Here is a 243274-nt window from a genome sequence, read left to right as displayed (position 1 = left end):
CACTACTGATAAAATAAATAATCATATTTAAGAAGACCCCTCATAGCATGATTATTGCTTGATCAAATATGTAAAATGTAGCCAGAAGATAGATTTTATATATATATATATATATATATATATATATATATATATATATAATCTATCTATCTATCTATATATATATATATATTTCTCGGAATCTCTCTCACGAAATCTCATGTCTACACGATGGCAAAGAGAAATTTAACTCATCCAAGGAGGAGGGTAGTTCTTGTGAGGTCAGTGCGTCTTTAATCTTATCAGAAAGCCCCTGCCAGAAGGCGGCAATCAAGGCTTCAGTGTTCCACTGAAGTTCAGAGGCAAGTATCCGAAATTGAATGACATACTGAGCTACGGTGCGAGATCCTTGGCGTAGTCGGAGGATGCTGGAAGCTGCAGAGATAACACGACCAGGTTCGTCAAACACACTTCGAAACGTGGAAATAAACTTGGCACTATCTTGCAACAAAGGGTCATTTCTCTCCCACAGAGGGGAAGCCCATGCGAGAGCCTGTCCGGAAACAAAGAGATGAGATAGGCCACTCTGGAACGATGAGTAGAGAAGTTATGAGGTTGAAGTTAAAAAATGAACGGAGCATTGATTAAGAAAGCCCCTACAGGTTTTGGGATCTCCATCATATTTAGAAGGAGTAGGCAGGTGTAGCGTGGAAGCGATGGACACCTGGGATGGTACTGGGGAAGGAGATGGAGACACTGGAAGCTCAACGGTTGCTGCTACATTTTGCACAGGGAGGCTAAAGCCTGACAAAATTGCAACAACTGTTGTTGGCGAACATCTTGTTGTTCGATACGGGTGACCAGATACTGCAGCATCTCTTTAGCTGTTGGTTCCGATCCTGGGTCTGTCATGGCCTGATCTTACTGTCACGGGCACTAGGAGTCTTTGCCCAGGATATCACCAGATGATGATCTTACCAGAGTAGTGTGGGTTACACAGTGGTCCTCTGGTAGCAGGGTGACTAGCGGAACATATGACTCAGCAGATGGTGAGAGGATGCAAATAGAAAAGTCAATGACTAGCAGCAATCTGGTTAATGATTAGGTAGATATGAACACGAGGATCTTGATGGACGTGAAGAAGTGCAGGAAGGTAACAGGGAAGTCAGTGGTCTGCGTACAGCAAGTTGCACCACTGCTTATGGTGTAGAGACTTGTCCAGGTGCAGGTAGGTAGCGGGGAAATCAGTGGTCTGCGTATAGCAAGTTGTACCACTGCTTATGGTGAGAGGACTTGTCCAGGTGCAGGTAGGTAGCGGGGAAATCAGTGGTCTGCGTATAGCAAGTTGTACCACTGCTTATGGTGAGAGGACTTGTCCAGGTGCAGGTAGGTAGCTGGGAGTCAGTGGTCTGCGTACAGAAAGTTGTACCACTGCTATAGGTGGGGATAGGTACAGGTGTCGATGAGTGGAAACAATGTAGACACTGAGAGCACAAGGAACTTGATCCCAAACAATATGCACAAGTCTATGTTGGTGTGGCAGGCGCTGCTTGACAGAGACGAATTCACTACTGGAATCCAGGCTAATAGCAGAAGGTCAATTAGCATATGTATCTCACGACTGAACAAAGAGGTAAACTTCCCAGCAGATATGCGGAGTAATAACACAGTCTCAGGGAGATAGAGGATTCCGTGGGTAAGTGGAGAACAGTCCAAGCGGATATGCAGTAATGAATACAGTCAATAGAAAGTAAGCATACCGCGGTTCAGTCGAGCAGGCTGTCCACGAGAGGATACAGGAACAGCTGAGCGGCTGCACGCCAGCATGAGTAAAGAAACCACAGGTGAGTGGTAGCGGTAATCAGGGTCCGGGTCAGCACACAGGCAGAGAACTTGACACGGGTAGAACAACGATGAGCAACGCAGGAATCACTGGAGATAGCGAACACGAGTAGAACACTGGAGGTAATAGCGGACTGGAAGCCGCAGATGATTAGAGCAGGAATCAGCAGGGAACTGAAGACATAGTAGAACACGGGAGACTTGTAGCGGTATGGAAACCGGCAGGAATCAGCAGGGAACTGAAGACATAGTAGAACACAGGAGACTTGAAGCGGTCTGGAAACCGGCAATGAGTTGAGCAGGAATCAGCAGGAAGCTGAAGACACGGAGAAGTACACAGGAACACCTTCAGAGATTCACAGGGAATGAGACTCCAAGATCAGGCAACGAGGTAATGAACACAGGTGCTTTAAATAGGGAGCGTTGCCTGATCAACCAATTAACTCAAAGCAAAGGTCAGAAGAGTTCTTAGGAAGTGCGCATGCGCAGACCATCAGGATGGCGGGCGGCCAGGATAGGTGCTGGCAGGAATACTGGAGAGCCACGCACCAGTGAAGAGTTACTCACGGTCCGGTGAGTGACAGTGAAGAATGTGGAGTGGCTACCCAAAATGTCTGTATGCTTGCCAGACCAGTTGCCTTGCCACATTTCAGAGGCTTCAATTGCATACACCTCTTTGTTTGAGAGTGTGGGACTAAAACTCTCCGAAAGCTATCTTCATTTGAAAGTTCAAAAGCTTGTTGCCAGTCTTCAATCTAAGTGGCACATAATTGGATTGGTTGGCAGGCTTTCTTTGGCACGACATCAGGGTGCACTAACAGTTTTACTACTTCCCAGTGGGTACCCTCCAACTTGCCAAGATCGGTAAACTTTTAATGGCTCTCAAGAGTGGTTGACTGGCTGAATTCAAAGGCAAGAATTTGGCTGAGATGGACATTGATCTAGACAGTAAGTTGGAAATCTTGTATCTGATGTATGGTTTTGACTTGTACCTCAGCCATTTACATATCTGTTTCTCTTTAGAACTGGTCCAGCTACAAAGTGACAGCTCAGAGGATGAGCAATCCCCTGTGACAGTGAGACAAATGGTCAAGCATTTGGTCGACACTTCCACATCAGAAGGGACCTAGCAACACGGGACCAGTGCCCAGCTGTAACGCATTAGGCTGGATCTTAGTGCTTATCTCGATTGATGCTGGCTTACCAGAGGTGCGGAGTCTAACGAACTCCCCGGTGTTCACCAAGAACCGCTGCAAGGCGGGATGGGTTAGCTGCTGGGAGCTCGCAGGTCGCGGTCCTCTGGTCTGCCTCTGGATGTAACTCTAGCGGATGAGATGAACAGGTAAGCACACATAATCAGACAACCGGATCTGGTACACAATTGGGTGGCACGGTACAGAATCAGAAGGCAGTATCAGCGTGAGGGAATTCCTAGGTTCGGTACACAATCGGGCAGCAGAGGTGCAAAACAACAGGCAGAAGCAAGGTCAGACTGTCAGGCGCCGCCCGGCGGCCGCCCGCCCGTCCGCACAGAGCGTCTGGTTGCCTAGCAACCAGACGCGTCACTTCCCCTTCCGCCCGGCCGGCCAGCTACAGACCTGGAAGCGTTCCCGTTGCTAGGCAACGGGACGCTGCATGAAGATAGCGCTACGGCGCTAAAGGATGACTAGCGCTACGGCGCTGGAGCTATGACAGCACTACTAGTGCTGAGGGCATTGGCTAGCAGCACTATTTAAGTCCCTCTGACCCCACCTCCTGTGCCAGAGTTTCAGGTCCTTTCCTGTCCTCCAGCGTTCCAGTGTTCCTGTGATTATCTGTTTCCTGACCCTTGCCTTCCTCCAGTTTATTGCCGTTTGCCTGTGACCATTGTGACCCGGATTGCCTTGACTACCCCTTTTGGATCTCCCTTTTGTACCTCGCTGTCAGAACGTTATCGACCCGGCTTGATTCACTACCCGTTCGGATTCTCCTTGTGTACCTGCATTGCCCGCACCGTTGCCGAACCTGCCTGTCTGACATTCCTCTCGTGCTTCGCTATCTGACTCGTGGAAGGACCGCGACCTGCGTGTTTCCTGCAGCTAAGTCCATACCTCCTTGCGGGGGTCCCTGGTGAACACCAGGGGCACGTTAGACTCCGCACCTTCCTCCGAGTAGTGCCAACGATAGCAGGTACGCTACACTAGTCGTGACACAGACAAGACGTGTTGCGATTATAAGATATCAGCAGCGGATAGACGCGGGCCGGGTTAATACACAAACGCAGAGGAATCGGAGAAGTCAAACAGGCAGCACTGGTACACAGGAATCAGATCAGGAACAGAATAGCACAAGGATCCACGAGGAATCTGAGCCAGGAGGCATACAAGTTGCTCTCACCTAGTGTCAGAGTGAGGTTTAAATAACCAGCAGTTCAAAATCTCCATCCCGAGCTTTGCGATCATGTGACCGCCTATGACTGGATCACATATAAATACTTATGGTATGAATTTATTTAAAGGAAATAGCGCTGGGCGCTTTTTTTATATAAATTGCCAATGCATATATGTGTATATTTTGATATAGGAAATCGTTATTTCTGAGACCAGGGTATAGAATGTGTTTTTTCTGTTTAGCCTCTCTAGAGGAAATGCATTGGGGCGTATTCAATTCTGCAAAAGTCCCACGGCGTTAAAATTATTACCGTTAATACGGTAATAGTAAGCTGGATTTCAGCTCGCAGCTCCCCTGAAATCCAGCGAGAAAATTACCGTATTGACGGTTTTTCCGCGCACTATTACCATAATAACGGTAATAGTGTGCGGACCGCAGGATTTTCGGCGTTTCCGCCTACAATTGAATATGCCCCATTATGTCTTATGTATATATCTGATATAATGAGCCTTTGTTTACAAAGCCTTTGGTGTATTGTGATGTGGGGAAGTGGCTTGTTTTGGGTTTTGTTGTTCTGTGGGAATGTGTATTCAGCGACTGTCTGAAGAAGGTATTCATGTCAGATAGACCTTTTCACTTGCTAGTATGTATCCTGCCTCTGAAATAAGACGCAGGAAATCACAGCAAGGTTTTTAAGAATTTTCATAGCTAAGTGTAAATATTAGTGGCTTTGCAATGCAGGTAAATCCATGTTTGTGTAAATAGGTTATATCCTGATGCTAAAAATAGCCTGTGTCTAAATTGTATAAAAGGCACTAGCTTGTATTGGAAACTTGTTCTTCTGATTTTAGCATCTGACCTGATCACTGGTACCTCTAACCAGTGAGAGCAAATAAACATCTTGCTTCAAAGACCTGCTTGAAAACATCTTCAATATTGCTGTATTCCTGTGACCTGCAGATTAGACCCTAACTCTAATCTGTTCTCTGGCTGTCTCTGAGGTTTGGACCCAAGCTTATCGAGTACCACTGCTCTGCCTGCTACCCATGCAGCCCTGGTCAGTGTGATAGGCCAAGGGGGATCCATACACAGTTTCCCTGATCGATAGCAAGAGGTCAGGAGTAACAGCCCAGGTACACCAGCAACGAGATACACTAGCAGCATCAGTTACCCAGAAGAAACCCGGTTCTGGATGCTTGTAAGGAGTCCAGTGGGGGCAGCCCCTCCTACTGATGCAAGAGGGCGCATTTGGGATAACGAAAGGGAACGGTGGCAAAGTAAGCCCAGCCCGTTCCCAGCAACAACAGACAGGGTGGCATAGGCGGTCCATCCTGTCACACTGCCGATACCCGGAAGTGTGGCTTCCGATAGCAGGGAGTGGACAGTGCTGGATCGAGGACAGGTAAGTTTTTGACAGTACCCCCTGCCATAAAGGTGGACTCCGAACACCCTAAAAGGGCTTTTTGTGAAATTTTTAATGAAATTGTTTGAGAAGACGGGGAGCGTGAAGATCAGAGGCTCTAACCCAGCAACGTTCCTCAGGACCATAACCCTTCGAGTCCACAAGGAATTGTAAGGAAGCTTTTGATATACCAGAGTCTAGAATCTGTTTTACTTTATATTCCAACTGATCCTGATCAACAATTGGTGGTGGGGTTCTGGAGGAAGTGGATAACTTATTAGTGACCACTGGTTTCAGTAAGGAGATCTGAAAAATATTGGGTATATGCAGGGAGCGGGGAAGTCTCAACCTAAAAACCACAAGATTGATAACCTCCAATATTACAAAAGGCCCAATGAACCTTGGAGCTAATTTTTTACTGGGAACTTTCAAACAAATGTTTTGGGTGGATAACCATACCCTATCTCCGATAGCCAATTTTGGACCAGTTCCTCTCTTATCGTACGATACTTTAGCACGACTGTCTGATCTCTCCAGGTTAATCTTGACTTGTTGCCAGATATGTGAAACAAAGAATTCCTGCAGGAACCTCGGAAGGGTGTATCTGAGAGAAGGTGGGTAATCTGAGGTGACAGCCATAAAGAACAAAGAAGGGTGAGTTGGAAATGGCCTTGTGGTAATGATTATTGTGGACGAACTCAGCCCATGGAAGAAGATCCGCCCAGTTACCTTGATTAGTTGATACATACATACTTTAAAACTCTTGATTTGTTCTCTCGGTCAACCTATTGGACTGAGGGTGGTAAGGGGAGGAAAAATCAAGTTTTATTCCAGACTTTTACAAAAAGCCCTCAAAACTTGGATATGAACTGGGATCATCGATCGGAAACAATGTGTAATGGACAGCCATGGAGGCGAAAAATCTTCTTAATGAAAATATCGGCCAATGAGGAGGAAGATGAGAGGTTCTTGAGAGGAATAAAATTGTCAGCTCTAGAGAAGTGATCAGAGACGATTCAAATAACTGTACAGGATTTGGAAGGAGGGAGCTTAGTGATAAAATCCTTAGAAATTTGAGACCAAGGATACTCAGGAACTGGTAACGAAATTAAATGTCCATAAGGTTTTCTCCAAGAAGATTTACGTTGTGCACACTCAGGACGGGCCGAGACAAATTTTTTAACATCATCGTATAAGGAAGGCCACCAATAATTTTGAGATAACAACTCCCAGGTTGTACGAATGCCTGCATGGCTGAAAATTAGAACGATGGGCCCAGCGTAGAAGCCTAGTTCGGAGATGACATGAAATGAAGGTCTTGCCTGGAGGGCATCCTCTGTTAATGATTTGTGTAACCGCTATAATATGGCTAGGGTGCAGAATAGGTTTATTCTCCTCAGAAGTTTCCCGAATCAGTTGGATCAAATGAGTGAGACAGAGCATCTGCCTTGATATTCTTGGATCCAGAACGGAAGGTGATGTTAAAGTCAAAGCGAGAGAATAAGGACAATCTTGCTTGCCGTGGATTTAAACAACGGGCTGAACGTAGCTATAACAGATTTTTATGTTCTATATAAATGGTTATAGGAAATTGTGCACCCTCCATGAGATGTCTCCATTCAGAAAGAGACAATTTAATGGACAGGAGTTCCTTATCACCTATTCCATAATTCTTTTCAGCTGGTAACAGGTGGCAAGAGAAGAACCCACACGGATGGAGTTTACCAGAGGAATCTCGTTGGGCTAGAACAGCTCTAGTACCAACAGATGACACATCCACTTCAAGGAAGAAAAGGGCATAGACAATCAGGCTGTTGGAGAATGGGAGCTGAGGAGAAAAGAGACTTAAGTTTCTTGAAAGCCTCAACAGCCGCAGGGGGCCATACCTTGGTGTTGGCTGTTTTACACGTTAGTGGTGTGATGGGTGCTACCAGAGTAGAGTATCCTTTTATAAACTGGTGATAATAATTGGAAAATCCCAGAAAATGATGAGTGGTTTTAAGATCTGAGTGGGCCAATGAAGTATGGCTTTCAACTTGGTTGGGTCTATCTGGAGTCCGGTCCCAGAAATGATATACCCCAAAAGGGGTAACTACTTCTGTTCAAACGTGCATTTCTCTACTTTACAGAATAATCGATTCTTCCTAAGATGAGACAGATCCTCTGCCACCTGTTTACGATGGGATAACAAGTCTTTGGAGAAGATGAGAATATCGTCTAAATAGATGACCACAAATTGATAAAGAAGATCTCAGAAGAGCTCTTTCATAAAGCCTTGAAATACTGCCGGAGCGTTATATAGCCCAAAGGTCATGACCAGGTACTCAAAATGGACATCTCGAGTGTTAAAGGTCATTTTCCACTCATCCCCCTCCTTTATTCGTATGAGATTATATGCTTCTCTGAGATCAAGCTTGGAGAAGATGGTAGTTCCTTTAAAGCGGTCGAATAATTCGGAAATCAAGGGTAGGGGCTATCGGTTTTTCACCGTGATGGCATTGAATCCTCTGTAGTCTATAAAAGGGTGAAGGCCCCCATCTTTAGTTTTCACAAAAAAGAAGCCTGCACCAGCGGGAGAGGAAGGTTTACGAATAAAGCCTCTCTTTAAGTTTTCTTGAATATACTCCAACATAGCATTGGATTCAGGAATGGATAGAAGACACAACCCCGGGGAATGGGTTTCCCAGATATGAGGTTAATGCTGCAATCCCAGATTCTGTGAGGAGGTAATCTCGTGGCTTCCTGTTCACAAAAGACATCAGTGAAAGCTTGATATGGAGCGGACAGGCGAGGAAGAGGAATTACCCTGGAATGCTGCTGAGAATCTGGGAACCACTTTCTGAAAACAGTGAGAATGACAATGTTGCTCCCAGGACAATATATGGGCAGATTGCCAGTCCAAAGTGGGGGAGTGGAGGTGTAACCAGGAAAGCCCTAGAATGAACGGGTTGGTAGTCCTCTGGATCACTAGAAAGGAAATAGCCTCGTAGGGTAATGGGAACGGTCCGAACCAGGATGGGTCCCTCAGAAATCTTACTTCCATCTATATCCATAAGAGAGACAGGTTGCTCCAGAAGTTGGGTGGAAATGGCGAATTGCTTCATCAAGGCGGCTGAGATAAAATTACCCGCTGCTCCAGAATCGAGAAGCACAGATTGGGAAATAGTAGGGGTTCCTATCCACAAAAGAATGGGAAGAATAAGGCTGTCTTTATTTTGGTAAGTAAAGAGAGTCTGACCAGGAAGGCCCAATGATACCTCTCCCGAACTCATTAGGCCTTGTCGTTTCCCAGATGTTTAGGACAGATCCCTAAGATGTGACCGCTCTCCCCACAATATAGGCACAGTCTGTTCCGAAACCTTCTCTCCCTTTCTTCAGCCGTCAGGCGAATTCTTCCAAATTGCATAGGTTTTTCAGGAGGGAATGCGGACGCCTTAAAAATTGAGGGCCAGACGAATCAGACTGCGACTGGACTGCTTTTTCTCAGAATTGCGTTCCTTGAAACGTAGATCAATCTTCACATATAGGGAGATCAGGTCATCTAGAGATGTGGGGAGCTCCCGTGAAACCAGCTCATCCTTTATACTGTCTGATAGAGCTTGCCAGAAAGTAGCCACGAGGGTCTTGTTATTCCAACGGAGTTCTGACGCCAATATTCTAAATTGAACAGCATACTGTCTCAAAGACTGGGTTCCCTGGCGTAGGCGTAGAATACCAGTAGCTGCGTTGGAGACCCTCCCAGGTTCATCGAATATCTTTTTGAGCGTAGACAAGAAGGTAGCGTAATTGTGTAAGATGGGATCATTCAAAGCTTGACCAGACAATAGTGAAATCACATAGGCTACCTTAGTCTTCTCAGAAGGAAAATTCCCCTGCAGAAGTTCGAACTGTATGGTACATTGATTCAAGAAGCCTCTACAGAGCTTGGGATCCCCATCAAGCTTAGCGGGAGGTAGTTACAGCAGCTGTAGGAGGAGGGTCAGGAGCAGAGACCATAGGTGTTGATGATCCGGACGCTGCTAAGGTATAATTGCATCCATATGAACGGATAGACTTTGGAAAAATTTTAGAAGCTGCTCTTGATTTGCTGCTTGCTTCTCCACTCTTCCTACCAGATGTTCTAAAAGATCCCTTCAAGAGGGATTGTCCGCTTGATCCATTGTCAGAGCAAACTATAACAGATTAGGCTGGATCATAGTGCTAATCTCGATTGACGCTGGTCTACAAGAGGTGCGGAGTCTAACGAACTCTCCAGTGTTCACCAAGAACCGCTGCAAGGCAGGATGGGCTTAGCTGCCAGGAACTCGCAGGTCGTGGTCTTCTGGTCTGCCACTGGATGTAGCACTGACAGATGGGATGAACTGGTAAGCACACATAGTCAGACAGCCAGATCTGGTACACAATCGGGCGGCAGGGTATAGAATCAGAAGACAGTCTCTCAGCTTGAGGGAATTCCTAGGTTCGGTACACGATCAGACAGCAGAGGTGCAAAACAGCAGGCAGAAGCAAGGTCAGACAACCTGGGTCGAGAGCACAAGATATCAGCAACAGATAGTCAGCAAGCCGGGTCGGTACACGAATGCAGAGGAATCAGAGAAGTCAGACAGGCAGCATTGGTACACGGGAATCAGTTCAGGAACAGAATAGCACAATGATCCACAAGGAATCTGAGCCAGGAAGCATACAAGTTGCTCTGACACCGAGTGTCAGAGTGAGGTTTAAATAACCAGCAGTTCAAAATTCCTACCCCGAGCTTTGCGATCATGTGTCCACCGATACCTGGAAGTGCAGCTTTTGATAGTAGAGAGCGGACCGTGCTGGATCGAGGATAGGTGCGTTTATGACACTAGCCAAGCTTTCCACAGGTCGGTGTAGCACACAGTTTTGTTATGCAAAAGCATGTTGCCTTCACTGTTTTTCACAGATTTATAATGGACTGCTCTGCTTCTTTTCAGGTTGTAAAGAAGTGCCTGGAACAGAGAGGAGATCCAAACTGTGGAGAAGAACATGATCCAAACATGCCAGGTGTCTGCAAAGCATGATTGCCTCGCATGCATCATGGCTGAGCCATCAGCAGTGAAAGATAGAAACTGTACAGCTGTAAAATTCTACACAAAGAACCGTAAAGAGAAATTGTAAGCTGTAAAGAGAAATAAAATTTGTTGATATGATACACAGTGATTGAGCATGTCTGTAACCTCCATGGCTAGGTGACCGTGTATGTGGGTGTGTGGATGTTCTTAGATGGCAGAAATACATGAAGCTTTCCCCACCATGCAGTCTTTGTGAATACTTTGATAAAAGTAAAACTGTAAATCTTGTTACTTTGGTGACAAACTGCTCCTACACATACCCATATGATTGTCCTGTTGAGAGGGCATTAGAAAAGAGGAGTTCCTATGTGTCATGTTCCAGACATGGGTCATCACGATGCAATAAACACGTGTGTTTTTGGAATGTAGACTGTAAGCTCCAATGGGGCAGGAACTGATGTAAATGACGAATATTCGCTCTACAGCGCTGTGGAACTGGTGGTGCTATATAAATAAATGAGGATGATTATGATAATTCAGCAAGGATAATCTTCATGATTGGTTTGAAATATCTGTGTTGCAACATAATTTGTAATTGCATGCTGTGTACATTATTATATGTTTTAGGGCTTTGTGGTATTTATTGATGTGTATAGCTTGCTGTCTATTTTTTACAAGGAATCTTTTCTGTAACTCTTTGATCATTTGAAATGACAAAATACAAGCTTTTCCAAACAGACGCACATTGTTCCTGCTCGCAGAGCTTCACTATTACTTTTTATTAAAATAATATGAATATTACTGTTTTACTAAACTCTCTTTATATGTCTATAGATCTGTGTGGTTCATAGGGCTCATTTAGATTTGAACACTATTGTGCTCCGAACATATGTAGAAGAAAACACAACTGAAAAAAACATATGTGTGTATGTGGAGTTGGAGGCATCTCAAAATATGTCTGTAGTACCCTGGAAAATTGCAGCAACTTCCCTTCCAGTTTAGGTAGAGACAGGACAAACAAAAATGCTTCCAGACAGAATATCTAGTAAGATTGGTCAGGTAGTGTTTGTGCTCTGTAATGTAGAAGCTTACCTGCTTTATGGGTCCTGGCAACGCACCGTTCGTGGTGTGTGCCAAGGATTCGGTTGTCTATTTGTGGAACACCATGTCTGCTACCTCCCGGAGCAGACATTGTTTGTTTATAATTCAAAAGTGTGAGCCAATACACCAATGCGTAAAAGGTGCTACGATGGAGGACCTGATGGATATAGGATTCTGAAACTGCTTACAGCATTTCCTGTTCCTAGAGGAAAAAGAGTGCTGTTAACATCATGGATTATTGTGTGCAATCTTTGTGCAGGATGGACTCTGAGCCCAACCCCTAACAAACGAAGAACATCTGCACTAGGTAAGCCCCTATGTTGGAGCCTTATAGTTTCTCTATTATTTCTTGTAGGTAGCTTTTAGTAATATAGTGTGCTTTCAGTACTCTTGCTCAGCCTGTGAAAGGGAAGAAGGAGAGCAAAGTACAATAACATAGAGTCTGTGGAGCCTGTAATAAACCATTAACAACCAAATCTGAAAGGGCCTTTTGTACAATGTGTAATTCTCAATCCAGGGAAAAATTAGCCCCCTGAGTAGTTTAAAGAATTTATAGGCTGGATGAAATTTTTTTTTGAGACCAAGAGGATCTGTATCTTATGCAAAGGATAAAATGAACATGGTTTCAGATGAGTATGGGATTTTAAGATAAATGCTGTCAGTCAGAATAGGATTCTTCACAGTATTTAGAAGACTCCTCTAGTTAGGGATAAATTAAATAACAACTTCCTGTAATGACTAGCATCTGAAACATGAACTCCTAGAACAGGCAGTAGAGGTCTTCATTTATAGCAGCCACTTTTCCCAGTAGTGCTTATTTTGCTCACAGGCACTCAGATGTCCCCAGGTTTTAGATCAGAGTAGGAGGAGCTTATGTTTGGAGGCTGTAGCGAGAGAGGTAGAAGGAGTACCAGAAAACAGGTCAGGACAAACCAGGAATGACCCAAGAATCATGTTGGGGTCCAAGGCAACAGGAGAATATGAAAAAGGTCCAGTGTACAGACAGAGGTCAGGGCAACATGTGACTAACAAAGTCCGCTATTCAGTCAGAGGTCAGGGCAACAGGCAAATCAGTAAGGTCCAAAGTTCAGGCAAGGGTCACAATAGAAGTTAGTAAGGGCAGAGAGCACACAGAAACAACCTGGAGCTGGTCAGCAACAAGAAGAACTGAAGTTATAACCGGCAGGGAGGCCAAGCCCTCCCTGCCTTAAATACTTCTTACAGCCAATAGGAGTGAAGCAAAGGAGGGTCTGAATTTCACCATAGGTGGCGAATAATTAGCCTACCGCCCGCGCACGTGCCCAGCACTATGCCCTGAGGAAGCATCCTGGCTGTTGCCCAGGCAATGAGCGCACCCTGGCCGGATGTGACGTCCCAGCTGTCGAAGAGGCAGCCAGGATGCAGAATTCAGCTGCAGCCGAGCCGTCGCAAGTAGCTCGTGATACTTTCACAGCGGGTCAGAAATCCCTTTTTGAGGAATACAATAAGTAGTAGAGTTTTTTATGTACATTAAATTTTGAAAGAACTTACAAGAAATGGGCATAGGTAGAAAAGCATTAGTCGAACTCAAATGACAAGCTATGTGTAACGATTGTCTTAGGAAGAGAGTCCTGGGGTGATGGATACATGTGTTAGCCTGGTTTAACGATGGCCAAATAGAGTCTCTGTGTCTAACGTATCCTCCAGTCTTCACCAAGAACTGCCGCAAGCCAGGATGGACTTTTGTAGCCGGGAAAACGCAGGTTGTGGCCCTCTGATCAGCCACTAGGCGGAACACAACGGAGAGAAAGGGAAATCTGAAAGCAGGTCAGCTAGCCAAAGAATGGTACACTGGCGGTAGCAAGGTACAAAATCAGTATGCAGGGAAGTCCAATAACAGGCTGAGATCTGATACACAGGCAATAGTCCACTACAAAAGCAGAATTCGAGAGAGAGTGTTCAAAACAAAAAAGAACTGGTGCACGAGGGGTTAACAGGCAGAAGCACGATCTAAGAAGGAATCACAAGTGAAATCAAGGTCCGCAGCAATACAGCATTACAGGGAGTCAGTCTGGATATGAATACTTGTTGCTCTGACACAGCTGCAATGCTAGAGTGAGTTTTATATATTCTGCAGGTTTGAATATGCCGCCTCCCAGCCATGATCATGTGACCATCTGAACCAGGAAGTGCTGACCTCTACACTGAGGCAGAGGAAATCAGCAGCATAGGAGTGTGAAGCAGGTAAGTTCGTGACACATGTATCCATTCAGTGATGAAGAAGCACAGAAGTGGAGCTTGGTTCCAAAAGTAGATGCAACTATAGCTATTATGTTGACTTACATTTTTATCCCTTTGAAGACAGTAGTCCTCTAAAGGACCCCATGGATGGAAAGAATTTTATGGGCTTTGTCTTTAATAAAATTGACATCTTAAAAAATGACAGCAAACTGCCGAGATGAGGCTGTTTGTTGGAACTGCCAATTTGTAAATATACCCCTAAGTCTTATATGGATTTATCTGAACTTGGATATTGATTAGATGCACTTATTGTTACTCAAATTATTATTATGTTTATTACCTATGATTGGCGCTTCTTCGTTTATGACTTTTTCTAGATACATACTTGGAACAGGTGTTTAAGAAAGGAGCAGTCTAACTATATGGTGATTTTGTATTATTTTTTTTATCAGGGATATTATATGTTAACCACTTTAATGCCACAAATTTTATATTATGTTTATTATTGTACCAGTTAGCAATCAAATAGTATTGCCCTCATAATATAATTAAAAATAATATTACCCTCCTAATATAATAAAACAAACAATATATTCATCAACTACTTTTGCCCCCATAAGATCATTATGATTGTTTCCCCCTGTCAGGCCGTGGCCTCTTGAGGAGAACGAGAGCAGGGCACTAACCGGTATTGACGCTACTGAACTAACAGGTGCAGAGTCTAACGTACCCCTGGTATTCGCCAGGGACCCCCGCAAGGAGGTTTGGACTTCGCTGCACAGAGTACGCAGGTCGCTGTCCTGCTAGCCAGTTGCCGGTGTAGTGTAGCGGGGTCAGACGGTCCGGGTCAAGCCAAAACGGGAATGCAAGGTACCAGGGAAAATCCAGAGAATGGTCAAGCAAGCCGAGGTCGCGGAGCAGAATGGGTAACACAGAATGAAGAGTAGTCAAACGAGCCGGGTCACAACGAGGAGACAGGAATACAAAGAACACTGCAGGAGTATGGAAACCAGGAACACCAGGAAAGGACCTGTTACTCTGGCACCCTAATGGTGCCAGAGTCAGCTTTAAATAGTCAGGGACAGTACTGGATTGAAGGGCTTCCGGGGAGCGGCGTCTGAGGAGTAGTAGCGTCCCGTTGCGGAGGCAGGGCGCATGCACCCGACGGCCAAGCAGGAAGCCGCAGCGGGACTGTTGCTAAGCAACAGACCGCTCGGCGGAAGTCGGGCGTCCGTTCCCGGCTGTCAGCAGGGACGGCGCCTGACGCCCCCTTAATTAAATAAAGATGCCTTCATAATTAATAAGTGTATTGTGCCTCCTCTTATGTTCTGAATACCCAGATAACTCAAACTGCCTCTCACAACCACCTCTTTCTGTCGGTTTTGTCTAACTGCCTACGGTTTGGGACATCACTTCATCTGCCTCTTCTCTCCACTTCACCTTCGTGTTGCTGCTATCTATCGCCCCCCTGGTCCATCCTCTCAATTTCTTGATAACTTTGCCACCTGGCTTTCCCATTTCCTCTCTTTTTTCATCTTCCCACTATTATCATTGGGGATTTTAATATCCCTACCTTCTCTCCTATTGCTACTGCTGCCTCTAAATTCCTCACTCTCACTTCCTCTCATGGCCTCTCCCAATGGACAACATCCGTCACCCACCGTGATGATCACTCCCTGGACCTAGTGTTCTCCCATCTCTGTGACATTTCCAACAGCTCCAATTCTATGTTTCCCCCTCTCTGACCACATGTCACTCACCGGACCGTGAGTGCCTCTACGCTGGTGCGTGGTTCTCTAGCCTTCCTGCCGGCGTCTGTCCTGAGCCGCGGCCATCCGCCATCTTGATGGACTGCGCATGCGCAGCACCCAAGAACTCTTATGACCTTTGCTTTTAATCTAATTGGTGGATCAGTCACCTCTCCCTATTTAAGGCACCTGTGCTCATTACATCGTTGCCTGATGTTGAGTCTCATTCCCTGTGAGTCTCTAAAGGTGTCTCCTGTGTCCTGCTCGTGTTTTCAGTTTCCTGCTGATTACCTGCTCTACTCATCGGTGGTTCCCATACCCGCTACTGACTCCTGTGTCCTGCTCGTGTCTTCAGCTTCCTGCTGATTACCTGCTCTACTCATCTGTGGATCTCATACCCGCTACTGACTCTTGTATCCTGCTCGTGTCCTCAGCTGTCTGCGGTTCCCATACTCGTTTCAGCCGTTCAGCGCTCCTGCTGTGCCTGCATATCCTTGTGGACAAGCTTCTCTACTCATCAGCGGTATGCTTACTTGCTATTGACTTTAAACTGTTACCTTGCATATCCGCTTAGGACAAGCTTCCCTACTCAGCAGCGGTATCCATACCCACTATAGACTATTAGCTATAACGCTGCATATCTGTTTGGAACAAGTTCCTCTGTGCTGTCATTGTATTCATACAATTATTGACTCTATTCATTCCTCCACTTATCCTCACCTGGACAAGTCCTCACCTCCTCGCAGTGGTACAACTTGCTGTCCGCAGACCACTGACGCCTCCTCTACCTACCTGCACCTGGACAAGTCTTCTCATCACAGCAGTGGTACAACTTGCTGAACGCAGACCACTGACTTCCCGCTACCCTACCTGCACCTGGACAAGTCTTCTCATCACAGCAGTGGTACAACTTGCTGAACGCAGACCACTGACTTCCCGCTACCTACCTGCACCTGGACAAGTCTTCCCTTCACAGCAGTGGTACAACTTGCTGAACGCAGACCACTGACTCTCCCATTACCTTCCTTCACCTGCTCACGTCCACCCGGCTCTCTGTGGTTGAAACCTGCCTTCCACTATAGCTGCAAGTCACTGACTTATCTACCAGTATAGCTGCAAGTCGCTGACTCATCTACCAGTATAGCTGCAAGTCACTGACTACCATCAATTCCATTGGCATCCTCTCTCCATCTGCTGTTATATACGTTCCACTATTCACCCTGCTGCCAAAGGACCGCTGTGCAAGCTCCGCCCCTCTGGTAAGCATAGTCACCTGGTGAATCCTGGGCAGAACTCCTAGTGCCCGTGACACCACAATCTACTTTCCTTTACTCTCTCTTTAACCCTTGCCCCACCTTTCCCACTCAAAGTCGCTCACATACTGTGTCCCATCAACAGCATTGACCCTATCATCAATGTGTCCTCTCTTGAACCCTTACTTGCTCCCATTTTTTCCTATCATGCCCCAACTCTGCTGTCTCTCTTTATAACACCACACTCTCTGTTGCCCTTGTTACTAAAGACCCAGCCATCCCACTTCGTCCCCACCAATCCAAACCCCAACCCTGGTACTTCCCTCTTACTTGTCTCCAAAAGTGCTCCCGCTACTCTGAACGCCAATGGAGGAAATCTTGCTCAGTTGCTGACTTCTTACATTTTAAATTCATCCATTCTTCCTACTATTGTGCCCTCTCTCTTCCCTGTCCAATAAATCCTGATGCCTTTTTGCTACCATTAATTCTCTACTGTGTCCACCCGCACCTCCTCCCCCTCGTCCATCACTTGACTTTGCAACCTACTTCAATAACAAAATTGACTATTCATAATGATATCTGTTTTCGTCAGACTTGCCTCCCCCCAACTGTTCTCTCTATCACTTACTCTGCCACCCTTGGTTCCTACCCTCCTGTAACTGTGCCTGAGATCCTCTCTCTTCTCTCCTCCTCCTTTTCTACAACCTGTCCTTTTGATCCTGTCCCATCCAAGTTCTTCGGCTCCCTATCTTCCAATGCCTGTTGTCACCTTTCTCACCTCTTTAACCTCTCTCTCTCCACTGGTATCTTTCTCTTGGCCTTCAAGCATGCTCTCATCTCTCCTATTCTCAAGAAACCTTCCCTTGACCCAACCTCTCTCTCTAACTATCGCCCCATATCTCTGCTTCCCTTGCTTCTAAAATTCTCAAGTGACTTGTCTTCAATCATCTGACCCACTTTTTCTCTTCCCACTCTCTTCATGACCCTCTCCATTTTGGCTTCCACTCACTTCACTCACCGGAAACTCCCCTCACTAAAGTAACAAATTACTTACTCTCAGCTAAGTCCAAAGGTCACTTCTCCCTTTTCGTAATCCTTGACCTCTCTGCTGCTTTTGACACCGTTGATCATTATCTTCTCCTCACCAACCTTTACTTCCTAGGTCTTGCAAAACAGCTCACTCCTGGTTTGCCTCCTACCTCTCTGGTCGTTTTTATACCGTGTCTGCTTCTGACTCCCCCCCTTCCCTTTTCTATTGGAGTCCCACAAGGCTCTGTCCTTGGTCCTCTGCTATTCTATCTCTAAACCACCTTTCTCTGAGAACTTGTTCAATCATTTGGCCTTCCCTGACCTCTCTACCACCATCCTAACCCAGATATCTAGCTGTCTCTGCAACTACCTGGGTGTCACAGCGCTTTCTGAAACTCAACATCTCCAAATCCGAGCTCATCATCTTTCCTCCTGCTAATGTTGCTATCCCTCCCAATATCTCCCTCTTGGTTGACAAAATCACTCTCTTGTTACCCAAGCCCGTTGCTTTGGAGTCACCCTTGATTCAGCCCTCAGCTTTACCCCTCATATCCAGTCCCTCACCAAAACTTGACACTTCTGCCTCCATAAAATTACGAAAATCCGTCCCTTCCTGTCACAAACGCCCAGCCTGTCCCAGATACAGCAATCTGAACAGCTGGCTGTGACTGGCATCACCATAGTCACTTTACAATGAATACACCTTTTCTGCCACCACAAAGGATTTATTATGGTGTCCTTACGTTCACCAAAACCACTTATTAGTGTTTCACACTTAAATCACATAGAAATGTAGCATGAGCCTCCCTGGGCTTTGTAGGTTCACAAAGAATCACGGAGAATACTCTAGATAAAATGTATTTAATCTGAAAAATGCTTCCAAGGCTTAGTTACAAAAAAATAATTACAAGACATACAACATATTGCACAAATAAGTTTCAGAAAATAAAATAGAAAATAAAACCAGAGTCACTACTTACTTAGTTAAGACTTGGTGTATGTGAGGGAACACAATTGAGTAATATGGATCATTTCAGTCTTGATAGACCCCCTCGTGAAAATGCACACTGTAATGTCTAAAGCAGGAGATTTTAAAGCTTTCTCCACATAGCTCTCACCCCCCACCTTTGGAATTTAGCTGTCAATAAGGACAGATTGATCTCCAAAATGTCACAGGGCTTTTGAAGTAAGCTAGGGATGTCCTGAGCTCTGGAATGCTTTACACCTCTGCTCGTTTGGCTTGGCTGGTCAGGTCCACATCCTCTACATACCAAAAAAAACTCAAACTCCTTATCTTTGGATAATTTTAAAAGATTATTGACACTTGCATAGGTAAAAGTCATGTCATTTAGCAAAGCACACTTTGAGATTACATTACAAGGTTACACAAAATATTCACATTGTCATACATGAATTCAACAGAAAATAACAATCAGTCATTAGATATACTACATAATCGTCACACTTTGTCTCTCAGGAAGCAACCAAAATCCTGGTCCATTCGCTCATCATTTCTCGTCTCGACTATTGCAACCTGCTCACTGGCCTTCCTCACTCTCGCACTTCTGACCTTTAATCCATATAGATTGCTGCGGCTAGCCTCATCTTCCCCACCGCACCTCTTCCGCTTCTCCTCTGAGTAAATCCCTTCATTGGCTCCCTATCCATTTCAGAATTCAGCTAAAGCTCCTTACTTTTACTTACCAACACTTCTCCACTTTACATCTCTACCTTGTCTTGAGGTACATACCTACCCGGCCACTCCGCTTCGCCTCTGACCTCCGCTGCAATCCACCTCTCTTGACCTCCTCCTGTGCTCGCCTCCAAGACTTCTGCCGTGCTGCCCCTAATCTTTGGAACTCCTTACGCAGTCTCACTTGAATATCCCCCAACCTTCTGTCCTTCAAATGCTCACTCAAAACTCACCTTTTCAAGCTCGACTATCCTACCATCTCCTAACCATTCTATCCATCACCTCCTCTTCCTCGTCTCCCACCTCTTTACTTTTTGTCCCACGTTTGTCTTCTGTCCCTCGTACGTCCTGTCATTTACTTTGCTGCACTCTGTGTGAGTCCCCATAGCATTACTCACACTCATCTGTACTACTTACAAGTATTGCCTCATCTGTTACTTGCTTCTGTATCCGACGCATCAGAATCTGTGGCGCCTTATAAACAAATAATAATAATAACAGGAGGTTTGAGTTTTTATCCTCTAAACTACTGGATAGTAAATCCTGCAGTTTACCGCCTACGATCTTTGGGGGTTTAAAAAAATGCAAAAAAATGCTGGCTTTTATATATATATATATATTTACCCCTAAGAGTCAGACATTTTCTGAGAGCAAATCTATGATGTTTGTATGGTTTTCTTATTTTTTGGCTGACATTTAATAAACACTCTCAATAATTTATGCTCCAGAACATAGTTGCCAAACATTTTTCGGTACAACACCCACCAACAGTAAGAAAATTTTATTTTATTTAGTAAAATGTGAGTCTGAATAAAAAAAATGTGTATATCAATAAATAGACAGTATCCCCTGCATTGGTTGCTGCCAGTGCTCTACAATAACTAAGAGGAATCTTTTACTCATCCCTCTAGTAGTGGTCGCTGAACTCAGACCAGCTCCCTGCTTCAGGCCAAGTAGCGGAAAAAAAATCACGTAGAGATTAACTCATTAAAGCAGTTATCTCAAGACATGGCCTGTATGCAGCCACCAAAGACTGAATTTGGGAACCCAGTTTAAAGCATATTGCCTTTGGGTGCCTATCAATGTAACACATGTGTATTAATGAAAATGTATTAATATCGCAATTAAAAAATTGCTCACATATGGAAAGTAGTCCGGCAACAGAAATCTGGCAAAAGAAAACACAATGGATAGCAAAATGATATATATTACCACCTAGTGGTTTGAATTGAGAATGCAACTTCAGGTGCTTTCCAGAAATGCTTCCTTTTTTATTTAGAATAGAAGTTTGTTTTTCAAGACAAGGGGCCTGATTCATTAAGGATCTTAAATGAAGAGGTATCTTATTTCAGTCTCCTGGACAAAACCATGTTACATTGCAAGGGGTGCAAACTAGTGTTCTGTTTTGCACATAAGTTAAATACTGACTGTTTTTTCATGTAGCACACAAATACTTGGTAGCTTATTTGTACACTGAAATTTAAAGTTGATATTTGTGTGCTATATGAAAAAACAGTCAGTATTTAACTTATGTGCAAAACAGAACACTAGTTTGCACCCCTTGCAATGTAACATAGTTTTGTCCAGGAGACTGAAATAAGATACCTCTTCATTTAAGATCCTTAATGAATCAGGCCCAAGATTTTCAGATATGTTTTCTCTTGTTCGGGGGCCAGCTGTGCTGAATTACAAATATGACAACATACAAGAATAGATGACAATCAGCCTTACAGGGAAAGTGGAATTGAATTGTTATGCATGGACTACTAACTTATCCACACTGGTCCTGATTCTGAGTTGGCTGAGAAATGCCTGTGCTTTATGCTATAAAAAAGCGTACTCAAAAGTAGCATATTTTTACATATGCAAGAGCTTTAGTTAACCATAATGCATAATAAATTAGGCAAATTAGCGAACACTACTCTCTATTACAAATTTAATCAAATTAAGCCTCAGTGACAATACTTTTCTTTTTTGCCAATGTTATGTAAGTGGCCTAATTGCAACTAATAAATATTTTGACAACTTCACTAGTAATACCTTAATAGGTACATATATAGCCTACTATCCCTGCAACACTTACACCTTAATCAAGATATTTACGAAAAATACATTCCCTTCATTGTAACTAAAACATACAAATTATTTGTAAGAAAATAGCCACATGTGATCTGCAAGATTTGATTTTTAGTGGAATAGCTTGTTTTTTTCTTTATTTATAAAAAAATAGAAATAGTCTCCTTAGTCAAATCATTTTACTGTACAATATTGAACAGGTGGGTGGGATATGAAATGTCGACATTGAAATGTTGAAATTCAGTCAAACTGTCGACACCATAACTGAATTGGAAAGGGAATAGGTTGCGCTTCCTCCAAATATGTATAGCAGCCAAGTAGGAACCTGAAAATGAATAGGGAGATCCCTAAAACTCCCAACCAAGAGATAGATAAATATAGAAATATACAGGTTCTGGGCGCTTGTTGGGAGGTATAAAAATAGTTTAATAGTAGTGAAGCTTTATAAACAGTGTGTTCCGGCCGGAACAAAACAGCATAAACTAATATTGTAAATGCAAATGAATATACACACATGTAATTGCAATAGCAACAAATAAAAACAAACGGTACGTCAAACTCCAATTAAATTGCACAACAGGCCTATAACTCACTAAGGAGCCGTGGGAGTATAAAGTGCAACAATGGATATGCCACCGTAATGTACAATGATATCAAATGAAATTGTCCAATAGTGTTGATTGTACAAACCAAAACCTTTCTAAAACCAGTAGACTGCAACTCGTATATTCCAGAATCCAGTGGACACCTAAAGAGATGGCTCACAAATATACCAAAAGGACAGTTATCTCGGATTAGACGCAACTGTTCCAATCTGGCACTCTATGAGGAACAATCTGAGATTCTGAAGAATAGATTCCTTGAAAGAGAATATAATGACGATGTAATACATACAGCATTTGAACAAGTCAGAGACACGGATAGAGCAACCTTACTTCTACCAAAAGCACATAAGGATATGGCAAATCCATTACCACCTGCCCTTATCACAAAATACAATTCCAATCATAAAGAACTTGAAAGAATTGTAAGGAAGCATTGGCATATATTACAAATGGATGACCATTTGAAGGACATCCTTCCTGAATGCCCAAGGATCATTTACAGAAAATCCGATTCGCTTAATACTAAACTTGTTAAGTGCTGCATTCCAAAAACAACTGCAGAAAAATGCCAACAAAGGTGGTTGAAAGAGAACAGTGGGGGCTTCTATTACTGTAACAGGTGTCATGCCTGTAAAGCAACCAATCACAAGGGAACAAAGCCCACCATCACTTTCCACTCCAACACTACAGGCGAGTCCTACCAGATCAAAACCAAAATCACCTGTGATACCACGGGTGTGGTTTATTTGCTGGAGTGCCCGTGTGGGCTACAATATGTAGGACGTACCATCCGTAAATTACATGTCAGAATCTCAGAGCATCTTCGCAACATCAACAACCAGTCAGATAGTCACACCGTATCTGCCCACTTCCTTAAGCATCATAACCACGATCACACCAAACTTCAGTTTATGGGAATCTGCAAAATCCACAAACCGTGGAGAGGTGGAGATTATATTTCCCTTATTTCAAAAAAAGAAGCCAGATGGATCTTTAATCTTAAGACCCTGACCCCAAAAGGACTGAATGTGGATTTCGATCTGGGCTATTTCCTTAACTCTTAGTATACCTATTATTACATGCATTTGGTATATTGGGATCATTATGTCAGTTACACCATATCCCTGCTTTGTTATATGCATTTTCATCTATCTCTGTTCAGTTCACCATTGGTGAATAATATCACTTATGTATGTTTATTTAATTATATGCATGTCCTCATCAATTTATGCTATATCCATTTGGTCTATTGATCATGCTGATGTATATTTTATTTGTGTTTTCATTCATTTGTTTATCATACTTTCCATTTTGCTCCTGCAATTTAACTATACAGTTGCCGGATTATCTGTACAATCACAAGTGCTCACCGTTTGATCTTTTGATTGTTCAATTATCCAATTGCCTAATTGGTTTATTGGCACATCCGGATCTCTTAAATATACTGGTCAGGAAGACCAGTTGGACTTTATTATCCCTGAGGAAGCCCACTGGCTATAGCCCCGGGCGAAACGCGTTGGTACCTGTCCCTCATCCACTTATCATCTTTAATACATCAGTGCTCTGTCGGCACCATCTAGCATGCTAGGACTTTCTATTGATTTATTACAGACACTGATCTACGGAGAACAGCTCGCAGCTTGTACACGCCCCTCTACAGTGGGACTATCTCCTTTCCTGTCCAGCTCCAATCTCTAATGAGAAGGAGAGAGGATTTCCCGGAAACCAGGAAGACCTAGAGTGGATCTATTCACTGGTACTCTGCCAGGCGCCTGCTTACCAACGGAGGTAAGCGTTCAGTTCGCACCCAACAATTGACATCACCACAACAGACTGCGGGACCGCTACCGAGTGCCCGTCTGAACAAAGACATTCAGACGTTCCCGCACTATGTGAGTAATCGTGCTATTTCAGACCCTTTTATTATGCCTGCACTGTATTTATCAGTCATTTCTGGATAATCCACAACACCGGACATTCCCACTTCATCATTGCTGATACTGGTCACATCATACTATCTTCAGCGCTCAGTACGCATTTACCAAATGACATTACTAAGGAATACTGCGGGACCACCACCGAGAAAATCATAGACAATCTAACACCCCCGCATCCCGGGAGTTACCATGTGTCTTTTAGACCTGTCCATTATGACCACATTGTACATGCCAATCGTTTTTGTACAATCAACACTATTGGACAATTTCATTTGACATCATTGTACATTGCGGTGGCATATCCATTGTTGCACTTTATACTCCCATGGCTCCTTAGTGACTTATAGGCCTGTTGTGCAATTTAATTGGAGTTTGACGTACCATTTGTTTATATTTGTTGCTATTGCAATTACATGCGTGTATATTCATTTGCATTTACAATATTAGTTTATGCTGTTTTGTTCCGGCTGGAACACACTGTTTATAAAGCTTCACTACTATTAAACTATTTTTATACCTCCCAACAAGCGCCCAGAACCTGTATATTTCTATATTTGTCTACACCATAATGTCGACAGCCACAATGCCTACAAGTTCACAATGTTGACAAGTAAAATGTATACAATGTTGTAATGTTGACATTCAAAATGTCAACATGGATGTCAACAAATTAAAACGACAATACATGGAAAAATAAAATTGGCATGCCCCCTCCCAAACAGCTTAACCAGCCTAGGTTGGTACTTGCAAAATCAGGGCAACAAAAAGTGTGGTGTCCCCCCGATTTTACTATTACCAGCACTAGGCTTTGCCAGCTTAGGTTGGTGGTACTGTAGCAGGGACACCCGCAGCGTGGGGTCCCCCTGCCATAATGCCAAAACAGCCTCAGACTGGTCAGCACAGGGTTGGATTCCCTAGGGAGATCAGGTCTGCAAAAACAAATGTGGACCCACCCTAGGTTTAACCAGCCCCGTTCTGATAAATCTAGGTCTCCTGTCACACCCCTGGGGCAGTGAGTGTGGGGTAATAATAATTGCTTCTATAAAACAAATATTTTTTTCCCTGGTGCAATACAGATCCCAGCATGCCCAGGCTGCCATTAAGTGTTTGGCATGCTGGTGTTTTTAAAACTACAAGCATACCTATGGCTGCCGGGGCATGCTGGCACTTAGAAAACCACAAGTGCTAACATGCCCTGGCACCCAGGGCCCGCTGGGACCTATAGTGCACCAAGGAAAAATGTAAATAAAACACAGACAGAAGGGTAAAAATGATTTTAATGGAAATAAAAAACACCCTAAAACATTTCTCATTCACTATCTTTATTTCTTACTTAGATCCAGGCTCTTTATCTATAATAAATCCAGGAATGCTTGGCAAAATAAAAAAACCCTCATACTTGACGCAATGCTAACCTCCCAGTGCAAATGATCTCTTAAGACAGATCAGTCATATAACATAGGGATTTCCCACGGCTTGATATCATAAGCAAACATTACTGTGATGTCTGGTTGTGCACATTGTCGGCAATTACGGTAGGAATCTTTGCTAATTTTTCCTCGTACCTCTATGAGGTGAGAGGAAAAATGACTGGAGATTCTAGCCATAACATTGCCGTAAGGTGTCTCTGCAGATGTTCCGGAGATACCTTGCACCAAATTGAATCTCCCCCCCTATGTGTTACAAAAATAAGACACAATTTTTTTAAAAGAAAAAAGAATATCACATTGATTAGCAAACAAACAAACAAAACTATCATATAGAGTGTCAAGGATAGCCGCCTCTTTCGGTTCCCCGATTTAATATCTTATCATATAGTCAAACAATATATCACCTCTATTTCGTCAGGAAATCTCTCATAACTACTTTTTACCTGTCACAAACCGCACTCTGTGCACTTGTGACTTGGAAGCTTACTGTAAGGGAACACACAGGATTCCAGTCTCACTCTCACTCTCACCAATCTGTTAGACTGCAGATTTATCTGGTTCCAACACAGGCACACGCTTCCACACCTCTGTGCAACTTCCACCAGCTACGTATAAGGCCCATAGCAACCCTATGACTTAATTACCCAATTGCGCACACTCAGCGCTCTGATAGCGAAAATAGTTAACACTTCACACAGTGGTATTTAAAGATTTACACAACCAAGCACTCCACCTCTTGTAAACAGGCAGTCAATTCGTTTAGAGCAATAAGGACAGCACTTATTACATTTTTAGATTTAATATACAAGCAGTACAATGCTTACAGGTTATAAAAACAATTAAGATGACATACATAAGCAAAACATGTAAAATGTAAAATAAAAGGATAAAATTCAGAGTATAACGTACATACGAGTTGTGTAATCTGCGTCAAGGGAAATTGACTTGGAAGATGGATATCCCAAAAGACTAACAATTTCTTGTAAGTGTTCTCATCTTTTTAAAGACACTTTGTCCATCTTCCCCCTCCTACTGTGATGTGGTCTCCAAGGAGGACCTGTGACACCTTTTACAACCACAATTGCATTGCTTCCCCGTTTTGATTCCCAATGCTAAAATGTAACATATCTTTCCTGGAGAGTGTCACTCAGAACTATTTCATTACTAATAAATCCAATGCCACTTTACAAATCTGTCAAGTAATACAAAAAGATTTGCCTTGGCGTCGGATTGTCATATGTCAGGATAATAACAACAAGCAGCTGATAATGTTCAAAGGTCATATATTAAACCAAAACATAGTAAAATCAGTGCACTGATATAGCAAATCTGTATCAACAAAAAGGATAAATACCCAATACATTAATTTGCAATCTTTCAAATCGATACAGGGCTAGAGATAAATTACAATAGTGAGAAATAGTTCTTATTCACTATAAAGTCTACAAATGTAGTTGTACCTCACCAGCTCCAATAGATATATATCATATAGTCTACTAAGAGCGATATTCTGTATCAGGGTGCTGACATGTATAATGACCAATAAGTCTATAATCAAGCAATATACTGGAGGTATATGCAAACTGAATCCTGTGCTTTAGACGATTGCAGGGCTGGCGCCTGACTTAATAATTTCAAAGCAATGTGTCAGGCCGTAGGCCTACTGAGGACTACAATGAGGCAGAACATTAACCGGTATTAGCACTACTGAGCTAGCAGGTGTGGAGTCTAATGTACCCCTGGTATTCACCAGGAACCCCCGCAAGGAGGTGTGGACTTCGCTGCAGGGGGCACGCAGGTCGCGTTCCTACTAGCCAGTTGCCGGTGTAGTGTAGAGGGGTCAGACGGTCCAGGTAAAGCCAATCGGGAATGCAAGGTACCAGAGAGAATCCAGAGGAATAGTCAACAAGCCAAGGTCGCAGGAACAATATGGGTCACACAGAGAAAGGAATGGTCCCCAAGACGGGTCACAACGAGAGAGCAGGAACACAGGGAGCATGGTCAGGGAAATAGAGGCAGGAGAACCAGGAACACTAGGAGCAAACCTGTTACTCTGGCACCCTAATGGCGCCAGAGCTAGTGTCACTCACCGGACCGTGAGTGCCTCTGCGCTGGTGCGTGGTTCCCTAGCCTTCCTGTCGGCGCCTGTCCTGAGCCGCGGCCGCCCGTCATCTTGATGCACTGCGCATGCGCAGCATCCAAGAACTTATGACCTTTGCTTTTAATCTCATTGGTGGATCAGGCACCTCTCCCTATTTAAGGCACCTGTGCTCATTACCTCGTTGCCTGATCTTGAGTCTCATTCCCTGTGAGTCTCTGAAGGTATCTCCTGTGTACTACTAGTGTCTTCAGCTTCCTGCTGATTTCCTGTGCTACTCATCGGTGGTTTCCATACCCGCTACTGATTCCTGTATCCTACTCGTGTCCTCAGCTGGCTCCTGGATTACCTGCTCTGCTCATCAGCGGTTCTCATACCCGCTACAGTCTCCTGTATCCTGCTCGTGTCCTCAGCTGGCATCTGATTACCTGCTCTGCTCACCTGTGGTTCCCATACCCGCTACAGCCGTTCAGCGTCCCTGCTGTGCCTGCATATTCTCGTGGACAAGCTTCTCTACTCATCAGTGGTATGCTTACTTGTTATTGACTATCAACTGTTACCTTGCATATCCGCCTAGGACAAGCTTCTTTACCCTGCAGCGGTATCCATACCCGCTATAGACTATTTGTTGTTACACTGCATATCTGTTTGGAACAAGCTTCTCTACTCAGCAGTGATATGCATACTTGTGATTGACCCTTGTTATTACTCAGTTATTATCCCGCATATCCACTCTGTGCAAGCCTCTCTACTCAGCAGCGGTATACATACCATTATAGACTATTAGCTGTAATCGCTGCATATCTGTTTGGAACAAGTTACTCTGTGCTCTCAGTGTCTTCATACCGTTATTGACTCTTTGCATGCCTCCACTCATCCGCACCTGAACTACTCCTCACCATAGCAGTGGTACAACTTGCTGTACGCAGACCACTGACTTCCCCGATACCTACCTGCACCTGGACAAGTCTTCTCACCAAAGCAGTGGTACAACTTGCTGTACGCAGACCACTGACTTCCCCGCTACCTACCTGCACCTGGACAAGTCTTCTCACCATAGCAGTGGTACAACTTGCTGTACGCAGACCACTGACTCCTCTGTTACCTTCCTTCACCTGCTCACGTCCAAACTGGTCTCCGTGGTTCAAACCTGTCTTTCCACTATAGATGCAAGTTGCTGACTCATCTACCAATATAGCTGCAAGTCACTGACTCATTTACCAGTATAGCTGCAAGTCACTGACTATCATCATTTCCATTGGCATCCTCTCTCCATCTGCTGTTATATATGTTCCACTATTCACCCTGCTGCCAGAGGACCGCTGTGCAAACTCCGCCTCTCTGGTAAGCATAGTCAACTGGTGAAATCCTGGGCAAGACTCCTAGTTCCCGTGACAGCTAGGTTTAAATAGCACAGGGATGCCAGGGATTGGAGGTGCCATGAGGCGGCACTAAGGGGGGGAAAGTAGCGTCCTGTTGCAGGCAGGCCAAGCGGAAGCCGCAGCGCATCAGTTGCTAGGCAACAGTGTGCTGCCGCCGGGAAGACAGGCGTCCGTCCCCATCAGACAGGAGGTCAGCGGGGACGGCGCCTGACACAATGCTTCTAGAAAATCACACGGCACTGTCCAAAGCGGCTGGTATCAGGGAGCAGGTAAAAAATGACTTACCCCACCATGGGAACTTCCCCGGAGTCTCCGATCCTAGTGTGTCCTCTTTATGCCATGTTCTGGGAGTGTCTCCAGATGTGTTCCTGTTCGCTGCCACGTGTCACGGGCACTAGGAGTCTTTACCCAGGGATCACCAGGTGATAAGCTTACCAGAGCAGTATAGATGGTAATATGGTACTCTGGTAGCAGGGTGATCACGGAACAGGAGATAGCAGATGATAGAGATGCTCAGGAAAGTCTATGACTAGCAGCACTGGTGATATATATGTAGTAATACACGAGGAACTGTATGGACAAAGGACACGTGAGGGTAGTCAGCGGTCTGAGGTTAGCAAGTTGTACCGCTGTCTGGGTGAAGGAATGGAATCCAAGTGGAGGTATCCGGGGAGTCAGTGGTCTGCGTTAGCAAGTTGTACCACTGCTATGTGAGAGGATACTGGAACAGGTGACACAGGAAACAGGGATCAGTGGTCTGTCTCTAGCAAGTTGTACCACTAAATATATATATGTGAGGAGGAGCACGGGGAGAGACTGCAATACAGAAGATACACGGGCACCTTGAACTTGATCCACAATGACATGCACAATATAGTAATGACTGAACAGCACTGCAATTATAGAAAGTCACAGAAACAATCCGGGCAAAAGATAACACAGTCAATGATGGCAATAGTCTCAGCGGATAGTAAACTCCAGAGGAGAACAACTCAGTCCAGCAAGATATGCAATACACCAGCACAGTCAATGAGAAGTATGCATACCATGGTTCAGGAGCAGGCTGTCAGACAGGAGTGCAGAGATACCTGAACGGCTGGAGGCCGGCAGGATGCGAAGTCCCTGGAGGGTGAAGCGGTAATCAAGTAGGTGCAGCGCACAGGTAGGTAGACCAGCAGGGGAACAAATACTCAGGAAGCAGTAGTATGTAGAACTGGACTCCTGGGGGACCCTGACGAGTAGCGATGGTCTAGACAAGATGAAAGCAGTGAGGCGCAGATCCGATGCAGACTGGCGAGTAGAGACCAGCAGGAACACTGAGAAGCACGGAGAGCGGATCAGCTGTTGTAGAGACGAGTAGAACTGAGGAGTAGCAGCCAGCAGGCCTCTGCAGGTACACGGAGGTAGCGGATAGCAATCAGCAGGTGCAGCCACGATGAAACACGGGAGAGCAGAGCTGAGCTGGAACTGTTGAGCACGGAGAGCAGCGGATAGGAATCAGTTGTAGCCGTCTCGAGGAAACACGGGAGAGATGAGATGAGCTGAAGACTGAAGCGCATGGAGGCAGCAGATAGGAATCAGCCAAACAGTCACGATGAAACACAGGCGGGTTGAAGTGGTCTGAGGACTGTAGTGCACGGAGGCAGCGGATAGGAATCAGCTAACAGTCACGATGAAACACAGGAGGGTTGAAGTGGTTTGAAGACTGTAGTGCACGGAGGCAGCGGATAGGAATCAGCTAACAGTCACGATGAAACACAGGAGGGTTGAAGTGGTTTGAAGACTGTAGTGCACGGAGGCAGCGGATAGGAATCAGCTAACAGTCACGATGAAACACAGGAGGGTTGAAGTGGTCTGGAAACCACAGGAGTAGAAGTGGTCTGGAAACCACAGGAATCAGCAGCGCTGAATACACGAGGAAACACAGGAACACCTTCAGAGGCTCATGGGGAATGAGACTCCAAGATCAGGCAACGTGGTATTGACCACAGGTGCTTAATATAGGGAGTGTTGCCTGATCAGCCAATTAAGTTAAAGGAACAGGTACTGAAGGGTTTGAAAGGGCTGCGCATGCGCAGACCCTCAGGATGGTAGACGGCCACGGTTCCTAAACATACGGGAAGAAGCACTCACAGTCCGGTGAGTGACACCACGTCTCCTTCCTTTTGCGCATTCGGCGGTATCGGACTCCGTGATTCTTCTGTCCTCACCAATGTATGGAAAGAGCAGTAGTGGCTTCCTCAGGGATAATTGAGTTATGAGGGCAAAGTCTCCTTTATAAAGCCAGGTAAAGCTCTTAGTAGGTTTTGATTGGTTGCACCTTGATGTGGGCTGGTGTACCGTTATCCTATCCATTTTTGTTCTCCAAGTTGAAAGTGGGTCGTTTGAAAATTCGAAGACCCCTTGGGACTATTTTGTTCTCTATGTATTTTGTTAAGGTAGTGGCTTCCCACCATTGTCTTAATTCACGGGTAAGCAGTTACGCGAATCTGTTTATAGCTCACTGGGAAAATCATCACATATGGGAAAATAATCTTTATCTTAAAAACATTCTCCTATAGACAACGTTATCTGTATCTGGACAGGCACCAGGCAGGATTTAGAATGATTCTTGAACCATATCAATGATAATGACCTCAATATCAGATTCACAGCCAATATCGGCAAAACTAGAGTAGAATTTCTCGATTTGGGTATTTACATTGAGAACAACAGGATTGAGACTAGAACATTTCTGAAAGAAGTGGACTGTAATTCATACATTCCATCCACTATCCTAGAAACTGGCTAAAAAATATTCCAAAAGGCCAGTTCATATAATTGCTCGACATTGGAACAATACAATGCACAAGCCTCAACTTTAAGGGAAAGGTTACTAGAATGAGATTATGACCCTATACTAATCAAACAAGCATACACTGAAGTTAGAAAGATGAACAAGGATACTTTGCTGGTGAGGAAAGAGAAACATTCCCAATCAGTCCCTAATAAACTGTTAGGAACCCCTCTAGCCAGTACAACACAACCCAGAGTCTGCTCTGCCAGTCTGGTGTTCACTGGAGCCCCTAGTGGTGGGGACAGACTTGACTGCAGACTAGCAGAGGGTCGTGAAGTGCGTACCGGCTGGGGAGAAGCTAGGAAAGCGAAGTGAAGTCCAGGCAAGGGTCGAGGGCCGGCAGCAGACAGCGAATCCAATAAACAAGCCGAGGTCAAGGGTCACGAGCAAACAGGAAATTCGGTAAACACGCCAGAGGTCGGGGTCACAAGATACACAGGCAGGGTCCAAATCCAGGCAAGGGGTCATACACAGGCAATCCAACAGAATATCCACAGGACAGGAACAAGGAGCAGAGCAGGTCAGCAGAACTGATAACAGAAAGCTATAACCGGCAGTGACCTCACTGCCTTAAGTACACAGATGGACCAATCAGGGCTTGCCCCTGGATTATGCACACTTGCAGGCTAATTGCCTGCTATACAGATAACCAATCAGGGCTTGGCCCTGGCATGCACACTTGCAGGCTAATGCCTGCTTATTCAGCCCACAGGCTGAATCTAATGAAATGGTTTTAAACAATGCGCATGCGCACCCGGCTTTCTATGCTGCCTGGACGCTGCGCTGAAGAAGCGTCAGACCGTTGCCTTGGCAACGGTCGGGCGCTGGGCGGAAGTGACGTCCCGGTCGTCAAGGTGACAGCCGGGACGCCAGAGGGCACAGGAAGCGAGCGCAGCTCGTGACATAAACTGCCCTTCATTACTTGATTCAGTGACGATTCGAGAAAGGTATAAAACATTTACAGGGGTCATCTACATGTTAGAGTGCCCCTTGTGGCAAGCAATACATTGGCAGAACCAGTAGGAATTTACATACTCATATTTCTGAACACCAAAGAAATATAAAAAGAGGTTTTGAGGCATATAGTGTCTCGAACCATTTCCTGAAGTCATAACAAAGACCCTTCACTTTTGAAATTTATGGGGATCTGCAAGGTCCAACAATTATGGAGAGGGGGGGACCTTATTGGGCGTATGTCCACAGAAGAAACCAAAATGATTTTTATGTTATCAACACTAACACTGAATGGTCTAAATATTGACTTTGAATTGTCCAAATTTGTATAATACTTAGTTTATTCAAGTTTTACATTCTTTATATATCAGACTGGCATATATCAATCTACATTTGTCTAATATCCTTCTGTGCTGTCTGTGGGATATTTATTTAGTTCAGCTACATTTAGGACTCTTCACCCGTCAATCAACTTCAAAGGAGGAGTACTATAGGATAACAGTACAGCAGCCCACATCAAGATGCAACCAATCAAAACCTCCTAAGAGCTTTACCTGGCTTTATAAAGGAAACTTTGCCCTCATAACTCAATTATCCCTGAGGAAGCCACTACTGGCGAAACACGTTGGTTACTTCTATTACAACACTTATCATTCACACTATTGCATATATCCTGCTTTTTCCGTACATTGGTGTGGACAGAAGAATCACGGACTCCGATACCGCTGAATGCACATGCGCAAAACGAAGGAGACGCAGCCGAGAACAGGAGCACATCTGGAGACACTCCCAGAACACGGCATGAAGAGGACACACTAGAATCAGAGACTGCGGGGAAGTTCCCACGGTGGTTATCTTTTACCAGCTTCCTGATACCAGCCGCTATGGACAGCGCAGTGTGATTTTATAGAAGCATTGCTTCTAAATTATTAAATCAGACGCCAGCCTTACAGTCGTCTAAAGCACAGGATTTTTGGATTCAGCTCACATATACCTCCAGTATATTGCTCGATTATAGACTTATTGGTCACTATACCTGTCAGCACCCTGATACAGGATTTCACTCTTAGTAGACTGTATGATATATATCTATCTATCTATTGGAGCTGGTGAGGTACAACTACATTTGTAGACTTTATAGTGAATAAGAACTATTTATCACTATTGTGATTTATCTCTAGCCGTGTATCGATTGAAAGATTGGGTTTTGCAGATTAATGTATTGGGAATTTATCCTTTTTGTTAATACAGACTTACTATATCAGTGCACTGATTTTACTATGTTTTGGTTTAATATATGACCTTTGAACATTATCAGCTGCCTGTTGTTATTATCCTGACATACGATACTCTGGGGAAATCTTTTTGTATTGCTTTATCAGGAGGGTTGGAGCCCACCCCTTCACTACACATCCCTTAGAGGCAGCCAAGCACTCACTTCTAAAGAAGGCGCAGATACCATATTTTTTGTATGATATGTCAAGTGTATTATTTGAGCATATGCCCATTTCCTCAACTTCTCTGTGAGACAGAATGTGTCACAAACCTACTTGCTTTCTGCTGCTGATTTCCTGTCTCTGTGTACAGCAGCACTTCCTGGTTTGGGTGGTCACATGATCGTGGCTGGGAGGCGGCTTTTACTATCCACAGACTATATTAAGCTCACCTGGACACTGCAGCCTTGTCAGAGCAACAAGTTCACTTCCTGTTCCTGGCTCCTGTGCTTCGTGGATTGATGTGTCTTCCAGTCTCCTGTGTCTTCCTGTGTGCTGATCTCTGCCTGTTAAACTATCCTGGCTCTCCAACCCCTGTGTACCGACCCGGCTTGCTGACCATCCCTCTGTTCTTGTGACCCGTGTACCGACTCCGGCTTGTTTGACTCCGAGTTGCCTCCTGATTCTGCCTGACTCCATTCCTGTGCACCGAACCGGCTTGTCTGATTCCGCATCTTCCGCTCCACTCCGCTGCACTACATCTTGGGGCGAACCTGAGGTCCGCGACCTGCGACTCCTGGCAGCGAAGCCCACCCCGCCTTGCGGCGGTTCTTGGTGAACACCGGGGAGATCGTTAGACTCCGCGCCTTAGGTAAGCCAGCGCTAATCAAGATTAGTAGTAGTAGAATTCAGTATCTGTTACAGTTTGCTCTGACCATGGATTCCGCAGCAAAAGACCTGTTGGAGCACTTAGTGGGAAGGATGGATAAGCAAGAGGCTAACCAAGAGCAACTTTTAAAATTTCTCAATAGTTTATCCACCCGGTTGGATGTTGTCCAGAACACCCTAGTGGCTAGCGGACCACCTGCATCGGCAGTGGCTGCCCCAGAACCCCAGCCCATAGCGGCAGCTCCTTCCTCGCAGTTACGGATACCTAACTCACCTAAGTTCGATGGGGACCCCAAATATTGCAGAGGATTTTTAAATCAATGCTCCATACAATTCGAGCTATTACCCGGGAACTTCCCTTCCGAAAAAACAAAAGTGGCCTATGTGATTTCTCTGTTGTCCGGTCAAGCCTTAGCATGGGCTTCCTCTTTATGGAAGAGGGATGATCCCATTCTATATAACTTCAACACCTTTTTGTCCACTTTCAAGAAGATATTCGATGAGCCAGGAAGGGTATCTAATGCCGCTACCGGCTTATTACGTCTTCGCCAGGGAAACCAGTCTGTGGGACAGTATGCGGTCCACTTCAGAACAATGGCCTCTGAATTTCGCTGGAACGACGAGGCTCTAGTAGCTACGTTCTCGCAGGGCCTTTCAGACCGGATAAAAGACAAGCTGGTATCTCAGGAACTCCCTACGTCTCTGGATGATATAATCTCTCTCTGTGTTAAGGTTGATTTGCGTTTTAAGGAGCGTAATTCCGAGAAGGAACAATCTCGGGGCAGTATGATTCGCTTGGCCCCCAACTTCCAAACCTCTGTTCTTCCTCCCGAAGAGCCTATGCAACTGGGGAGGACCCGCCTGTCGGCTGAAGAAAGGGAGAGGAGATTTCGGAACAAGTTGTGTCTATATTGTGGTGAGTGTGGCCATCTTCTGAGTTCTTGTCCTAAACGCCCGGGAAACGACAGGACCTAACGAGTTCGGGAGCTGTATCGTTGGGCCTCTTCTCTCAGTCTCAGTCAGTTCCTTGTACTAATGATTGCCTGTCTATCCCCATTTTCCTTCAGTTAGGACAGAAGACTTTCTCGCAGTCTGCACTTCTTGACTCCGGAGCCGCAGGAAATTTAATCTCTGCCGCAGTAGTTAAACAATTCGCTATTCCCACACAAGCCTTGGAACAACCCATCTCATTGCTGGCCATTGATGGGGAAAGAATTCCTGAGGGGTCCATTCTGGTACGCACTATTCCCCTCCCTCTCCAGATCGGAGCGCTTCATCGGGAAAAGATCTCTTTTCTAGTAATTCAGAAATCTACCAACCCAGTAATCTTAGGACTTCCATGGCTTTGTCTCCATTCTCCCACCTTAGACTGGAAATCAGGTCACATATTGTCCTGGGGACAGTCCTGCTTCTCTCACTGCCTTCAGAAAGTGGTCCCTCCAGATATTCCCAGACGTTCCCAAAAATTGGTACTGGAGCCGTACTGTCACAACGGAGCCCTTCTGGCAAACTTCCTCCTTGCGGATTCTTTTCCCGTCGCTTGTTACCTGCTGAGAAGAATTATGGGATTGGCGACAAAGAGCTCCTGGCCATCAAGTTGGCTCTCTCCGAATGGAGACATCTACTAGAAGGGGCACAATTTCCAATCACCATATATAAAGATCACAAGAATTTGTTTTACTTACGTACTGCCCGATGTCTAAACCCTCGGCAAGCAAGGTGGTCCTTATTCTTCTCACGCTTTGATTTCAACATCACCTTCCACTCGGGATCCAAGAATACGAAGGCAGACGCCTTATCTCGCTCTTTTGATTCAGCTGATATGGAACCTTTGGAGGACAATAAATTCATTGTAGACCCCTGTCGAGTATTGGCAACTACACGCCTGAACAAGGGTTGCCCTCCGGGCAAAACATTTATCCTGCCACGTCTGCGCACTCAACTCCTTAGCTGGGCTCATCACTCGCTCTTCTCTGGGCATGCCGGCATCCGCAAGACCTGGGACTTGTTGTCCCGAAGTTACTGATGGCCTTCTTTACGGGAGGATGTGAAGAAATTTGTTTCTGCTTGTTCCAAATGTGCTCAACACAAGACCTCTTGGAAAAGACCTTATGGATGTTTGCTCCCTTTACCCATTCCTGAATACCCGTGGTCACAGATTTCAATGGACTTTATCACAGAACTTCCACCTTCCAAATCCTGTACTGTGGTGCTAGTGGTCACAGATCGCTTCTCTAAGACAGCCCACTTTATTGCTCTTAAAGGCCTTTCATCTTCCTCCTCCTTAGCCAATATTTTTATTAAAGAAATATTTAGCCTCCATGGCTGTCCTCAACATATTGTTTCCGATCGTGGATCACAGTTCATATCAAAGTTTTGGAGGTCCTTCTGCAGTAAGTCCGGAATTAAGCTTGATTTTTCCTCCGCATATCATCCCCAGTCCAATGGGTCTACGGAGAGAACCAACCAAGAATTAAAAAAATTCTTAAGAATATTTATCTCAAGTAATCAAGATAACTGGGTGGATCTTCTCCCTTGGGCCGAGTTCGCCCATAACAATCATTTTCATGAGGCCATCTCTAACTCCCCCTTTTTTGTTCTTTATGGCTGCCATCCTAGACTACCCACCTTCTCTCAAATTACACCTTCCGAAGTTCCGGCAGTGGACTCATTGTTTCGTAACTTCTCTTCTATTTGGGAACAAACCAAGAGGAATTTAAAGAGTGCAACCATTCGTTCCATGAAATCTTATGATAAGAGGAGGAGAGTAAGCCCAAGCTTTTCTATCGGTGACAGGGTATGGCTATCCACTCAAAACATTCGTTTAAAGGTTCCCAGTCAGAAATTTGCTCCCTAGTTCATTGGCCCGTTTGCTATTTCTGAGGTCATCAATCCGGTAGTTTTCCGATTGAGTCTGCCTATTTCCCTACGCATTCCAAATGTCTTTCATGTCTCCTTGTTAAAAACAATGGTAACCAACAAATTCTCTTCTCCATCAAGAGTTCCTCCTCCTATTGTGGACCAGGATCAAGTGGAATATGAGATTAAGACTATTCTGGATTCTCGCAAAGTTCAAGGTTCCATACAGTTCTTGGTGGATTGGAAGGGTTATGGCCCCGAGGAGCGCTCCTGGGTAAAAGCCACTGATCTGCATGCTCCCCGTCTACTCAAACTGTTCTATAAAAAATTTCCCCTAAAACCCTGTTAGGTGTCCGGAGTCCACCCTTAAGGGAGGAGGTACTGTCACAAACTTACTTGCTTTCTGCTGCTGATTTCCTGTCTCTGTGTACAGCAGCACTTCCTGGTTTGGGTGGTCACATGATCGTGGCTGGGAGGCGGCTTTTACTATCCACAGACTATATTAAGCTCACCTGGACACTGCAGCCTTGTCAGAGCAACAAGTTCACTTCCTGTTCCTGGCCCCTGTGCTTCGTGGATTGATGTGTCTTCCAGTCCCCTGTGTCTTCCTGTGTGCTGATCTCTGCCTGTTAGACTATCCTGGCTCTCCAACCTCTGTGTACTGACCCAGCTTGCTGACTATCCCTCTGTTCTTGTGACCCGTGTACCGACCCCGGCTTGTTTGACTCCGAGTTGCCTCCTGATTCTGCCTGACTCCATTCCTGTGCACCGAACCGGCTTGTCTGACTCCGCATCTTCCGCTCCACTCCGCTGCACTACATCTTGGGGCGAACCTGAGGTCCGCGACCTGCGACTCCTGGCAGCGAAGCCCACCCCGCCTTGCGGCGGTTCTTGGTGAACACCGGGGAGATCGTTAGACTCCGCGCCTCAGGTAAGCCAGTGTCAAAAAAGCTAGATGTCACGGGCACTAGGAGTTTTTGCCCAGGATATCACCAGATGATGGACTTACCAGAGTAATATAGCTGGTATTATGGTTCTCTGGTAGCAGGGTGACAACGGAACAGGAGAAACAGCAGATGGTGAGAGAATGCTCAAGGAAAGTCTATGACTAGCAGCAACTGGTAATGAGTAGATGAATGTACACGAGGATCCAGATGGACAAGGAAACGTGAGGAGAGTCAGTGGTCTGCGTATAGCAAGTTGTACCACTGCTATAGTGAGGAGGAATGTCCAGGAGTAGCGAGGAGGTAGTGAGAGTCAGCGGTCTGCGTATAGCAAGTTGTACCGCTGTCTATAGTGAAGGAATGGAATCCAGGTGAAGGTAGGTAACGGGGAAGTCAGTGGTCTGCGTGTAGCAAGTTGTACCACTGCTATGTGAGAGGATACTTGAAACAGGTGTCACAGGGAACAGGAGTCAGTGGTCTGCGTCAGCAAGTTGTACCACTGCTATATATATGTGAGGAGGGGCATGAGGAGATGAATGTAAAGCAGAGTATACACGGGGCACACAGAACTTGATCCCACGATGATATCCACAATATAACAATAACTGACCAGCGCTGCTTGAAGTATACAAAGTCTCAATAGCAATCCAGGCAATAGAAAACAAAGTCAATGGTAACAATAGCTTCAGTGGATAGGAGGCTCCGGAGAAGAACACAACTCAGTCCAGATGGATATGCAATACAAAAGCAAAGTCAATGGAAAGTATGCATACCGCGGTTCAGGAGAGCAGGCTGTCAGAGCGACGTGCAGGGATACCTGAAGGCTGAAGGCCGGCAGGAGGAGAGACCACTGGAGGGTGGAAGCGGTAATCAGGTTGGTGCAGCGCACGGCAGGTAATCCAGAATCAAAGAAGCAATACTCAGGAAGCAGTAGTAAGTGAAACTGGAAACATGATGAACACGGGAGAGTTGAGGCGGTCTGGTATCCAGTAGTAGTGGTAACGGAGGCAGCGGAGAGCTGACACGATAAACACAGGAGAGTTGCGACAATCAGGAACTCTGAAGTAGTAACGGAGGCAGCGGATAGGAATCAGCTGAGTGCAGGCACGATGAACACAGGAGAGTTCAAGTGGTATAAATAGCAGTAAACAGGAATCAGCAGAAGCTGAATACACGAGGAACACAGGAACACCTTCAGAGGCTCATGGGGAATGAGACTCCAAGATCATGCAACCAGGTAATGATCACAGGTGGTTTAAATAGGGAGGGTTGCCTGATCATCCAATCAATTAAAAGCAACAGGTATTGAAGGCTTGATAAGGGCTGGACATGCGCAGACCCTCAGGATGGCGGACGGCCACGGTTCCTGAACACACGGGAAATGGCACTCACAGTCCGGTGAGTGACACTAGAACTTCTAACAGGCTTTTGCACAAAACTGCTGGTCTGCTGTATTTGCATGAATATGCCCTTACTATACTCAACCTATGTTAGACTGTACCTTACCTCTCTGTTCAACCTGTCCAGATGTAAGGAGTTGGAAGTGCCAGATTCACATAATTTATGCTATTCAAACTGACGTAGTACTTTCTGTGCATTAGCCCCCTTATGTTTAAAGTGTAGGGATTAATGCAACTAACTGTTAACTTGCCAGTCACTTTGTCACATGTTACTGCACACAATTAGCCTGTCAACCACGAGAATTCTGGGAGATGCCCGAGTGGTTTGCCCGGTTTGACGCTACCCTCAGAGAGACGCGGAGTCTAACGGAGAGGGAGGTTTTCACCAGGGACTCCTGCAAGGGAGTATGGGCTTAGTGGTTCCCTAACTAGAGGTCACAGTCTTCTCAGAAGGTAATGGGCGAAACCACGAGAATTTGGTACACTAGAACAAGAAAAAAATAGAAGGTAGCAGGAGTGTGGTTCAGTAGCAGTAGTTGCCACAGAGATCCTGTGGAGCTAGGAAGTACCCAGAGTCAGAAAAGTAGCGGAGCGAGGTTCTGCAGCAGCTGTTGCCATAGAGATCCTGTGGAGCTGGAAAGCCCCTAGAATCAGGAAAGTAGCGGAGCGAGGTTCTGCAGCAGCTGTTGCCATAGAGATCCTGTGGAGCTGGAAAGCCCCTAGAATCAGGAAGGTAGTGGAGCGAGGTTCTGCAGCAGCTGTTGCCATGGAGATCCTGTGGAGCTGGGAAGCCCCTAGAATCAGGATGGTAGCGGAGCGAGGTTTTGCAGCAACTGTTGCCATGAAGATCGTGTGGAGCTGGGAGGCCCCTAGAGTCAGGAAGGTAGCGGAGCGAGATTTTGCAGCAGTTGTTAACAAGAAGCCCAGGAATGAAAGTATGGACCATACAGCAAAGAACTGGAGACTGTTCAGGCGAGAATCACTGCAGGAAGCTGGAAAAGGTAGGAGCCAGAACTGGGACGTCTAACCTGGAGGAGAGACTTTAAGATCTGACACCTTACTACAGCATGAGGTGCCTTTTATAGTAAGAGCTAGCAGCTTATTGGCTGCAATGAATGAATGCTGGGTCTGCACGTGTGCTGAACTCGGAAAGATGGCTCTGGCACTGGAGAGCCACGGTGTCTGTCCGGAGAAGTGTGGAGTTAGAGAAGACAAAGTAAGTGAAGTCAGGGCGCTCGTCTGGATAAACGGGTCTGAGTGGTGACATAGCCACACTTCATCTCAGTGCCACTTAAACACAAATAAATAAGCTACCACAAACAGTACCTAAGAGTTTGTACAAATATTCAGCCTTAATTACTCTCAAGAGACTTTTGGGTGTTTTTTTGCATTAAATTTTTATTGAGTTTATACCAGAGATAGCAAGTAGAAAACAAAAAGGGAAGTGGGTAGGTAAAGTGGACCAGGTAAAAAATATAAGATTATTGAAGAGTATCATGTTTCTATGAAAAACAATAAATGGCCTCTTGCAATGTGGGTGGGGTGCCTGTTCTTCCAAATAAAATATTTCAGGGTGAAATAACCTTTTTTCAGATCATGTATTAAACACTTGTGTAAGAGTTGGATTTGTTTCATTTGGAAAGCAGAATAAAACTTGTTTAAAACATCATCTGACCCTTGGTAAAGAAGTTTTATTATTGCCTTAACTTCTCCCCAGCCTATTAAATTTTGTCATTGTACTCAGAGGACCGGCAAATTAAAAAAATAATTAAGGACTGTACAGTACCTGACGTGATGTGACACATTAAGGAGGGGGGAACTTTCTTCAACCTGTATAACATAGAGTAAGATGTGGCGCACATATTGGCAATCTATAGTTAGGTAGAGATATATAGATATATAGAGTTAAGAGTGAATCCAGCTACTGGGTGTATAATTTGCATCTGGAAAAAAAATTGTGCTTTGGAGGTGTGGGGAGGGGGGGGGGTTATAAAATGTAGAAAGTGATTTAGAATTGTGAGGGTGGCAAAACCTGGCTCAAAAATGTTCAGCATACACTATTTGCCATGAATTGAAAACTATGCTTACATCTGCACCCTTTCATGGCAGCATAGTTTGCTTGACTGGAAATTATGCTCTTGTGCCAAGTTTTAAACTAAATCATCCCCTTTGTGTCATTTATCATTAATTAGCTTCTGAGTCTTGGTGCTAGACAATTGGCCTCTGAGTGTATGGGTTATACATTAATATGCTGTATTATTAGGTCTGGGGTAGGCAACTTAAGGCCATCAGAACCTGTACCAGGGACAGAGATTTAAGTTGTTCTCTGAGAACTCTTATTTCCTCCTTGCTGGTATCTGAAAATCAAAGTATTTTTCTGCTTTTTCAATTAGGTTTCCGTTCCACGGTAACAAACTGGAATGGGCCGCAAAGGCAATCCACAGTACCGCAATAAGGTGGATTTTTGTGCGCACCCCACACAGTTGCGAAGTAAAATCCACTTTATTGCGGTACCGTATTACCGCGCTGTGAGACAGAAGTGCTAACCACTTAGCCACCGTGCTGCCCACAACTATTGGATGGCATTCTTGTTGTATGAATGTATTCCTCAGTGATAGCAGGTGTTGTTTTCTGTCTTCACTCTCTGAACAAATCCAAATGTATTTCAGAGCTTGACTTGTAAATGATGGACTTTTTTATGTGTCCTGGGTGAAAGCTGTTCCATCTCAGATATGCTGGGCGGCCTGTGGGTCTATGATAGACTGATGCTTGTATAGTATTATTTTTATTGTATAGGGTCATGTCCAGGAAATGTATCTGAGATTGTGAGTAGTTAAGAGTGAATCTGATGGCTGGGTGATACTTGTTGAAGTTTTTATGGAAAGTCAGTAACTCATCTTCAGAGCCAGTCCAGATTGGTAGCAAATCATCAATATAACGGAAGTATGCTAGAGGTTTCATTGTGCAAGTTGATAGGAATTCCTCCTCTATTTTGTTTGGCTAAACTAGTACACTTGAGTCAAAAGGCAGCAAAATATTAATTGCAACTGTTGGTGGGGATAAATGTTAATGGACAAAGGTAATGTGCTTGTTCCTGGCTCTAGATAATTGAGAATTACAAATGTGCGGATTCCTGGTTCTGGACAGTTAGTGATCATAGAACTGCACCACTACCTGGCTCCAAGAATTTGATAACTCAAGGCTCAGAGCTAGCTCTTGAATTCAGGGAGCTGATGAATACAGGTACTGCACCAGTTCCTTGTTCCAGGCAGTTGATAATTACACATATAGCACTAGCTCCTGGTTCTGAGCAGTTGGTGGTTATAGGCAATGTGCCAGTTCCTGGCTCCCACAGCTGGTGGACACAGGTAGAGTGCTAGCTCCTGGCTGTGGACTGTTGATGACCATAGGCACCATGTCAGTTTCTGGCTCCAGGAAGCTGATGACAGCAGGCAAAGCACCAGTTCCCCGCTTTATTGGTGATTAAAGTGGAAAGTGCATCTTCTTTAGCAACTACATCAGCTTTATTCTGAAACTCTGAAAAAGCTCTAAGGCCATTTTGCATTTATTTGGAGAATTTAGTCCTGATTGATTTTCAGACAGGAAGATAGTCGTTATTCTATCCTAGATGGTCTATTATAGCCATATTTAGAATAAGAAAGCTAGTGTTTTTAGTATGCAATCTCTCAGCTGAATACCACAGCAGAACCTCTGGTGCAACATCTGGTAAATGAAAATTAGCACATTCAAAATATATTTGATTTGAAAACATTCGAGGGAAAGGATGATCTAGGGAAAACTGAATTAAACACCATAAGAGGCCTAGCAGTATTGTCACAAAAAAGGCTAGGCGATAATGGAAAAAAGAACATGGTCTCATATACCAACTCAATTTAACATTAACATTAAATCCATAAACTATATGTATCGATGCAGGCAAAACATAACAAACATTCAGTTTTGAAAATAACTCATTAACAAATATAACTCACTTCTCGACCCAGAAGCAGTGGAGATCAAGGGTGCCAAGTAAACTCCTTAGTAAACCAGGGTGAAAAACATGATCCCAGAGGTCTAGCATAACAGGATCACCTGTCACCCACAGGCAAGTCCAAGGACCTCACCCATACTGGACAGGACTCGGTGGAGCTCTATTTCAGGATATCACCACACTCCAATGTCAGTACAGTCATTCTGGAGAGGTGAAAGTGTGTGGATGGATTCTGTGTCCCTGTTTTACAAATTTCAGGCCTGCTTCTGGAAAAAGAAAGGTGGAAATGGATCCCTTTTTCTGTACTAGGAGATTTACTGTAATTTCTCATCTATACTTGATTCTAACTTTCCCGAGAGCTAAATTTAACAGAATAGTCTTGTCTTTGTCAGGGAGGAAAGATTTTGATATGCCATAGAGAACTATTTGTGTCTTGCCACTTTAAGGATCCAGTCTTCATGTGAAAATAATGTACCTTAAACAGCACACCACAAGTGGAATTTTCTGTGAGATGTTTGGATCTCTGCAGTTTGTGTATTCTGTCATTGGTAAGGTCATGATCTGATGGTTAAGGCAGCCAGTGGTTAAGGCAGCTCAGACTTTAGCACAGATTCAGGAAGGTCTAGCTTGATATTGTTGTGATGTAACCCCTTTTCAGGGTCTGTCAAATTTTCTCTCAGATCTGATTCCAATGCCTCACAGGCAGCACCCAAGTCAAATTCCTACATCTTGGTTTCTTCATGATTGCCCAATTCCGCAATATTTGCCTTCAACTGGATATGCACAAATACATTAATATCCACATATAGGGCAGTTTTGCATTTCTTTACCTTGAATGGACGATCTGGGTCAGAAGGATCTGGGTGACTTGCCAGTACTGGAGCATACGGCTGGGGCGCTGTTCTGCACTCTTGGGTTCTGCTGTTAAGAGTCCCTGGCCATCACAAAGCATGGTCTGGAGAATTAAAACTGCAGGAATTACTTGCTAGTTTTTGGGTTTTTTTGAACCCATGAAGGTATGTTTGTCATTTAGCCTATGGAAAATTTATTGTAAAGGTGTGTGTCGTTTATTTTTACTTTTGCAACTTATTCTTTTATTGCAAAAGGTAAACAAATTTACAACAGGAGTCAAATTTATTATAACAACTGTAGATGGTTTGGACTGTTTGCATTCTGCTGTGGTGAGTTGTTAGTTGCTGCCTACGGAAATGGTAGGATTTCTGGATCCTTTTTCTTTAGGATTGTAAAATAACAATACAATGAAGAAAGGTAGAGGACAAACAAGGTTTTGTGCACAGCATCACATAGCAGATATTACATCTTTGGTACAGATTGAGCAGATATACAGCTAAGATACATAGGAAATCTGAACCGAGTCATGCAGAGAATAACTATGCAATAGTCTGTAATGCAGCAATTTAAAGAACAATGAACTATTTGAACTTGTGTACCCTGTTGGTGCCCTTATTCAAAGTGCTAGAACTTAAGCAAACTAAAACAAGGAGGAGCCCTTACGTAATCAGAGTCCTACCCCAACCACACAAGACAGCAGAATGCAATTGGCTGTCATCGAATGAACTGTATTCATAAACTCTAAATTGTGCAAAAATGCAAATTGCCAAATAAAGCACAGAATGACATTCTGCAGAAAAGCAAAGCACTTCAGAAGATTGTATTACTAGAACTTTGCAAAGTGGTCTGTCCTGCTGCAAACCCTATTTTGCTAATCTCTACAAGCATACCTGATTAAGTTTAAGATTTTATGCCTTCTATTGTCACGAGCCGCGGCGGTACTCACAGCCGCCGCGGCTCGCTTCCTGTAGGTCCCAACGTCCCGGCCGTCACCATGACGACCGGGACGTCATTTCCTTCCAACTCCCGACCGTTGCCAAGGCAACGGTCGGACGCTTCCTCAGCGCCGTGTCCTGGCAGCCAGGCGCGCATGCGCTCTAGGGACAATCAGGCAGATTTAGCCTGTGGCTGAATTAGCAGGCATTAGCCTGCAGGTGTGGATTTCAGTGCTAAGCCCTGATTGGTCTTGCTAGGTGCTGGCAATTAGCCTACAAGTGTGACCTTGTCTAGGGGCAGGTTCTGATTGGTTATGGGTTGTATTTAAGGCAATGAGGTCTGCTGCCTCATTGCCGGTTATAGCTTCTGTGCTCCAGTCTGCTGACCTGCTTGCTCCAGTTCCTGTTCCTGTATCTACGTTTTGACTTCCCGTGTATGACCCTTGGCTTCGTATTTGACTTTGCTTGTGTTTCCTGTGACCCTGATCCTTGGCTCGTTTACCCGTTCTGCTACTTTGCCTGTGACCTCTGACCTCAGCTTGCTCATCGTTTCTGTTACCTGCTGCCTACCTTTTGACCTCTGCGTGGACCTGACTCTTCTTGCCTGGGTTCTCCCCAGCCGGTACACACTTCACGACCCTCTGTCAGTCTGCAGCCCAGTCTGTCCCCACCATCAGGGGCTCCAGTGAACACCTGACTGGCAGAGTAGACTCCGGGTTGTGTTGTGCCGGCTGGAGGGGTTCCTAACATTATAACCGGCCCACTCACGGAGACAAGATTAGGATGGATACAAGTGGATCCACACCGTCTCCAGCACAAACCCTAGCAGGCCACGTTGAGTCCTTGTATCAGATGATGCAGGGATTGGCTGAGCGTATGTCTGTTCAAGAAGAAGCCACAAAAGCTTCACAACCGACTCCAGGTCCCATCTGTGAACCCAAAATGAACTTACCAGATCGGTTCTCCGGAAATAGAACCCTGTTTCGGAACTTCAGGGAGAGCTGCAAGCTCTATTTTCGGATGAGACCTCGCTCCTCCGGTTCAGAGCAGCAAAGAGTTGGGATTATTATTTCCCTTCTACAGGGTGACCCCCAGTCCTGGGCGTTTTCTTTGCCGCAGACCAGTCCGGCCATGCAGTCCGTAGACTCCTTCTTCGAGGCACTGGGTCTACTGTATGATGACCCGGATCGAGTGGCCTCCGCGGAAGCTCATCTACGGTCCTTGAAACAAGGCCGACGGTCGGCAGAAGAATACTGCGCTGAATTCCGTAGATGGTCACCTGATAGTGGATGGAACGACCCTGCCTTACGGAGTCAGTTCCGTCTCGGCCTATCTGAACAGATTAAAGATTCTTTGGTGCAATACCCGTCTCCTAGTTCTCTGGAGGATCTGATGCACCTCTCCATTAAAATTGACAGGAGATATAAGGAGCGGAAAACTGAAAAGGAAGCATCATCACCTCCATTCGCCTTCGTTCCTGTTTCCCAGGATGGTGAGGAGCCTATGCAATTAGGAGCATATCGTCTCTCTTCGGAAGAGAGAGACAGGAGACGTTCGCAAGGTCTATGTCTATACTGTGGCATAAAAGGCCACTTCTCCCGTTCTTGCCCAAATAAGTCGGGAAAAGACCATGCCTAGGGAATGAGGGGAAAGTTCACCTAGGTCTGCAAATTATCTCCCCGAAAAATGCTGTATTAATCCCTGCACAGCTCACCTTCCGGGCCCGCTCTGTGGGCCTGTCGGCCTTCATTGATAGCGGAGCTGCAGGCAACTTCCTTGATATTGGGTTTGCCCGCTCTGCCGGAATTCCGATGGTAAAACTCAACTCTGCCATTACTGTCTGTGGCTTAGACGGAGGTCCGTTGCCTGGTGGCAAGATTTCCTGGGAGACCCCGCCACTACAGTTGAAGATCGGAGCTCTCCATTCTGAGTCAATCACCTTCTTCCTGATCGATTGTTCGTCGGTTCCTATGATCTTGGGCCACCCATGGCTTTCCTGTCATAACCCTGTCATAGACTGGGTAAAAGGAAAGATTGTCAAGTGGAGTACTTATTGTACACAGTCTTGTTTGTCACTGTCTCTGCGTATGATTCAGCCTATTCCGGAGCGGCTTCCCTCACAGTATCATGAATTCTGGGACGTGTTCTCCAAGAACGCTGCTGATACCTTACCGCCACATCGTGACTTTGACTGTGCCATCGAACTTATTCCTGGTTCCAAGTTACCTAAGGGGCGTTTGTATTCCCTTTCTGCTCCAGAAACAAAATCCATGCAGGAGTATATCGATGAAAACCTGGAGAGAGGCTTCATCAGGCCATCTAAGTCTCCCGTAGGAGCGGGATGCTTCTTTGTATCAAAAAAGACGGAGGCTTAAGACCTTGTATTGACTACCGGGGATTGAATCATATCACAGTCAAGAACACCTATACCCTTCCGCTCATCTCGGTTTTGTTTGATCAGCTAAGAGGGGCCACTGTCTTCACTAAAATCGACCTTCGCGGAGCATATAATCTCATCCGTATCAAAGAAGGAGATGAGTGGAAGACGGCATTCAATTCGCACTCTGGCCACTACGAGTATCTGGTCATGCCGTTTGGCCTTAGTAATGCACCTGCAGTGTTCCAGGACTTGATCAATGAAGTTCTTCGGGAATTCCTTGGTTGTTTCGTGGTCGTTTATTTAGATGATATCCTCATCTATTCCAGATCTTTGCCCGTCCATCAGACTCACGTCAAACAAGTTCTACAGAAATTACGAGAGAACCACCTGTACGCTAAGCTGGAAAAGTGTGAGTTCGAGGTACAGAGAGTATCCTTTTTAGGCTATGTAATCTCTTCTGAGGGATTCTCCATGGATCCAGCTAAGGTCCAGGCTATTCTGGATTGGGTGCAACCCAACAATCTTAAGGCGGTGCAGAGGTTCCTGGGCTTCTCCAATTATTATAGGAGATTCATTCACAACTTTGCCGACATTGTGGCTCCCATTGTCGCTCTGACCCGTAAAGGAATGGATCCAACTAATTGGTCGTCCCAAGCAGTAGCCTCATTCGAAAGCCTGAAAAAGGCCTTTGTCTCCGCTCAGGTCCTCAGACATCCGGATCCAGCTAGGACATTTATTCTTGAGGTCGACGCCTCTGACATCGGTGCCGGTGCCATCCTATCGCAGAAGGATCCTCATACTAATCGTCTGCACCCATGTGCTTATTTCTCCCGTCAGTTCTCTTCAGCGGAGGCCAACTATGATGTCGGTAATAGAGAACTATTGGCAATCAAATGGGCCTTCGAGGAGTGGCGGCATTGGTTGGAGGGTGCTTCACATCAGATCTCTGTCATTACCGATCACAAGAATTTACAATATATACAGTCAGCCAAACGTTTAAATCCCAGACAGGCCCGGTGGGCGTTATTCTTTACCCGGTTTAACTTCCTGATCACCTACCGACCAGGCTCCAAAAATGTCCGGGCAGATGCCCTTTCCAGAAGTTTCTCGGCACACCACATTCCAGTCACTATCCCAGAGCCGATTATTCCCCCTTCTGTAATCCATGCCGGGTTGACCCAAGATCTGAGTATCACACTTCAGAGATTCCAGAAATTAGCCCCTGATACTACTCCGGAGCGACGTCTCTTTGTTCCAGTCCATCTAAGGAAGGCGGTTATTGCAGAGGCGCATAACAGTAGGGTTGCAGGGCATCCTGGAATTTTCAAGACGTTAGAAATCCTTTCCCGTACAGTCTGGTGGCCATCTATGTCTGCTGACGTCAGGAGTCATATCCTCTCATGTGAGGTTTGTGCCAGAAACAAAGTTCCTAGGATCCGCCCAATAGGCCAGTTAGTTCCTTTGGCACCACCTGCAAAACCATGGACCCACTTGTCCATGGACTTTATAGTGGATCTACCACCTTCTGCAGGACACAATACCATTTGGGTCGTGGTAGACCGGTTCAGTAAGATGTCCCATTTCGTTCCCTTACCCAGACTGCCTACAGCTCGGGATTTGGCCGTCTTATTCATTCAACATATTTTCCGGCTCCATGGACTCCCTACTGACATAGTTTCCGATCGGGGTTCCCAGTTCATAGCGCAATTCTGGAGATCTTTCTGTACCCTCCTCGGAATCAAGGTTAGTTTATCATCCGCATATCACCCTCAGTCCAATGGGCAGACCGAAAGAGTTAACCAGTCCTTGGAAAAATTTTTGCGATGCTACACGTCAGAGTTCCATGATAATTGGTCTTCCTTGTTACCCTGGGCAGAATTCGCCTGTAACAATTCCTGTCATTCATCTACTAAAACTTCTCCGTTTTTCTGCAATTATGGTTTTCACCCCAGATCTAACTCCCTGTATTCACTTAACCCAGTTGGTGTCCAGGAGATCCGTTCCACTGCAAGAGATCTCAGAGTTATCTGGAGGAAAGTACAGGCATCTCTGAAACAGGCTTCAGTTGTCGCAAAAATTTTTTCGGATCGCCACTGTACCATCTGCTCCTTCAAGGTGGGCCAGAGAGTGTGGCTGTCTACAAAAAACATTAAACTCAGACAGCCTTGCAAAAAGTTAGGTCCCAAGTTCATCGGCCCGTTCCTTATCATCAAGCAGGTTAATTCTGTTGCATTTAGGTTAAGAATTCCGGGCTCATTGAGAATTCCCAACACATTTCACTGTTCTCTGTTGAAGCCGGTATTATATCCTACTCAAATCCAGTCTTCAAATTTGCCTGAGAGAAAATCAAACAGATCACCAAGATACGTTGTTCAGAAGATCTTGGATTCCAAAAAAGTGCAAGGTCAGGTGCACTTCCTAGTGCAGTGGAGGAATCGTGGGTTAGAAGAACGGTCTTGGATCCCACGGAGACAACTCAATGCTCCTAAACAGTTGAAGGACTTCTTTAAAAAATTTCCAAGGAAACCGGGATGTCGGGGTTCCTTAACCCCTCCTCAAGGGGGGGGTACTGTCACGAGCCGCGGCGGTACTCACAGCCGCCGCGGCTCGCTTCCTGTAGGTCCCAACGTCCCGGCCGTCACCATGACGACCGGGACGTCATTTCCTTCCAACTCCCGACCGTTGCCAAGGCAACGGTCGGACGCTTCCTCAGCGCCGTGTCCTGGCAGCCAGGCGCGCATGCGCTCTAGGGACAATCAGGCAGATTTAGCCTGTGGCTGAATTAGCAGGCATTAGCCTGCAGGTGTGGATTTCAGTGCTAAGCCCTGATTGGTCTTGCTAGGTGCTGGCAATTAGCCTACAAGTGTGGCCTTGTCTAGGGGCAGGTTCTGATTGGTTATGGGTTGTATTTAAGGCAATGAGGTCTGCTGCCTCATTGCCGGTTATAGCTTCTGTGCTCCAGTCTGCTGACCTGCTTGCTCCAGTTCCTGTTCCTGTATCTACGTTTTGACTTCCCGTGTATGACCCTTGGCTTCGTATTTGACTTTGCTTGTGTTTCCTGTGACCCTGATCCTTGGCTCGTTTACCCGTTCTGCTACTTTGCCTGTGACCTCTGACCTCAGCTTGCTCATCGTTTCTGTTACCTGCTGCCTACCTTTTGACCTCTGCGTGGACCTGACTCTTCTTGCCTGGGTTCTCCCCAGCCGGTACACACTTCACGACCCTCTGTCAGTCTGCAGCCCAGTCTGTCCCCACCATCAGGGGCTCCAGTGAACACCTGACTGGCAGAGTAGACTCCGGGTTGTGTTGTGCCGGCTGGAGGGGTTCCTAACATCTATAAACTTAGCTGCAAATAGAGTCCAACAGAAGTTTAGACAACTGGGATTTAACAACTCGTTCTTTCTGTAGCTTTCTTTTTTTAATAATTGTTCGTAGTTAACTTGGATAATGAGTGGAAGCAGAGTTCAAGATGTCACTCTGTGCACAATGTGTCATATGCATGCATAATTGGAACACGAGTTCCATCCAGGGTGCATACCTCTGTGGCAGATGTGAGCATATTGTTCTCAAGCCTGTGTACCGTTCCAAAATGTTTCTTCTGAGCTTTTGTTTTAAGAGGACTATCACATTGCAGCTTTATTATTTCTTCCTTTAAATGTGACGCATTCATAGAGTACATAGAGGACTGTCATATGCAAGCGAATTACTAGTCATATGAAATTACAGGAAGGTGGCTGTGGCCACCTGCAGCATGTTAAAATGTCCTCTGAACCGAACAAACTTTGCCATTTCATGGGAGCCACTTTCATATTGAGAAGTGTCTTTTTTATTTCTACTTATAGCAGGAAAACAGAAAATGGTTTATTCGTAAGCTAAAAGAAACAATTGCATTATATATTTGTATGTGATTTGTTAATTGTTTTATCTTAAGTATTGTGGATTTATTTTTCATATTAAATTACATTTAATAAGTTCAGATCTCTTTGTTGTTACAAGATCACGCGTCAGACTTAGCTTGGTTTTGAAATGCAACATAATTGAAACAGTACAGATCATTCGGTTTATGATAACTCTGATGAAAGTAAATTGTGATAGATTACTTTATAGGGAGAACCGAAGGCTTTCTGAGTAAGAGTTTCAGCGCTTTATGAAAAAACTTCGTGGTGGCGTAATGGGTGAGCCAAAGTTTGTGTGTGGCATAAAAATGGAAAATTTTAATCTTTTTAAACAGACTATGTGCTTGTTTTTGATTAACCCTTTGGCACACACGTCATGCAAGCACAGTTCAGTGCTGGATCGTGACAAGGACATAGTTGCAGAAATTTTTTCAATGTCAGCATGAACAAATGGAATTGACATGAAAACTAAGATTGACTCAGACTGCATAATATCCTGAAGTTTAATATACTCTCTAGTTCTTGCCAAATATTTTGTTCTTCAGTACAGAATGTATCATATGTGCAGCAGCTTTCATCATATTTTCTACAACATCTAGGGAGTTCCTAAAAATTCCCTTTTCGAGCTGTGAGTTTAGAAACTGCAATTTTGATTTGAAAATATTTAACAAACTAACTAATTGGGTAATATTTTTTATCCTTCCCCTGCAGTTCAAGGTTAAAGACATTGCAGTAAGCTGTTAAATCTGTCAATAATAGCTACGTTTTTGATACATCATGCATCCGAGATGATATTTCGCCAAGTGATTCTAAAAAGTGAGTTATTTCAGATAACATGGACTGGAATCTTTTTAAGGACTGAGCCATCTCACGCCTAATTTAATCAAGCTAAGTTCGGAAATGTCATCTTCCTAAATTCCTTGATTAAACTGTCTTATTAGTAATGTCCATAGCATCTGTAATGGTTTAAAGTTTAGCACACAGTGCATTCCAATGTATAACACTATGGATTGTTGCAAAATCTAGGAACAAATATTTTTTGGGCAGAGTGCAAGATGCCCATTGTTCTTACCAACCATGGCTGGGGCCCCATCAGTAACAATGTACACCAGTTTTCAAAGAGGAAGGCTTGATTCCTTAGCAATACTAACAAATTGTTGGTAAATGTCTTCACCTCTAGTTTTTCGATTCATAGTGATCGTAACTCAAACAATACCATTCTTATGAACACAATCAATTGAGAAATATTCACTATAGATCTGTAAATCCATCCATCCAACTGAAAGGAAAAATAGCAACAGTTAACTATGTTCATTTTCACTTTGTTATGCAAGTCATCACCCATTGCCACGACCCATCTCATTATAGTTTGGCGAGTTAAAGTCATGTCTTTACTTGCTTGCATGATTTCATTTTTGTCTTTTAGTTTATGAAATAAAATATTTTTTAGCATCAAATAAAGCTTGCTTCAACATTTCTCCATCTTGAAAAGGTTTCTTATGCTTCGATAAAACAAAAAGATGTTTTAGTAACTTGTTTTACAATGCAAAATAAGTTTAAATGTAAGTCATTGCGCTCCTAATTAACCTTTCAAAGATTTGACTTTCAACTTCCGTATTTCACTATTAGATGGAAAGTCATGATCATCATTTTTTTATGTAGGCTTGAAAAATGTCTCTCTTAAGTTTCCATTCTTAAATATAGCAACACTAGAACGGCATATTAAACATATTCATTTGTCTATAAACATGGTAAAAAAAACATGCACCCACTCTTCATGAAAGTAGTAGGGTATAATTAATCCAAAATGTATATATTGTGGCAAGAGCCCGCTACTGCTGAAGCACACGTGAACAACTTCTTCCTTTTTATGTAGTTTTATTGTCAGGATGGTAAATGTTTTGACACTGTATACTTTCACAGCAATTATGGAGACCCTAAACGCTAGCTATACATAGACCAGCTCTCTCTCAAGACCAGCCAGCTTCCCCAGCGTTGGTCTCCGTGCACAAATGATATAAACAAGCTTTTATGCATGATACTCCTCCCCCAGCCCTAGCTTGATGGGCAGGTGACACACCCACCTTCTCTTTAAGAGAAAACGCCCATCACTGGCTCTGGTTTGCACTAACAGACACACCTTGTCTGTTTGCTGAGAGGGTATCATGTAAGTTAACAAACTTATTATACTTATGTAAATTATACATAAGTCTTTACTTGGTTTAACCTGAATCTAGGTGCATAACTGCGCCAATGTCTTACTCTGCTTGTATGTTTTCTCTGCATCTTTTCAGATAAATGCCTCCCTTTGTTACAATATATATATATATATATATATATATATATATATATTGTGACAGAGTCACTGGAAGGAGGCTAAATGGCAGAGGTATGTGTCCCAGGCTTTCAGCATTGTGTACGATAAAACACCAGGAAGAATGTGTAGATGTGTGGGTAAAGCTTCCCATATGGTGTTTGCGCTAACAAAACATGGTAAATGTCCATGGGGTTATGTATGGAGAAAGCGAAGGGTGGGCTCCATACATAAGGCCCAGTCCTGGTCTTCTGGCCTGCCGGTGTATAAACAGACTGATCTATGAGGTGCCTGTGAAAAGGCAGCTAGGATATGAAACCATTATCTCAGACCTGGGGAGGAGGTGAGTTGCCTCCTGAGACACTCTGCTGTGGTGGGCAATGATATGTTGAGTGTGTGTTTGGGCACAAGGTCCAATACCCGAGAAAGGGTATCGCTAAAAATGTATTAGCTAGTAGCCAGTCAGTTAGGATTTTGTTTATGTTTTGTTTCGTTTGCAAACTGGTGAATAAACTAACCGTGGTTTTTAACCTGAAGCCTCTGGACCTGTTTACTGCTGTTCGTCAATATCTTCACCCAGGAGATGGTACCTGTTCCCCTGATTATGCCACAATATATATATATATATATATATATATATATATAACACAAATAGATACAAGTGGTGCTATGACACTGCACCAGTAGAGTAATATTAGAGTCCAATGTCTTGAAATGATTCCTTTCTTAAGTAACACTTCCCCTGTGCGGGCGGCTGCCAATCCTCTGTAGCAAGCGGTGTAGCAGGGATAAATCTAAAAATAAAATGAGAGGAGGCGCACAATAGTGTAGTATGGCAGGTTAATTAAGCCAAGTGGAAAAATCCAAAGAAGGAACCAAACCACCAGAAATGGATAAGCCAGAGCTTCCCACCATGTGGATATCGACAGTGTCTAGAGTAAATATGATTAGTTCATAAGATGAAAGATCACACAAGGCCAAATAGCATTCAGGAAGGTATAAACACAAACAGGTCACACCAATGAAGATGTATGCGTACCAGAAGCCAAAAGTTAAATGGCTTATCTGTAGGATTATCCTGTGGACTGTGAGGGTGTAATCAATCTTCAGCCAACCTTGATTATCCAATTGGTTACCTGTTAATCATCATCGTCATCATCTTCTGGAACAAAAATATCATGCTCTTCTAGTAGAGCAGCAAAGTTCTTGCTGATAAGAGTTCCTATGTATAGGAAGGGCATCACAACACTGAAGACCCTTAGCAAGCCAAACGTTACCTTCTCTGGCTTAGGATAAATTGCACCTGTGCTAGAGGTTATAGCAGTTCGCCAGGGGACAATGGTGGTTGATGATTCTCTCAGGAACCCTCTTGCTCTGGCTGCTTCTCGGACCCTCAGCAGTGAAAGGACAGTAACGGTATATATATATATATATATATATATATATATATATATTTTTTTTTTATTTATTTATAAATACAATTGTACACAATGGTACACAAATATGACATAATTTCTACACTGTATAACACAAGGGAAAAGGGTGTTAATTCAAGTGCAGGACTCAATATATCATTAATGTAAAAACTTCAAACATTCTTGTTTTTTGATTAAAATATATTTCATTATTCCTGATTAGGAATATATAGCCATTAAAATATTTAGATAGATATAGAAAATAGTGAAAAAGAAAATAGTGATGTTATTGTCGTTTTTTTTAAAAGAAGATATACTTATTATTATTTGCTTTAAGACTGTTATTTTGTGCATACCACTTGATTCCATCCAAAATATTCATTATGTTCAGTAATCAATGAGTAATTGTTAGGAGCCGCGGCGGCCTTGGGCACCGCCGCGACTCACTTACTGCCCCGACGAATGTCCCGGTTGTCATGGAGACGGCCGGGACGTCATTTCCTGTTACTCGGGCCCGGCCGTTATCAAGGCAACGGCTGGACGCCGAGTGTATGAAGCGGTGCGCCCCGGCAAGTGCTGAAGCCGGGCATATGCGCTAAATGTCTAGCCTGCGGGTTAATAAATCAAGACTTGCTTATTTGGCCCCACTCTGTCAATCATTACAGGACTAAGCCCTGATTGGCCCATGTCAGTATATAAGGCAGAGAGGGCTTAGCCTCCCTGCCAGTCATAGCATTTGTGTAGTGCACTAGGGCTGATCTGCTCTCAGTTTGTGTTGGATTGCCGTTGTGACCTTTTGCCTGCTTACTGGATTTTGCCTTCTTGCCTGTGTCCCTGATCTTTTGGCCTGTACCTCGGATTCTGCTGACCTGCTCGTGACCCTGACCCTTTGACGTGCTTTTGACTATTCTTTTCTGCAAGTGACCCCTGACCTCGGCTCATTCTCTGGATACGCGGTTTGCCATAACTCTCCATTCCTGGGTTCTCCGCAGCCGGTACACATCTCACGACCCTCCGTTTGTCTGCAGCCAAGTCTGTCCCCACCACTAGGGGCAACAGTGAACACCAGACTTTCGGAGTAGACTCCAGGTTTTGTGGTACTGGCTGCTGGGGTTCCTAACAGTAATATCAACAATATCTAAACATGGATGCAAAAACACCTTCTCTATCAAGCACTGTCATCAGTCTAACTCACTCCTTAGTTGAATCCTGAATTATTATTATTATCATTTATTTGTTAGGCGCCACAAGGTATCCGCAGCGCCGCACACAGTACTAACAGTAGACTATACAGGGTAAAACCATACAGAACAATGAACAAAAAGTACCAATACTTCAGAAACTCCGACTAGTCATATGCAGTAAAGACGGAGCGGAAGAACAGGTATGGAGACAGGAGGGGAGGGGGCCCTGCTCATACGAGCTTACATCCTAAGGGAGGGTAAACAGACCAGGCACAAGAGGAGCCAGTTGAGGCAAGAGGAGAGAAGGGAGTACGAGCTAAAGGGAGGAGATGGGGGTTAAGTAGATGGTTGGTAGGCTTTGAGGAAGAGGTGAGTTTTGAGTGCATGTTTGAAGGAGCACAGAGTAGGAGAGAGACGGATGTAACGAGGGAGGCCGTTCCAGAGAAGGAGGGTTGCACGGGAAGTCTTGGATTCTGGAGTGGGAAGAGGTAAGAATGGAAGAGAGGCGGCGGTCATTGGCCGAGCGCAGGGAGCGGGCAGGAGTGTGAATGGAGAGGAGGTTAGAGGTATAAGGGGCAGTAGAGTTGGAGAGAGCCTTGTAAGTGGTGGTGAGGAGTTTGAAAAGGATTCGGTAGGGGAAGGGGAGCCATTGTAAGGCAAGGCAGAGAGGTGAGGCAGAGGAGCGGCGTGAGAGGAAGATGAGTCTTGCGGCCGCATTCAGTATAGAGCGGAGGGGAGAGACGGGAGTGGGGGAGGCCAGTGAGGAGGAGGTTACAATAATCGAGGCGGGAGATGATGAGTGCGTGGATGATAGTTTTGGTGGCATCCTGAGAGAGAAAAGGACAGATGCGGGCGATGTTGCGAATTACAGTGAAAATGAATGTAGAAAAGGTTTTCATTAAACTGAGATCATTGTGGGATCTTCAGCAATATCCTGGGAACAGGTAGGTAGCGTGGTGGTTTAGTGGTTAGCACATCTGCCTCACGGCACTGGGGTCATGAGTTTGACTCCCAACCATGGCATTATCTGTGTGAAGTTTGTATGTTCTTCCTGTGTTTGCATGGGTTTCCTCCGGGTGCTCCGTTTTCCTCCCACACTCCAAAAACATACTGGTAAGTTAATTGGCTGCTGTCAAAATGACCCTAATCTCTCTCTCTCTCTGTGTATGTTAGGGAATTTTGACTGTAAGCTCCAATGGGGCAGGGACTGATAGTGTGTTCTCTGTACAGCGCTGCGAAATTAGTGGTGCTATATAATTAGATGATGATGATAGATGTAGGGAACTTCTGCAAACTCAGTGGTATCTCTTTTAAAGCTTGGAAATTCCAGCAGATTTACTAATTCTATAAAAAATAAAATAAAATACAAGTTGCTTACCGAAGATGATTCTCATAATTGAAGTATATTTTATGTTTATTCATGACTATGCAGTAGATAAGCAACACTTTGCAAATGTAGTGCTATAAAAGTGGGTGGGACACTTCCATTGGGTGGGCCATCAATAGTGGACACATTTTATTGAGCTCCCCAACCTCCCTGGTAAATCCATCGCCATCCATGACCATTGTGCAGAGGGAGTGCTAGTTACTATTTGGAGATAGCTGAAGGCAAGCAAGACACCAACTAATCCAGCTCCCTGCAACAAAACTGAAGAGCAGGTTGATATCCTCGGTGGCCATATTGAGCACATGTAGCTGGGTCTGGGTGTTTAGTTATTGTAAACTGGGCTTCCCCTTGATCACAAATCTGGAGTGGACAGCATAGCAATGGGTATGCTAGGAACAGGCACATGGGAATGCTTTTGCAGCCATGATAAACTTTCTATTTCCTTTCTCTCCCTCCAGCTGCCTTACGTGATCTACAGTATATTGGCTATCAAAAAGCATACCAGTCTAATCCACATATTTAAGAGCTGTGTGGGGACTAAAGCCCTTCCATTTACCCTCCCTTTACAGTCTTTTTTATTTTTTGCCTGGAGTTTGACAATGCTGAATATTATTCAAAGTGATATACCCACATTTATAGCATCTACACTCACTTTTTGAGAATATTTCTACAGTCTCTCATGAGGATCTTACTAACAAACCTCTAATTGAACTTCTGCATATTGTAAGATGTGCAGTGGCCTAAAATACATACTCATACGTAAGGTTACTATTTTTCTATACCGAACTGCTATCTGTAATATTGTGTGGTTCACTAACCTGCTAGTTGACTGAGAAACCCACTGCTAAGCCATCTTCTTAAAAAAGTCTCCCTGAATCCCATTCCTTTTCCCCTGTTGCATCTTGCTTGACCGCAACTTCAGAATCTTTTTTAATTCCGCTGCCAATACAGCTAGGGAAATGTTACTTTTGATAATGGCAACTAGATAGCATCCAAGCATCAATAGCCTCAATTGTGGTGCAATTAAAGCTCTTTTGCCCAATGTACAGAGAAAGGTGGATTACTTCAAACACAGATTCTACAGATGGGGTAACAAATTAGGTAGATTATTAGCCAATCTAACTAAATCACAGAAAAGGAAACAACTTATATTGTGTCAGCAGCCGTTGCGGCTGCGGGCACCTCCGCAACTTTCCGTCCACTTCTGGTTTGAGTCCCGATCGTCTCCATGACGACCAGGGCGTTACTTCCAGCTCCCTTGTCCCGGTTACCTAAACAACAACCGGGACGCTTCTGGCTCCCTGCCGCCGCGCCCGATCAGCTGTCAAACAGCTGGGCGCACGCAGGGATGTTTAGGCTCAGCCAATTATGGCTGATTAGATTAATACGCAGCTGGGTACTCTGCTCTTTTCATTGACCCGCAGTGCCAGTAATTAGTTAAGCAAGTTCTGGGAGCGCTTGCAGGGCTTTGCCCTGATTGGCTCTCAGAATTAAGGCAGTGAGGACTGAGCCTCACTGCCGGTTATAGCGTTCTGTTTGAGTATTAATGCCTGCTTCTGTGCTGTGTTGGTGTTAAACTTAGATTGCTTTCCCGTGTATGACCTCTGAAATCTTGCCTGTGACCCTGACCTTCTGCCTGTACCCGAACTCTGAACCTTTGCCTGTGACCCTGATCTTCTACCTGAACCCGGACTCTGAACCTTTGCCTGTGGCCCTGACCCAGCTTGTACCTGACGTCTCCACCTGTGCTCTGTCCAGTCTGCAGATCTCTGGCCTGTCCCCACTCCGTGTATTACCTCCTGTACCTGTGTGCTGCCGTGTGAACATAAACTTGTACTACACTGAGTGTAAGTCCTGGGGGCATCCGAGTACATGTGAGCATAACCAGTCTTTACGGGAAAGGCGGCAGCTATAGGTGAAGACCTCTTCTGCTTAAGTTCTACAAGTTTATGCCTTACTGGTTACTATAACATTATACCCGGCCAGTGAAGATTGGAGGTAATTCTGTTATGGATGACAGCGAGCCGAACCTTTCTCCAGCCCAGGTCCTGGCGAATTAGATCCAAGCCTTGTCACTAGTTGTACAGTTTATCTCATCGCTTGTCAGCACAAGAAGAGTCCTCCAGAAACCCTTAGGTTCAACAGGCCTCCTCTGGCATCTTCACAGAGCCAAAATTGAACTTGCCTGATCAATTCTCTGGAAGCAGATCCTCCTTTAGCAACTTCAAGAAGAGTTGCAAGTTATATTTTCGTCTGAGACCACGCTCCTCTGGATCCTAGGCCTTTACCCTTCAACCAGCGAGTCCCTCCTTACAATCCGTGGATGCCTTCTTCCAGGCCCTAGGCCTGCTATATGATGACCCAAACAGATTGGCCTCAGCTGAGATTTAGCTTCGGGCATTGAGGCAAGGACATTGCACTGCTGAAGGATATTGTGCTGAATTCAGAGGGTGGTCAACCGATAGTGAGTGGAACGATCCGGCGCTTCAGTCAGTACCACTTAGGCCTTACGGAACAAATCAAGGACTCCTTAGTACATTATCCTATGCCAACTTCACTTGAAAGTTTGATGCAACTTGTTATCAAAGTTGATCGCAGAATCAAGTAGAGGAAAAACCGAGAGAGGGTCAATAATAACACCAAAGTCTTGTACTGCCTTTCCGGACACCCCTGTGCCCATGCAGTTGGGCGCCTACCGTCTGCCTCCTGAAGAACATTCCAGACGGCGCTCCCTGGGCCTCTGCATGTATTGTGGTCAATCAGGCCACCTAGTCTGTTCCTGCCCTATCAAGTCGGGAAACGCCTAGACCTAAGCGCTGGTGAAGAGGTGCGCTTAGGTTTGCAAGTAATCTCTTCAGAAAACTCCTTGTTAGTCCCTGCACGCCTAATCTTCAGAGATCATTCTACTGATGTGTCAGCTTTCCTCGACAGTAGTGCAGCAGGTAACTTTCTGGATATCCACTTGGCTCAGAAGCTTGGTATTCCTGATATTAAATTGGGTTTGAGCATTACCACCTGCGGCTTGAATGGTAACCAAGCCATTGTTACCTGCACCCTACCAGGACTTTGGTGATGTGTTCTGTAAAAAGACAGCGGACTCTACTGCCTCATCAGGACTACGACTGTGCTATTGACCTTGTAACATTCTAAATTGCCCAAAGGGTGTCTGTATTTGTTATCTGTCCCAGAGACTCAGCTATGGAACAGTACATAGAGGAGAACCTAAAAAAAGGATTCATCCACCCCCCAAATCTCCACTAGGAGCTGGATGTTTCTTCGTGGCCAAATAAGATGGCAGCCTGAGACCCTGCATAGATTATCGTGGCATGAACAAAATCACGGTCAAGAACACATATCCTCTGCCATTAATTTCCGTTTTATTCGACCAGCTCAAATCAGCAACCATCTTCTCCAAGATCGACCTCTGAGGTGCCTATAACCTTATACGTATAAGTGAAGGAGACGAATGTAAGATGGCCTTCAATACCCACTCCGGACATTATGAGTATCTGGTGATGCCGTTCGGGTTGTGCAACGCTCCGACCTCATCAACGATGTCCTACATGAATTCCTGGGAAAAACAGTGGTGGTTTATCTGGATGACATTTTAATTTACTCTCAATCCTTGCCTCAGCACCGCCAAGAAGTTCGGGAGAAACTACGCCAACACCATCTCTATGCAAAACTGGAAAAATGCGAGTTCGAAGTCTCTAGGGTGGCCTTCTTAGGATACATTATCCCATCATCTGGTTTCTCCATGGACCCTAGGAAAGTTCAATCAATATAGGACTTGGTTCTCCCTACTAACTTGAAAGAAATCCAAAGATTCCTTGGCTTCGCTAACTACTATCACAGATTTATACTTTCATTTTCTTCGCTGGTGGCTCCTACCACTGCCCTCATCCGGAAGGGTGGTAACACGGCTAATTGGTCTCCAGAGGCATTGGCATGCATTTCAGCCCTTAAAACCGCCTTCAGAACTCCCGTTTGTAGTGGATGCCTCGGATGTAGAAGGAGGCGTCATTCTTTCTCAAGAGATCCTCAGAGTAAGAAATTGCATGCCTGTGCATATCTGTCCAGGAAATTCTCATCCGCTGAGATCAACTATGATGTCGGAAAACGTGAGTTGCTGGCCATCAAGTGGGCCCTTGAAAAGTGGCGGCATTGGTTAGAAGGAGCAACTCATGTTACTACAATCTTCACTGACCACAAAAACATCCAGTATATCCAGACTGCCAAAACCCTGAATCCCCGGCAGGCCCGCTGGGCTTTGTTTTTTTTTTATCTGGTTCAACTTCATCATCACCTTTTCTCCAAGTTCAAAGAACACCAAAGCGGACTCTGTCTCGGAGCTTCATGGCATGCCACTCTCAGCCTCCTGACCCGCAACCTATTATACCCTCGTCCTCCATCCATATCGGTCTAACTCAAGATCTTGGGGCCACACTCCACCAGTTCCAAAAGATTGTTCCAGCTCAGAATCCTACTAAAAAAATTGTTTGTTCCAGTTCATCTGAGGAAGTCAGTCCTTATTCAATGCCACGACAAACGCTCAGCAAGTTATCCTTGAATCCATAGGACCATCGAAGTACTATCCCGCTGGGTTTGGTGGCCCACCTTGTCTTCAGACGTGGAGAAGTATGTCCGCGCCTGCCCGTAATGTGCCAGAAACAAATCCTCTAGGAACCGTCCTCCTGGTCAACAGCTACCCTTGCCTACTCCGAGTAGGCCTTTGACACATCTTTCAATGGACTTTATTGTCGATCTCCCATGGTCCTCTGGTCATAACACCATTTGGGTGGTTGTTGACCGTCTCAGCAAATTGGCACACTTTGTACCATTACCCAAGCTACCGGATGCTAGAGACTTGGCCACATTACTCATTACACATATCTTCCGCCTCCATAGTCTTCCGGAAGACATCGTCTCGGACCGAGGGTCCCAGTTTATAGCAGTTCTGGAGGTCCTTTTGCAACTCTCTCGCGATCAAAATCAGTTTGTCTTCAGCTTACCACCCACAATCAAATGGTCAGACGGAAAGAACCAATCAATCCCTGGAACAATTCCTGCGCATCTATGTATCCAAGTTCCATGACAACTGGTCCTCTATCTTACCTTGGGCGGAGTTTGCATATAACTCTTGCCATTCTGCAACTCGTACATCCCCGTTCTCCTGTAACCTCGGGTTCCACCCGAAAGCGAACTCTTTCTCCTCTGTTGCTACTATTGGTGATTCCGGGACTCCTGCCTTTACATCTCGGTTAAAGTCAATCTGGAAAAAAAGTGCACTTCGCACTACGTCAAGCTTCTTGCAGGTCTAAATCCTTCGCTGATCGTCATCGTGGTCCGTGTTTATTGAAAGTGGGGGATCGAGTCTGTTTGTCTACACGAAACTTCAGATTAAGGTAACCCTGTAGGAAACTAGGATCTCGATTCATTGGACCCTTTACGATTGAGAAAAAGATTAACCCAGTGGCATTCAGACTTAAACTGTCACCTTCTTTAAAAACTCCCTGCATCTTCCATTGCTCTCCTCTAAAAAAAGCTGTTCCTACTAGCTAGCTCAATCAGCCTCCTTTAAATAGGCCTCTGCTTGTGAATGGAGATCATGAGTTCATCATGGAAAGAATTCTGGACTCAAGAAAAGTTCAAGGTCAGGTCCAGTTCTTAATGCACTGGAAGGGTTATGGCCCAGAAGAGCAATGTTGGGTACCGCAGAGGCGTCTCCACGCTGAGAGACTTATTAAGGTATTTTTTAAGAAATATCCCACGAATCCCGTTGATCGGGGTCCCTTGACCCCTCCTCAAGGGGAGGGGTACTGTCAGCAGCCGCGGCGACTCTCGGTCCTCTGCTGGTGTCACTTCCGGCTCCCTCGTCCCAGTTGCCTCGCAACAACCGGGATGCTTCAGGCTCCCTGCCGCCGCGCCAGGCCAGCTGTCAAACAGCCGGGCGCACGCACGCAGGGCTGTTTAGGATCAGCCAATTATGGCTGATTGGATTCATATGCAGCTGGGTACTCTGCTCTTTTCATTGGCCCGCAGTGCCAGTAATTAATTAAGCAAGTTCTGGGAGCGCTTGCAGCGCTTTGCCCTGATTGGCTCTCAGTACTATTTGAGGCAGTGAGGACTGAGCCTCACTGCCGGTTATAGAGTTCTGTTTCAGTATTGCTGTCTGCTTCTGTGCTGTGTTGGTGTTAACCTTAGATTGCTTTCCCGTGTATGACCTCTGCCCGTTCCTGGACTCTGAATCTTGCCTGTGACCCTGATCTTCTGCCTGAACCCGGACTCTGAACCTTTGCCTGTGGCCCTGACCCAGCTATCGCCACCTGTGCTCTGTCCAGTCCACATATCTCTGGCCTGTCCCTACTCCGTGTATTTTCTCCTGAACCTGTGCGCTGCCATGTGAACATAAACTTGTACTACACTGAGTGTAAGTCCTGGGGGCATCCGAGTACCTGTGAGCATAACCAGTCTTTACGGGAAAGGCAGCTGCTATAGGTGAAGACCTCTTCTGCCAAAGTTCTACAAGTTTATGCTGCACTGGTTGCCATATGTGAAGATACCGGGTTTATCTGGCCCAATGTTACCCACTTAACTCTGGCTGGCCACCCACGGGTGCCTTCCTATGCCAGGAAAGTCTACCCAGTACCTTCTAGGATTCGTATGGTCACTCAGGCAAAATGCAGTTATAAAAATACAACAGTATCTTTATTGTCATACAAACAACACTAGAATATTGGGTGCCTTCCTATGCCAGGGAAGTCTACCCAGTACCTTCTAGGATTCGTATGGTCACTCAGGCAAAATGCAGTTATAAAAATACAACAGTATATTGTCATACAAACAACACTAGAATATTATGTACACACAGTAAATAAATGCCAGGCCTGTTTACCACATTATCTGTCCCTTACCCGAATAGCTTAAGGAGATATAGCCACCTGGCTGTCCAGACTTCACGGCCCATGGATCTCTCTCAGCTGCATATATAGACTTTAGTAGAGAACGACAACTCAAAACGAAATCTTGCAGTCTTCATGAATGAAATCCCAGAATGGACACCCTTCCGCCTTGGAGTGACTCCTTATATCTCGGGTCTAATTTCCACAGTCTTTCCCCTCCCTCTGCAAACCCCTGGGTCTATTCTCCTTAACCATTTGTCAGTGCTGGACTAGGGAGGTTTGGAGAGGGGCGTGAAGATGAGCTGTCCTTCCACAAAACCTCCCCTGTTAGATGGCCTGTCTGGACTAGCCTGGTGAGAACAATGGACACTAATTAGTTTTCCCACTCCAACATCTTACAACCTTATCCCTACCCATAATCCCCCTGGCTTCACTTTAAAGACAATGAATAGCAACCTTACTGCAAGTCATCAATATACAATACACAATATACATATGTACACTGAACTACAATGTCCCCTTAGCCACGTTACTGGACAATGCAGTTGTAGTCTGGTGAGCTGGGGAACAAAGCATGGGCTATAAAAAGTACTTGCTATAATCTACATTATGTGAGAAATGAGAAACCGAATGCTCACAGGATTATCAAACTCATTTCGTCACACCATAACATATTGGTGGTTAAAGCCCGGGAACTTAATACTAGGGTCACTTCAACTTTTGACATGTTTGCTAAATTTTAGTCTTACTATGAGGCAAAACTAACTAAGCAATCATGCTCCAGAGGGACGTCCTCAACCAAGACATTTCTGAATTAGAATTGTCTAAGGCAGTTGCGGCCCTCAGTAATACTAAATCTCCGAGCCCTGATGGCCTTAAAATACCACAAAATTCCACTGTTCTAGATGTTAAATCATCCATCTCTAACTATTTTCTGGAGAACTCTACCCCTTTTTTACCCTCAGGTGTTCTCTGGGAGGCCCATAAGGCCACTATTCGGGGTCAGCTGATCAGTCTGACTGTATCTTCCAAGAATAAGGAAGCAGTGGAGATATCATCTCTCAAGTGCCAAATCGCCGCTCTCCTTTTCCTCCATCACTCCCAACAAGACTCACTCTTACTCCCTCAGATTAACTCTTTGAAGGGCCAGCTGCTCAACACCCTTCTTTCTCGCAGAGCAGCTATCACAATGCAGAAGCTCCAACGTTATTATGACAAAGCCGACTCAGTACTTGCTAGAAAACTTCGCAAAAAGTTGGCCCTTAACCACATTAACAAAATACAACAATCCCTTGCGGGAAACATCACCTATGACCCTTTGACAATAGTCTGTGAGTTTTGGGAATTCGATTCCTCCCTCTATAGCTTCCCCAGTTCCTCACCTTGGACCGGATTCATTAAGGATCTTAAATGAAGAGGTATCTTATTTCAGTCTCCTGGACAAAACCATGCTATAATGCAAGGGGTGCAAACTAGTTTTCTGTTTTGCACATAAGTTAAATTGTGACTTTTTTTTCATGTAGCACACAAATACTTGATAGCTTATTTGTACACTGAAATTTAAAGTTGATATTTGTGTTATATGTGCTAGAGACGAGCGCTTAATTGCTTGACTGTTACGATAACCAGTGCCGCATAAACTTATAGAACGGGTATAGGAGGTCTTCACCTATAGCAACCGCCTTTCCTGGTTACGCTCACAGGTACTCAGATGCCCCCAGGTCTTAAACTCAAAGTAGTATACGTTTATACTCACACAGCTGCGTACGGGTCCCGGAAGTGACGCCCCTGTCGTCAAACTGACGGCCGTGAGGCAGGCGAGAGGGTCGCGGCGGCTGGGCACCGCCGTGGCTCGTAACATTGACTTACCTTTTTTTTTTTTTTTAATACATGTGATTTAGAGGATTGTTGGTGGAATCCTCACAGTTATAGTATTAGCTGCTATCTTTGTCTAGCGCGGCTAGTACCTTTCAATATTCTTTTCATCTTGGGAAACCTGTCCACAACCACCTACACAGTGGTAAACTTCTTACTGGGTGGAAGAACTGTAATGAAGTCCATTGAAATGAGTGACTAGGATCTAGTTGGTAAAGGAAGGGGTAGTAGAGTAACAGCTGGACAGTGTTTTATGTTGGGCAAAGATGTTACAGGCAGCAACAAATTGTTTGACATCTTCACAAAGAGTATTCCACCAATAATTCCGGGAAATGATCCCAGTGGTTTTGCGTGTCCGAGCTTGACTTGTGAAACGGGGGGAGTGGTACCACTAAAGCATTCTTTTCCGAAGATTTGCTGGAACAAAAACTATTTCCAGGAGGTGGAGATGGAAATGCTGTTAAGGAGGTGGTGAGTAGGAACTTAGAATCCAAGATGGGATGGTTTGTTGGTTCTGATTCAGGTTTGTGGGTGAATATCCAGGAGAGGGCATCTGCGTTCTTAGAACCGGGTCGAAAAACATTGTCCCAGATTCAGACATTGAACGGACTGGAGGTACAATAGAGTTTTACGATTGATGAAAATGTAATCGGGAATCGTGACCCTTCCAAGAGATATCTCCATTCAGAGAGCGCTAGCTTCATTGCTAAAAGTTCCTTTGTCCCCAATAGAATAGTTCTTTACAGCTGGAAGAAACTTACGAAAGTAAGCAAGCACACGGAATGAACCTTTTCCCAGGAACGATGTTCTGTGACAAGACTGCACATACCCAAACTAAAGAGGCATCCACTTCTACAATGAATGGCCAAGAGGTATCAGGCTGTCTAAGAACAGGAGCCGTAGACAAGGCTTTCTTGAGTGTTAAAGGCAATAACGGCCTCTGGAATTATTTGTGGATGAACTGCCTATAATAATTGGCGAACCAGAGAAAGCGTTGGGTGGCTTTGAGGCCGCGTGGAAGAGGCCAGTCTAGGATGGCACGGACTTTCCCGAGATCCATTTGCAAACCTGTGCCGGATACTATGTAACCTAGGAAGAATGTTTGGTTGATTTAGAATGAACACTTCTTGAGTTTGCAAAACAGCTGGTTCTGATGAAGTCTGGACAAGACCTCAGTAACCCGCTGATGATGAGAGGGAAGGTCTCTGGAGAAAATTAAATGTCATCAAGATACACAACTATTGAGGAATAAAGGAGATCTCTAAACCCTTCATTCACAAAGCTCTGAAAGGTATTCATAGTGGCTATCTCTGGTGTTGAAAGCGGTCTTCCACTCGTCACGAAGGTCCAGCTTGGTGAAAACCCGGGTGCCCTTGATACGGTCAAAAAGTTTGGTTACCAGAGGGATAGGATTTAAGGGTGATAGTATTTAGGCCCCGGGTAATCAATACAAGGACATAACGACCCGTCCTTCTTTACAAATGACCTCGCTCCAGCATGAGAAGTCGAAGTGAAGCATCGTTGGAGGTTCTCTCGGACATATTCCGCCATTGCCTGGGTCTCTGGCAGAAAGAGAGGATACATACGTCCCCTGGGCGCTGTCTCGCCAGGAAGGTCTATACGACAATCCCAGGGACAATGTGGAGGCAGAAGCTCAGAGCGGCGTTTGTCAAACACGTCAGTGAGAGATGCATATTGAGGAGGAACAGATGGATCAGATTCTTTGACCGAGGATGATGAGGCCTGTAACAGTTTCACTTGTGCCAGACAACAGGATTGGCAGGTACTACCCCAGGTGAATATTTCAGAGTCTAGTCCAATCTGGGGAAAATGAAATTGGAGCCATGGAAGACCCAAAATGACAGGACAAGTGGTGTTAGCAAGAAAAAAAAAAGAAATCTCGAAACACAAGACTCCTACTTGGAGAATTAGCGGCCGAGTTAGTCTCTGTACAGTGCCATTAGCAATGCAGTTATCGTCTATGACTGTCATGACAAATCGGATGAGGCAGAGGGACCATAAGCAAAGACAACTGTTCCACCAAGGAGGAACGAATGAAATTCCTGGCGGCACAGGAGTCTAGAAAGGCAGAGGCGGTCTGAGGACCAGTAAGTCCATGAATGAGGACTGGAATGGGACAAATAGGAGATTTGTTTGATTCTGGAGAGGATTTAAATGTCCCCAGCCTGACCTGCCCGGAGCAGGTTAGGGTTTGGCATTTCCCTGGTGCCTAAGACAGGATGCTAGGAGATGCCCAGGTTCTGCGCAGTAAATACATAAATTTGTCATCCTTCTGTGACGTTCTTCCATTATAATTGAAGTTGCACAACAACTTCTATATTAATTGTTATTTGATTTGGTTTTGTATATATACTATACAAGATATAGACTGCTATAGTCAGCGCCAGGTTTTTCTGCCCATATGGGTTTAAAATTGTAAAAATTTTCTGGAGTGAGTCTAGGCTGTCTAAGTTGCATAGGTTCCTCTGGAGAATTAGGAGTTCGTAAATGAGGTGCCAACTTGAAAGAAGATAGTCGGGGAGGCTCTTTTTCAGAAGACCTTTCCCGAAATCGGGTGTCGACGCGATGGCAGAGAGAGATCAAAGTATCGAGGGTCATAGGTAGCTCCTAAGAAGCCAGGATATCTTTAATTCAATCCGAAAGGCCCTGCCAAAAGGCAGCAAGCAGGGCCTCATTGTTCGATTGAGGTTCGGAGGAGAGTCTGGAACTGGATTACATACTGGGAAACGGATCTGGAGCCCTGATGTAGTATGAGTAAGATAGAGGCCGCTGAGGAGACGCAGGCAGGCTCATCAAATATTTTTTGGAAGACCGAAATGAAGGCAGCAGTATCATGGAGAATAGGGTCATCCAGCTCCCAGAGTGGAAATGTCCAAGCCAATGCTTGTCAAGAGAGTAAGAAGACTATATAGGCAACCTTAGAACGGTCTGTGGCAAAACTTTGCAGAAGCAACACAAACTACACTGAGCATTGGTTGAGAAACCCACAACAGGTTTTAGGGTCGCTGTCAAACTTCTGCGGAGAGGACAGCCGCAGAGTAGAAGTAGTGGCTGCTGACGCTGGATGTTCGGGTGCTGTCGCAGCTGGAGGCCTAAGAAGTGCTACTTGAAGAGTTTCAAAGCAGGTGGCGAAAGCTTGTAAGCACTGGAGAAGTTGAATCTGTGTAGTATATTGCTGTTCTACTCGTCCTAGTAGGCTTTGCAACATATCTTCTGCTGAAGGTTTTCGGTCGCCATCCATTCTTTATGGCCAGATCTTACAGTCACGCTCTGCGGTCTGGAAGGATCCGTATAGTCTGCTTGAGTTGATGCTACCCACCAAGAGTTGGAGTGTAACGGAGAGAGGGCGGTATTCATCGGAGACCCCTGCAAGGGAGTTTGGACTTAGTAACTCCCTCACCGCAGGTCTGGATCTTAAGAAGGGTCACAAGCGAGACAGAGAGAACCAGGTTGCTGGAGCAAGATGGTTGCTGATAGAGGTAATAATGAGGAGTATATTCTACAAGTGGATGAGGCAGAGGTACTGTGGAGCTAGGAGGCCTCTAGGGTCAGGATCATGAGGAAGTGCGATGGTCTGCAGGTAGATAGAGAACAGAAATACAGATATGCAAGAGATGGAGACTGGTAGAAATACCCTGCACCAAGGTGATGCTGTAACACCGGAGAGCTGAGAACAGGTATTGGTAGCAACAGTCTGCGGCTGGATGTTCGCTGTAACACCGAAGAGCTGAGAACAGGTATTGATGATAGCATTCAGCAGCAGCAGGAGAACAGGAGCTAGACTGGAATACGTCTTTACAGAAGAGAAGACCTGAAGATCTGGCACTCAGGTGAGAAAATAGGTGTTTTAAATAGACAGAGCTGACAGGCAATCAGGTGAATGGAAGGAGTTTTGAAAAGGGCTGGTTTTGCACATGCGCAGTTCAGACAGGCAAAATGGCGCCTGCCAATGCAAGCCACGGTAGGATCCGGTGCCTGACACAAGCGTGAGTCACCAAGGTGATAATGGAGGGCCCAAACAACTCAACTGACTGCTAGGCACTCCTTCTCTTCCACTGAATATTGTGTTTTCCAAGAATACAACTTCCAGGTGAAATATAAAACCAGATGCTATACCCCATCAAAATCTGACACAAGACTGCCCTTAGTCCCACATCTGAGACGTCTATCTGTAATACAAATTGTTTTGTAAAGTCCGGAGACCATAAAACAAGACCCTCACAAAGAATCCAAGCGGCCTGAGACTCAGACCTTGCTAACCTATTTGGAACCAAAATTTTTAGCCGGTCTGTTAATTTTGGTGAGGCTGTAGGACTTGGTCCATGAGGCACTGAAAAGATGGTGGTGCACTATGAAGTCAGAAGTGCAGTCACAAATTGATGAAAACCTAGGGGTGTAGAAAATACTATCTTGCGCTTGGACTCATCAGTCAGCTTTTTCTACCAATAACGTTTTGTAAGCTTGAAGGTAGAAATATACTTGGCTGATCCAAGCGGAACAAGGAGTTTATCCATCCATGGCATGGGATAAATGTCAAATTTCTAAACTGCATTAACATTTGTGTGGATTTCCACACAAAAGTGTGAACTGCCATCAGATTTAGGGACAAGAATAGGGCTACATCATTCACTAGTGGACTTCTCTATAAAATCTATGTATAGCATGCTACATACTTCCTTTATCACCTGTTCTATTTTTGCCCTAAGGAGTCTGTATAGCCTTTGATGGAGCACCACACTAAGTGGAGTCACAATATCATGCCAAACCAAGTTTGTCCTCCCCAGCATATCTGAAAACACGTCTGGAAATGCCACCAGGAAAATTAAGGAGCACTTTTGCCTCAAAATTAAAGTTGGGTCACAGGAATCCTCATGCACCAACTGGGGTCTGGAGGTATAGATGTACCTGAGGACCAAGATCAAAGGCAGCATCACAAGGGTGTATGAATAACGCTTCCTGCTCTTTCCAGTTTTTTTAACAAATTTATGTGATAAATCTGTTTCTCTTTCCAAGTGTCACATTGACATATTTCATAATTAATATTCCCTGCCTGCCATATCACAGTAAAGGGTCTTTTCCATTTAGCCAATAGTTAACTCCCGAGTGGGTATCAACAGGAAACCTCATCACCTGGCACAAATAGACTAGCGCGGGCGCTGCAATTATACAGCCGCTCTCCTTGCCTATTTTGTTTTTATGAAATATTTCTAATTGAGTAACTAAATCCATACGCAAATGTACAACATACTGTAAGATGTTCTTTTCTACCAGCTGTTGCTCCCATGACTCTCGAAGGATATCGAGGATACCATGAGATACTCTCCGATATAAGAGCTCAAGTGGTCAAAATCATTATCTCAAGGCAACTTAAATTCCACATCCCTAAGCTGCAATGAGGAGGGGATCAGAGGCTCTTGCTGCATTGAAAGTTTTTCTGGATCCCTGAACAACAATCTTTTGCAACTGCAGAGCCTAAAACATGTATATTTATTTTTTTTACAATTTTCACTGTCCGGTTATACTACCAGAACTTGTACATATGTATATTATTTTTTTAGCTCAATCTTAAATCCTGTCCATTTTGCACATGCATATACTTTGTACACAAATCACATGTAATTGGTCTACATGTAGTTATGGTAACAAGTAACATGATGAACTGTAGAGTCATTAGTGAGGAAATTCCAAAGTATGATTTTTATTGGCAGAGGTGCAGGGATTACACAACAGGTACAATTCAATCAGGAACACCACAACATGTGCAAAGTAATTAAGAACACAGCAAAGAGTTATCTCAGATGTTGAGAGTAGTGTGGATATTTAGGTCCCCTCCTTCCCAATGGTAGTTCTGGAGAACCTTAACCGCCCATCATACTGCAGAATATTTTACCTTCCTAGTGTAAGGACTGTTATTTTGAATTATATCTGCAGTACAACTGTTCTACAAGAGGTGCTGCTGTTGTGAACTTTATACATTTGCACCTTACCTGTAGGAATTAACCTGACTCCCTGACTTCATATTCCCACCTCTCACTTTGTACCTTACTAGTTACTATTACCAAAGAACAATGTTCTATGTTCCAGCCTCCAGCTATTCTTTGTGTTTTGAACACTCTGCAATCTAGTCTTCTGCTCCCTAGTGTCCTTGCTCCAGATTGATTACCATTATCACAAGATCAGTTTGTTTGCATCTTCCAGCATTATGGTCTTATCAGTCACCTGTGTCTACAAACTTATTGCAAGTGTTCAGCTCCTCCTGTGAATTAGCCTGCTGCTCAGTGTTTAATCTGCTATTCAGAGACTGATTTCATGCATATTGTGCCATACCCGTATTGTTTTTTGTTGTTATCCTGCCCAGACTTTAGCCTGGCCTACACCATTTTTGATTACGCTATGCTCCACTCTTCAGCCTCAGGGCTCCACCATTTCCTTTGAAATGCGAGTTTGTGCAGAAATGAAATATATAATAAATGAATACACCTGCACATAAAAACCAAAAGCTGCCTATGGCTCTTTAAAGCACCACCCAATTTGTGCAAACAATGTTGTGATGAACTGTGTTTGTAATGAATGCTTAGGATTCAGGAGTGAGAGATTATGAGGATCATTTCTGCACAATAAACAATGAGAAAAGAACCAACTGGCGCTATTGGTAATACTTATATAAGGAAAAACAACAAATACGTCCCACAAAAGTCCAATCCAAATTGTCGGTTATATTCGAAACGCGTTGACATGGAGTAGGTGACGTCAGTGATTTTCGAGTGGGAGTTCCCTTCCGTCTAGTTGCAGCGGGACTTGTGTTTTGTGACATCCGGCAACCCGATTGTATTTTCCGGATAACGATATCGTTTTCACATACCTGGCACTTTTCCACCGAGGGTGAAGTTGGAGATTTCGAAGTGGAAGTTCTCCTCCATATGAAGGCAGCATGACTTGTGTGTAATCCGATAGTCTGAGCGCGGTTTCTGGACAGTGATTATATTTTATGTGCCCGTTTCCTTCGGATTGGGGGTAAAAGTGCACCTTGTCTACAAACTCCGATTTAATGTTTTTAATATTTTTGTATATATATTATTTACAAGTGTACACCAATAAATGTTTTAAGGATCTTACACTATGAGAGATCTTTTCTTCATATGTATTCTGAATTGGATCAAGTGGACTACCATCATTAAAAAAGAGGTTCGACAGTTATATGATATTCTACATGGAATTTTTATTGTTCATTTGTGTAAGTGCATACCGAAAGGGGATAAGAAGTGTGCAAAGTGGTGTTTGAGTATATTATCAATCAGTGCACTGGTTATAGTGTATTCTTCCCTATATGAAGCACAGTTGCCTATACAGGTCGCACTATATTTGTTTGATTTCTCCTGTTTTTATACAGCGTTTTGATGACTGGATTGCCAACCAATTGACAAAGGAAAATAAGTATCTGCTGAACAGATAATTTGGATTGGACTTTTGTGGGACTTATTTGTTTTGTCCTTATATAAGTATTACCAATAGCTTCTGTTGGTTCTTTTCTCATTGATTATTGTGCAGAAATTAACCTCATCATCTTTTACCTACTCCTGAATCCTAAGCATTCATTACAAACACACAGTTCCTTATAACAGAATGACCAGTAAAACTATAAAGGAGTCCACTGGAGATTGTTCTATTTTTGCCTCAGCTCTGCCCTTTCAAAATAACAAGTCAGACTCTATATTTGAGTGTGTTGAAACCATGACGGAGTCTCTTGAACCAGATTCATCACTACTTCAGGCGTTACAGTTGGAAATAATTTTCTTTGGTCAAAAATCATTCAGCTGCACAATGTGGTACAGACTTGTTGAAATGTTTCAAGGCTCCGCCTGAATCCAGCTTGAGTATCTATAGACTGATGTCCAGTCTGGGCTCCTGTAGATCAATTTCGCCCTTTAAGGTTATAGGTCCATCCATACAGCTCCTAAATTGCATCAGATTGACGGTCACTGCTCTAAATAATTCAGATTATAATTTTGTTATTATACAAATCCCTAGGTCAGGAAATGGGGAAGATGTTATTTTGTTTTTTGCCGAGCCTGCCTGAACTGTGGGTTAGTTGTTAGTATGCTCATAGCTATTGCTTTCTTTCATGCTAACATAATACTGTCTGCCCCTTCATTCCAGTTAACAGTGGTTCTGCAATCCCCCACCTATACTGATTTTCTAAGTCTGTCGTCACTTTGTGCGTAAACAAGTGGATTTCCTTTACTTCTCTATCCACAGCACCATGATATCTTAGGAGTCATTTGTGTCAACTGCTGTTAGTTTGTCAAGGTTCCAATTATTCATTTCATTTTAGAACTGTGAACTTCTTTTGATTTCACTTAATTCCGATGAGTATTCACTGCTTTAATTAGGAGGGTCATATTTTTGTTTCAAATATTTCCACTGTATTTCCAATGCATTTTTATCATTAAGCTTATTGTGTGCTGGAAGCAGCTATGTGTGAACATCCTTTTGTATTCAATGTACTTGCACGAATATACCGTATAATTCCCATAAAACATCTGGCTTTTTGCTCCTACTACTTATATTTAGAGGTCTACGCCTACCAGATGTTCTCTCAATGTATGACAAATTTTCTTGTATATGTGAGTGGCATAACTAACACCCTAAGCTACAGGTAGGGAAAATTCACACTTAGCTCATAAGGAAATGGAGCTCACACTGTATTCCTACCTTACTAGTTTTCTCTACTAAACATCTTCCACAGATGTGTACAGAGATGAGAAAATATAATTCAGAAAGATGAAACAGTCACTGCTATTGATATGAACTATGTATGCATATGATTCAGTGTGGCTAGAGCCTTTAATGACTATGCTAGTCTTTTATGTTTATAAAAAATTAACTAGCTAAAAAGAGTCAAGATTACAAAAAGGACATTAGCACACAAACATACACTTTGGTACACTACTGCCATGAAAGTAACTTTGCTCATTTCAAGAAAACCACTGTATGCCACGAAAATATATCCTAGACCAGTGATCCACAACCATCACATTTTGTTGTTGACACAAGGCCAGAAGGTTCATTGAACTTTTCATATCTGGTCTGTCCACTATCATAGAACAGCAGGGGCTGAGATTCATCAGTAATGCAATATTATTCCAATGCTGCAGGAACCAACATGTGTGTTGCCCCTTTGAAAATACATTGTCTTTCTTTTTCAGTGACAGGAGTGAAACTATGTTGATATAATATAATATATATATATATATATATATATATATATACATATATATATATACATATATATATATACATATATATATATACATATATACACATATATATACCATCCGAGACAATGTATAAGGGAATTGTGCCCCTTTCAGCACCTCTACTATAGCCAAATTGTAGTAGTGCGCCTCCGGGCTGTTTGCTACGCTGTACAAGGCATATTAGTCTCCATCAATCGCTTGATTTAAGCATTGGTAAGATATTTGTAAAGTTGGTGGCATCTTCTTGATAAACTGTATTCATGGTTGCACATGCAAACTCCAACCGTGCTGGTATTCCATATTTAAATTTGCACCTCAGTGCCAACTACCAAGTCATATTCAAAATAACAAATGTTTAGTAATCCATGGATATCAAGTTGCTTTAAAAACCATGGTTTGCACATACAATGCTTCAGTCTAATAAGTGAGATAGGTAGGACTATATAACAAACTGAACACCCCCCCCAATGCTATTTAAGACTGAAAAATGATCTAAGTCACAGTTCATTCTTGTGTATGAATTCTCTATTCTGGGAAGATTAAAGAAAATTGTTGAATGTTGAAAAGATGTGATTTGGAAATATTTTTTTCTGCACAGAGAGGAACATGTCTAAATTAGTTATATTTTATATGGTTTAGGGTCATTTGCAGAGATGTGCAATTCTTTTTTTCAGATAACTGAAAACAACAGTGGCTACACTGTCCAGCTGACACTAACCATTAACATATGATGAAACCCCACATAAAGAAAAACGTCTCATGGATTCTTTTCACTCACATGTTGGAAATTCATTAGCCATCTTGTTAGGTCTGAAGGAGCCAATATTAATTTGGCTAACATTTTTTATATGACCTGATAAACAGATGAGCAAATTTCAGTGATGGCATGCTTAATTCAATATTGCCGGCAGAAAGCCAAACTCTGCAGCCACGCCTCAACAGAGGTAGCTCACGACAGCCTTGATCTGTTGCCGTTTTTTTTATGGTAGAATACCTTGCAAATAGCTCCTTGAAGACAGTTTAGAGAGGAATTGCAACAGGATTGGTTGCAGCACCTCCCCCCCATAAATAGAACGATGGATCAGGGAGTTTAGCATTAATAGAGAGCCAATGATGAAAAATGGTTTGTTAGTGTAAGGACAAGATTGGTATGGGCCATCGCTAACAGTATAAAACGTACAAAAGATTTCTATGGTCAGTGTAAGTTATGATGCTAACAGATGTCCCACGTCCTTCAAAGCAAGATCACTGCAAAAGTATTCACGATTATCTATAAAATAATTTTTCCCTTCTGGAAAGTGTTTTTTGGCACAAAAACTCAAAAGGATACATTTTTCTAGATTCCAATCATTAAGTAAGCATCTAGGTCCACAAAGAAAGGATATAGCTGAGTAAAGCTAGGTACACACTACAGAAATTTCAACCAACTTTTTATGCCAAATGATTTTACATGCGATCGATGGTCCGATCACTAGGTCCATGGACTGCATACACACTAGCCTTGTTTAGGACGATAAAGGGAAGAGCGGACGTCCCTTTAGTGACTTTTTACAGCCATGTTGTCGTGAGCAATGACTAATTTCGTACTCACTGTTGTGGATCGGTCGGAAGTTTATACACACTACACAACGGAAACGCAATTGGAACGAAAATATTAAACGGTACGACCAACCAAATGAGGCGACAATCGTCCATTTGGGCAGACTCTCGACCATCGTGTCACTGCACATACTGACCCGACTTTTGAACGAGCGGTCGTATGTCGGCTGATTTAGCCGATTATTGGACGAAAACTGTGTAGTGTGCACCCAGCTTAAGCCTGTAGCAGAGATAAAATCTTGGGTTGTTGAATTAGTGAGAAAGCATCCAAAGGATACTTGCTGGGGGTTGTTTAATTCTTTATAAGGGAAGATAGTGGGCCTACAACAGAAGAATAGTTCCTGGTTGAAAATTGTATTCAGAAATACAAAACTCGTGGATAGCTTAAAAATGCTATAAATTTAGGCCAGTTCACGAGTTAAAACATTCTCTGGATCCGGCTGCAGCAGAAATGATGAAGCCCGAGACTAAGATTTGTGACTGTTCACATAATCATTGTGGGATCCTTGTAGTGGCCATTTTCAATATTAAAAGAAGATTTCTGCTAATCCCGACTATATGCAAACGAAGGTATAAACGGCAGAGCACAAGATTTACAAAAAATAGAAAAAAAAATAAAAAATGGAGGCACAAATACAATCAATAAATTTCAGACAGCAGGGGATTTTTTTTCCTCTCAAAAATAAAAGTAGCCATACATTGCTAGCAGATGCAGATTATGCCTCTGGCTATCATTTACAACGTGCACTGAATTTCCGCAACAAAACCAAGGAATCTATTTGGTCTTCACAGACCACATTCAACGCGCATGCTTACTCTGGAGAGGCCTCTGTAAACTAAGTCGTTAGCTGTGCAGGCAAGCTGAAAAATATTTTAAAAAAAACGCATTATGCAAATCTCACAAAGTCCAATCTCCTACAAATTTGGAACCACCCATTTGTTTCCTTTTTATATCCTGCAATACTGTTCAGTTTAGCCTAATTTAGGATTTATAATAAAGAATAGTGAAGGAACAATTTGTTTTCATTAGGGGTCATATTATACACACACACACACACACACACACAAACCACAACATTAAAACCACTGACATTGACAACCATTAACAAGTTAAATGAATAACATTATTTTGTAACAATGGCACCTGACAAAGGGTGGGATATGATAGGCAAGCATCTCCAAAATGGCAGGTCTTGTGGGGGTTTCCTGTGACCAGTGGTTAATACCTATCAAATGTGATCCAAGGCCTATTGATGCTCATAGAGAGCAAATGCTAACAAGTCTGGTTCAATCCCACATCAGAGGTACTGTAGCACAAATTTCCTGAAAAAGTTTAATGCAGGTTATGATAGCAAGGTGTCAGAACACACTGTGCATCGCAGCTAACGGCGTAGGCACAGAATGCTCAGAGTTCCCATGCTGACCCCTGACCAGCGCCTACAGAGGGCAAGTGAGTGCCAGAACTGGACCATGGCGCAACAGAAGGGGGCTTGGGCTGATAAATCATGTTTTCTTTTACATCATGTGAACGGCTGGGTGCGTGGGTATTGTTTCCCAGGGAAAAAGATGGCACCAGGATACACAGCAGAGGTATTACAATGATCTGGGCTTCATGGCAATGATATTTCCTCATGGCAGTGGCCTCTTTCAGTAGTATAATGTGCCTTGCTACACTGCAAAAATGGTTCAGGAATGGTTTGAAGCAGATGACAGAGTTCAAAGATGGTGATTTGGCATCTAAACTCCCCAGATCTCAAAGGATCTGTTGCTAGCATCTTTGTGCCAGTTACCACAGGGCACCTTCTGAGATCTTGTGAAGTCCATGCCACGATGGGTTAGAGCTGTCTTGGCGGCAAGTGATTTTAATGTTGGGGCTAATCAGTGTATATAGACAGAAAGATTTTCAGTACATTGCTTAGAGTGCACTTCTCCAGCAAAGTGCAACAAAGCGTCAAACTGTTTCCAATTAAATAAAATACTAACAATTGACTGCACTGAGCTAGTGCAAGTATTTTAGCAAAGTTAAATCAGCACAAACACCCCCCAAAGCAAATATGTCCATAGAAATAGACCCTTTATTCTCATTTTAATACCTCTCCAAATGAAATATAATTGTTTGACATCTCTCTGTCCCTAGCCACACCAGTGCACCTACTCTGTACTTGACAAGCAACAAACTTAATCTAACAAGTCTTCCTTAACATTTGTATACATTCAAACATGCTACCATCTTGCTCTACAAACCAATGCCCCTTCGTAGAAATCGTCAGACTTGCGCAAATCCAAAGCAGAGTTTGTGCTACTCCTTGGCCATTTTATGCACCACTAATGACCTCCTCAGTCTTGATTCTAATATATTCAGGGATGTGAAGCAGGTAGACCTTTGGAAAGAGTGGTACCTGATATCAAGCCAATGGCACCATCAGATGGTCAATAAGGTGGTAAAGTTCCCTGAAAAACTTTCAGAGGTGGAGAAAGAAATTTCCCAGCAACAGTTGAACCTTAAACAAAATGGACCAATGAAAGGTTCCCTCTGGATTTCAGTCCAATTAAGGTCAGCATTTCTGAAGCATGGCAAAGTCAAGTAAATCTAGATTAAGCACTCTGGGAGTCACAATATTTGAGCAAGAGTTCATAATAAATCAAATACAAAAAGACTCCATTAATCCACTGACAGTCACGACTAGGAGAAGCAGTCACTAAATTTAGTTAAAAATAAACCTTTCAGGCATGGTATTCGATGCAGTAATTCATAATCTGCGATATATATATTTTATCACAGTAGCTTTAGATGCTTTTAAATTCTTAGAGTAAAATTAATTTGCCCTGTCCAAAATTGTGCACTGTAGTTCAACTTGCTGTCTGAAGTCCGCATGGAATTGGATCTTCACTCCTCTATATGAGTTACATTTTACCTTCAGGATTGCATGTTTTTTTTTTTTTTTACAGGATTAGCACTAGATTATGGGTCCCAACTCATTGCCAGGTAACGCAATCTTTCATTTTCAGCCATCCATTGTCAGGTTCGTTCCGGAGCCCGGATACACACAGAATCAACATGCTTTTACAATTGCATCCTTGACTTCTAGCTGTACTTTACACATCCTGTTCTTGCTTAGGCCTTGCACTTTAATTCAGTATAGTCTTCTGTCTACAATCTGTATTCACCACTTTATTCTTCTTTTATAATTCAGTATAGTCTTCTGTCTACAATCTGTATTCACCACTTTATTCTTCTTTTATCTGCTTTGATGGAGTCTTGAGGGTTCCAGCCATTACAAACTAAGCTGCAGGGTTGCATGTAGTGCAATTTAACCTGTCAAAGACGGTATATCCAAGTAGTGAGCTTTGTTGGTTTAGAAAGTCCTGAGGAAGACCTGATGAAAATACTTGCTGCGAAGCATTCTCTTTAGATTGATATATATTTTGAACTTTTTGCAAATTTATTTTCCGATTGCAGACATCCAACTATCACAACCTGATTTTCTAAAATGTACAGCTGGGTGTCCTATTAGGAAAGTACAGATCAGCCTCCTATACGTTCTTTGATGCATTGAGTCTCTTTCAATCAGTATAATCTTGAGAAAGACAACATTTTGTGTATTTTACTAGACAAATCAACCAAAACCCATTCTTTAAAGTGGCCAATTTTTAGTATTAAAGGTATACTGGCACCCACAACACACTGTTGCGTGCATGCGTGTAGACCATAAAGCACTTCTCAGACACACTTTTCTTCAATAATAACTTGCACATTTATTCTCCTTTGGATCATAGCAGGATACTTACTTTGTATTAAATGTTGGTACACTAGTACTTCTTGCCTTTCTAGATTTACTTGCCCAAACAAAATATGAAAGATTAATATACCCGCTAGTAACATATAACATGGACATTTGTTCTCATTAGTATTATTGTGCCTGAGAAACCACTACTTGCTTAACATATTCTAATTGCATATTACCATTACTCATGATTGCCATTTATGAAGTATGTAAATGGGGGAAAAAATGTGACAATAATTTTGAGTATGCTATTGTATTTTGTGTTTAAATTCAGCTTTCAGCATACAATTCCTGCAGAAGGTCAACTTTTTTATTTTATACCCAATGCAGTTGCCTGCAACTGCTCCCAAAATGGTGTCCACTAGCAAAAAGCCACAATTGCAGACACATGTAAAGCTGCAACTATCACAACATGATATTCTAGACAGAAAGTAGCATGAGTTTCAACTTGCATGTCACAGTCTGAAGCATTTACAGTCATGTTCTGGTCTAACTACCTGAACATGAGATTTGAAGCAAAGTATTTTGTTTGGCTTTTGCAAAAAAGGCCCTCTTACAAATAGCATACGGTAAGCCTTCTAAAGTTCAAAAACAACATTTACACAAATAAACTAAAATCTTGGGGAGGATTAAATTCCCAATGATGTGCCACAAAGGGACTCCAGAACGGTCGCAAAAGTGATGTGCAAAGTTGCAACATTGAGGCGAGCAGGAAAATCCATGCTGTTTAGGTAGTGCAATACCCGTAAATTATCTCAACTGGAAATTTTGGATGTGGGGATGTCCAGCAGCTCATTGTTTGGAATTTCCCCTAGATTTCTTAGAAGTGAAAACTGTTCTTCCACAGCAGAATCAAAACTAGCAAGGCAAATGGTGCAAATCTGATGCAAGTTGGAATGAATATATATATATATATATATATATATATATATATATATATATACATATATACATATACACACACACACACACACACACACACACAACCCCTCTACTCTTACAGACGATAAAGCCCCCCTTCCACCACGGCCAAATATGTTTTGTTTACCACTCATGTAATCATTCCAATCACACAGTGAGAAAACAAGGTGTTAAGTAAATCGAGCAAAAAAAATAAAAAAACAAAATAAGCTGCCGCTGACTATCAATTACCTCACCAATGACTTTACGCGTTCAATTTAGAAAAAGTCGATTTACATATAACAACGTTTCAAGCACCCACTGCTAGACGTTGGTAACGACAGATGTGTACCGAGCCGATTTGGAAACGCCGCCGAATCCGTTTATGTTCAGGGAAACGCCGCTACAAAGATAACAGCCAATCTTCCTCTATTGGGACCTGCCAAAACCGCGCGAACCAACAACGGGATCTTTGTCTTGTGGGCGCGTTCTCGCCCCGCCCTTCTGAGCGCGTACTTAGCGCTACACTCTGGCTATTGCGCTAATCAGGCACCTACAGTGCGCGTCACGTGTACAGTCAGGACGGGCGGGGCTCCTGTGACGCAGATACAGGATTCGCAACCCGATCTTTCCAGCCTGGGATTGCTCAGCCACGCTGCTCGGTGAGGCTGGTTCGAAAAACAGCTCAATAGATTACACATATCCATTGTACTGCGGAACACTGACTCTAGTAGATATTGAAACAAGCCGCCGAGATTTCCGGTCTTTGTACGAGCCGTACGCTTCTGCACCAGACCACAGCGTCTCTCCTCCTGAAGGAAGCGCGTTCACAAACATCTGGGCGGTAGCTAGAAGCCTTTGCGCACTGCGGAAGGGGCGGAGAACTGCACCGGAAACTGAGTCGTGGGGAATGCGAGAATCTTGAGAAATACGAGTTAAGAGAGAACGATCCAATGGATTACGGTCCGAGCTGTTAGGAAAGTAGGAGTCGGAATATATCTGTTGGGCTGCTGATTTGTAGCAACGTTGTCCTCTGAAAGGTGGGAAACCAGAGTGTGTATGCTGAACACGCAGGAGCCTGCATTCTGCTCTATCAGGCGGCAGCCCCAACGTGATTGATGAAGTAAAATCTTCACTTACAAATTTGAGAACAAATCTGTGATGTTATACAAGTATCAATTACAGGTTTAGTTAATTGATACTTAGGCATAAGGGTTACTGCTATTTAGGCATTATTTATGTTTCAGTATAGTTTAAAATAAGATTTGCATTCTTCAGAATATTTAGAAAATAGATTAACATAGAATGTTTTTTTCTCTTGCAGATATCAACCAGTAAAGAATACTGAAGTATACTGTTACCTAATGTGCAAGGCATCACTGTAAAAACTAGCGAAAACTGAAGACAGAGCCGTTATTAGTTAATGCTTTGCGGATATTTCTAAACACATGGCTTCAAGAAAAACATTTTGCGAGCCGTCAAAATAAGTCTTTGTAAGCCTTTTTCATATATGGTTTACAAAAAACAAAACAATATCTAGAGGTTTTTTTTAACATCTTGGTGGAAATCGCTGGAATCATGGCATTTACAAATTATAGTAGCTTAAATCGTGCACAGTTGACCTTCGAATATCTACACACTAATTCGTGAGTATTCTTCATGTCAAGAAATGTATTCTTTTTTTGTGGTGGTATATTTTTTATATTCTGGTTGTGAAAACGTCTTATACTCTATATATACAGCTATATCAAATGGGTTATCTCACTAGTCAGCTAAGTAGAGTCAGGAAAAGAAACACTGCTGGAATGTATATATGTGTGTATATATATATATATATATATATATATGATTACCCGTGCATGATACTCATGCATTCTAGAAAATGTTTGTTCCCCGGGGGGATGTTAGGGCAGGGCGATTTAGGCCCCACCCGCTTTCCGACTTCTGAGGCTGCCGGGGGCTGCACAGTATGTGCAGGTCCGCTCGGCAGTGACAGGCAGGGACAGTGTGCTGCCCGGCTGCTCTGATTGTGTTTAAAACACAATCAGAGCAGCCGGGCAGCACACTGTCACTGCCAAACGGACCTGCACATAATGTGCAGCCGTCGGCAGCAAACCCCTGCTGGGGGGGGGGGGCGGCGGCGATTCCCCCGATCGCACCCCCTGGATCCGCCACTGTACACATGTGTGTTCATGAGGTAAAATTACCTCACGAAAATGAGTTTGACCCCTCAACTCGTCATTAATGTCAGTATACCAAATTTCAGCCCTTTTTGAGTTTTTTTTCCACACACTAAGAATTTAGTAGGTCAGTTAACCCGTGCATGATACTCATGCATTCTAGTCAAATCAAGCTACTTAAGGTGTTAAAAACTCCCCACTGTCACCCCCGGCAACCGCCAACCACTCCCAACTGTCACTTCTCCTTCAAGAAATATATAGGTCAGTGTATAACTCTGCCCAGCAGGTGGCACTGCAGCTTGGTTTTTTTTTCCCCCACACACGCCACTAGGCATTTATATAGTAGAGATATATATATATATATATATATATATATATATATATATATATATATATATATATATATATATATATATAGTGACTTATCCTTTCTGTTTGTGTCTTTTTCCTGTCTCTTAGCTAAATAAGGAGGTTTTGGTGAGTGTAGTGAGCTTAATGTTTGTGCTACTGTGGCTTTGTTTCGGAGAGTCCTGGCGTCTCGTCTTCTAATTACGAGCAGGTATGAGGGTAGTTTCCTAGGTTCCCTAGTTACTTCATTGTGGTAGCAAACATAGGGCCTAGATTTCTGGAGCTATTTTTTTTTTACAAGTGTTGCACATCTGCACACAGTGTAGGTGTGTGTAACGCCACTTATGGGTTGCCTAGGTTCAAAAGGCATGTGAAAGACAGTGTTTGTCAGTTCCACAGAGGTACATGGGCCTGCTGTGATCTTCCCTGCATCTGTTCAGAAGTGTGCCAGTGTATTGGACATTTTAAATATTATGGAACCAATGCAATATCTAGCATGCAAATTGCAATCTCAACTACTCACTCTTGATACGAACCAGTATTCATGTCCGGGGAATGTTCACCTTCACCATCAACATTCTTCCATGGATTAGATGACATTACACTATATGGATAAAAGTATTTGGCCACACCTGTTAATTATTGAATTGAGGTGTTTCAATCACACCCATTGCCAGAGGTGTATAAAATCAAGCACCTAGCTATGCAAACTTCATTTGCAAACATTTTTGATACAGAATGGGTCGTTCTGAAAAGCTCAATGACGTCAAGCATGGTACTATGATAGAATCCTTTGCAATAAGACGGTTTGTGAAATTTCATCCCTGCTGGATATTCCACATTCAACTGTAAGTGATTTTATTAGAAAGTGGAAGCGTTTAAGAACAACAGCAACTCGGCCACGAAGAGGAAGACCACGTAAAATAACAGAGCAGGGTCTACGACTGCTAAGGCGCATGGTGAGTAAAGGTCTCCAACGCTCTGCTGATTCCATAACTGAAGAGTTCCGAACTTCGACTGGCATTAATGTAAGCACAAAAACTGTGCCGCGGTAGCTTAATTGAATAGTTTTCCATGGCCGAGCAGCTGCATGCAAGCCTTTCATCACCAAGACCAATGCCAAGCGTCAGATGGAGTGGGGTAAAGCACACAGACACTGGACTGTGGAGCAGTGGAAACGGATGCCAGTTTGGCGAATGCCAGGAGAACGTTGGCTGCCTGACTGCATTATGTCAACTGTGAAATTTTGTGGAGGGATAATGGTATGGGGCTGTTTTTCAGGTTTTGAACTAGGCCCCTTATCTCCAGTAAAGGGCAATCTTAGTGCTTCAGCATACCAAGTCATTTTGGAAAATGCTATGCTTCCAACTTTGTGGCAACAGTTTGGAGATGGCCCTTTTTTTATTCCAACATGACTGTGCCCTAGTTCACAAAGCAAGGACTGCACAGAGCTCTTACCTCAACCCCATCGAACACCTTTGTGATCAACTTAAATGGAATTTGTGAGCCAGGCCTTCTCGTTCCAACAGCAGTGCCTGACCTCATAAATGCTCTACAGAATGAATGGGCACAAATTCTCACAGAAACACTCCAACATCTTGTGGAAAGCCTTCCAAGAAGAGTGGAAGCTGTTATCGCTGCGAAAGGGGGACCAACTCCATATTAAAGTATATGTATTTGAATACAATTTCACTACAGCTCTTGTTGGTGTAATGGTCAAGTGTCCGAATACTTTTGTCCATATATTGCATTTAAGATTTTCAACTCGGGACCTGATTCGTTTTCCAATGCAATGTGCATGGAAGTTGCATTTTTAAAACGAGCATGGAACTTGAGTGTTCTTGCGGCCGTATTCAAATCCAAGTGGATCTCAAGATACGTTTCCATTTGAATCTGCGTATAAGTACACCCTGCTTAAATGGTACTTGTATGTTAACAGACAGAACAGACTGCAGGATACGCATATGCATAAGCGCAATATAAAGTCCCGTCAGAATGCATAAAAAAAATTATAAAAGAAATTATAAACTCTTAATACTATAATCATTAATAAAAATATTTGTAAAATTATTTTGTTTCCATTTTTCTTCACATTAAATCAGGATGTTCTTGGTGCGTACTGTACATACAACCTGTTTTTATAGTTTCTTATACTTGCATACAAATGTTCTGTGCTATCTAGTGGAATGCATACGTGTAGTTTTTAATAGAGATAATGCCGTGGCAGTCATCACTATCAGCCGGCATTTACACCTGCCCTGGAGCTGATTCAAATACAGATAAAAAAACGCGTATATAAGAGAAACTCAGAACTTGAACTGGCAACATCTGCGTTGGAGCGCCCTTACTGTACATTGCACACATTCATCCACCCCCTTCTCTACCCTGTTCCTTCCTTCAAGTCGTAGGTAGTCGAAAACTGTCATTTGCATTCAGGCATGAAATGCATGCTGTTGTGTGCTTTGGCGTAAAGTCATTTTATGAACATGCATAGAGCGATTTTACGCAAGATACAGCACACAAAGGGACTTGCGTAAAAGATGAATCGGAATCTCGGTGAGATCGCAAGTCGTTTTCTCTGGATGAACTCACAATGGTCATCAAGTACTCTCTCAACTGGTGACAGGATCCGAGACTAAGAAATCAAAGAATGCCTCTTACAGAACCATAATGAATTGTGCTCTCAAGAAATTTCAGCTCCATAGGTTGGAGATCTCATCTGCTTACAGAAGTGATCCTGGGCACATTGCGAAAGCCATCTGCATGTTTTCTAAGACACAAACATCTCAGGATTTTTTCTGACAACAGAATAGTAATTGCTTTTGTAAACTGACAAGGAGGCATCCAGAGCAAGACAATGATGTCAGAATTGAAGGCATTGGCAGAGAACATTGTAAATTCTCTTTCTGCACTTCATATGGTAAGCAAAGACAATACCATAGTAGATTATTTCAGCAGCTCAGAGCACCAAGGTGGTTTGATTCTATTCCCCTCACAGGAACATCATAGCAGAAAGAGTGTGCCATAGAGCTTTTAGCTGGGGTAAGTATTCCTACCATTCCCTCTCATTGCTCGCATCCTTCAGGAAAGAAGGAGTGTGGAGGTCGTAGAGATCCTTCCATTTTGGCCCTGTCAGTCGTAGTTTGCAGCTCTTTGGAGAATGCTTCAAGAATAACTTTGGCCTCTTGATGCAGAGCAGATCTTTTGCACCAGAGACCAATTATCCATCCAAATCCAGGTGCCCTCTTTTTGATGGGGTGGAGATTGAGTGGTAACTTTTGAGACACTAGGGAATTTTTGATAATGTTATTGTTGTGTTTCTTTAAGCACCAAAAATACATTCTTACACTTTTTACTATAGAATCTAGAAAAGACTCATCCTGTGATGAAAACCCAAACTAGATGACCCCCACCCCCCTTCTTCTATTATTTTAGTTATTCTGTATTTTCTTAAATATTGTTTTGATAGAGGTCTTACTCCTTGTCGAACATTTTGTGGCACCTTTGTTGTCTTGGCCACTAAAATGTGATCCTTTTGACTCTTTAGAAGATGTCTCCCGTTAGTGGCTCACACTTAGAGGCATATACATCTGCCAGTCAAATTTTGAATTGGATAACTTATGTTGTAAGTGTTTTGTGAATCTAAACAGACCTATAAGAACTATAAACCGGCTTTGCTACCTACTTTTCGTATAAATTCAGAGATGACACTTCCATCTTTCTGTCCACAACCAACTAATGGTAAAGAAAATTGATTACATGTCAAGGTAATTTCTATTCACATTTCCATACTGAGAGAACTTAGAAATTCTCTTGCTTGTAGGTTCCCACAATGGGTATGTTCCATCCAAACCTACTTTTGCAACTAGGGAGTTAACTTATTTGTTATGGCTGCCATGTAATAATTCAAGAAAATTGAATTAACTGTTACCTATAATTCTATTGTTTTTCAATTTTTGCCACGTTTTAAATCACTTGCTATCCACTAAGAAGATGGTATTTTGTTATGTTTTTGTTTTTTAACTGCTGTTGAAATCAGAAGATTAGGCAATGAAGAAAAAAAAAAATATAATAATGTTGTCAGGAGCCGCGGCGGCCTCGGGCCGCGACTCACTTCCTGTTCCTAGTGAACGTCCCGGCCGTCTCCATGACGACCGGGGCGTCACTTCCGGTTCTCGGGCCTGACCGTTGCCAAGGCAACGGCTGGACGCCGAGTGTAACAAGCAGTGCGCCCCGGCAAGTATGGCAGCCGGGCGCATGCGCTAAGATAGCCTATGGGCTAATAATTGTCGGGGCATGGGCTGTGATGTGTTGCAGGGCTAATCCCTGATTGGCCAAAGTCTGTATATAAGGCTTAGCCTCCCTGCCGGTTATAGCGTCCATTCTGCCTGTCAGCTAACCTGCTCCTGTTAGTATTGGTGAAAACCTGTTTGGACTGATTACCTGTGTATGACCCCTTGCCTGGATTTGACCCTGCCTGTGTATCCTGTGACCCTGACCTTCTTGCCTGTATCTGGACCTTGCTACCGTGCTTGTGACCCTTGACCCTGGGTCGTGTATTGGATTCCCTGTCTGCTGCCGGCCCTTGACCCTTGCCTGGACTTCACTCCGCTTACCTGGGTTCCCCCTAGTCGGTACACACTTCACGACCCTCTGCTAGTCTGCGGCCAAGTCTGTTCCCACCACTAGGGGCTCCAGTGAACACCTGACTGGCAGAGCAGACTCCGGGTTGTGCTGTACCGGCTAGAGGGGTTCCTAACATTATAACCGGCCTATACGTTTCGGAGACGAAGTTGGTATGGAAGGAAGCGGAACCAAATCGTCTCCTCTTCAAGCTCTGGCGGGTCATGTTGAGACCCTCTACCAGATGATCCGGGAACTGTCCCAGCGGTTGTCCTCCCCAGACGAGGTCCCCCGGACTACACTGCTCAGTTCTGGTTCAGTTGATGAACCCAAGTTAAATTTGCCGGACCGGTTCTCCAGAAATAGAGCACTGTTCCGGAATTTTAAAGAAAGCTGCAAACTCTACTTTCGGCTGAAGCCTCGGTCTTCTGGTTCAGAACAGCAGCGAGTTGGAATTGTCATCTCCCTCCTGCAGGGTGACCCCCAGTCCTGGGCCTTCACCCTACCACAGTCGAGTCCTATCATGCAATCGTTGGAAGCTTTCTTTAATGCACTAGGCCTCCTTTACGATGATCCCAATCGAGTTGCCTCTGCTGAGGCTCATCTACGGGCCTTAAAGCAAGGCCTGCGCTCGGCAGAAGAATACTGCGCTGAATTCCGCAGATGGTCGCCTGACAGTGAGTGGAATGATCCAGCGTTACGCAGCCAGTTTTGCTTAGGACTGTCAGGGGAGATTAAGGATTCACTTGTGCAGTATCCTTCCCCCACCTCGTTGGAGAGCCTTATGCAACTCGCCATTAAAATTAACAGAAGGATTGAGGAGAGGAGGACAGAGAAAGAGGCGTCTTCTTGTTTGTCTGCAATTATTTCAGCCTTCACGGATGTTGAGAAGCCTACGCAGTCAGGGGCTTTTCACATCCCTCCGGAGGAAAGAGACAAGAGACGGTCACAAGGCCTATGTCTTTATTGTGGCAATAAGGGCCACTTTTCCTGTTCTTGTCCATACAAACCTGAAAAGGGAGCATGTCTGGGAAAAGTCCACTTGGGGTTGCAAATCGTTTCCCAAAAGAATGCTGTCCTGATTCCTGCACAAGTTACTTTCGGTGCCAGTTCCGTGGCCCTGTCTGCCTTCATTGCTAGTGGAGCGGCAGGCAACTTCCTCGACATCGGGTTTGCCCATTCTGCTGGGATTCCTATGGTGAAGCTTCGTTCTGCAGTTACAGTTTGTGGTCTAGATGGGAGTCCATTGCCTGGAGGTTAAATTGTTTGCGAGACTCCATCACTACAACTGAACATAGGAGCTCTTCATTCCGAGGCCATAACCCTCCTCCTTATCGACTGTCCATCAGTCCCGCTGATCCTGGGCCATCCGTGGCTTTCCTGTCACAATCCTGCTGTGGATTGGGAAAAAGGTGAAATTGTCCAGTGGAGCTCGTATTGTACACAGTCCTGCTTGACTGCCTCTGCGTGTAATCCAGTCTATTCCGGAGCAACTTCCCGCACAATATCATGAGTACTGGGATGTGTTCTCCAAAAAGGCTGCTGACACCTTACCGCCTCATCGAGACTTCGACTGTGCTATTGAGCTGATTCCTGGTTCCAAGTTACCTAAGGGGCGCTTATATTCTCTCTCTGGTCCCGAGACCAAGTCCATGCAAGCTTATATTGAGGAGAATCTTGAAAAGCGGTTCATCAGGCCATCTAAATCTCCTGTAGGTGCCGGATGCTTCTTTGTGTCAAAAAAAGATGGTGGACTGCGGCCCTGCATTGACTACCGGGGTCTCAATCAAATTACAGTCAAGAACACCTATCCGCTCCCTCTCATCTCGGTGTTATTTGATCAGTTAAGAGGTGCCACTGTCTTCACCAAAATCGATCTCCGTGGCGCATACAACCTCATCCGCATCAGAGAGGGAGATGAATGGAAGACTGCATTCAATACACACTCCGGCCACTACCAGTATCTGGTACTGCCGTTTGGCCTCAGTAATGCACCTGCTGTGTTTCAAGATCTGATTAACGAAGTGCTACGAGAGTTCCTTGATTGTTTCGTGGTCGTCTATTTAGACGACATTCTCATCTATTCCAAGTCATTAACTATACATCGGGGCCACGTCAAACAGGTCCTACAGAAATTGCGAGAACACCACCTTTATGCCAAACTAGAAAAATGCGAGTTTGAGGTGCAGAAGGTATCCTTCCTAGGCTACGTAATTTCTTCGGAAGGGTTCTCCATGGATCCAACCAAGGTCCAAGCTATCCTGGATTGGGTGCAACCAAATAATCTCAAAGCGGTGCAGAGGTTCCTGGGCTTCGCCAATTATTATAGAAGGTTCATTTGTGGCTTTGGTGATATTGTGGCTCCTATTGTCACCCTGACTCACAAAGGAATGGATTCCACTAATTGGTCGCCTCAAGCAATAGCTGCATTTGAAAGCCTGAAAAAAGCCTTTGTATCCGCTCAGGTCCTTAGACACCCAGATCCTAAAAAAAATTTGTTCTTGAGGTTGACGCCTCTGATGTCGGTGCTGGTGCTATATTGTCTCAGAAGGACTCTCATACTCACCGTCTGCACCCATGTGCCTACTTTTATCTTAAATTCTCTTTGTGACATGGGGAACCGAGAACTATTGGCAATTAAGTGGGCCTTTGAGGAGTGGCGTCATTGGCTGGAGGGTGCCACGCATCAGATTTCCGTTATTACGGATCATAAAAACCTACAATATATTCAGTCGGCCAAACGTCTGAACCTCAGACAGGCCCGTTGATCGCTATTTTTCACTCGATTCGATTTTTTAATCACCTACCGACCAGGTTCTAAGAATGTCCGAGCAGATGCTCTGTCTAGAAGCTTCCTGGCAAATCATGTTCCTATTATGAATCCGGAACCTATCATTCTCCCTTCCATAATCCACGCTGGGCTGACCCAAGACCTGAGCATTACACTCCAAAGGTTTCAAAGGATAGCCCCGGATAATACCCCGGACGGATGTTTATTTGTGCCGGTTCATTTAAGGAAGGCGGTTCTTGCAGAAGCTCACAATAGTAAGACTGCTGGACATCCTGGAATCCAGAAAACGTTGGAAATCTTATCCCGTACTGTATGGTGGCCATCGTTACCTACTGATGTCAGGAGTTATGTTCTCTCTTGTGAGGGTTGTGCCAGGAATAAAGTTCCCAGGAATCGTCCGGTAGGTCAATTGATTCCATTGCCCGTTCCTGCAAAACCCTGGACTCATTTGTCCATGGACTTTATCGTCGATCTGCCACTCTCTGCAGGACACAACACCATATGGGTTGTAGTAGATCGATTCAGCAAGATGTCTCACTTCATACCACTAACCAGTCTCCCTAGTGCTCAAAATCTGGCTGTCCTGTTCATCCAGCACATATTCCGCCTCCATGGACTTCCTGTTGACATTGTTTCTGATCGTGGGTCACAATTTATAGCACAATTTTGGAAATCCTTTTGTACCCTGCTTGGAATCAAGATTAGCCTGTCGTCTGCATACCACCCCCAGTCTAATGGACAGACTGAAAGGGTTAATCAGTCCTTGGTGCAGTTCTTACGATGCTACATTTCCGAATTTCACGACAACTGGTCGTCCTTATTGCCCTGGGCAGAATTCGCCTATAACAATTCATATCATTCATCTACGCAAATCTCGCCATTCTATTGCTTTGGTTTCCATCCCAGATCCAATTCCTTGTATTCCCTCAGATCCGCTGGTATTCCGGAGATTCGTTCCACAGCTGCTGACATCCAGGTCATTTGGAAAAAAGTGCAATTTGCTTTAAGACGGGCCTCATTTTCTGCGAAAAAATTTTCTGATCGCCACCGTACCACCTGCTCCCTTAAAGTGGGCCAGAAAGTGTGGCTTTCTACACGAAATATTAGGCTCAGACAGCCTTGCAGGAAATTGGGTCCTAAATTCATCGGTCCGTTTCTCGTTATTAAGCAGATCAATGCCGTGGCATTCAGGTTGAAAATTCCTGGGTCATTAAGGATACCAAACACATTTCATTGCTCTTTGCTTAAGCCTGTACTATACCCAAGTCAATCCCAGCTTCCAAGTCCACATGTACAGAATTGGAATAAGCCTCAAAAATACATAATTCAGAAGATTCTCGATTCTAAGAACGTGCAGGGCCAGGTGCACTTCCTGGTACAGTGGAGGAGTCGCGGCTTGGAGGAGCGGTCCTGGGTCCCCCGGAGAAAACTTAATGCTACAAAACTTTTAAGAGAATTTTTAAAAAAATTCCCTAAAAAACCTGGGTGTCGGGGTTCCTTAACCCCTCAAGGGGGGGCTACTGTCAGGAGCCGCGGCGGCCTCGGGCACCGCCGCGACTCACTTCCTGTTCCTAGTGAACGTCTCGGCCATCTCCATGACGAACGGGGCGTCACTTCCGGTTCTCGGGCCCGGCCGGACGCCGAGTGTAACAAGCGGTGCGCCCCAGCAAGTGAGGCAGCCGGGCGCATGCGCTAAGATAGCCTGTGGGCTAATTATTGTCGGGGCATGGGCTGTGATGTGTTGCAGGGCTAAGCCCTGATTGGCCAAAGTCTGTATATAAGGCGGGGAGGGCTTAGCCTCCCTGCCGGTTATAGCGTCCAGTCTGCCTGTCGGCTAACCTGCTCCTGTTAGTATTGGTGAAAACCTGTTTGGACTGATTACCTGTGTATGACCCCTTGCCTGGATTTGACCCTGCCTGTGTATCCTGTGACCCTGACCTTCTTGCCTGTATCTGGACCTTGCTACCGTGCTTGTGACCCTTGACCCTGGGTTGTGTATTGGATTCCCTGTCTGCTGCCGGCCCTTGACCCTTGCCTGGACTTCACTCCGCTTACCTGGGTTCCCCCTAGTCGGTACACACTTCACGAACCTCTGCTAGTCTGCGGCCAAGTCTGTCCCCACCACTAGGGGCTCCAGTGAACACCTGACTGGCAGAGCAGACTCCGGGTTGTGCTGTACCGGCTAGAGGGGTTCCTAACAATTCTACAATGTAAATCAACTATTTTATTCAAATAAACCTCAAAAGTACTATAGCTGTATAAACGCAGGAATTATTTCAACGTTTAATTTCAAATTCCTTTCTGTAATTGTATAGTCTGATAACCTGTGGCAAGAGGAGTTAATGTGCAGAGAGATATTGTTACTTCCTAAATTAACTACAAAAATACACTAGCCTCAGAAACTGCTAAAAGTGATACAAAAAGATCATTTATTTAGTACTTGAATAAATAGTAATTTTGGTATAAAACCAATACAAACTTTAAAAACAAACTGATTAAATATCACAGCTATATCATTAAGACAGAAATATTGAATAATATATTAGCAGCAGATAAAAGGACTAAAATATTCTTAGTACTTAATAAGCAAACGAAGCCTCGCTTAATAAATTTAAGAAACTGTCCGTGTGCAACTGCAATATGTCCCAATTAAATAAGTACTCAGACACAAAGGTCAAGTCCACTGTTTCTTCTATGTAAACAGACAAGAACAATCCTGATACATCATATCTTGGGGAGAGTGTGATGAATTCCTCTTCGGAACGCTATCAAACCTGTAGGTGTTTCTGATAATCTCGCTCCTTCCAAGCTAAATTAAGGATTTCAACTTCATCAGAAGCTATAAAAACAGTGGTAAAAGACAACGGCGCTCAGTGCATTAACACAGTCACGTGAATATATTGTGCTTATATATAAAAAGATTCACATACAGTAGGCCGCTTCACTTTATACATCAATTGCGGATGTGGCACCTAGATATATACAAAAAAGGAGCGCCAGACATAGTGTGATAACGTCAATTAACAACAAAGTGACCATATATTCCAAATTGGTCTCGTACCAAGGACAGAAGATAAAATCGCTTATCTGGATAATAGTATCCCTTGGAACTCCCACAAGTTTCTTCTCAAGTAACTTAGACCTTATCACACTATGCCTGGCGCTCCTTTTTTGTATTTATTCATCAGAAGCTAGTTAATATGTTAGATCAATTAGATCAATTAGTGAGCAGTTAGTCACAAGTGGGTTAGATAACAGGTTAAAAATAAAACTTCTCAGCATGTTGTAAGAAATGAAAAGTTTTTTGGGAAAGTGGTCAGCTTGCTTTCAGATGAAATATTTAAACCTTTCACTGTCTCCTGTAGTGTTGTGTGTATATACCCGCTTTCACTGTTGTTAGACTCCACTTCTGCTCTCATAATCGCGATCATGTGAGAAGCGTCAGAGCATGTTATGCCAATAGAGTCTTCAGATACTGCTGCAGGCTGAATTATTTTATTATGAGTTTTTATTGGTTTTATACTAAATGACTATTTAGTCGAGTACTAAAATTGTTTTCTTTTTCATATCCCGTTTTCTGATTGTGTTTTTATAATGACTTGTTCAAGCTCAGATGGGGATGGAAAATTAAAGACAATTCTTGAATTTTGAGCCACAAAATGTATAATACATTCTCCACTTCAATTTTAATAAATGTAGTCAACGTGGAAGATTTCATATTTCTAATGGATAGAATATCTACATACATCCTTGTCAGGCGCCATCCTGCTGTCTCTCCGGGACGGTCATCTGCACTTCCTCCCCGTGCGTCTGGTTGCCAGGCAGCCAGACGCGGAACTTCCGGCCGCCCGGCCCGACTATCTGTGCATGCGCGTTCCGTTGCTAGGGATACTACCTCCGGCGGCGGCTGATGACAGCACCGACGCCCCCTCTCCATCCATTGGCTGCCCAGCCTTTATAAGGCATATCCTGTCTGTCCTCTAGTGCCAGAGTATCGGGTCCATTTACCTGCCTCCAGCGTTCCATATATCCTGTATATGTCTTGACTATCCTGCCTGCCAGTGCCCTTTCTACCCAGACCGTTTGACCACTCTTCTGGATTTTCCTGTTGTACTGCATTGCCAGACTGTTACCAACCCGGCTTGTCTCACCATTCTTCTGGATACTCCTAATGCACCTTGGTTGCCAGCATTGTTACCGACCTGGCTTGTCTGACCATTCTTCTCACGTGCCTCACTATCCGACTTTGGGAGGGGCCGCGACCTGCGTGTCTCCTGCGGCAGAGTCCATACCTCCTTCTGGGGGTCTCTGGTGAATACCAGGGGCACGTTAGATTCCGCACCTTCATCAAAGAAGTGCCAACGCTAGCAGGTACGCAACATACAGTGTTGACAGTATACTCTGGCCATGACTACGGAGGGGTCTGGTGAACCATCTGCTCGAGACCTCCTTCACCTTTCCCAGCGGGTTGAACAACAAGAGGCGGCCCAGGCACACCTGCTTCAGTGTGTCCAAGGAATCGCCACCTGCTTTGATGCCTTACAAGGCTCCCTGCCTGCTACCCCAGCTATAACCTACTCAGCGTCAGCATCCTCCTGCGTGGTCACTGTCTCCATGGCCGCTTCCAGCCTGCACATTCGGACCTCAGAAAAGTTTGATGGAGATTCCAAATGATGCAGGGGTTTCCTGAACCAATGTGCCATACAGTTCGAGTGTAACCCCGGTGCATTTCCCTCCAAACGGACCAAAGTGGCTTTCATAATATCTTTCTTGAGCGGTCAAGCCCTTGCCTGGTCCTCTCCCCTATGGGAACAGAATGATTCCCTACTTAGTAATACGGTATCCTTCATTGAAGCCTTCAGGAGGGTCTTTGACGTCCCGGGGAGAGTAGCTTGTGCGGCTGCAAGTCTACTGAATCTTCGTCAAGGTAACCTGTCCGTGGGTCAATACGCGGTTCAGTTCCGGACCTTGGCGTCTGAATTTTAAAGTGGAACAACGAAGCACTGGTGGCAATATTTTGGCAAGGTCTGGTCGACTGAATTAAATCTGATTTCCAGGTACCTCCCTGCGGATCTCGATACCCTCGTCTCCCTCTGTATCAAGGTGGACCTGTGTTATCAAGAACGCACGCAGGAACGCTTTAATACTAGGCGGGTTGAGCCAGAGACATTTCAAGCAACGGGAAACCCTCCTAAACGGTGGCAGGGAGGCCGCTTTAGGAGAATCCACAGTTGCTCCCTACTCCAAAAACACTCCAGAACTCCTCATGGCTGTCACCCTGAGCTCCCTTAAAGGTCCCTTTTCCACCATGGCCTTTGTGGACTTCGGCTCCTATGGGAACTTCATTTCTGCAACTCTTGCTTCACGGCTCCAAATTCCTTTAATACCTTTGCCTCAACCGTTGTCATTAACGGCAGTAGATGGTGATCGTGTCGTCAACGATTCCATCTCCTACGTCACCTCTCCTGTCCGGTTGATGGTAGGAGCTCTTCATAGTGAGATGATTCAGTTCCTGGTTTTGCCTAAGTCCATTAACTCTCTCATCTTGGGACTACCCTGGCTCCGGATGCATTCACCACAAAAAGATTGGGACCATGCTCAGGTTACCGTATGGGGTTCAGAATGTCCTCATAGATGCATGTCCGGGGTTCCTTTCCCCAGATCTCAGGTCACAGCCCATTCCACATTAACAGACTCTATCCTTCCTGCTGCATATGCAGAGTTCCAGGATGTCTTTCGTAAGATTGAAGTGGAGATCCTGCCACCTCATCGTCCCTGGGATTGTTCCATTGTACTATCCCCTGGTCAACCCATTCCCAAGGGACGGACTTATCCATTATCCCATCTTGAGACATTGGCTATGTCCCAATATATTACTGAGAACCTGAAACGGGTTTATCTGCAAGTCTACTTCTCCTGATGGGGCAGGATTCTTCTTTGTTAATAAAAAAAGACTGTTCACTCTGCCCATGCATTGATTACCGTCCCCTTAACCGCATCGCCATCAAGAATCGCTATCCACTACCCCTTATCTCCGATCTCTTTGACAGAATTAGTGGGTCCCGATTTTTCACCAAACTCGACCTTCGAGGGGCTTACAACCTGAGTCGTATTAAGAAGGGTGATGAGTGGAAAACGGCCTTCAATACCAGGGATGGGCAATTTAAGTATCTGGTGATGCCCTTCGACCTCTGTAATCCTCCCACCATCTTCCAATCATTCGTCAACGACATCGTTCAGGACTTATACACCACCGTGGTTGTCTACTTGGATGACATATTGGTGTTTTCTAAAGATTTGATTTCCTATCGGGAACAAGTCAAAGAGGTCTTACTCAGATTACGTAAATACCATCTTTACTGCAAATTAGAGAAATGTGTCTTCGAAATGACTCAAGTACCTTTTCTTGGTTTTATCGTGTCTGGCCATGGACTACTAATGGATCCCACCAAGGTATCTACTATGCTTTGCAAACTTTTGTCGACAACATTCAAGACTTTTCCTCCATCAATGCTCCTATCACGGCATTAACCAGAAAATCCGTTAACCCCAAGATCTGGTCTCCGGAAACCATTACTGCCTTCGTTGCTCTAAAAAAGGCATTTTCCTTGCCTTCAGTCCTTTCTCAGCCAGATCAGGAACAACCGTTCTTCTTAGAAGTCGATACTTCTTCTGTGGGCATCGGAGCCGTGCTGTTCCAAAAATCTTCTTCCGGCACTCGCACTCTGTGGGTTTTTCTCCAGACTGTTCCTTCCTAGCGACAGCAACTATGGAATCGGGGATAAGGAGCTCCTTGCCGTCAAAGCCACACTCGAGGAATGGCGTCATTTACTGGAAGGTGCTCTATATCCCGTTACTGTATTCACGGATCATCGGAATCTGGTGTTTATCCGAGAGGCTCGTTGCCTTAACCCCCGGAAAGCCTGCTGTGAGCCCTTCTTTGCTCTGTTCAACATGACTCTTACATTCTGTCCTGGTGCCAAGAACGGGCGAACGGACGCCTTATCTCGCTCCCTTGACGACTCGGATTGCCTAACCCCGTTGGTGGCTCAGTGTATCATCGACCCCCTCTAATATCGTGGCGCTCACCAGAACCGACACTTCAACTCCTCCACCCGGACGATCCTTCGTGGAACCCCATCTACGGCTCAAAACCTTTACATTGGGCTCATTCCTCCCGCATTGCCGGCCATGCCGGGGTAAAGACCACAGCATTACTTTGTCGCTGCTTCTGGTGGCCTACTGTGCGCACAGACATATGTAAGTTTATCGCAGCTTGCACTACCTGTGCCCAACACAAGACCTCCAGGAGAGCTCACGCTGGACAACTTCGTCCAGTTCCATCCCCAACGCCCCCTGGGAGAGCGTTGCCATGGACTTTATTACCAATCTTCCCTCCAGTGCCGGGTTCAACAACATCTGGGTTGTCATCGATCGGTTTTCCAAGATGACCCACTTCGTCCCCCCTCACCGGTTTGCCTACTGCCAGTCGCTTAGCTGACATTTTTATCAAGGAGATTTTTAAGTTACATGGCTGTCCCAAGGAGATCATCTCTAACCGAGGGGTCCAGTTTACCTCCAGATTGTGGAGAACCTTCTGTGAAACCCTGGGTACAGATCTAAAATTCTCCTCGTATCATCCCCAGACCAACGGCCAGACCAAGCGAGACAATCAGGTCCTAGAGACCTTCCAACGGTGCTTTACTTCCGACACCCAAAGTAAATGGTCTCAATTCCTTCCCTGGGCAGAGTTTTCTCACAACCAGCATGTCCATGAATCCACAGGGTTCTCCCCATTCTTTATCTTATTTGGAGCACACCCTACCTTTCCGGATCCGGCGGTGGATGCTCTCTGTCAGGAATTTGCTCTCATTTGGGCCAGACCCAAGGCAGCTCTAGGGAAAGCCACCCAGCATCACAAAACCTTTGCAGATCGTCATCTGAGACCTACTCCTCCTAAAGGTAAGTCCACCAAGGTCTTAAAACTGAAGGTCCCCTATACCATCTTGCAAGTCCTCAACCATGTTTGCTTCAAATTAAAACTACCTTCTTCGCTTAGATGCCACAATACATTCCACGTATCGTTACTACGTCCTCTAGTGCTCAACAAATTCTTTCAACCTCCCTCCCGACCTCCTCCGGTCCAATCTGAGATCAGCCAGATTCTGGACTCTCATGTTCTTTTTTGGCCGGCAGCAATTCCTCGTCCATTGGAAAGGATTCGGTCTAGAAGAGAGGTCCTGGGTGGACAAACAAGATCTTTATGCCCCCCTTCTACTTAAAAGATTTCTTCAACAGGGAGGAAGAAGAGGAGGGTATACTGTCAGGCGCCGTCCCGCTGTCTTTCCGGGACGGTCGCCTGCACTTCCTCCCCGTGCGTTTGGTTGCCAGGCAACCAGGCGCGGAACTTCCGGCCGCCCGGTCATATGTGTGTCCCGTTGCTAGGCAACGGACTGCTACTCATAACCTGCGGCGGCTGATGACAGTGCCGCCGCCCCCTCTCCATCCATTGACTGCCCAGCCTTTATAAGGCATAGCCTGTCTGTCCTCTAGTGCCAGAGTATCAGGTCCATTTACCTGCCTCCACTGTTCCTGTATATTTGCCTTGTCTTGACTATCCTGCCTGCCAGTGCCCTTTCTACCCAGACAGTTTGACCAATCTTTTGGATTTCCCTGTTGTAACGCATTGCCAGACTGTTACTGACCCGGCTTGTCTCGCCATTCTTCTCATGTGCCTCACTATCCGACTTGGGGAAGGACCGCGACCTGCGTGTCTCCTGCGGTCCATACCTCCTTGCGGGGGTTCCTGGTGAAGACCAGTGGCACGTTAGATTCCGCAACTTCCTCCACGTAGTGCCAACGCTACCAGGTACGCAACATACAGTTGTGACAATCCGCATACGATAAGGCAATCCTCTTTTCTCTTTCTTTTTTTTTTTTTTTTTTAAAGCACGTGTAAATTTAAGTTTAATGGTCGCCAAATGTAAATACATAAAACAATATGATGGAATATATATGGGCTCACTATTCCATTTTCCAGCCTGTTTTTTGTGTAAATAAAATAAAACTAGTTTGGTTGCATGCTTTTGAAGATGACCTTGTATATTATTTTCAATTGATGCTTTTTTTCTGATTCATCATCAAAAAGACCAGTGTTATTTGGAAGTTGTGAAAGTTGTTATGACTGTTCCAAGTAATGTTTCTTTTACTGAATATAAGATAAACTCCAAAGGACCGGCTCTAGGAAGAATAATAACAATACATATGAAAAGAATCCTGGGCACAGTATCTACCATTAGTTATCTTCCTTGGTGAAAGGCAATAACTTAAAATCTTTACAGCGAGAGTTAAACAAGTGCATTCAGTTTCACATATAACTGCTAATCCAAAAAAATGAAGTAATGTAATATAAATTACCACAAACAATAACTTCAGTGTGAAATAATTCCTAATTTCTAAATCCCTGAAAATAGCTTTTTTTTTTTTTGGCCCCCCCCCATAATATATATTCTCCATAAGAACATCTTGAATACAACAGTAAAAGTGGAGTGGATGGTACCTCCATGCATTTTTAGACTACTTGAATGTGATGGTTTCCTTAAATTGTTACTACTGTTACTCACAATGGGTCTGATTCAAGTCCGACCATTATGTTTTTAAAAAAAAAAAAAAAGGCACAGAATTTGAGTGTAGTTCCAACCATATTAAAATCTCAAGACACTTTTTGATTTAAATCTGAGTGAAAGTACTTACTGTCTAAACAGTACTTGCCGTACATGGACACACAAAACAGACTGCAGTATCCATACATGCGTATGTACAAAAAAAAAAGTCACATCAGAATGCATAAAAGCTTTGCAACAACCCTTAACAATGTAATTATAGAAATATTTATATTAAAATTGTAATTTTTACTTTTTTTTGTTATTACATTAAATAGATAAAGTTGCTTGCAATTTGTACTGTACATGTATCCTTTTTATATCCTATCTTGCTTGCATTTGCATGTTCTGTGCTAGTTGGTGGCATCCATAAGTGTACTTTTTAAATCAAACACTATGTTGTATCAGGTATCACTATTGGTCGGCATTTACACTTGACCTGTAGTCGGTAGAAATGGTTTAGCTAGTACTTGTTGAAACCTAGGACTTGAAATGGTCGCATCTGAATGCCCTTACTGTACATTACCTATGATGGTCCGCCCCTTCTCTCCTCTGCTCCGCCTCTCAAGTCGTAGACAGTAGTAAGTGTCATTTCTCTTCGGACATGAATTACAAGTCCATTTTTGAGCATGTGCAGAGCTATTTCATGCAAGATATGCAACGCAAATGGATGTGTGTCCTAACATTGTTCAGGCCCATATAAATTTCAGTGTATAAAACAATAATAAAGACATTCTAATGTAGCTGAACTTTCCACATATATTTTTTTTGTGTCTGACGTCAAGTTGAGCAAAAAGCTTGCTTGAGTGTGGAAATTTTTTTTTTTCAGACAGGGTTCTTTATTTCACATTGTACGATCATTTAACATGTAGATGTATGTGGTTTTTGTTTGTTTTGTTTAATAAGTAATTTTTGTAAGGTCATGTTTCTGTTTTGTTTCTTTTTTTTATGTTTTTATTTCTTCATTTTTACGCAATTTTTTTTTTTTTTTTAAATAGCACAACGCATGAGTTCCTGTTTGGGGCTTTGGCTGAATTAGTTGATAATGCAAGGTATGTAATGTTTGTCAGTTATTGCTAGAGTGTTACAGTGTTTAAGGACTATGAATTCTTGGTTTTGTGTAGCTATAATTTTAGCTTTAAAATAGCATAGTTAATAACACTAACATTCTCAGATTGTTCTTGCAGTATTATTTCCCTCCCAAATAATTGAGGAGTGGTTATGTAGATACAGATTCCAGATATGTTTGCTTACTGAGAAATGGATTTTTTGCTAACATATGTAATTTTTTATCCGGCATTTCATTTTACTGTCAGTGATATTTCACATTAATCCAAGCATGTTGGGACAATAAAAAAATCAGTTGGATAACACTGATAGGAATAGTATTTCCAAAATTGGAGCTGAGCCCTATATTTGTTATTTTTGCGATGAGCTCAAATCCATTTTATTGTGTGGTTTTTTGTTTTTTTTTAGATTGCATATTTTTCATGGTAGGAATGTCTATATATTTGATTACTAGAATACTTATTGGTGAATGTATTTCATTTTTGTAGAGACGCTGATGCTACAAGAATTGATATTTTTGCAGGTATGTTTGGGTAAAACAAAGCTGTCTTGTTGATATTTAAGTATAGATTATTTTTATGATGCCATTATATTTAGTTGAGTAATTGCAATTTAACTTTTTAGACCACTGATAAAACAATGTGTTGAAAAGGCATATTTATCACATGTGTGCTTGGTTGGGTATGTCTTGATTATGCAATCCTTTTTCCTGTAAAAATCATTTTGCCTAATTTTGTGGAATTTTGGGTCAAACTGTTAATGTACATGGGGAAAAAGTAAAAAGATCACTACAAAGTCATGCCTCTTATTACTTTAGAAACATCCTTTCATTATGTATAACGTTTCCTGTTTTTCTCTTAAAATGCAGGTTGGTCAAGCCTCATTTTATGTCTTTAAATTAATTGTAGTGAATGTTGGGGCTATCCATGCATGTAAATGGTTTTATTGCATAACTTTTGTACAACTGTGCCTGAAAATGTAGTTTCCCATATAAAGCCCACCTGGAAGGTATAAAAGGCATATCGTGGAAAAGTATAGGCTGATTAAATACTTTTGGACAAAAATGCTCTAGTCCACTGCCCACATTAACCAGAAAATCTTGTTATGTGTGTATTTCAAGGTGCACAAGTGTGCCTAACCTACAATCAACACAGAACTTCTTGATCTGTTCAATTCCCACCCATCAGAAGTTACACATTTTTGCAACCAATACATTTGCGAAATACAAAAACCGTGCATGTTACAAAATTACATTTGGACTGCAGGCCTGAAACTGTATTGAGTGGTTTTAATGCTGAAATATCAGGGTATTTTATTCCTGTGGGGGGAATGAAAGCCGTCCTTATTACAGCTAATTGTTTTGCTGCATTTCTAAACTTATTATATGCAGACTAACTTTTTTTCTTTTTAATGTATCACCTGCAGTGCCAAGAGAGGATTTGAGAGGTGGTTTTATGCTTTGCTTTCTTGATGATGGTGCAGGAATGGATCCAAGTGAGTAATACAAAACATTTCCTTTTGTTTTAGAATTTTTTTCGATGGGTGATGTATTGTGGAATTATTCAAAAGCATTTGAGATTTTAAGATGGCTTTAGATTTCAGTCATGGGAACACATGAGAAATAAAATAACATGTCTGCAACTTACAATTTGCCCTGAAATCCATAGAATAGTTGGTATATTGTAAAATTATTTGAATACTTTTATGTCTAGCAGTGCACTTAAGGGACATAATCCTGTTATGTTTTGTCATGTTACTTTGTTTTAATAGGTGAAGCTGCAAGCGTTATCCAGTTTGGTCGTTCTGCTAAAAGAACTCCTGAGTCTATTCAAATTGGGCAGTATGGTAATGGTTTGAAATCGTAAGTGCCTGGATCGAATTGCTGTTTGCTAATGGTGTTCTATTAAACAAAAAATCAATGTACTAACTTAAAATTCTTCCCTGTATTTTAATAGGTAATGTACTAAAGCAACATTTATGCTGCACCATTGCGTGTCTTAAAAACCAATGGTAATTCCAGTACGTGAAATTATATTTTTTGGAATACCTGCCAGTTCTCACAGGGATGCTTACATTGTTATCTCTTTTCTGAGGTGACCATATGAGTCTACCACTGACAATATGGAGACAGTACATTAAAAAAAAAGCAGCATAGCCCTTGGAGGACTACGTTTCCCAATAGGGCATTGCACTACTATGTAATAGCCCTCTTCCGGGTATACCCCTTTCGTACAGCACTGCCTTTGTGCTTTCTCTAAACGCCTTAAGGAGGTCAGCCATTTTAAGATGACAGACTATTAGTTTGCACAATGTAATTTTGTGTAGGAGATGGTTTGTTTAAAATGTTTTTACTTGGTACAGCTAACCAAATATGGATATAACATGTTAATGATGTTCATATAAATTATAAACTTTTGAAAACCACTTTTTTATTTCTTCTCTCCCTCCAATTGTTTCCATGCTTTGCTCCATTGTCCACTCACCAGTGGTTCTATGAGAATTGGAAAAGATTTCATCCTTTTCACCAAGAAAGAAGATTCAATGACATGTCTCTTTATGTCACGTACATTTCATGAAGAAGAAGGAATCGATGAGGTTAGTAAACTTTACTGCTCTATGATTTAGACCAAAAATGCTTGCCAATCTTTTTTGTTTTTCACTTTTTAGCAATTTTAAGGGAAAGACTGATTTGTTCTTATTAATTAATAGAAGGACTTCCATTACATTGTGGTTATAAACACTGGGGAATTTGAAGCATTAACAAATTTGCTGCATATTAATGCACTTTCTATTTGCTCATGTGTAACGTATATTTAACTGTAAGAGTTCTATAAACCATCTATTCTACTCTGAAGGAGTGCCCATTTCTTTTTCATCCTATCTGGGGGACACTGCTACCATGTGGTTGTGTGAGGGGAGTGCAGTTTGGCACTTAACTAGTTAACTTGTTAATGTATCATGTTGACAAACCCCTCCCCTCTGCAACCCCTCTGTAGCCTCTTCAGTTTTAGTTGAGTGCACAAGCGAATTGGGCTTACTTATGCAAGGTGGCTATTTCTTATACTTATAACTATTTTATTTAACTATTTTTATTTTTTATTTATTTTTATTCCTTACATGAGTGTGCTCTGTCCTATACAGAGCAAACTAGTTCTGTGAAAGGGGGCAGCTGTCAGACAGTGAGAGCCGGACGGCTCTCAGAATTTTGTTTCATCATCCCTTTCTCAGTGTGATAGATGGCTTATAAGTCGCTGTCACACTGATCTCTACCCAATTACCGGCGCTACCTCGAGTGGTAGAGAGCGCCAGTAATTGGCGTCGGAGGCTGCCATTATGGAAGATACCAAGTCCCCTCCTCAGAAAAAGGAGGGGGGGAACTTGGTTAACGATTACAGCAGCCACAACAGTGACCAGAGCAATAAAGAATTTAGCAATTACTGCCTATTGAAGCAGCAGTAAATCTCCTGTGCCGGCATTATAAAAAAAAAAGGGGCAGACAGCAGAGGTGCAGGACGGAGAGAGCCAAGTAATAGAGCTCCCCTGCCTGCAGAGGCATTTTGGACTCCCCTAAAGGTGCCAAAAGCATCTTGCTGGGAAAGACAGCAGCTACTTCTGAGAAAACACACAGAGCTGCTGACAGACCTCTCCTGCTCCAGACATCTTAGCCTTATGGAAGGCTAAGTACCACTAAAATCTTTTTCTATACTGACTATAATTAGATAGGGGTGTATTAGAAAAACTTGTTTCATGCAAATTGATTAATAGATAGAATACTACTTGCATAGATATTTTTTTGTGTCCCACACAGCTTTAACAAGGATACTATCTTTTGACTTCTGTCATAGATTAGTTAGTATCTTCTGTCTATTTCTTGTGTGATTGCCTGTATTACATTTTATTACTATGACACTGTTACTTATAAAATGTCTGACAAGGGTAAAGGACCTCGGTCAAAGTATTATATTTGCTTCAAGTGTAAAGTTAAATTACCCATTGAACAACAGGGGACGCTTTGTACTGACTGCAGTGGGGTTCCCATAGTAGCGTAGGCACAGACTAACGCATCACCAATAATGGGGACACCAGCATGGGCTGCTGCTGTGACGCAAGGGATTTCCACATTGGTACAACTGCTTTCTAAACCGGCAGAGATTCCGGCGGTTGCTGCGTTACTCCCTTCAACCTCTGGAACATTAGAACCCCTTAATTCAGGTAGGACCCACGTGGATCACAGATTCCGTTGTCTCAGGACAGGCGGAGGATCTATCCGTACTCTCCTCCCAAGCTCCTCTTACTGGAGAACTGGCTTTGTCTACATCATTGGTCAGGAGCCTAGATCGGTTAAACCACTTCTTGGAGGCGCCCAAGAAAAAGCGACACAGGTCCGCTAACCCCCTTTTGTCCCTCTCTGATTTGGAGAGATCTTCAGAAGAGGAGGGCGAGGTTTTAGAGGATTCTGATTCCACACAGGTTACGGACCCAGAGGAATCTTCCAGATATAAGGGGATTGATGACCTAGTGGTAGCAGTGCGGCAGACACTTGGACTGCTAGACTTAGAGGAGACTAGAACTACAGATCGGAGTCTCTTTAAAAAGGTCAGGAGACAGGTGATCCGTTTTCCTCCATCAGTGGAGTTGAAAGAGATCGCAGAAGCATCCTGGAAGCAACCTGATCGCAGGTTTGTTATTCCACAAAGGTACTTTGCTCTATACCCATTGCAGGAGGATGATCTAAACCGTTGGGAACAGGTCCCAAGGGTTGATATGCCAGTGGCACGCTTAGTTCGCCAGACCACACTCCCTGTTTCAGGGACAGCCCCTGAAGGATACCACTGAGCGTAAAGTAGAGGCTTTCTTAAAGTCCATCTACATTGCAACAGGCACTTCATTTAGACCCGTGTTTTCATCAGCATGGGTTGCCAGCGCTATGGACACATGGGCTGACCAGTTGGCAACAAGTCTGCAGCATTCAGACTTGCTTCCCCTGGTCCTTCACCTCAAGGAGGCTTCAGGAAACGTATATGAAGCTGCCCAGAATGAAGCTTCCATCTCCTCCTCTGTTTCCGCAACGGCAGTTACAGCCAGGAGGACCCTATTGCTGAAGTCCTGGGATGCAGACACAGAATCAAAGAAATCTTTGGAGTCTCTCTCTTATTCAGGTGGAGTACTATTTGGGCCTGAATTGGACAGCATAATTTGCCATTGAAATCCAGTTGGACAACACCATTACTATGACATATATAAATTGAGGGGTACCAGGAGTTCATTGGTGATGAAGGAAACTGCCAAGATATTGCGATGGGTGTAAAATTACGTCTTTGCCATCTTAGTGGCATTTATCCCAGTAGTGGACATTTTGGAGTCTGACTTCTTGAGCTGGCATACCATTATTCCCAGAGAATGTTCCCTCTATCCAGTGGTTTTTCAACTAGTTTGCGGAGTGGTGGGGTCAATTGTAAGTGGACATGATGGCCTCTCGGCTGAACCACAAAGTAGTTTGGTGCTGTGCAAAAACCAGGAGATTCCAACTAGTATATCTTTTCCTCCCAATCCCAATGCATTCTCATGTTCTAAAGAAAGGCAAGAGAGAGGGTGTCCCAGTAATTCTGGTAGCACAAAACAGAGGCGATGATGGTATACCAACATTCCAAGCAGGTCAATTGAACCACCAAGTAGGCTGCCTCAAAATTCTTCAGTCAATTGCCATTTAACAACGAAGACTTGTCTCGGCTGGCTTTAAAGGCATACCTGTTGATGTCATGATTCTTCAAGCTAAGGGGCTTTCAAAAAGGTAATTCATACAATGATCAGGAACAGGAAACCAGCCTCCTTGAAAAATTACCATAGTGTGAAAAACATACATAGGCCTGTGTGAAAGAGAGTTCACACTTCATCTTTCAACTTGGCACACCTCTGGTCACTCTTACAGGATGGCCTAGACAGTGACTGAGTTTGGCCAGTTTTCACCGTATCTGTCAGAGAAAACTGGCTACTATTCCTGAGTCTAGACCTTTCATCATGGGGTTTTTCTCATCCAGCTGGATTGTTCCACTTGTATTTTTGGTAAGAACCAAAACTTGATCCTTTCATTGCTACTGGAGCTGCCATTCAAGCATCTAGGGGTAAAGGTATGAAGCTAAGAGTTTTCCGGCGGGTTTGAAAAGTGGAGATGTTGACTATAGCAACCAATCAGATTCTAGCTTTCATTTTGTAGAATGTATTAAATAAATTATAGCTGGAATCTGATTGGTCTTTCAAACACACCAGAAAACTCTCAGCTTGATACATTGACCCCCTAGACTCTTAAATTCCTTTTTACTGGCTATTTCTGAATTGGGTGTCCTAGCTTATCCTCTGTAGCCTTCTGATGAAACTGCCTACTTCCAGGCAAAATATTTCAACTTGTATTAACAAGTCCGTGGATGATATTCATTACACCCTGGCTGTGCACATTTCAAATGCACTACTAATGGTAGGATAATTTGCAACCAAGTGACAAATAATATACAAGAGGATTTTTTACTCACCGGAAAATCCATTTATCTTAGTTTATTAGGGGACACTGCAACAATGGGTTATAGTAGGTTGTCCTGAAGTAAGGGGCACGTCAATCTGAAAATGGCGAGAGGACAGCTCCAGCCCTATTATGCTTCTTTCATCCTCATTTTTTTTTTTAATAGCTAAGCTCAGATGAGAGGGGCTAACGAGGTAACACTGTTAGTGTTAAGTCTCTTCCATTGTTTTGTACCTGGCTGCAGTACCTCTTTGCCACCAGAGCTGCTGCTGTTCTACCATTGAACGTTTTTCCTCACTGGCAGGAGTTAATCTTCTGTTAATTATCTGCACCTGCCTCACTGATTATTTATTTAGGTACTTGTACATATCTGTTTTTCTTGGAAACAACTTTTGTTTTGATTCACATATTATGTCAACTTCCTACTCTTTGTTATTCACCTGGAAAAATGTAATAAAATGTTTATTAAAAAAAAAAAGTTCAGTAACCACTTGCTACTTACCTGTACCCAGTCATCTGGATGTTTACCTGAAAACTGTCTTGTGCTTTGGACATACTGCAAATTTACAGTTCCTTTGAATTCTTGATCCCAGCTGTTAATCCCTGTTCAATTAAATTACCTGGACCTACTGTGTTGTATTCATTACCATTTACTTGTAATCCAGCCACACCCGATGTTTGTTTATATACCCAGCTTCACCTGGTCTGTTTCCTTGCATTTACCTGAATTGAGTTCTCACTGCAATAAAATAGTTTGATGTTTTCATCCTACTCCTGGCTCCATGGCTAGTTTTTAGAACAGAATTGTAATTAAAACAAGTTGCACGAAAAGATGAAAGCAGGCAATAAGCAAACAAGCAGAGTAAAGTGAGTGAGCACAGTGTCCCCCAAAGGACTAAAAGTAGTGAATTTTAAGGTGAGTAAAATATCCTCTTTCTCTGGCTTACCAATGGGGGACACTGCGGGATAATCCAAAACTGCCCCTAAGGGAGGGAGGGATTGCTCTGAAATGGCTATGCGTAAAACCTTGTGTCCAAAACTAGTATCCTGAGATGCAAAGCCCTGCAACTTGTAAAATTTGGAAAGTGTGGACATTCGACCACATTGCAGCCTGGCACAACTATTTGGCCGGAGCATCGTGACGCTCTTCCCAAGATGCACAGCCAATTTGAGCACAAGGCAACCGACAAGACGAACTGATCCAATGAGCAAGAGACAGCCTAGAGGCTGGCCAACCATACTTGTATACGTCGTCCACATCCAGAAGCAGCAAAGTCGCATCAGAAAAGTATAGTTCTGGCATTTTCTCCTCTGTTTCAATATCCTGGTTTAAGTGAAAACATGAAAGCACTTAAGGTACAAAGCAGGGATTCCTGGGAACCACTGCCTGGGCCAAAAATGAAACCGTAGCGAGCAAAAGAGATAGCGAGTAAGAACACAAACCTTCCAGGTGACTTAACGGAGATCCACTGACTCCAATGGCTCAAATGGCTCTCTGGTAAGAGCCCGGAGCACCAAATTAAGAACCCATGGCTTAACAGGGTGCACAAAGGCGGGTTGAGCATGGAGAATCACTTGTAAGAAAGTCTGCACATCTTTCATAACTGCCATCTTGCACAGAAAAAAGAAAGAGGGCGCAGATTCAATGAAAATAGATTGAGACCTTTGTCGAGACCTGCCTGAGGGAAGGCGAGCAAGCAAGAAATGTTAAACCGACAAGTGTGAAAGCTGATTCTCACACCAGAGAAGGCGGTTTCCTAGCCTCTGTACAACTGTGTGGGAGAAACCATTGATCCTAAGAATCCGGGTTTCCATAGCTATGTCATTAAAGCCATATGACCTAAAGAGAGGCAACGAAGATAGCCTTGAATGAAAAGATCAAGATCAGAAGGGTGATCATAAGGCCATCCCATGGATTTTGGTGTGGCGCGCCTAGTCTGGAGACACCAGAATAATGTCAGTAACCCTTCTCTTTTCAGTATCTTGAGCACCCACTGGAGCATGAGAATCGGAGGACACAAGTACAACTGAGGAAGCTACCACGGAATTGGTGTACCTAGCTTTAGGATCTCTGGACTTCACGCAAAAAAGGGGACCTTGAAGTTCAGATGGGGTGCCATAAGCTCTATCTCTGGGTGACCACAATGGTGAGCCTGTACACGCGCCCTGTAGATCTTCCTGGATTTCCAGCACATTAATTGCCAGCAGTGCCTCTTGGGGGCCCCAGAGACCCTTAAACCGGAGAGCAACGATGATGTTGCCCCACCTGGTCAGACTGGTGTCTGTAGTAATCAGGGTCCACACCCACGACTGGAATGACCAAACCTTAATGAGATGCGACCTGATCAACCACCACATGAAGGACTGGCGAATGGTCACAGACAACTGGATGAACTGCTTGTCCGGATGAAGGGGAGATTTGGACCACTTCCAGAGAATCTCCCTCTGGAGTGTACGAGAATGAAACTGAGCAAAGTGTGCTGCTTCAAACAGTGATACCGTGACCCCAAGCAGCTTCATGCAGTGGAGAAGGGACACCTTCAGCCTGGCCAGGAGGGACCTCGTCTTTGACAGAACCTTGTCCTCCAGAAGAAATACCCGCTGACGCCTTGTGTCAAGGCCAAGAAATAAGATCCTTTGTACGGGAATTAAGGAAGACTTGGGCAGGTTTACTACCCAGCTGTGTGCTTCCAGAATTATTACCCTCAAATGAAGATGGTGTAGAAGAACAGAATGTAATGGGGACTTTAACAGGTTGTCTATATTAGGAGCAACAGTGACGCCCTGAGAACACAGGAGACCTTCTATGACGGCCATAGCCATTGTGAAAACCCTTGGGGAGGTAGCTAGGCCAAAGGGCAAAGCCAGAACTGATAATGGGCCTTTATAGGCTGTAAAGCGAAGAAGACACTGATGCCTTTCCCGGATGGGGACATGGAGGTAAGCATCTTTTATCCATAGAAGCAAGTAACTCTCCCTATTCCATGCCCACAATGACTGTCTGCAGCGACTCCATCTTGAAGAGCAGAACATGAACCCATTTGAGGTTCAACATTGGGCGGAACGAGCCGTCCGGCTACGGGATTGGAGAGTCAAACCCCATTCAAGAGGAGGAAAGTGAATAATCACACTCGAAACCAGAATTTTATGCATTGCCTCTCGGAGTGCCAGACAACGGGACTGCTGCACATCAGACCCGTGGTGAAGAATCTGCGACGAGGAAAGTGTACAAGATCGATAACTTAACACCCTACGGAAACGTCCCCAGAGGAGGTGGGCTGTCCCCTGGTGGGAGCCCCCCTTGACCTACTGCAGGGATGAAAGGACCGAATCCTGGGTTATTTAGGTTTAGTTTGGATGATGGGCAGAAACGAGCCACCCGAATAATCTCTTCCAGCTGGGATCCAAAAAGTGTCACCACTTCAAAAGGTAAAGTCTCTAGTGTACGTTTTGATTCAGCTTCCTTGACGACGCCAAACCTGCCTCAGCCTGGGACACCCCATTAGTCAATGGTACTGGCTGCAAAAGTGTAATGCTATCTCTGCACTAGCAGAACTAGTCATTGCTAAGGGGGAATTGTACGTGAACTCACTGCGCCTTCCTCCCCACTCAGAGCCACGGCTTTCACACCGGCCAGACGCACAATGTAATCGGGCTGCAGCTTGCAGCTTGGAGGACTTTCTGAATGGCAGTAGCATGTTGGGTGTGAACGAAGCCCGCAGCCTACTTATCCCGAAGGTCCCAAAGTGGAGGAGGCCTGCAAGTAATCCACTCCTTGGGAAGCGTCATTGTGCCCAACATAAAGTAAAAAATAGAAATGAAAGAAAAATATTAAGGAAAAAAAAAAAAAAAATCAAGGGCAGCAGTCCTAAAGAACTCCCTACTCCAAAGGTCACTTACAAAAAACTGAGGATGGCTTCCCCTCGGAGGGGAATAGTACAGGTGGAGCTGTCCTATCAATACATTTAAATTGAAGTGCCCCTTACTCCAGGACCACCTACTATACTCCATTGTCGCAGGGTTCCCCAGTGCTATGCCAGAGGAATACATGAACACTGATCAGCCACAACATTTAAACCACCTGCCCAACACTGTGTAGGTTCCCCTTGTGCTGCATGGACTCCACGAGACCTCTGAAGGTGTCCTGTGGTATCTGGCACCAAGACATTAGCACCAGATCCTTTAAGTCTTGTTAGTTGCAAGGTGGGGGCCTCCATGGCTCTGACTTACCACATCCCAGAGATGCTCAATCAAATTGAGATCTGGGGAATTTGGAGGCTAAGTAAATACTTTGAACTCTGTCATGTTCCTCGAACAATTTTTGCAGTGTGGCAGGGCGCATTATCCTGCTGAAAGAGGCCCTGCCATGGAAATACTGTTGCCATGAAGAGGTGTACTTGGTCTGCAACAATGTTTAGGTAGGTGGTGTGTGTCAAAGTAACATCCACATGGATGCCAGGCCCCAAGGCTTCCAAGCAGAACATTGCCCAGAGCTTCACACTGCCTCTGCCAGCTTGCCTTCTTCTCATATTGCACCCAAGTTCCATCTCTTCCCCAAGTAAACGACGCACAATCACCTGGCCGTTCGCATTATGTAAAAGGAAAACGTGTTTCATCTGATCAAACCACCTTCTTTCATTGCTCCATTGTGCAGGTATGGCGCTCACATGCTCACTGTATGCTCTTTCGGCAGTGGACAGGGGTCAACATGGGCACTCTAACCAATCTGCGGCGATGCATCCCCAGATGCAGCAAGCTGCACTGCGCTGTATGTTCCGACACCTTTATATAATAGTCAGCTTTAACTTTTTCAGCTATTTGTGTTACACTAACTCTTCTGTGGGATTGGACCAGATGGGCTATCCTTTGCTCCCCATGCTCATCAGTGAGCCTTGGGCGCCCGTAACCCTTTTAGCTGCTTCACCGGTTGTCCTTTTTTGGACCACTTTTGGTAGTTACTAGCAACTGCATACCAGGAACACCCCTTAAGACTTTCTGTTTTGGAGATTCTCTGATCTAGTTGTCTAGACTTCACAGTTTGGCCCTTGTCAAAGTCACTCAGAACTTTACGTTTCCACATATTTCCTGCTTCCAACACATCAATTTCAAGAACTGACTGTTCACTTGCTCAGCACCCATTCAGAGGTGCCATTGTAACGAGACAATGTTATTCACTTCATTTGTGAATGATTTAATGTTGTCGCCGATCAGTGAGAATATACTGTGTTCAAGACACATATCGACTGATTAATGTTACCTTCCTTTTCTCCATTTAGAGCGTCAAATAAAGTTCTATATGTATGCATTTCTTTTTTTTCCTGAAAAAATGATTTCCCTACAACTGTCTGTCAATTGTTTTATCATGGAGGTACTTTCAATAATGAACAGTTCAAACTCCTTGCTCTTTTTCCTTGTTTAATAATAAATAAAAATAAAACAAAGGAAAGTGTTGCCCAGTCTTTTCCATAAGCTAGCTCTTTACTGAGTTATTGTTGGCTGAATAGGCGAATCCAGAGAGATGCTTTTGTGCCACTGTTTTTTTTTTAGCCATTTATCTTCGCCCGAGCACCTGAAAACTAGATCCTGGCCGCTGTCATAGGGACACTTGCAGCCGCTAGGCCACATGGAGAGTTTATTGCATTTGCAGTGGATGGAGAGTTTTGTTCAGTGACTTACATTCTTGATGTGGACAATTTGAATTTGATTCTTGAGTCACATTCACTTTGAGTTATCTCTCTATCCCGAAGTCTTTTGGAACCACGTGCAGATCTGAGGGACACTGGTTATAGATATTGGTGTCTAAATCACAAGCTTTCCCCCAGTGGGAGGAGGAGGGATCATGTCTATCCCCTTTAGCATTCAAATGTTCTTTCATCCAATCTGGGGGACACTGCTACCATGGGGTTGCATGTAGGCAGCAGGAGTTGGCACTTAACTAGTTAACGTTTAACTACACTTGCTGACTCTTCCCCTCTGCAACTTCCTGCAGCCTCAGTGTTTAAGTGCCCAAGGAGTTGGGCTTGTTTGTCATTGCTGCTCCTATATGTTTTATTCCTTAACTGTTTATTTATTAGGAATTTTTTCAGAATGACAGGGGGCTCCTGTGCAGAAAATAGCTACAGAGGACACACAGGAGCCGACAGAAACAACAAGTTCTTTTAGAGCAGGACGGCTCTCACTGCCAGCTGCCACTGTGACTGTCCATTGTCACACCAGAGCCCCTTCTGTGCATAGGAGGACCGCCAGTTCACTGCAGTTAAGAGTACTGGCGCTGCCATTATGGGCAGAGAACGCCGACACTGTATTCATTCGACGCCATTTTGATGGATTGTATCAAGTCTCCTGCTATTCAGAGTATTTGGAAGACTAGAGTACACACTTTTCCTGCAATTTGTGTTGGGAAAGAGGCATATGTGGCGGCATGTGCATTGACTGTGACACGCTTAGACAAATAGAAGCAGCGTGACAGCCAGCAGCTACCAAGGTCGACTGTACAACTTGTAGAAGATGGAAATGGAAAAGGAGCTTACTCTGACCACCTCAGACACGTGATTTGGTATGGCAGTACTCCCAGGACTGGTACTCCACTTCTTCGAGTGGGTTACTTCCGAGTGAGGTCTGTTGCCCCTGTGGACATGGAAAATGATGCCAACCTATGGGACTGGTGCAGTAATCTTTCGCCAGAGGGGGGCTCTGTAACTGACTTCAGGTACCTGATCATTGAGACTGTCCTACAGATATAGATGGACAATAAGGTCATGTTACTGCCCCAGCAGGGTGCTCGATCACTTCTTCAAGGGTGCCAGTCCTCCTTCAGTCTAAAAATGCTATGGTCGTGACATATGTAAACTGATAGGGCGGGACCAGGAATGCCAGTGAGCATTAAAATACAGCTTTAGTTCATTGGGTGGACTTCTGTCGCAGCAGTCCCGCTGGGAAAGGGATCTCTCCTTGCAGTTCTTCAGATGCTGTGTCAGCAGTGGTTTTACTTGATACACATCTTGGCGCGGTCACTAGGCCTCTGATTATGTTCAGAAGTGGGGTTCCTACTGTTGAGATGACTGTCCTTTCCATCCAGTGGAAGTCCCAAAATGGACACCCGTTCCTTCCACTGTGCAGGTTCCTTGAATCTTCAGAGGGTCCATGGAGGAGGCCTTAGAATTCTGCTGCATCCGGACCCGATTGGGCCAATCGGGTCCAGATGCAGTATATTTCATGCTGGATCCAGGGAGGAGGGCGTTGTCTGCTTGCGCATGCCAGCCGGTAAGAAACTCCAACGGCCCCCCTTGCTCAGGACTGTAATGGCTGGCTTCCGACAGTTCAGGGGATTCTATTTCAGAATAGTGGCTACCCTTTTGGTAGGCCAGGATACCTGTGGCTACCACCATTCTACAAGGCATAGAGTAATTTTGTGTGGAAGTGTGAGCTTTAGTCCATCATCCAACTACATTTCTTTTTTTCTTTTTTTTTTTTTTTTCCCCACTGTTCCTTGCTTTTCACGGATGACTAAAGACAAGTCTCCTGCTCAGTTCCTGACCTGGCGTCAGCTATCCCTCTTGGACTTGCACTGTGCAATGCAGAGGCTTGTGAGTGCGCAAGAAGTGCAGACCTCCACGGTTCCCTCCCGACACCTGGGGGAGGCCTAAGACATTAGGTCCTTATTCCTTACCACTTTCATTGACAGCTTGCGTCAGCTGAAGTGCGATTGCCACATAGTAATGGAGTTCCTTGACTAAGGACCTTGGTATGTAGGGTATCAGGCCAGTGGCTTCTTGGCGGTATACCATATTCTCCATTTTTTATGTTACGTCAGGGCTGGTTCACACAATACAAATTGATTCTGGAGGTTCTGATTACGGTCCTTTGAGAACTTGCTGCCTCTTTGGACCTTATCTCAGTGGGTTTTCTTTAACATATGGTTCGTGCCCTCCATCTTATGGGGTGTGGCTGTCCAAAATTAGGAGGACTGGTTTCTGCTCGTATAGTTCCATAGGAGATTGGGAAAGGCTGGCTGCTAAGCAGACCATCGCCAGTTGTATTCTGTCCTCTGTCCGACAAGCCTTCTCGGTTAAGTCTGCTTATGTCGAATCATCTTGGCACCCATTCCACCCACTCCGTGGGAGTAATCTGGGCTGCAACACAATTGTATGTCAGCGGATCAACTGGGCCAAGGAGTTTTATAGTCCTCTGGCTGTAATTTTCCAAAAATAATCTAGTTACTGTTGTGGCTACGGCCGCTGGGTTTTGGCTGCAATGTTTTTTGCCGGATTATAAGAGCATTCCCTCCGTTCAAGGGACTGGTTTAGAATGTCCCCATGGTAGCAGTGTCCTGCAGATTGGATAAAAGAAAAAAGAGGATTCTTATACTTCTGGTAAATCCATTTCTCGGATGCCATCTTGGGGAACACTGCATTCTCTTCCTTCTGCTAATTGGTTTTCACTGGCGGTCTCCCCTTCCTTTGGGCTTTTAATACACTGACGCGGCAGGGGGTTGCAGAGGGGAGTCAGAAAGTTTAAAGTTAACTAGTTAAGTACCATCTCTTGCTCCCCACATACAACCCCATGGTAGCAGTGTCCCCCAGTGCTGTGAATAGTCAAAGTATCTTTGGAGCAGTCCACTAAAATTAATAATAATACATTTGTCCAGTAGTCCCAAATATCATATACGGTTAAAATGTTAAAATACAAGTTATTTTCTATGTGTATGGCATTACACATGTTGTTATCCATACCTATAAGTTCATCGGCTTAAACTGTAATTGTACAGTTAAAACAGCTGAATTCCTCATTTCTCCTTTTGATTGCAGAGTTATGCCACCTAATATTGTTACTCTACTCAATCCCTGAAAAGTGATGCTGGACAAGTTACCAGTGTTCCCAGCTTCCGTTTGTTTCCCTTTCCCTACATGGAACACTTGAGAGGTCATGAAATTAACCATTTGCTGTCAAGCACAATATGTAGAATGTTTAGCTTTTATTGTACTTTGAATGTATCCGTTTATTACATATTGCTGTACTTAACATGCTGAATTGCTGAATTTTTTTTGTCCTGCAACTCTATTGAAGGTTATAGTTCCGCTTCCCACATGGAATTCCAGAACATGTGAGCCACTGACAGACAATATGGAAAAATTTGCTATTGAGACAGAGCTAATCTACAAGTATTCTCCATTTCGTTCTCAAAAGGAGGTTATGGAACAATTCAGAAAAATTACTGGAGATTCGGGTAAAATCCATAGTAAATTTAATATTCTGTTTTTGAAGTTCGTAAGTGATTGTATATAATGTAGTTATCATCATAAATTACTATTAAAACGAACATATTTCTCATTCATCTGTGGAGGACACTGGAACACTGGGGTATGTGTTAAGTGTGAGACGCAAGCTTGAGTAGTTTAAATTTACTGACAAAAGCTCAAGCTCTTCTCCCTCTATCTCCATTGGCTGCCTGGTACACTTTCTTTTTTAAGTACCTGCTGGAGCTGGGCAAATTTTTTATGGCTTTTGTTGTGAACTTAGAGAACTTAGTTATTTATAAGGGTTAACCCATCACATAATTGTGGGAATAAGGCCTAAATCATAACTGCAGTGTAAATATGGTATATCAAATTAATCCATTGATAAATAGAGATACTAAAGTGTAAAATGTGAAGTCCGAAAATCTGCTGTGTGTGTATTCGGTGACTCTGCACATCCCAATGTTAGAAGATAGCAGTGTCACCTATAGCAGCTTCAAAAGGCCCCAGCGGTGAAATATATCCTGTCCTGGGATGAAGTTTTGACACCTGAATAGAATTTTAGGAACCGCTCAGCATGATGTTTGGCTCAGAGACCATGGACTGACTTGGCTACAATTTTATATAGACAAAAGAAGTCCGTTTTAAAATATACCACTTAAAATCAATAAAAGTAGTGATCAACCACATATTCCTCCATAGTATGATGAAGGGCAGTGCATATGTCAAATTAGGAATTCTGCCACACAGAGAAGTTATGGAAATGAGTAGAAGCTCAACTGATACCGTATAGCTAGGCTTGTTTGATATCAATAGATGGGTAAATTCCTAGGGGATCTATTAATAATAAAATTGGGTCTGTGTGACGCTCCACAGAAAAGTTAGATCACATAGTAGAATTGGTTAGTAAATCAGGCAACATTCACATGTTTATTGAAAAAAGTGTCACAGACTACAACCCCTGGGGGTGGGGACAGGTGTGAAAGTGTCTTTATACAACTCCTATAAGTTATACTCTGAATGTAATACCTTTTATTTTAAACTGTTTTGCTTGTGTATATTATATCAATTGTTTATTAATTGTTTTTTATATCTGTATGCCCTGTACCTTTGTATATTAAATCTATAAATTTAGTAAGTGACGTCCTTAATACTCTAACGAATCCATTTGCCTGTTAAGAAGAGTATAGCTCGACCAAGTTAACCCTGTGAATGCCGGTGTGTGATTTGTTAATGCGTTTGACTAACAAGCCTAGTGTGTGCTTGCATTTACACTGGTGTAATAGTCTGGAGGTGTGACCAGTTAACCCTTTGATTGCTGGTGTGGGCTTTGCTAGCGTGTGGGTAGCGAGAAGCCTTGTGTGCAAGTGTGGGATAGTATATTGGGGTCCTATTGCCCGTATACAATAGGTGGTGGCAAAACCTGAATTGTATAGGGGTGTGAGAGCGCTGTGTGTGGGTGATTCAGTAGGTCTATAACCTGTGTGATAGGCAGAGAGAGACTGCGGGCTGGAATCGTGTGTAACCTCTTACAGTAAACACCCAAAGTCACGGCAGCTGAGAATTTGTTTGTGATAGCTTTATTATTTTTTTTAGCTGCAATCTGCATCCCTCAGTGGCACCTGTGAAAGCCTGTAGTGGGTTGCAGAGGTGCTGCGATCGGCTCCTCCTCCAGCCGAAAGCCTGTTCTCAGCTTTGAAATAACTGGGGGTGGGGGGGGGTGTCAATTCACCACTTCATCCAGTTCCAATGAGCCTGGACTGGCAACAGACAGCTCACCAGAGGCGGGGCATTAAGGAGAGTGATTCCCCACTCTTACTGGAGCAGGGTTCTGGACTTTATTTGCATTTTCCCCTCAGCACCACAACTTGCAGAGGAGTTGTGGATGCAGTGTTAACAGTGCCACGAAGGGATGGGTCAGATGGGGTCTGCCTGTCATCGCAGCCTCGCACTGGGCCACCCAGCAGCCATTGCAGTCATCCTTGCTAGGTCCTGGGGGTAGGTGACATCCCTTCAGCACCTCCTCATTAATCTCATCACTTGACTAGTCAGACTTTCAAGCTGTCTCCAGTGGTGCATCTATCTCTCACCTGGATGCTTCGTAATGACAACCTTCGTATAGGTCGCTCATTCGCTGTCTGGGACTGTGAGATGGTGATATCTGATGTAAGCCTTCAAGGCTGGGGGTGCCGTTATGCTTCAGCTCCAGGAATTAATATAGTTAATTTTCCTGACCTGAAAGACTACTTTCATATTAGCTGTCTCCTCAGGCAGGGGACTTTCGAAGATGAGGACTCTGGGGTATATTTACTAAACTGCGGGTTTGAAAAAGTGGAAATGTTGCACATAACAACCAATTAGATTCTAGTTATCATTTATTTAGTACATTCTACAAAATGACAGCTAGAATCTGATTGGTTGCTATAGGCAACATCCCCACTTTTTCAAAACCGCTGTTTAGTAAATATACCCCTCTGTCTTGTGGGTCTCCATTTCTCATCTTCCATGAGATAAGGGCCTGTGTTTAGGTTTAAACCATCCTTTAGGACTAAGGTGGTCTCCCAAGTTCCATCTAAACTGCGATGTTTCTGGCCTTAGACTGAAATTCTGGAGTCTCCAGAGAAAGAAGACTTTTTTTTTGGATGTTAGAGGATTGAGGACCTACATCCATTGTATTAGACCAGTAAATTACACAGGAGGGAGGACATGTTTTCCTTTACAAAATCCACAAGAGAGGTTGTCCAGCTTCTTATCAGACCATTGCCAGATGGATTGCTGTGGTAATTCGCCAGGCTTACATTGGTGCAGGGTAGTCTGTCACTTAAAATGTAAGGGTGCATACTATCAGATCGATGGATGTCTCTTGGACGCAGTAGCATGGAACATTGGCTGAGCAGCGATGCTGAACAGCCACCTAGGGGTAAATGTATCAATGTCCGGATTCTTCAACTCCGGCGAGATCGGCGTCTTCAGCGCTTAAATTTAAAGCGGCGCTGCCTTGTAAAGGGAAGTTTCCCTTTACAAGGCAGCGCCGCTTTAAATTTAAGCGCTGAAGACGCCGATCTCGCTGAAGTTGAAGAATCCGGACATTGATACATTTACCCCCTAGTCTTTGTTGCATACTTTCATAGAGCTCTACAGATTCAATATGTTTATGTCAAAATATGCCAGTTTTGGATGTTGCACTGTAACTTCTAGGTGTTCATGGCCAGTGTTCGTGTCTCCCATGGATGAATGAGAAAATGTTTTTTTTTGTACTTGTATTAAATCTTTGTCTCTGAATCCAGTGAAGACACTAGACTCTTCATTAATGTTCTTTCCTCTTGTCTCTGTTCTTGATATTTGTGGTTTCACTGTTATACTTGTTAAGATTCTTGCTCTTGCTGGAGAACATTGTTTTTATCCAGTCCATCTTGTTTTAAAGTCCTGGTCCTGTCCTTTGGGGCTCTGTTAGTAAAATACTAAAGTTCCTAGGCAGCCAATGGAGGTATAGAGGGGAGGAGGCTGAGCTTTTGATGGTAAATTTAAAGTGTCTGCTTCTGCCTCAGCACTCTGTATGAACCAACCCCAATGTTTGCGTTTCTCCTTATTGGATTCAGGGAAAAAAGGATTTAACGGAATGATTTTTTTAAATTTTATTTAATGTGCTGAAGACCAAGCAGAAAGTTAAAATGTACCCTTGTGCTTTTTTAGGTACTATTGTTGTCATTTTTAACTTGAAGTTAATGGATGCTGGAGAACCAGAGCTTGATGTAGTGTCTGACCCAAAAGACATTCAAATGGCTGGGACCCCTCCAGACGGAACGTGAGTGACCAGTTAGATATAAGTTAAACAAATACGTGTAGAAAGACTTTTTTGGGCACACCTTTTGTAATTGAGTTCTATCATACTAACATATTGCTTTCCCAAGTATCATTAGGTCTCATGTAGAGCTTGGAGGAAGTGTTTGTAGTGAATGTGATTGACAATGTAATTATTTAATGAAGTGATAATACTAGAGAGAATAGTGTCTGGACAGTTTATAATAAATGTGGACATTGCATGTTCCACATAACTTTGTATCTAATTGCATTTTAACTTTCTTTAAAAAAATGTAATTAAGTAATGTGAGTAAACGTCTGCAACATCATATAATAAAGCAATCACACTAATGATTTAAGTAAAGTCAGTCAACTGTAAAGTCACTTCGCAATCAGAAGTGGCAAGCTAATGCTGTCGTTATTGTTGCGTGTTGCAACCGCAAGAGATGCCTCGCTTGACAGGTCTATCTTTGTTCAGGTCTAGTTATGTGAAGAAGCCGTTGCTGTTCGCTGCCAGCTATAGCCCTCCCACCCCCCCCATTCTAACTTTCTAATTGTAAGTGTAATGTGACAAGAATTTATGCACATGTGCAGTTACAGAATTGCATATTTTATGCAGATAAAACACATACGTCCATCTGTACACAAGACCCTAGTTTCGTCTCTCCAGTCATAATGATTTATAAGTTTATGATGCGTCAATATCTGCATGTAGACGTATGCATGTATTTTGGTGGTCTTTGTTTTTGTACGCATACAAAGTAAGAAAATGCATATCTCACATGAATAAAACAGACAAGAGTCCACCTCTACATGAGCCCCATTATATTTTTTGTAATGTTAAGTTCTTGTGTAGCGCTATGTCACATGATGGTTAGTGTGCATACATTTTATGTTTGTCATTATTATTTAGGAAGCCAGAGCGACTGTCATTTAGAGCCTATGCTGCCGTTCTTTATATTGACCCAAGAATGAGAATTTTTATTCATGGCCACAAGGTGCAAACAAAACGACTATCTTGTTGTCTCTACAAGCCCAGGTAACAGTTTAATTGATGATTTTATGTATTCAATTTTATTAACTGAGAAAGGGATTAGATCAAATAATCCAGAGTTGTGTAATTTTTTATTTATATAGCTCAGTTCATAGGTTACATATTTTACTTTTTTTTTTGTATGGGTGGTTATGTTAATATCTGAAAAGACAGGTCATAATTACAAGCGGGGATGTCTGATAACCATTTTGTGATGCTGTGTTGCTTATTTTTATTGCAATGTATTTTTATTTTTAGAATGTACAAATACACCTCAAATCGATTCAAAACACGAGCTGAGCAGGAGGTGAAGAAGGCAGAGCACATGGCCAAAATCGGTATTGTGGGGGAAGAAGGGATACTTTGTTTAAAAATGAAATTACTCCTTCAGTCAGTGTTGATATTTGTAATTGGACATCTAGTTATAAAATTGTTTGAAATACTAATCTTATTTATGCACACAATGTTAATTAAGCTTTGCGTGGAAGTGTAATTTGGTTGAAAATAACTTTTGGTGCATTTTAAGTTATACTTGTACATTACAATAATTAAGCTTAGTTAATTTTGACCACAACTGGATGCTAAATTCAACTTCCATCTTCTGGTAGCGGAGGAAAAGGCACATGAAGCAGAGAGCAAAGCACGAGCCGTGGAATCTCGCCTTGGAGAAGACTTATCTCGAGAATCCAGGGTAAGGATAAGATTCTGCTTATTGGGAAATGCAAGCAATGTACCTCCATAAACCACATCTTTTAACACTGGGAATCAATGTTATTCCAGACATGATGTGCACTCTTATACATTATTTTAAGTGGTTTTGATATTATTGTGGGCAAATAACACTGGTCAGTTTATTAAATACCCTTATTGTTTACATGGAATAGACCTCTCAGAATCCTATTTGCAGACAATACTGTTTTAAAGCTGTTTTGGCAGGCTTCCTTAGATCTATATGTGCACTTCACAGGAAGACTGAGCATGGCAGAGTATTTACTTTTAATGCAGGATTGTAGTGGGGACCAAATGAGCACATGAAGTTATTAGGATCGGCAACACTGCTGTGGCTTTCATGCACATTTTGCAGGTGCACCAAGAATGGTCCAACACACACACATCATCCTGCCAATGGAAGTCTCCTGCTTAGAAACATACAGTTGTTGAAAGCGGATAGCTTAGGTTATTGCTAATTATACATCGTAATAGACAGGCTACAGTCTACCACTCTTAAGAATACCAGTGATGCTGAGTTAAACATAATAGAATGTACAACCTGTCCGTAGCTGTATAGTGCTGCTTGTAGTCCATTGCTGTGGTGTTGTACCATTCTACCAGGGCTATAATCCATAGGAGATAGGTGTGGGTATGTGGTTAGATCTGGTTGGTTCTTTGTTTCCAGAGCTAGGGGTTAGAGAGGTAAAATCATAAATTAAGAGTGAAGTTGTTATCAGGGTTCAAAGACCAGTGTAGCTCGAAATGGTGTAAGTTGTGCTTCCAGTTTCATGTGTGATATGCAGTCTCATGAGTGTTTTAGGTGCTTGGTATTGTCATGTGGAGGAAGAAGGGGGCGGCGATACCGGTGGAAGTGGAGCCGTAGGGTAGGGAGTGTAGAGGATAAGGGGGGCGGATGTGCGAATTTTGGAGGAGGTAAGCGGGAGAGGGATTGACAGATTGGAAGAAGTGGGGTAGGTTGAAGTATACGTAATAGGGACAAGGTAGGGATAGCTCTATGATAATGGCTGGGAGAATATTTAGGATATGTAGTGACTTGAAATAGGGTGGGGGTATTACAGGGTGAATGCAGTTTTGCATTCACCCTGTAATACAATGGTGAATAAGAATAGATTACAATATAGATTACAATATGTAATAGTAGTAGGTCAGTTGGTAGATAGCTATTTGGAAGAGTAAAAAAATGTACACAAAAAATACAAAACCATTACTACTAAAAAGATAACAACATGAAAAATTAGTAAATGAATACATCATTACATCCGTAGTGTAATGATTGTATTCATTGGAGTGTAGTTAATACTAACGAGTTTCATCATGGTAGTGGCATCCTTATTGGGTTCTGTTTCCAGAGTGTGATTGTACAACTTATCTTGACATGGATAAGGATATATGACTGATTGATTGATTTATTATAATTAGCATACTCTGCAGTATTTTACAATTGGGAAAAACGCTGTTATTAAACAAAACTGGGTGTAAACAAACAGGCAAAGGGGTTAATGAGTCTTGCTATCAAGCTTACAGTCCATAGTAAAATAGAAGCTTGATATGAATAAAGTTCCACATATTGTATACTGGTGGAGTCAGATTTTAATGGGAAAGGTACTTAGTGAAGCTATATGATCCGTTCATGCAACAATGTATGTTTTGGGGGTTCGAAAGTGATTGAGCATTGAAAGAGAATAAATGTAAGTGGTAATCCAGAAAAATAACCTAACTAGTCTAAGAAGGTGGTTTGGGACTAGTAGAAAGCTCACCTAAAGAGGTGACTTCTCAGGAAACACTTGGAAGTTTTGCAAGCTATCTGTAGGGGCTGCACTTCTGCAACATAGTGTTCACTGTTTGAGTCCAACTGTACCAGATTCCTCCTGGGCATTAGTGGTTTCAGATGGCATAAGAAACACTGCGTTACAGCAGAGAGGTAACTGCAACATTTTGGAAAAATATTGAGACTTATTGAGACAGCCTGCAGTCTCTGCACACATATAAAAACGGCTTGGATGGTTCATGAAACACCTGGCAAGGCTTTTTGGAAACCTTTAGACAGGAACTGAATTATTAGTGTCCCTGATAGTTTCCTGCAAACCGTTACAGTACAAGAATCCTGTGATCTCCGTTGCACCCTGATTTTTGTTTGTTGTTCTTAATCTTGCCATAATATAAATACAATAGTATAAGAAAAGTTTGCTATACCTTTTTAATGTATTTCATGTTTTGTGCAACAACATATCCTGTATTTTATGAACATTTATGTTCCTTCTATCTAAACTGCTTTGATTTTGATAACAAAAACAATACACACCATTTGCATCACCAATGCACACCTTCTCCCCACCGTCCTTCCCCACTCCCACCTCGCCCCACTTTGCTCAACACGACAGCGAAACGTCTCTTCCTTCCGCGCCGCACTTCTTCTGCCCTGCCTTACACTGGCTCTCCTTCCCTTACAGAATCCTTTTCAAACTCCTCGCCCTCACCTACTAGGCCATCTCCGTCTCCACCTGCCCCTTATATCTCCAACCTCCTCTCCATTCACACTCCCTCCCGCTCCCTGCGATCAGCCAATAGCCGTTGACTCTCCTCCAGTATGATCACCTCATACGACGCCAGAATCCAAGATTTCTCCCGGGCTGTCACACTTTACTGGAACGACATGTTTCAACCGACTGTCCTCTAATCTGTCCTCTTTCAAATGGGCACTTAATACTCATCTGTTCCTCAAAGCCTACCAGCCTTCCACCTAACCATCTCCGTGCTCGATCTCCTCTCACTTCTCCTGTCCCTGTACTTGCTCCTCTTGCGTGTCATCCCCTCCACTGACTGCCTGTGTGCCTACAGTCTGTTGCCATCCTTTTAGTATGTAAGTTCTTACGACCAGGGCCCTCTTCCCTCCTGTCTCTATATCATTTATTCTCCTCCAATTTCATTATATTAGCTATGCTTGGAGCTATTGGAGTCTTGGTTTTACTTGTTTATTGTTCTGTACCGTCTTACCCTGTATTGTACTCTGTTTTGTACTCTGTATGGCGCTGCAGAAATCTTGTGGTGACCTATAATTAAAGAATATAATAATCTGTTTTACAATGGATTTGTCTTGAAACTGCATGTGAAACAAATTGATTTGTACTGTACCTCCTGTGTTGCTCATGTAGGAGAGTAATTTCTCTAGGTGTACCAGTGTACACGGTCGTGCATCACTTTGTAACTTCATCTTCTATTAAACGCTTTAAAAACTGGAACTATTTTACATCTGTTTACTTTTTAATATTTTTGTTTTGTGATATTTTTTAAGATTTCTTTTTACCTGACCACATATAACTCTTGTATTGCCTTTTTGTTAAACTCAGGGCTACAGAGTAGCCAGTGGTTCAAATTAATCTTTTTTTTTTAAAGCATTATTATTATTTTTTTATGTTCTGGTCAGATGATTCTTACATAGACTTTTAGCATTCGTTTTTTTTCCCCCTCATGCTATCTGGGGTACACTGTTAGCTTGGGTTTGAGGTGACTGTGTAGGAGCTTGGCACTGAATGGATAAACTTCTGAAAAATGAGGCTCCTCCCATCTCCCAACCTTACACATCCGCTGTTTTCATTTAGTGCCCAAGAAGATAAGCAGGTTTTTCATGGGGCTGCCTAGTTTCATAAGTGTTTATTTGTTTTTGCAGTTATTCTCTGGCAAATTACTCCCTGCTGCAGATGTTGTTCTGCAACGGCAAGGACCCTGTTTGGCGCTGTGGAGCACCAGTGTTTTCAAAATTGCCACCACCACCAGAGCAGGCTCATACCATGGAGGTTCTTGGGGCTATTTTTATTGTCAAGTGGTACCCCCTGCTTGGGTCAATGCCACTTGAGACATAAAAGTTAGCAGGGGAAAACAGGAGGCTCCATTGCACTTGTCCAAGGGGGCAGCAGGAGGGGAATACACCCCATTCAGATGGCCCCTCCCTTTGGCTAGCTTCCCTTCTTGTGAACGCCCATCAGAAGATCACTCCCTGGAAGAGCTGTAGCTGTGCAGTGACGTCACTCTGGCTGTGCTGCCTTCCAGCTGTTGGAAGAGTAGACTTGAACATGAAAGCTTGTATCTTTTGGGATTTTCATCAAATTCTTCGGCTGTCTTGGAAACCTGGGGGGCTAAGTACCTCCTTTTACTAAATTGTGTGTATGGGTGAAATTGTTACAGGCACTGTCCCTCTGGGGTTTTTGTTTTTATTAATTTTATTTTATATCTGAGGGTCTTTTGTTGTAGGATCTACACCAGCATTATAGATAATCTAGATCTGATTCTGTCACTGTATGTTTTGACTCACTATATCTGTAAAAAGGTCCAATTCTAAGGCCAATGCTGGAGGAGGGAAAGCTGTTATGTATTTCACCTGTTCCAGGCGCCATCAAAATGATCAAACAGAAGGCAGGATCCAGATGCCTGGTGTGCAGCCTGCAAAACAGAAGACTGACTTATGCACGCCTGGGGGGAGGGGGGTTGCAGCTGAGATGGGGGAACCTACTTGGCCAAGATCCTTGGCTCAATCCAATGTTGAGTAGACTAGACTTGCTGTGGTTTCTAGAGAAGTTAATGTTAATCCTTCAATACCTTTTTCTGTGGGTCCGCCTGGACCAGACACTCTCCCATGGGAGACGATCACCCCCGTCATAACAGGTTCAGTGGCTATGGCTCAGGCTGAACCTGCGTGGGTCAGGACATGGGAGAGATTTGTTTTGGGTTTGACACGAGTGTCTCTGAAGATTGGAAACTGCAAAGAGTCTCTACAATGACAGAGTCCACTCACATGCAGGTTATTCAAGTATTCCTAGGTGAGAATTCAGATTCAGAATTCTCTTAGCATAAAGAAGGTGGCTTGTGGGTGACTTAGACCCAGAAGTCTCGGCTAGTTTTGAAGGTGAATTCTTTAAAGGCCAGGGCATTGACTAACTGGTTATGGACAGTCCATCAGGCTTTAGACCTGTTCGATGTGGGTAATTCACCAGTTATAGAGGCAGCATTATTAAATAGAAAGAAGTAAAGGGTGTTTTTTTTTTTTCTTACTTGCTTAATTACTCACTCACTCCTGGGAGAGGTATGGGCTAAGCAGGGGCGGATCTAGACAAATGCTCTACCCGGGGCGATTTTAGGGGGGGGGGGGGGGCGATTTAGGCCCCGCACCCTTTCTGATTTTTATGGCTGCCGTCGGCTGCACAGTATGTGCAGGTCCGTTCGACAGTGGCAGTGTGCTGCCCGGCTGCTCTGATTGTGTTTAAAACAGTGTGCAGCTGTCGGCAGCAAGCCCCTGCTGGGAAGGGGGGGGGGGGCGATTGCCCTGATCGCCGCCACTGGGGCTACGCCAGATAAACTTTTCTTATTTCGTGTAAGTTGCCTGTGGCGTACCCCTTAACAACTGAGGACATAGCTAAGTGGGAACACCCGCTAAGTGTGGACACTCCAATGGCTCGGGTCGCCTCTCTGTGTCTACCACCATTCCCATTGGGCAGCTTCTCTCAAGGATGACACTGACAGAAAATGTGAAAAACTTTTTGAATTGCATTCAGGGGTGGATTGGGAACTTATAGTGGCCCTAGAAAAAAGTCTGAAAGTGTCCTTATGTACGCAGGGACAAATAAATGGTAGGCGTGGCCCAGTATGTGTGCGTACCCAGTGTGTGTGTACGTGTGTGTACCTGTATACATGTGTCCTGTTCTTGTCACTTTCAATTCCTGTGGCTGCTGGTGTCTTTAGATCAGTTGCTGTTAGTCTGGATCCTGGAATGTTGGAGGCCCTGTTTGGCTAGCATATACATTTACTAAATAACCACCTTCTCCCCAAACTCAGCATCACATCCAATTAATAAACCCCAAGCTACCCCATCTTATATTAATAGGCCCTACCAATAAATTAAATTGCTCCACCATCACCCCACAAATAAAATATTACCGATTAAATAATTAGCCCCCACCTAAACACCACCATTAATTTAATAGCCTACCTCCCACAAACATTGTACTAAGAACCCCCCCCAAACCACCAGGGGCAGGCTGGGCTGGGGGGCAGCTGGGCTGGGGGGCAGAGGGGCAGAGGGGCATCTGCCCCCCAGAACCCCCCCTCTCTTCCATCCCTCGCACTTAATATTAAGAACCACACACCCACACACACACACACACACACACACACACACACAATTTTTTAAGAACCCCCATCACACTTACACACTATATTAACTTACCCCTCCTTTCCTCATACACTATCTATATATTAAAAACCCACCCAATCACACACTGTATTAACATAACCCCACCCTCCCAACTTGCACTTACCTTGTAACATCCGCTGTCCGAGAGATACAGACAGCTTCTCCTGCTGCTCTGCATGTGTGGCTGCTTCCGCCTATCGGTGCTGTAGATAGGAGTCACATGGGACGCGCATCACGTCACAGGTGCCTTCCCATGTGACTCCTGTATATAGCTCTGATAGGAGGAAGCAGCCAGACACAGGGATCCGCGCCACGGCCACCTTAAGGAAGGTGGCTGGTCCCAAAGGAGGGGCCAGCCACCCACTACCACACTGATCCCCTCCGCTAGCAGCCGTTCGGCGGCCTACCGGGAAAAGCCCCGGTGGGTTGTATGGCCAATCCACCCCTGATTACATTTATGTGGCTGCTGGTGCAATGCTAAAGATGAAAAGAATTGCGCTCAGCTATGTGTGAGCGTTCCCTCCCCAAGGGGCAGCTTTAGAATGTCCCAAAAGTGTGTTTGGTTATTATTCTTGTGTGTTACCCTTTTTGTTTTTGATTTTTCAATATGAACGGAGGATGGGAGAGGGGAGGAGCTTCAGTTTGCAGAAGTTCCACTATTCAGTGCCCATCACCTACTCCTTCATTTCAACTCTAATGTAGCAGTATCCCCAGATGGATTTGTAGAAATTGATATAACGAAATTCCTAAAATCATTTTTTTCTTTTTTCTTTTGTGTTTTTACACTTTTAATAATGCAGTTTCTTATTTTTCAGGCCTCTCTCAGACAGGTACAGAATGTTGCAATTACTACTCGTCGAGAGGCAGATGTGAAGAGGCGAATTAAGGAAGCAAAGCAGAGGTAAGGATAGACCATAAGATCACTGGGGATGGATTGTTTCATTATTCTTAACATACCATCGAAGAAAACACAAATTTAATTATTTGGACTTGACATTTGTAAAATGAACACTGTTTTTTTTTTATGAATTCAGTTTTCTACACATCCCATGGTATTATTTGTAACCCTGACTCTTGGAACATGTTAAAATTAAGAATTACTGTTGTGAATAATTAAATGCTCTGTAAAGTGTTGTTTAAAATGTAGATGAATTGTAAATAGATATTAATAAATTGGCAGCGATGACAACATGAAAGCTCTTTCTGGATAACTCACAAAAAAAAAAAAAAACTAAGATGGCGTAGACTAGTTTAGCCAATTTGTTATATTTTTTTTTATCAAAAGGTTATAAACAAGAAACATTAAGTATAAATATTTTGCATATATTTTTTTTTTTTTTTTTTAATAAATAAAGGTGGGCATATTAAGTGCATTCATGCTAAACTCCATGAAACTATTAAATGTGTTGCACCATTGGGTCAAGGTTAACTATTATTGTTGTTTACAGACAGTGTGTGCTGTATCTTTTTATAATCTGTATAAATAGTATGTGAAATACATTTAGTTTATTACATAGCAAATTTAAACTGTTTGGTATACTTAAGAGACAAATGTTGGCTATGGTCTAACATACCCAGCCATCTGGTTTTTCATAAATCTGAAAGGATAAGTTCACATCAAAATGGGTCTATTTTGCAAATATAACACATTTTATTTTAGGCATTTGCTAAATATATTTAGTAAGTATGTCTAGGTTGACCAGTTCTGCAGCTCTTCTGATCTTCGATGAGCCGGCTGTACTGAGCCCTGTAGGTATGGCAGACTGCCCCCACTGCTTTGTCAACTTGCTGACGTCAGCTGTTTGCACTACTCTGTTTAAACCAGAAGACACACTTTGTGAGCGTGACAAAGCAGTGTAGCCTAGAGGGCATAGTACAGCCAGCCCACTGAAAATCAGAACAGCTGCAGAAGAAGTAGGGTCCTCATACACACTAAAATATATTTAGCAAATTATTAAATATAGGATATAGTCTCTCTTGCGCATTTAAAAGTAAGCAAAGGAGTCCTAATGATTACTGTCCCCCAACACGTGTGCAGGACCAAAACATATGAAAAACAAATTGCAATTATAACACGAGTCTGACAATTCTGGACAGAATCTAGCCAGCTCTACATAGGTCTGATATGTTCTGTGCAAAATGTAAAGTTGTTCTCTGTAGTCTTGCAGAGAGGAGAAGCTCTTTGTTGGGCCACATATGGCTTCTAGCCTATCTTCATTAGAAAAATAACCCTACATATTGGATCCATTGCTTCCAGCATTGGACAGTAACTGCAAGTAAATGTTGATAGGAAGTAGTAATATGCATATGTGAAAATATTTTTTCCTCCTTCCTACTCCATGGCAGCCTAATGGTTTACTAATGGTTTATCCATTATTCAGGTAGGTTGAGACAGGAAAAAGGTTGACACACAGGAAGGTATTTAATGTGACTCCTCCTTCCACCACTTGTTTTTTTTTCTTGTCTCTTATAGCTGAGTAAGGCAGGAGTCGTGCAGGTATTATTTTTTTTTTTTATTTGATTTCATTGAAATATTCCTGGTGAAAACCGCAGGGTCCCTGTGTTCCACCAGGCATAGCAGGCACAACAAGTACAGGGTTTGTCCTCGGGCAGCATCTCTACAGTCTTTTTGTCTGGAAGTGGAGATGGGTTCTAGTCACATAATAGGGCTCCTGAGCAGTGCAAACCGGAGTGGCTGACTTCACTTCTGGGGCACAGGTATTAGGGATGCTGCCAGCACTATTTGAAATCTGTGTCAGCCTGACTGGGAACACAGAACACTGAGAACAGTCTGCATCAGGGATCCCGAACCTGCCCCAAAGAAGCCTGAGCCACTTTTTCTAAGTAAGCCCTTAGCTAGGGGTGTTTCAACATATTGTGAATTAGAATTGAATAGAATTCTTATACATTCCCCATTTTGAGTTCTCTTCTAAAGCCTGTAGAGGGGAAGAAGACCAGTAAAACTCATACAGAATATGTGAAGCCTGTCACAAAGATCTGCCTAACTATTATAAATAAAACCGATGTATAAATTGTATGCCACATAGAGAGAATACAGACAACCCCACTGAATTAATTGAAAGGCTGAAGTAGTTTTTGTCACAGGAGCAGTTGTAGACTAACCAAGGGGGTTAAAAGGTCCAGGTCCAAATTTTTATGGAAATGGACAGCATGCAGGAGGTCTCCTCAATTGACTGTGTATTCTTATGGCGAGGAATATTCTGATAGCTAAGAGGGAGAGATCAAGGAGAAAGCAAGATCATTTGTCCCCGAAATAGCACATACATTAATTAAACATATTAATAGGATTATGGGAATACAAGACATATCTGCCCCAGCAATCTTACAAGACATCTTGAAGCTGAACATCACAGATACAGAGTATTTATAGTACATAGAGTGATTAATGAAATCCTAAATAAAGAATGGGAGCAATTGGAAAAGAAAGAAACAAATGTCAAAAGATTATATAGCACGTATCCATTTCAGGAGGAAATCACTAGGTAGAACTGTTCTGAATGTTGATTCTTCAGTAGTTTGCCTATTAACTGAAATGGCTATACCTTTGGAAGAAGGGGACCTCTAAGAGACCTGGACAGAACGATAGAGAACTGTTTCATGCATCTTCAGGAACAGTGCTTAAAGCAGGAATAGTGATGGTTTCAGTAGCAAGAAGTTAAATATAATTAAATTACGTCGCCTTCCAATGGATAACTGAAGATCTTTTTTCTTCAAGGCAACTGTTCAAAGAAGCCAGGACATATCGCCTGGGTAAGCAATATTTGAGACCATTTGGAGGGGCCACAAACATTTTTTCATTTTTTCAGAGGTAAAGAAAGAAGATGTCACAGAAATCTAAAATTAGTAATGAACAATGCAGACCTCAGCAAGCTTGCTGAGAGCAAGAATTGCAAGGTATGCAGACATTTGGATCAAGACTACTCAAGATCAGTTGGTCATTTCCACATGGAATCAGTCAACTCTATTTGAAAGATGATTTTCTGACATCTACAAGATGGATATCTGCACATCCTCATAGTTCAACTACATCACCGTTTCAGGTTCTTCTACTTGGGCCTATCTACAGCCCACAGGACATTTACTAGGTATTGGTAGTATTGTTGCTGCTTCTCGAGGGGAAAAAAGTATGCAGTATTCCCATACTTAGATGACATCTTGGTAATAATAATAATAGGGAAGTCAGAACACAGCAACCAAACCAGCACGGACAGAGTAGTCTGCCTGTTACAGAAGCATTGGTTAAATAATAAACTGGGACATGAGTCCTTTAATACCATAGTAAGCACTAAAATTTGATGCTATAGAAGAAAGGACAAAGTCTCTATATCAAAGGACAGACAGCAGAAGTTACAGCAGTTGACATCAACAGCAGTCATCAGTCAATAGTCTCAGGCCTTTGCGAATGGTTTCATCAACTATAAGTGTCCGGCCATGGACAGGATTACACCTGAGAAGTATCCATCGAGAAGTGCTTGACAAATGAGATTACAGGAAAGTCACTGAAGCAATTGATTAGAATAACAATTGAGAGAAGGAAGTCTCTCATTTAGTGGTTAAGTCCCACATTGACAAGCAAGGGAATTTCACTCAGATCCCTAATGGACAGTAATGACCATAGGTTCAAGCTCCAGTTGATGGGGAGTTCATCTTTAAATCGAAATAATATAATGGCATGGTCACAAAAGAAATAAGGTTGCATACCAACATTTTAAAAGCAAGAGCTGTATGGTGAACAATTCAACAATTTCAGCTGCAATTAAGGAACAAACAAAACAAACCTCTTTTGACAAATGTGCAGTGGTGGCCTTTCTAAACTAATAAGGTGGCACCAAGAGTATGACTATGACAGTAGAAGTAACAGTAACAATGTTCCTTGTATCGGCAGAAAACAACCTAAAATCCCTAGCAACCCTGTACAAAGTGGGCATAGACAACTGCATCAGATTCACTCAGGCAAATGGAGCCTAAACAAAGAAGTGTTACTACAGGTAACAGAAATATTTGTACTGCAAATAGACCAATGGCAACAAATTAAAATGTCAGAGTAACACAATGGTACTCTCATGTCTAGGATCCCAAATCAATGGGAATAGATGCATTGATAAAACCTTGGAATTACAATCTAAGATATGTTTTTCCTCCAATACCCCTCATACTCGCAAATTGAGGAAAATAGAGAAATAGTGGAAGTGATAGCAATACTTCCATACTGGCCTCTTCTAGAATAACCAAGGCTGCCTCATACAGATGTGCTGAAGGACGTGAAGGACCGATCTGCCTTCCAATACCCAAGAATCTTTCCTTGAGGGTCTGGAGATTGAATGGTCAAACTTGAAGATAAAGGGAGTCTCAGACAAGGTAGCGAAAGTATTACTATAAGAATAATTCTTCAATAGTGTATTAGAGTCTGGGCACATTTATGTATGCCAGACTCTAATGGAGTAAATGACCAATGGAGTAAATGATTAATCCTTTAGATGTAAATATAATCTTAGTACTGGACTTCCTTTTGGAGGATTTAGCATGCAATACATTAAAGGTGGAGAATACAGCACCATGTGTGTTTGTGAATAAAAGATCAGAAGCACATGATTTAATGGGAAAATTTCTCCAAGCCACTAAAATGATTCATCCCTGCATTAAATCACTTGTTGCACCATGGGTCTCTAGTATCAGAACAGTGTGAACATCTGCAGAAGTCACCCCCATATGTATATTTCAAAGACCGGGAAATATAGGAATCATCTATTAAGAATTCCAGAAGGTTCATTTCAAGGAACAAAAACCATAAAAAGACACACTAGCATTATGGACATAGCAAGTGATGTTACAGGTCTATAAGAAGAACGAGGATGTGGTGCCACAGTTATTGAGTCCACGTTCAACAAGGGCAATGTCCACTTCATGTGCACGTAGAGGTCAGGCTTCAGTAAATGACTTATGCAGAGCTGCATTCTGGACTTTCCGGACATCATCTCCTGTATGTGCGCCAAAGGAAGACACACAATTTGGAAGCAACACTGCTCTGAATATTTAGCTTTTTTTCTGGTGATTTTGAGTTTTGACATGCAGAGAAAATAGCAGCTTTCCATGTGGCAGAGTATTTGTCAGATTTCATGATTTCAATTGTGCTTCATTTTCCAGTAGCATTTTATCTTCTGGGTGGAATTACTTCCAGCAGATTACTAGTGGAAAATCCTATAACCTTTTTTAAAAAATATATAATCCATCAGCACAAATTTTAGCGTTGACAGTTTATTTTTCATAGCATTGATGTCTGTAAATTCAATGTGACACTTAACTGTGACAGTGCAACGTGTCTTAGCTGCAGACAGTGGAGTGTAAGTTCTCATCAGGCCAGATTTGTTCTTTCAGTCTTTATTTAAGTACAACATTGTTCCATTATTGATTCTGTTATGATACTAGGGTGGCCAGTTTTCCTACCTGAATTACATTTACTTTTCACTTAGTAGAGATATATGAAAAAAGACGTTCTGGAAATTATAAAGATATTTTTCAGAAGAATTAATATTTGCTTTTTTAGACACTTCTATTTAAATTTTACATTGGAGCAATTTTCTTTTCTTGTTGCCAAATGGAATAAAGGTTTTTTTTGTTGTTGTTTGTTTTTTGATTTTGCTTTTTATTTTATTTGTGGGCCATTGGCATGTTGAAAATCATAAACCATTTTCTCAATCATCCACTCTGGGGGACACTACTACTACTATGGGGTTGTATGAGGGCGCATGGAGTTGGCACTTAAATAGTTAAAAGCTAAACTTGCTGCTGACTCCTCCCCTCTGCAACCCTTACAAAGTGGCCAAGGAGTTGGGCTGCACATGGTACTGCTCTGCAGTATTTGCTGTTTTAGATACTTTTTTTTTCTTGTTTTAAATTTTGATTTTATTTGTAGCTTTGCAGGAGATATAAGTGCTGCTAGGCTAAACGAAGCAGAGCACTGTTTTTCTTCACAAGAGTCAGCTGCTGCTGACATTGAAGTGGGAAATGTATGCGATGTAGGAGAATTGAATGACAGTGACAACCACGCGGGTCACGGCTGTCCTTACTGCTCCCATCGGGTCTGCGCTGCCATGGGCATAGAGCGCCAAGTCCTAGTCAGGTTAAGCGGCCATGTTGGGAGATACCAAGTGCCCCGCTGATACATAGGAGTGACTTGGACCCCATGCGGCCATTCTAACGTAAAGGAGGAGCGGTGGTTACTGAGTGTATTTTGTGGAGACACCCTGAGCAGCAGCAGTTTTGACCTATAAGGGTCAGTAAAGAGGTGATCCAGAGAAGACGGTGCTGGGGGCAAGGTACTAAATAGACTTCCACCACACACATTGTTATCGTTCTGGAGCTGGAGAATTTGCGCCAAAATCACCCTGCAGTGCAATAAAGATTTGGCGCAGAAGCTCAGGCTTTCCGGGAGACTGTCAGACTGGCAGTTGTGGGCTATTGTGTGTCTATTTCATTTTATTAGCACTTAGAGTTTTACTGTTAGAATTCTCTAACTACTTTTAGGATAGTTTTATTACTGAGTGCTCAGTCCTAAATCTTCTAAGTAACAGAGTTTGGTATATTCCTGTCTTGGGGCTACTGGCCAGGGCCATATCTAGCAATTGTACTGCTGTTCTTATTCTCCTTGTTGTGTGATTGAACTATTCTCTGTTTCCTTCCTCATTATTGTTTTTATAATGTCTGACAAAGGGAAAAGTGCACAGGTATAAATATTATACCTGTTCAGTGTGTGCTGCAAAACTTCCTTTGGGTCAGAAGACCAGGGGCTGTTTGCGCACAGTGTGAGGCGGGTACTCGTGGCATGCAAACGTGGTGTCTAAAAGGTCCAGTGGAGTGCCTCGGTAACGGTGGAGGAACCAGCATGGATATCCTCACTATCTCAGTCAATATTCATACTCCGCTAATTACCAGACAGGTAGAGACTACAGCTATGACTGCGGGCCCTTTTACAAGTTCATCCCAATGGCTTCTTTTGAGGCGGGGACGACAGATTCACATGGAAATGGAGACCTGACTCAGTCCGGTTCTCCCTTCTCTCAACCCAAACTGGCAGTACCCATTTGGTCATCTTCCCTAGGGAAGCTCTTACACCGCTTAAATAGGTTCCTGGGTTCCCCTAGAGGGATGTCACCTAGGGCTAAACGGCCACGGACCTCTCACCCATTGCTGGCCCTGTCTGATTCAGAGGGTTTCTCTGAAGAAGAAGTGGTGGAAGACTCGAACTCTACCCAGTTAGAGGTGGTAGCGACTGGGATAAAACAAAAAGAAATAGGGTATTCAGTATCTGCTCATGGCAGTCAGACAGACCCTGAAGTTGTTTGAGACTGAGGATCAGGAATTTTTGGATCAAGGGCTATTTTAAATGGAAAAAGTCCAGATGATTTTTTTTTTCCCTCCTGCGGAACTCCCAGATATTGCAGAGATGGCTTGGAAACAACAGTACAAAAGGTTCTCTGTTCCTCTCAGGTTTGTTGGTTGGTATCCCCTGCAGGAACAGGAGGCAGCACGCTGGGAACAGGTGCCCAGAGTGGACACTCCAGTAGCTAGACTGGCCCATAAGTCCACTTGCAGGTACCTAGTTCGGCGGTATTGCAGGACCCCACTGATAGTTTTGATTAAACTCTCAATCTTTCTATCTTTTCTGCGTCTGATAATTATTTTAGACCCTTCTTTTCTTCAGAATGGGTTGCCAGAGCTATTGAATCTTGGGCAGATCAATTGCAGCTGGGCTATAAGATTCAGAGCTACTGCCATCAGTGTTGGACTTGAAAAAAGCTGCTGGCTATTTATATGAAGCCGCTCTAAATGTGGCGCCTATTTCTTCTACTGTTTCGGCATCAGCAGTAGCTGCTAGAAGAACTCTATGGCTTTGTTCTTGGGACGCGGACGTGGAGTCTAAAAAGTCTTTGGAGGCCCTACCTTATTTCAGGGTCTGTTCTATTTGGACCAGAATTGGATACTATTATTAATCAGGCCACCAGCAGTCCTTTCGTAGAAACCCACCCTTCACGGAAAAGCCACCTGATAGAAGCAGGCCTATAGAAGCAGAGGGTCTCACTCCAGGAGGCGTCGGACAAACGGTCAGCATGAAGTTAGCCCCTCTGCTCCGCGTGGGGGTAGGGAGTCACTGACTACTGTTCCGAGAACAGTGGACGGCATCCTCTCAGGACCCATGGATCCTGGGGATCATGACCAGGGGGGTGCATCATAGATTTGGCAGGACCCGTTCCTCATCGGTCCTTCGCCTCCCTTTGACCGCAAAATCGGGAGAAAAAGCAGGCAATGCTTCAGTCAGTCGCTTCCCTTCTCTCAGCAGGTGTGATATGCAATGTTCCAGGGATTTTACCTAAATCTCCTCTTCTTGGTTCCCAAACAGTAAAGGTATTTTCAGCCTAACCTCTGAATCTCAAGGGACGAGAACAATACCTCAGAGTGTACAAAATCCGGGTGGAGTCAGTCAATTCAGCAATCAATGGTCTGGACCCCCGAGAGTTTATGGCGTGGTTAGATATCAGGGACGCTTATCTATATGTTCCCATCTGGGAGAGTTATCAACGCCTTCTGTTCACAATGGGCAGCGCTCTTTTTTTTTCAGTTCAGAACCTTGCCTTTTGGACTGTCAACTGCTCCAAGAGTTTTTCCGAAATATGGCGGTGATGGCTGCACTCCTGAGGAGCAAGGAAATAAACATTATTTCTTACTTTGACGACCTTCTTCTCAAGGCCTCGTCAAATGGCAGGCTGTAACAGCATCTGTTTTTGACCATTCAGATCCTGGAGAGACACGGATGCATTATCTTAGGTCTCCTTAGGTCACTGATGATCTTCTTAGGTCTCCTAATGGACACCATTCGTCAGAGGGTTTTGCTTCTGGAACTCAGGGCTCACTACCTGTGGGAGGTGGTAAGGAGAATGCTGCAATACTCTTGTCCTTCCGTCCACCTAGGCATGAGGCTTCCGGGACTCATGGTGTTAACCTGCTAAACCTTTCCATTCAGTCAGTTTAATTCTCGTGCTTTCCAGAGGGAACTACTTTGGCAGTGGTTATGGTCCCATCTCCATTTCAAATCCAAAAGGATAAGGCTGTCTATAGAGACCCGCCTTTCCCTTTGTTGGTGGCTGGATCAGACTCCTCTAACAATGGGTCATTCCTTCGTTCCTTGGTAACAATGGATGCCAGCCTTCAGGGATGGGGAGTAGTGGCTCTAAATCTGCTTCTTAAGGTCTTTGGACAAGCAGGGACACATTGCTGCCATTCAACGTTCTCAAACTGAAGGCAATGCTGCTGGCCCTTCAGGGGGCGCAAACTTTACTTCAGGGATGGCTGGTGCGTCCTCAAGCCGTCAATGCTACGGCGGTGGCATACGGGAATCAGCAGGGAGGATCAAAAGTGTAAGAGCTTTGAGGTGAGAAACCAGATCTTCACTTGGGCGGAGAATTTCGTTGCTGTCATATTAGCAGTGTTCGTCCCAGGAGTTGACAACTGGGAAGCGGATTACCTTAGTAGACACAGAATGCTTCTGGGAGAGTGGTCACTGCATCCACAGGTGTTTCAGAATCTGATTCGGGAAGTGAGGCAAGTCAGATTTGGAATTGATGACTTCCAGGTACAACAGACAGGTACCCAGGTTTTGTTCAAGAATCAGGGACCCACTGGAAATGATCAGGGTTTTTCAACTGGATTAACTATTTACACTAATCCCAAGAGTTCTCAGGTGAATTCATCTGGGAGGACTTCCGGTCATTCTAGTGGCACCAAATTGACCCAGGCGAGTTTGGTATGCCAACATTCTCCAGGTGGCAGACAGACCGGTTTGGGCTCTGCCCCTTCAACCCGACATGCTCAGGCAAGGACTGTTTTATTTCTCGGACTTACCTTGTCTAGTGTAAATGGCGTGGCTGTTGAAGCCGGCCTCTGGCGATTCAAGGGACTTCTCTCGAAGTAGTGGAGACGCTGATGCGGGCATGGAAGCCATCTTCAGCGCGGATCTATAACCGGGTTTGGTGAGCTTATGTTAGCTGGTGTGAAAGTCGCTCGATCAGGGCAGAATCCTTCAAGCTTCTTGATTTTTTGCATTCTTGCAAACAGGTTTGGAAGCAGGACTTGGCTTAAGTTCAATGAAGGTTCAGGTATCTGCTCTCTCTGTGTTTTTTTTCCATCGTAAGCTATCTATTTTACCTGATGCTTTTAATTTTCTCCAGGGAGTATTGAGGGTTCTACCTCCTTATGCCCCACCTTGGACTCCCTGGGACCTCAATCTGGTTCTAAATGTTTTGAAGAATCCTCGTTTAGAACCGTTTGGTTCAGCAGAACTATGCCCTTTGACGTGGAAAGTGTTTTTTCCGCTGCCCATTGCGTCAGCACACAAGATGTCAGAGCTTTGAGCCTTGTCATGCAGATCACTGTACTGATGTTCCATGAAGATAGAGCGGTCCTTAGGATGGTCCCTTCCTTCTTCCTAAGGTGGTCTCCGATTTCCACATAAATCGGGAAATTGTGTTTCCAGCCTATAGGGAACAGGGGTCCTCAGTGAAACTTCCTCCTCCGCTTCCTTGGATGTAGTTAGAGCGCTATGAATTTATGTGGTTAGGACATTGTCTTGTAGAAGGACAAATTCCCTTTTTGTCCTTTATGACTGTCAGAAAAGGGGCTTGCCGGCCACCAGGCAATCTACTGCTCGTTGGATTAGGGCTATGGTAAGACACGCTTGTTTGAGTTCTAACCACCCTGTGCCAGGGAGGATTACTGCTCACTCCACTCGTTCAGTTGCGGCCTTTTGGGCTGCGCTCCATGGCGCTTCTGCGGATCAGATTTGCCGGGCGGCCACCTGGTCCTCAGTTCATACATTTACCAAGTTCTATCAATTTAATGTTTTGCGTCTTCTGACACAGGGTTTGGCCGCAGTGTCTTGCGGGCCGAGCTATCAGAGTGGTCCCTCCCTTACAGGGCTGCTTTTAGAAAGTTCTCAAAGTAGCCCTGTCCTTCAGAGTGGATGATTGAGAAAAGAAGATTTATGCGCTTACGTTAAATCTTTCTCTGAATCCATTTGGGGGACACTGCGTTCTCTCCATTCTGCTCTTCTGCTGTGTGGTCTTGGTTCTTTTGCTCTCTTCCTTGGGACCTGAACTTAAACGTAAGTACATAAATCTTCTTTTTTTTTTTTTTTTAATCTATCATCGAATTTGAGGGGCACTGAATCCATGAGAATATAGGGGAGTATGCTGGTGCTGAACACATAGTAGTTAACAACTCAGAAACAAAGTTCCTCCCCACTGTATCTCCTCACCATATTCTGCTCTGTTTTAAACAAGTGTGCTACAGTTTGATGACTTTATCACAGAGCGGCCTTTTGCAGCAAATTTTAATGTTTTTTCATTGGTGTGGTAACTGCAGTTACAGTCTCCCAAGCGGGATTATTGGACACTAGCTTGGGGCTGAGGTAGCCATCTGTTTCCCCCCCTCCTCTAGCTTCAGAGGGGTTCTCACCCATTGCAACAGCGAGGACACAGGGACCTATTTTCTATAAGCGCAGCTGGTGCTAGCCTGTAAATCTCTCTGCCCGCACTCCGGAGCCTCTTGGAGGTTTTTTCCTCCAGCTCCTGCTGTCTCTTTAAATGGGTAATGTGGACCACCTCAGCAGTCAGTCCCGGCCCAGAATTTGGCAATAAGCAGGAATTAACTTTTGGGTTGCAACAGGTCAGGTGGCAACTCCTATATTAAGGGTTTGTTCTTTCTAGGGATCGCTTTAGTGTTGGCTGGACTGCGGAGGAAACACATCCCCTTCTTGTAGCACCTCCTCTTCAGTGGCCTCACATAGGAAAAGCACCACCACACAACTCTTCTAAAAGCACCTCTCTTTAATATCTCTCTATCTGAAGGCTCATGAGGCTTCTTCTTGCTGGTGGATTCTATAAAGGACTGAGTACCCTTTTGGATTTGCTACGTGTCCTAGGGTAGTCGCCAAAGTCATGGCCACTTTGCTCAGATCAATAAAGGCGACTCTTCCCTTCTTCTCAACCACCTTTACATAACAGCTCATTATCTCACTGGTGGATAATTACTAAAGTTCATCTTTGTTCTGGTTCAAAGAATTTTATTTTTTGGCCTTCTCTAGTGAGGTCTGTTCTGGCTCACAAGAAAACTTTTGTCCTCAAGTGCATGAAACTGTTAAGAATTTTGGTGTCAACATTCGAGGTTATGTAATATGCACGCTTCCATTCTCTGACTTTTCAGAATGACATTTTGAGAAAGTGGCCCAAGTCCAACCTTTGCTTAGCCACTCAATTAATAGGACTGTCGTCTCAGACATGTCAGTCGCTCCTGTGGTGGCTGAGGGTGGACAAATTGAACAGGGGCTGTTTGTTTTTCCATCTTGGACTAGACCTTGATAACAGTGGATGCCAGCCTTCAGAGTCTTGAGAGATGGGCCATGACATTACATCTTAAGCTCCAAAGTCTTTGGTCCAATGAGGAGTCAGTTTCCCATTAATGTACTAGAGCTCAGAGCTGTTACAAATGTAATGATAAGGACTAAATATATCTTGAAAGGCAAACTGATTTGCATTCAATCAGATAACGCCACAGCTGTGGCATGTATAAATCTTCAGAGGGTACCGGCATCCCCTTATCATTATCAGTGGTGTACATTTCGAGGGTAGAGAAAATGGTCTCTCCACCCAGAAGTTTTCCGTCAGTGGTGTAAAGGTGGAGTCAGACGGAATTTGACATAATGGCCTCTCGTCTGAACAATAAGGGGGTTCTTTTTGAGAACCAGGGTTCCACAAGTCCTCCCGGTGGGCGCCATGACAGTACTGTGGGATTAACGCTTGATATACTTTTTTAGTGCAATAGCCATGCTTCCTTACGTCCTCAAAAAGGTCAAGAGGGAAGGCACTCCAGTGATCTTAGTGGCTTCAAATTGGCCACAAATATTGTGGTACACCTACATACTAAAGATGGTGTCTGGTCCAGGATATCTGCTTCCACTAAGGGAGGGTCTTCTAAATTCTAGGGCCATTTCTACACCAGGACCAAGCTCTTCAGACTATTGCAAAGTGGCTGTTGAAGCTTGCATTTATTTAAATTTTTTTGGAGTAAACCTTTTTATTGAGTTTTACAAAAAGCATACAGAGCGTTACAGGGTATAATGTGGAGGGCTTACCAAGCATACATATAAGAGGTATCAATTCTAAAAACAGGACATATAAAATATATATCTGAATGCAAGGCCTCAAGATATACACATCACGTTATGTTTGAATAATACTGCGAATTGAAGCAGAGCAAATTAGGGTGAAAGAAAAGGAGAAAGTAGTAAAGGAAAAGACAATGCATAAAAGAAGTCACTGACCATAATAAAGAGTAGTGGTGAAGCTAAGTATTATGAGCGGATTATTAACTAAGTAGAGGATTAAGAAAGTTCTAAATGCCAAGCGTGGGGGAGAGCCATGGTATTTGAAGCTTGGATATTGAGAGCTAAAGGTCTATCCAAAAAGTAGTCCAGTCTATATCGGGGAAACCTTTTTTTTTTTGATAAACATTCACCACAGTGTGGAAGACTTACATTCATTAGTGCGAACAGAAAGGGTACCATACATCGTCATTCAAGCTGTCATGCCTCCTTTCTTTTCTACAAGATGGTCTTGACCGTGATATGAGACTCTGTACACTAAAAATCCAGGTCACAGCACTGTATATATTTTCAACAGAAGCCCACCCTCATCTCAGAGGTCCACACATTTTTTCAGGGAGTTCTCCATGTTCAGGTTTTTTTCCTTGGCTCCATGAGACCCTACTTTTGTTCTTATTGGATTTACAGCTCTCACCATTTGAGACCCTGGAGACAGTTGTGCTACAATTTCTTCTGATTTTTCAAGATCTCAGCAGTGCTACGCAAGAAGCCATTAGCTCAAGGTCGTGCAGGATTTCACTTTAGCAGGATATCGTTATTTCTTCTTTAAAACAGGCTCGGCCCTCAGATGTTCAGTATCCACGCTTATTGTTTGCTGTGGTCAGGTTGTAACAGTCTACCTAGACAGGTCTTTTTAATTTACAGAATAATGATTCTCTTCTAGTCCTTTAAGACACACAGAAGGGAGGTTGGTCAGCGACAAAACAAACAATTGCTAGGTGGATTATAGTTATACATAAGACTTAGATCAGTTCAGGGAGACCAGTGCTGGAAAATTTCTCCACTCAATCTACCAAATCAGTGAGCAATTCTTTGGGGGCAAGGCATGGAGGGAACTTCAGTCGAGCAGCCATGGGATTCTCTGTCAAAAATCTACAGTTTAACAATATTTTGCATCCACAGATGCTAGCTTTTGGACGAAAGGTTTTGCAGACCGCTATGTCAGAGTGTACTCTTCCCCAGGGACATCTTTGTAAATTCCCCGTGGTTGCAGTGTTCCCCCAAATTGAATGAAGGAGAAAACAGGATTTTTATACTTAAGTTAAATACATTTCTCTGATTCCATTTGGGGGATACTGCACTTTCCACTCATTTGTTCGGTTACATTGTTCCTGACGTTATGTTTGTGGAGAGTGAGTTTCTCTTGTTCTTTATTTTGCCCTATCATTTGGGCTTTGTTAGTTATTAACTGACAAGCAGTTGGTGAGGGGTTATAGAGGGATGAACTTTTATTTGGGAATTGCTAACTCCTAACATCGACCACTATATCCCATGGTTGCAGTGTCCCCCAAATGTAATTAGAAAACTGGCTTTAACATGAGCACAAAGCATTTTACCTGCTACTGTTACTAAATTATCTAGGTATATGACTTTTTTTTTTAAATGTAAATTCTTAATATTTTACTTTGCAGAGCCCTGAAAGAACCAAAGGAGCTCAACTTTATCTTCGGTGTGAATATTGAGCAGCGGGAGCTTGATGGCATGTTTGTGTATAACTGCAGTCGGTTAATAAAAATGTATGAGAAGGTTGGACCTCAGCTAGAAGGAGGAATGTAAGTAACACTTTTCATTTTCAGAAACGAGATTGTGACGTGTCTGTTTGCTCATAGTCTGTTCACCTGTAGATGAAGGTTCTGAGAAAGATTGTGACTACCTTTTCAAGTGGTGCAGTGTGCATAGTTTTATTCATCTAGCTTGAGTTCATCTCGAAGGGAAACAAGTCTCACGAACTCAATAGGCGTTCTCTCTGTCGCTGGAGGCGAGAGTTCCACTCTGCTGGTGACCGCTACGGGGCAACCTCTTCAAGTTCGTCCATTCACCATCTGGGACTGGAAATTGGTGACAACCAATGCCAGTCTTCCAGGCTGGGAGGTAGTGGTGCTCCATCAGGGTCAGGGGATTTGGACTTGGGAGGAGTCCAAACTTCCCATGTGTTGGAGCTCAGAACAGATCTTAATGTTCTCAATACGCAGACCAACAATTTCTGCAAGGAAAGGCCATAAAGGTGCAATCCAACAACTCCACGGTGGTGGCAAACATAAGTCACTAGGGGGGCACCAAGAGTGCTCTAGCCATAAGGGGGAGGCCAAAATTTTCTATAGGGAGGAACAGTATGTTCCAGCCATCTTGTTGGTCTGCACCCCAGGCTTAGAGAACTGGGATGCCGGCTTTCTCAGCAGGTAGGCCCTGTAAATAGTCTTTTTACCCGGAGGTTTTCTGGCAGTTGGTGTTAAGGTAGGCTCAGTTAGATGTCTACATGATGGCGTCCTTGTTGAACCACAAGGTGGAGCACTTCTTCAGGACGAGTGATCCGTAGCCATGTATAGTGGTCGCATGTCTGTTCCATGGGCCTTCAATCTCCTATACCTGTTCCTAGTGGTAGCCATACTTCCACGGGTACTAAAATGGTTAAAGAGAGGGCATTCTGGTGTCACTAGACTGGCCCAGGAGGAATTGGTACACAAACATCCTCACCATGGCAGAAGGCCCATCTGCCTTTTAAGTCAGGGTCCCTTCCACCACTAGAGTTTACCTTGGCTCGCCTTACCAAGCATAGCTGTTGAAGCCATGATCCTTAAGTTCAGGGTATTCTCTGAGAGGGTGGTTCAGACCATGATGAAGGTTAGCAAACCAGTATCTTCTCGAACTTACCACAAACTCTGGAAGATTAACATCTTCCAGAGTTTTCCTGGTTTGAATTAAAGGTGTTTCCTACCTGTTCTTTCAGGCTGGACCATTCGCTGTAAATTCTGCAGAACGGTTTGGAGGGTTCCAGTCTTTAGTTTTTCTCTTTTGACTGAGTTACAGATCTTTTTACGGGGAGTGATGTATGTGAAGCCTCCTTACACCCCTCCAGGGGCTCCGTGAGATCTCAATTTGGTGCAGATTGCCTTGCAGTACCCTCCTTTTGAACCAATTTGTTCGGTGGAGCTGAAATTCCTCACCTGCAAGACTGGTTTTCTGTTGGCTGTATCTTCAAGCAGGAGAGTTTCAGAGCTTGGGGGCTTTGTCTTGTAGGTCTTCATTCCTAATTTTTTACAAGGACAGATCAGTGCTTATGACCAAGCCTTTGCTTCAACCCAAGGTGGTTTTCTGTTCTGAAATTTCTGAGTTTTGGACTCTGGGAAAAGTCGCAGAGAAAGAAGGCTCTCTAATATCTAGATGTGATTTGGAGCCTGAGAACTTGTTGGTCTTTTATGACATTCATAAAATAGGCTAGCCATTGCCCTGTGGATTACTTCAGTAGTTTGACAGGAATACATTGGAGTGGGACAGCCTGTTCTTAAAAATATGAGGGCACTAGGTCAGTGGGTGCCTCTTTTGCAGAGTGGGGTCTCCTCTGAGCAGCTGTGTTGGAAGCCACCTGACCTTCTATGTATATCTTCATAAACTTCTACAGGTTTAATACGTATAAGCCCAAGTATGGCAGTTTTGAGCATTGGGTGATTCTCTCCAAAACTACTGAGCATATTCCCTCCCTTAGGGACTGCTTTGAGACATCTCCACAGCTCCAGTGTCTCCCATGGAGGTCAGAAAAAATGGGATTTTTGTACTTGCGTTAATTTTCTCTAGATCCCAAGGGTAGTTGCTGGATGCCTTCCTTTTGCCCTCTCTTGTTTTTGTTCAGCTGAGGTTCCTATTCTTCCACTGTTGTCCTTGTTTCGGATTTGTGTTTTTGTGTGAGAATGTTTTCTCCTCTTCTTTTTGTGTTGTAGTTTGTGGGGGCTTTGTTAGACAATTACTGAGGATTGGTATCGCGAGCTGCGGCTGTGCTTCAAGCCACCGCGACTCCTTTTTCCTGGCTGATGTGTCCCGGCCGTCTCCATGACGACCGATTTTTGCCTCTGTGCTCAGACGTCGTGTCCCGGCATTAGGGGCAACCGGACGCCTGCGCAACTGCGATTAATTAACAGCCGTATGGGCTGATTTACCCTAGTGTACTTCCCTATTACTGATTGGCCCATTGATATATATAAGGCAGGGAGGGCTTAGCCTCCCTGTCGGTTATTGCGTTTAGTCCCTGGCTGCTGACCTGCTCCTGTCCTGTTGTGCTTATCCCTGGATTGTTTCTTGCGTTTGATCTTTGGCTTGTTTCCTGGACTTCGGATATTTGCTTGTGTCCCTGACCTTTGCTTGTGATTCAGATATTCTCATGTTCTGCCAGCCCTGATCTTTGCCTGATCCTGACCTCTCGAACTTCTTTTGCTCTTGGATCCTGGCCTATTCTTGACCATTGTTACCTTCTGTCATCACCTTCTATTTCCGTGCTGCAGCGTTACTCATAAGCTTGCACTACGTTGAGTTAAAGTATCCAAAAAACAAATAAAGTGTACTGTGCGCTATTGGTACATTATACAACAGCAATAGAATTTCATTAATTATACTTTAGCCTACAGCACTTGGTATCCCCAGGTGGCCTTCCATCCAAGTACTAACCCAGCCCAATCCTGCTTAGCTTCCAAGATCAGACAAGATTGGGCTTGATCAGCTTGGTGCAGCTGTAGGCATATCTTAACACAATGTCCTTTTAAATTAATATGTGCCTTCTTAATAGAAGTGTGTCGCTTACTTTTTTTTAATGTGAATCATTTAAACATTTTTGCAAATTCCATATGTATGGTATAACCCATACATGCCAACTTTTTAAGATTTCGGAGGGAGAAGTCATGTGACATGGGGTAGGAGGAGGGCATGGTGACATTGTAGCGTCACCATAGCTTTAATGAGCAGATTAAGCCCCGCTCCCTCCATTCAATGCCATGAATTTCGGCAAATGCGGGAGCTTTGCCTACTCTTCTGGGAGTCCGTGAGGACTCCCCGAAATTCGGGAATTTCGGGAGAGTAGGCAAGTATGGTATAACCTACCTTAGCACACTCACCATAACTTTGCCATTGAAAGCTATCAATGTGGTAACAGCCATTTTAGTTCTCGCCTCATAATTCAGTTTGGTGTATCGAAACTTAACAATAGTCGCAAGCAGAGAGGAGACAGATGCTGTCTCTAAAGCGAAACTTCAATCATAAATTTCTTATCTTAGGATCGGCGGGTGGTGCAAGAGTTTGACTCTAGGCAGTCCACTGCCCTGCTTCTGCTCCACTTCGGCAGTTTGCCTCTCACTGCTTACACCAAAAAATTGTAGAAAAATTTTTTGTCACTGTAGTCTAATTGATTGTTGCAAATCAGAAGAGAACTTTTTTTTTAGTCAAGCAATCGCAAGGAGAATCTCAACTGATAAAAGTTCTCCTTAGTTGTAAAAATGGTTTCTTTGTAAGAATCAAATATCATCTAATATATAAAAGCCTAGCGGCGTGTGTGTGTGTGGAAAAAACTACCGGGTGACAGAGTGCTCAAGCTGCAGCGCCACCTGCTGGGCGGAGTTATATACTACACTGACCTACTAAATTCTTAGCATTATCTAATATATAAAAGCCTAGCGGCATGTGTGTGTGTGGCGATGAAGATGACAAGAACCTTTTTAACACCTTAAGTAGCTTGATTTGACTAGAATGCATGAGTATCATGCACGGGTTAACTTGTAATTTTATATGAGTATACAGTTACAAGGGTAGAGTCTCGAGGGACAATGATTGTACAAAGAACAATATGTCACTTTGAGTTTATAGTTCTTGAAATGTTTAGCACCTTTTTTGTTACAAATTTCTTATCAAAAACTTATTGGCGTAAATAATTTGTTATTTAACTGAAATGGGGGGGATGAACTCCCAATAAAATTACTATCAAATTTGTCCTATTAGGCTGAGCAAAACGATATTCCAGTATGTGTGCTTTACTACATGTGCTAATTAACATGTACAAATATTTAAAAGGTCAATTCAACATGGTCTCTAGTGAATATTTCCTAGACTGCACAAATGGCATGGGCTCATCCTCTGTTGTTGGATTTATCTCCCGTTAAATTCCACTCACCAGATGAATCGGTCTCTACTAAATTCAATTGCTGGCGATGTGCAGTGCAGATATCACCACAATATTCGGTTACACACATTGCCAGCCATTACAGTAGGATTCTTCGCTTGTTTTTCTGCGCACCTCTATGGGTGATGCAAGGGGAAAATGAGCGGAGATTCCTGAATAACATTGGCAAGATGTATCTCCGTGGATGGTCCGGAGACACTTCATGCAGAATTGAATCTGCCCCTATGGGTTTACACCCACAGACAGTCATATCACCCTCACTTTGTTGAGCATGGCAAGGATGACACAGTCTATAGTGAGATATGATTCGGCTCTACCTAATTTTAATTTGTGGAGTACAAATACTTAATACAGGCAGCTTATTTCAAAAATGGGTGATTTTTGTTGTATCCTTTAAACTTTTCTGTTTGAGAATGTGTGAGTTTGATAGGAAAATAATTATTAGAAAATGTGTAAAATAAAATAACTTTTAATCCAGCAATACCAAAGGAAATGAATACTTTTGCAGGTCCTTACTGTTTTGCTAAAGTATATAAAATATGGGACAATTCTTTACTGCTGACTTATTGTTTCTCTGTTAGAGACACTTATTACTTTCAAGGTAAAAATTAAATCATATCTAAGGTATACAGTAGGACAATGTCCATTGTTCTAAAATTAAATAATGTTTTAGTGTAATGCCTCTTTTCAATGCATTCACTCCTTTTCTAGACCACGTTTGCTTCAGATGTTGTTTTCAGACTATTCAAAATACTTTTATTTTGCTTATACTTGCTGGGCCCTACTTGTGATTTTTAAATTTATATCAACTAATCAACAGTAGAATTTGTTAGAACCTTTAATGTATTATCTCTCTTAGAGCTTCAACTCTTGGGTGATTTTCTATTTGCCTGCGGTGGGTTACAATGGGTTAGCAAACCTCATAATAGTGATCTCTTGATGGAACACGGTCTATATCCACTGACCAGGTGGACAGACAAAAATTAAAACAAGTTGCATTAATGGTCAGTCCAGTGTCTTTACACTATAAAGATCACTAGATCACTGTTTTGAGTTCAGTGAACACAGTAATATACATGAAATAACTGGAGTGTTTAAACTTAATGAAGTGTGTCCACCATGTTTTCTTTCACTCTTGTGCAGTAGTTTGCTGTGTTAGGAAGGAAATGTTTCTCTAACTAGTCAAGCAGAAAGTTACTGACAACTAGGCAAAAAATGAACAGTATAGATTGGTTGATTCATAGATTTTTGACCTGTGAGACATTGTCCTAAAGATGTAGGAGGAATTGCTGTTTGTAATAGTTGGGAGGCAATAGTGTTTAACAGAGCTGCAGTTGAAAATTAGTGATGTTAACGGTGAACAAAGTATTTTACCTTCATGTTTATCTCAAATTTCCAGTTTTAATCATAGTTGCTGACTTTTTCTATCATGAAACCATATATCTGTGAATAGTGAAGAATAAAATAAATTTTAATCCGTTGCGCAATAACTTTCACTTACATAAATTAAATAATTTTCCTAGTCTAATTGCAGTTTTTCATCAGTTATTGTGTGAATTTTGACTCCCTATTTCTTTCTTTTTAGGGCATGTGGAGGAGTAGTAGGGGTGGTTGATGTTCCCTACCTTGTGCTTGAACCTACGCACAACAAACAGGACTTTGCAGATGCCAAGGAGTACCGACATCTTCTGAAAGCCATGGGAGAGCACTTAGCTCAGTACTGGAAAGATATTGGCATAGGTGAATTTTTTTTCTGTAATAGTGCAAATAAAGTTGATGCCAACTATTGTAGGTCCAGGTTACAAGAGATATGATAGTGATATTGTGCTTGCTTCAGCTGCAGAAAGAGCCTGCAGATAAAATAGAATGTCTCTTTTGGTGAATGATTTAATACGGCTCGCATGCCAATCAGACTTTGTGACCACTTCAACATGAGAGTTCAGCTATATCATTTCTCATCTATAAAAGAACTATTGGGTTTATTTGCGCTTAAACTGTTTAGAGGTGAGAGGCACTACTATTTTACTGTTTATTGTGACGCTTCTGAAACGGAGTGGTGTTTTACAAGAAATGTATTAATCGTTAAGCAGACAGTGTGAGTGTTTCCATTTGCTTTTACCCATATAGCTCAGAAGGGCATTGTAAAATTCTGGGATGAATTTGGTTACATCTCTGCAAACTGGAATCAACCACCATCTACTGAGCTGAGGTTTAAAAGAAGGCGTGCAATGGAGATTCCAACTACTATTCAATGTGGTGAGTACAGCAACTTTTGAACCTTCCAAAAGGCATAAAAGTTATGGATAAAGTAGCTTGGTTGTTTGTGTTTTTAAAGAAAGTATTTTTATTGAGATTTTTTTGTTATAACATACAAATCACATACCTAATATCCTATCTAACTAACCCCTATCCCTACCTATGTCGCTATAAACATTATACAGTGATATCTTGTGAACTTTTAGGCCAATCATACTTTTAGACTATCATAGCACTTTCAGTCAGCAATACATTTACGAGTTAAATAGCATAAATCCAACAGATTGTCTCCAATCCTATTTGATACGAGAAACTGCACTCCAGGTCAGACCTATTGAAGCTGGACAGGGCTTAGAACTAACTACTCACCCTGTGACTCCCAAACCCACCATATCATCCTGATGAGGGTGGATAACATAACTTGATTCATAGCAGTGGTGCCATACCTTATGGTATTTATGCATGGCCTTCCTACATTCATACATGAACCGCTCATTCCTCCAGACTTCAGTAACTAGATTGATCCAATGAGGCACACTAGGTTGCTCAGCCGCCATCCACCCCCTAGCTATAATAACCTTAGCCAGGGAGGCCAAGGTAAATATATATTTGAAGAGTGGTTTACTCGGATTCTCTTCTAGTGGAGTAGTTTGTTTTTTAATTCAACAATTCATTTCATGGAGCTTGAGTTGTTCGCTCTGAAGACTATGATTAGACTCATTTGGATACCAAGGGCCTAACTGTTTAAATGTTCTGGATTTTGCTGACTATTTGATCTTATTGATAACTATCTCTAAATATTTCTTCCTATTTTCTTTAGTATTATGGAATATTTTAGGTTACTTGTGGAATAATTTTATCCTCACACCTATGTAATCCTGTTAACTGCAATTGGCTTTTGTCCAGTCATGCTGACAAATTGCTGTTCTTGAGGCTTAATCCTATAAGCAGCAGCTAGTCAGGAAGGATTTGGTTGGGGCCCTGTCTTGTGGGTATAAAGATAAAATGCAAGATTCAGGGGGGAATTTAATTAGCCATATTGCGGCCACAAAATTTTTACAGAAATCTCCGCTTATTTTTTTACTTGTGCCCCATAGAGGTGCGAGGAAAAATGGGTTTTTACCGCAGTAATGGTAAAAATGCGCAGCGGCTAATTGAATTCTCCCCTCAGTGTTAACCTCACTTTTCACTGCAGCTCTATTGAAAAATCTTTCCTCCCAATTCCTCTCACTACAGAGATTAATAGTCTCTTGGCCCTCAAATGTACATTGATTCTGTTATGCATGAATGTCTTGGGTAAAATGGTATTCACCTTCGAGGTGGTGGAATTTGCTCGATTTACCAGAGCTCATTTTGAAATGGAACAAGCCAAACCACCACTTGTCAAACCAGATCATCTGGCCAGATCATCTGGCAGATCATCACAGACATGTCAATTACTTCTCTGGTTGCTGAGGGTCGACAGCCTCACCATGTGTCCTGCAGGGATGGGAAACTGTAGCAAAACAGCATCATCTGCAGGAGTGGGGTCTGGAGGAGTAAAAACTCCCCATCAACATACCAGAACGAAGAACAGTGTTAAACTGTGTAGTAAAGAGACAGGCACTTCTACAAGAGAAGGCCATAAAGATTCAATTGGACAATGCCACGGCGGCGGCATACATGAAACATCAGGATGTGCCAAAATAGCTCCCTGGCAATAAAAGAAACCACAAAGCTAATGCACTAGGGTGTAAGACAATGTTCCAGCCGTGCTCATTACAGAGGTTGAGCATTAGAAAGAAAATCTCTTCAGCGGGCATGCCTGCACCTGGTGAAGGTCCCTTCTCACTGATGTCCTTTTACAGATTGTTAAAAAATAGGGTCAGCCAGTTGTTGACATAATATCTCGACTGAACCACAAGGTAGAGTGCTACTGAGGGCAAGGGATCTGCAGGTATTTTTGGTCAATGCCATGGTATTCCTATGGTATTATCAGTTAATTCAACTGTTCCCTTCAATAGCTATGCTTTCACTGGTTATAAAAAAAAAAGTAAAAAGAGTGGACTGGTCAAGAAGACATTCTCAGGATGGCAGAAGGCCATTGTGGCTGCTACCGCTATGCCAGGGTCGAAATTTTTTTTTTTTTTTTTAGTTGCTAACGATATCGAAACGAATTTAGGGTATTTTGTGATAGCTGAATTAAAAAATGAAAGTATTTGTTTGAATTTGCTCTAGTTCTTAAGATAATGGATACCCTCAATGAATAGGGAACTTAGCCATAACACATGCATATGAGAATCCACCAGAACATTCTAGTAGGCGCGACACAAATATTCTAGGTGTTCACTTATATACGAAGGGGGAATATTTTAGAATGATCGAGACGTGATTGGTCATCAAATCGGCAGTCAGTTGGCAGTTGAGCGTTTTGTGTTGTCTATTGTGTTTTTATTGTTTCTCGTCCGTGTAAAGTGTGTCTCAGTTGTCAAGAACTTCTTGCAGACAATTATGAAGAACTGTTGCAAAAAATGTTCCCAAACTTAAAAAATTGGGTACTAATTTGAGCATAATGGTACTCTTTCTCCATAGCCACTTACACAGATTTCCAGATAATCTTGGTGATTTTAGTGAGGAACAAGGGGAGTGGTTTCATCAAGATATAAAGTTGATGGAGGAAAGGTATCAGATAGGACAGACACATGATGACTGACTATTGCTGGAGCCCCCAATGTGATTGTCCTGATAACCTACATAAAAGAAAATCATACAGCATTTTACTATGCATTAATTGTAATTATCCAAATCGGCTTACAATGTTTATCTGTTACTATACCGAATAAAATGCCATGTGTTTACTTCTGTACGATTTGAGACAATTTCATTGCGATTTGCAAGTTGGCCTAACCATTACATTTTTTCAGTTTTTAAATCAAATATTTTTATTAAGATTTTAACAAAAACCGTACAAGAAAAAGAAATACATGACACAGTTCCAAAGAAAAGAAAATATTCCAAAGAAAATATATTAACAACTCCAAATATCGTATTTACTAGTAAAATACAGCTGTGGCACATGATTAGTTATAGAAACTGACAGTTTGTTAGATTGTATATGGTACCCCATACTACTTCCATACTGGGTAGATAGCGATATTGATTACAACCAGCTAGATACATCTGTTGGTGGAATCTGTTAATGATGTCTAAAGTGCTTAGAGAGGTTTAGATGGAGCAATCCCCAGAACCGACCAGGGATTATTTAATATTCAAATAGGATCAAAGTCTGCAGCAAGAGAACGAACCGCATACCTTGACTTCGCCCATCTCGACCATACTTTGTAATATTTTAGCATGTTGAATCACTCGTCCCCCACAGCTACATTAACCAGGGCCACCCAGGCACCGAAGTCTGACCCTTTCTGTGCTATCCACACTCTAGCAATTGCAACCTTAGCTAGGTTGAAAAGATTAAGGACATATCTGGTCGCAGACCTCCCCAGCAGCAAATCAACTCCCAAACCAAATATGCAGGTCTTGCGGTACAACAGTGGAATTTCAATACTTGTGTCTTGAATACACTCCACCACCTGTGCGCAAAAGTCTCCTACTAGTTAGTCGGATCAGGCACCCATCTGGAGCAACCTGTGGGAAAAGCAATACACTCTATGTAAAATGTACAGCTGAACCTGTCTGTACCTGTTACAGGAGGTGGCCTCACAGGCCCTGTCGAGCATGCAAGTCCAGTCCTCGTCAGTCAATGGTTCCAGGTCCAGTTCACAACCCCGTCGTAGTCGAGCCAGGTCATCAGGAGTTAGTATGGAGAGTACATTGGCATATAACATTAAGATGGTCTTTGTGGAACCCACTCGTTTAAGGAGTACACAGAGGATCCGTAGCAAAGGTGACATGGGTGCTACCAAGAACCTAGGACCAATACCGAATCTGTTATGACTGTCAACAAGTACTCCCATTCTACAGAGTCAAATGCTTTAGCTGCGTCTAGGGATACAATTACTACCCTACTCCTGTGACCGCCAGGCCTCTGTAGATGGATAAAAAAATACGGCGAAGGTTGATGGCCATAGACTTCCCCAGCATAAACCCTGTCTGGTCTGGGTGGATCAGCTGAGCAATAACCGTGTTTAGTCTTATAACAAGTATTTTGATTACATTTTTTACGTTCGTTGTTAGAGGGGAAATGGGCCAATAAGATTCAAGCAGCAATGGGTCCTTGCCTGGCTTAGGGATGACCACTATTACTGCCTCAGACATGGATGGCTGCAGATTGGCTGCCTCGTAGAATTCGTTATAATGCCTCAATAACGTAGGGACAAAGAAGGTGCAAAATTTTTTTTATAGCTCCATGGGCAATTCATTCACCCCCGAGGCCTTGTTACACGGAGACGCTATGGCCGCCTCTATTTCCTCCACACTAACAGGGGCCTCCAGGGAATTCACAGCCTCCAACAAGAGCCTAGGGAGATGCGCCTGGGACAGAAAGTCGTACAACTTGGGTGGGGAATAGTCCGCCCTAAAGGTGTACAAATCCTCATAGTAGGCTTGGAATACTATAGCAATATTTTCAGTCTGAGTTTGAGTAGTCCCTGTCCAGTCAGAAATGGGAGTTATAGTTTGGGTTTGTAATTCCGTTCTGGCCAAATGTGCCGTGAGGCTTCCACTCTTATGCTCATTTGCATACATAGTGTGTTTAAAAAAGAGGAGCCTACGTGCAGATTTTTCTAGCAGATAGTCCGCCCAATTCTTCTGCGCATGTAACAAAGTCAGCCGATTAGCGGGGAGCCTTGTTGACAAATTACCCGCTCCAAATCTCGGCAGGCCTGATCCAGTCTTGATTCCTCTGCCCTGGAGGACCTCTTTTGCCCCTCAACCTGATTTACCAGCATGCCACGGAGGAATGCTTTAAAGGCATCCCAGAGGACCGGCAGACTAATTCTGTTGGTATTGTGTGAAAAGAACCCCTCCCAGTACGCTACCAGGTCACCACCCATTCCCATAAGTGTGAGCCAAGTTAAGTTTCCAGAATCTAATTCCAGGGCCAGGGCAACAACTAGCAGCATCGTCGAGTGGTCAGATATGCCCCTAGAAAGGTACTCAATCTCTCGAGCCAGTGGGGCCAATTTGTTGGATATCTATACAGGAAAAAACATGGTGGGATAATGAGTAACAGGAGAATAGACTTTAGGCGGGATATGGAGACCTACAAATATCTATTAGTCCCATTTCCGTTACTAGTTTAGCAAATAAAGAAGGACCACCACTAACCTCAGGGGGGCGTCTCCCACCACCTATGAAGACCCTCATCCTTAACTGCATTAAAGTCTTAAAGGCAGATTACTGTTACATGTGGGGAAAGAGGAATAAACTTAGAAGCCTTCCTGAGTACTTCAGAATTAAAAGGTGGGGGGACGTACACGACAAGGAGTATGATAGAACCGTTATCTATCAGGGCTCGTAGAAATACATAACGATCAAGACTATCCAGCTATACCTCCTATAGCACAGATCTTATTTTTACCAGCACTGATACCCACCGTGAGTGCGAAGAGTGCATAGAATGTTATGCCCAACTCACCCAGGATTTTTTCAAGGCCACGACCATACCTCCCACCAGATGGGTCTCAACCAGACATGCGACATCTGGATTGTATTTTTTTAATTGTGTAAGGAACAGAGACCTTTTTATGCGGTCAATAAGCCCCCATACATTCCACGAGAGGAGCCGAAGTCCCCCATTCCTCAACTTAGGAGACCCCATCATCTATCTTCAGACCCCTGTCAGACTTTCCCATATCCGCACAATAGCTGGATATATATTGTATTTGAGAATAGTAAAAAGCAGCATATTTAAAAGAGTTGCATTGAAGGAACTTAGAGTATAACAACATACAACATTGCTGGAACACAGCGTTTTGCAATGAATTTTTCCAAGTGTAAATAACACTGTAATGAATTAGTTAAACATATTAGTGGAACTACGTCAAACATCCAAACCCCCCTCCCCCCACATACCTAGACAAAAATATTGGTATACTTATTCCCTTAAACATCTCCTATCTAAACTAAGAAAAAACTCAAAACAATCCCTGCTAAAACTAAAGGCATTTTTTGCAGCTTTGTTTTTCAATGGGGTGCCAATTATTTAAAAAATTAGAGCCAGTCTAGTAAAATCAATGTCATATTTGGCATCAGAACCACAAAACCGAAAAATAACTCTACTATAATTGGCCATAGATTGAGTGTTGACCATTGTTATCCTAGAGTATGGAAACTTGATGTATCTTCTTGCAAAAAAGAAAGGGTTTAATAACTCTCCTTATACATTGGCCAGACTTTTGTTGTCGTTTCAGAAGGGTCTTTACAGCAGTCTGAAGCTTGGTTTTTTTAAAGGTTCCAATCTCTTGTCAACCTGTGCCAGAAATAGAGTTTTTTTGGAGGGAGTATTGCATGTGTAGGCTCCATACATTCCTCCTAATAGCTCCGTGTGACCTTACCTTGCTCATCTGTGGAGTTAAAATGTCTTACGTGGAAGTTTTTTTTTTCTTCTGTTTATTTATTTTTAATCTTCTGGTAATCTCTATGATGTTTCATGCAGATCTTAAGTTCTATTTCACGAGGACACAACTGTCCTTTGGACAAGCCCTCTTTTCTACCTTAGGTGCAAAAATTCCACCTAACTTTGTCAGGGTCATTCCTCTGAAGTTGAGGGGTACCTTCTTTTGTAAGTTTTTGGGGATCTGGAAATTTTACCTAGATAGGGCAGATAGAAATTTGAAAAAACAGATGACCTGTTGGTCTTATATGATGCGAAAAACAGAGGTTTTTCTGTGACTAAGCACTGTGGCAGTCATTAGCATTACTTCCTCACATCACTGGAGACATGAGTTTGATTCCTGACCAGGGCACTATCTTGTGGAATCTGTGGGTGGGTTTTCTCTGTGCTGTCTGATTTCCTCCCACACACCAAAAACATAATTTTTTTTTTTAATCATTTGTTTTTTATTAGAAGCTTTTTATAATAGAAACAAATTAAAACAAAAACAAAAAAAAAACATTTGTTATGCTAACAAGCATTTGCTAATCTAATCACTGAATTGACATATTAGTTTATCCAGGCTATAAATATAGTAACAAGTTAGGTAATGGTTAACTATAGGATATAAACAATTATTAATGAAAGGGCTGACATAATAGCAGTTGTCCCAATAGATAGATTTGTAATATATATAGCTTTGTCAGTTGATAAACTAACAAAGCATATAAAACAGAATTATCTGTACATTTAATAATATAGCTCAGGATAGCCCATAAATAGGTTGATGCGCAGGAAAATGTTAACCAGAGACCCAGAAAAAAAATCTGTAAATATACTAGTCAGGATGCACATAAACTTCCCCGTCTCCAGAATGTATTTTATACTTGGAGTTGTACCAGTAAAACCATATCTGATAATACTTATGACTGGCATTTCTAACCTTGTACATGTAGCATTCATGGGCCATAATATTTACTAGAGCTCGTCATTTTTGGAAGTCAGGGGAAATACTGAAATATTTAAAACATTTGTGATAATTTTATGTCTCACATATTTAAAGAAAGCTTACTACAGATCATTACCATTTGGTGCTGTTGCTCTGGATGGATGTTACTTGATGGGTTGACACTGGCTGAAGGCTTCATTTGTTTTTAGTATTTCCATTTCAGAAAGGGTCTACATTCGACCTTTTGGAGTTAACGGATTCAACTTGCACAGAATATCTACTATAATAATCCATAAATCATCCGGCTTTCTTTGGTATGAAAAAGATGGTGATGGATCAGCTGGATGGAGGAAAGTCACTTTCACTTCATCTATGTTTTAATCTTTTTCCAGAGCAGTTACATACCCTCTGATGTCTGCAAGAGGGAGCTTTTCTTGGAATGTTGTCACTATCTGTTCCAATGAATATTGTGAGAAAGAAAACCTCTTCACAAAGATGTTTATTGTGGATGCTGCATTTATGAAAGCATGGGAGTTTGATGGTCCCAGGAATTGTTATACCCCATTCATACTGCACCAAAATCCCGGGTTTTTGCCGGGGCGAGCTCAAACGACCCGGGTCTTGGTGCAGTATGAATGGTACAAGTCAAACATCCCGGGTCTAGAAACCCGGGTTTCAACCCGGGATTTATCGAGGAGTAGTTCCCGGGCCGGACCCGGGTTGCCTGCACTATGAATGGTGCAACCCGGGTTTTTCAACTCGGGTTGCACAGAAAACAAGCTGATTGGCTGTCTTGCCTGTCTCTGGAGGATGATGTCATCAGTGGGAGCCTGTGGAAGATTCAAGAAGGAGTTTAGGAGAAATGGTGGATGGTGGAGTGCAGATCAAGCTGAAGCAGAATCGGAGTTTGTTGGAGAAAATTGCTTTTATTTCATTGAAAAAGTGTGTATTAACAGCAATTATGACACACTGGGTGGAGGAAGAGGTGCGTGAGCTGCTTTTCACCACCCACTTTTACATCATCTTTATGCGTCAAAAAACCAGTCACCTTTCAATGACATCACCATTTTTCAGCCAATGAAAACTGCTCTGGTGATGACTCCCACAAATTGCCAGGGCACAGACTTGTGCAGTATGAATGGGGTCAACCCGGGAAATTCCCGGGTCTGAGGTGCAGTATGAATGGTGTTTCTGAGCTGGGACGCTCCGAGCCCCGGCAAAAACCCGGCTTGGAAAACCCGGGATATTGCCGGGGCGGCAGTATGAAAGTGGTATTACTGTGTTTTTGAAGTGATCATTGTAGCTGGATCACGTAGAAATAATTTATTGTAGAAATATATTTGAATTAGTGGCGCAGGCGCCAATTTATATAATTGCAAATGTACTGATTTTGATACTGTATTAACAATGTACTGATTTCTGAGGGAAAAGGCATATGCCAGGGGAGGAAATGTGTTTTCTGTAATTGTCTGAAGTCAGGTAATCTCATGTTAATTAGACCTTTTTATCTCAGTGGCCAACACGTCTGTTTAGCCTGACTGGCTATCTCTCTAATGCAGGATCCAAGTAATATAGGAAACTTAACACAAAGTTTCAGGAAATCAGTAGATTGATGTAAATTTTGTTAAAGCTGAAATTGTGTTAGCTCCACGGTTAAAGGATATATTACATCCTAATGGTAATTATTGAATGTGATTTATCAGTCTTTGCAGAGCCATCTCGGATCAAGGGGATGGTTTACCCCAACTGCCAGGATTTGTGTCAGAATCTGTATAAAAAGTATTCCATCTGTACCTATCTGGATGCCACTAGTACCTTCAACTAGTGGATGTAACTGTCCTTTTCAGGACTTCCTGAGCTAATAAACATCAACTGCTTAAGGAACCTGCTTTAACGCATACTTACCTGCTGTAATTTCTGTGACCACAGATTAGACCAATCTATTCCGGTATCCAGCTGTTCTGAGGTTGTAACCCAGCACTCCAGTACCAACACTTTGCCTGCTACCGTCAACTCTGGCCAGTGTGATACGTCAGAGGGAACCATCCACAGCAACCCTCATTCCTTAGTTTTCCTCTGCCCAGTCAAAAAGTTGGTTTTGTGGTGTAAGAATGATTATCATATGAGCGTTGCAGGCTTTCTCGGGATGCTAACCTCTTCACTGTGCCATCTACACCATCGCAAGGCACTTTGCCGTGAGCATTCGCTGAAAAATGCCACTGATTCTATACCAAAATCATCTTTGAGAGTATAAGTTGGCAAAGGTTTTTTCTTTTTCTTAAATTGTGCGGCTGACCCATCAAAGAAGTAGAAAATCTTTTATGGTTCTCAAATTTTGTTTTCAACAGGCTTGAGTTTAATCTGGAAGCAGTAGTCTGCCACTGTGTTGTGTACCCTTCTGCAAGTTGCTGTTCCTTTCTGCTCCCAGCAAACTTTCTCCCAGTATGATCCTCCACTGTAATTAAACACTCCGCTTTTTCAAATGTGATACCAATGGGTCCTGAGTTGGGTATGCTTAAATTAATGATCTAGGGGCTTTTCTTCACTAATTAAAGCCCACCCAAACCTAACCTGTCCCTGTAAAAGGCGGGCCTATTCAACACAAATGACGTTTCTTCCCACTTAAGTTTGCACGCCTGCGCAGAAGTAGCAGGCGCTGTCTGTAGAATTTCATTCCCAAACACCCCTGAAGAAGAACTTGTATTCCTCTAATGAAATGAACTGGAAAAATTATTGTTTTGTTGATTTACTCAGATGTATAGTGCCTCTATAATTACAATTTTAATGAATCGCTCAAAAATGAAAGCTCCTGTAGCAGATGATCCCATCATGATCCCAAAATAAAGCTTTGGGAATTTATTAACAGTGTGACCAATTTTTGAAATGTTTTTTTCAAAAAATAAAAAATATGGGCGTTTGAGAAAATCAAAATTTAGATTTTGAAAATGTTACAATTTTTATTTTTATTGAAACATACAGCTGCCTATATGTCATATGAAAGCCCATAAAAAGAAGTTTAAAATGAGACCTTGCCCAACTCTCTAGCTCAATTATGTGAGCTACAAATGCAATTGAAAACATATTAAAATCCTCTTATTTGTTAAATTGCAGGTTTAATGGCATATAACTTCAAAAGCCCATGGCAACATTTATTATGCGAAATTTCACTGAAATTAGAGAATTGAAGGTAGAATATTTTCTAAAATTGTATTGATTTGATGTGGAATGACCCTCATCCAATATTTGTATTGGGATATCTTTTGCATCTTCCAGGTGCACTTTAAACTGTAGACTGCGTTTATATGCTCATTTCAACTAACATAATAAACACATTAATTTAAACATGTGAAACAGTTAATGCAAACAGTCCCAATACTCCTTCATAATTCGTTTAAGACCTACATAAGGCTATACTGAGCAAAAAGTTGAAATTGTGAAAAGAGTGGTCAGAATGACATTAGGTAGAACTCTAAAGTGGCAACTTCTCTTTCCATCATGGGATCATGCATTTCCAGTCCGGCCCCTACATCTACAAAATTAGGTGCAGATTGATATTCTGATGGCCGACCCAGAAACTGGAATGTGTGTGTACAAATAGAAAATCTTTGCGTGCCTGTATATTTTGCACTTTGGTAAATGAGTTTGTTTCCTAATGGGGTCTGATACAGGTCTAAAGGCTGAGATTCCGTTATTTTTGGTAATATGATATCACTAACCCTGCTCCAGACCAGTTTGGTTTAATTTACCAGCAAAATCACAAATTTGCGTGGTCAGTTTAAAGGGCATAAGGCCTAGGTTTGTGAACTAGTGTATGTATCGCATGAAACGGGTACATGAGTCCGTCATTCATTACAAACCAGGGAGATAATGTTGGTGCCTCCCTTCCCATAAGTTTGTTTTATCATTTCCTAGTATCTAAAAAATGTAACTTTTTATGAAAAATGAAATAAGCTAAAACACAGATGGTCTGTACTGCTCCAGGTTTTTTAACCCTAATAAAATATTGACATTTTTTTAAATGAACTTTGAAGGTAGAATTTATCGTCCATTCCACTTTTATCTTTTAAAAAAGAAAAGTACCTCCTACTTGTAACAGACATCCGAAGCTCCTCACATATCTTTAGAACAGTATCCTAATGGGCTCTCATAGATGTTAACATGCTGAGACAGCAGACATTTCATTTGCAATATCTGACGAGACAGGCGCCAAAGCTCTCATTCACTCTTTGCCTGCACAGGGTTAGAAATGCCCCCTTCCTCCTAACAAGGCACTTGGCTGAAGAGGAGTTTAAGAGCAGGGTGGGCATATTTAGTTAGTTGTATACATCACAGTCGTTTCCAGGCGTTTCATGTATATTATTCAACTCATTAATACACGGCCTTTGATACATTTTAATGTGAAAAAAAGGAAAATCGCATAGCCAGTTAAGGAAAGAGACTCAAAGGCTAAATGAACAGTCTTGTTTTTTGTTTTGATTGGTTTTGTTTTGTTTATCTAAACAATTTATTGTACATCAAAAGAATGAGAATGCATTACATATGTAAAGTTATGTGGTGTTTCTTAGGAGATGGGTGTGAAATATCTGTATGATGGCAGATTAAATAATCTTGTATTTCTGTTGAAAGCCTCTTTACTTAAATTTACACATTTGACTGCAAATACATCAGAAGCTATACTGGTCTTACTTTTTCTATTTATTCTCAGTGCTAAGTATTCAGAATCCTCTGTTTTCATAAGAAATATCTTTTGTGCTTTGCAGATCTGTGTTTGAAATGGCGGACACTTCCATTCCAACTGAGTGCTGTGGAGAAAGAGTACCCGGATACATGGGTCTGCTCCATGAATCCTGACGTAGAACAGGATAGGTTTGTAGTTTTAAGACAAATACAACTCTTCTAAATCTGCCAATGTTTTTATTATGTTTTGTTTTTAGGAGCATTTCACTGGGGTAAAAGTGCCTATTGATTTTAACAAAAACAAATAACAGCGCTGAGTACAGATATGAATGATCTCTGCAATAGAAACATAAAACTGCGTATGTTGAAAAGCACAATTTATTATACAATGCGACAAATTAAAATCACAATAGATGAATAACCAGCTGATCGCAATCTCAATCAGATCCAACCCAATATATATTGGTAAATATCATAAGCAACTGTTAGCGTTGTTGCTAAAAAGCATTCCCAATTGGGGATAATAAATGATTGTGTCCAATCCAATGATATATCCTTGATTAAATAATCCTCCACTAATATATCCTTGAATAAATAATGAAACACAATATCTGGAAGTGCTCAGTAAATGTGCTGGTAATTGAGAGTAGTGTGTATCAGCTTATAAGTTGTTCCAATAAGGGGGTGTACAATGTCAATGATCCTGATATTAAATAAATTGACTCTCTGTCCAGCGGGGCTCAGTGTATGTCAACCGGCAGTTCAACACTGCTTCAGACTGTCAACACTCTTGGTGGTATTAGCAGATGAATCTGTCTGCGGGACTCAATACAAATCATCCGGTCTTTAGCAAACATGCAAATGATTACCGTGTACAAGTAGACTCCACAATGTCAATCCCGCTCCACCCGATAAGTGTGGCCACACTTCAGGAGTCAGAGATAGGTATCCATATGATGAACAGCCACGATGGATGTAATAATAAGGGAATCACAGTCCCAATAAGCTGTCTGCTAAATCTCGTGAAAGACTTGGAGCTGCAGAAACAGTGTAACAATGTCGGAAAGCACACACGCTGGATATCGGAGAAGCGTGCTGGGTGTATTTACTCTAGAGCGAGGATTATTTATTCAAGGATATATCATTGGATTGGACACAATCATTTATTATCCCCAATTGGGAATGCTTTTTAGCAACAACCCTAACAGTTGCTTATGATATTTACCAATATATATTGGGTTGGATCTGATTGAGATTGCGATCAGCTGGTTATTCATCTATTGTGATTTTTAATTTATTTGTCGCATTGTATAATAAATTGTGCTTTTCAACACACACAGTTTTATGTTTCTTTGCAGATATATCTGTACTCAGCACTGTTATTTGTTTTTGTTTCTATTGTTCTTTGAGACCCCACAGGTCTTACAACTGCGGGTGCAGATTTGTTTTTTTCTCTCTGATAATTTTATATATGTGGTGTTTGTAGAGTCGTATTTCATTGCGCTAGGATTGTTTGCCTATTCATTTTTGTTTGTTTTCTCCATGGCTTCCCTATGAGAGTTTGAGTTGGGAGGGGCTAGAGCCAACCTTAAGCCAATAAAAGTTTTAGAAGGTACACATGGGTAGGTGAACCTATAGCCAATCAGCACTTTGCAATGTTCTCAACACAGACACTAACAGATCACACTGTTAATGTAAAAGAAATGTGTGAAATGAGTCTCTGTATGAAACAAAGTTTATTTATGGAACATTTTTTTTTTTTCTTACATTTCATTATAATTTTAACAGCTATGCAAGGAAAAAAAGAATTGACAATACATAATAATTTACACTATTTTATCCACAGCTTTTGCAGAAATGTCCATATTCAGAGTCAACCTATAATCCTAATTAAAATGTGGATGAAACCCTTGTTTACATGCCCTACATATAACAAGGATTTCATCCAAGTTCTAGCTCATTTAAATAACCTCAATTCTGCCTTATAGCAACCATAGCCTCAAAATACATGCAAAATGCATTTTAGTAAGAAAACCATGAAAAGGAATAATTGTAGCAAGCCACTTAATAGCGACAATGAAAATGTTGACATTCAGAATGTCGACACAGTTTAAAGTTCGACAATCAGAATGTCGACATGTTCATAATGTTGCCACAACTAACATGTCGACGGGGTTGAAAGTTCAACAGTCACAATGTTGACATAATGCATTAAATTTAAAGCGTAACTACCGCCGTCAATATACAGTAGTGAAAAATAAATAAAACCGAACACAATGTTACCAAACACAAATTTGTGCCCCTCCCCCTACCAGCTTAAGACACCGGTATAGTAAAGAAAGAGATAAATAAAACGGAGCAGCTTACCCCTAGTGCTGCCAGCCTGGTACCAGCAAAAAGTGTGGGGTCCCCTCGATTTCACTAGTACCACCACTAGGCTTTGCCAGCCAGAGATGGTGGCTTTATAGCAGGAAAACCCAGAGTGGGGTCCCCGTGCCATAGTGACAAACCGGGCCCAAGCTGGTCAGCATGGGGCTGGACTCCCTAGGGAGATCTGGTCCACAAAAAAAATGGAGACTCCCTACCAGCCTGTCCTTAAGGGTAGCCAGCCCCATGCTGAAATCACTAGGCTCTTCTCACACCCCTGGGCAAACATTACTTTAATTGAAATGAAAAAACACATTATTTTTCTGCAAATCTACAGACAAAGACCTTTACTGGTATAATATGTGCCCTGCTCAGACACCTGCATCATAGAAATAAGTCACTCATAAAAGTCGTACTTATGCTATTAATATATAGATACAAAGTCTATGTACTCAGATTAGTTGCAAAAAATATTTTGAAGAGCTACAATAACATTTTTTACCAAAAACTGGCTTCATAGCCAAAGCAAATAAAAAGGACAATAAGGGGCATCCTTACTGAGTTTCTGTAGAAATGAGGGTTGGATAATTATAATTGTATTTTAGCAACTATCTCATGAAAGAAAGCAGGAAGGGCATTGACAAAAGGGCCCATAAATCTAAAATGGTGCAGGACAGCATTACGATATAGCCAACTGACCGTATCAAATACTTTTCCTCTTACTTCCTATGGGGATACTGGAGCATAGAGTGCAATTATATGGAGATTTTGCACTTTAAATTAACTGGCAAAAAGCTCAACTCCCCACTCTCTGGCTGTTAGTACTTTAGTTTCTTTTAAGTGTTCTGTGGAAGCAGGGATGTGCAAATTCTTTACTATTATTACAACCAGAAAAATCTGAGTATGAACCACAATCTCAAATTTCAAGCAAGAGCAAAGTCCCTACTTTCTTGTGTGGGTCTTTGAAAGCTGTCGAAGTGACACATACAGAAAAACACCTAAGAACAATGGTGAAATTTTGAGAGACAGAGCCACCGTGGAAGCAGTAGGCTTTTTTTGAGTGCAGCTTTATCTCCTGTCGCCTCTTCAAACCTATTCCAGAGGGGGAATTTTAGTTTGGGGTGGTAAGCTTGTTAGAGGGCTGTGTTTTCTGATATCTCTCCTCCTAATTATTATCTACTCTCTCTGGCCTGTCTGTACATTACAGATCCACAACCTTTATAGGTTGTGCACTGCAAAGGAAAGGTTTTTCTTTTCTTTGTTTTTTTTTACTTCCCTCACGCTCTTATATTTCCAGGGCTCAAGCTGGAGGAGTAACAGTAGAAAAGGTTTTTGCCTGCTCCAAGTGCCATTCTAAATTACTCTGTGCACAGTCTGGCAGGGATGCGCTATGTGCAGTGTGCATGGCAGAGGACCAGTGGGAGCTCCTACTGAAGTGGCAGAGCCAGCCTCGGGAAGGTCCATGACTCTGGTGGTCATTGAGCTCTCTCAGCTGTTCGTTGCCAGTAGTTAGTGAGTAACAATTTACCCTCCTCTACTTCTCTTTCTGGGTCCACTGAAGATGCTTCTATTCTTTCTGGTTCTCAGGGACAGGCAAAATTTGGTCCTCCCCCAGTTGCATCTGACATGTCAGCGTGGACTCAGGACCTGGCTAAATCAGTGCAGGATCAGGTGCACGTCGTATCATCCCTAGAAAGGATTTTGGATTCAAAGTCCCAATCAAAAAATCAGAAGTGTGTTATGACTACAGGCTACCAAGATAAACTTTTAGAACAATTGGTAATGAGATCTTCACCTTTAGCAGCTGCCTTTCCCGTAGAGCTGAGTGTGCTCACAAGTATTTGGATGCCTCCAGGTCTTAAGCTCAGCGTAGTAAAAGGTTTATCTATGGCGGGCGTAGCGCAGTTGGAACAGGAGGCAGTGGCCACGATAATGGAGCGGGTGGTCAGTGGTAGGCCAGGATCAGGGGTCCGAAGCAGGCAGAGTAGTCAGGAAAACAGGCCAAAGGATCAGGGTAACAAGCGAAACAGCAAATTCCAATGTTCAGGCAGTGGTCAGGGCTACAGACAAACAGGCAAAGTCCAGTTCCAGGGAAGGGTCACAACAGGAGGTCAATCAGAAGCCAGGAGACAATGAGCAGGTCAACAACACAGGTAGGGAGGCTAAACCCTCCCTGTCTTAAATACATAGAGTGCCCAATCAGAATTGAGGAGGTGCTGGAGATCTAATCAGCCACCTGAGGCTGTAAACACATTAATCTAATCTGCACCTGTGCCCAGCTGTGTGACATGTCGGGACGCGGCGCTGTCAGTGATAGCGTCCCGGTGACGGCCGGGACCTGGAAGCCGGAAGTGACGTCCTGGCTGTTGCCATGGTAGCCGGGATACAAGCAGGTGAGGAGAGCCGCGGATCGCTGCAGGTCTTAACAAAGTGTCAGATTTTGCAGTTCTGAGAGGAGTCTGGGGCAGAACTTTCCTCCCAGGACAGTGCGTGCAGTACTAAATATTCAAGACGTGAGGAGTCTGTCTCTTTACCCTCGTGAATTGTCCAGTTATACAAATTGTTTCTTTTCCCCTCAACTCCTCTGTTGGAAGATCTTTTGTGTGAGGCATTGATAAACCAGATCGCCGGTTCAAGATTTGAACCTGCTGCTTAAAGACCCTCTATCCACATTCTATTGCAGACATGGTGAAATGGGAATCTCTCCCTCACGTAGCTTGTCTGTCCAAGTCCACCACCATCCCTATCCCTGCTACCCTTAAGGATAGCACATGCAGGCAGCTTGAGGTTTCACTGAAATATTCTCTGCTGCCGGGGCCTCCCTAAATTAACTGTCACCTGGGTAAATTAAAGCAATAGAGTGATGGTTAGAGCAGCTTGCTGAGGGCCTACAATTGGGGACACCAGGGGCGGACTTGCTCACCTTAGTGGAACATATTGGTGAGACTTTGATATAGCTAGAGCAAGCCACCATTGACTCTGGCCTTCTGGTGGCCCATCCTCAACTTAAAATCTCTGACTGATAGAGAAAAAAATCCTTGGCGCTAGGTTGAATATGCAATAGATATAAAGATCGGTATTTTATTGTACCATATTCTTAAATAGTAAAAACTTCAAGTTCTGGACAGACCGATGGACATGAACAAACAAACAAGTGTGTCCCATAGATACACAGTTCTTAGCATATAGCTGTGAAATGTGATACACAAAACAGCCTTGATAGTCCTAGCACCAAGGATTTTTTTTCTCTATCAACCAATTTTATATAGGGAAGGGGGTTACCTATTTTTTCTTTTGGCAGCTACATGAACACTAAGGGAGCGCTGTACTCTATCTATTGTTCTTAAAATCTCTGACTGTCCATCTGAGGGTGGACAGTCAGAAGATGGAAGGTGGAATCACTCCGGTCTGTATTCAACAGCATGAATTGTGAGAAGTTTATGGTATCCATGAATATCAAGGATGTCTACCTACATGTCCCGATCTGGTAGGTGCATCGGTGCCTCCACAGGTTTCTGCACAGTCCCATCACTTCCAATTCCAGCCCCTACCTGTCTGTCTATCCAAAGGTCTTTACCAAGGTCATGGCAGTTCTGCTGAGAACCAAGGTGGCGACTATCATCCCCTATCAAGACAACCTTACGATCAAGGCACCTTCTCAGACCATGTCTTTGGAATGTCATGGTTGGATAATTAATTTTAAAAAATCCAACCTTCCTAGCAGATGGTCTTTTTGGGGCTGTTCTTTAACTCCAGCCTTCAGAGAATTCTCTTGCCAGAGTATAGAATCAGTGTCGGACTGGGGCATGAAGGGCCCACCGGGGGACTGCAACGCTAGGGGCCCACCAGAGGGGGTGTGGCCAGCCATCATAGAGGCGGGACCAGACACTAGAGGGGGAGTGGTCAGCATACGAAGGACAGCTTGCACTATAGTGTAATATATAAAGAATGCAGTGTGTATATAAAGAGCACACAGTCTTGACCTGCCCCTTAGATTGGGCAGAACAGTCACCATGTAGTTTTACTTTAGCACAGGTCATAAAGCAAAGCACAAATTCTTTTCAACCAGAACATTTCATTGTAGAAATTAATGCTATTATTATTAGGGAATGATAGTTATGCTTTAATAAACAACTTCAAAAAAACAATATTGTATTTTTCACATTTGCAGGATCCAATGTGTAATAATAACAGGCTTACTGTCATGAGGTAATTATATTGAAACTATAACTGTTCCATTCCAAGAGCAGTTTCATAGTGTTAAAAGCGCAGAGTCTTGTAGCCACCCTCCTAATAGGAAAGACAGCCTTTTGGAAAAGTGGTTGCAGACTTGAAACAGAGGGACATGAGGACCAAGCATTGAGACTTATTTTATTTTATGTTCAAATAAACGTCTTCTGCGTTATGATATGAGCTTTTATTGTACTTACGCATGTGCGTATACCACAGTCTGTTCTGTGCGTCTACGTACGGCAAGTACTGTATAGGCACAGCGTACTTACAACCGGATTCAAATCGAAGAGTATCTTGAGATACGCTTGTATTTGAATATGGCCGGAACTACAGTAAAGACGCATGCTCTTTTTTAAAAAATGCAACTTAAATTCGGACATGAATCTGGCCCTTTATGTATAACAATACTGCCACAACCTTAAAATACTTTTGTTTAATGAAAGTTATACTGTCACCGCAAGGGATAGGGGGTCATGTTTTTAGGTGTGGCAGCCCCTAAAGTTTCAGATGATAGCCCTTAAACCAGAAACATCATTGCCATTATTGCCTGGGTACTTTATAGTGAGAGTATACAGGAGGTGTGCAGTGACTTACTGTGGTTAAGTGTGAAGGAGCTTTCTAAACTGCTGAGATGTTTTGAAAAATGAACATATAAACACAGTATGATGATGATGACAAGTTAAATGTCACACATAAAGCATAGTACAGAACATCCAAGATTTATATTATTAGGACACACAGGTGAATGAGGTGGGAGTGGACAAGAGGAGTAGAGAACCCTACTATTGAGAGTTTTTGTAATAAAATAAAATTGAAATTTACCTGCATCTGTGTTGTAATGATGGTGCAGGGGCAAACGCAGGATTTTTAAGGGGGGGTTTCCAAAGAGTTGAATGAAAACAATAAAAAAATTAAAAACTATAATTAATATATATATAGATAGATAGATAGATAGATAAAATCAGTGTTGTTGGGTGAAGCCAGATACTGGACATTTCTGGTGAGTCTGCAGGGTTGAGATGCAGCTCTGCATCTCAAACACTATACAAGAATGCTTCTTGTGGGTATTATCTGAGACCTATGTACCGATCTGTGTATATATATTTATATATATATTTTGCCATATATGCAAGCCCTCACCGTTCTCCAGGCCAGCAAGCGATGTAATGTCTGAGACCCAGCCGGAAGGGTGTTTAGTTCTCCGCAGCCCTGTTTTACACATGGATGATTTGTAGATTCTGTGCGATCCAGCATCTGGCTCAAAGCATGTCACCCCCATGTCAAAGCGGAGAAACAGATTTATTGCTGGTGATAGGGAACGCGTGCAACAGAGCTGCAGTTCATTACCAGGATTGTTACACAGAGGGTCACTGTAGGGTCACTGTAGGTCACATTAACAAAACAAAAGCACAGATATTTCCCGCTGGTCCCCCTTGCACGATGATCTTGTTCTCTGACTTTCTGTGTAAAAGCAGCCATGTTCGGTAAGCTCCGCCCTAACAATGGAGTGGGCGGAGCTTCACCCCAGCGGGGCCTACCGGTGGTTAGTCCGGCTGCCCGGCAGGCCAGTCCGAGGCTGGATAGAATCCTCTACATACAGGGACTGGTAAAGCCCCAATTGGCTCGAAGACTTGTGTCTGTGCACTTCTGTATGAGGGTGTTACACAAGATGGTCTTCACCTTTGAAGCTGTACAGTTTGTGAAGGGAGTATATAAACTCAAAGTGGAACAAATTACACTTGTAAATGACCACTCAGTGCATCAGACTGTCTCCACAGTTTTGCCACTTTTTTAGTGATTAAGGAGAGACCACCCCAACAGGGGTTTCCTGTCCATCATATGAGATTGGACCCTGGATCCATGGATGCTTGCCTCAGAGAGTGGGGGTTTGTCACCCTTCAATACATTTTCAGGGACTTTGGACTCCGGACAAGGCAAAGATCTTGATAAATGTACTGGAGTCAGGGCAATTTTTACTGCCCCTGTCAGGGCTCAACCCCTCCTGTGAGGACAAAGTCACGACTGTTGCATTTCTGAATCACAAGGGTGACACACAGTACCCAGGCCATTAAGGAAACTAGTCACATCGTGCACTGAGCGGAACAAAATATTATGGACACTGCAGAGGTGTTCATCCCAGGGGTAGACTTTCTCAACAGACAAGCCTTTATCTGGGGGTGTGGTCTCTACAAGCAGATAACTTGCAGCAGTTGGTGGACAGGTGGGGTTGGCCTTACGTTGACTTGATGGCGTCCCAGTTGAACCACAAGATTGAGATCTGTTGTACCAGTGCAAGGGACCCCCAGGCGTTTTTATCAAGCTCAGTGTTGGTTCCCTGGGATTTTCCCTTCATTTTCTGTTCTCTCCAATAGCCTTGCCAACAAGGATTTTCAAGAAGGCAAAGAGGGAGGGTATGTGTGATCTCCAGATTGGCCAAGAGTGTTGGGGTATTCCGACCTTCTCTCCATATCCCTGCTCCTTAAAGACAAGGGGTTTATGGATGGTGTAGTGCAGACCATGCTAAGGGTTCTCACACTGGTTTCAGATTGAAACTATCGTTGAGTCTGGAAGACCTACATTTTCTGGTATGAGCGTCAAGGGTATTCTTTTGGTTAGCTTGGTTGCTATGTTTCCTACAGGGTGGGCTAGATGGGCACTTAAAGCATAGGTCCCTGAAGGTTCAGGTATCTACCTTGTCAACTTTCTTCTAGAGAAAACTAGCGCTCCTACCAAAGTTGCAGACTTTTGTAACAAGGAGTGCTGCATGTGCAGCTTCCATGCATTCCTCCGGTGGCTCATTGGGACTGAAACCTGGTGCTCAATGCCTTGTAGCATCCTTCTTTTAAGCCTTTGGTTTAAGTGAGTTGCAAGTTCCTAACATAGAAGATGGTTTTTCTCTTTTCTGTCTCTACAGCTAGGCAAGTTCCAGAGCTTGGTCTCTGTCCTTTGAGTCCCCTTTGAGTAGCCTTCTATCCAGCCAAAAGCCGTTTCCAGGTTCCATCTGAACCAGGATATAATGGATCAAGGTAGATTCCAGGATGATGATGGCTCTCTTCTTTCTGTGGACGTGGTCTTGGCTCTAAGAGCATATGTCAACAGGACCAAGGATGTGTTCCAGACAGAGGACCTTCTGTTTCTCCATGACGCCCAGAAGAGAGCTGGCCAGCCTCCAAGCAGATAATTAGCAGGCGGATTACATTGGTTATCCGCCAGGCTTACATAGGGGAAGGTCTAGCAGTCACAGAAAATGTGAGGGCTCATCCAGCTAGGTCTGTTGGTGCCTCCTCGAAGGCGTGCCACAGTGCTTCTGCTGAGCATCTACCTGTTCTTCAGTGCACACATTTACGAAATTTTACAGAGCTGCTTCCAAAGATGATAGTTTTGAACGCAAGGTGCTGCGCACTGCATCCGGGGTGTACTCACCTGTAGGGACAGCTTTGGGATGTTTTCAGTGTCTTTCCAGGATGTAGGATAAAATGGGATTTTTGGACTTGCTTTAAATCCTTTAAATCCTTTTCTCTTTCATCCTGTTTGGGGGACACTACTACCATGGGGGTTGTATGAGGGGAGCTAGGAGTTGGCACTCAAACAGTTAATTATCTGTTTAACTTACAGACAGACGCCTCCCCTCTGCAAATCCTTGCATCCTCTGTGTAATTTGAGTCCCCAAGGGGTTGGGCTTACTCTCTGCTCAGAAGGGAGGACTTATACGATAAATCCTTTTTTTCTCTTAATCCATGGAGCACACTGGACGCCCTGCCTTTCCCTCCTTGTTCTCGTTCTGGATTTTTCCTTTTTTTTTAAGTTTATAAGGTAGATGGTTTATTTTTTACTCTTCTTTCTTCTCTAATCATTTGGGTCTTTATTGGTAAAAAAAAAAAACAACAAAAACAAAAAACCCTTATGTACTAGCTGCCAATGGGTGTATATAGGGGCAGGAGCTTGAGCTTTTTGCTGGTTAATTTAAAGTGCCCAAGCTACATATCACTGAACTCTATTCCCCTGTGTCCCCCATGTATTAAAAGAAAAGGATTCCACGCAAGTTAAAGAAAATCCTGTTTTCTTTATCTAAGAAAATCGCTAAAGGCATTCTAGTGAATAAATAAAAATTTAATCTCTTTAGGATTGACCTGTCAGGGAACTTAATTGGCTAAAACATCCTGCTAAATATTTGGAGAGGATTTGTATTGGTTTGGTCTGTAATTATTAACAAACATATGAACACACCCTGGCTTTGGAATAACAAAATTTGTGGGGGTATTATGACACAAAAATCAATAAACAGTGAAATCATATGCTTTCTATTAGCATCTTTAATCATGCTGCTCAATCAGAGCATATCTTAGCTGTATGTAAACATATGTTTTCTGTTACTGATTAACCTCTCGAGATTTTATAATGTTTTTTACTGGTAAAGGATGTTTCTAATAAAAAGTTTAACAAAAAAAAAAAAGAAATGTCTTAAGGGCTGCTGACCAGTAGTAATAGCTACTATGCACCGTTAAAGGACTGCTGGGAGACTCGTTAGCATGTATAATCTGTGTGTCCTGATGTCCGAACTGGTTGATAATGCCAGTTTTATTTGCAAAGAATAAAGTTATAAACTTAAATACCTGAAACTGTAACTGTAAACTAGCTTGTACTAAAGCTAAAGACGTGACTTTCTCTTAAACCATGTACATGCAATTTAGACGCACAGGATCATTTGTTTTGCTTCGAATATAACATGAGGAAGTGTCTTGGGTTTTTTTGGGTTGTTTTTTTTTGTTTGTTTGTTTGTTTTTTACTTTGCATTCGCTCTTCCAGGTGTGATGCTCCAGAGCAAAAGCAGAAGGTTCCTGCTGGAGTGCTTAAGAAACAAATTGTATCCCAAGATGAGAAAAAAAAGCAATTGGTTGATAAGATACAACAACAGCAGGAAAAGCTGGAAGCTCTGCAGGTAGGATGATGCAGATTATGAAAAGGGGGACACACTTTTGAAAACAATTTTTTTTCTATGTGTGGGTATAAAATCCTTTTGTTAACTTACTTTAAAAAAAAAAAAAGCATTTATTTACACCAGTAGCAGATACGTTAAAGCAATGGAGTGAAAGAAACTGAACACAAAGATATCAACAATAGCGGTACTGCAAATAAGGATATACTTGATTTACATTTTTAATTATGGTTTTCCCCTGTAACAATTTTTCCTAAACATGATTGATTTCAGTAGCTGTGTGCCAGTTACTTAAAGACCTATTCAAAATTCCAGTTGTGTACACCAATAAAAATGGTTCCAGAATTGAAGAACTTAAATTTTTCATTCTAAATATGAACTAATTGCAGAAAGTGTCCACTGTGCGTTCCATTACTGACCTGAAGAAGCTCCCTTTGGATGTTAGCACTCGCCCAGTAGAGGTTAGTAATGCTTTGTTTTGATCTTTTATTTCTTTATCAACTATTGAACAATGGCTGACTTCTCCCTGTCTAATTTTCTTGTGCAGGACCCTGTACCATTAATTCGTCCATTGCGGCCAAGGTCACCACCTCTGCCTGCAGCATTGAAAGAAGTAATAAAACATCCAGCTCCACGCAATACAGTAAAAAAGACTGTTTCACAACAAAGTCTGACATTGAATTGTGAGCAGGCAAGCACATCAAAAGTTATGCCTCGGTCCACCACTCCTGTCAAACTAAACAACACTTCCAAGACTGTTAACAAAATTATACCAATTGTGAAATCTTCACCACCCATTTCAAAATCGACTCTGTTGCAAACTTTTCGATCCTCCAAACCAAACCCAATATCACTGAGCTTGAAGAACGCCAAGACACTGCCAGCAAAGAAACCAGCTCCAAGCAAAAGCCCCGTGGTGAGTGATCTTTGACTTATGCTTTTGAAATTTGTGTCTTGGGGTGTGTACCAAATTGCCTATTTTCTAGATAGTCGAATATGGATAAAAGTGATTTAGTGTAGGTTCATTGTAAGCCCTTAGTAAATGTTTTTCATCATGCAATCAGTATTTCAACATTTTTACGGATATCTTTGTTTCATCCCTCAAAATGCACTTGATGTCATTATTTATTTATTTGTTTTATTCCCTCTATTGACTCTGTCAGTATGACAGACAGGGTTGCATTTAAAAGTCTCCAGTGGATGCAAGAGAACATGCAATTGAAAGCTCATGTACGTTCTTCTAGGGAGCTCTCAGCCCATCACTAGCTGAGCCAGTGCCGTAACTAGACATTTTAGTGGGCCGAGACGGCACCAGCGCCCCCGATCTATGTGGGAGTGACAATCATCGAGTGGGCGTGGTCAACCTACTGTGGGAGCGTTGCTAGCGCTTTACAAGTTCTAGACCGCACTGAAACCCCCTCTCTTACCCATTCTTCACGTTCTGGCTTCGTAAGGATCTTTATGTAATGAGCCGCCATAGAATCAAAGTACTTCAAATGCAGCTATCACATGCTAGCTGTATAAAAAAATGAATTGGTTATTGAAATAAAACTCACTAAAACAAATTGAAACATAATTGTAATGGTACCATCTGTATCACACTGTCCTCCATCACAGTTTCCCCTTTATCACACTGTGCCATGGAGCCATCTTTATCACACTGTGCCCCCTTATCACCATCACACACCATATATATATATATATATATATATATATATATATATACTCACTATAAAGAGCATCCTAGTGTCCGCCATACCATACAGTGAGCATTCCTATGACCGCCATAAAATACAGGGAGCATTCCTATGACCGACATACAATACAGAGAGCATTCTTGTGGCCGCAATACAGATACCATCCTAGTGACCCCATATAATATAAAGAGCATTTTTGTGACTGCCTTACAATACCACCCCCTCATCATGAATGAACCCCTCTTCAATATTGTTAACTCCAGGATCATCATAAATTAATTTAATTAATATTCATTAAACTCCCTCATTATCTTCTTCAGTCTCATAAAAAGACTGTATGTGTGTGTGCCCAGAGTGTCTGTCCCTGTATGTGTGTGTCCAGTGCATGTATGCCCAGTATCTGTATCTGTGTGTGCGTGCTCAGTGTGTGTAAACTGTAGTTTTTGAAAAATTACTTACCATAAGATGTCCAGGGACAGCACAGCATAGCTTCAGTGCATAGGAAGTATATGGATCCTGGAATGTTGGGGGCCCTATTTTGAAAAAAAAATTGGTGCATGAAATTTAGAAAGCTAATAATTAGTCCCAACATTAAAATAATAGTATTCCTATCTAATAAATAAACCTATTTCCCTCCCTTCAAACAGCCCCAGTAAATAAATTAAATAGCATTTACGTTTAATAAATATAACCATTTCCAACAACCATCTCTGGAATTAAATAATTCATATTCACATTTAATAAATAGCCCTCCTCACCAAACTCAGCCCCACAGTTAATTAATAGCCCCAAACCACCCCAGCGTTAAATTAAAGGTCCCGTCACCTCACCTTAAATTAATAGACCCCAATATTAAATTAAAAAGTCCCATCAATAAATTAAATTGACCCACCAGCACACCACAAATAAAATAGTGCCCACTAAATAATTAGCCCTCACCTAAACGTCACCATTAAATTAATAGCCTACCTCCCACCCATGTGCTAAGGCACCCAATCTCCCTACTCTCATATCACACATTATATTAATACACCCCCTTTCCTCATAAAACATAGCAACATGCAGCACACATCCCCACCCTCAACAATAGCAGCATGCAGCACACATCCCCCCCCCCCTCCATAATGGCAGCACACATCCCCACCCTCCACAATAGCAGCATGCAGCACACACCCCCCCTCCATAATAGCAGCACACATCCCCACCCCTCTCCATAATAAAAGCACACATCTCCCCCCCCCTCCATAATAGCAGCACACATCCCCCCCTCCATATTAGCAGCACACATCCCCCCCTCCAGAATAGCAGCACACATCCCCCCCCTCCATAATAGCAGCACACATCCCCCCCTCCATAATAGCAGCACACATCCCCCCTCCATAATAGCAGCACACATCCCCCCCTCCATAATAGCAGCACACATCCCCCCCTCCATAATAGCGGCACACATCCCCCCCTCCATAATAGCGGCACACATCCCCCCCTCCATAATAGCAGCACACATCCCCCCCTCCATAATAGCAGCACACATCCCCCCTCCATAATAGCAGCACACATCCCCCCTCCATAATAGCAGCACACATCCCCCCTCCATAATAGCAGCACACATCCCCCTCTCCATAATAGCAGCACACCCCCCCCTCCATAATAGCAGCACACATCCCCCCCTCCATAATAGGAGCACACATCCCCCTCTCCATAATAGCAGCACACATCCCCCCTCCCCTCCATAATAGCAGCACACATCCCCCCTCCCCTCCATAATAGCAGCACACATCCCCCCCTCTCCATAATAGCAGCACACATCCCCCCCTCTCCATAATAGCAGCACACATCCCCCCTCCATAATAGCAGCACACATCCCCCCTCCATAATAGCAGCACACATCCCCCCCCTCCATAATGGCGGCACACATCCCCCCCTCCATAATAGCAGCACACATCCCCCCCTCCATAATAGCAGCACACATCCCCCCCTCCATAATAGCAGCATACATCCCCCCTCCATAATAGCAGCACACATCCCCCCTCCATAATAGCAGCACACATCCCCCCCTCCATAATAGCGGCACACATCCCCCCCTCCATAATAGCGGCACACATCCCCCCCTCCATAATAGCGGCACACATCCCCCCCTCCATAATAGCGGCACACATCCCCCCCTCCATAATAGCAGCACACATCCCCCCCTCCATAATAGCAGCATACATCCCCCCTCCATAATAGCAGCAAACATCCCCCCCTCCATAATAGCAGCACACATCCCCCCTCCATAATAGCAGCACACATCCCCCCTCCATAATAGCAGCACACATCCCCCCTCCATAATAGCAGCACACATCCCCCCTCCATAATAGCAGCACACATCCCCCTCTCCATAATAGCAGCACACACCCCCCCCCCTCCATAATAGCAGCACACATCCCCCCCCTCCATAATAGCAGCACACATCCCCCCTCCATAATAGCAGCACACATCCCCCCTCCATAATAGCAGCACACATCCCCCTCCATAATAGCAGCACACATCCCCCTCTCCATAATAGCAGCACACATCCCCCCCTCCATAATAGGAGCACACATCCCCCCCCCCCTCCATAATAGGAGCACACATCCCCCCCCCCTCCATAATAGCAGCACACATCCCCCCTCCCCTCCATAATAGCAGCACACATCCCCCCCTCCCCTCCATAATAGCAGCACACATCCCCCCCTCCCCTCCATAATAGCAGCACACATCCCCCCCTCCCCTCCATAATAGCAGCACACATCCCCCCCTCCCCTCCATAATAGCAGCACACATCCCCCCTCACCTCAATAATAGCAGGCTTCCGTTCTGGAGAGCAGAGCTCTCCACAATTGATGGCCCAGCATTGCCGGGCCCCCCTCAGGTAGTTTCTCCTCTGTCCACATGGCAGACATGTTAAGATATGTGTTCGCCATACAAACGTTCTAGAAGAATGATTCAAATTCTAATTACCTACATTTCAATTTGTGCCACATGCATGAAAATGTCAGCTTATTGACCCGATGGCCTTTCTGTTCTTAGACTTGTTATTTGAGTATATTACTCACTTTTTGGGTTTTGTTTTGTTTTTATAGGTCTTTGTTGCTATACTCCTTTCTTGTTGCTTCCTTAATTTCCATGGATGTATTCGGTTAACTTGGATCATGCATACAGCATTAAATTTATGTAAAGAAAAACCCTTAACATTATATTAAAAATGGTCGTAGGTGGTCATCACTGTTGAAAAATAGAATATGAGTATATCTCTTTCATCCATGGGAGACCTATGATATGCTGGGGTATAGAGTGCAGTGAAGGGAGCTTGGGCAATTTTAAAAATTACCTCCAAATACTCAAGCCCTTCTGGCTCTAAACCCCAGGATCCTATCAGGAACTTCAGATTGTTTGTTTTTTAAAGTGCACCACTGACGCAGTCACTTAGTTAATGAGTGACACAGGCAGCCTGGTAATTCTCTCCAGCGCCAGCACATGCTTAGCTTCGGTTGCTGTAGAATGCCTGGAGCTAGTTAAGGGGCTTCCAAGCACAGCCCTCCGTACTGGGGCAGGCATGGGAGGAGTGTGTGTTTTCTGTGCTTAGGGGGGGTTCAGGTGGGAGCTGCCTGTCAGGGCAGCTCTACACTAGGTACATGGAGGCAGAGGCGGCTGTCCCTACACATCACCTCACTAGGCTAAGTCCGCCAAAAGAAAGAGACAGCTGCTTCTTTTCCATCCCTTCTACCCTCTCCAGCTGCATGGAAGTAGTGTATAAATGGTGGGTGTTTCTGTGCTCTGGACTTTGTGTCTGTGTTACAGTTCCACATCCATCTTGGGATTGTGCACTTAAGCGGTCATCTCTCTCATGTCTGGTAAAGGGAATGCATCTAGGGCTAGGCCTGGAGAGGGAGCATCAGCTAAGGCAGTGGATCCCAAACTTTCTCAGCTCGAGGCACCCTTAGGGTCTTCATAATTTTTTCAAGGCACCCAAAATAATTACCAAATACTCCCCCTAATTGCTAACCACCAGCCCTGACCGCGGCACCCCTGTGAGATTGCTGCGGCACCCCAAGGAGCCGTGGCGCACAGTTTGGGAACCACTGGGCTAAGGTGTTTGCCTGTTCCAAGTACCACTCCAATTGACCTTGTGCCCAATCTAGGGCTGATGACCAGTGCCCAGCATGTGAGGCAGAGGGCCAGCACGCATGTGCCCCTGTTGGGGATCCCTCTGATATAGCAGAGCCAGCCTGGACAAAATCTTTGGCCCTGGCCTAGAGCTCTCTCAGCTTGTCGAAATTCTAGTAAGCTGAGCAGGGATCCTTCTTCCTTAGTAGCGTTGAGGAGTAAACCTGCCTTTGGGACCTTCCTAATTTCTCTGAACGTGTAGCTTTTGGTGGAAAAGTTCATGATGGTTTCTGATTGTCTGAATGGAACTGAGCGAGTTCATGGTTTCCATTGACTACTTGCATGTTTCTTTGCCTACTTGCATGTTCCAATCTGGTAGGGACACCAGCTCCTCAGATTTGGTGTACAGTCCCAGCATTTTCAAGTTTTGTCTCTACCTTTCAGCCTGTTTACAATGCTGACGGTGTTAACCAAGCTCATCGCAGTCTTGACTGCTCTTCTGAGGGGGTTGACTCTAATTCCCCATTTAGATGATCTTATAAAGGCAGGCTCTCCAACCTTTCCTCTGGCCCAAGTGCAAGAGATGGCCCAGACCTTGAAATCTCCTGCTTGAGATCTATTTCAAGCAATGCAACCTGATTCCTTCCCAGCAGAGGGTCATTTTGAGGCTGCTGTTCAGCACCCTCCAGCAGAGGGTGTTCCTCCAATAGGACAATATATTTTCTTTACTGGGACTGGCGAAGCTACTCTTAGCTTGCAGACTAGTCTGTTCACATCTGCATGAAAGTGCTAGACAAGATGGCCTCCACCTTCAGTTGCTTCTTTGTCAACTAAGGACCAACAATTTCAACAGGGGTCACCCATTCTCCATTTAGGACTAGTTAATGGTGATCACGGACGGCAGCCTTTGAAGCTGGGTGCAGTCACATTTTAGTACCATTTTCTGCACCTTTGGAGGAGTCAAAGCTTCGATAAATGTGTTGGATCTCCGAGTGGTTTTCAAAGCCTTGGCCAGAGCTCGCCCGTTCCTGCGAAGAATGTTATAAAAATTTAGTGAGTCATGGTGATGGTATACCTCAATTATTAGGGAGGCACCAAGTCTGCCCTGGCCATGAGAGAGCACAATAGAATTATGTATTCGGTGGAGCTAAACGTTCTGCCCATTGCTGCGGTGCTAATGCCAGGGGTAGAGACCTAGGGAGCCAACTTCCTAAGCATGCAGGCCCTTCAACCTAGGGAATGGTCCCTTCAACCAGATATATTCCAACAGCTCGTGACCAGGTAAGGTCAACCACGTGTCAACATGATAGCATCTTGGCTGATCCACAAGGTGGAGCATTAGTTGAGACCTACAGGAGTTGTTCGTAGATGCCATATCAGTAGCCTGGGAATTTCGCCTGATTCACCTCTTCCTTTTGGTAGCAATGCTTCCACAGGTTCTCAATAAGGTAAAAAGAGACAGTGTATGAGTGATTTTGGTGGTGCCAGATTGACAGAGAAGTTTGTGGTACACATATATTCTCAGAGGCAGACACCATGATAGGCACTCTGCCAACATGGTTCAGATCATACTCCGTGCTAGAAAGCTGGTTTCAGCCAGGAATTATGACAGGGTCTTGAAGACTTACATTTCCTGATACCAAATTAATGGGATTCCTACCGCCTTATTTTTGGTTGACATCTTTTCTATTTTTAACAGGAGGGTCTGGATGAGGGTTTGAGACTTGAAAGTCCAGGTGTCTGTTAGTTTTCTCTGAAAGAGGCACTTTTTCCGGCAGACATTCTTACAGGGAGTGATGCATGTGCAGTTTTCATACATTATTTCCCCTTTCCCCTTTTCCCTTCTCCATCTCCACAGGTGGGACAGTGTCAGAGCTGGGGGCTTGTCTGTTTTGGAAGTCTCCTTTTCTCATCTTTTAGGAAAACAGTTGTGTCCTTTGGAATAAGCCTTTCTTTCAGGTTAAGCTGGTTTCCAAATTCCATGTGAATCAGAAGTTTGTGATTCTGCCTTATATCAGGGTAGGTCTCCAGATCAAGAGTGCTGTCTTCACTCTCTGGATGTGGTCAGGGAGTTGAGGACCTATGTCCATGAGACCTTTAAAGTGACTAGGACATATGACCTATGATGACCACAGGAGAGGCTGGTTGGCCTCTAAGCAAATCATTACCAGGTGGATTACTTTGGTAATTCGCCAACCTTACATTGGGGCAGATAAGTCTGTTCCCTAACATGTGCCGTCATATTCTAGCAGGTTGGTGAGTGTTTTCTGGACAACATGATATGGCCCCTCAGCTGAGCAGCGGTGTAGGGCAGACACCTTGACTTTGTTACATATTTTCACTAAGTTCTACATTTTTACATCCAAAGATGGCAGCTTTGAACGTAAGGTTCTGCACACCACTACTTCTGAGCATACTCACCCTTAGGGGCTGATGTGGGACATCCCCATCGTATCCATTGTCCCCCATGGATGAAAGAGAAAATGGGATTTTTGTACTTTGTCCTTTTCTCTGAGTCCATTGGGGGATACTGGGTCTTCCTTTACTCCTTACTTAGTTTCTTTTTCTTGTTTTTCTTGAAAAACATCATTCTCTCCTCTCCTTCTTGTTCTGTACTTCTGATTTTGTCCTCTGGGCTTTGTTAGAAAAATACTGAAGTTCCCCTCAGGCTTCTGGGGTATAGAGGGGGAGGAGATTGCATTTTTGGAGGTAATTTTAAAAGTACCCAAACTCTTGTCACCGTGCTCCAGAGCCCCCCATTGGACTCAGAGAAAAGGATTTAACATAAGTACAAACTTTTTACCTACAAATGACCACATCCATCCACCTCCAATAAGGTCACACCAGATTTGGAAACAATAATTACTTTTCAAACTAAATTTCATTAGACATTTCACCAGTTTTAATTACTTTTTCATTTTTTACTTCATCCAGATTTAAATTGTGTTTTATTTGGGACATATAGCGATTTGTTTTTTCAGCATATTGAAATGTATAGCTTTTCATTTTATGTCCATTAGTAAAAAACAGATACTATATTACATACATTTATGTCCACAAATTTTAATGAAGGCAGAGCAGGAATATATATTTATTTATTTTTATTTTTACTCCTTTTTGTTTTGGATGCCAGAAGGAAATCCATAGTGATGTCACATGGTAATATCACCGAGATCTGTCAATATATAAGCACTCTGACTACTGTATTGTACAAACGTCATTCAATTGTGACTGCTGTTTCTTCACATTGAGTGACATCAACAAATTTGATGTTTGTAAACATTTGCATGCAGGAGTTAATGAATATTTTTTCTACAGAACTAGTTTTCTCTTAGTGTCAGACTCCTAGCAGGATGAGTTATATCCATGGTCCTGTGTTGCCCAATATACCATGTTAGAAAAGCATTTTTGTGCAAGTGCAAAAATCCAATTATTTGTAGGTGGGAATATGCTTTATCTATTAATTTGTACTGTAACTCCATCTGCAGTGCTGACTGTACAAGCCTACTAAAAAATCAGCTAAATGATAAGAGATAATTTCCTCTTTTCTCTTACTCATTTCTTTGTCATGTTTGCTCACTGTTTGTCTGTTCCTCCAAACTTAGATAAGCAGTGTGAAGAAGAGAAGTTCTCAGCAAATAGTGGTAGTTGAAGATGATGAAGATGATGAAGAGCCGGTTTCCTCTCGGAGACAAGAAAAGGCAAAACGGTCAAGGCTTGTGGAAGTGAAACGGGAGAAGAAAGATTTTAATGAAGTAGAAGTGAGGGTAAGGAATAAGTTGCATTTTTATCATTTGAGATCATACCCTTAGGGTCTGATCCAATTGGCTGCGGTGTTCCTTAGAACATTGCAGCCACGCATTTTTTCCATTACTACGGTAAAAAGTAACGCTCATTTTTGCTCGCACCTCTATGGGTGCAAGCAAAAATTAGCACTACTTCTGTAAGAACAAATCAGTGCGAGGTGTCTAGTGGCCCTTCCGGTGGCACCTCACTCAGATTTTTTTTTTTGCAATTGAATTTTCCCCTTAGTCTCTAATCCACCTAGATTGGTCTATAATTTCTTCTTTGACTTTAAAGTAATGGATCATCCCAAAATGCTTTCCATTTGCCATTAAGGGAATTAAAGAAGGACAATATTACACTGTTATGTTTGTAGTAACATCTGAAAAATTTGTTATTCTAAATCTTGATTTACACAATAATGTTTTGGATTTACCCAATTAGGGGGCACAAGTATCATGGTAGATATAGGATCCTCCAGGACTTTGGCACTTGAAGAAAATCATGAACAAGTCTTTGGTCCTCACTCCTCTATAGAGCCCAGCAGGACAGGGTGTTTTTTTTTGCTGGGCTGCCTCGGCAGCCTGCAGTATTTACCTTGTTTTCAATTTGCTGCTCAAGCAGTCAGTGAAGATAGGAGAGGGCTGAGGAGGCGCAGTTCCTGGTGCCTGCTCCCTACGTCTTTTAGGGGTGGTTCTATGCACTGCCGACATAGCTGGTGTAAAAGGGCTCCTGCACTGCCACCCTGCCATCCGTGTACATCAGAGGATGCAGCCACTGGAGTGACCCTGGGGGAGGTGCATCCCCGGGCAACATAGCACCTCCTCCTTGCCGGGATTTGATTTTCTGTGATTGTTCACTCTCATCTTACTGAGTTTCTGTGTCTACTACCTACAGTGTTTATATATTGTGTACTCTGTATCTGCCCTATTTCTCCTCCCTATCTGTTATGTCTGATATGCAGAGGAATTCCAGATCTAACGTTTACACTTGTGTGAAATGCTTTCCTAAAGTACCCAGCGGTCAGTAGGGCACAAATGCCTTATGTGCAGCATGTGAGGTTGACGGGCGACTGTTGCTTGCACCTGTGGTTTGTGGCAGTAATCTGGCAGACCAGCTTGGCCTAGATTTCTGCCCCAATCTTTCTCTGAGTTTACGCAGCTTGCAGACGACAAGTGAAGGGATCTGTACCTCCACCTCTGTCGCTGATGCTTCAACTGCTGACGCTAAGCAACTGGGTGCACTTGACCAGTGGTCATCTGGACCCTCAGCAGCACAACTAGATGTTGCTGTTTGGGTGTAAGCCCTGGCTAAGTCTGTGCAGGGTCTGGTAAAGTTATCACCTCTTTAGAAAGGTTCTTGAAGAGCTCTTTCGTGGCTAGGCCCCGGAAGCTTCAGTGTTTTGCCTTAGTCACGCAATGAGACTGGGCGGATTCCAAGCATTCTGCCCAGGATGAGGACAAAGTAGCGGAGAAGTCACACATTGAGGACTTCTCATCCTACAAAACAGTATGGAGTGGATGATTTAGTGCGTATGGTGCAGTAGACACGCCACATCCTGGACAGTGAGGAGTCAGCCAAGTCTGACAACATACTGTTAAAATGAAGAAGAAATTCCTTTTCTTCATCTCCCCAGTTGGATAACTTACTCTATGAGGCATGGACTAAACCTGAACAGAAGTTTCAGGTTACCTGCAGATTGCAGACATTTATCCACTGCCCAAAGGGTAAATGAATACATGGGTAAGTCCACCTAATGTGGATGTCCCCATAGCATGATTGACCAAGACCACCACTTCCGATTCGGAATGCTGCAGCCCTTAAGGATGTCCATATAGGAAAATAATAGACTAGTCTTAAGTCTGTTTAATTAGTGACTGGGGCTTTCCTTAGACTCATCTTAGCTTCTGCTTGTGTCAACAAGGCTGTGGGAAAGCGGTCAGAGCAACTCCTGGAGGGTTTGCGGTCAGGGAGGCTTAAGTTCGAATAGTGATTTTGGTTGAGCACATCTGAGAAACATCTGAATATTTTGGGGAAATGGCTCTGGATGCTTCAGCCTAGAGCCGGAAAATATCCATTAGCCAGGCAACAGGTAGGAAGAGCTCCTTCCTGCAGGTAAATTTTCCTAAGACATGAAGCTCATTCTTGTTCTTCTTATTATTATTCTTGTTCTTCTTATTATTATTCTTGTTCTTCTTAATATTATTCTTGTTCTTCTATTTTGTTTTTCTCGCACTGCCAGAGGAAAGACCACTTGAGGTGAGGTCTGTGACCTTTAAGGGTCGTGCTCTTCCTTTTGCTCTGAAGACTGCAAAGATTATGGCAGTCATAGCCTGTGGTCCAAAGGGCAATGATTATCCCTTACTTGGACAATCTTTTAATCAAAGCGTAGTCCCAATCTCTGTTTCAGGCACATTACTGGGAAACAACATAGGTGTGGGAGTTCTAAAGGTGGATTAGAAATTATGAGAAATCCATCTTGGTTACTTCAGTGGCTGTTTTTTTTGGGTATATTGGATACCCAAGAGCAGAGTGTTTATTCCAGGAGACAAGATCATTATATTTAGGGGTCTATTGGTTCATAGGCAGACATCTATCCTGTTCTGTAGGAAGATTCTAGTGAAGATGGTCTCATTTTTCAAGGCTGTGCAATTTGAGTGGTTTCTTTCAAGTGCATTCCAGTTCTAACTCATTTCAAAATGGGACTGATCTCAATTTCATCTGAACACATAGCTTAACATAGACTGCCCACAAGAGATTAGTCAGATAACGCCACCGCAGTGGTGTACATACACAACCAAGGAGGCACAAAGATCTCCCTTGCAAAAAAAAAAAAATATCAGCAGTGTTCATACAAGGGGTGAAAAACTGGGTGGCTAATTATCTCAGCAGGCACATTCTGTATTCAGGAGAATGGTTTCAATCAAGACATCTTTAAACAGATTGTGCACAGAAGGGGTCTGCCTGATATCAACATGATGGCCTCTTGTCCTTTTTTGCTCAAGGACCAAAGATCCACAAGTGTTTTTTTAGTAGATGATATCACACTGCCATTGGATTTTGATCTAATCTATCTATTCCCACAGACAGCGAAGCTGACAAACTTTTGGAAAAAAAAAAAGAGAGAGAAAGGGACTGGGTGCTGTTGGTGGCCATGGTACACGGACATTCTTAGGTTGTCAATTGGCCCTTAGTGGCTTCTTTTCCTATAGAATAATCTGATAACCCAGGGACTGTTTTACCATCAAGGCTCAGCGCATCTGGATTTAATGTTGTGACAGTTGAAGCCATGATTCTTTAGAAGAAGGTTTTTTTTTCTGAGTTATTGAAGCCATGTTCAGGGCTAGGAAATCTGTTTAGGCAGAAAAAAATTATAACAAGATATGGAGGACCTATGTTTCTTCTTGTAATAATAGAAGTTTCCAACAACTTCTTTCCAGTTGGCTGGTTTTCTGTTGTTCATACAGGATGGCTTGGATAATGGTTTGGATCTGAATTTGATCCAGGTTCAGATCATGCAATCCCTGTTCTCTTCCAGAAGAGGCTAGCACTCATCATTTGCAGACTTTCTTACAGGGTGTGATGCACTTGAGACCGCCATTCAGTCTGCCTTTAGAACTTGGAACTTGGATGTAGTGTTGAAGGTGTTACATCAAGCTCCTGGAATCCGTGGATTTCAAGTTTCTCACATGGAAGAAATGTGTATTTCCTTTTGGTCATTTCCACAGGCCGGAGGGTGTCTGAACTGGAGCCTCTGTCTTGTAGATATGCCTGTATGGTTTTTCCATGAAAATAGGTCTGTTCTCCATACAATACACCACTTTTTCAGCCTAGAGTGCTTTCAAAATTCCACTTAAATAACAGCAGTCTTAAGAGGAAGAGGGATCTTCCCCCCACTTCATTTTGTTAGGGCATTCAAAATATATATTAGAAAAACAAGAAAGACTGATGATCTGATCCTGTACAGTGCTACAAAAAGAGGTTGGCTGATGCTAAACAGACATTTGCCAAATGGATGACTTCTGTGATTCGACACGCTTACATTCGAGTAGTGAAACCTATTCCTTATAAAGTGAAGGCTCATTCTACCAGATCTGTGAGCACTTCATGGCAGCATGGCATTAAGTTTTACCTGAGCAGCTGTGTCAGGTGGCACATGGACCTCTGTATATACTTTTATGACATTTTTAGGTTCATTGTTATTGCATTCAAGGGTACCAGTTTAGTAGGAAGGTGCTGCACACCGCTACACGTCTAGTTCTCCTGATACGTTTTAGCAAAGTTAAATTTAATGGTTATATTCCCTTTCGTGGTTTTGTTTTTCTTGTGGAGCTTTGTTAGAAAAATAACTAAGTTCCCTGCATGGTGGGCATATAGAGGAAGTATGAGCAAATACTTGTTTAACATTTTTGTTAATATGTACTGGATGATCCTCTATTTCCAATGTAACCAGTATGCCCCAGTGGATTCAGAGAAAAGGATTTAACGTAAGTATAAAAATCCATTTTTTTTACCTCTGAAGCTAGAGCTTTCTTTCAAATTGAATGTCTTTGACTTTTTTTAAGCAGGCTCTCCATTCAGTCTGATTCTCATGTGTCATTGCAGTTGACAGACAGTCCAGATGAGGATGACCTTGCATCTGCTAAAACTGCGCAAAAAGGTAAATAAGCTATATATGAGACTTTAAATCACTCTAAAGCTATTTTTCTCTTTGTCTACTGTATATATGCAGATAATTAATGCTATTCAGCAGAATTCACTTCTTGGAAATACCACTTACATGGCAGTCCTTTAGGGTTGTGGATATTCTGAGCATGAAAGGGACCAGTGATGAGACTGAAGCTAGCCTACAGAGAAAACAATTTGCCCTTCATGAGATTTAACAGCATAGGGTGGTCATTTTATGCTCCGCATGTGAAACACTTATATGAAGGTGCTTATTTGCATAATGTCACAAGAGGATGCTCTAACTCTTGTTTCGTTAAAATGTTTTTCTCTTCAATCCCCCATGGCAACCATTACAATGGGTTAGTTTTTTTTAGCCTTATGTAGAGACAGGAGAATATAAATTCCCCCAATAGTATATAGTGCAGTTCCTCATCCTTCCCCTGTGTCTATTTCATGTCTCTAGTGGAGGATAGAGAGGACAGGTAGTAATTTTCTGTATGTGTAGGGGCTTACCTGCTGCTAGGGTGCCGGTGACACACCATTGGTGGTGCACCCCGAGGATCAAGGCTAGCTATCCAGGGACCACTAGTTGCTTCCTTTGGTAGCTAAAGCGGAGAAGCTTAGAACTTTAAATTGAAAATGGAATGTGCGCGTCGAATGATGAATTCCCAGTCCAAAGCAAATAATCCTCACCCCCCTAAACAATATAAGAAATTGATAGTTTTGATGATAAAATCATTTATGACCATAGAGGATTTATGTGCTATGCAGGGGTGAAGGCAGCAAGGATAGCGTTGAAATTCTACTCAATCACATATATAAATCTACAGGAATGAATGAAACATCAACCTCTACAGGAGTTCAGAAGTCCAGCTTTGACGATCGTAGTAAGAGAAATAGAGTTTTTACTGTGCATCAGGTAGTAAAGAATTTAATTCATGAAGCACTTAGACTGGACAGATATTCTTTAATGCTTTTCTGCAAATATTGTCTATTAATATATTCCTGGACATTTGTAGGAAGTTATGCAGAGATTAATAGAGATCTTTTAGTGAGGCATTGTTGGATACTATTCATTTAAATTCTCCCCAAAAACAAAGAGGAGACACTTCAGGCACAGAATGGAGTGTTGGTAGTACACAAAATCAAAAATTAAACAATATAAATATAACATATGTAACCTATAACCAATAGGCTCAGGCTGCTGCATACAGAGATTGCCTGCACATCCCTAGAAGAAAAAAAAGAATACAGCGCTCTGCATGCTCTGAGTAAATACAAGTCTCAAATGGCAAAATAATAATGAACTGCAAGCAGACAAGTAGTAAAAATAATATTTAATAAACTACATATTATAAAAATAAACACATAAAAAACACATAAGTACACAAACAATACCTAATAATAGGGTTTGAATACTTTTTGAAATAACCACATGGAAATTGGCATGGAAAAATATACAATAGGATACCCCCTACAAAAAAGCATAAATAATACTAAAAGAAATACATCTATAGGATTATTAAGCCTATATCGGGCACCAATAGAAATTATTCTCCAATTAAAAGATGTTTATAATTGCTGCAGACAAACAGTATCCACGTTTAGAAGTCTCTCAGTCTAGTCGATATATATCCAAACGCTCTTACCCAATTCCTGGGAACTGCAATGCAAGTGTAACAGATAATCTGACCCAGCAGGTTTAGACCATGAAACTTACAGTAGGATCACTCGTTAATAATACAGACACACGGGCTCCACATATAATAGTCTCTCAATTCGGCAGAAAAATATGTCGATCTTACCCGAATCCTGCAATGTAAATAAAACGGGTTTGAAACATGAGGCATACATACGTGTGGCCACCCATAGAGTTCATGAGCTTCTGTTCTAACCGCCAGGCTCCGAATTATGAAGGTCACACACCAGGAATCTTTAATAGATCTTTTAAAGATCCCTAAGGACTCCAGAGACGTGTTTCCAGTAGTGGGGTATCCCAGACAAAAGACACAGTTCCTGCCACGCCTGACGCGTTTTGTTCAAACGTGAACTTTTTCAAAGATTTGGAAAAGTTCACGTTTAAACAAAACGCGTCCAGCAGTGGCAGGAACTCAATTGTACTTCCCTATGTTTGTTATATTTAACTAAGAGATATGACTTTAAAGAGGCTCAGACCACAAACTAACAGAAATCTTCCACCATAGCTGCTTTATTGCAAACAAACGGTCTCTGTGCTTCTGCAATATTTAGTTAGTTAGTTGAAGCATATTCTAATGTTTTCAAACAAGTTCTTCGTGCTACACTTTACAGTGTATCACATAGACATAAGATGCTGGTAATAATATCCATTTTACATAAAATGTCACATACTACGTTCCTGAAACGTCTTCACTTTAAGGTGCAGTATATATAAGCATGTTTATTACTCTGCAGACAAAGGCTTACATGTGGAAGTGCGTGTAAACAAGGAGTGGTTCACAGGACGTGTAACTACTGTAGAAGTCGGAAAGCAGGGTGTTCGCTGGAAAGTGAAGTTTGATTATGTGCCTACAGACACCACTCCACGTGATCGATGGTAAAGTATCCTGTGTGACCTTCTAGTCTCTGAACACTTTGGGATCTATATACTGTGGCACATAGAGCTGCAGTGCTCTATTTTGGAGGAGAGCTGTGCCATGTGTAATATTTAGTTTTCTTGATCATCCTACGGGAGACCTTGTGAATATAGTCTCCTATAGTACATTCGCACTTTAAACATTCTAAAGGTGTTGCCTCATAGTTCCATATCCACATATTGATGGACATTCGGTCGATTATTTATTTTTAAAGATTGCCCGTAGGATATGGTGCGAGCTAGGCTGCTGCCGAGGGTATAGTACCTATTATCAGTACTGACTACCCGACAGAGAAGACAACGACATGAGGAGTCCGATTCAATAGTACACCGACCTGCAAAAAAAACTACTTACCAGAATGCAGATTACTTCATATCACGACAACAGAGCGAGTCGTGATATGAAGTAATTGTAATTCCAGCAGTCGCTTAGAATTCGTCTAGATCTATGTCACATAGAAGATCTATGTCACTGGATGTCAGATAATGTGATAATCTTTTGGTCCCCTATGGTGCCTACAAAAGGGTTTGGCCTGCGTCCAACTAAAAAAATGCTAAATGAATGATTGCAGTGATTCACCATGCTTACATTGCAGCAGGAATACGTGAATGTGAATTGTTCCCCATGGGCATCATGAGGCTTCCATTGAGCAGTTTTGACACTGGTGCATACTTTTACCACATTTTACAAATTCAATGTATTCCCATCCGATTGGGATGTCCCCAAGGTCCAGTGTCCCCATAGCATCATAGAGAAAACAGTATTTTCTACTTATTAAATCCTTTTCTCTGAATCCATTGGGGAACACTGCACTCTGCAAACTTAACTTTTTTTTTTCAGGCAAATGTTGTTTATCTCTCCTTTTCTTTCCTTCTTTTTTTTATGTCTGGTTCTGTCCTGCGGACAATAGAAAAATAACTAACAGTGTTCAGCAGGATGGGGATTCAGAAATGGCATGAGTTAAAACTTTTTTAGAATAAAGTGCCAACGTCCTATAGGAGAATATATCCCCAGGGTCCAGTGTCCTTAATAGAAAAGGATTTAATGTATGTATAAAAATAGTGTTATTACATATAACGCAGCTCTACTCAAATATGGATTGTGGTGTGCATGACAATGCTAATGATCTCATTACATGCATGCGCGCCCTAGCTCCTACCCAACTCTAACTCCATAAAGTTTATGTATGAAAGACTGCTGCTTTTCCTTCATATTTGCAATACAAAAAAAGTGGACAGACCTGCTTTTAATCTGACAAAGAACATGCAAAGTATGTATGTATGTTTGTTGTTTTTTTTTTCATTTATGGTTATAATCAATTCTTTAATATCCCATGCTGATTTCCATATTCATTAGTGTGCACACACGAGGTCTTGCAACTGAAAACTCCTAATGCAAGTATTTAACAATATGCAGCAGGTTCCTTGAAGTAAATAGAAAGCCCCCTCACAATAAACTCACATGCACGTGTGAATGTCATGCTTGCAGCACTGAGTTTACCTGGTCTGTGGCCCAAACGTCTCTATAATCCACCACTATGTTAAAGTGAATAATTTGTACAGAATAAATAAATTTGATCTGAAGCAGAAATTATACATGTACAGTGACTTTTTTACTTAGTTATATTGGTGATTTCAGGGTAGAGAAAGGTAGCGATGATGTGAGAATCATGAGGCCACCATCACCAGAATACCAGACACCTGATACACAGCTGGCGGAACCCTCTACCTCTGAAAACACCCGAATAGAGCCGGATACGACAGAACCTAGTGCTAGCCTTGCTCCCGTGGAACAACTTGCACAAATCCTGCGGTAACCTTAATTCTCATTATTTAAGTCTGCATATAGGTATAATAAATTTATATACTGTAGCTCATCTGGCATTTTCTCCTCTCTGATTCAGGAACTGCTTGCGGTATTTCTTACCACCCAACTTTCCTATATCTAAAAATGAACTGAGTACAATGAATGCTGAGGATCTGATAGCATTTCCACTGGTAAGTGAGAATATTACCTTAATTTAAATAGGACTCTTTGGATTCCTGTTTTTTTCAGCTTTTTATGTGCAATAAATTATATCTTGTGTGTATGTGTATGCATACTTTCCGACTTGTAATTTCTCCTCTCTGGGAGATCCCAGAGCTCAGGTCAGTTGGTAAGTGTGGGAGGGAACACTTTGATTCCATCACACCTCTATAGCTCTGCCTACTGTTATTCGAGGCATTGCAGGACAGGGCTCTAATTACACGTAATTAAGCCTCGGGACCCAGGTGCGTACTCTTCCGGGAGTCCAGGAGAACTCCCCAAAATTCAGGAGCATCTGAGCAATTCTGGGATAGTAGGCAAGAATGTGTGTATAGGCAAGTGGCACATTTTATAGGTGCATCACTGCTTTTGTAAGTGTAACTGGTGCAGAATATAAGTGTTAATGAAGATAACAATGCCCCTAAAGGTCTACCCTTTCCCTTTTTCTTTTCTCATTTTAATAAACTTAATCCACAAAATTAAATCTCGTTTTTGCACTGCTGTGCAAACCTGGACGCACCTGGTGCACTTACTTACTACCTTCACACCACCCAACTCCTGTCATCTTACCAGTGCAACCTTCCGCTCCTTCGCAAACGTCACTCTTTTGCTTCATAAACCCATGGACTTTAACATAAATCTTGGTGCACTAGAGCAAATAGAAATGTATTCTATAACCAAGAGGATTTTGCACTGTGACTTTTATGTGAATTGCACATTGCTCTGTTAAACAGCAGAGGGAGCAGGAATACATTTATCATAAAATAGAAAAATATGTAAAGAATTTCTGCAGCGCACCAGCTTTCATAGCAGCTCAATAACCATCTAAAAAAACAATAATGAAAATAGGTACTCAAATGCTGAAGAGTTCTTTCATAAATATATGTTTTGATAAATTTGAGAATCAAAAAATAATCATAAATGTATACTTATAGTCAATGTGACGTAATCTTGAGTAACAGTCTTCCTTGTATCTTCCAAAAGTGAATATCCAAAATCATAAAAAGAAAAAAAAATCATCATAGTGTAATTCTATAAATATACTGTAAGATAAACTCTCAAACTATAAAAGATATTAATAACAAAGTGAGTAAATCTGTGATAAAAATTCATTATATTTCGCCTTGTTGTGACATTCATGCAGAACTTCAGTGATGTCACCCCCTAGTGATAGAAAACCTTCCAGAAGTAATTCAATGTGCCTGTATGTGTGTATATGTGTGTACTGTGTATATGTGGACAGTTATGGGCAAAAGTCTTTTTATGATTGCAATTTGCATATACTCCAGAATGTCATGAAGAGTGATCAGATAAATTGCAATTAATTTCTTTACCGTGACAATGAACTTTATGCCAATATCAACATTTACACTGCATTTCAGCCCTGCCACAAAAGGACCAGCTGACATCAGGTCAGTGATTCTTTTGTTAACACAGGTGAGAGTGTTGATGAGGACAAGGCTGGAGATCACTCTGTCATGCTTATTGAGTTAGAATAACAGACTGGAAGCTTTAAAAGGAGGGTGGTGCTTGAAATCATTGTTCTTCCCTCTGTTAACCGTGGTTATCTGCAAGAAAACACGTGCAGTCATCATTGCTTTGCACAAAAAGGGCTTCACATGTAAGGATATTGCTGCTAGTAAGATTGCACCTAAATCAACCATTTATCAAATCCTCAAGAACTTTAAGGAGAGAGGTTCAATAGTTGTGAAGAAGGCTTCAGGGCGTCCAAGAACGTCCAGCAAGCACCAGTACCATCTCATACAGTTGATTCAGTTGTGGGATCGGGGCACCACCAGTGCAGAGCTTGCTCAGGAATGGCAGCAGGCAGATGTGAGTGCATCTGCATGCACAGTGAGGCGAAGACTTTTGGAGGATGGCCTGGTGTCAAGAAGGCCAGCAAAGGAGCCAATTTTCTCCAGGAAAAACATCAGGGACAGACTCATATTCTGCAAAATTACAGGGATTGGATTGGGGTAAAGACATTTTCTCTGATGAATCCCCTTTCAGATTGTTTGGGGCATCTGGAAAAATGCTTGTCCGGAGATGGAAAGGTGAGCGCTGCCATCAGTCCTGTGTCATGCCAACAGTAAAGCATCCTGAGACCATTCATGTGTGGGGTTGCTTCTCAGCCAAGGGAGTGGGCTCACTCACAATTTTCTCACAAAATCTCTGGCACTAAAATATTCAAATGTTGATAGTCAGTATAAGAAGTAAATTGCAGCAATTCATTGGCGATAGTGTCAAATCTCCTTTAAATACAATATAAAGAAAAAAAAGAGAACAATGCGCAAATTCACTTCTTATTAAACATATAATTAAAATTTAATAGTAGTAAATCATTAGACCATAATGATCTCACATATACATAGGTATAAAAATACACAAATCTCTTCATATGCCCCCTTCATTGGTTTAAAATATATAAACAGCATCCAATTAGTGCTCCTTAAGAACTGCAATTGGCAGATTCTGAAATCTTAGCTTCACATCATGATATGTAAGAAAGCTTTCTCATTCCATATAACCAAATATGGTGAAATCCTGTATTAATATGGATGTATATAGCATCAATATGTCTCCTTGGTAAATAAGAGATCCAGATAACTCCACAGTTAGTATATGCTTTATATCCGGCAGTATGAATCTCAGTATGGGTCAATTTATACAGACAGTATTCCTCCGTGTAAGAGGTATATAGAGTACCACTTGTTTAGCAGTCCTAGCGGTAATAGCCCACGGTGTATTTTAGGCATAAATGGCTTACCCGCTTATGGGAGAAGAGAAGAATATCACTCGCCTCTTTACCGCACCAGCGGCTCTTGAATCGGCTGTTCCTTTGGGTGGTGCGCATCAAACTAATCTGTCCGGACAGAAAATCACTCCCAGTTACGTTGGTTCCTCTTATTAGAAAAGTCAGAAAATAGCTTTGTGCACAAAAGCTATAATCATCCTCACTATCTTCTCGCTGAATAGAAATACAGGCACTTAGCAATAAGAAAGTCTCTGCAATGCGTTTCGTCTGCCTCTGCAGACTTTTTCAAGCAGTGTAAATGAGACTTCCTCTAGCTTGTCCTTATATAAGAAAACTCTCCATTGTAATCGATTGGTAACACCTGTTTAATTTATTGGATCATGATATTCCAGTCTTCGTTTATTAATAGGAGCAACCCAGTCTTAATTTATAGATAGGAGCAACCCATGTTGACAATGTTAAATAAAAATAAATATATAATATGTGTTGATTATGAAAATAAAGAAAAAACAAATGAAAATAAAATTAAAAATAAATATAAAATAAAAATGAAAATAAAAATATATGTCCATAAACGTTCAAGAGAATCATAATGAGAGTGCATATATATATACATATAAGTAGAATTCTACCTATCTAAGATGGAAATAATATTATGAATAATTCTGTATATTTATATGTATAAAAATATTATATAATATAGATAGAGTATATAATAAAATTAGATCTAACAAAAACCACATATGTACATCTGTGAGCCCAGATATAGGTTAACATCCATGTGGATAGAGGACACACACACACACACACACACACACACACACACACACACACACACATACATAAATATATATGTGTGTGTGTCAACATATATCCATCCCCAATTAAAGATCCACCTCATCAAGTCGTACAGATCCACAAAAAACCTTTAACTAAAAAGGATTTGAAATAACCCCCCCCAATATTATAAAAAGCCCACAAGGACATACACACGTATACAAATGAACATATATACGCGCATTTCTTAAATTAACATAGCAACAGAAAGCTCTCCAAAAATGTGGTATTTTTCCAGGTTACTAGTAGTGTGAGGCTTCGGTCTATTATGAGTACTGATATTTGTGTCTACAGCTTTCACAGTTTTCAGAAGGAGGTTTTTGCTCTATGCTCTCTCTTTAATACATTTTGAAATTTCTATCCACCATACTCCCTCCTGAATGTATTTTGAACACAAGAATGTCATAGTGGAAAGGGGAGAGGCTAGTCTGCCAATCTTTTTCTATGTAGGAGAGTGCTAAACCCTGTAAACTAGACACTGACATACATTTGTTCTAATAATGCAACATTCTATTCTTTTTGTTTTGGTTTTGTTTGTTTTTTTTCACTAATGACTAATCTCCAAATTCTTCTAAAATCCAGAAGGATTACTTTAAGCAATATGAGGTGGGCCTACAAAACCTGTGCAACTCTTACCAGAGCCGTGCTGATCTCCGGGCTAAAGCCAGTGAAGAGACCCAGCGAAGCACAGAAAAAAAATTTAGAGAAACAGAGGAGAAGCTGCAGAGATTAAGGACCAACATTGTGTCACTGTTGCAGAAGGTCCAAGAGGTGAGAGTTCACTTTCTTAAACATGTTGTTCTACAATAATGGTTTGAGAAATGGATTTCCTCCTAAAATGCTACTTAAAAATATCATACAGTAAAAGTGATGAATTGGATTTTTTAGGTTATTGTTACTTTTTTTGTATTTTTTAGACCAACATGCATCCATGTAAATCTGTTATGTTAGTTGCTATGTAATTTGGGTTATCATTTACTAATTTTTACATTTGGACATTAAAAAGACACTAACTTAAAATGACAGCAGCTCCTTATTGGACAAGCTTGGGGCATCAGGTCGGGAGCTGGCTGTCTTTACAGCTCGTCCATAAGATCCTCCGTTGCTCACACATCTTTATTGAAGCCGAGTGGAAAAAGTCCCAGGTGATGGCAAATTATGTTATCCTGGTTTGTATATCTACTGCAGTACTAGTTTAAAAAAAAAAAAAAAAAAAAAGTTTGAATTAAATTTAATGTCCTACATTTGACCTAAAAATTTCTGTTCAAGTCTGATATTGTTGCTACATGTCTCTCTCCAGCATGGGCATGAATTCATCATCAACATCATCATTTATTTATATAGCGCCAACATATTCCGTAGCGCTTTACAATTGGGGACAAACATAGTAAACTAATAAACAAACTGGGTAAAACGGACAAAGAGGTGAGAAGGCCCTGCTCGCAAGCTTACAATCTATGGGACAATGGGAGTTTGACACATGAGGTTAAGTCTACATTTTGCATTTCGGCCCAGCCAGACTGCAAAGGTAAAAGTGACTCATAAGCTAAATGATCCTGTCACACAACAATGTTGGTCATGGGGTAGTTGTCTTGTGTGAAATTGTGTAACGGGTGGTAATAGGGTAATGTAGTGAGCTTAAGAGGGTGGTTGAGGAATATTATAAGCTTGTCTGAAGAGGTGGGTTTTCAGAGAACGCTTGAAAGTTTGTAGACCAGAGGAGAGTCTTGTTGTGCGAGGGAGAGAATTCCATAGAGTGGGTGCCGCCCGAAAAAAAGTCCCGTAACCAGGAATGAGAGGATGTAATGAGTGTGGTTGAGAGACGCAGATCTAGTGCAGAACCGAGTTGGGAGAAATTTTAAGACGAGAGAGGAGATGTATGTTGGTGCAGCTTTGAAGAATTTTCATCATAACACATCTTCAACCCATGTACATCATGAGAATACATAAATTACATGAATCATGAGAATACATAAATTTGTAATGGTCATGAATTCTTGTGTGTTATGATTTAGATCCTACAAAAGTGATACATGTCAATACAGATATGTCAATATGTGCAAACAGGTCCAGTTTCCCAATTTTTTGACAACTTTACGGCCTGACTCACTTATTTCCTATTCTTTTGACCTGCCTAATTCTCATTCTAGGCGACTTTAACATTCCCATTGATAATCCCACTTTCTCTTCTTTGACTTGCTACCACCTTTGGTCTCTCCCAGAGGACCTCATCTCCCACCCACTGTGATGGACACTTCCTTTATCTTGTCTTCTGCTACTGCTCAATCTCTAGTTTCACCAATTTAGAATTCCCACTCTCCGACCACAACCTCCTTTCCTTCAGCCTCACCTTAACTCATGCCCTCCCCCCTGCACCAAAATCCACACGTACACAATAACATCTAAGTACTCTTGGTGAATATGAGAAATGAATTGGGATAAAACAACTATTTTCTCCTATGTTTTGCCCTAATTAGGCCGCCTCTTTCTACAACAAAATACTCACTTCAGCCCTAGCCAGTGCAGCTTCAGCTACCACATACAGTCTTCGACGATTCATACCCCAACCATGGCACACCAAATTGACTTGCTACCTGCAAAAGTGCTCCCGCATTGCAGAGCGCCACTGAAGGAAATCTCGTTCCTATCCCGATTTCCTCCACTATAAATTTATCCTTTTATCTTAAAGCACTGACCTTTCAATTGCTAAACAAACATTCTTCAAATCTCTTAATATCCACCAAGTCTTCTAACCCTCGTCGCCTCTTTGTGACCTTCAACTCACTTCCCTGCCCACCTGCACCTCTTCTCCCTTCCTCCCTCACAGCCCATGATTTTGTCACCTACTTCAAAAACAAAATCAACCCAATTTGATAAGATATTTCCTCATACTAAATTCCACACACTTCATCCACTCTACCCACCTTCACCTACACCCCTCAATCCACCCTTAATTCATCCTTTCCAGTAACTGAAGACAAATTCACTACACTCATCTCAACATCTCACCCTACAATCTGTCCCCTTTGACCCTATTCCCTCCCAACTTCTCCACTCCCTCACTTCCACTGCATGCCCACCTCTACCTAATCTCTTCAACCTGTCTCTTTCCACTGGCACATTTCCATTTTCCTTTTAAACATGCGTTCATCTTACCAATTCTAAAGAAAGCATCTCTCGATCTAGCCTCTTTCTTCAACTACCAGCCTATTTTTCTCTTCCCCCTTTGCCTCCAAATTACCTAAGCGATTAGTGTACAAACACCTGTCTCACTTTCTCTTCTCTCAATCCATTCTCGACTCGCTGCAATCAGGCTTCCGTCCCCAACATTCCACTGAAACTGCTCTCGCAAAAGTGATCGATCATCTGCTTACTGCAAAATCTTAAGGGTCATTTCTCCATACTCATTCTCCTGGACCTCTCTGCTGCTTTTGACACTGTTGATCACCCTCTTCTCCTACACACCCTTCACTTCATTGGCCTTCGTGACACACTTCTTTCCGGGTTAACTTCCTACCTATCGAACCACTCCTTTAGCATTTCTACCTCTGGCACATCTTCTTCTCCACTCCCACTATCTGTTGGGGTCCCACAAGGCTCTTCTCTTGGCCCTTTACATTTTTCATTGTACACATCTTCTCTTGGGGCACTAATTCTTTCATTTGACCTCTAGTACCACCTCTGCGTTGATGACAGCCAAATCTATATATCTGACCTCTAACCTTCTGTACTATCTTATGTAACCAACTGTCTTTCAGCTATCTTCACATGGATGTCTCAGTGCTACCTAAAGATAAACATATTCAACACTACCAGAATTACCACCTCCCCTCAAATCTCTCTCTCTATCAATTACAGCACAATTTCCTCAGTCTCCCAAACCCGCTGCCTTTGTGTCACACTTGACTCCACTCTGCTTTATTCCTCACATCCAGATTCTCTCCCATTCCTGTCAATTCCACCTTGAAAACATAGCCAGAATACGCCCTTTTCTTACTCCTCAAAAATCTTATCCATTCTCTCATAATCTCCTGTCTTGACTAATGCAACCTCCTGCTATCTGGCATTCCAGACACCCATATATCTACAGTTCAATCTGTCAAAAACAACTGCAAGACTCTCTTCCTCTCTTACCGCTCCACATTTGCTGCACCACTATGCAAATCCCTACACTAGCTCCCTGTGTCCTTTATAATCCATTTCAAATTACTCACCCTTGCATACAAAGCCCTCATCAACTCCACTCCTTCATACATCTCAAATGTAATATCAAAATACAGTCTCTCCTGCCCTTTTAGATCTTCTGACCTCTTCTCGTTTCTGGTAACCACCTCTCACTCGCGCCTAAAATAATTCTTCCGTGCTGCTCCCCACTTATGGAATTCCCTACCACGCCCTTTAGATGTTTTCTAAAAACACATCACATTTTGTAAAGCTTACCTTATCCCTGATGATACTATTCACACTAATACACTGTCACATCTGTCCAAATCTCCACTCTAAGCCACACTCGCTTCTCTTATTTCAGCTGTGTCCTCTTCCACTTAGAATGTAAGCTCTCTAAAGAGCATGGTCCTCCCTACCCTTTGTTTTCACGTCTGCATTTATTTTGTCTGCCTTGTATGTACTGTTTTCCTTACTGTACAGCGCTGTGGAGCACTGTGGCGCCTTACAAATCTACAATAATAATAATTTTTTTCTTTTATTCCTCTTCTTAGGACATTGATATAAATACGGATGATGAGTTGGATGCTTACATTGAGGACCTCATCGCAAGAGGAGACTAATCATGACTGTTTGCAACTTGTTACATTTGTTGATGGACAATAGAAGACGGTGCTTTACCCCTCCAGTTGAATGCAACTACTAAGGGGGCTAGCAGCACATTACATGACAGACGCACGTTATGACGTCACTGTTTCCTTGTAATATGTTTCATGGTTTTTACATAACAGGCATGTGCTTTTCTGACAGTTTTAAACATTGTAGTTCTTGAACTCATTTCTTTGTTTATAAATATTTATTTTTTATTGGAAACCAAAGCACTGCCTGAGTAGTTTATAAAGAAAATCTTAGCAAGATCCAGCTGACTCAACCTGTTGATTTTAAATCCATTATACAATGTTAGAATATATGTAGACTACTCTGTTGCTAAAATCACCAACTTTACTGTAATCCACAAACACATGTATAACGTGTTAGACTGGGGTGGAGAGGAGACTTAATAACACTTATAACAAGTTCCAATAATGGGTTACTTTTAGAGACAATAAATGTTTTTGCACTCACAATCAAACAGAATGGATTAAAAAAAAAAAAGGTTGGCTTTGTTAATTTTCAGGCGAGGTTTGTAAATTTTCAGCAATCTCTAAACCACAGTAATTGCTTTTTTAAGCTAAAGTTAAATGGAGACCCTAAAAGGCTAACAATACAAAGCAAAACAGTGTCACTACACTAGGCAACTATAACAGTTCATAGCCAAAAATCGGCTATAAGTTACCAGCATGACACACAGGAAAAAAATGTTTTTAATAGAGATGCTCAGGCTTGGTTCCTCGGGAACCGAACACACCCGAACTTAGGGGGCGCACCCTCGGAATAAAAAACAAGGCAAAACATCATTGTGACGTCGCCGGATCTCGCGAGTTTTGAATTCCTTTTTAAGATCCAACATAGCGAGGGGTGGGAGGGAGGACGGACCCCCATTTTTCTTTTCTGCCACTGATGTGTGCCAATGTGTCCTATATGTGCTAGGAACTGCAGTGTGTTTGTGTCATTGCTCTGTCGCTTAGCATTCAGCCAGGTCGCTGCAGTATTTGTCCAAAAGTGTATGAAATTAATATTGTGACCTGTGAGGTGGTCAAAATTGACTGCAAATGACTTGAAATTACTGTTATTGAGGTTAATAATAATGTAGGAACAAAAAAGAGCAAAATGATGTGATTTTAGCATATTTTAGGTTTTTTTTTCTAAAAAATCCAAAACACACGAGGGCGGTTTTGTCAAAACCAAAACACTAAGCTAATCCAGATCCAAAACCAAAACTAGTTCATGGGTGTCAGTGAGCATCTCTAGTTTTTAATGATACAATGTTAGAAGCAATAAAAGGTTATACTCGCTACAGTGTTAATTTAGGGACTCCTGAGATGATATCCCATTATTTTTGTAGGTTTTCCCATGATATCCATAGGACTATTGCACAATGTATCATTGAAAATGCATACAATCCAAAAAACTATAATTCGACAACCCCCTTAACAAATGACCAAGTAATTATCAACGTTACAAGAATATAAACAGCCGCAAGGCACTGGATAAATACCCATGTCAAGTACAACTCATTCAGTATCAACAAAACATCCAAAGCTCAGTGCAGAATCTTCTTTGGTGGTTGTGTGTGCCTTGATTTGCATGGGTTTGTGGAACAAGATAGCTGCGTTTGCAGAGGAGCATAAGTTTGCAGCAGCTGGGGGCAGTGAGTACGTTCCTTGCCAAGTACAGCGTACGTACACCTACTTTTCCAGAGCAGTGTAATCATTCATTTAGTGGAGTAAGATTATAAAAATGAGATGGTGTGGAGAAGGGTGTATTTTTATAGTCTTAAATTTCTTAGGGGAAGGATGCACAGCCTTTTTCAGTCCGCGAAAACACTTGAGATTTGCAACAGTACTGAGCTCTGAGATTTGGTCTAATACTATACTTTTATTTTTGCACTATTCATTTACATAGTGACAGATGTGCTAGGAACTGCAGTCATAGGAAGTTGGACTTGGCACCAACGTGACATTTACACTTTTGCATAGTGCACCTCTTCAGATTTTTCTGACTCCCTGCTCATTTCCTGGGTATAAAGAGTACATATGTTCCTTGAAATGTGCTGGGCAGACCATATAGGTGCACCAATGCAAAACCAGGGGGTTGTCCTTCCTTGGACCACTTTTGGTAGGTACTAACCATTTTACACCCAGAACATCCCACAAGACCTGCCGTTTTGGAGATGCTCTGACCGAGACATCTAGCCATCACAGTTTTAGCCCTTGTCAAAGTCGGCCAGATCCTTACACTTGCCCATCTTTCCTTCTTCCGACACATCATCTTTAAGAACTGACTGTTCTCTTGCTGCCTAATATACCCCAAACCTTGACAGGTGGCATTGTAAAAAAATAATGTTATACACTTCACTTGTCAGTGGTTTTAATGTTGTGTCTGATCGGTGTGTGCGTGTACTTGGTTTCCTATACCTGTGGGGATAGTGACCTGTTTACACACAAACACTGGGGACCACGGTTGCATTGGGGACAAAATATGAGGTCCCCACAAAGCTTACTAAGGCTAGTAAATGTAGGGGAGCTTGCTGATATATGCGGTATAAAAATCTGGCATGTCCCTGCGATTCACTTTTGTCGGACCAAAGGTTTGCGTGTTTGACGTGAAGGGGAGAGTGTGTGCACGCCACCACTAGCGGCCAGTGGACCATCTATATGTATGTCCCACTATGAGCAGGAAGAGGAGATTGCAGCTTTCCTGGCCTTTTTACACCAAACTGGTATAAGACACTGTCACATCCGCCCTCTGCTGAAAGTAGAGTGGTGACAGTGGAGTATGACACAGCTCATTGCTGGCTCCGGCCCCGGAGAGCAGTGGAGACAAGTATGCCCCTGATACTTCAGAGGAGGGTGGCTCAGACACCAGCGGTGATGCCCTGTTGCCCGGCAGTGGAACAAAGTGCAGGTACCCAGAGATGGGTTCTACGCGCAACCGTTCTTGACTTGATGGCAGAGATGTTTAAACTAGAGATGTTCACAGACTCCCGTGTTTTGGTTTTGGACCTGTATTTTTTTTAAAAAAAAATATGCTAAAATCACATAATTTGGCTCTTTTTCTGTTACTACATTATTATTAACCTCAATAACACTAATTTCAGACCATTTTAACACCCTCAAAGCTTACAATATTTTTTTCATCCAGTTTCGGCCTAAGACTGCAGCGAGCTGGCTGGATGCTAGGCGACAGAGCAACGGCACAAACACACGGCAGTTCATAGCACATCTAGGGAACATTGCCACACAGCAGTGGCAGAAAAGAAAAGTGGTGCAAGATGGAATTGTCCTTCGGTCCTTCCATCCACCCTTATGTTGGATTGACATAGTATGATTGATGGGCAGCAGACTAGACAAGGTTATAAACTCGACAATATGATGACATCGACAGTATTAGGATAACAATTGCAATGTAGACCGTATTTATTAGGTTGACAATTCAAATGTAGATAGTATTATCCCTAATTCTAACCCTGTCCTTAGACCTAGACTTATCCCTGTCCCTATCCCTAGATATGTTCCTAACCCTGCCACAAGCTGATAGACCAAGGCCTATATGTCAAACCATGCAAGATGGTATTGTTCTTGGAAATATGTTAAAATGGACATGTACAGTTTAACAAATCAAGCACTTCAGTGACCAGGACTGCCACTTTTGTGGCTAAAGTGCTTGGTATCACAAAGTTGACTGTGCGAGCAAAACCGGGAATGTGATGGAACTCACCCAGCTGTAATGTTCTTACAATATTGGTGGCGTTGTCAGAAATCACATATCCTGAGGAGAGTCCAAGCGGGATAAGCTATGTTGCAAGGACATCCCTTAATTTTTCTAACAGTTTGTTAGTGGTGTGCCTCTTAGTGAAGCTGGTGATTCACAGAGTAGCCTACCTATGAAAATTTGTCGTTGTTTAGTAGATGTTGCTGCTGTTCCTGCTGCTGAAGGCGATTCACCAACCCAATGGGCTGTCACAGTCCTATTACCTTTAGTTTGCTCAGTTCTGCTTGTCCACATATCTGTAGTTAAGTGTACAGTGGGCAGAATGGCATTTTGTAGGCCAATAATTACATTTTCTCTTTCATTCTATCTGGGGGACACTGCTACCATGGGTTTGTATGATGGGAGCTAGGATTTGACAAACAGTTAATTATTTGTTTAACCTACAGTCGGACGCCTCCCCTCTGCAGCCTCAATATAATTTGAGTGCCCAAGGAGTTGGGCTGACTCTGTGCTGCTCTTGCAGCATTTTCTTACAGATTTAGAGAAATTTATTTTATTTTCATTTATTTTAAATTTATTTTATTTTCATTTATTTTATCTTTACTTAAGATTAGGTGCAGGTACAGCAGCTGCTACTTACTGGGGCTGCTACTACAGATCACTATACCAGGAGACAGGAGGGTGATCAGTGCTGCTAGTCTGCATAGAGCGCCGCAATCCCGATGCAGGCCACCATTTTTAGTGGTACTGAGAGAGGGACACTTGGGAATATATTTACTAAACTGCGGGTTTGAAAAAGTAGAGATGTTGCCTATAGCAACCAATCAGAATCCAACAGTAATTTTGTAGAATGTACTAAATAAATGACAGCTAACATCTGATTGGTTGCTATAAGCAACATCTCTACCTTTTCAAACCCACAGCTTAGTAAATATACCCTTTGGATCGCACACTGTCATGGATGGGCGAAAGGGCACTGCAGGCTTATATATAAAAGCCAGCGCATCCGGCAGAGCCAGAGAGACCTAGGCTGCTTGATAATAAGAGAAGCTTGCCATAACGGATATTGGAGGAAAAAGTTGCAGCATAAAGAGAAGACACCCCTACAGAAAGTGGTGACTTGGTGAGTCCCTGAAAAGTGTGGGAAAATGGCAGCTGCCTGTAATCAGATGAAGGCAAACTACATTCTGCATGATCCTCACGCTGCTCAGAGGGTCCTTGGCCATACAGGAGGGCTAAGTACCTTTGTCATCCTAAAAGACTTTTGTTTTTGTGACAGCCATGTATATATTATTTTAGAGATGTATGTGCTGCTAGATTATAGGGGTTTAAAAACGTTACATACAGGTCAGAGACCTACTATTTCCTAAGGTTACTTACTCATAGTATACGCTGGAACTTTACACTGTATATAATAAATATATATATATATATTATATATATATATATATAAACAAACAGGGACACTCTGCACTCTACACATACATGATTAGTGCTGTACTAAATACTGTTCTATATTAAAAACAGGGAATGTTAGTTCCACATATTGCAATATATGTTAAGCTGACCAACTCACGCCAAAGTCTTCCCAATCTGGTCAGTCCTAACATGATCAAATGCTATGCTATTTTAGCTGGGCTTAAGGCTTCCCTGCACACAGCTTTTAAGTCTTTCCCAAGCACTAGCAGCCATGGGAGACCTGGAACTCGCCTGACACAAGTTGGAATACATTAATGTAGAGAATGGGGTGCAAGAGTGATGGGATTTACATTGTATAAACAAAAACAGACATAGATGGTGAGTGCAGAGGATAACAGTATTTAACGGTCATTAAGAAAAAAAACAATTATTTTTTTTTTAGCTTGGGTGACTGGGTCAGGTTAGGGTCACTAAGATGATGAGCCCTGCTAGGCACTGGATTGGTTGAGGGGGTTATTCAGTTGGACGCTTGCCAATTCAGTGCTGGGCCCTGGGGGAGAGGTGTGTTCCTTTATTGCACTTTCTCCTTGGTGGTCTCACTCCTTTGTGTGCAGACACCAGAATAGGCAGCCATTTTACGGCTCCAGCTTCTCCCCTTTTCTGTCCTGACTCCTGTAAGGTAAAGGGTTGAGGGTTGTTGTTTTCCAGGGTTTTGTCTTTTAGTCTGTGGGGCTGTTTTGCAGGTTCACTTTCTGTTTTAGATTTGTGCGCTGCTTGTCGTCTATACTGTGTTTATTACACTGTTATCTGTGTGTTTTGTCCCATCTGTTAACATGTTAGATAAGGGAAAGTCCCTGCTTGTTAAGGCTGGTGTTACTTCTATGTTGAGTTTCACATGTGCTGCCTGTAATGTTAAGTTGCCATCTGGACAGGCAGGCAGGCTCTGTGCGCAGTCTGTCAGTCTTCAGAGAGCACACCATGTGAAACAGCAGCTGCTGGTTCAGATACGGCAGAACCTGCCTGGGCTCGGTCTCTTTCCAATACTGTGGCTGAACTTGCCCAGTTGGTGCGGTCAAAGGCTGTGGGCACTCCTTCTAATTTCGCTTCCACTGTGGCGAATGAGATGGATTCTGGTTCGCTAAGTCAGGGTTTGCCTGTTTCTACCCCGGCTGAGTCTGTAGAACCAGCTTGAACAGGGGGACTTGCATCCTCAGTACAAGGTTTGGTTTCGGTCTCTGCCTCTTTAGAGAGGATGTTGCAATCTGCTACACCGTCTTTCTCACGTAAGCTCAAGCAGGTGGTGGCACCCCTACAGGGAAATGAGGCAGATTCTGACTGTTGTTCCCAGGAGGAGGGTGAATTAGTGGTGAATTCTGACATGGATGCTCCTTCTGTGGTAGAGGAGGTTCATTCTGATCGTCAGAGTGTGGAGGAGTTAATACAGACTGTGCATCAGGTACTTGATATTTCTGAGGAAGAGATTCCTGACGCTGCAGAGGCTTCTCATTTTGCGCGCCGGAAAAATAAATCTCTTTCCCCACTTCTACCCAATTGGAAGATTTGTTGGCTGAGCCTTGGGCTTCCCCAGATAGGAAGTTCCAAGTATCTTGGTGACTGCAGTCATGTTATCCTTTTCCTCCTGAAGTTTTTGTTAAATGGAAGGCACCTCCACGTGTGGATGGTCCTGTTGCAAGGTTGGCAAAGGTAACTACTATTCCTCTTCCTAACGCAGCCACTCTTAAAGATGGTACAGACTGTAGGGCCATCCTTAAGTGCATTTTCGTGGCAGCAGGTGCCTCTCTGAGGCCTACCATGTCGTCGGAGTGGGTGAACAAGGGTGTAGAACACTGGTTAGAACAGCTGTCTGAAAGTTTGTTGGCAGGCAGGCCGTCCTCTGAACTGCTTCCCTTAGTACAGCAGATTCAGAGGGTTAGGGTTCAGAGGGTTATTTATGCGAAGCGGCTCTGTATACGGGACTGATTTAGACACGGATCTCTGCTTCTGCGGGTTTGGCTCTTTGGACTCTGGCTTAAGTCCTGGGAGGCTGATGTTGAGTCTAAAAAGGCTCTTGAGATCATTCCTTTTTCTGGGAGTGTTTTGTTTGGCCCTCAGCTTGACTCTATTATCAGTCAAGCAACGGGAGTAAAGAGCACTTTTCTTCCTGTTAATGCTTGCAAACAAAGAATGTCCAGGCTTCGGTCTTCAGACAGGTTTTGGGGTCAATATTCCTCGGGCCAATCTTCCAGGGGACAATCATCCGCCCCCAGGGGTGGCTTGCAGCGTGGCCACCAGGCCTGGTCTGCTCGACGTCCAGCAGCGAAGCTTGCAGACAAGCAGTCCGCATGACAAGCATTTTGCTCCTCCGCTGTCGCCAGTGGTGGGATCCCGTCTTCTCTTGTTCATGGATCGGTGGTTTCAGTCTGCCACCGATGTGTGGGTAAAGGGAGTGGTGGACCGGGGAAACAAAGATCGATCTGCTCTGTCTTCCTTCCAGGCGGTTCTTTTCCACAGGGCTTCCCACTTGTCCACGAAAGTGATTGGCTTTAGGAGAAGCGATCCCTCCTCTCTTCCAGAGTGATTATTCCAGTGCCAGAATCTCAAAAAGTTTGGGTTTTTATTCCAACCTCGCGCCAAAACCAGACAGCTCATTCATACCCATTCTGAATCTAAAATCATTGAACATTCAGGTCAGAGTGCCCAAGTTAAAGATGGAGTCTTTGCACTCAGTCATTCACGGCATGGAACAGGGAGAGATCATGGTGTTTCAAGGATGTCTATCTCCATGCTTCTATCTGGGAGGGTCATCAGTCCCTTTTGAGATTTGCAGTTCGGTCAGAGCACTTCCAATTTCAAATCAGATCATGGCTGCTCTGCTAAGGTCCAAGGGGATTACAACCATCCCTTACCTGGACGATCTTCTTTTAAAGGCAGAATCTCCAGAAGTACTTCGGTCACATATCCAAGTGGTGATCCATACTCTAGAACTGGGGTCGGCAACCTTTTTCTATCAGTGCGCCGGCAAAAATGTCTTCAAGTCCAGGTGTGCCAGTAGTGTGTGTGTGTGTGTATGTGTATATGTATGTGTATATATGTATATATATAATATATATATATATATATATATATATATATATATATATATATATATATATATATATATATATATATAAAATATGTGTTTGTGTTGAAGTGTTCTGTATACGGTGGAAAGCCATAACGTCAATTCTTCTACTGCTTTGATTGTAAGATCATAAAATTCCATCCACTTACATTTTTGGTACCGCCACTACTAAATTTCCACTTCAACCACTGTGTGTGTGTGTATAAATATATATATTTAATTATTTCTTATTTTATCACTGTAATATCATTATAATATTAATAGTAATGGGACCAACAAATAAACGTTCATGTTATGCCATACAATAGTGCCCCCAGTTCATATTATGCCACAGTAATACTCCCAATTAATTTTATGCCACACATAAATCACCACAATCCATGTTATGCTACATAGTTGTGCCCCCAATCCTTATTATGCCACATAGTTGTGCCCCCAATTTAAAGTATGCCACACAGTTGCCTCCAATTCAAAATAGGCCACAGTTGCCCCAAATCAAAATATTCCACACAATTGCCCCCCAATTCCTTTTATGCCTAACATAAGTGCCCACAGTTAATTTAATGCCACAGTAATGCCCCAATACCTTTTATGCCACAGTAATGGCCCCAATACCTTTTATGCCACAGTAATGTCCCCAATACTTTTTATGCATCACATAAGTGTCCCCAATACCTTTTATGCCTCAATAATGCCCCCAATACCATTTATGCCTCAATGCCCCCAATACCTTATATATGCCACAGTAATGCCCCCAATACCTTTTATGCTACAGTAATGCCCCCTTCTCTTCACACTTCAAAGTGCTTCAAAATATTTTTTGGATATAGGGGGCCCCTGCTCTAGAATCTCAATATTGGATTCTCAACTTCAAAAAGTCCAAGTTGATCCCATTCCAGCGGATGATCTTTTTGGGTCTTTTATTTGACACTCGACAACGATGGGTGTTCTTACCTCAGGACAAAATTCTAGCCTTGCAGAAGATGGTGAAATCTCTGTTGGCGGCAAAACAGCCCTCTGTGCATTTCAGCATGAGAGTTCTGGGCAAGATGGTATCGACCTTTCAAGGCGGTCCAGTTTGCTCAGTTTCATGCACGGCAGTTCCAGTTGGAACTTCTGTCACAATCGAACAAATCCCATCTGAATCTGGTGGCTCAGGTATTCCGCCTGTCACCGTAAACGCGTCAGTCGCTTCTTTGGTGGTTGCAGAGACAAAATCTCTGCAGGGGACTCATTCTCAATTTGGAATTGGACCTTGATCACAACAGATGCCAGCCTTCGAGGTTGGGGAGCCGTCTGTCTTCACGCTTGTTTTCAGGGTCTTTGGAATCTGAAGGAATCCAAGCTTCCAAGCAATGTCTTGGAACTGCTGGCAGTGTTTCATGCTCTTATGAGCGTGCAACGCTTGCTGCAGGGAAGGCCAGTGAAGATTCAGTCAGACAATGCCACGGCGGTGGCATACCACAATCATCAGAGCGGCACCAAGAGTCCCTTTGCCATGCAAGAGACGCGCAACAATTTTCAGTGGGAGGAAGCTCACGTTCCGGCGCTCATGGCCATCTTTATTCCCGGAATAGAAAATTGGGAAGCAGATTTCCTAAGAAGGCAGTCTCTGCATCCGGAGGTGTTTCGTCAGTTGATGGGACGGTGGGGTCAGCTGGATGTCGACATGATGGCATCTCAGTTGAACCACAAGGTCCCCTTCTTCTGCTCCCGCACAAGAGATCCTATGTTTGTCGCAGTAGAAGCCATGTCTGTCCCTTGGAGGTACCGCTTATTATACCTTTTCCCACCGGTAGCCATGCTTCCAAGGGTGTTAAGAAAGGTAAAGAGAGAGGGTGTTCCAGTTCTTCTAGTAGTGCCAGATTGGCTGCGGAGGGCCTGGTACACCGACATGCTCTCCATAGCAGGAGCTCGGTCGTGGCGTTTGCTGCTACGCCCAGACCTATTAACTCAAGGTTCCTTTTGTCATCTTGGTTTACAACGTCTGGCTTTAGCAGTGTGGCTGTTGAAGCCATGATCCTGCGAGCTAAGGGTTTTTCCAAATGTGTGGGCTTGTAAACTGGGTTCTGCAAAGATCTATCATCAAGTCTGGAAGACCTATATTGGCTGGTGTGAAAAGAAGGGGTATCCTGCTTCCTCTTTTTGCTTGGCCAGGTTACTTAGGTTCTTGCAAGACAGGTTGGATGCTGCTTTGCGCCTTAGTTCTCTTAAGGGTCAGGTGTCAGCCCTTTCGGTCTTCTTTCAAAGAAGACTTGCTGTCATACCTGATGTGCACACTTTCATCATAGCATCTTTCATCTTTACAGCATCCGCCCTTTGAACCTTTGAATACAGTGGAATTCAAATTTTTGACCTGGAAGACAGCCTTCATTTTGGCCATATCTATAGCACGAAGAGTGTCAGAGCTTGCTGCTTTATTTTGCAAGTCTCCTCTTCTTGTTTTTCATGAAGATGTTGTGTCTAGATTTCATTTAAGTCAATACGTTGTCATTCCTGCTCTGACTAATTCTAGGCGGAAAACGATGATTCTATTTGTTATCTCGATGTTGTCCGAGTCTTACTCATTTATTTATGTATGTATCAGAATGTGCACAAGACTGAGGATCTTTTGATTTTCTATGATGCTCACAAGAGAGGCTGGCCAGCTTCTAAGGTGACTATTGCTAGCTGGATTACGGCTGTTATCCGTTAGGCTTATAGTGGGGCTGGGAAGCCTGTCCCAGATAATCTGCAGGTGCACTCTACAAGATCTGTAAGTGCTTCCTGGGCGGCTCGCCATGGTGCCTCCAGTGAACAGCTGTGTAGGGCGGCCACGTGGTCTTCTGTACACACATTCACTAGGTTTTACAAGTTTAATGTCTTTGCACCCAAGGATGCAAGTTTTAGAAGAAAAGTGCTTTGTGCCATTTCTTCTGAGCGTTCCCTCCTGTGAGGCAGCTTTGGGATGTCTCCGGTGTCCTCCAATGGACTCCGGGCGCCCACCCTTAACGCTCTTGTTTCTCCTACTGTTTAACATGTTGTCTTATTGTTAAGAGAATGTTGTTGTTTTGTTACTTTTCTTTTCTTTTCTTGTTTTCTCCGCCTTCTGTGGGCTTAGTTAAACATAAACTGAGGCTAAGAGGAAGTGGGGTATATAGGGGGAGGAGCAAGGGCTTAGTTAAACAGAAGTTTAAAGTGCCAGTGCGTGTGTGTATGTATGTGTATATATATATGTGTGTATATATATATATGTGTGTATATATATATATATATATATATATATATATATATATATATGTGTGTATATATATATATATATATATATATATATATATATATATATATATATATATATATATAAAATGTATATATTCTTGTATATAAGTGCCTGTAGCTAATATGTTTTATACTGTAAAATGCTAAATGTGAGGTACTGTTTTGGGCTATTGGCCAGAGACAAACAATCCCCTCCATTTCTGTCCCATTCTGGGAACTTTATGCTGTGTGATTTATTCTTCTGCCTGTATTTTAATTCTTGGTAAAATCCAGGCGGTTTCCAGGGGAGGCGTTCCCGAAACTAACAAAAAATATCAGACATGGGAAAATTTTGTCTCAAGTATTTTACTTGCTAAAAATTTGGGCATACATCTTCACAGTGTACAGCAGGATCCGGAGTCGGTTTGTGCGGGCTTTGAGGTGGGAGAACAGTCCCAGGGTAGCACTATGCCCCAAATAGAGGAACCTGCGTGTGCTAGTACGCTGGGGTCATATGTCAGGTCCCGGAGGGACAGAGAGGCAAGGGGTTCTATTCCAATCTCTTCCTATTACCCAAACCAGATGGGTCCTTCCGTCCAATTCTAAATATACACCTTCGGGTGCACAAATTCTACATGGAATCCATCAGATCAGTGATCAAGGGATTGGAACCACTGGAGTTCCTGGCATCCATCGACATTTGGGTTGCCTATCTACACGTACCCATTGGGAATGCCACCAGTCCCTGCTCACGGTGGAGGACACACATTATCAGTTCGGGGCTCTTCCCGTTTTAGCCTCTCCACGGCTCCAAGGGTGTTCGCCAAGATTGTTGTGATAAGGTCCGCACTGCTGAGCTCCAAAGGAGTCTGCATAGTTTTTTACTTGGACGATCTGCTGATCAAGGCAGATTAAGATGACCTACTGAGAAAACATCTCTTACCATTTGAATCTTCCAAAATGGAGACACAGGCCCTCAATTAACTGTCTACAACCAGCTGCATTAATTGTGGATATTGGACGCAGATCTAATACTAGTATAGTCGCCATGGCGTCTGTGATCCGCTGTACGACTGGGCGACAGCTGTCATATTTGCATTCTCTTGCAAAGGATTGTTTAACAGTCATTTGTTGTAAACTACTAGTTGTCTTCTTGATCTGCTTCTGGGATGAAGATCCACCCCCAGTAGCAGCAGCGGGCCTAACGCTCAAGAATTCTTCAGAGGAATCCTGGATAGTGTAGGATTAATCTAGCCTTTGCAACTTGGATGCAGGACTAACTCCGATCACTAGTGATGATATTGATGAGGAAGGTATTGTCGTCTAGATTGCAGGTGTCGGGATCTAGCTGAGAGAAAGGACCTAGCTGATGCAGGACTGCTTGTTGTTATTTTTTTAGCATAAGTTTCTGATTTTCCCAACAGCTTGCCATGAACTCTCTCCAAATGGCATAACATAGATGAGGTTCCTAGATGGTTAAGGTCCCTACCTCTGACTGTGGCTTTTCAAATGGTTAGACAACTGTTGTCATAATTTGGGTAAAAATAATTCCACACATAAGAGGTGTTTTTTTGGTCTTATGCCCAGACATGATAATAGCCTTCTTATCACTGGCAAGAACTGATTCCATTGCAAGACTTACACAAACAACATCATCGTCATCAACATCCTCATTAGCGCCGTCATCAGCTACACAAATATTTCCCTCATCCTGTTCCAAATCCAAAGTGGCATCCCCAGTTTCTATATCACCAGCTACACTTGGGCTGCTCATCCACACATTTGAAGAATTACGGAAAGGAGGCTTCTTTATGGGTACAGTATCAGAAAGGTCAAGCTTAAACGTAGCATTCGTGGATAGACTTTCCTCAGCGATTTGTGTCATTTCCGAACACACAGTTTCTTCTACTGTCTTACTGGGTTTTTCCAGCTCGGCTTTTACACATGAAATTTTTCTGTGTGAGCAATGGCACTGGAGAGTGACAAGAACACTGCTACTCCTTCTGTTTCTGTGTGAGCAATGGCACTCGGCAATGAGACTGGAGAGTGCCAACAACACTGCCACCCTTGTTTCTGTATAAGCAATGGCACACCGCTATATCACTGGAGACTGATAAGAACACTGCCACTCTTCCTGTTTCTCTATGAGCAATGACTCTGAGCAATGGCACTGGAGACTGCCAAGAACGCTGCTATCCTTCCTGTGTCTGTCTGAGAAATGGCGGATCTCCGTGGAGGGAGATACATATGGAATCCAAAACTCGCTAGATTCGGTGACACGTCTTGCGTCAATTTCAGTTCTGAGGACGTGAGAACGTACCAAGCTGGCTCAGTACTCAGATTGGTGAAGTTCAGGGGGGCTCGGTTTTTTAAAAACAAAGCATGCGCATCCCTAGTTTGCACACAGGAGGTTGGAAAAACAGCGCTGTGTCCGTCCAAATGCTATCCAAAAACAGTGCTGGCTCCAGGACATATAACAAAAAGCAGACTGGTTTGTGGAGTATGTTCACTGTAATGAGACTGAAGTAGCCTGGGCCATGAAATTCCCCAAGCATTCGAAATAAAGGTGCATGCAATTGGCACATTTTCGCAATAGAGACAACTGCTTAAAGTGCTGAGGCCAGTCTCTGTACGCCTTTGCTCAGCTGGTTCCAACTGACATCAGTGGTGGCTTCTGTAAGCTTGTGAGCGAGATTAAATTTTACTCCCAGTCAAAAATGACCGATGCATCATGCAGTTGGAAGCATATCTTCAACCAGGTCAGTTCACATGTTGGCAGGCATAATTACATCCATCAGCAGCATAATGAAATGGGCAGGCCATCCTCTTCTTTGGAGAGGATGGAAGACTTTATTATCACATCGCCCTTTCTGCACATAGTAGACGCTGTGAAGCTTGTAGCTGGCTAGGACGAGGAGACTGGTACATTTAAGACACCCTCACTGGCACTGAGGGTCGGTCACGGCTTGCAAAAGATATTGAGCATTGTAGAGAGCTGAAAGCACACGCAACTTCAGGAAGATCTATGAGGCAAGTTGGAATGAGTTGATCTCATCAGCTGCCTTAAGAACTCTTAAGGAGACAAAGTGGATTATGCCTCAAATCTTACCTTTTCACTGAAGATGTGAAAAAGATGCACTTGAATCTCGAGAAGCGGCAAGCCTACCGAGCCTATGCTTAACAACTGGGCATTGCTTGCAAAAGTCGTCCTGGTTCAGGTGACCTTGTTCAATCAAAGAAGGGAAGGGGAAGTTTCCAAAATGTTGCTGATTACCTTCTCCTCAAGAGATACTTCAGATCTCTACCAAGATGTAGCCCTAGCGCTTTTTGAGTTTGAGAGGAAGCTCTGCCTGCACTTCACACGGATTGAAATTCCCCCTACTGCTGACACCAGCCATGCAAGGGGCAAAGGAAACTTCTCACAGAGAAGCGTGAAGAATGTGCAGTGACTATCCAAAATGTCTATATCTTTGCCAGACCAAATGCCTTGTCACACTTCAGAGCCAATTGTATTCGCCTGTTTGCCGAGCGTGTGGGGTCAAACATCCTCACACGCTGTCTTCCACGAAGCTTCGAAGGCACGATGCTTTTTCAAAGGACCTCAATTTAAATGACACAGAATTGGATCATTTGGCAGACTTTCTTGGCAAAAATTCAGGGTGCACCAGCAGTATTACAGCCTTCCAGAAGGTACCCTCCAACTTGCCAAGATCAGCAAACTTTTAATGGCTCTCAAGAGTGACAGACTAACTGAATTCAAAAGCAAGAATTTGGACAAAATGGACATTGATCCAGATAGTAAGTTGGAAATCTTGTGTCTAATGTATGGTTTTGACTTTTCCCTCGGCCATTTACATATATATTTCTTTTCAAAATCAGTCCAGCTCCAGCGTGACACATCAGATGATGAGCAGTCCCCTGTGACAGAGGGACAAGTGGTCAAACATTCGGTCAATACTTCCATGCCAGAATAGAGATGGTGTAGGGACCTGGCAACACAGGACCAGTGCCCAGCTAAGACTTCCACAGATTAGTGTAGCATACAGTTTCGTTCTGCAGAAGCGCTTTGCCTTCTCTGTATTTTGCATTATCGCAATGGACGGCTCTACTTCCTTTCAGGCTGTAAAAAAGTGTGGATAAAAACATGTGACAGAGATGAGAGCCAAGCCATGGAGAAGCAAGTGATTAAGTTATCCAAACATGCAGGGTGTCTAGAAAGCGTGACTGCGTCGCATGCCTCATGGCTGAACAATCGGCACTGAAAGATCAGAACTGGTCGGGGGAGAAATTCTACATAGAGAACCACATAACCACTCTCAAGAGAGACCAAACTTGTTCAAACAATATGCAGTGGGTGACCAGGACTGTAACCTCAATGGCTAGGTGTCTGTATGCGGGCGAGTGAATGTCCTCAGACAACCAAAATTCATGAAACTTTCCCCACTACGCAGTCTATGTCAGTACTTTGAGAAAAGTCAACTGTAAATCTCAAGTGGTAACTCCTACACATACATGTATGTGTAGGAGCTGTTTTTCACCAAAGTATGTCTATACATATGTATGTATACACATACATAATATGATCCTATGGCCTGGGCAGTAGAAAAGGGGGTGTTTCTATTCACCATGTTCCACACATGGGTCTTCACAATGGGTCATCATTTGTCTGTGTATAAATATATATAAAAATAATATTTTTAGTCGCATTTGCAAGGTATTTTTTTACGCATTTGTGATCTTTCTACTGAAGTGCTCTCAGTGATGTGAAAAAAAATGGAAAAAAAAGTGTCTATGGCTTAAAATGTGTTACTGTGTTTTATTTATAAAGTAACCAATGTGTCTGCACTTGGATTTTTCAGTAGATACCTTGGTAAAAAAATAAATATCCAGAGGTGAAAAAGCTTTGCAGTGTTGCGTAGGTGTCAAAGAAATCAATATTCTAGAAAAGCTAGGCTTTTTTTTTTCTACCTCTCTACTAGACAAGAGTGTTTATACAGTGATGATATTTTTCTTACTATTTAAAGCAGCAATCCCAGAGGTGTGTGGCTAAGCTGTCATTGTGAGTGAAGTGGACAGGTAGCTCTGGCTGTACTTCAGCAAAATCCACAGTCATCGAGGCATTCCCCACCTCTCATCTGATACAATTACAGTGCATCACCTGTTAGAGCGCCCTGATGCTTATTAAGATCCGGATTCCAGCCGATATACTGGAGAGCTGCCCACTGCAACATCTTGGGCCTAGCCCATTTATTAGGCTGCATTAGTCCTGGCTCTCTCAACCAATTCATCTACCTGCCACCCATCCACAGAAGGGGACTATGCCCCCTAGCCCACGCTGCTAAGGGTTCACACAATTGCCCTTCAGAGCGGTACCCTTCTCCTTGCAGGCTGTGTCAGAGAACTGCTGGATGCACCTGAGTAGTACCCTACAAGCAAAATAGAGGCCCAAATTAATGTGGCTTGGGTGCCCTAGAGCCATATACCTGTTAGGCTGACGGTCTGATCACCAGCCCACAGAACTATATGGTGGAGGTCTTCACCTATAGCAGCTGCCTTTCGCTTAGAGCTTAATGTGCTCACCGGTACTCAGATGCCCCCAGGACTTTACTCCAGGTGTAGTGTGGGTTGGTAATGCAGGTCCGTAGTGGCAGGCCAGGAGGCAGCGGATAGTCAGGTAGTATCCGAGGTCAAGGGTCACAGGCAAGCAGAGTAGTCAGTAAACACGCCAAGGGTCAGGGTCACAGGCAAAGTAGCAGAGTCCAAGGTACAGGCCAAAGGGTCAGGGTCACGAACAAACAGGCAGAGTCCAAAGTCCAGGCAGGGGTCATACACAGAAAATCCGACAGGCAAAGTATCCACAGGACAGGGATCTTAACAACAGACAGCAGGTCAGCAAAACTGGGTCAGAAGCACTCTAACCGGCAGGGAGGCTAAGCCCTCCCTGACTTAAATACCAATGCTGGCCAATCAGGGCTTTGCCCTGTAATAACCCTCAGGGCCAGACTTATGAGCGCCACATTAATTAATCAGCCTGTAGGCTGGGACACTTTAGCGCGTGCGCCCGGCTGCACCACCTGCCGGGGGACGCTGTTTGAGATGCACTGTGTCTGACCGTTGCCTTGGCAACGGTCGGACCTGCTGCAGGAAATGACGTCCTGGTCGTCAAGGAGACGGCCGGGACGCCAGTCGAGGCCAGAACTGAGTCGTGGCGGTGCCCGTGCCCGCCACGGCTCCTAACAATAGCACTCTGCAACAGCAATGATTGAGGAGACATCTGTTATTACTTATTCTTGCACAACTGTAACTGGCCTGACATTGCAACTAGAGAAGATTTCATCCTTCACTTTATATACACTTGGTGGAGACTTTGTTAAGTACATTTGTACGTCTGTTCATGTGTATACACACACACTCACTCAGTGGCCACTTTATTTTTTTAGATACACCTGATTGTTAACCAAATATCTAATCAGCCAGTCATGTGGCAGTAAATCAATGCATAAAGCATGCAGACATGGTCAATAAGTTCAGTTGTTATTCAGACAAAACACCAGAAAGGAGAAGAAAAGTGATCAAAGTGACTTTGACCATGGTATGATTGTTGATGCCAGGCAGGCTGGTTTCAGTATCTCATGATCTTCTGGGATTTCCATGCTTAAGTCTAGAGTAAACAGAGAATGGTGCACAAAATAAAAAATATCCAGTGAGCGGCAGTTCTGTGGACAAAAACACCTTGTTAATGAGGGATCGGCTACAGCAGCAGAAGCCAACACTGGATTGCACTCCTGTCGGCTAAGAAAAGGAAAGAGACTACAATGGCCACAGACTGAACAAAATTGGACAGTTGATATGATAGCATTACACAGTTGCTGCAGATTAGTCAGTTCTAAGGAATGTTTCCACCACCTTGTTTAACCTATGAGGAAAGCAGGCTCTTCTGATGGCAAAGTACTAGAAAGGTGTACCTAATAAAGTGACTATCGAGTGTATATTTTAAATCCGTCTCATCAGAACCAAAATATAAAACCTGGTGGCATACCATAATGAGTTGATAGCAGCACATGAAAATTTCCAAGACGAGGTAAGCGCTATGAGAAATAAGCTGATAAACTTAGAAGACAGATCAAGAGGGAACAACATCAAATGCCAAGCTTCAATGTTTTACTGTAGAGACGTTTTTTTTTCTCTTTTTTTCATCATCTTCCTCTCTTTGCTTCTTATCTTTCTATTACAAGATCTATTCGACACTCAAGAATTTAAAACTGACCTGCCCAAATGGCGTAAAAAATTAAAGAAGCGATCCCACAAAAAATTATCTTAACCTGCTATTCAAAGAAAAAAAATCTGTGAGATTGCTGCTTTAAATTGTAATGTGTGAAACATTTTATAACTATGCCAGTAATGTTCAAGAATTTTTTATAATTCCTTACAACAGTGGTTCCCAAACTTTCTCAGTTCAAGGCACCCTTAGGGTCACCATAATTTTTCCAAGGCACCCCTAAGCAAAAATAATTACCAGGTTGTCCCGTTTTTTAAGTAGTTGGGTCAAAATGACATAAGATGTATTTAGACCCCTTCACCATCACATTGTGCCCCTTTATCACTGCGCCTTCGCCATCTCACACCCTGTGTCCCCCTCTTCGCCATCTCACACTCTGTGTCCCCCTCTTCGCCATCTCACATACTGTGTCCCCCTCTTCTCCATCTCACACCGTGTCCCCTCCTTCAGCGTCTCTCTCTGCCCCCATCCTTCAGCGTTTCTCTCTCCGCCCCCCTCCTTCAGCGTGTCTCTCTCTGTCCCCCTCCTTTAGCATGTCTCTCTCTCTCTCTGTCCCCCTCTTTCAGCGTCTCTCTCTCTCTGTCCCCCTCCTTCAGCGTCTCTTTCTCTCTCTGTCCCCCTCCTTCAGCATGTCTCTCTCTCTCTCTGTACCCCTCGTTCAGTGTGTGTCTCTCTCTCTCTCTGTCCCCCTCCTTCAGCGTGTCTCTCTCTCTCTCTCTGTCCCCCTCCTTCAGCGTGTCTCTCTCTCTCTCTCCCCTCCTTCAGCGTCTCTCTCTGTCCCCCTCTTTCAGCGTGTCTCTCTCTCTGCCCCCTCATTCAGCGTGTCTCTCTCTCTCTGTACCCCTCCTTCAGCATCTCTCTGTCCCCCTTTCAGTGTGTGTCTCTCTGCCCCCCTCATTCAGCGTTTCTCTCTCTCTGTCCCCTTCCTTCAGCGTCTCTTTCCGTCTGCCTCCTTCAGCGTCTCTATCTCTCTCTCTCTGTCCCCCTCCTTCAGCGTGTCTCTCTCTCTGTCCCCCTTCTTCAGCGTCTCTTTCTCTCTGTCCCCCTCCTTCAGCGTCTCTCTCTCTCTCTCCCCCTCCTTCAGCATGTCTCTCTCTCTGTCCCCCTCCTTCAGCATGTCTCTCTCGCTCTGTCCCCCTCCTTCAGCGTGTCTCTCTCTCTCTCTGTCCCCCTCTTTCAGCGTCTCTCTCTCTGTTCCCCTCCTTGAGCGTGTCTCTCTCTGTCCCCCCCCTCCTTGAGTGTGTCTCTCTCTGTCCCCCCCCCCTCTTTGAGCGTGTCTCTCTCTCTGTTCCCCCCCCCCCCCTCTCTTCTCTGTCCCCCTTCACTCTCCGTTCCTTTACTTACCTTCATTCTTCATGTTCCGCTGTCTTCTGTCCTCTCTGCTGCCGCTCCTCACTGACGCTGTTGGACGTGATGATGACGTCACGCCCGGCAGTCAGTGAGGGCAAGAATCCGGCGCTGGATGGGTACGTTTTTTTTTTTGTTTTTTTATTCTTTTTTTGGGGGGGCGATCGCGGCACCCCTGTGACAGTGCCCAGGGAGCCGCGGCGCACACTTTTGGAACCACTGCCTTACAGGATATGTAGTATACAATTTCTGGGTGTTTTTTTATACATTACTGTATATTATAGAATAATTTACTCCCTCATCCAATTGGGGGACATTTGGGTATAGTGTAGGTGAGATAGGCATGTGGGACTTTAAGAAAGTTGTTAGCTAGCCCTAGCTCCTCCCCCTCAATACCCAACTTCTTGCTTAATCCTCATTTTAGTTGAAGTGCCTAATTGTGTAGGACGTATAGAGCTGCTGGGTGGCCCCTGTGGTTTGCTTTTATTTATTAATTTCTTTGCTCTTTTTCCTGGCTGCCAGCTGGTCTGCAGTGGGGGGTCGAATCCATGGCTGCGGAGGTTGGCGGCAGGTAAGTGAAATCCCTTCACAGCATATTGCAGGGAAGAGCAGGGTAGAAGACACAATGAGTCCCCTCGGTGGCTGCCTTTTACTAGAGCCAGATATTAGCATACTTAGTGGACTGGGTGAGGTAGCAGTTTCACCATAGTGTAAGCCCCTGCTAGCACTGCTTTGCACTGTTTATCTAAGTGTTTCCATTCGTAACAGCAGCTTTGGGATGTCCCCGGTCCCCCCCAATTGAATTTGGAACTCCGATTCCTCTATTTCTCTTTATTATTTCTTTTCATTAAGACTTTGTTAATCATAAACTGAGGTTTAAGCAGGAAGTGGGGCATAGAGGGGGAAGACTTAGGCTACCTAACAACTTTAGTGTTACGCCTATCACACCTACACTATATCCCAATGTATAAAAATCCTATTTTATATTGTGTTGCTTTTAAAATGAGTGAGCTAATTTATACAAAAAATACACAATTACATTAGCAGCACTGGTTTCAGAAATGGTGCTCTGTGTGTGTATTTTCACACATATATATGAATGTTGAAACGTGTGTGTGTATAAATCTGTAGTAGTATATAACCAATATAATTGGCTTGAATTGAAATCCGGTACATCCTATTGTGCACAAAAGAGTTAATGTGCAATGTTGTCGAGCTACAAATTATTTAATTTATGGAAGAAAAATATTGATCTTATCTGACATAAGCCCTGTTAACATATTTTTAATTATACTGTAATTTAAAGGAATTGGGCCTTGACTGAAAACTGGTTTTGGGTGTCTCTCTACATGTGTACCTGGTCATTGTATGTCAGGCTACGCCTTGAGTGGCTAGTTATAAAAAGCTGGAATTTCAGGCATATATTTGAAAAGCCCATGCTGTAATATTAGTTAATGACCTAGCTCTTCAATTTTGGTACAACAAATCCAAGTTCGCACTGTTCTACCATGTTCCCTATGTGTAGGTTGCAGAACAATCATGTGACAGACTCTGCTCTGACGACAAAAGCACACCGTTACATTTGGGTGCCATAACTTATCTACAGTCATGGCCAAAAGTTTTGAGAATGACACAAGTATTGGTTTTCAAAAACTTTGCTGCTTCAGTGTTTTTTGTCAGATGTTGTAATTTAACTTCAGTATACCATAGCAAGTATTTAATAAGTGTCAAAGGCTTTTATTGACCATTACATTAAGATTATGAAAAGTCAATATTTGCAGTGTTGACCCTTCTTTTTGAAGACCTCTGCAATTCGCCCTGGCATGCTGTCAATCAACTTCTGGGCCACATACTGACTGATAGCCACCCATTTCTGCCTAATCAATGCTTGGAGTTTGTCAGAAGATGTGGGGTTTTGTTTGTCCACCCGCCTCTTGAGGATTGACCACAAGTTCTCAATGGGATTAAGGTCTGGGGAGTTTCCTGGCCATGGACCCAAAATTTTGATGTTTTGATCCCCGAGCCACTTATTTATCACTTTTGCCTTGTGGGAAGGTGCTCCATCATGCTGGAAAAGGCATTGTTCATCACCAAACTGTTCTTGGATGGTTGGGAGAAGTTGCTCTTGGAGGATGTTTTGGTACCATTCTTTATTCATGGCTGTGTTCTTAGGCAAAACTGTAAGTGAGCCCATTCCCTTGGCTGAGAAGCAACCCCACAATGGTCTCCTGATGCTTTACTGTTGGCATGACACAGGACTGATGGTAGCGCTCACTTTTCCTTCTCTGGACAAGAGTTTTTTCCAGATGCCCCAAACAATCTGAAAATATGCAAGGGGATTCTGAAAGGGGATTCATCAGAGAAAATGACTTTACCCCAGTCCTCAGCAGTCCAATCCCTGTATCTTTTGCAGATTATCAGTCTGTCCCTGATGTTTTTCCTGGAGAAAAGTGGCTCCTTTTCTGGTCTTCTTGACACCAGGCCATCCTCCAAAAGTCTTCGCCTCACTGTGCATGCATATACGCTCACACCTGCCTGCTGCCATTCCTGAGCAAGCTCTGCTCTGGTGGTGCCCCGATCCCGCAGCTGAATCAACTTTAGGAGCCAGTCTTGGCACTTGCTGGACGTTCTTGGGCGCCCTAAAGCCTTCACAACTATTGAACCCCCCCTCTCCTTGAAATTCTTGATGATTCCTATAAATGGTTGATTTAGGTACACTCTTACTAGCAGCAATATCCTTGCTTGTGAAGCCCTTTTTCTGCAAAGCAATGACTGCACATGTTTCCTTGCAGATAACCATGGTTAATAGAGGAAGAACAATGATTTCAAGCACCACCCTCCATTTAATGTTTCCAGTCTGTTATTCTAACTCAATAAGCATGACAGAGTGATCTCCAGACTTGTCTCTGTCAACATGCTCACCTGTATGAACGAGAGAATCACTGACCTGGTATCAGCTGGTCCTTTTGTGGCAGGGCTGACATGCAGTGGAAATGTTGTTTTGGGAATGAAGTTCACTGTCATGGCAAAGAGGGACTTTGAAATTAATTGCATTTCATCTGATCACTCTTCATGACATTCTGGAGTATATGCAAATTGCCATCATGAAAACTGAGGCAGCAGACTTTGTGAAAAATAATATTTATATAATTCTCAAAACTTTTGACCATGACTGTTTATGCTATTAATAGATATATAAATTGTTTATTAATCTAAATGTAACAGGAATCAACTTGATGAAAAAATAAGCATTGCAATTTAAACATTTCCAGTGGCAAAAGCCACAATATTTCAGGATAAATTAGTCATAAAATATCTTATTTTGTGCTGCATATAAAAGAGTATAATAAATATATTAAACAACTAAGTTTTTTGGAAACGGATATAATCCACTCTCTTTGGATAATGTTAAATACAGTGAATTTACCTTGGGAGAGCCGCAATGCACATATAGGGCCTCATTTACAGCTTCCGAACAAAGCAAATAAAGTGTACACATTATTTTGTGGCACACAAATACTAGACAGCTGCATTTTTACACTGCAGTTTAGAGTTCAACTAGGACACTCCTCCCACCCAACTCTAAATCTGTCAATGTCCCGTAACCCTGCAGTGCAACATGATTTTGCCAAATTGCACAATTGTGCCTTCTACAACGAAGTCTAAATGAGGTCTATAATTGTTAAGAATAGGTGGAGGTTGATTTTATTTGAATCTATACGACTCTGTATTTCTGTAAAACTAAAATTTTATTTGGGTGGAATTCACCAAGTTCTGATAACATATAAAAAGCATGTGCAATGTTCCTCTGATCCAGTAGTACACCTGATGGTCCAGGGTTGCTCCTCTTTTCTCAGATTGCATGCAAATGGAAACGTCATGAGGGAGAGGTGTCAACAACATGGGATGTAGTCAATCTGTTGACGCTTAAGCTATCAACAGTCAGACTGTCAACACCAAAATTTTGACAGTCCAACTCTCGACATGTTTAAAATGGTGACATTGTGACATGGCTTTTCTATTAGGTTCAAGCTGCCAGATCGAGGGATATCATTTTATGGACATGGAGAATCATGGATTACAGATGAAGAACCTGCATATTTGCGAGTCTTACAGGGGTGGGTGCTTTATTTATTTATTTCAAATAAAATGATGTTTAGAACGAAGTCTGTGGTTTATTTACATTTTAATTTGGTGCCCTACAGGTCACTGCTTTTTTTTTTTTGCGGACACCATTTTCCTAGGAAACCCTAGGGGTAGTTTGTCATTATGGCAGGGAGATGCCATGCTGTGGGTTTCCCTGCTATATATGCTGGTATTGGTAAACTCGGGGGGAGGGGGCACACTCTTTTTGTCCCCCTGCCTTTACCAGTACCATCCTAGGCTGGCAGCACTAGGATTAATTTGTTTATGTTTATCTGTTTTTAATGTACTAACGTTGGCTTATTATGTGTATTGTGCCGGATGGTCCTCCGGCTGTGTTTCATCGTTTGAATGTCTACATTGTGTCTGTCGACTTTAGCAAACGACAATTTGGTGTCAACAATCTGATTGTTGACAGATAGTACCCAACCCAACTGTGTGTTTGAAACAGGTCACTTCAGAGGCAGAGAAGAGAGTAGTGCAGCATGATTGGAGTCTTCAGATGGCACTGCAGGTTAGAGGATTTCCACACCACTGGCAAGTAGAACTTTGAACTTCATCATAATTTAGGTAACTCCACCCACAGCACTGTGTTTTGGATGGAGTCGTCTTTTATAATGGTAAACTCAAACTACCAATAGTTCCTGCTGCTGGAGTGAATATTCATTTGAAAATACATTCAAAATATATTTTATTTTACTTTAAGAAAGCCGGGATTATCTATGTTGATTATCTGGATTATGTTGACATTATGAACATTTAATTTAGTGTCTATAAATTTGTATGTAATTTAAATGAGGGCTTAAATTGTGACTTTAATAGTAAAACAAAAAATATTTTTTTTAAATGCATTTTTGCTGTTCTAGTATCATTGCATAAACTATTTTAGTACCACAATGACGGCAGTCACATAATTAGAATAATATGAGAAATGTAATAAATGGTTTAAGACATATCCTTCATCAATAACTCACATTGAAGCAGGTCTATAGCAGCTTAGAATGTCTCTAGAACCCGTCCACACTTCCATCACGCACAATGTATAAATAGATATATATCAAACACAGCTTTTTGTTTAAGTTTGTTTAGTTTCCAAAGGAAACCTGCGGATAATTTCCTGGACTTCTCCCTGTACAGACAAAGGCCAGGCCTTCACCTCTCTTCCCAGACACTCTGCCTTTTGGATCAGAATATCCTGTCGGTGCCGCAATGCTGCCAGAAGTTTCTTGTTCCGGTGTATTTGCTGCATAGTACTCTGTCCAATGTTTGAAATAAACGTGTTTACTTCTGAATCCTGCTGCTGCATTAAACGATTAAACTCTTCCTGCGTGAGACCAAGAGATGTGGCATCCAGGGTCTCAATGAAAGAAGCCGCACAACACTAGAAAGGAGAAACAAAACAAACTATTGTCAATAAGGAATGTAAATATTGCCAGTTCTTTTATTGAGTTGTATAATTCTACATTTGTCACATGATGTCATTGGGCAGTTTGGCCAAGGAAAAAAACCTCCAGATTTACAATATATAGACTTAGGTACATCCATTACTGTCATTTATGAATGTTACAAATCATTTCAATCCAAGAAAACATAATAGTAGGGCATAGGATTACTTCATTTAAGGCCATTATGTGTGTCCCTCAAGTCTGTGCAGATGATGTATGGATATCCCTCGAGATCAAAAGCAAGGAGATTCCATCTGCAATCTGGGAAATTAATATTCATGTGTATAAAGGACATTTGTTCAAAAATTAAAAATTAATGCTTTTAAGGTCATTACGTTTCTGGGTGACAATTTTGTATTGGCTGGAAAAAAAAACAGTTTAGAAAGGAATCAATATTATCTCTCCGTTTGCTCCCAGCAAACAAAAAGAAAATGTTTTGTGTGCAGAATAACTTCTGTTTATAACATTATGGACAATAATCTGGAAATAAAACAGAAAAGAGAAATAGGGTAAATATTCCCCATTATGGCAGAAAGAATGTTGAATACAGTCCCAAAATATAAACGTTCATGTGGGAATGAGAGAACCTCGCTCACGTTATTCAGCAACTGTAGACCCTCTAACTATAAACACATGCACTATCAGCAATTTCATTTTCAGGATATAGTTTTTCTTTACTTTCATTGTGAAGTCCACGGCACAGAAGCACATTTGTATAACAATGAGGACACTGTCAAAGCAGGCACAATGTCAAATCTGGAATCTTACATGTAGTGAGATACCTGATCATACATTGTTCTGGGATCACAAAGTTAAAGTAGTGTTTATAATGAAAGGAGAGAAGCTCAGCAACTCTGAAATATGGAGCAACAATTTACTCATTTTCTTCCATGAAGGTAGAATTCGCATCCTTGTTTTGTGAGAAAAAAAACCATACAAGTTAGGAAGGTAGTGTGACAGCATTATGACTATCGTACCCAAATAGAGCATGTTCCTTCTGAAATAAGGAGTAACGCTAGATATAAGGGTTACATATATATCCAGACATGTTATACTCACAAGGTTGGTGAAGCAGTAGCCACACTCCCCTGTTGTCAGACGCTTGGGATTGCAGAATCTAGTGATGTACTGCAAGTTGGACAACAGGCGGGGTGGGTTTGCCTTAAGCATCGTATAAATTAGGCAAGATAGGAAGTCATCAGCTGTGGCTGGCTCCTTCTTACAACTTTGTATGGCTTTGAAAAGGTAGATACAAGCCCTAGACACACAGGAGAGCTTATCCTGAGGAGCTCTCTTGGAATCCACTTCTACCAGAGCTGCAACAAAGGATATATAGGGTATATTACTCTGAATGTTTAGGAGAGGTTAACCGAAAATAAAAATCAGAATTTATATTTGTCAAGTATAGAAAAAGGAAAAACACCAGACATGCATTGCCAAAACAAATAGTATTATTAATCAATAAAAATGAAAATAAGTTTAAATTGTTTAAAAGAGGTCACATGAAGGCTGGGCAGACAATGGGCCCAACCTCCTGTGCTGAGGAGAAACTTCTTATTGGGTGAAATCCATTCTGCCCAGGTACAGATGTCACAAGTGTCAATCAATTTTTTTTAATGCTGGGCAAATCTCCTGCCATCTTATATAGTCCATGCAGTAGGATACTCCACGTGCAACGTTAACATTAAATACCAAACCACTTATAAGTCTGACCTTGCTGTGGCATCATTATAAATATATATCACTGGGAAAACCATAGCATACATTGAGTGACAAATACTGGCGACAATAAATAAATAATTTTATTAATTTGCTGAATAGCAGAGAGACTGCACTGCATAATGAATAATAATCATTAAAAAACAGGCAGTATACCAAAAGACCCCCATCCTTGGAAATTTTCACCAGTCTCAGCACTAGACATCCTGGGCTGTTTTCCACTATAAGACTACGCGTGCAGGGCTGGTGCCTCTATGGGACAAGGGTTGCCTCTCAAAAAACTGCATGAAACCTCTCTCAGAGGCTACTAGCCCGGTGCTGGGGCACATTCCAGTCCCCTGTGTTGTGACAGAAGTGAAGCCGTTCATAGCGATTCATGGTGTGTATGTCTGTAGGCCTGAGACATTAAGGACAGCAAGGCAAAAAAAAAAAGAGAGACTAAATTTGATCCTGGACAAATCACGTTACAAAGCAAGGGGTGCACATTAGTTCATTATTTTGCACATAAGGAAAGATACTAGCTGCTTTTTCATGTAGCACACAAATACTTGATAGCTTTATTTTTAAACTGCAATTTAAAGTTGATCTAGGACATGCTCTACCGCAACTACAAATTTGTCCCCACGTTTTAAATTACCTCCCCCTCCAATGGAACATGGTTTTGCCAAGGTGCAAAGTTACTCCTTTTTTTTTTTCTTTTCTCCTTAATGACTCAGGCATTGTGTGTTTAACACGCACGTCAGGCACAATATTAGCCTTGAGGTTGCTTATCTTGGCATAGACTATGTACAGTTCTAGACATTGACTTACTATTGTCCAGGTTGGGCATTTAAGAGATAAGAATAAATATCATTATAGGCTATGCACTGAATTACTTACCATGCCATTAGTGAGAAAAGTAACATGCATACAGGGTAGGGAAGCCCTTGGATGGCTTGGTGGCACAATGGTAAGCATTGCTGCCACAAAGCTAACGAGTGATGTAAATCCCTAAACATTCTCTGTAAAACACTGCATACAATGTAGGCATCTTTAAAATAAAGGATAATAAACACATAACTTTCTGAGGATATCTTGTGTGTGTCTAAGCCTGGATGGTGTGAAACAGTTGCTGATCATTCCAGATGGGAGTTCCCTGCATTTGATGCTGCTGGTTCCTATTCTTACCTGTTTATTTTGTGCCCAATGCTAAGAAAAACTTTTATCTAATGTGCTGGTGATGTGTCCTTTCGATGGCTTTGCCTGAGGTGTAACGAAGACACAAGGGGTATAATGAACTGGTGTCTCAAAAAGAGTAATAGTAGGAGTACAAAGATATATAACATACACGAATGTAAAATAAACTTTAGTCGAATAAAGGACTCTCCTGAACCCTCATTCACACCTTTATTAAATAAAATACTCTTTTTCGGATCTGCTGTAGTCTAAATTGGAAAAAAAAACCCCAGATATAGTGATAAGAGAAATGACCAAACACTCCCTACTGATACAAAATGGTTATGACCAAGAGGCAGGGATCTTAGGGACCATGGTTCATTATATTGGGACCACTGGGGTGGCCAAGACTTGCTACTTACTCCAGCTTCCAAAGTACAGGTGAATCAGGAAGAGCCACATTGCACTTTTAAGTGTAAGGCTGGGAGGGGGCATGGGGTTTTTTGCCCACGGAGGCACTGTTTTCACTATAGCAGGGAGTCCCTATACTGATGGTCTAGCCTTGGAACTGGTTGAGGAATTGGAGGGGGGGTGCTGCTTTTTTTTATTTATTATTTCTTTTAAACTTAACAGTGCCCTGTGTGGCGGGTGTATTTTGTCTTATTACAAGTATTTTAACCTTTTCAAGGTCGGTTAAAGCTGTGTGAAGGGGCATATGGCCATTTCTACTCCACGAAAGGACTTGATTTTTGAGCTAGTGGAGATTGGATCTAGTCCTTTACTTCCCACACATCATAAGTGCACAATATTTACAGAAACAATAAATTACAAAAAAATAAGCCCCAAACTGGACAGTGTGGGTTTCCCCTACTAAAATTACAACCTGCTCCAGCATAGTCAGGATAGGACTGATATTTCAATGGTAGTAAGGAAGAGGGGCAAGTTGTGCCCCCCTCCCTGTAGGGGCTAGGGTAATTAACAAGACTGGAATCACTGCAAAATGATCAATGCCCTGGGACACCCCTTTATCATCAGCCAATCACATCTGGTCAGCAAAACACACAGCTGGCGAGTGGCTTACAGTGAATGGGAGCCCCCATTACTCTCAATCACATCTGCCATTCTTCATAAGCGGATGGGTAATATTCATGGTTTTATAATTGAGTTGGTCAGTAAATTACACTTTATCAAAAAATCGTGTGTGTGTAATTTATCTATACTTTTTTGGTACAATGGGCAGGGACCTTGCCCATTTTACTATGACCACAGGTGTGGAAAAGATACCAATCTTAATTACCACAATGCAGCATCAGTGGATGGTTCTCTTCTGCTCAGTCATGTGTGACTGACAATTACCTCTGCTTAGATCACAGATGCTGCAGATTAATTCATTTTAGCTGGAACAGGAACATTTGATTCACACAGCACAGTATGGATGTGCTACATAGTTTTCAATCATCGGACATGCATAGCACAATTCTATCAAGTGTCATCTGGTGGTAGAAAAATGTACTGCAGCAAATTTTTAATATGCTTTTGGTAATACACTTAATGCAATGCGTTTTATCGTCAACATTTATTTATATAGCGCCAGCAGATTGCTTAGCGCTCTACAATTGGGACCAAACACAGTAATAAAACAATACTGGGTAATAGGTAAGAAGCCCCTTGTCGCAAGCTTATAATCTATGGGACAATGGGAGTTTGATGCATGAGGTTAAGTGCTACATATTGCGTACAACTTGTTAAAGGGTGAAGGCATGTTCCATGAATGTATCATGTCAAATGTTAGTTTAACGCTTGCCAAATCTATACATTGGGGGACACAGACTAAGATGTAGGACACTTCAAGAAAGAAAAACTCAGCCTACTTTATACAACAGTTGCCAACACAATAATAGAAACAGAACCATCTAACAAGCGGAGATCCACCAGGCAATTGCAAGGCAGGCCTCACATGTAATCCTGCTGACTCCATCACAATTCTCATGTCAGATACAGCTGGAAGTGAAAAGAGGGATCCATCTTGGTAAGACAAAGGTTGTACTTACACACCTTGAAGAATACAGATCACTGCTGGCAATTAGAGCAATGGTAATGGTAATGCACATCGTCTGCACAGAACTGGAGACAGGCTGAATTCACATTGCTGTTGGGGGAAAAAAATTGCCCACAAAAGAGCAAATTTTCAGCCCATGAACCCCTTACAGGGGACAAGTAATATTTATATAGGTGATAATGTAGTTATCTGTCTACTTTGCCGACTAAGCAACCGCTGGTCAGGATCGTTTTAAGATTTTTAAAAGTTGTGTATTTAGGAGTGGTAGTGTTTTCTGGTCTCAGTACTGTATGTATTTTATTATGTTTTTGGTCCAACGTTCCTCATACAGCAGCGGGATCAGTAACTGACCGCTCTTATTGGGCTATATTCATTCTGGCCACGAGGAGTTCTTTAATATCATTGTTTAGTTTACACTGCTTTATGTCCTGGCTTCCGTCTGTGCTTTTTAATCTTATCTCCATACTGTTATTAACATTTATTAATATAGCGCCAGTATATTCCATAGCTCTTTACCACTCACCTAAAACACACACATTTTGCTCTTACCAGTGACAGCACAAGCGATCCCCTCTTTGACGTCCTCATGTTCCTCAACCAGCGGGAGCTGAAGCATCTTGGATGTGACCCAACTCAGTGACCTAAAGAAGAGACAGTGGTCACATGGAACACATATCAAATGAGCTGGATATTCATAACAACCAGAGGTTTCGTAGGCTTTCCAAAATGAAATATGATCTCTGCTAATTACTTTATTCCACAGACACTTGCAGTAAATCATAGGAAGTCTCAAGTTACCGCTTCTTGCTCACTTTTTACATAAAGATCTCTATTTAAACATCTCTCATTGCACCATCTGTTTTTCTCTTCATCATCCAGCAAAAACAAAATAAAATCAATACCCATTAGGTTCAGCATTTGGATAAAAATAGAATTAGATTTATAGTGCCAAGGGCATTAAATGCAGAATGATGATTACTTACTTGATACGCTTCTGAAAAGAGAGATCTTTCTCTTCATCTTGTGAACCATCCAAACAAAATACCGACTTATACAGTCGCGTCATCACCAGTTTCTCAATGTTATCCAGTAATTTGTCTTTTGCCTCTGACATGTGATCTACAAGAGGAAAGGAAACTGTAATTTTCCTAGAGCTGACCAATCAACACATGAGTGAAGGGCTATGTGAACTGAAGGTAAATACAAGGTGATAGATGCTTTAAATGCCAAATGCCCAGAGCCTACATATGCTGAAGGCAGGAATTCTGTTAGATAAACCAATACTTCAAGCAATCATTTAGCTAGCAATTTGGGATATTACTTGGGCACACAAACAATGGATGCCTCCACTGTGTGCAGCCGAATAACACCCTTTCACTGCGACAGCAACTTTGGCAACAGGAGACAAACTAGATTTGGAAGTGTTAGAATAATGTTAACCCTCTCACCAGGGTAGTGGTCCACAATTTGTTGGTAGAAAGTCTGTACTTCTTCTGTCTTCTCATCCACAGTTAATTTCTGCAAGACATACATGACTGATTTGTAAATTCTCAAACTGATCTTAACATCACAGGGACACTGCTGGCCCTTTAAGTAGTGATTAGAGCAACACTAAAAGTGTGATACCACGGATTAAAGGATGACAAATATCAGTGTAAAGACACTAAAACAATCTGGAGTCTAGTTGCAACATATTCCTAAATCCACATAACTGGTGATTGTTTGCATTCCTCATAAAATTACATTTGAAAATGCCATATCCGCCAGCGATATAGCACACAATGAAGGTTCGTTAATATCATAATGATGGTGTTTCTGCATGAACCACCCACCCCTGGTGCCAATCTGGGGCCACAATACTAACGGTAAGATTAGTTCAGCATAATTACCATTATTACTAAATTAAGCATGCATAGGTCTGTCTCATATGTTCAACCAATTATAACCTGTGAAATCAAGATATTCTGCCAGAAGGTGTAGCCTTATATTGTTTATGAACAATGTACTTTCTGTGGCCTTTCCTGATTAGTTTTCCATCTGCTCCATTAAAAAGTTCCCTGTGTTGATTTCAGTTCTCTTAATTTATACTAGGAAAAGTTAAAAAGCACGTCCTTGTAGTTCACTTCCTGCAGCATTTTCACCTTCAACTAACCCACCTTCCTAGTAATGCACACAATCAGATGTTATACATACATTTCACACTTGTACACTAAGATAACACATGGGTGTTCTGGAAGACAGCTTCCATACTTGAGCAATATTACATTTCAAGTCATCATTGCTTCCAATTTACATCCCCAAGTTCTTCCTGCCCATGCAAACAGCTTTATTCTGTCAAATACCCGTTAACGGTTTTAGCTAATGACCGATACTGAAACTGATATGTCTATCTTGGTGGCTATTATTGTCAGTGTCTGGCTTAATCTATTCAATTGTCTCTATAGCAGGCCTGGTCACCTGTGGCTCTCCCGATGTTGTAAAGATACAAGCCCCAGCATGCTTTGCCAGCAAATAGCCATCCGATAGCTGGCAAGGCAAGCTGGGAATTGTAGTTTCACAACACCAGGAGAACCACTGGTTGGCCAGGCCTGCTCTATAGAGTTGGATAAACAACTAAATATAGTCTTTACAAATGCCATTATGAGAAGAACAATGTATACAGACACTTGCATAGATTTATTTTTGAGCAAATCTCTACATTTTGATACCATCTTTGCAGACTAACTTCAGCCTCTTGTATCCTTTGAATGAAATTGGTGCAGTGAGTCAATAACAGTTGTGCATCAGGTCTGCGCAGAGCTTTGAGGAAGTCTGAAAAATCTCCTTCAGTCAGTGAGAGAAGGCAGGTCCGGGAGAGGTGACAGACAGGGTCTGTAGCATAACAATGACACTACATGTGAGCCTTGCTGTTACTTACATTACAATGCTATTCATGTAGTATATCACAATGCAACAGTATGTTATTCCTCATAAAGCATATATCTTACTACAGTTCTTGCTCTTCTTAGGTGTCTTAGGAATGTAGTGAACAACAGATTACATGTCTGGTTTTTAAGTTTATTGTATATAGAATAAGATCAGCCCATGTATGCTTGCAAATGTTGCCCAAATAAGAAGGAATTTACTTACTGGTTACCGTTTGGTATGTATTTGATGCTTGGGTATTCTGCTGCTCACTCTTGACATTATTGTCGTTGGTACCCTCTTGAGAAGTATCTTTTCTGCTCCAATGCGCCGTATTCACCTTCACGCCTGGTTTACTTTGTAGATTTTCTGTGTGATTCCTAATATTAAAGTGAAGACCAGATTAGACTACAAGAGGCCCTTGGTAAAATGCTCCAGTTTTTCTAATAAAGCAAAAAAGTAAATATAAAAATAAACTATATTTACATTATAAGAGCACAGTTGTACAGGTCATCATGCGCTTCCTTGATATGGGCAGAATTCTCCATAAAGGGATTACACACATTTCTCCTGACACACCTGCTTATAATGCAGACTATTGTTATTTTTATTTTGTTCAAAACATTTTTATAGTAAGTTTAAATATTACACTGACATGACATGACTTCATGTGAACATTCAGAGGTCAAATTTTGGAATTCAAGCCAGGCTGACCCTGTCAAAAGCACTCTCAAACAATGACAGATGGTATATTATTGTGTCAGATGGGTTGAAAGGTATTTATACAGCAAGTCTATGTGTATTGCCTGGTGATTAGGGATGAGGATCACTGACACAAGGCTTGTAACAAAGCTTAGGACAGTTTTCACCATTCACAACGGTATAAGTTAAACGATATAGATAAATAAAGTACAATAAAATGTGAGAATTTTTTGTAGTGTAGGCGCTTTACTGGGTGTAGTTTTAACCACTTCCTCCGTTTCTATTGGGTCTTCCAGTCTAGCCTCACTGCATCTGAAGCTTGGGAGAGTGTGATCGGCAATATATTCCTCCACATTTTGCAGCATTGCAGAAGTTGGATCATTCCCGGGGGCATATTCAATTGTTGGCGTTACTGCCTAAAGTAACGCAGCGTGCGCACTATTACCGTCATTACGGTAATAGTGCGCGTAAATACTGTTATTACGGTACATTTCACGCTGGATTTCAGCTCGCGTTTTAGGGAGCTGCGAACTGAAATCCGGCTGAGTATTACCGTAATAACGGTAATACTTTTTCTGCGGCGGAAAACGCCAACAATTGAATATGCCCCCCAGAGTGTAAAGTAAATAGGTTGCTATGCAAATTGGCAAATTTATCACAGATAATATTAGGGAAGAGCCATACCTTAGAATTTTAGCGCCTGGAGAGAAACAAAAATGCCGCCCCCCCCAGTCCTCAATTTTAACCAAATAAATCTATAATATTCATAAACTGTGCCCTCCTTCAGAGTTGTGCCCTGGGCAGTTGCCCCTACCGCACAGCCCTAGTTATGGCCCTGTATTAGGGCTTTACAATTATTCATATTCTGAAAAACTAAACTATGACTCAAACTTTCTCTCAGTCCCATCTCTCAGCTCCCATGCCCCTCAAAACTTCTCAGAAGAAATACCTACACTTGCCTCACACAATCTCTTGGTCCCCCTTCAGTCAGGCTCTCGTTCCCAACACTCCACAGAGACTGCACTGACAAAGGTTGTCAATGATTTGACTGCTAATTCTAAAGGCCATTACTCGCGTCTTATGCTCCTGGATCTCTCAGCTGCATTTGACAATGTTGACCACTCTCTCCTCCTACAAACACTACAATTCCTAGGACTCAAAGACACAGTCTTATAGTGGTTCTCATCCTACCTATCTCAGTCCTATGTCCTCTGCTCTTCTCTATACATCTTCTTCTACTTCAGCATCGTGGATTGTAAATCGCTTCTCTGGGTTTAGGACCAACAGACAGCAGGAGAAATGAAACCTCCCTTGTACTTGATACTCAGGCGCGGGCTGGCAGATTACAGCCCAGGGGGCACAGACGGCCGCATCCCATGGCACGCGATGTGGCCGCGTCATTGATGATGTGGCCGCATCGCGTGTCATGTGATGCGACCGCCTGTGCGCTGACGCGGCCGCAATCACACCCCGACTGTTTTTTTCAATGCTGTTTTTGACAGCAATCAGCCAGAAGAAGGCTTTGCATTTAGAAACATTTATATGCTGTCCTTTACAGTGCAAAATACTATCTTACATTTAAATGTCATACTTTTGTTTATCTAGTTATATTTAAGTCAACCTTCTCTGATGTTTTTTAATACACAAAAAAACACTAAATATGCATATTATGTGAATGTGACCAGTCAAAAAAGTTAAATTATAAGAACAACACATATAATGTGGGAAAAAAAGCATATAAATGTATAGCCCTCTTTAAAGTTATTTGCGAGCCAAATACACCAACATTGCTATTTTCCTATTCTCATAGTAATCAAAAGCATACTACTGGCAAGGATGGCAGTGATCATTTCCAGACAGCAAGACAAAAGGCAAACAGTCACCTAAAAATGAACACTGTTGATAGCCACAATAAAGCCATATGCCATTGAACAGTTTCTGCAAGTTTGTTTAATTGACTGCGCAGCTATGGAATGTAAAGATGACATTTCTGTAAAACCTCCAGGGAAAGTTACATGGCCAGGGCTGATAAAATGATATCCAAATAGATGCTCTGAAATAGGACTTTTTATCAACCAACTACATAAAATAAGCAATGCCTTCAATTCAGCAAATTTAAGAGTAGATAAAATACCCCTCAAAATCTGTCACCCAAACACTCAACAAAATACTTTTGTAAATGAAAAATGTGGTTGCAAATATTGTAAAAATAAAAATCACAAATGATGTATTACTTTTAAACCTGATGAGCACCAATCATTATTTAAAAGTTATAATCAAAATTGAATTGTGCATTTTACATTTTATTTGCAGAACATGTCCAAAAGTAAGAAGCAAATTTCAAAATGTATTACAAGCCATCGCCAAGACCTCATTAGTTTCCCCGAATCATGCTTACAGATGAACTTCCACCTGCAGTGCTGTATTTGCCAACTTGTCTCAGTTGTCAAATGCACATTTCAAAAACAGAAGTTAGGAGCTTACTATTGCTGTTTCTCCTGTATCCCATAGTTTTTAACCAATTCACTATGGACCCAATTCATTAAAGCACACAAAATGAATGTATTGTGCATTTTTTTTTAAAAAAACAACCAATCAAAACGCACGTAAATCAGGCAAACGCACATCCGTATTCAACTACAAGCTGAACTGAAGAACATCTCTTCTTGAATATGGGTGTAGGTACACTATGCTTATACGGCACTTGTAGTAGAGAAACAGACAGAAAACACTGTTGGATACGTACAGTACATATGTGGATTATAAAGTCACAGGAGAATGCACAGAAACTGTTAGTAATATAGTCATTAATGAAAAAAACACATATAAAAGATTTTTTCCATTTCAACCCCCCCCCCCCCCCATAAAATACATTTGAGGATGTTATTAATATCTACTGTACATAAAATACATTTTTACAGTTAGCATGCATACACAACCACTATCACTAGGCACTTATACCTGACCTGTAGCTGGTGCAAGTGATACGACAGAAAACTGTACCTTAGAAATGCCCGAAGCTTGAATCAGAGGGGCTGCGTGTGCTCAAGTGTCATGCCCTTACTGTACATTGACTACATGCATACACCTCTTCCCTACCCTATTCCCCCAATGAAATCGTAGGCTGTAGTTCTTTGTGCTCGAAGACGAATTTGTTGGGCAGGTAAAAACATTAATTGGTCTCCTACTCACAAGTAAACATTACATCATTACTTACTGGTGAATTTACTTAAAACTCAAGTTTGCCTAATATATACTTGGATTGTGTATGTCCCGGAATGAATACAAGTTTTAACAGAAGTCAATCGGGTGATCCTATCCAAGTTCTTTAACTGGGAAGACTAATGGTATGGTATTATATTACCTACCCGTTTGTTAGAGACTGAGCCTTCTGTCTCTGCTGGATCCAGCACCTGGAGCAATACCCATGCCATGCTGGGTTTCCATAGAATCCACAGCTCTTCCTGCACACCTCTGGGTGGTAGAGAAATCCTTGGAGTTGGAAGGATGCATTATCAGGATGAAAATGGGTAAGATTCTGTCCATGGTGAAATGATATCGGGTCCTGACCTGGCAAAGCAAAGTTCATAATCTGTATGGATGAGAAAATGTAGATGACATATGTGTCACATTTACATTTTATTTATGGAACACCAACAATTTCAAATATACTGTACAGTGGGTAGATAAAAAAAATTATGTATTGGTTACAAAACACCAAAGATTCCCAACTGTTTTTCACACAGAACCCACATAGCGTCATGACCTCTGGTTCATTTTTCATTTAATAATACTTCCTTTTACTTTACTGTTGTCTACCTAGTAATATAACTAATATAACAAGTAGGGAATTGATATCTACAAATAACATGAAAATATGAAAAGATTTTGTACGTCCTCCGGATATTAAACCCAATGACATTTAAAAAGAAAGTGGCATTTCAGTCCAAGAAGTCAGCAGTGATTCTCGGCTAACCTATAATCTATGTATCCTGTCCAATCACATTAAATGTTCCACCCAAGTTCATTCTGTGTCAATTATTATAAAACACAGCAATCGGATATAACATTGGGAGATGGTCTAACCCTGTTAACGTGTGATAGTACACAATCATTTTTAAAACAGATTCACGGTGAGACATGTTTTTGTGTCCCAACCTAAGGTTAAGAACTTCTACAACACACCACGGGGACTTAACCAGA

The 243274-nt window shown here is 42.8% G+C and overlaps 2 protein-coding genes and 1 pseudogene across 3 annotated transcripts in view; 1 reads left to right on the top strand and 2 right to left on the bottom strand.

The window, feature by feature from the left end:
- The first annotated feature begins 83543 nt into the window (after positions 1-83543).
- Positions 83544-205086, top strand: MORC2 (MORC family CW-type zinc finger 2). Of its 2 annotated transcripts, none has more exons than XM_075212944.1 (27): positions 83544-83648; positions 84311-84632; positions 103589-103642; positions 104147-104181; positions 105084-105152; positions 105429-105519; positions 106145-106253; positions 119239-119398; positions 123102-123213; positions 124123-124248; positions 124501-124580; positions 124851-124933; positions 131974-132059; positions 147023-147163; positions 153134-153288; positions 153676-153804; positions 166046-166151; positions 177369-177501; positions 177888-177959; positions 178046-178414; positions 186926-187087; positions 191709-191763; positions 194205-194346; positions 196025-196198; positions 196290-196383; positions 200586-200774; positions 204722-205086. In XM_075212944.1, exons 2-27 carry the CDS (start codon positions 84565-84567, stop codon positions 204788-204790), a joined length of 3063 nt encoding a protein of 1020 aa, XP_075069045.1. In that variant the 5' UTR covers positions 83544-83648; positions 84311-84564; the 3' UTR covers positions 204791-205086. The 2 variants fall into 2 exon arrangements, with proteins under 2 accessions (XP_075069045.1, XP_075069038.1); XM_075212937.1 differs by having other exon boundaries at positions 83548-84026.
- LOC142136382 (5S ribosomal RNA) lies at positions 149999-150117 on the bottom strand (annotated as a pseudogene).
- Positions 205087-228270: 23184 nt separating the features above from the next.
- LOC142158703 (rab5 GDP/GTP exchange factor-like) overlaps positions 228271-243274 on the bottom strand; it is a 15649-nt gene continuing 645 nt past the window's right edge. Inside the window, exons 2-9 of the mRNA XM_075212925.1 lie at positions 242440-242663; positions 238595-238749; positions 238191-238336; positions 236914-236983; positions 236449-236584; positions 236015-236106; positions 231592-231848; positions 228271-230468 (exon numbers count right to left, since the gene is read on the bottom strand). Of these exons, the coding sequence (XP_075069026.1) occupies positions 230163-230468; positions 231592-231848; positions 236015-236106; positions 236449-236584; positions 236914-236983; positions 238191-238336; positions 238595-238749; positions 242440-242660 (1383 nt within the window). The 5' untranslated portion in view covers positions 242661-242663 and the 3' untranslated portion in view covers positions 228271-230162. The remainder of the gene's footprint in view (positions 230469-231591; positions 231849-236014; positions 236107-236448; positions 236585-236913; positions 236984-238190; positions 238337-238594; positions 238750-242439; positions 242664-243274) is intronic.

The sequence above is a fragment of the Mixophyes fleayi genome, chromosome 1 (assembly GCF_038048845.1).
Source record: "Mixophyes fleayi isolate aMixFle1 chromosome 1, aMixFle1.hap1, whole genome shotgun sequence".
NCBI classification, from domain to species: Eukaryota; Metazoa; Chordata; class Amphibia; order Anura; family Limnodynastidae; genus Mixophyes; species Mixophyes fleayi.
The sequence above is the reverse complement of the archived record's forward strand: the minus strand, read 5'-3'. Positions and strand labels throughout refer to the sequence as shown.

Coding starts and splice junctions, on each gene's coding strand:
- MORC2 (XM_075212944.1), top strand. CDS start 84,565: ATGGCATTTACAAATTATAGTAGCTTAAATCGTGCACAGTTGACCTTC. Junction 194,347..196,024: donor ACCACTCCACGTGATCGATG/GTAAAGTATCCT, acceptor TGGTGATTTCAG/GGTAGAGAAAGGTAGCGATG. Junction 200,775..204,721: donor TGTTGCAGAAGGTCCAAGAG/GTGAGAGTTCAC, acceptor TCCTCTTCTTAG/GACATTGATATAAATACGGA.